Here is a 288358-nt window from a genome sequence, read left to right on the forward strand (position 1 = left end):
AATGCCGATTCCGGCATCCACAAAAAGAATAGACTTGTCTATTCTTTTTGGTATTCCACTCGGAAATGCATTGCCGTGTATGACACGGCACATTTCCGAGCAGTCCCCCCCCCCCCCAGGATTATTTAAATGCATGGAATGCTTGCATGTGTGACATTACGCACATTTTACGTGGTGTGAACATGGCCTTAGTCTTCTTCTGAAAGTTCCATTTCGGAGGCTTGTCAACGCTGGAATGAGACTAGGCCGAAAATTCATTTTTAGATTTCAAAGTGTTTTCCTTTAGTTTTATAAATCCTTTTTTTTTCCCCCCGAAATTTCCTTGGTGTAAAAAAATAAATAAATCTATACAAATTCATGTTCGAAAGAAACAATATATATTTTTGACTCAATGCCACAAAATAAAAAATAAAAAGAGAGAGAAAAGAAATAATAATAATTAAAAAAAAAAAAAAAAAAATCAATAGAAGACAAGCAACCAAATATATATTTATAAAAAAATCCTCCGGTACATGCTGCTGTTAGAGCGTTTGTTGCACGACATTAAAAATAACATTTAGCTTTTATCTTCTACAACTTTTTGCTTTTTTGGTGCTGGTTCTTCGGTTCTTTCTGGGCACCTACTATTGGTCTTTGTGGTGTCTCTGGCTACTGTGATGCCGTATAGTAGGTAACCTCCTCCGCTGCTCATCACCAATTTCGGGTGACTTCTGTCTGGCAAGACCTAAAAATATTTTAGTGAAATTGTCAACATGTTTTAAATAACTTGGATATAAGACAGAAATACAGAGAGATGACTACAAGGGGGTGGGGGATGTGTTATTTGAGGCAATAGTAATAAAGATCCAGCCTATTAGATCAATATGATATCAGCTGCACAGGTCCAAGCCAATTTCGGGCACTTAAGGTTCCTCAGTGAAGACATTGCTATACACTTCAGCTATGTCACACTCTTCAATTCTCTTATTTCCTTGTGGAAGAAATATAGGATCCTTTCATTTTAGGTTATTACACAATCAATAGGTTCGCCTCACTCCAAGTGCTCTGCAGTCAATGACACACACCTACAGGAGAGGGATCGATATGAAGTATTGCTGGCTTATTGGAAAACCTAAATTACCTGATAATTTCTCAGCCAGGTCTCTGAGAGCCTGAGGTTAATGACGCCACCTTTTTCTCTAAGTTTTGTATAACATTCAAGTAGAGGCTGGAAATAATAGAAAAGACAATTACTGAGAGAGGTGACATACTGTCAAACAGATGTTTTATTATTGTTGTAAATCTATATTTCTGAAAATTTTTGTCCACACCGGCTTTCTGAAGCATTTTATATTGACAAAAGTGCACAGAAACCTCCAAAACTGAACTTTGAGAACCAATTCTTGCAGGGAAATTTAATATACAATAACAGAAATTAAACAATGTAAGGAAATATTGAGTCAGCACAACAAATGTAGGTTGCAAAGCTAGTTTTTATTGCTTATATCCCAAAATAATCAAGCTGTGCATATATTTTCCAAGAATTGTGTTGCAACGTTTCGGGTACTGAATACCCTTCCTCAGGTAGGCCTATTGAGGAGCATGCTTAATGTGCTGCATGTCTGCTCTGCTCCATGGTCCCTGTGCCTGGTCACATGCCCCATTTTTTGTTCTGGGTACATTGGATAGCCTGCTTTGTATACCTTGCCTGACGAAGGGTATTGAGTAGCTGAAACGTTGCAACACATGTTTGGTATATCTTTAGATGATGTTTGAGTGGTAGTGAGGTAAACCATCAAGTGTCTGGCATCCTCCTTGATTAAGCCGTTAGTAGGTATGTGCTGCCTATTGTGCCAAAATGAAAAATGTAGCCATTATTTATTTTATTTTAAAAAGTGCATCTGTCTCGTTAGATAGCTGCAAACACAGTGCAATTGTGCGCAACAAGTCTAATCCAGAAGTACCTTTTGCTGACATTGTAGGGTGCGCGTTATCTCCTTTAAAACAGCTATTAAAACCGTTATGCTTTGGGGCCACACCACCTCTGTCTTTTTAGGTCACACAGGGCTCCTTTGCCTGCTGTGGCCCTGTGTAGTTCAATCAACAGGGTGACTTAAGCTAAGAGAGAGCTGGTGCAGCCCCGAAGTATAACTGACACTAAAATGTATTCTGAGTCGTTATAACTATAATAATTTGAATAATTTTTGTTTTGCTTTACTATTATTAAAAAACAAATATCCATGCATTAAAGTGTTCTGATTTACATAGTTGACCGAGCTGTATAAGGAATATGATCGGACTACTGGATCACAAGGTGTGTGCACCATAGCGTTATATGACTGGCATTGAAGTGGTCTCTGATCATTACCAGTGGGTGTCAGCAGATAGCAGCTGCCATCCGGCTAACAAGCCCAAGCAGCACTCCCTTAACAGACCAATGCCATTTCTGTATTTCATGGGTTGGGATGAGATTAAAAACTTTCCTTGGGGCGTACTGAAGACATACACTCACTCAGTATTGTACTTGGGTGAAACTGTCCCAGTCTACACAGCACAGCCTACAAATAGACCTATTGCATTTAAACTAGTAGAATATTATCTTATTTTTAAACTGACATACCTGTTTTAATGGAGCTCCTACACTGTTTACGCAATTCCCATTAACCTCTATAGCCTTTATATAAAGCACATAAAACTGTCTCAGGAAATACATTTTATAAGATGTATAACAATGAATCCACTGGATAAATATATAATAAAAGTTATGCTTTCAACAAATACAATCCCTGTGGATTGACACATACCTCTTTGTATTGGCAGTAGACAACAAAGGGCCTTGATGGAGCAACGAATTCTAGCAAACTAAGAAGCAAAGGTGTAGGGTGGAACCGGGAGGCTACGACCAGCCTAGAGGGGATGAAGAAAGATGATAAAACATTGTAGACCAGTTTAATAAATATTCAAACACAAATTCGTAAAAATATTTAAAAACACAATATAGAAATGAAGTCAGAACCAAACAATAAAACGCAAATCCCAAAAGTCAGACCTTATGGCTGGGCCCAACTCCTTGATGTAAAAGCCATGGATTAGTATGTTCAGCTTAATGCAATATGTTTATAATGTAACCAACTATTTTGTGTGGTTTGGTGGTAGTACCCTCTGATCTGAGACTATGGACGGTGACTAATGAGGAGCCTTATAATTCCGTTGACTCTTTACCTTTGTTCTTTCGGATTATGCAGAGAGCACACCAGGTTCTAACATTAGGATGACTGAAAAAGAAGGGTTCATTTAAGAGTTTAGAAAACTGCAGAAAGACATTTACCCATCAGCATTTCTATCTTGTAACAACTTTGCAGCTTCGCACTCCCTCTTTCTTCTCTCGTCTTGTTTACGCTTCTTTTCTATTGCCTGGAGAGAAAATAGAAGCTGTCAGAGCAAAGAGAACCAAGACAACTCTACCTGCACATCCATTAGTTTAGGTTTATTTCCATTCCAGGACACATTCAATCAGGAACATTTTACACAAATTGAGACGTTAAATTCACATCCACATAAAAGCCAGAAGAAAAAGAAACTACACTCATAGCTTTAAAGGGGTAGTTCCCAGTAGACATCTCCTGCCCATATGTCCTATTTTGCAAGAAGTGCATGTGAAATGCAGATCGTGCGCTGGAGGACTTGGCACTGCCATCTACCACCCAGCAACTTCGCTTTCTGATTGGGCAGTATTATTATAGGAATTCTAAATAAGGTAGGTAATACGAGAGGTTAACAAGGTAATTTACCATCTATCTGGTGGGCAGGTGTAAAATATTAACTATGGGAAAACAGGGCTGTCCAGTTGGGACAGAACCTTTTAAAATAATGCACAAGTGCCCAAGAGGAAGGGCCAAGTTGTTTAAATGCCACAGACTTGCCCACCTTCTTGCTCCCCCTCCCTCCCTCTTGTGCTTGAGTGACATATAAGGCCTGGTATTCAGCATTAAGCCCTGCCTTCAGACCATCCCTGGAAGCTGAGCCCTTAAAGAAGTACTCCATTAAAGGGGTACTCCTCTGCTCAGTGTTTGGAACAAACTGTTCCGACCGCTGGAGCAGGGAGCTTGTGACGTTAGAGCCCCACGTCCTCATGACATCACGCCCCGCCCCCTCAATGCAAGTCTATGGGAGGGGGCGTGACGGTGTCACGCCCCCTCCCATAGACTTGCATTGAGGGGGCAGGTGTGACGTCATGAGGGGTGTGGCTATGACGTCACAAGCTTCCTGCGCTGGCTCCAGCATTTGGAACAGTTTGTTCCAAACGCTGAGCAGCGGAGTACCCCTTTAATGTTACTGAAGCAGGAAAGGAAAGGTTGGGGGAGCAAGGAGGCAACAGAGGCACTTGAGCTGCTTGGTCCTGCATCTTGGACATTTGCACCTGCCAAATTAAGAGAAGAAGAAGACATCCATGGAGAAAGTGCTGTGGTATTGGGGGTCTAACTTTTATTTCCCATCATCAGTCCAACGGTGTCACTAGCTCATACTGTGAATATGATTCGACAGACCATTTTTTAAGCCACCAACAATAAGTAAACATGTGATGCAGAAGTATATTCACATTATATTTTCTACTATTTAACCCTATCAGGTTATGTGTTTTACAATGGTAAAAGGAAAATATCTTTCCTGGATGAACCAGGCGTTTTGAAGACCATGGAACATTGGAATAGCAATGATGACTCCATCACAAATACATTATTGCAAATTCCACTATAAAAGAAAAGATCCAAAAGGCATTACAGAAAGAGGACTACAAAAGAGCCATTTTTAACAAAAGCAGAAGCGGGTCTTATTTTTCATATTTACATTTACTGTGTAAGGCCAATGAGAAATTTCTCCAGACTTTGAAAGCTAAATGGGAAGGCTATACTGGGATGATCAAAGTTGATCAATGGCAGGACATAGTGAGCACTACCGCCGTCTGTCTAATGTCTATCTGTTACATAAATTACATCGAACCCCAACATTTATCCATCAAATAGGGGTAAGAGACAGATGTAAAGTCAAGCTGGCTGATTTGTTTCAAAATTGTAGCCCCTGTAGCCCCCATAAACAGCCTTTGAAAATCCAGGTAAGTGAGGCAAAAAACACTACATAGGCCATGAGCCCCTGCGCTTGTTTACTGCGTGAGGAGCTGCCTTCAGAGAGTGAGTAGTGCATATAGATGAGGGAGGTGTCTGTGCCTCAGCCAATCAGGGCTGAACACACACGGCACACTAAAGCAAGGCTCTCTGAGCTGAGGAGAAGTGAGTGGGACGTGTCGTCTACTATAGATGCTAGTCATCATGTGGGATGAGATCTACTGGCCTTGAGGAAAAGCTGAGAGAAATGGGGTATGTTTTTAGCAAATATTACACTTCACATTGCAAAGTTAATTAACTTCAACATGTGCAGCTATATTAAAAGGTAAATTTTATTTGGATTAAGTTCTTCTTTAATTAGTTCAGTTTTCAAAGTGCACCAGTTACCTGGAAAATTCTGGGATGACATGGCTCTCCTTGGACTGCATGCATCTTTTCTAGGCACCTGGAGAACATTGAAGACTGAACTATTGTTTTTTTTATTTATTTTTTTTTATCTCCATTAAATGCAATATACATTAAAAGTACAAAAGGACTTGTTAAGAGAATAGAAACCAGTCATTAGCATCATGCAACCCTAATCATCACATTTTATTTATTTATTTAAGTAGAGACAGATACTAATTAATACATGTTCTGTTTTTCTACTGTTTCTTTTTTTCTGACTCTTATTTAATCTCTTGTATATTCTTATGGGGGCAGCCATCTTGCCTAAGAATCTACTGTGCTCTGTTAACAGCATTAAATATATGCTTTACAGCAGACACATGAACCACTGGGAACAACAGATGGAAGGGGACTCATTCATTTCTGAGTGTTCTAGTCACGCTCTGTGACCTGCGCAGAGGTCATTGTGCAAGGAGGGGAAGTTGGGGGAGCTGTGGGCAACATCAACGGTGAATGACCCGACTCTCTTGAACTCTCTATGAACTGGTGTAAACTTTGTAAAGGTAATCATGTCTGTGATAATAAGACTACTGATAAATAATCTATACAAAAGAAGGAGGGGTCTGTTTATTAGGCTTAGTGGCCAGATTGAGAACTGCAAGATTTCAGGACTATTTTAAAACCTAGATGAAAAAGTACAAAATTTAAAATCACCAAAAATTATCTATTATTTTTTCAATATAAGTAAAATTTATAAAAACTTGATTTATACAATCAAGTAATTTCTTGATGACACATTCCCTTTAACCTGTTAAGTACGAAGGGCATACAGGTATACCCTTGCATCCTGGCACTTAAGGAACAAGGGTGTATCTGTATGCCCTGAATCCTTAAGTGGCTTTGAAGCGAGCACAGGAGCTGTGCTCGCTTCAGAGCAGTGTGTAGCCTCACACTCACTGCAGTCACGCCCACTCCCATAGACAAGACACTAGGGGGCGTGACCGTGATGAAACTAGAGGGTGTGGTCGTGACGTCACGTCCCGTCTCGGTAGCAGAGCCCGGCAAAGAATGCCAAGGGTTGCACAGAGATCGCGGGGGTCCCCAGCGGTATGACCCCTGCGATCATACATCTTATCCCCTATCCTTTGGATAGGGGATAAGATGTATATACCGGGAATACCCCTTTAACGCCAAAATGAGCTTCGTCCTTAAGGGGTTAAACACTGGACTATCATACATTAGTCGTAAACAGTGGTCTTCTGGTGTTTAACATACCAAATTTATTAAAAAACCTGTGATTCTAACTACATTTAGTATTACTTTTGAACCACAAACTGTAGATTTCTGCTATAATTTATATCAATTTCAGGTGCAAAACGTAAATCCCTTGGGTAACGGGAAGCTCTACCTCTCCTGCTAAACCCAGCCCACTTTTTTGATAATCAACAAGAGCGGCGCAAAGTCAGAAAAAGTGACAAATTTACTGCGCCACACAATGTTAAATGTTAACCTTTTTAAAAAAAAATAACAAACAGTAGCAAAAACCCTTAGTAAATTCCCTCCAGTTCTAACACCTAGCTCAGGTCTTGGAAGAACTGAATATTCATGAGCAGGAGGTCTGAGATCCCAAAGTCTGGGTTGGACATTATAGAAATACAGGAAAACCATTAGTGGATTTGTAGCCACCACAGGCAGATTGAGAAAAGGCTGCAGTTGCAGATACAAGACATAAAGGGGTACTCCACCATATCCCCTATCCAAAGAATAAGGGACAAGATGTCTGATCACGGGGGTCCTGCCCTGCTGCACCCAGAGTTCGTTTAGAGCGTCGGGTGAAGCACCGGAGGCTTGTGACGTCACAGCCACGCCCGCTTGTGACAGCATGACCACGCCCCATCAATGCAAGTCTATGGGAGGGGGTGTGACGGCTGCCACGCCCCCTCCCATAGACTTGCATAGAGGAGGACATGACCATGACGTCACAAGCCTCTACCCCGCATTGTCAGTCATCTGGCACGGAGGAAAATGTCTGGGGTGCTACAGCCGAGATCGTGGGGGATAAGATGTCTAGGGGCGGAGTACCCCTTTAACATGTGACAGATTTTAGAAAACTGTTAAGGTTTGACGCAATAATACAGAAAATAGTGTTCTATTCGATCATAAAAAAAAAAACATGTATATGGATGATACACACAATGCATAGGACATTACAGTCACTAAATTTATAAGAGGGTGGACAGCACCGAAGATTACTTGTAAATTGTAGTAAACTGGGGGGCTATGTCCTTGCAAATACTTGGAATACTAGTGGAATGAAACTTGTGGAACCCAATACTTACAAGTTGTTTCTTGTCAAGATTCTGGCCTCCTTTGTGGTTCTCAGAGATCTCTCCACAACTTTTCTCTGCTTCTTCGTTTTCTGGTTGACTGGTTTCCATACTTTCTTCCACTTCTTCAGCTATACAGTCCCCTACAACAGCCAGAGTAGCTTCTTGCTTTTCATTGTCTGACCTGCTGCTTTCCTCATCAGTCTTTTCCGTGTTCTCCTCAGGAATAACATTAGAAGAGTAATTCAAAGTTCCAGAGATCAAAGCCTCCAGTTTGTGGAGAGGAAACTCATACAGTGTTTCGTAAAAAGACTTTGGAAAACCAAAGCAGTCTGTTGCAGCTCGAACAGGTCCACCACCCGGGTACATCTGAATAACAGATCCATATCCTTAAAAGGAAAAAAAAAAAGGATGTTAAAGAAAAAATAAATAAAAAAAAAACGCAACAGAAAAACCAATTGCAAAGGGTCTGCCTAATTAAGACATCGTTCACATCTGCATTGGAGGTTTCGTGTGGGGAGCTGGACAGTCTGTCGCACACCAACTGATCCCTTTGACTTTAATGGGGACCGTATGATATCCGCCTGGTTTCCATTTATTTAAAGGTTTTATCCAGAATAAAAAAAGAAAAACGTGTAGAAACTAATTTTTTTGAACTGTACTGAAAATGTTTCCATTACCTCTGTGCCCGGGCTGAAAAAAAACATCAGACGTTCCCCCGTTGCTCCAACATTGGTGTCCCGGTCCTTCGGTGCTGGTTTTCCTGGGGACAGTGAGTCATGGGTTACTTTCACACTATGTGTGAGGCTCCGTTACAATCGGACGTTAAGGGCTTTTTAAATTTCCTTTTAGTGCCATTAACGTCCATTATTGTACAGGAGCGTAACGGGCAAAGAGGATCCCATTCACTTGACATTCACTTGAAAGGGATTCCTCTAACGTCTGTTATGACTCCCGTTATTCTGCCAAAAGACAGCGGGAGAAAAAGACGTTGCAAGCACACATTTTTCTCCTGCTATCTTCTAACAGACGTCACACAGACGGGCACAAACATCAGTGTGAAAGGAGCCATATTGCTGGCTGCAGCAATGTCCCGCCTCGGCCGGTGATAGGCTGAGCGCACATGTAAGGAGCTTGGGCTCTGCCTTCTCCCTGCTACGGGATCAATACATGAGAGTGCGATCAGCTTATCAGCGGCCAAGGCGGGACATCGCTGCTGCCGGCGATATGCTGAGCGCAGTATGACTCACCGTCCCCAGGAAGCAGGAAGAAGACCAGCACCGGAGCACCGGGACACAGATATGCGCAACGGGGGAATGTCGGAAAGTGGGTTAAAGTTTGTATTTTTAGTTTTTTGCAGCCCGGGCACAGAGGAAAAGGAATGATTTTTAGTACAGTTCTCCATTAAACAGCACCCCACCTGTCCTCAGGTTGTTTGCCGCAATACAACTCAGCTATATTCACTTTAATGGAACTATGCTTCAGTACCATAAATGTGGACAAGAGTGGTGCCATTTACAAATGAACGCAGCCATGCATTCCTAATCCCGCATAGCCTCTTTAACAGGATCTGACCAGACAAACAATTACAGCGTTATTATGTTGTCTGCTCAGGTCCCGCTAATGAAACGGATTCTGTAATGGAGCTCCTCAAACAACTCCAGCGCAAATGTGAACACTGCGCTAAGAAGGTGTCACAGAATTGCCAAAATTTTCACCTCTAACATGAACTAAATGACCTACAGGCTACGAAAAACGGCAACTCGTAAACTGCTGATTTTACATGGTAACAGAAGCTCAGTCTTATTACAGAAATGCTTCCATTGTTAATAGGATTAAACACCATTACATTAGGTGGGCAGATATTTCTTAATATATTCTGCAAGGTATGTGTGAGGTGAGCCTCAGCTTTCATGGCTTTCTTTATTAAATCTATTGTTACCAGGCAACTGCTTTGTCTAAAACCCTTCCGATATAAAACAAACCAAATTAAGCTAAAATTATCCGATGGCTAAAATAAAGAAGCAAAGTGTTCTGCTAAACTCTGTGCTTCTTCCTTTCTGCTCACTCTACTCAGAAAGAGATTGAACCACTCATGGCTTGATGGTGGGCTGTAGCACCCCTATCAAGCCAATGTATCTGAGTGGACCTGATAATCTTTTTATATGGCTGTTTATTTTATCTGTTTATGATGCCATGTTATCAATCTACTTATTTGTTACTGTTAATGACTATTTCTGTAGCCCTATATCTGTCCCCTGATTAATCTTTGTGGGGGAAACTAGGGATCGACCGATTATAGGTTTGGCCGATATTATCGGACGATATTCCCGATTTTGGACGTTATCTGTATAGGCAATTAACTTACCGATAATCCAATAATGCCCCGTCCCCCCCGTGCCGCACCCCCCCCCCCCCACTGCCCTGGCCAGAGACCGCCGCTGCCCCATTGTCTCCCCCATCCCCAGTTTTATAATTGCCTGTTCCCGGTGTCCGCGCTACTTCTGGCTCCTGCGGCGTCCTGCGTTACGCTGCGCAATGACGTGTGACGTCCTCAACGCGACGCCACTGTCAGTGCGCACAGTGACAGCTCAGGATGCCGCCGGTGCCCGAAGTAGCGCGGACCCCGGGAACAGGCAATTATAAAACCGGGGATGGGGGAGGCAATGGGGCAGCAGCGATGGTTGGACTAAGGACCTGCAGGGGAAGAGAAGCGGGCGGCGGCGGTCTCTGGCCAGAGGATAGGGGGAGGGTTGGACTCAGGAGGACCCCAGGACAGGCAGGGGGAGAGAAGCGGGCAGCGGCGGCGGTCTCTGGCCCCGCAAAAGGTGCTTCTTCAGGGCCGGGTTGATAGGAGAAATAGCCGATAACTTATATCGGAATAAGTTATCGGCTATCGGCCTGAAAGGCCACAGATTATCGGTATCGGCCCTAAAAAATCAATATCGGTCAATCCCTAGGGGAAACAGGTTGGGACAGACTATATGGGAATCTGATAAAGTTAAACCGGCAATAGCCTGGGGTGTGTATCTCAGCGATGGGATCAACTGTCCCCACTGGTTATATCTTCCGATTTGTTGAGTTTCAGTGTGACATTTCAGGAACTTGTAAAAGTAGGAGGAGCATCCTACCGGGGGATCTTGGAACATGTCATCAGGGAGGGCTTGGGCTGTCTCGCCCCTGTTGGTAAAACCATGCCAATTGGATTATTTTCAGGAAAAGAAGTGCAACATTTCAGCTGTACTCCTTAGCCTTTTATCAAGCATGTCTTACCTCAAACCACACGACCTTCTCTGCTAAGCCATGCCACCTTGTTGCAAGAGGCACAAAAAATAAAACAAGTATCTAAAATACAAAACAAATGTTGTGCTGTTTGCCACAAATCCCGTCTCATTTAGACTATTAAATATTTCTCAAAGTGTTACACCTATTTTAGGGCCCAAATTGGTGTCGACTTTGCTCCCGATCACTGGTTTTATTTATTTACTGCTACCTCTTCGGATATATTTTCATGACGGAATTGTAAGCACATTTCGGCAAAGAATCAGCTAACATTCTGTACCAAAATTGGCATTAACTGTGACCCCAAAATGGCAACCAATTTTTTTTTTTTTTTAATGGGAACCTGTATTACCATTCTCACAATGCAGAATTTCCAGACCGTGACTTAAAACAACCGTGGCTTTTGGATTTTTGATCTGGACGTACAAAGGATTTTTCCAATTGGACACTTCATCGTGTACACAGGGCACTACAGTGATCCCTTGACTTACAATGGCCTCATGTTACAATATTTTCAACATAAAATGGACTTTTCTGGACCATTGTAACTTGAGACCAGACTCAATATACAATTCAACAGATAGTCCAGATCTGTGAAACGTGTCAATGGCTGGAAGAACCGACCAATTACAATGGGCGTTCACTGGTAAAACACCTGTATTACTGAAGTGCATGCACTGACTGGTGTCTGGTAGAGCCTCCCTACAGTACAGGGAGGTAAATACATGTTCTGTACTACTCTTTACCTGTGCCAGGGTTAGCTGCTCCTTTGGACACCAGGTAAGGGCGGCTTCATTTTACTTTTCTAGGACTCTGTGTGCACTTTACAGGACCCTGAAGAAGCTCCTGTGCTCTACACAGACAGTGATTTACAGCTCCAGGCAGATCTTTCTTACTTTTATATGTAAGGACTTGCTTTATCTATATTAGTTATCTACTTATTTTTCTTTAATTCTCACTTTTTCCTATTTTTGGATGACATTTTGGGGCTTCAGAACCAGTTACCAGGTTTCCATAGACTTATGGTCTCAACATAAAATGGTCGTCCTGGAACTAGTGCTGCGCGGTATACCGGTTTATACCGAATACCGGTGTGTCTTTTTTTTTTTATGATATGAATTTTTCATATACTGCAATACCGGTGAGTGTATACCCTGTTTGGGATGGAGGGCGTACCTGTACGTCCTCCGCCTGCTCCGTTTCTATAACGCGGTGCCACGCCTTTAGACGTGGCGTTCAAAGTTGATCGCCGCGTCTAAAGTGAAAACTAATCAGGTGCTGGTTAGCTCAGTGGGCTGTTTGGGACCGCCACGGCAAAATCGCTGCATCCAGAACAGCTGGAGGACACAAGGAGCGTCCCCTACCTTCCTCCTGCGTGTCCGATCGCCGAATGACTGTTACGTGCTTCAGATCCAGGAAGCAGTCTAGCAGCAGAATCATTGATCAATGTTATCCTATAGGATAACAATGATCAATGTAAAAGATGAGAGTATGCAATGTTATAGCCCCCTATGGGAACTATAACATTGAAAAAAAAAAAGTTAGTTAATAAAGATCATTTAACCCTTCCCCTAATAAAAGTCAAAAACACCCCCCTTTTCCAATTTTAAAAATGAAATTAAAAATTCCCATTTAAAAAAAAAAAAATATATATATATATATACTGTCCGGGCATGCTGGGAGTTGTAGATTTGCAACAGCTGTAAGCGCCCTGGTTGGGAAACAGTAATCCAAGTATACGGTGGTGTTTACCAGATGTTTGTTGGATCATGTACTGCACATGTTGGCAAGTGGAAACTGCTATTTCCATCATTGTGTCTGCTGCTTAGGCTAATGAAATAATATCATCCGCTCCCCCATTGTGTCCCACTCCTCCGCAGCCCTATTAACTCTGCCTCTTGGCTGTACAGGATATACACAGGTACATCTGTTCTGAACATACGTCAGAGGGAATCTCTTTCATTGACTGATCTGCATTATAAAAAGGTTATATGAACTGGGTGTTTCCCAGTAAACACAGCTAGAAACAGCTGAAAGGCTTAAAGATTTGGAAACACAGTCACGCAGGTACACCTGAACACGCAGGGCGCCGTATGACACTGGGCTTTATATAACCTAGAAGTAAACTAATCATGGAGCGCCATATGCTGATCGCATATTATAATGGATATCAATAAATACATATATCATAAGAACATAAAAGAAAAGAAAAAATTCTGGATACACGCGCTATGGATTTTGTGATCGGAGCAGAATCCAATTAATCTCAATGGGATTTTGCTGCTCTGTGCACACTACAGAAGTTCCATAGTGGAACTTACTACAGGGATCCGGATTACGTCAAAATGGAAATGTTTATTTTTTTTCGGCGGAATTTCCCCAAAGTTAACAGGACTTTGTCGACTTAGACTCCATTAACCTCGATTCCAGGCGGAGGAGGTCCAATGACTTTATTCAAAAAGAAATATTTTTGCAGAAATTCCATAGTCTGCATGGGTCCTTCCCACGCAGGAATGTCCGTGGAAAAATTCTGCCGCGGAGTCCCGCAAATTTTAGTGCCCTTTATCTTCAATGAGGTTTCCACTGTCCCATTCACAGAGCAGAATTTTCACCACAGGAATTTCAGTACAGATATAAAACCTGTCTTTAAATATTGCCTAAATTCTGTTTAGATCCCCTCTGAAGTTTATAGGACTGTGATTTTGAAAGCATGGAAATTCCGCTGGAATAGCATAAATTCCGCAGTATGAACAGAGCCTTAAATGGTCACTATCCTTAAAACTTATTTTTGCAATTGCACTCCTTGTGGTAAATAAATCTTTCTAATGTACTTTGTTTAAAAAAAAAAGCTGCCACTAGGTGTCTCCCTACTTGTCCAGAGCACATTTCCTGCTATCTCTTGCACAGAATTTGGACTTCTGCTGGCCTGGCAGAAGTCCAAAATCAGGAAATGCAGTCTGGAGTGCTGAGAGGGGTGGGGGTGCAGACTAAGCCAATCATAGCTCATCTTACACTGAACTGCTCTGGGCTGTGTGTAGAAGAGTAAGGTAAGAAGTTCTCCCCTGTATGGCTTCACATGATGTCATGCCTGCTGGGGAACGCCCCTTCCCAGTCTGTGAATCTGAGACTGAGCAGAAAATACAAAGCAATATGAAGGGAGAAAACTAACAAATAATAAAAATAAAGGCAGGGGGTGGTTTATCATGATGGGGCAGTGAACTGGGAGAATTATAAAATGTAACAAGATCATGACATGTACTCTTTAAAGTGCTTCTGTATCAGGGACGAAACTAACTGAGTTTGTGATGACTCAAAAAAAGTCTAACAGGGGCTTCTATGGTGATCCAACTCCAGTTCTGATAAAATGCGGACGATCTGAGGGGTGTGTCCATAAAACAGAGGCGGAGAGGCCCACGAAGGTTAACAATCTACCATATAGTATATATTTGTGTATATGCTAAATGATTTGCACACCACATATCAAGCCCTAGAAAACTTCAGGATGACAAAGACAGAAGCCTAGTCCGCCTCCATCCCTCAGTTATAGTGAATATTCCTTAAACCAATCAGAAAGAGTAAGTGCCCAATAAAACTATGTATCCTTACCTCCCATGCGCTCCATTACTGATCCCAGAACTAAACCAGCACAGGTTTCCATAACTATCACTTTACTTCCTGCATGGATATTTCCTAATGTCAGCATCTGGGCCAAAGTATCATATCGGAGGTGACTGAAAAAGCAAAAAACAAGAGAATTAGTACAAGGAAAGCAAGATGTTCTCTTAATTTGTCAAAGCAGCACACTATACTTGTCAATTCTTATCATACTCAAAGGGTATTGTGAGTTTGTAAAGTTTTTAATAGGTGGCTGGGGACAGGGTAAATTAAAAAAAATGAGTCATACTCACTTCACCCCTGCTCCTTTTATGGCACCTTCCGCCATCCCTGCTGGTCACCGTTTGTTTGTGCAGGAGACCAGAGGAGGTGAGTATAACTTTTTTTTTTCTTTTCCCCTCTCGAGCCACATACTAAAAATGTTGCAACACGAAAAAAAAAATCCCTTTATAAAAAGCTGAGAATTATGCAAGATGCTCTAATAAAGTACATCACATGAAGTGATGTACTGTGGTGATTTGCTGCCAATATGTCATGGGACTATGGATGTTACAAGTCAGGTCAGGTAGAAAAATTGATCCTTAATATGAGGTGAGCCCAACGGGACTCAATGACTTATAATGCAGTCTGAATTTGATTATGGGTTTTTTGTTTGGCCAGAAAAAAAAAGTATGCTGCATGCCTCCATAGAAAATGTGAACACAGCTTAAAGGGGGTACTCTGTGATGGTTTTCTCACAATTCTTCTGTGATTTTCACCCCAATATATTTTTAACAGCATACAAAATGACTGTTGTCTCAGATTTTTCCCAGGTTGCAATGTCGCTGAGACCTCACTAGTTAGCTGATGACAGGGATCCTGTAAGCTTCAATGGGCGATCGCTTGGTGGGAGAGAGATCAATCTGCAACTAATGCAACAGCTGTAGGCACCCTGATTGAAAACCACAGGTCTTTTGATGGATGCAGCTCATTTCTGTTTCAATGGGTGGGGTGGCTGATGTGTGGGGGGGAGGAAAATGGCATTTTGGGATTTGTAGTCAAAAAAATTAAAGTCAAACAGGAAATACCAGTTCACAAAAAGCTAGCCACAGTGTTATGGTAATCTCACAACAGCTATCTCTTCACTTTTCCCGCTCTGGGGGAGACTTGGAGCATGGGCGGAGCTTCGTGATGTCATCGCTGCTGTTTGCTAGCAGCGGGAACCAGAAGAGAACAGCCCTGGTGACATCATGAAGCTCCGCCCATGTGCCAAGTCAACTCTGGAATGTTAGATAGTGAAGAGGACAGCCGGAGAACCGAAGCATGGAATGGGACCAAGTAAGTATTGTTGTCATCGGCGTCACCTGCACAGGTTAGTGCAGATAAAACTGACGACAGATTTCCTTCAAAAGGGAATATAACAGCAGTGTCACCTGCACCAACCTGCTTATACAGGATAATAGTGCAGGTGACTGACCGTTTACCTTTTTGGGATTGGTGGAGTCATTCCAGAGTTATGTGTTGTAACATCACCAGATGGCCGCCATTGTAAAGCCGCTCCCCTCCCTGCTTCCAGGTGTATCAGGAAAGCGGTGCATGGGCACTGGTGGTACGAGCCGTCTGTTCTGGTGACGTCACAGCATGTATCTGCTTTGTGCTATTGAAAGCCATCAATATTTAAGGAGGGGTTGCAGCACTGGGCCAATGTGGGTGGGTATGCACCAAGGAGCTAGGGAATGCCCCGAGTGCACCAAATCATAGGGTTAATAGCATTGGAATCAACTAAGAGATAAAATTATATAAAAAAAAATATTCTTCAAACCGGTGCCTCATAAGGTATATGAGATGTGAGAATATAGGGTGAAAAAATTGTAGATAGAATGAGTAGTCCAATATGAATAATCAAAATAAATGTATAAAAAAATATTTTAATATTGAATAATATATACATAATATGTAATGTGAGAACTGTCACAGGGCCCTTGCGGCAGACTCGAAAAAAATCAATAGCATAAATAAAAATACAATGAAATAAAATGGAATGTGACCACCTCAATACTGTTTTCCCAATGGTATCAATGGTAGCATTGGAATCTATAACCCTTTACAAGCCAGTCAGTGCAGGTGACGCTGCTGTCACATCCGTCTTATACCTCATACAATGTCTATTTTAGGTGCATTGAACTGCACTGAATTGAAAAGTAAAAAAAACCTTTGACTGTTCACGTGTAGACCAGCTAAAAATACATGCAAAAATGGGCCCCAAAACACACCAAATAGCAACAAAACAAAGTTTAGAAAAATGGAGGCTTATTTTGCTTGTAAATAAAGTGTGGTTTTGAGCCTCGCTACACGAAAATATCCTAAGCAGGATTCTGGACTATTGTTTGCCAAATTACATTTTACTATGTACTTTACATAAATCGTATAATAGTAAATGGAGAGAGGGATAGCAACATGTTATAAAAACACTTTTCCCCATATACCAACCATTCCCTTACCAAATTTTTCCAGGTTCTCTAGCATAGTACATTATGGCAAGAATACGGGTGGAAGGCTTTAAAATTGTAATATGAGATTCATACCTGCAGAGAAGAAAATTCAAAAGTTAAGTCACATGGTCTCATGTCTCATGCAGAGCTGACAGATGCCGGAGCAATGTACATTGGAATTACTCATATAGGGTCACTGTACTCAATAGAGCTCACTATGTAATTCCTCTACCATAGTAACTTGCATTAATAAAGGGGTACTCCGGTGGAAATTATTATTATTATTTTTTTTTTTTTTTAAATCAACTGGTGCCAGAAACTTAAACAGATTTGTAAATTACTTCTATTAAAAAATCTTAATCCTTCCAGTACTTATTAGCTGCTGAATACTACAGAGGAAATTCTTTTCTTTTTGTAAAACAGAGCACTCTGCTGACATCACAAGCACAGTGCTCTCTGCTGACATCTCTGTCAATTTTAGGAACTGTCAAGAATAGGAGAAAATCCCCATAGCAAACATATGCTGCTCTGGACAGTTCCTAAAATGGACAGAAATGTCAGCAGAGAGCACTGTGCTCGTGATGTCAGCAGAGAGCTCTGTGTTCCAAAAAGAAAAGAATTTCCTCTGTAGTATTCAGCTGCTAAGAAGTACTGGAAGGATTAAGATTTTTAATAGAAGTTTAACTCCTTTAAATCTGTTCCCAGTGAAGCCCTACATGACGTGCAAGACTCCACAAGGACAAACTTTTCCCCCTAAACCGCATGACAAAGGCCTCTTTAGCCAGCTAGCACCTGCTCTGTACTAACTACTCTACAAATGGGTAACTTTTCCTTCTGAAGAGAATTCTGGCTTGCCTAACAATCACCAGTCATGTTTCAAGGCTCTTTAGGCATGGTCAAAAAGTTACTTGCATGGACGCTACCTCCAACAGATAGCACATAGAGCACGCTGTCCTCCTTATCGAGGAGATCTATGTTGAATATATTTTTTCCTCCATGAGAACTGCATGGCCTATAATACATAGTAAAACAGATAGGCCCTTCAAAGAACACTAATTGATCAGCTAATCTTTCTGAATACTAGATATAGTGGGGGATACTCACAGAATAATGGGTTCGTCTTGGCAGCATTTTTTATTTTAAATAATCCTACTCATGAAAACATTGCTTCCCCCCAGCTCTTCATCACAGTCTTCCCAGCCAACCTATCGCAACTTTTTATTTTTTCATTTGTTTGTTTTGGTGCGGAAACACTGAACAATCTGCAACAGGTGTGCAGTGTGTGAACATACCCTTAGGGTATGTTCCCACTTACTGTATAGGTTTCAGATTCTATGCTGCAGATTACATGCTGTGTAACCAATATAAATGAAGAGGCGAACACAACATAAAATCTGCAGTGTATACAGTGCGTGTGAACAAAGAGTAAAGGGTATGTTCCCATGCTGTGAATCTGTTGCAGAAAATCTTCAGTGTTTTCACACCAAAACAAACAAATGTATATAAAATCAGTTGCACAAAATCGGTAGCAGATCTCCAGCGTGCTGTAGGTTAGTTGCAAAAATTTGTAAGGAAATATTCCCATTTCTAAAAATCTGCCACCCTAAAAAGCCAGCATCTGTTGTACTCATTCCCTGTCTGCTCCTCTGCCTGTGGCCTTGTTCACACAAGGCAGCATGGTATACACACCTCATTCTCCCGAAATGTTCCAAAAAAAAGTTAACATTTTCCACCCTCAAGTTAAAGGGGTACTCCGCTGCTCAGTGTTTGGAACATACTCATCTGAACGCTGGAGCCGGTGTGAGGTGGTTTTTTGCGCCCCCGTAGATCCATGCGTCCGCTCCTCCCCCAGCTCTCCGAACATTTCCGAAGCTAGAGCTGAGGGAGGGCAGAGCAAGGGGAGGGAGGAGGTTCACGCCCCCTCCCTCATCTCCCCTCCCTGAGGACATTGATCGCCACGGCAGGTCCCCTCCCTCATCTCCCCGAGCTGAGGATGTAGAGCAGTGCTCCCAATGAGCTCTATGTGTAAAGGGGGACATACTGTATGGGCTAAAGGGGGGACATACTGCACGGGCTATAGTATGTCCCCCTTTAGCCCGTGCAGTATGTCCCCCTTTAGCCCGTACAGTATGTCCCCCTTTACACAGAGCTCATTGGGAGCACTGCTCTACGTCCTCAGCTCGGGGAGATGAGGGAGGGGACCTGCCGTGGCGATCTATGTCCTCAGCTCGGGGAGATGAGGGAGGGGACCTGCCGTGGAGATCTATGTCCTCAGGGAGGGGCGTGCCGCAGAGATCTGCGTCCAGCCGAGCTCAGGGAGGGGAGATGAGGGAGGGGGCATGAACCTCCTCCCTCCCCTTGCTCTGCCCTCCCCCAGCTCTAGCTTCGGAAATGTTCCGAGAGCTGGGGGAGGAGCGGACGCATGGATCTACGGAGGCGCAAAAAAACACCTCACACCGGCGTCGGGAACTCGCAACGTAATAGCCCCACCCCCTCGATGCAAGTCTATGGGAGGGGGCGTGACAACAGTCAGGCCCCCTCCCATAGACTTGCATCGAGGGGGCGGGTCTATTACATCATGATGGGGCGGGGCTATGACATCACGAGCTCCCGGCACCTGCTCCAGCATTCAGAACAGTTTGTTCCAAACACCGAGCAGCGGAGTACCCCTTTAAAACAAACACACACATTTTATTTATACATATACATATATATATACACATATATATATATGTATATATACATACACACACACACACATACACACATCACTCAGGCTGTCTGGGCATGCTTGGAGTTGTAGTTTTGCTGGCACTCTATTCAATTCTATGAGTCTCCTTATGACAATGTGCACAAACCACTTACTTTTTCTTCTTTTTCTTTATATACTTTTCTTGTGCAAATTCCGTCTTGCCACGAAACGTCGTACTGTTCTCTATAAGCTGCTGGACAATTTCCTGTAGGAAAAAGGTTAATAATTAGATGCCGTGTTTGAATCCACACTACAAAATATAGGTGCGACAGTACTCGACACCAGCAATAAAACTAACAAGTACTAAGGGCAACCGATGGCATTTTGCTTTAGTCCTTCAGACCTGTACCAGGGAAGGGAACAGCTTGTGTGCGGGCGAGGCGGCGGTGATATTTATGGCATGCCATCAGAGCTGTGCGGCATGAATACAGCTCTGGATGCTTTAACAATGTATTTTCCCTAAGGTCCTACATTATTTACAATCACGCCATTTTTCTTTTTTTATTGAAGGCATTATTTCTTCAGGAATGTGTGCTGGCACCAAGACATATTTGCTCCCATGTAATTATATTAGGATTTAAACAATATCGCTGACAGTACACAATGGAGGACACCATGTCGCTGTAGTAACACTTCATTTATGTCAGAGAGAGGCGGCTGGAAGTCATCGAAGTCAATTAACCTTTTGTCTTTACGAAAATAAGAATTCCCAGAATGCTTTATGGCTGGAAGTTTAGATAAAACCTAAATTATACTCAAAGAATAGCAAGCTCTCATTCCAATAGGGGGTGATGAAGACCATCACAGAGAATCATACGAAGTAGTAAAGGGGGCCATACAACTTCAAGAACTGTTAGCCAATGGCCATTCAGTTCCATTTCCCTATACACATGCATACTCAGTTCTTCCAAGCATGAATGTGATGTCAACCCCTTAAGGACAGCCTGATTTGGCCTTAAAGGGGTACTCCACCCCTAGACACCTTATCTCCTATCCAAACGATAGGGCATAAAGATGTCTGATTGCAGGTGGTCTGGCCGTTTGGACCCCACGATCTCCGGCCAGCACCCCGACGTTCTGAACATTTATGTTCAGAATGCAGGCTTCAGGCATCCATGGTGGTGACGTCACACTGGGCCCCCTCCATTCATGCCTATCCTTTGGACAGGGGATAAGATGTCTAAGAGCAGAGTACCGCTTTAAGTATTTATTTATTTTTTTTTAATACGAAATGCCTGACTATGTATTAATACAGTGTTTTTCAGCTGTTGCAAAATCACAACTCCCAGCATGCCAAGACAGTGCTTTTGGTTGTCTGGGCATGCTGGCAGCTGTGGTACTGCGACAACTGGAAACACACTGTTCAGAAAACACTGCCTTATGGGGACTAAAAATGCATAATATATATAAAAAAAAAAAAATAACTTATATATATATATATATATATATATATATATATATATATATATATATATATAAAGTTATTATTGTGAATAAGCCCCTTCTCTAAGGCTGGGTTCACATCACATCACATCACCGCATACGGCAGGGGCAGCTGAAAACTTGCGGTCCCGCATGCCTTCGTTTGCGGTCCCGTATGTAATTCATTTCAATGAGCCGACCGGAGTGAAACGCTGACTCCGGTCGGCTCATTTTTTGCCCCGTATGCGGTTTTCCCACCGCACCTAAAATCGTGGTCGACTACGATTTTAGGTCCGGTGGAAAACCGCATACGGGGCAAAAATGAGCCGACCGGAGTCAGCGTTTCACTCCGGTCGGCTCATTGAAATGAATTACATACGGGAGCGCAAGTTTTCAGCTGCCCCTGCCATATGCGATCTCGTATGGGACAAAACGTGATGTGAACCCAGCCTAATAAAAGTTTAAATCACCTCCTTTCTCCCCCCCTTTTTAAATAAAATAATATAATAATATGAAGAAAGATGAACAAACATGTGGTGTCGCCACGTGCGTAAATGTAAAAACTATTAAAAAGGGAGCCAATCATCAGATTTTACCCTATATAACGCTTGGCAAAGCGGAGGGGGCATTGCTGCCGGCCGAAGAACGTGACTAGGTGAGAGGAGCTCCCCGCCCAGGTGACTACTTACGGGCGTGGCGGTGACTAGTTTATAACTCCATATCCACACCATCCCTGGGGGCAGAAGCGTCCCACAGGGATGGTGAGGATAAAGATTGTACCCTATATAACGCCTTGCCAAGCGTTATATAGGGTAAAATCTGATGATTGGTTCCCTTTAAAATATAACATTAATGAAACTGCAAGGTCAATGGCGTAAATTTAAAAAATCAGCAGGAGTGCACATTTTTGGTCACTTCATATTGCAGAAAAAAAAAGTGATAAAAGAAATCCCATCAAAACAATAATGGTACCGATTAAAAACTACAGATCACTGCACAAATAAGACCCATACATCCCCATATATGGAAAAATAAGAGTTATTGGGGTCAAAAGAGGACAATTTTAAGCATACTCGCTGCTGGGAGTTGTAGTTTCGCAACAGCTGTAGGAACCCTGGTTGGGAAACAGTGGTATAATGTATGGTAAGAAGAGTTTACTCCGGCCCTGCCGTTGGCTGTCCGGGCATGCTGGGAGTTGTAGTTTTGCAACATCTGGAGGTCCGCAGGTTGAAGACCAATGATCTAGAATGATGATCCAGCAGTTAAGTATATAAATATAAAACTTTTTTTCCAGAAAAATCTTTTTTTATTCTCTGATCAATTTCTGCTCACATTTTAGTTCTATTCTGGAAACGCACACAATGTTAAGGATGGATTCTAGAGGTCCTTGACTTTAGATCTCCATTACTAGGGGACATAAACATTGAGATGTGTTCTATTAAGATCAAGAATAAGTCAAGGGAACCAAGTATAATAAAATATAATACAGAATCAAAGCCATGTAAACTGTTATATACAAAGATAAAATGCAGGTCTCCCAGCAGAACTGGATAATGGGTCAATACTGCTGTACAAGCACAACTCTGAACGGAGAGGATCCCAGAAGAATTCATCGGTAATACAAGTTCTTCCATGAAGGAACAAAAATAAATAATAGGCTCAAATGTCCTTAGCAACGATGCTACATCTTCTGGAAATAAACATTGAAGAAGATAAAATGATCATAGAAGGGCCCTTACCATATACAGTGCTGAGAGATTCCGTTTTTAAGGTTATGTTCACACTGAGGATTTTGAATGGAATCTCATCATCTGGTCGAGATGGGACACTGACATATCCGAGTACGGAGAGGTACGAGCCCTATAGACTTGGCCTAAACAGTCAGCTAGAGACTTCATTCGAGTCATTTTCCATTCCAGTTTATTTTTTATTTTTTTTATCTCTGACTCTAAAATGCAGCAAAGCGCACTTTGGGTCTGAGTCTAAATGCATATATGCTAGGAAAATGGACTGAAGGAGTCAATGTAGTCCTTCATGTCTATGCACTCCAGAATTTCCAGTTTGACTGGGGTGGATGTACAGTCATGGCCGTAAATGTATTTCTCACAGAAAAGGATTGCAGTAACACGTGTTTTGCTATACACATGTTTATTCCCTTTGTGTGTATTGGAACTAAAACAAAAAAGGTAGGAAAAAAAAGCAAACTGGACATAATGTCACCAAACTCCAAAAATGGGCTGGACAAAATTTTCTTTGTAGGCCTCATTCCGTTTTCGGTAAACAGTAGAATGATGTGCTTTACCAAAAAGCTCTATCTTGGTATCATATGTCCACAAGACGTTTTCCCAGAAGGATTTTGGCTCAATTAAGTTAATTTTGGCAAAATGTAGTCTTGCTTTTTTTTATATGTCTCTGTCAGCAGTGGGGTTCTCCTGGGTCTCCTGCCATAGCGTTTCATTTAATTTAAATGTCGACGAATAGTTCGCGCTGTCACTGATGCTCCCTGAGCCTGCACGACAGCTTGAATATCTTTGGAACTTGTTTGGGGCTGCTTATCCACAATCCGGACTATCCTGCGTTGACACCTTTCATCAATTTTTCTCTTCTGTCCACGCCCAGGGAGATTAGCTACAGTGCCATGGGTTGCAAACTTCTTGATAATCTTGCGCACTGTGGACAAAGGCCAATCTAGATCTCTGGAGATGGACTTGTAACCTTCAGATTGTTGATATTTTTTCACAATTTAGTTCTCAAGTCCTCAGACAGTTCACTTCTCCTCTTTCTGTTGTTCATGCTTAGTGTGGCACACACAGACACACAATGCAAAGACTAAGTGAACTTCTCTCCTTTTTATCTGCTTTCAGGTGTGATTTTTATATTGCCTACACCTGCTACTTGCCCCAGGCGAGTTTAACCCCTTCAGGACCAAGCCCATTTTGGCCTTAAGGACCGCTCCTTCAGTTTTTTGCACATCTGACCACTGTCACTTTAAAAATTAATAACTCTGGAATGCTTTTAGTTATCATTCTGATTCCGAGATAGTTTTTTCGTGACATATTCTACTTTAACATAGTGGTAAATTTTTGTCGATACTTGCATCCTTTCTTGGTGAAAAATCCGTAAACTTGATGAAAAATTAGAAAATTTAGCATTTTTCTAACTTTGAAGCTTTCTGCTTGTAAGGAAAATGGATATTACGAATACATTTTTTTTGGTTCACATATACAATATATCTACTTTGTGTTTGTATCATAAAATTGCTGAGTTTTTACTTTTGGAAGACACCAGAGGGCTTCAAAGTTCAGCAGCAATTTTCCGATTTTTCACAAAATTTTCAAACTCGATATTTTTCAGGGACCAGTTCAGGTTTGAAGTGGATTTGAAGGGTCTTCATCTTAGAAATACCCCATAAATGACCCCATTATAAAAACTGCACCCCCCAAAGTATTCAAAATGACATTCAGTCAGCGTTTTAACCCTTTAGGTGTTTCACACGAATAGCAGCAAAGTGAAGGAGAAAATTCACAATCTTCATTTTTTACACTCACATGTTCTTGTAGACCCAATTTTTGAATTTTTACAAGGGGTAAAAGGAGAAAATTTATTCTTGTATTTGTAGCCCAATTTCTCTTGAGTAAGTACATACCTCATATGTCTATGTAAAGTGTTCGGCCGACGCAGTAGAGGGCTCAGAATGGAAGGAGCGACAAGGGGATTTTGGAGAGTACGTTTTTCTGAAATGGTTTTTGGGGGGCATGTTGCATTTAGGAAGCCCTTATGGTGCCAGAACAGCAAAAAAAAAAAAACCACATGGCATACCATTTTGGAAACTATACCCCTCGGGGAATGTAACATGGGATAAAGTGAACCTTTATACCCCACAGGTGTTTCACGACTTTTGCAAATATAAAAAAAATAATTTTTTTTTACCTAAAATGCTTGTTTTCCCAAAAATTTTACATTTTTAAAAAGGGTAATAGCAGAAAATACCCCTAAAAATTTGAAGCCCAATTTCTCCCGATTCAGAAAACATGCCATATGGGGGTGAAAAGTGCTCTGCTCAGAAGAGAAGGAGTCACATTTGGCTTTTTGAACTCAAATTTTGCTCTGGGGGCATGCCGCATTTAGGAAGCCCCTATGGTGCCAGGACAGCAAAAAAAAAAAAAAACCCCACATGGCATACCATTTTGGAAACTAGACCCCTCAGGGAACGTAACAAGGGGTTAAGTGAACCTTTATACCCCACAGGTGTTTCACGACTTTTGCATATGTAAAAAAAATAAAATATTTTTTACCTAAAATGCTTGTTTTCTCAAAAATTTTACATTTTAAAAAGGGTAAAAGCAGAAAATACCCCCCAAAATTTGTAACACAATTTCTCTCGAGTACGGCGATACCCCATATGTGACCCTAAACTGTTGCCTTGAAATACGACTGGGCTCCAAAGTGAGAGCGCCATGCGCATTTGAGGCCTAAATTAGGGACTTGCACAGGGGTGGACATAGGGGAATTCTTCGCCAGTGATTCCCAAACCGGGTGCCTCCAGCTGTTGCAAAACTCCCAGCATGCCTGGACAGTCAACGGCTGTCCGACAATACTGGGAATTGTTGTTTTGCAACAGCTGGAGGCTCCGTTTTGGAAACAGTGGTGTACCAGACGCTTTCATTTTTATTGGGGAGGGGAGGGGGGCTGTGCAGGGGTGTGTATATGTAGTGTTTTTTACTTTTTATTAAATTTTTTGTTAGTGTAGTGTAATGTTTTTAGGGTACAGTCGCACGGGCGGGGGTTCACAGTAGTTTCTCGCTGGCAGTTTGAGCTGCGGCAGAAAATTTGCCGCAGCTCAAACTTGCAGCCAGATACTTGCTGTAAACCTCCGCCCATGTGAGTGTACCCTGTACGTTCACATGGGGGGGGGGGAGACATCCAGCTGTTGCAAAACTACAACTCCCAGCATGCGCTGACAGACTGTACATGCTGAGAGTTTTAGTTTTGCAACAGCTGTAGGCACACTGGTTATGTATCACTGAGTTTGTGACCTAACTCAGTGTTTCACAACCAGTGTGCCTCCAGCTGTTGCAAAACTACAACTCCCAGCATGTATGGTGCAGGGTGTACATTGACTGCTGAGAGTTGTAGTTTGCAACAGCTGGAGGCACACCGGTCGTGAAACACTGAGTTAGCTAAAAAAAAACCTCTGAGTTTCACAAACAGTGTGCCTTCAGCTGTTGCAAAACTACAACTCTCAGCAGTCACCGACTCCCATGCTGGGAGTTGTAGTTATGCAACCAGCAGATGCACAACTACAACTCCCAGCATGCACTTTAGCTGTTTGTGCAAGCTGGGAGTTGTAGTGCCTCCAGCTGTTGCAAAACTATAAGTCCCAGCATGCCTATAAGGGAATGCTGGGAGTTGTGGTGATCTGCCTCCTGCTGTTGCATAACTACAGCTCCCAGCATGCCCTTTTTGCTGCCGGCACACAGGTCAGTCCCTCGTCGTCGTCGCCGCCGCTGCTCCTGGGGCCCCGATCCCAACATTGACGCCGGGGATCGGGGTCCCCAGCACCCGGGGTGCACGTCCCGCACCCGCTCACGTCCTCCGGAAGAGGGGCGGAGCGGGTTGCGGGAGTGACACCCGCAGCAGGCGCCCTGATTGGTCGGCCGGTAATCCGGCCGACAAATCAGGGTGATCGTAAGGTGGCACCAGTGCCACCTCACCCCTGCAGGCTCTGGCTGATCAGGGCCATCAGAGACGGCCCCGATCAGCCAGTAATTCCGGGTCATCGCCGACATGGGGGGGGCATAATGACCCCCCTGGCCGATATGCCGGGATGCCTGCTGAACGATTTCAGCAGGCATCCGGCTCCGGTCCCCAACCGGCTAGCGGTGGGGACCGGAATTCCCACGGGCGTATGGATACGCCCTCGGTGCTTAAGGACTCGGAATGCAGGGCGTATCCATACGCCCTATGTCCTGAAGAGGTTAAAGGAGCATCACATGCTTGAAACAATCTTATTTTTCCACAATTTTGAAAGGGTGCCAATAATTTTGTCCAGCCCATTTTTGGAGTTTGGTGTGACATTATGTCCAATTTGCTTTTTTTCCTCCCTTTTTTGGTTTAGTTCCAATGCACAAAAAGGGAATAAACATGTGTATAGCAAAACGTGTGTTACAGCAATCCTTTTCTGGGAGAAATACTTCATTTTCTAGAAAAATTTCAGGGGTGTCAACATTTACGGCCATGACTGTATCTGTGCCACAGAGAGGCAAATCACAATTGAATGGGGCTGAAACAACGATTAATCGGCATTTAATCGATTACGAAAATAGCTGCAAACTATTTTTCATAAACGGTTACTTAGCCAATTTCTAAAGTTCACTTACACTTAGCAATTATAACTTTGTATATATGTACCCTGTGGTCCTCGGCAGCCCATTTAATAAAGAGCTGGCCCAGCACACACCATCTTTCTGCAGATATGATTGCCCAGTTGTCAGGCTCTGTGCTAAAGGCCAGACTCCCAATAGTTGCAGAGAGAAGATGCAGGAAGTGGAAGATTATGTGTGCTGCCCCCCCCTCTTATGTGTGCTGCCCCCCCCCCCTATTATGTGTGCGGCCCCCCCTCTTATTATGTGTGCTGTCCCCCCCTATTATGTGTGCTGGCCCCCCCCCCCCTCTTAATATGTGTGCTGCCCCCCCCCTCTTATTATGTGTGCTGGCCCCCCCCCTCTTATTATGTGTGCTGCCCCCCCCCTCTTATTATGTGTGCTGCCCCCCCCTCTTATTATGTGTGCTGCCCCCCCCCTCTTATTATGTGTGCTGGACCGCCCTCTTATTATGTGTGCTGGACCGCCCTCTTATTATGTGTGCTGCCCCCCCCTCTTATTATGTGTGCTGGCCCCCCCTCTTATTATGTGTGCTGGCCCCCCCTCTTATTATGTGTGCTGGCCCCCCCCTCTTATTATGTGTGCTGGCCCCCCCCTCTTATTATGTGTGCTGGCCCCCCCCTCTTATTATGTGTGCTGGCCCCCCTCTTATTATGTGTGCTGCCCCCCCCCTCTTATTATGTGTGCTGCCCCCCCCCCTCTTATTATGTGTGCTGCCCCCCCCCTCTTATTATGTGTGCTGCCCCCCCCCTCTTATTATGTGTGCTGCCCCCCCTCTTATTATGTGTGCTGGCCCCCCCCTCTTATTATGTGTGCTGGCCCCCCCCTCTTATTATGTGTGCTGCCCCCCCCTCTTATTATGTGTGCTGCCCCCCCCTCTTATGTGCGCTGGCCCCCCCCTCTTATGTGCGCTGGCCCCCCCCCTCTTATTATGTGTGCTGGCCCCCCCCCCCTCTTATTATGTGTGCTGCCCCCCCCCCCCCATCGGGTCAGTAGCTCCGCCCATCTGACATGCCTCTCTCCCAGACGTCACAGGCCTTTGACTGACACACAGGGCTACCTGGCAGGCAGTCTGAGTGTGTGGCAGCACTGTGGTTTCTTCTCTACCTCTAGTGACTGAAGAGCAGGCCGACCGACAGGGGTCAAAGCTTCACAGCGCTTGTGCCAGAAACCACAGTACTGGCACACGCTTAGACTGCACACAGGGCTGCTGCCGGCTGGGTACCCCTGTGTGTCAATTAAAGGAGTAATCTGGTGGAAAACTTTTTTTTTTTTTAAATGAACTGGTGCCAGATAGTTAAACAGATATGTCAATTACTTCTATTAAAAAAATCTTTATCCTTCCAGTACTTATTAGCAGCTGTATGCTGCAGAGGAAATTCTTTGCTTTTAGAATTTATTTTTTTTTGTCTTGTCCACAGTGCTCTCTGCAAACACCTCTGTCCGTGTCAGGAACTGTCCAGAGCAGCATAGGTTTGTTACGAGGATTTTCTCCTCCTCTGGACAGTTCCTGATACAGGCATCAGGTGTCAGCAGAGAGCACTGTAGACAAGACAAAAAAGAAATTCAAAAAGCAAAGAATTTCCTCTGTAGCATACAGCTGCTAAAAAGTACTGAAAGGATAAAGATTTTTTAATAGAAGTAATTTACAAACCTGTTTAACTTTCTGGCACCAGTTTATTTAAAATAAATAAAATAATAATAAATGTTTTCCACCGGAGAACCCCTTTAAAGGCCCATGAAGGCTGGAAGGCGTTTTGGATCGGCACAGCTCTGGCCCCACCTCCAGGACAATGATAATGGACTTATAAAGCCTTTTTTTGGGAGTCTTTTTGGGCATCACAATATAAAATAGAAGGTATGTTAGGACATAGCCCAGTAAGGAGTATGGGGGAGATTTATCAAAACCTGTCCAGAGAAAAAGTTGCCCAGTTGCCCATAGCAACCAATCAGATCGCTTCTTTCATTTTGCATAGGCCTTGTTAAAAATGAAAGAAGCAATCTGATTGGTTGCTATGGGCAACTCAGCAACTTTTCCTCTGGACAGGTTTTGATAACTCTCCCCCATAGGTTATGGGGCAAAATTACAGGGGTCAGTTTAGGTGACAGATGCTCTTAAAGGAAATCGTGTTGACATTTTGGACACTACAGAACCAATTGTTAGTTTTTCATAGAGTTATGAGCTCAAGATATCATGGTTTCAACATACAATATTTGTCCTGACACCAAATAATATTGTAACTTGACGGACCACTGTATTGCAGATTTCCAAGATGACCTTAATCTGAAGTCAAAATCCACAATAAATCAGCTTTCTTTTTTTTTTTTTGCTATATAAATACAACAAATCTACAGCAAAATCTGCAACTGTGAATTTCTAATACAGTACATTTATTTTTTTAAGGAGTTACCCTGATCTGCTGGATGTTGGACCAGTCCCACACTGACCTGATACTGATGGCCCTTTTTCCTCTGCAGAAAATCTGCAGCATCTCTGTCTATTGTTCAGGCACCATACAGTATATATTCACAGGCCAATAGAATGGCCAAAAATGTCAGTGATACTAAAGCAGCCGTTTTCAAACTGCGGACCTCCAGATGTTGCAAAACTACAACTCCCAGCACGCCCGGACAGCCGTTGGCTGTCCGGGCATGCTGGGAGTTGTAGTTTTGCAACAGCTGTAAGCGCACGAGACCTAATGCAAAGAAATGGTAACGCGTGCCTCTATAAGAATCTGCCTTGGACTGGGACATAAGGCTATGTGATTCACAACTATTCAGAGCTGTCTCTCATCTCTACATATAAATAGGAAGAACAGCAGATGGAGCAGGCACATGGAAGGACAAAAATATAATGCCTGACGCAGCAAACCGATGCCTTCCCATACTAATATATACATCAATTAGGACAAAAAGGTTAAAGGGGTACTCCGGTGAAAAACAATCGTTTTTTTTAATATCAACTGGTTTTAGAAAGTTAAACAGATTTCCTTTCTGTCTGACCACAGTGCTCTCTGCTGGCACCTCTGTCCATGTCAGGAACTGTCCAGAGCAGGAGAGGTTTGCTATGGGGATTTTCTCTTGCTCTGGCCAGCTCCTGACATGGACAGAGGTGTCAGCAGAGAGCACTGTGGTCAGACAGAAAAGAAATTCAAAAAGAAAAGAACTTCCTGTGGAGCATACAGCAGCTGATAACTACTGGAAGGATTAAGATTTTTAAATAGAAGTAATTTACAAATCTGTATAACTTTCTGGCACCAGCTGATTAAAAAAAAAAATAATTTCACCGGAGTACCCCTTTAAGAGTAAGTGTGTATTTACATATACAGTACTGCACAAAGGTTTTAGGCAGGAGTGGAAAAAAACTAATTCTGAAAAGAATGCATAAAAAAAATAATAAAAAGAGTGTTCATAAATGCAAAGTGAATAAACAGAAAATAAATCTAAACTCTATAATTATTTGGGGTGACTAAGCTTTCAATACAACATCAATTCTTTTAGGTACTTGCACAGTTTTTGAAGGAACATGGCAGGAGGTGGTTTCAGACATCTTGGAGATCTTCTGTGGAATGAATGCACCTTGCTCAAATACTTCTGTTCCTCCAGATAATACCAGACAGACTCCATGATGATGAGATCAGGGCTCGCTCTTGGGGATATATCATCACTCCGAGGACTCCTTGTTCTTCTTTACGCTGCTAATAGTTCTTAAAGGGGTACTCCGCCCCTAGACATCTTATCCCCTATCCAAAGTATAGGGGATTAGATGTCTAATCGTCCCCTGCGATCTCTCCTGCAGCATCCCCGTTTCTCAGATGCACAGAGCAAGGAAAGCTCTGTGGCTGATGATGGGCGATGCAGGGGATGGAGTATTGTGACGTCACGGCTCTGCCCCCTCGTGACACCACACACCCTCCAACAGACTTGCATTGAGGGGTGGGGCCGTGACATCACGATACTCCGTCCCCTGTATCGCCAGTCATCAGCCCAGCAGCGGGACCCCCGCGATAAACATCTTATCCTCTATCATTTGGACAGGAGATAAGATGTCTAGGGGCGGAGTACCCCTTTAATGTCATTGGCTGTATGTTTGGGGTTGTTGTCTTGCTGCATAATAAATTTGGAGCCAACAAGACGTCTCCTTGATGGTATTCCATGATGGGCAAGTATCTGCCTGTATTTCTCAGCATTAAGGACGCCATTAATCCTGACCAAACCCTCAACTCCATTTGCTAAAAAATGCCGCCCAACTTACCAGGATCTGTGATCGTGCTTCACTGTTGCCGGCAGCCAGTCACTATTGTACCTCTCTCCAGCCCTTAGGTGAACAAACTGTTTTCTGTTGCACCCAAATATTTCAAATTATGGCTCATCAGGCCAAAGTCTGACATTTTTCTGAACCCCAGTCCCTATGTTTTCGTGAACAGTTGAGCTGCATGGCCCTATTTTTACGGTATAGCTTTTTGGCTGCAAATCTTCAATGAAAACTAATTCTGGCCAGACTTCTCCTACACTACAACAGTATATGGGGGTACCTGGGTCCCACTGGATTCTAAGTATGACTGAAATCCTAACCAGCAAAGTATACAGTCAATAGAATGAGGTAATGTGACTGGTGGTGTTAAAAGTCAGCTCCACAATAAGCAGAGGACCAGGACAGAGAAACCAAATATCTTGGAACAGTCACCTATGCCATGAAGCAGTGGGTCAGGGTCTAAGCAACGCAGTTCACATTGCTGGATGAGTACGATGAGTGTCTAGTGCCACAATACCACCACCTGGGAGTCATGGTGTGACTGGTTCTGCATCCTGCTGGTTACACTTCAAGCAGAGAACTGGTGTTTGGGAACACAATCACTTGGCGGGTTCAGTATCATGTCAGTGATATGTAGCAGACTGCTAGAATGTCAGCGATACATTATGCTGCCTGAGAGTAGGCAATGAGACTGGTTCAATCTAATGCCAGTGACATATGTAGCAGAGGACTAGGATGTGAGTAACAAAATGACACTGCCTGTAAAGCGTCTGGATGTGTATCATATCAGTAAGAATAGGTTTATTTCACAGAGTTGTGCTTCGTCCAGTTCAGCTTTTTTTTTTAGGAGCCAAAAGGACCCTAAATTGGATGGAGCACAATGGACACCAGAGTCCCATTGACTAAATGGGGTCTGTAGGGTTTCCGTTAGGCATCCACTGTATCGTAGGAGCTCAGCAGAGAAACAATTACTGCTTACAGTATTTTTTTCACTGCTCCAGTATCGTAGTTTTAACAGGGTTAGCCAGTGGAGCTCCTCTAAATGGCGCACAATGCTGATGTGAACCAAGCCTTACACTTGTAGCAGAGGGAGAGGATCTGAGATACACAAATTACACATGTAACACAATCACATGGCCTGCAAGCAGTCAGTTACAGTGGGGATCAAAAGTTTGGGCACTCCAGGTAAAAATTTGTATTAATGTGCATAAAAAAAAACAAGGAAAGATGGAAAAATCTCCAAAAGGCATCAAATTACAGATTAGACATTCTTATAATATGTCAACAAAAGTTAGATTTTATTTCCATCATTTACACTTTCAAAATAACAGAAAACAAAAAAAATGGTGTCTGCAAAAGTTTGGGCACCCTGCAGAGGTAATATCTTGTACTGCCCCCTTTGGCAAGTTTCACAGCTTGTAAACGCTTTTTGTAGCCAGCCAAGAGTCTTTCAATTCTTGTTCGAGGTATCTTTGCCCATTCTTCCTTACAAAAGTCTTCCAGTTCTTTGAGATTTCTGGGCTGTCTGTCACGCACTGCTCTTTTAAGGTCTATCCATAGATTTTCAATTATGTTGAGGTCAGGAGATTGTGAAGGCCATGGCAAAACCTTCAGTTTACACCTCTTGATGTAATCCCCTCTGGATTTCGAGGTGCGTTTAGGATCATTATCCATTTGTAGAAGCCATCCTCTCTTTAACTTCAGCTTTTTCACAGATGGCATCAAGTTAGCATCCAAAATTTGCTGGAATTTTATTGAATACATTTTTCCTTCTAATCGTGAGATGTTCCCTAGGCCACTGACTGCAATACAACCACAAAGCATGATTGATCCACCCCTATGCTTAACAGTTGGACAGAGGTTCTTTTCATTAAATTCTGTTCCCCTTCTTCTCCAAACGTACCTTTGCTCATTCCGGTCAAAAAGTTCAATTTTAACCTCATCGGTCCACAGAACTGGTTTCCAAAATGCATCAGGCTTGTCTATATGTTCATTTGCAAAGTTCAAATGCTGATTTTTGTGGTGAGGACGTAGAAGAGGTTTTCTTCTGATGACTCTTCCATGAAGACCATATTTGTACAAGTATCTCTTTATAGTGGAATAGTGTACCACAACTCCAGTGTCTGCCAGATCTTTCTGGAAGGATTGTGCAGTCAAACGTTTTGCTATCTTCTTATAGCCTTCTCCAGCTTTGTGAGCGTCAACTATTTTCAGTTTCAGATTTCTAGACAACCGCTTAGAAGAACCCATGGTGCTGATTGTTGGGGCAAGGTCAGATGAGTCTGGGCATTTAAAACCTTTGAGATTGACATCACCTGGTCTTCCCAGATGATGATTGAGAACAATCCATGACACTGGCAGGTCTCAGCTTTGCAAAGGGGGCAGTGCATGCTATAAATTCTGCAGGGTGCCCAAACTTTTGAAGACCCCATTTTTTTGTTTTCTGTTATTTTGAAAGTGTAAATGATGGAAATATAATCTAACTTTTGTTGACATACTATAAGAATGTCTAATCTGTAATTTGATGCCTTTTGGAGATTTTCCATCTTTCCTTGGCTTCTTTATGCACATTGATACAAATTTTTACCTGGGGTGCCCAAACTTTTGATCCCCACTGTATGCATGCGGCTGAAGGGTAATATGACGGGTTCAGTGTTGTACGTTTTAATGGTATGTTTTAACTGCACTCTTCCAAAAAAATAATAATAATAATTGGTTGAAATTTGAAAAAAATAAAAAAGTGTTTGATTTTATAAGGAATAAGATCTATATAGCTCTTGTTATGTTCTAGTGCTTTGTATTGCCCTTTTATGACTACTGTAATTTTTCCTTGTTAGGGCTTGTTTTTTGTTGTAGTGAGCTGTAGGTTTTCATTTGGGGATTATTGGGACTTTTTGGATGCTTTATTATACAAATGTTTTGAGATATTAAAGGGGTAGTCCAGTGGCGAAAAACTTATCCCCTATCCTAAGGATAGGGGATAAATTTGAGATCGCGGGGGGTCCGACCGCTGTGGCCCCCTGCGATCTCCCTGTACGGTGCCCCGGCTCTCCGGCCAGATAGCGGGTGTCGACCCCCGCACGAAGCGGCGGACGACACGCCCCCTCAATACATCTCTATGGCAGAGCAGGAGATTGCTGAAGGCAGCGCTTCGGCTTTGCCATAGAGTTGTATTGAGGGGGTGTGTCGGCCGCCGCCTCGTGCGGAGGTCGACACGCCCCCTTCCCGCGGGCTGTCGGGGCTCCGTACAGGAGATCGCAGGGGGCCCCAGCGGTCGGACCCCCCGCGATCTGCAACTCATCCCCTATCCTTAGGATAGGGGATAAGTTGCTCACCACTGAGTCACCACTGGACTACTCCTTTAACAATTTTTTTTTTACTGCGTTTATCATGCAGTGTAATACTACACCCTGCCATACATGTCCACATTATGTACATCATGTTAAAAATATCTTACAAGATAGAGATGGTTCCGTCATACACTCTACATAATAAATAAGGTCACTGTCTCTAGATGTGAAAACACAGAAAAGATTCACAAACTTATACTAACCTGGCCTTTAATGCCTTTTTCCTTCAAAGCCTCGATGTCTTCCCGAGTAAGCTTTTGGGATTTGCCATCATCTACTATATTACGGTTGTCAGCACCTGCTTCCTTAGGCTCTAAAGGGAGAAGGAAAATTAATTTAAAACCAGAAAATGAGAAGCGCATATATAATTTATGTATATTTTATCTTCTAGCACCAAGTATTCATCAAGAAGGGCTCGGGATTCTACAGATGTAGCAACAGGAAAGAGAAGACAAATTGTGGATGAAAGTTGCACAGTTTATAAGCTACTAAAATCTGTTCTTGCACCAGACAAAGTGAAAACCCGTCTAGTGTCACCTTTTATTAAGATAATACATTCTGCTCATAATAATAAAATAGTGCTCCATTATTTACACTGACGTACAGCTTAGGATGTAGGGCCAACTTGTTCAAAGGACAGGGGATAAGATGTCTGATCGCTGTGGTCCCACCGCGATCTCCCTTCTGCACCTGGTGTTAGTTTAGAGCATCGGGGGCAGTGCCGGAGGCTCGTGATGTCACGGCCACTCCCCTTTCAATGACGGTCACGCCGCCTCCCATAGACTTGCACTGAGGGGCGTGGCTGTAACATCACTACCCTCCGCCCCGTATCGCCAGTCATCCAGCACAGATCAAAGTTTGCTCCGTGCACCGGATGTCTGGGGTGCTGCAGCCAAGATTGAGTGGTACCCCAGTACCCCTTTAAGGACCAAGGACCATAATTCAAATCTGACCGGTCGCACTTCATGTTATGCGACAGGTCATGTTATGATAACTTCGGGAAACTTTAATTTATGAAAGTGATTCTGAGACCGTTTTTTTCAAGACACATTGGGGGAGATTTATCAAAACCTGTGCAGAGGAAAAGTTGCCCAGTTGCCCATAGCAACCAATCAGCTTGGGTTGAGGCCTTGTTAAGAATGTAAGAAGTAAGCTGCAACTTTGCCTTTGCACAAGTTCTGATAAATCTCCCCCATTGTAACTTACTAGTGGTAAATTTTGGTCACTGCATTCAGCATTTGTGTGTGAAAAACTCCATAATTCCAGGAAAAATTTAAAAATTTAAAATTTTTCTGAATTTTAGATTCTCTACTTGTAAGAAAAATAGCCATGCCATATAAATTAGTTATTAATTCGTAATTACAATAGGTCTACTTTATGTTGGCATCATTTGTTATATGCTCTTTTACTATGTTACAGGGCTTAGAAGTTTGGCAGAAATTTTCTAAATGATAGAGAAAACTACAAAATCAAATCTTTTTGGGGACCAGTTCAGTTGTGAAGTAAATTTGAGGGGCCTGTATGTTAGAACCCCCATTATAAAAAGTGCACCCCTCAATGTACTTAAAATGACATTTGGGAAGTTTATTAACCCTTTAAGTGTTCACTGAACACATTAAAGGGCCCATTTTGGCCTTAAAGGGGTACTCCACCCCTAGACATCTTATCCCCTATGCAAAGGGTAGGGGATAAGATGTCTGATCACGGGGTCCCGCCACTGGGGACACCCGCGATCTCCATGCTGCACCCAGCGTTCGTTGAGAGCATCAGGTTCAGCGCCGGAGGCTCGTGACGTCATGGTCTGCTGTTCTGTACGATTATGGCGATACCTAATTTAAATACGCTTTTTATGGTTTATCCCATTTACATCACAACATTTTTTTTTTAAAGAACATTTTTCGAGGGTCATCATATTCTGACAGCTGTAACTTTTACATTTTTTTTTTTTTACAAATGGAGCTGTGTGATTGCTTATTTTTTGCGGGATAAGTAGCGGTTTTCAGTGGTACTATTGTGGGTTATGGCTGCCATTTAGATCACTTTTTATAAAAATTTTAGTGAGACAAGATTACCGAAAAGCAGTAATTTAGGAAACATTATAATAATTTTTTTACGGGGTGCTCCATGCAGTATAATCGACAAGGAAATTTTATGTAGGTCAGTATGATAATGGCGATACATCGGTTTTGTGCTTTATTTGATGGTTTATTACTTTTAAACTATAAAAACTATTTCTGATTTAAAAAAAATCTTGTTTGTGCATCGCCATTTTCTGAGAACTGTATTGTTTTGTTGTGTGATGCCAAATTTTGTGTTTTAGTGGTAACATTTTGGGGTACATGGAACATTTTGATCACTTATTTTAGCTTTACAGAGGTGGCATTGAAATAAAGCTGTAAATTTGGCAAGGTTTTTATTTATTTTTAACAGTGTTCATCGTGCGGGTTCAATAAGGTGAGTTTTATTGCTTAGGTTGTTAAAGGCACAGCAAATATGTGAACATGGGTATATGCATTTTTTTTTTGGGTGGGGGGGTCTAGGGAGATTGGGTATGTTTATTTATTTTTACTGTATTCATTTTTTTTACTGTCCCACTTGACACATAATACATTGCAGAACAGATGTGTTCTGCAAAGTATTATGCCTATCAGTGTTTCACAGACAGGCATAGCAGATCAGACTGTCTCGGGCAGAGCCTGACCGGCTCCCGTAGCCAGGTAACCAGAGGCCGTTCTGAGGTCTCTGGTTGCCATGGCTACCAATGAGATCCCGTCATCGCACCGCAAGATCTCAATGGAGAACAGAGGGAGCTCCCTCCATCACTGAGATCGGTAATGCAGTCACACTGACCGCAGCACTGAAGGTGTTAACTGTAGGGATCGACCGATTATCGGTATGGCCGATATTATCGGCCGATAATCACGATTTTGGGCATTATCGGTATCGGCAATTACCTTGCCGATAATGCCCCGCCCCCACCGCGACCGCCCCCCCCCCCCCCCCCCCGAGTCACACCCCCACCGTAGTGCTGGGCGGTATACCGGTATGGATTTTTGCCCATACCGGTCGGGCCCCTTCCCCACCCTCCGAGTCAATAAAAAAAATAAATAAACTTACCCGTAATGGGGGTGGTCCGGGCCATCCTTCCTTCCTGTAGTGTCCGGCGCCATTCCGGGTGGAGGGTGCACCGGTACGGGCTGTCCTTCTCCGGGGGTCCTCTTCTCCACTCCGGGCAGGCTCCGGCCTAGTATGCTGCACAGACGCCGCTACGCTGTGACGTCAGGTGCTTCGCTGCGCACGGGCGTCACTGCGCAGCGGCGTCTATGCTGCGTTACTAGGCCGGAGCCTGCCCGGAGTGGAGAAGATGACCGCCGGAGAAGAAGGACAGCCGGGACCGGTGCACCCTCCACCCGGAATGCCGCCGGACACTACAGGAAGGAAGGATGGATGGCCCGGACCACCCTGACAGGTAGGGGGAGAGAAGCGGGTGGCGGCGGCGGCCTATGGCACCGCAAAAGCCGCTGCAGTGCATTGATTTAAAGCGCCCGCTTTAAATCAATTACCTGCAGCGGTGTCGAGGGGGGATAAATAGCCGATAACTTATACCGGAATATCGGTATAAGTTATCGGCTATCGGCCCTAACCCTCCTCCGATTATCGGCCCTAAAAAAACGATATCGGTCGATCCCTAGTTAACTGTCAGGATTGAAGCGTGGCTCCACACCAGATACCCAGCAATATGCTCTCACCGGCTACTGCCGCCGATCACCGCCCATGGCGCTGTGATCGTAAATGGACATTATATATAGTATATATATACCTAAGATCAGGCACCCACCTGTTTCTTGTCCGGAAGCGCTGGAGGGTCTGGGTCGCGACCACGGGAACGGAAGTTCGTGACGTTATGACTCTGCCCCCGTGTGACGTCACACCCCGTCCCCTCAATGCAAGTCTATGGGAGGGGGCATGATGGCCGTCACACTCCCTCCCATAGACTTTCATTGAAGGGACAGGGCGTGACGTCACACGGGGGGGGCGCGGAGTCATGACATCACGGACTTCCGTTCCCGTGGTCGCGACCCAGACCCTCCAGCGATATTGCGGGGGTCCCCAGCGGCGGGACCCCCGCGATCAGACATCTTATCCCCTATCCTTTGGATAGGGGATAAGATGTCTAGGGGTGGAGTACCCCTTTAATGCTTAGAGCTTCTCTCATGACAAAAAGTCAGAGACACCGTTTATTAATGGTTTATTAATGGTTATGAATATGCTCCAAAGAGAACATGCTCTTTTAAGGAACTAGAAAAATAACTAAGAATAAATCATAAACGGGGATAAAGTAACCTTTACAGTTAACCAGTCTGCAGGATTTTCTGTGTATTCCGGAAACAATTCTGCTAATCTGTTCCATTTGTGTCTGGAGAAGGGGATTAACTACATTTTTTGTCCTACCGCAAACAGGGCACAAGGGGAGAATCCTGAAGCCAGCTGTTTGATAGTAAAAAGGAGGACAACCCTAAGCTCCTGGGACACAAAAAAAAAACAACTTTACCTTAAATGGTCAATGTTGCTGTAAAACACCTTCTCTCCATTTGATATAAACTATTTCTAAATAATTTAGATGGGTGCTGTCAGATATAAAAACTTTTTATATGTTGTACATATTGGCAAAAATTTTTTTTCTAATATACTTCTTTAAAAACTTTATTAAAGAAAACTGCCTCCGAAAATCCCACCACCAGGGATTCCCATACTTCCTGGGACATTGATGAGCCCCACAGTAGCATAAGCGTGTCCAAGGGTTATGGACATGAGATGGCTGATTGACATGCCTTGACAGTCAAAGGATGTCTGGGCATGCAGGGAGTTTTGCAAAAGCTGAAGGCACACAGCTGAAGGCAACACTGCTGCAAAAAAAGAGGTATCCACTGTTAACACTGTACCTCCAACTATTTCAAAACTACAAGTCCCAGCAATACAGGACTGGCAAAGGATGATACACATGAATGACAACAGTAAATGTATGCATGAAAAAACACTTTACTTTTGCACTAATTTAGGAAGATCTAAGTTAAACACTCGCCATATTGTCTTTGGTGGTAGAGTACAGGTAATCTCCAATAATCACTATGAGTGTGTGTCTGTGTGTACAGTATAAAACCAGAGAGGAAAGGGTTACTGAGCAGGGCTGCCAGGCTCCTGAGAGCAGTGAGTCTGCAGAGTGATGGAGGGGTCATAGTGCAGGCAAGAGAGGGAAAAGCCTCCTCCCTCAGCGAAGAAGAAAAAGACAGTGGGCAGCTGTAATATGCTATTTTTAGTGAAATATCGGTGAAACATGTACATGATCAGTATTAGGTAATGAGTAACATAACAGTTTTGTTTTTTTGTGGGATCTGACAGGTACGCTTTAATAATTTAATTTACCAAAAGTCACTCCTTACTTCAGAAAAAAAAAAGTTCTTTAATCTTGGCCACTAGGCTCACGGCCTGTTATTAGGGAAAATCCATCTCTAGTAACAGAGAGAAAACTTGAGGGGGGCAGGGCTTAGCTATGTACAGGAGAGAGGCTGGGATGTAAATCTGCAACATGTGAGCCTGTCTGCCTTGTCCATAGTATCCAAATAGTGATTGAAAGGTAAATCAAGGCTTCTTTCTCGGCAGTTGTCTCTTATGTTCCTATAACTGTATGTAAACAGTGTTGCCTCCTGAATGTAATTCACTATTCCATCTTCTTTTAGCTCATCATTGTGTGCAGTAGCATTCATACATATTGTGACCCCATTCTTTCTGTGCTGCTGCTGTTTTAAAATTTTCTTTTCAAATAGCATCTTGCAAACCCAGTGTATCAGTAACCCCTTTCTTCCTGCACATGCCATTTACAGTAGTGTAATGTGTATATCATCCCTTAGCACAGTACCAGCCTGTTTAGTTCAGTGCACTTTCACAATAGCTATGTTTTCACATTTTTTTTTATTTTCTGTTTGAGGGGGCAGGACCAGAGCTGGGATGTTTGTCAGTTGTAAAAACACAGGCACTTCCTTTAATTGTCTGGCCAATCACAGCACAGCACCTGTTCCTTACTGCTATACTTTGGTATAGCAGTAAGGAACAGGTGCTGTGCTGTGATTGGCCAGACAACTAAAGGAAGTGCCTGTGTTTGTACTACTGACAAACATCCCAGCTCTGGTCCTGCCCCCTCAAACAGAAAATAAAAAAATTGCTGTACACCATGAGGGATACTCTTGGGGGATTAACAGCAACAGGGATGCCACTAAAATCATATTGTCACCACTTATAAAAAAAAAAAAAAAAACAACAGGTACACTTTAAATATTTCTCAATTTCAACTGCAATATGAGACAAAGTAGGATTAAAGGAAAGCCCAATTATTCTTGCTATTTGTCCCTCATGCATATAACAGTATGTTAAACGTTATACAGACATCCTTAGCCAGGAGATCTTCCTTCTTCTTCCTCCCTTTGATCCATCTAATCCAACAGTGATCACATTAATTGAAAAGCTGTTTGTGGTATATATATATATACACATACACACACACACACACACACACACACACATACACACACTTTAGTGAAGTTACTTCAGTAAATGAAAGGGGCAATAGGAATGTGAATGACAGACACCTCCAGAAATGCTCCTGGACCAATATACTCCAACTAGAGATGAGCGATGTTACAGTGATTCGTATCGTCACAAACTTCTCGGCTCGGCAGTTGCTGACTTTAGCCTGCATAAATTAGTTCAGCTTTCAGGTGCTCCGGTGGAGACTCTCTCCTAGGACCGTATCCACCTTTTCCAGCCCACCCGAGCACCTGAAATCTGAACTAATTTATGCAGGCTAAAGTCAGCAACTGCCGAGCAGAGAAGTTTGGGAGGAATCGAATTACTGGAAGTTCGCTCATCTCGAACGCCAACTTTTCTGATCTATTTTCTAGCCCAGTTAGAACTGTCTAGACCATTTACACTAAAGAAAAAAACATACCTGCTGATGGGACCACATTACTCTTTGTCTGAAGATTTCCACCTCCAGTTATCTCAAACATTGTGCCATAGTTTTTACCAATGGCGTTATCCAGGTATATCCATTGTTTTTCAAATATTACTTTCCTGTGGGGGAAAAAATAAGGTGTCACATTGGTAAATTTATCTGATTTAGGGTTTGTTCACATGCACAGTATCCTGTACGTACTTAATACTGCAGAGTTCAATGTAAACTAAATGATTGAATAATGAATATAGCTTCAGATCCTGAACATCATGTGAGATATTGGGCTGGGAAAGGGTGGCATTGGGCTCTCCACTGACTGGCAGCTGAGGGATCCGTACATTTCTCTGATCTTATTGGTATGCACAAAAATTGCGATCAGACAACAAACAAGCCTTTTCTCGTTCCTTTGCTGATCACTGGCCCTTTCATACAATAGTTCCAACAAATGCTCAGTTGTCTGATAATTGGGTGTATAAAGGGGTTTTAGAAGGTGAGGGAGTAACAACAAAAAAAAAAACATGAAGTCGAAATTCACTTGGTTGAGAAGGGGTTAAATAATCTGCTGCTTACATCTTAGTGCCAGATACTACAGGACACCTTTAGAGGTGCCCTGGAGTCCAAGGCTTGATGGGTCAGGGCTGTTTTGGCAACATGAGGGGAGTCTACATAATATAATGTATAGCTGGTCGGTGCATCTACCACATCTGGCCCCCAGTGTAAGATCTCCGACGCCATGGTCATGTTTGACGATTCATCCCACTGTGACATACATGTCCTTTGTCTTAAGGGGTTAATTTACAGTCACCCAGCAAAAAAAAAAAAAAAAGAATGGCATAAATAATGATAAATTTAAGGTAATGAGATTAAAGTCACATCAGCTGGAGACACTATAAGCAGCCCATGGCCTAATAATACTGCTTGCGGTGTCACTTATTGAATACTGCAGGGACATATGTCATCCCGGAGGCAGATGTCATCTGGAGGAGGTTTGTAGAAAAGGTCTGTTCTCCTGGCGGATTAGTCAGTGACATCAGGATTCTATAATAGTCACATGCCTCCAGGCTGAGGATCTACACAATTACATGCAGATGAATGAGCAGCCGTACAGTATGTGGCAGATTATAAAATGCTAATTTAGCTCAATTAACCTTATAAACATAAGTCTGGACCAAAAGAGGTAAAATCTGGTGCAGAGTAAAATTCCTCCCGCCCTGCACATGTAAGTGTGGGAGTGGGTGGGAGATCTGTCTTTTCCTATGCATTATGATGTGAATTAAGCCCCTGAAAGGGATATTCTCTATTCACAGGATGAGCCATAAATATCTGATCGATGCAGGTCCCACATCCCCTGATCCCCGTCCTGCCTGGTGAGGTAGCCTGCCAGTATGCGCAAAGTGGATGAAAGTTTAGAGGGGGTACGCCGCTGCCCCTGCATTCGGAACACATTTTGTTCCGAACACTGGGTGCAGGCGGCAGGAATCGTAACGTCATGACCACGCCCCCTCAATGCAAGTCTATGGAAGGGGGCGTGACGGCCGCCACACCCCCTTCCATAGATTTGTATTGAGGTGGCGTTGCGCGACGTCATGGCCCCCGCCGCCCGCACCCAGCATTCTAAACGAATGCCGGGTGCTGGTCATAGATCGTGGAGGTCCTAGCTGCGGACTATCATTTGGATAGGGGATAAGATGTCTAGGGGCAGAGTACCCCTTTAAGGGTATGGTGTGACATAGCGCTTACACAGCGTATTTCACGCTGAACAAAATCAGCTGCACTATGGGAAATGCGCTGCGTATTCTCAGATCAGCTTACGCACAGGGCTACCAGGCGGCACCCATGTATGTTCAGTGAGGTTTGGAGGCAGGCCACGGGGCGGGAATAGAGCTGCAGTATGGATTTTTAGATCTACAACCAGTCGATCAATCGAAATAATAATCGGGCAACTAATCAATTATGAAAATAATCGTAAGTTGCAGCCCTAATCATAATCTAAACCTACTGTAAAATAACTAAAGAAAATCACCGTCCCGATCCTCTGGCAGTCCAGTGGGGAGGTTTCCTGGTCCCCTACTGGTCTCTGTTCACCAGTCTTCAGTGACAGTCACCAATGGCAGGCAGGTAGAGGTAGAAAGAGAGATTGGTGGAGGACCAAGGAGGCCTCCCCATTGGAGCACAGGGGGTACGGAGATCTGCACAGATATTGCATGATTTGGTGCAGTCTTGTGATATAAGAGGATCCCAGGAGTGATACATGGTGTAATCTAAACTTCTGACGTATCTGGACAACATGTCAAAAGTTATTTTTGGTGACAGGAACACATCAAACTTCGAGTGGGATATCCAGCATGCTCTGCTTAAAAATATCTAACAATCATATTACCATATTCATGTGGTAACTAGCAGAATGTACCATAACTGGTTGTTGTAATAAAAAGGCACAAAGTCATCTACCAAAAAACTGGGATATATGTACTAATAAAATAAATAAAACCTAACCTTTATTAGATATGCAAAAAGAGGTAAAGAAATAATGAGTGTTCTGCATAAATAAAAAACACCGGTCTGCAAACCAATCCAGCAGTTGCCTAAAAATCCAGTACCTGTGAATGCGGGACAGGGTCCTATACAGTAAATACGTTACTGAGAGTGGCCTTTCCTAAGACCAAAAAGTCCCATATAAAGTACTGACAGTGGGGGACATGTATCAAAGATTTTACCCCTGTTTTGTGTGTATTTTTTTGCGCAAAATTTTGCGCAAGCCCTTTTTTTGCGCACGTTTTGGTAGAGCATGTCCTCCAGATGTGGCTGAATCAGGGTACCTTGGAGCTGCATATATAGTACACATGGATTTATTACCTGCGTACTTTTCCTTTGCACCAAAAATTTTGACGCAAGTGCGTCTTTTTCCCCATAAATATAAGCCAACTTTAACTGCACGTAGCAATCCTTTCTATTTCTGAAGGAAAGTTCTACTAAGGAACCAGCAGAATGTTATCACTTTCCTATCTCAATTCTTCATTTGGTTTGCTTTATATTGCTTTTTACTCCTTGGTTATTCCAAAGCACTTTTATAATAATTTGCATATAGAATATTTGTTACAGTTCAGTTATTCATTAGATCACTTGTATATTGGTATTTTATGATCCAACAATTTAATACATTTACATAGGAAATGTTTGATAACTTATCATTGAACAAGATCCGTCACATTAGAATAGCTTTGTAATCCACTTAACACTGTAGATCATTCTCCTTTTATTTTTAAAATTTACTGCTTTCCGTTATACTTTTCCCCAGCGCCCGGTAAGATGGTGGCTATCACTGATAGCCAGCCATCTTACCATGTGACCATCTGGGCATGCTGGGAGTTGTAGTTTTGCAACATCTGGAGGGCCACAGTTTGGAGACCACTGTATAATGGTCTCCAATCTGTGCTCTTCCAGATGTTCCAAAATTACAAATCTCAGCATGCCCACTCTGTCGAGGCATGCTGGGAGTTGTAGTTCTGTAACATCTGGAAGACCACAGATTGGAGACCATTATACAGTGGTCTACAAACTGTGGACCTCCAGCTGTTGCAAAACTACAACTCCCAGCATGCCCAGACTGCCCAAGCATGCTGGGAGTTGTAGTTTGTCAACATCTGACCCTTCAGATATTGCCGAAATACAACTTCCAGCATGCCTGGCCATGCTGGGAATTATAGTTTTGCAACAGCTGGAGGCACACTAGTTGGGAAACATTGTTCGTTTCCTAACTCTTTTTCCCAACCCGTGTGCCTCCAAACTATAACGCCCAGCATGCACTGACAGACCATTCATGCTGGGAATTGAAGTTGTGCAACAGCTGGAGGCACACTGGTTTGGAAACACTAAGTTAAGTAAAAAACTTTCAAGTGTTTTGCAACCAGTGTGCCTTCAGCTGTTGCATAACTACAACCCTCAGCATGCACGGACTGCCAAAGGGCATGCTGGGAGTTGTAGCAGTATGCCTCCAGCTGTTGCATAACTACATGTTCCAGCATGTCCTTCTGCTGTCACTGCATGCTGAGATTTGAAGCTTTTGCAACAGCTAAAGGCACACTGGTTGCGAAACACTGAGTCTGTTTCCGTGTTTCGCAACCAGTGTGCCTCCAGCTGTTGCAAGACGACAACTCCCAGCATGCACGGACAGCCAAAGGGCATGCTCAGAGTTGTAGTTTTGCAACAGCTGGATGTCCCCCCCCCCCCCCCCAATGTGAATGGACAGGGTACACTCACATTGGCGGAGGTTTACAGGGAGTGCTGCAAGATTGAGATGCAGCAAACTCGCTGTCAACCCCCGCCCATGTGACTGTACCCTAAAAACACTACACTTAAATAAAATAAGTAAAAAACACTATATATACACATACCGCTACACAGCCCCCCTCCCCTCCCCAAAAATTATGAACAACGTCTGGTAACGCACTGTTTCCAAAATGGAGCCTCCAGCTGTTGCAAAACAACAACTCCCAGTATTGCAGGACAGACATTGACTGTCCAGGCATGTTGGGAGTTTTGCCACAGCTGGAGGCACCCTGTTTGGGAAACACTGGCATAGAATACCCCTATGTCCACCCCTATGCAAAACCCTAATTTAGGCCTCAAATGCGCATGGCGCTCTCTCACTTCGGAGCCCTGTCGTATTTCAAGGCAACATTTTAGGGTCACATATGGGGTATCGCCGTACTCGGGAGAAATTGCCTTACAGATTTTGGGGGACTTTTTCTCCTTTTACCCATTATGAAAAGGAACAGTTGGAGTCTACACCAGTATGTTAGTTTATAAAAATAAAATTATTTACACTGACATGCAGGTGTTGCCGCATACTTTACATTTTCACAAGAGGTAAATGGGAAAAAAGATCCCCATTTTTTGGGACACAATTTAGCCTGAGTACGGAGATACCACATATGTGGGCGCAAAGTGCTCTGCGGGCGCACAACAAGGGCCATAAGGGAGAGTGCACCATGTACATTTGAGGTGATTTGCACAGGGGTGTCACAGATGTTAAATGAAGAATAAGGACATTGGTATAATTGATGTGTTATAATTGGGTGCAAAAAGTGGTATTATTGTGAGATTAAAACTCTACATAATGAAGAAAAAAATTCTAAAACTAATAACGAGGACAAAACTTACTGTTTAGGTGCAGATCCACTGCAGACAAAGCTCCTACTAAATAGAGCTGCGGTGTAAATTTATGCTCTGTGGAGAAATCTAAATTTAAACGCAATTCAAGAAAGTAGCTGCGCAAGAATGATAAATTTAACGCAGCTGCGCCAAATTTACACAACAGGCAGAGGGGTAAAAAACTTCTATTATACACTGGAAATGATACATGTCCCCCAGTGACCTTATCTGGGACAAACGATGCAGTGGTATGTACTGTCCCTATTAAGTCCTATATGGCCCTATAGGGGTAAATAGAGGAGGACCCCCAAGTCTGGCCCTATTGTATCCTCTCTCTTAACTGTTTGACACGTGGCTGGGTCACTCGCCCTAGAAAGGACGGCCCTCGTGTCTCTGGTGCCTGACCCTACTATGCACAGCCCCTACCTACATTTAGAAGTGTAAAATTGTGCAAAATGTAGCCAAATAAAGTTCTCACAATATCGTAAGGTGCATGATGAGGAATGAGCAGGGACAAAAACACATAAGTAAATTAAAATGCAGTGATCCCTCAACTTACAATGGCCTCAACATACAATAGTTTCATTCTGGACCATTGTTACTTGAAACCAGACTCAACATACAATGCTATGGAATCAGCGAAACGTGTCAATTGCCGGAAGAACCGACCATTCAGAATGGACATTTCACTGGTAAAGCCCGTGTATTCCTAAAGTGCATGCACTGACTGGTGTCTGGTAGCGCCCCCTACAGTACAGGGAGGTATTACATGTTCTGTACTCTTTACCTGTACCAGGGTTAGCTGCCCATTTGGACACCAGGTGAGGGCGGCTCCATTTTCCATTTTTTTTTTTGAACATTGTGTGTTCTGTACAGGACCCTGAAGAAGCTCCTTTCCTCTACACAGACCAGTGTTTCCCAAAGAGGGTGCCTCCAGCTGTTGCAAAACTACAACTCCCAGCATGCCCGGACAGCCGAAGGCTGTCCGGGCATGCTGGAAGTTGTAGTTTTGCAACAGCTGGAGGCACCCTGGTTGGGAAATACTGAAACACTGAAATCCCAGCAGATCTTTCTTACTTTTATATGTAAGGATTTGCTTTATCTATATTAGTTATCTACTTATTTATCTTTAATCCTCACTCTTTCCTATTTTTTGGATGATATTTTGGTGGCTTCAGAACCAATTACCAGGTTTCCATAGAGTTATGGTCTCAACATACAATGGTTTCAACATACAATGGTCGTCCTGGAACCAATTAATATTGTAACTTGAGGGACCACTGTAACAGGTACTGGTTAGTTAGGCGTATATACGGTACTATGTACAAGCCATATATAAATAAATGGAATCGTAATGTGTTTTTGTCCCTGCTCATTCCTCATCATGCACCTTACAATATTGTCAGCACTTTATTTGGCTACATTTTGCACAATTTTACACTTCTAAATGTAGGTAGGGGCTGTGCATAGTAGGGTCAGGCACCAGAGACACGAGGGTCGTCCTTTCTTGGGCGAGTGACCCAGCCACGTGTCAAACAGTTAAGGGAGAGGATACAATAGGGCCAGACTTGGGGGTCCTCCTCTATTTACCCCTATAGGGCCATATAGGACTTAATAGAGACAGTACATACCACTGCATCGTTTGTCCCAGATAAGGTCAGTACTTTATACAGGACTTTTTGGTGTTAGGAAAGGCCACTCTCAGTAACTTATTTACTGTATAGGACCCTGTCCCACATTCACAGGTACTGGATTCTGTATCTATACAGTAGGCAACTGCTGGATTGGTTTTGCAGACCGTTGTTTTTTATTTATGCAGAAAACACTCATTATTTTTTTACCTCTTATTGCATGTCTAATAAAGGTTAGGTTTTATTTATTTTATTAGTACATCCCAGTGTTTTGGTAGATATATATTGGATGGTGGGATTATTGTCAATTTTCACAACTAAGGAATTGACTTTAACCCCTTCAGGACGGAGCCCATTTTGGCCTTAAGGACCGGAGCGTTTTTTGCACATCTGACCACTGTCACTTTAAACATTAATAACTCTGGAATGCTTTTAGTTATCATTCTGATTCCGAGATTGTTTTTTCGTGACATATTCTACTTTAACATAGTGGTAAATTTTTGTCGATACTTGCATCCTTTCTTGGTGAAAAATCCGTAAATTTGATGAAAAATTAGAAAATTTTGCATTTTTCTAACTTTGAAGCTCTCTGCTTGTAAGGAAAATGGATATTACGAATACATTTTTTTTTGGTTCACATACACAATATGTCTACTTTATGTTTGCATCATAAAATTTACGTGTTTTTACTTTTGGAAGACACCAGAGGGCTTCAACGGTCAGCAGCAATTTTCCGATTTTTCACAAAATTTTCAAACTCAGTATTTTTCAGGGACCAGTTCAGGTTTGAAGTGGATTTGAAGGGTCTTCATATTAGAAATACCCCATAAATGACCCCATTATAAAAACTACACCCCCCAAAGTATTCAAAATGACATTCAGTCAGCGTTTTAACCCTTTAGGTGTTTCACACGAATAGCAGCAAAGTGAAGGAGAAAATTCACAATCTTCATTTTTTACACTCACATGTTCTTGTAGACCCAATTTTTGAATTTTTACAAGGGGTAAAAGGACAAAATTTTTACTTGTATTTGTAGCCCAATTTCTCTCGAGTAAGCACATACCTCATATGTCTATGTTAATTGTTCGGCGGGCGCAGTAGAGGGCTCAGAAGGGAAGGAGCGACAAGGGGATTTTGGAGAGTACATTTTTCTGAAATGTTTTTTTGGGGGCATGTTACCTTTAGGAAGCCCTTATGGTGCCAGAACAGCAAAAAAAAAAAACACATGGCATACCATTTTGGAAACTAGACCCCTCGGGGAATGTAAAATGGGATAAAGTGAACCTTAATACCCCACAGGTGTTTCACGACTTTTGCAAATGTAAAAAAAAATAAAAATTTTTTACCTAAAATGCTTGTTTTCCCAAAAAAAATTTATTTTTAAAAAGGGTAATAGCAGAAAATACCCCCCAAAATTTGAAGCCCAATTTCTCCTGATTCAGAAAACACCCCATATGGGGGTGAAAAGTGCTCTGCTGGTGCACTACAGGTCTCGGAAGAGAAGGAGTCACATTTGGCTTTTTAAACGCAAATTTTTCTCTGGGGGCATGCCGCATTTAGGAAGCCCCTATGGTGCCAGGACAGCAAAAAAAACCCCACATGGCATACCATTTTGGAAACTAGACCCCTCGGGGAACGTAACAAGGGGTTAAGTGAACCTTTATACCCCACAGGTGTTTCACGACTTTTGCATATGTAAAAAAAAATTTTTTTTTTACCTAAAATGCTTGTTTTCCCAAAAAATTTACATTTTTAAAAAGGGTAAAAGCAGAAAATACCCCCCAAAATTTGTAACACAATTTCTCCCGAGTACGGCAATACCCCATATGTGACCCTAAACTGTTGCCTTGAAATACGACATGGCTCCAAAGTGAGAGCGCCATGCGCATTTGAGGCCTAAATTAGGGATTGCATAGGGGTGGACATAGGGGTATTCTACGCCAGTGATTCCCAAACAGGGTGCCTCCAGCTGTTGCAAAACTCCGAGCATGCCTGGACAGTCAACGGCTGTCCGACAATACTGGGAGTTGTTTTGCAACAGCTGGAGGCTCCGTTCTGGAAACAGTGGCGTACCAGACGTTTTTCATTTTTATTGGGGAGGGGAGGGGGGCTGTGTAGGGGTATGTGTATATGTAGTGTTTTTTACTTTTTATTTTATTTTTTGTGGTAGTGTAGTGTAGTGTTTTTAGGGTACAGTCACACGGGCGGGGGTTCACAGTAGTTTCTCGCTGGCAATTTGAGCTGCAGCAGAAAGTTTGCGGCAGCTCAAATTTGCAGCCAGATACTTACTGTAATCCTCCGCCCATGTGAGTGTACCCTGTACGTTCACATTGGGGGGGACATCCAGCTGTTGCATAACTACAACTCCCAGCATGCCCGTTGGCTGTCGGTGACTGCTGAGAGTTGCAGTTTTGCAACAACTGTAGGCACACTGGTTATGTATCACTGAGTTTGTGACCTAACTCAGTGTTTCACAACCAGTGTGCCTCCAGCTGTTGCAAAACTACAACTCCCAGCATGTACGGTGCATGGTGTACGGTGACTGCTGAGAGTTGTAGTTTGCAACAGCTGGAGGCACACCGGTCGTGAAACACTGAGTTAGGTAAAAAAAAACTGAGTTTCACAACCAGTGTGCCTTCAGCTGTTGCAAAACTACAACTCTCAGCAGTCACCGACAGCCAACGGGCATGCTGGGAGTTGTAGTTATGCAACCAGCAGATGCACCACTACAACTCCCAGCATGCACTTTAGCTGTTTGTGCAAGCTGGGAGTTGTAGTTATACAACAGCTGAAGGTACACTTTTCCATAGAAAGAATGTGCCTCCAGCTGTTGCAAAACCATAAGTCCCAGCATGCCCATAAGGGAATGCTGGGAGTTGTGGTGGTCTGCCTCCTGCTGTTGCATAACTACAGCTCCCAGCATGCCCTTTTTGCATGCTGGGAGCTGTTGCTAAGCAACAGCAGGAGGCTGTCACTCACCTCCAACGATCCAGACGCTGCAGGTCAGTCCCTCGTCGTCTCCGCCGCCGCAGCTGCTCCTGGGGCCCCGATCCCAACAGGGGCGCCGGGGATCGGGGTCCCCAGCACCCGGGGTGCACGTCCCGCACCCGCTCACGTCCTCCGGAAGAGGGGCAGAGCGGGTGCGGGAGTGACACCCGCAGCAGGCGCCCTGATTGGTCGGCCGGTAATCCGGCCGACGAATCAGGGCGATCGTGAGGTGGCACCAGTGCCACCTCACCCCTGCAGGCTCTGGCTGTTCGGGGCCGTCAGAGACGGCCCCGAACAGCCAGTAATTCCGGGTCATCGGGTCACTGGAGACCCGATTGACCCGGAATCGCCGCAGATCGCTGGACATAATGACCCCCCTGGGCGATATGCCGGGATGCCTGCTGAACGATTTCAGCAGGCATCCGGCTCCGGTCCCCAACCGGCTAGCGGTGGGGGCCGGAATTCCCACGGGCGTATGGATACGCCCTCGGTCCTTAAGGACTCGGGATTCAGGGCGTATCCATACGCCCTATGTCCTGAAGAGGTTAAATTGTACCTGTCGCCAACAAAAACTTTTTATATAATGTAGATAATACCATTATATGTACGGTATATTTGTAATATACATTGATTAAAAAATATGTATATTTTTGGGTGAAACAATGCTGTCTTTGCAGCTATTGCCAGTTTGTGTCTCTGTGAGGAGTCCAAATACAGGAAGTGAGGGCAGGACAAGCAGGACTCTGTGCAGACTCCTGGATTGTCAATCATCCTGCTGTGTGAGCCGGGGGCATGTCATAGAGCCTCAGTGTACAGAGCCCTGCTTCTCCATCCTCACTTCCTGTATTTGGTCTCCTCATAGAGACACACAAACAATAGCTGTAGGGACAAAAATATACACATTTTTTAACCAATATATATTACAAATATACATATAATGGCATTTTCCACATTATATATAAAGTTTTTGTTGACGACAGGAACACTAAGCATTTTTAAAGGCACAAAGTCATGACCAGGGTACTGTGATAGAGAACTTGGCCACTTCCCAGAGGAGTCATCAGAACATGGACAAGCAGGGCCCTGAGGCTCTAGGACATGCTCCCGGCTCACAGAGCAGGGTAATTGAGAAGACAAGCGCCTGCACAGAGCCCTGCTTGTCCATCCACCCAGGCAGTAGCTGCAGGGAAGTTTTGGCAAATGACAGATACACTAAGTCATACTTACCTCTCAAATCCCCCGTTTGCTGCAGCTCCCTCCTTCTTCTTGGTTCCAGTGACACGCTGTCCCAAAAAACTGCCCACTCAGCCACTGACCTAGACAGGACACCACTGTGGCCAGTGATTGGCTGATCAGGGCAGTTACTTTTGGGAAACCAAGTTGCTGGAACCAAAAAACAGAAGGGACCTGGAACTTTGGGTAGGGGGGAGTGTCAGAAGGGGGTGAATTTTATCTTTTTTTAAACACAATCCCTGGCTACATAACAACGTTATATACAAATGTTGTATAAACAGCTAATCCCGAATGTTTTTACTGTTTTATAGATAGTTCCTATTACGGCTTTTGGGGGGTGAACTCTACCTGATGTAACAGACTGACAAATACACGTGTGTGACTATGTTCTACAGCAGTGGTCTCCAATCTGTGGACCTCCAGATTTTTGCAAAACTACAACTCCCAGCATGCCTTGGACAGCCAACGGCTGTCTGAGCATGCTGGGAGTTGTAGTTTTGCAACATCTGGAGGTCCACAGGTTGAAGACCACTGTTCTACAGCACTGTTCTCCAACCGTGCTGGGAGGTGTAGTTTTACAAGAGCTGGAGACACACTCTTTGAAAAAAAAGATTCCCAGGTTGGCGAATACTGCCCTAGATCAGGGTTTCCCCAACCAGTGTGTCTCCAGCTGCTACAAAACTACAACTCCCAGCATGCCCGGTCAGTCTTTAGCTAAAGGCACACTGCTTGAGAAACACTGCTCAACTGCTCCCATGATTCTGATGACAGGAATAATGCTGCATGACATCAAAGGTGTCAGCATATGAGGAACATCAGCGGTACCGGAACCCATGTGTATCTGCATCAGCGGTACCGGAACCCATGTGTATCTGCATCAGCGGTACCGGAACCCATGTGTATCTGCATCAGCGGTACCGGAACACATGTGTATCTACATCAGCGGTACCGGAACACATGTGTATCTACATCAGCGGTACCGGAACCCATGTGTATCTGCATCAGCTGTACCGGAACCCATGTGTATCTGCATCAGCGGTACCGGACCACATGTGTATCTACATCAGCGGTACCGGAACCCATGTGTATCTACATCAGCGGTACCGGAACCCATGTGTATCTACATCAGCGTTACCGGAACACATCTTTATCTACATCAGCGGTACCGGAACACATCTTTATCTACATCAGCGGTACCAGAACCCATGTGTATCTACATCAGCGTTACCGGAACACATCTTTATCTACATCAGCGGTACCGGACCACATGTGTATCTACATCAGGGGTACCGGAACACATGTGTATCTACATCAGCGGTACCGGAACACATGTGTATCTACATCAGCGGTACCGGAACACATCTGTATCTGGCAACTCACTTCCTCCTCTGCACTTGGACCGCTTTGAAGACATCCTCCCTCTTCAGCACCACATGGTCACCCTCGCCGATGAGCGGCCCCCCGCAGGCTGGCACCGGCACCGCCATCCCTCCTACCCAACAGCAGCGATCAGCCAGCACAACCCACGTGTGACACACACAATACTTCCGGGTTCTGCCGCAACAGACCAGACCAATCGATGACAGAACGCATCGAGCACACAGCTTCTTCTCGAGCGCACGTCCTTAGGATTACCGATTTGATCGATCGCTAAAATTGTCTATTACTGATAATGGACCCCAAAAACCGCACAGCAGTAACTGGACGGCGGTATTAAGAACAGAGATAAAGTAAAAAAAAGAAAAGATTAAGAGAAGGTCGTGTTGCCATGGTGACCAAGGCCGCACCCGGAAGTGACATAGTAAAGGCGCTAAACTAGAAGTGGAGAAGTTGGTGAGTAGTGAGAGACTGTGCGGGTGTCTTATCCATGCTTCTGTAAGTGTTTGGGATTTGTTCTAAAATAGGATAGGTTCCTCAGTAAGTGTAAGGCTGTGTTCAGACGCTGCAGAAATGTTTGCGACAGGAAATTGGTGCTATAAATGTGACTGGAGCGGAATTATCAGTGTCTGCAGCAAATCTGCAGCATGTGAACATAGGCTTAGTATTAAAGGTTCTGAAAGCTTCCAAAAACCTAATGACGTATCATAGGGCAATGTCCCCTCATCTTCCCTTAGGGTTGGCACCTTTTTGGCCAGAAATACCTGCCAATCTAATTTGCATACTTATTTATATATGCGTGACATCACATTGATCCCTCCCCTTTGCCATAATCATACCAGTTAACCCCCACCCCGCCATATTCTTATACAGTAGAATCTCCCAATAGCTGACACTCGCGGGGAATAAAAGTGTCCACTATCGAGAGATGTCCCTTATTGGGAAAAAGGCTCAAAGACCTTTCTGAACACTGTCCTGTACTCATTCCAGAGCGTAATTACCTATAAGACCTGATAAAAAGCAATATTACTGTAGTAGCTCCCAGTGCCGTTTAATCACTATCCCCCCTCCTTTATTTCAACCCCCTTTATACCCTGTGCCACCCCTTTACCCCCTGTGCCACATAATTTCCCCTTGATCCCCCTGTGCCATTTCATCCCCCCATTATTACCCTCTATGTAAATTCATCACCCCCCTCTATGAAGTGGCACATATGGGTTGGATCAAGAGGAAATGATGTGGCACAGGGTGTAATGAAGGGGGTGGATGATTTGACACAGGGGGAATAAAGTGGAAGGTGGGGGGTGAATGATGTGGCCGGTGGATGTACAGAAGCAGGAGACCATTGTTTAAACATCAGTCTTCTGCTTCTGTGCTGGGGGTGCAGCGGGGGCTGGAGTCTCTTACTGGAGTATTGGCTGGCACATAAGCCTGGTTGTCCCCTATTGGGAGTGTTTTGTCCCCTATTGGGTGTGTTCGCGTCCATTATTGGGAATGTCTGTTATTCGGAGAATGCAAATACATTGTCTTATGGGACTCTGCTGGGGAATTAAAAAACTGTCCGCTAAGGGAGATTTTACTGTACTAATTTTTATTGATCCATGTGCCATAACCATTCCAATTGATTCATCCCCCCTTTCCACTGATCCCCTTGTGCCATGACCATTCATATTGATTTATCCCCCCCTCCCACCGATCCCCCTGTGCCATAACCATTTAACCATTTCAATTGATTCCCCCCCCCTGTGCCATAACTAGAGATGAGAGAATTTACAGCAAATTCGATTCGTCACAAACTTCTCGGCTCGGCAGTTGATGACTTTTCCTGCATAAATTAGTTCAGCTTTCAGGTGCTCCGGTGGGCTGGAAAAGGTGGATACAGTCCTAGAAAAGAGTCTCCTAGGACTGTATCCACCTTTCCAGCCCACCGGAGCACCTGAAAGCTGAACTAATTTATGCAGGAAAAGCCATCAACTGCCGAGCCGAGAAGTTCGTGACGAATCAAATTTACTGTAAGTTCACGCATCTCTAGCTATAACCATTTAACCATTTCAATTGATCCCCCCCCCCCTGTGCCATAACCATTTAACCATTTCAATTGATTCCCCCCCCTGTGCCATAACCATTTAACCATTTCAATCTATTTCCCCCCCTGTGCCATACTCTTTTGCAGGGCAGCAGGGCTAAGGGTGCATCATTTGATTCTGTCCACAGTGGCTGGGGGCTCTTTCCTAAATGATACCGGATTTAGCACATTTTTTTTCTACAAAATTACCGCCAAAGGCATTAAAATACCGTCTGGGTGGCAACCCTATCTTTCCCTGTGTGTCACAAATATAACTGTCCCCTCATCTCCCCTTTTTGTGTCAGTTATAACTGATCCCCACGCTGATCCCCTGTTCTGCCTCGGAGCTCCTGGGTCACATGACCACCGCAGTGAATCAGCAGCCTTGGCGCGATGCTCTGTACTGATATGTAGCGTTTCTTTCTGCGGACGCTGGAATCAGAATTTCCACTGCAGAATCATCTGGCAATTGCTTTTTAATTGCGGTTATTGATTACAACGCCAGGAATGGATGTGAAAAGAGAAGAAATCGCTGTGTTCCCTTTACAAGTGTCCTCCATTTATGATCATTACTGGCTTTGTATTTAATAATTACAAACCTGAATGTGTGAACACACCCTGAAGGCGTCCTCTCCTGACACAATATTCTTCAGAATACTTACATACATTTTAAATGAATAAACATTTTTTTTTTTAACTAAGAAGCTAAATAAGAAGCTAACTTCAGCATCATTAAAATGCTTTTTATCGCTAGCAAATTTTTATGCTTGCTATATAAAGAGATTTCAGCCATACTATGGCACCCCGGGGCTGACAATGTTTGGCCTTATTCAGGGTCAGCAGCAAAATCTGCAATAGGCCACTTTCACACAAACATATTCAGCTTCTGTATTACGTGCACATTTAGCAAACTGCAATATGGAGCTGATGTTTATCTGTTGGGCTGTTCACATGAGTGTAGGAAATATGTGTGTTTTGAAAATACTGATTATTTCATCTGTTTTTTGGATTAAATATGCCCATTAAAGTCTATGGAGAGGGATTAAAATGTATACGTTTCAGATCTGTGTTATAGACACATGTCTATAGGCTTGTGTGAAACAGACCATAAATCATATTGGAATATATCTTAAAAGGGACAGTCCAGACAGGGGGTGTTTTTATATGTGGCCCATGCTGCATTGGAAAATAACAAAGCAGTAGCGTGCTTGACTCCTTGGACCGCAGTGGACCGTCCCACACTTTAGACCTTTATTATCAGAAAAGAGTTAATGGAAAGAGTGTCTATTTCTTCTCCTGTTGAAACGTGACAATCCATCTTGTATTCAGGTTGGTTCTGTTCATTTATTTTACTTCTGTTTATTTTTAAAATTCAGTTTCGTTTTGTGCACCCAACATAACGTTATGGAATGAGTCAGGGCTGGAGAGGTGGATCACGAGGATGGAGAGGTGGTGGTGGAGGAGGAAATCAATACTCGGGAGGATGGAGAGGCCGCCCCTGGAAGCAAAGGGGCAATGGAAGGGGCCAAAGTGGAAACTGGAACAAAAATCCTGCTACCAACCCGACAGGTAAGTCTTCAGTTTTTCCCTCCTTACCTTTTCTAACGCTTTCAATTCTCCATTCCCTGAGCCATAGAAAGGTTTGTTTTTACAGGAACAATTTACTTTCTAAAGGCTACTTTCATTTTACCATAAAATCTGCATTGATCGGTCAGACCAGTACTCTGCTAGTATAGCCAAACTAAGGCAGACAACTGTCCGTCATAGTGGCTGATCGGCACCCTGCGGTCGCTTTTCAGGGGTGGTGATCCGACACTCGCTGTGCACTTCATTTGGCCTATCAAATGCAGCAATCGCATGGAGTGTACGCTGTGTCCCACAGATGCCATGTTATCGATGTGGGGCTGAGTTTGTTTGGAGACCCTAGTGCAAGCTAAGCCTTTGGCTATTATAGAAATAAGCTGCTGGCCATAGGTGGGGATGACATAACCTTTCACTTTCTGCCGCATTAAAGGGGTTATCCAGGAATAAAAAACACAGCTACTTTCTTTCAAAACCACTCCCCGTCTGTCTCCAGGTTGGGTGTGGTTCTGCAGATCAGTTTCATTGAAGTGAATGAGGCTTTGTGTTCCAAAAAGAAAAGAATTTCCTCTGTAGTATTCAGCAGCTAATAAGTAGTGGAAGGATTAAGATTTTTTTAATAGAAGTAATTTACAAATCTGTTTAACTTTCTGGCACCAGTTGATTAAAAAAAAAAAAGTTTTCCACTGGAGTACCCCTTTACCATCAAATGGTTTCAGTTGTCTTGTGTCTTCCTCCACATAGCACACAACCTTTAGGTTTGGTTGACGCCATACTTATCTTTTATTAAAGGGGTATTCCATGAAAAAAAATCGTCATATCAACTGGCTCCATAAAGTTAAACAGATTTAGTAAATTACTTAAAAAAAAAAAATCTCATCCCACCAGTAGTTATCATCTGCTGAAGTTGAGTTGTTCTTTTCTGTCTGACAACAGAGGTGTCAGCAGAGAGATCTGTTGTCAGACAGAAAAGAACAACTCAACTTCAGCAGCTGATAACTACTGGTAGGATTAAGATTTTTTAAAAGAAGTACAGTGACCCCCCTGACTTATGATGGCCCCGACATATGATCATTTCAACATATGATGGCCTCTCAGAGCCCATCGTATGTTGAAGGCAGCATCGACATATGATGCTGCTGTGTGTCGGGGCCATCATACAAACAGCTATCTGACAGCGCTGACAACTTCAGCAACTGACAGATAGTTGTTTAATGTCCCCGTGTGCCCCGTTCTGCCTCCTGTTACTCACATGCTGTCCTGCTAACTCATACAGGCTTCCACTGTAAGCCCCCCCCCCCCCCCCCCCCCCCCAGTGCAGCTATAGCCAATAGCCTGCAGCATCTTGCTGCAGGCATCCAATGAGCTGCTGGCTGCCCTCCCCTTCCTTTCCTATAGAGCTGTAGTCGGCAGGATCGTAATGGAGGACATTCTGTCCCCCTGAAGGTATTTAAAGAACTGTACAGTACTGTATGCGATGTCACACATCACATACAATACATATACACACTATACACCCCATACATCAATGTTTCCCTATCAGTGTGCCTCCAGCTGTTGCAAAACTATATCTCCCAGCATGCCCAGACAGTCAATGGCTGTACATGCATGCTGGGAGTTGTAATTGTGCAACAGCTGGAGGCACCCTGGTTTGTTAAACACTCCCCATACACTACACATACAATGGTCATCCCAGAACCAATTAGCAGTTTCCCATAGAGATATGTATTCAACATACAATGGTTCCGAGGCCCCAGAGCCAATTACCATTTTTACATAGACATATGTACTCGACATATTATGGTTTCAACATATGATGGTTCTCCTGGAACCAATTAATATCATATGTTGAGGGACCACTGTAATTTACAAATCTGTTTAACTTTTTGGAGCCAGTTGATATGAAAAAAAAAGTTATTTAATGGAATACCCCTTTAAGCCCTCTTTGTGGAGTATCCTTTACCTATTCTCAGTCTTTGCAGTAGCTTTTGGTGTCCCCTATGATTAATTTGGTCCTGCATTTTCCTACTTGCTACTCTCCTTGGTTATCTATCTTGATAATATGGTTACTCTTGTTGCTTCCCTGTAATAGTCCATATTATGGCTATAGCATTCACACAGTCAGGTCCCATTGAACTGAAATACCTTCTTTAAAAGTGTTTTCCAACCAGTGTGTCTCCAGCTGTTGCAAAACTACAACTTCCAACAAGCTAGGACAGCCTTTGGCTGTCCGGGCTTGTTGGAAGTTGTAGTTTTGCAACAGCTGGAGGCACACTGGTTGGAAAACACTACTCTATGGTGTCCTATAATTTTACAGAATTCTAATTCTGATGAACTTAACTTGTTGTCTGCCTTTCTAGCACATTTTTACTTGTATCTCTATGTACCTTTTGGATGTACACAATGGGGGATATTCACTGTCTGTGGTGCTTTGGTCCGCCATTGCACAATTATTTTGCGCAATTTACAATGTTAATCGGTCGACCAAAATTTACAATGAGGGATAAGCCTTGTAATAAATTACAGCTAATTGTAAAGTGTGTTCTTGTTTGGTGCACAAGACTGCGCACCTGGGGTGCATGCTACACTTTCCAAGGAGAGGGCTATGGGCTACAAACAAGCCAAACTGGTGAGATTATTTAGCCATTTTATGGGAAAGAGCCTTGGAAAATGGAGATGTGGTGAAGCTCTAGGCTCAAGTTTGAAAACCACTACAGCACCTATGGCTCCAACCAGTGAGAACATGTGACCAAACGCACATATTGAATTTGGAGACGAATCTTCCTTTTAACCCCCTTTTAGATTGAGGTAAACCCCCCTACCATCAGCTAATTGTCGACCTCATTGATGTCCTGTCTTGGTTGGCATTAGGCTGAGCTGCTATGGGACGTATTAGGCCCCAGCACCAGGAAGAAAACTGATGCCGAGGCTTAATTAGTCACTATACTGATCATCACTGCGGCTGGCGATTGGCTGACCATCAGTGTGACGCATTGACCACCAGCAACTATGAAAGGACTGCACTGGAGGACTGGAGCGGCCATACCGGGGCACCACAGGAGCGGCGGCCGGTGAGTCCAGTTTGTTGTTTTATATGCAGGCTGCCCCGGGATGATGGTTAAAAAAAAGTACTACTCTAGCGTTCCCCGTATCCAGCACATACTTAATGCGCAGAATTTGAAGCTGCAGATTTTTATGCTGCAGAGTTCAATGTAAACTAAATGACTGAACACAGCTTCAAATCCTGCGCCTCAAATATGAGCAGGATACTGTACGTGTGAATTATTCCTCAAGGTAAACGTTCCGCACTTAGGTACAGGTAGTCAGGGGTGGTGTGGGATTTGGGAAACTTTCCAAAAAAGTCCAGCGCCAAAAGACTCTCCATGTAAACCACTTTCACTTTGCCCAGAAAACACAAATGGCACGTGCGCCTGCCAAAAGTCACTTAAAGGGGTATTCCAGGAAAAAACTTTTTTTTTTTTATATCAACTGGCTCCACAAAGTTAAACAGATTTGTAAATTACTTCTATTAAAAAAGCTTAATCCTTTCAGTACTTATGAGCTTCTGAAGTTAAGGTTGTTCTTTTCTGTCTAAGTGCTCTCTGATGACATGTGTCTCGGGAACCGCCCAGTTTAGAAGCAAATCCCCATAGCAAACCTCTGCTAAACTGGGCGGTTCCCGAAAGAGGTGTCATCAGAGAGCACTTAGACAGAAAAGAACAACCTTAACTTCAGAAGCTCATAAGTACTGAAAGGATTACGATTTTTTAATAAAAGTAATTTACAAATCTGTTTCTCTTTCTGGAGCCAGTTGATATATATAAAAAAAAAAGTTTTTTCCTGGATAACCCCTTTAATAAATGCATCTAAACTGGCCATATTTGCACAATGTTGACTGGCGCAAATGCTCTACTAAGTGTCCTATTGTTTGTACCCTTTATATTTTGTTTTATATAAAATAGAAAAGAAGTGTCAATTAGAGATGAGCGAACTTACAGTAAATTCGATTCGTCACAAACTTCTCGGCTCGGCAGTTGATGACTTTTCCTGCGTAAATTAGTTAAGCCTTCAGGTGCTCCGGTGGGCTGGAAAAGGTGGATACGGTCCTAGGAAAGAGTCTCCAGCCCACCGCAGCACCTGAAAGCTGAACTAATTTACGCAGGATAAGTCATCAACTGCCGAGCCGAGAAGTTCGTGACGAATCGAATTTACTGTAAGTTCGCTCATCTCTAGTGTCAATCTATAGTACAATTCTGCAATTTTTTATTTTTTATTTTTTTTTTAGGTTATTGCGGTGCCCCTATCAGGCCTCGATTAACCCAGACTACGCTGGATAAGTACATTCCGTACAAAGGTTGGAAGCTTTACTTCTCTGAAGGTACAGTGTCCAGCACGGAGAGATGGAGAATGGATTACACCGCTGATACTGTGTGCGCTATGATCAGTCATCCTCTGTATGCTTCATCCTATACCCCTCCTGCCTGAACGTTTTTCATCTCGTGCTCATGATTACTGGTGTCAGAAGTCAGGGCAATGACACCATCTCTCCCTGAACCATATCAAATGCATCTGCTACTTAGCTGTCAAAGGGGACCTACCTATCTGACATGAAAAGATTCCATTAACCGCAGTGTATCCCTCTGTATTATCGGCCCACTTCTTTGTATTGAGGCTGAAGTGTGCGGTGTAGAGCTGAATACACATGAGCTGATTAGGTTCAATGGCCGCCCAATTGTCTCTGTGATGTCCTCGTAATGGAGGGAATGTGGACATGTTAAGAATACAGTATATGCATCACAGCCTTGTCTTTACTTATCTTTCTTATTGCCTCCAGTTATTAGTTTTATAATCCACCTTTATTATCGGCTATCATTTAGGCTGAATTCACACTGAACATTACTGCATGAAAGGTTTTTTATATGCATAAAATGCTGCAGGCCAGATTTTACATTCAAGTCTTTATTTCAGTGTTTCCAAACCAATATACTTCCTGCTGTTGGAAAACTACAACTCCCAGCATGCCCGGACAGCCTTCGGCTGTCCGGGCATGCTGGGAGTTGTAGTTTTGCCACAGCTGGAGGCACACAGGTTAGGAAACACTGCTATAGTGAAATATCAAATACACTGCTTGTGGCATTTTTGTGATGTTTTGCCACCAGCGACCTTAAAGGGGTACTTCAGTGGATTTTTTTTTTTTTAACCCCTTAAGGACCGGGGTTTTTTCCGTTTTTGCATTTTCGTTTTTTGCTCCTTGCCTTTAAAAAATCCTAACTCTTTCAATTTTGCACCCAAAAATCCATATGATGGCTTATTTTTTGCGCCACCAATTCTACTTTGTAATGCCGTCAGTCATTTTGCCCAAAAATCTATGGTGAAACGGAAAAAAAAATCATTGTGCGACAAAATTGAAAAAAAAAGGTGCTTTGTAACTTTTGGGGGCTTCCGTTTCTACGTAGTACATTTTTCGGTAAAAATGACACCTTATCTTTATTCTGTAGGTCCATACGATTAAAATGATACCCTACTTATATAGGTTTGATTTTGTCGGACTTCTGGAAAAAATCATAACTACATGCAGGAAAATTAATACGTTTAAAATTGTCATCTTCTGACCCCTATAACTTTTTTATTTTTCCGTGTATGGGGCGGTATGAGGGCTCATTTTTTGCGCCGTGATCTGAAGTTTTTAAAGGTACAATTTTTGCATTGATAGGACTTATTGATCGCTTTTTATTCATTTTTAAATGATATAAAAAGTGACCAAAAATGCACTATTTTGGACTTTGGAATTTTTTTGCGCGCACGCCATTGACCGAGCGGTTTAATTAATGATATATTTTTATAATTCGGACATTTCCGCACGCGGTGATACCATATATGTTTATTTTTATTTACACTGTGTTTTTTTTTATGGGAAAAGGGGGGTGATTCAAACTTTTAATAGGGAAGGAGTTAAATGATCTTTATTCACTTTTTTTTTCCACTTTTTTTTTTGCAGTGTTATAGGTCCCATAGGGACCTATAACACTGCACACACTGATCTCTTATACTGATCATTGTTATCCCATAGGGACCTATAACACTGCACACACTGATCTCTTATACTGATCATTGTTATCCCATAGGGACCTATAACACTGCACACACTGATCTCTTATACTGATCATTGTTATCCCATAGGGACCTATAACACTGCACACACTGTTCTTTTACATTGATCACTGGTTTCTCATAGGAAACCAGTGATCGACGATTCTGCCGCACGACTGCTCATGCCTGGATCTCAGGCACTGAGCAGTCATTCGGCAATCGGACAGCGAGGAGGCAGGTAGGGGCCCTCCCGCTGTCCTGTCAGCCGTTCGGGATGCCGCGTTTAGCCGGGGCTATCCCGAACAGCCCGACTGAGCTAGCCGGCAACTTTCACTTTCGCTTTTAGCTGCGCGGCTCAGCTCTGAGCCCGCGGCTAAAGGGTTAATAGCGCGCGGCGCCGCGATCGGTGCTGTGTAACCCCGCGTTATAACTGTGTAACCCCGCGTTATATCAGGAGAGCAGGACCAAGGACGTATCGGTACGTCCTTGGTCCTTAAGGGGTTAAGGACGGAGCCCATTTTCACCTCTAGGACGAAGCCCTTTTTTGCAAATCTGACCACTGTCACTTTAAACATTAATAACTCTGGAATGCTTTTAGTTATCAATCTGATTCTGAGATTGTTTTTTCGTGACATATTCTACTTTAACATAGTGGTAAATTTTTGTGGTAACTTGCATCCTTTCTTGGTGAAAAATCCTAAAATTTGATGAAAAAATTAAAAATTTAGCATTTTTCTAACTTTGAAGCTCTCTGCTTGTAAGGAAAATGGATATTCCAAATAATTTTTTTTTTGGATTCACATATACAATATGTCTACTTTATGTTTGCATCATAAAATTGATGAGTTTTTACTTTTGGAAGACACCAGAGGGCTTCAAAGTTCAGCAGCAATTTTCCAATTTTTCACAAAGTTTTCAAACTCGCAATTTTTCAGGGACCAGTTCAGGTTTGAAGTGGATTTGAAGGGTCTTCATATTAGAAATACCCCATAAATGACCCCATTATAAAAACTGCACCCCTCAAAGTACTCAAAATGACATTCAGTAAATGTTTTAACCCTTTAGGTGTTTCACAGGAAAAGCAGCAAAGTGAAGGAGAATATTCAAAATCTTCATTTTTTACACTCGCATGTTCTTGTAGACCCAATTTTTGAATTTTTACAAGGGGTAAAAGGAGAAAATGTATACTTATATTTGTAGCCCAATTTCTCTCGAGTAAGCACATACCTCATATGTCTATGTAAATTGTTCGGCGGGCGCAGTAGAGGGCTCAGAAGCGAAGGAGCAACAAGGGGATTTTAGAGAGTACGTTTTTCTGAAATGATTTTTGGGGGCATGTCGCATTTAGGAAGCCCCTATGGTGCCAAAACAGCAAAAAAAAAACACATGGCATACCATTTTGGAAACTAGACCCCTTGAGGAACATAACAAGGAATAAAGTGAGCCTTAATACCCCACAGGTGTTTCACGACTTTTGCATATGTAAAAAATAAATAAAAAAAATTTCACTAAAATGTTGGTTTTCCCCCAAATTTCACATTTTTTAAATGGTTAATAGCAGAAAATACCCCCCAAAATTTGTAACCCCATCTCTTCTGAGTATGGAGGTACCCTATAAGTGGACCTGAAGTGCACTGCGAACGAACTACAATGCTCAGAAGAGAAGGATTCATATTTGGCTTTTTGAGAGCAAATTTTGCTCGGGGGGCATGTGGCATTTAGGAAGCCCCTATGGTGCCAGAGCAGCAAAAAAAAAAAAACACATGGCATACCATTTTGGAAACTAGACCCCTTGAGGAACGTAACAAGGAATAAAGTGAGCCTTAATACCCCACAGGTGTTTCACGACTTTTGCATATGTGAAAAAAAAAAAAAAATGTCACTAAAATGTGGGTTTCCCCCCAAATTTCACATTTTTGCAAGGGTTAATAGCAGAAAAGACCCCCCAAAATTTGTAACCCCATCTCTTCTGAGTATGGAGGTACCCCATAAGTGGACCTGAAGTGCACTGCGGGCGAACTACAATGCTCAGAAGGGAAGGCGTCATATTTGGCTTTTTGAGAGCAAATTTTGCTCGGGGGGCATGTCGCATTTAGGAAGCCACTATGGTGCCAGAACAGCAAAATAACCCCCACATGGCATACCATTTTGGAAACTAGACCCCTCACAGAATGTAATGAGGGGTACAGTGAGCATTTACCCCCCACTGGTGTCTGACAGATCTTTGGAACAGTGGGCTGTGCAAAATTTTTCATTTTCACGGACCACTGTTTCAAAGATCCGTCAGACACCTGTGGGGTGTAAATTCTCACTGCACCCCTTATTACATTCCGTGAGGGGTGTAGTTTTCAAAATGGGGTCACATGTGGGTGTGTTTTTTTTTTTTGCGTTTGTCAGAACCGCTGTAACAATCAGCCACCTCTGTGCAAATCACCTCAAATGTACATGGCGCACTCTCCCTTCTGGGCCTTGTTGTGCGCCCCCAGAGCACTTTGCGCCCACATATGGGGTATCTCCGTACTCGGGAGAAATTGCGTTACAAATTTTGGGGGGCGTTTTTCCCTTTTACCTCTTGTGAAAATGAAAAGTATGCGGCAACACCAGCATGTTAGTGTAAATTTTTTTATTTTTTTACACTAACATGCTGGTGTAGACCCCAACTGTTCCTTTTCATAAGGGGTAAAAGGAGAAAAAGCCCCCCAAAATTTGTTAGGCAATTTCTCCCGAGTACGGCGATACCCCATATGTGACCCTATTCTGTTGCCTTGAAATACGACAGGGCTCCAAAGTGAGAGAGCGCCATGCGCATTTGAGGCCTGAATTAGGGACTTGCATAGGGGTGGACATAGGGGTATTCTATGCCAGTGATTCCCAAACAGGGTGCCTCCAGCTGTTGCTAAACTCCCAGCATGCTTGGACAGTCAATTGCTGTCCAGAAATGCTGGGAGTTTTTGTTTTGCAACAGCTGGAGGCTCCATCTTAGAAACACTGCCATACAATACGTTTTTCATTTTTATTGGGGAGGGGGGTGGTGGGGGGGCAGTGTACGTGTGTATATGTAGTGTTTTACTCTTTATTTTATGTTAGTGTAGTGTAGTGTTTTTAGGTTACATTCACACTGGCGGCAGATTACACTGAGTCTCCCGCTAGGAGTTTGAGCTGCGGCGGAAAATTTGCCGCAGCTCAAATTTGTAGCGGGGAACTCACTGTAATCTGCCGCCAGTGTGAATGTAGCCTGTACATTCACACGGGAGGGGGGTCAAAACTACAACTCCCAGCATGCACTGACAGACCATGCATGCTGGGAGTTGTAGTTTTGCAACAGCTGGAGGCACACTGGCTGGAAAACCCTGAGTTAGGTTCTATGACCTAACTTAGTATTTTCCAACCAGTGTGCCTCCAGCTGTTGCAAAACTGCAACTCCCAGCATGTACTGATTGCGGAAGGGCATGCTGGGAGATGTAGTTATGCAATGGCTGGAGGCACGCAAGTACAACTCCCAGCATGCCAAGACAGCCTTATGCTGTTCCTGAATGCTGGGAGTTGTAGTTTTGCAAGATTTAGAGGGGTTCAAGTTGTAAATCACTGTCCAGTGGTTTCAAAAGTGTGGCCCTCCAGATGTTGCAAAACTCTTGTCTGGACATGCTGAGAGTTGTCGTTTTGCAACATCTGGAGGGCTACAGTTTGAGACCACTTAGTGATCTACAACCTGAACCCCTCTAAATATTGCAAAACTACAAGTCCCAGCATGCCCACACAGCAAACAGCTGTCTGGGCATGCTTGGAGTTGTAGTTTTGCAACATCTGGAGGGCCACGGTTTAGAGACCACTGTAAACTGTGGCCCTCCGTATGTTGCTAGGCAACAACTCACCTAGCAGGACCCGGAAGCCGCCACTCGTGGGGGATCCCCGCATGGAGGATCGCGCTCCGGGATCCAGACCTTCCCTGGACGGTTCCCCCGTTTTGCCCGGACACCGATAGGTGGGCAAAGAGGGGGAACCGAACTTTAACCCCCCCTCCCCCGGTCTGCTATCGGTCGGTCGCTCGGCCGACCAATAGCAGGGATAGGAGGGGTGGCACCCCTGCCACCAAACTCCTATTCCTTTAGGGGGATCGAGGGTGTCTCGGACACCTACGATCCCTCTTATTTTCCGGGTCACCGGGTCACCAGTGACCCGTATGACCCGGAATCGCGCAGATCGCAGGTCTGAATTGACCTGCGATTTGCGTGCATCGCGGTCATGGGGGGTCTCAGGACCCCCCTCGGCGATGTGCCGGGATGCCTGCTGTTAGGGGTCAGAGTGCTGGGGTCCTTCGGGATCTCCTGGACGGGGCCGTGGCAGTATCCTGGAAAGGGGGCGTTCCGTCCCCGCTTGACGCGGCGTCCGACACGCCCCCTCCATTTACCCCATAGAGATACATGGAGGGGGCGTGTCTGCTGTGGCTTTCTGCTCGGGACAAAACTTCACTTCCTTCAGACTGCCGCGGCCCTGTCCAGGAGATCCCTGGGGACCCCAGCGCTCGGACCCCCCGTGATCTATAACTTATCCCCTATCCTTTGGATAGGGGATAAGTTATTTTGCGCTGGAATACTCCTTTAATAGAATTGCCAAATTGCAGAGACGTCGCAGGCCACAGTCAACTTGCATTAAGGTTTGTGACGGAAAAGTTGCGTGTAACCTGCGATCAACAATCCAGTTGGGTTTTGGGTGACAGTCATGATGCAGTTGCATTGTGTTGCAGATTGAAACATGACCACACTGACAGTCATTAGATGTGATGTTGTGTGTCACATAACAAATTTTATGTTTGAGTGACCAAATGTACCAAATGTTTAGATATTTTTTCTCATGAACCAACAGTGGCCACAAGACCCCCTATTTGTTACCCCTCCCCCTTCCCAAATTAGTATCAAAATAAAAATAGAAAAATGCTAAGTGTGCTCTGTATTATACACGTGATAAGGAATTAAAAACACGACTTAGCTCAATACCAAGATCTGCACAGAACAGCTATAAAGTACTCTTCACTGCGCTTATCTACCACTATAGGCTGTATTATACTGCAGAGAGCGTTAACAATGTGAAACAATGGGTAGCTGCAGACTACAAAGGAGACTGTTGGTATGGCGCAAATTTTAAACTCTAACATCAATTCCCCAATATGTTTTGCTTATACAAGCGTCATCAGGGTTTAGGCTAAAATCATTATTGGGGATTTTGCCTGTTCTTATTATTACATTCAGGCAAGGCAGGCATATAAAAAATTAAAACGACACTGCCCTAGAGTCTCCCTGACCTGTTTCTCTGCTTGTTTGCATCTTCGTCAGGGTATGAGACATAATTACCTGTTGTTAATGTTTCCTTTGTATGTCAGTTTACAGTGACAATTCCCCGTTTGTGCTGAAGGTCCAAGCTTTTGAAAAATTCTTTACAAATCACATAGAACTGTATGATAAGGTAAGTGGTTACATGTTTATGGTTCTCACATTGTAAAAACTGTACATAGTTACTTATTGGCCCTCATTTGCTATTGCCAACCCGACATGTTTTGTCAGGTTGTGGAAAAAAAAAAAAAGACTAACTCTCCATTTTACTGAGAAAACCCCAAAAAGAGGTGTGGCCATCTAGAAAAGGGGGCGTGGTCACAAAAAGGGGCGTGCTCCCGACTTTCACAAAAAAGCCAACATCTTTACTAAGGTTTGCACAGAAAATGTGGTGGATTTCAGCTGAGGAGAACCCGACAGATCAGAGCATGTGTAAAAAAAAAAAAAAAAAATGTAGGGAAACCTTAGTAAATACCGTGCAAAAAAAATTGTAGGGAATTAAAACCCACAAAGAAACCGACACATCTCTCTTAGTAAATAAGAGCCATTGTATGTAACATGTCAATCTGACTCCTGCATGCATAGAATGATGCAAAGTACTGATGAACATTTACTCTTTCTCTGCCAATGACCCTTAAAGGGGTACTCCACTGGCCAGCATTCTGAACTAAATGTTCTGACCGCTGTTTTCACGCTGCGGGGGTTGGCCACGCCCCTCGTGATGTCACGACCACGCCCCTTCAATGCAAGCCTATAGGTGGGGGGGCGTGATGACTGTCACGCCCCCTCTCATAGACTTGCATTGAGGGGCGTGGCCTACCCCCCGCAGTGCAAAAACAGCATTCAGAACATTTAGTTCCGAATGCTGACCAGTGGAGTACCCCTTTAAACTAATCAATTGTGTATACAATAGAGTGAATGGTTGAAGCTCTTGCCCTGTTAAAAGGGTTATCCAGGAAAACCTTTTTTTATATATATCAACTGACTCCAGAAAGTTAAACAGATTTGTAAATTATTTCTATTAAAAAATCTTAACCCTTTCAGTACTTATGAGCTGCTGAAGTTGAGTTGTTCTTTTCTGTCTAAGTGCTCTCTGATGACACCGGTCTTGGGAACTGTCCAGTTTAGAAGCAATTTAACTTTCTGGAGCCAGTTGATATATAAAAAAGTTTTTTCCTGGATAACCCCTTTAAATTACCAATGTATTCCACAGCGCTTTACAGAGATTGTCAACATGTTCATCAGTCCCTGTCCCTTACTGGGACAGTAAATTTCTGTCTTAAACGTGCACTTGGACCAGTTTCATTTTTCTTATCAGTATGTTTTTGTAGTGTTGTCGTTAAATGTATGCGCAATATCAGCATGCCTTGGCTTTTTTCTATTGTATATGTAATTTCATATCGCATATATTGGTAGTAGCTTTCTAACATGTTACTTCTTTTATATGATGCAGGATGAAATTGAAAGAAAAGGCAGCATACTTGTTGACTATAAGGAACTTTTACAAGACAGTGAGATTACGTCTTCTGTACCACTGGCAATGGAGCTTAAAGACATGCCTGAAAAAATACTGGATTGTATGGGACTAGCAATCCACCAGGTGTCCATCTATAAATGAATCTATCGTTCTATCTATCTATCCTTCTATGACATATCTATCTATTTGTCATCATATATCTAGTACTAGTTGAGTATTGCCAGATCTTCCTGCCACCCAGATTTTCCAGTGTCCTGAAGCCCCAGCAGTGATAGTCTCCTCCTCACACTTCTCACTGCAGCAGTGCTGCCATGCCCCTCTGCCCCTGCACTCATGTCCTTTCTCCCCCTTCACTGTTCTCTCAGCCCGCAATAGATCTTCTCTCTGCCGCCCACCCCATCCCCTCTCCCTGCTTTCACCCCTTCTCCCTGCTTTCACCCCATCTCCCTGCTTTCACCCCCCTCCCCTCTCCCTGCTTTCACCCCCTCCCCTCTCCCTGCGTTCACTCCTTCCCCTCTCCCTGCTTTCACCCCCCTCTCCCTGCTTTCACCCCATCCCTGCTCCCACCGCATCCCCTCTCCCTGCTTCCAGATTAAGGGTACGTTCACACGTACAGGATCCTGCACAGATTTGATGCGCAAGATTTGTAACTGCAAATTAGAAGCTGTGCTCGGTCATTTGGTTGACATTGAAATCTGCAGCAGAAAATCCTGTGCATCAAATCTGCTCAGGATACTGTATGTGTGAACACGCCCTAACTGTTCTCTTCACCTGCCTGTTGGACAGTTAAATGATACTTTACAATGACGTTGGTCCAATGTCATGGTAAAGTATGACTTAACTGTTCGGGTTCTGTTGTTTTATTCTCAGGATGCAAAGATTGTTGGTTTTGGGGCATCCCTAAACTCTACTATATTATTTCTTCAACAAATCTTCATGAATGACTACACACTATAGGTTTTCAAGGACTTCTCAGCCTCCACCTGCTATTTATATACACAATGTTGCTTTATCATTGTGTGTGTTTATCTGTCTATAACTTTCATTTTTGGTTTTATCTTCAGGTGCTTACCAAGGACCTTGAGAGACATGCAGCTGAGTTACAGGAACAGGAAGGGCTTCCATTAGAGGAGACCCCCATTGTTAATGTACCATATATACATGCAAGGTATTTATTGTACATTATTATTTGTAGTGAAACATATGTATAATTAAAATTAGGTTTGAAAATGACCTTCTTTTCCCACAGGGTGTATAATTATGAGCCATTGACTGCTTTGAAGACCCTTAGGGCCAACCTGTATGGAAAATATGTTGCATTACGGGGCACAGTGGTACGAGTCAGCAACATCAAACCACTATGCACTAAAATGGCCTTTGAATGCAACATGTGTAGTGAGGTGCAGAGCTTCCCCCTGCCTGATGGAAAGTACACTATTCCAACAAAGGTAATACCATTTTTCATTATGGAGGGGACTAGATATTTTAAGACTGTTGCTGATGCCGATATTGCTTAAAGGGTTACTTCACTGCCTCAACGTTCGGAACATTTTGTTCTGAAAGCTGAGTGCGGGCGCTGGGGCTCATGTCACGGCCACGCCCCCTCGTGATGTCACACCACTCCCTAAACACTTGGTTATAGTGCAGGTGAACAGAAGTCCAACGAGGTGTCACTTACTTAAATATGTCCAGTTGTTCCTGAGATCTGTCCCCAAAAAGATCCTCTGATAAATTCAGTGAATCACACACAGGGGGTGGGGCTTTGTGGCTTAATTTACATATTCTTTATCTGTGACTCCACTACACTAGTATATAGGGGGGAGGGGCTCCGTCCACTCAATTCACATATTCATTGTCTGTGACTCCACTTTACTAGGATGTGGAGTCACAGACAATATGTAAATTGAGCCAACGAAGCCCCGCCCCCTGTGCGCAATTCACTGAATTCAGCAGAGTATGTTCTGGGGGACATATCTCAGGACTACTGGACATATTTAAGTAAGTGACCCCTCGTTGGACTCCTGTTCAGCTGCACTATAACCCAGTATATTGAGTTTAGTGTGGGTGATCAGGCTGACAGTTTTCCTTTAAGAATATGATGATGAGTGGGTTACATAGCAACTTCCCATGTAAGTGCAGTATATTTTGTTAAATGTGCATTGATAGAATGTTTTGAAGACATATCGAATTCATTTAGAAGTCACATAAAAAACTGAATCTGAATGTACCGTAACCAATGCAGCAGCTAGCAATAGCAAGCATCAGTAGACTTTGTCTATCCATATATAACGCTGCATTTTCATAAATTTGTGAGCATAAGGCCTTAAGCAGGAATTCTACATTTTAAAGCAAATATGTCAACTCAATATTCTTCTCTATTTAGGGGCAGCATAATAATACAATTGTGCTATTTGGCTCATTAAATAGATTAAAGTGAATAATTTTATTAAACACCACTGCATTATAGAAAAACATTTAAAAGCAAGTTAAAATACAAATACAATCATCTGGAAGTACAGATAGAGATAAGTCTGCCAAGTGCAGGACCGGAGGTCTCCTACATCACAAAGTATATGAATATACCGAACAATGTAAAAGTGCTAGTCAATACTGAACTGATACCAACAGTGCACAAACTTATTTGTGCTTGGCCCTGCCCCGACGGTTTGAATGATGGCCTGCGTCACCGCTCTGCTCCGTCTGCTTAGGGAGCAGAGCGATGATTCGAGCCGTCATTCAAGCCGTCAGGGTGGGGCCATGGCCGCAGCGAACGGAAAGTGAAAGTCCCCACTCGCTTTATAACTTAATATCTTCATCATCCCAGGGGGCACAAACGTCCCCCAGGGATGATGAGGATAATGATTTTAGCATATATAACACATTGTCAAGCGTTATATATGCTAAAATCTGCTGATTGGTTCCCTTTAATATCTAAAGTGGAGCTCCCCTTATAACTCTCTCCCGCTATATGACATGTATACATGTGTTTGCAGGTAGATAGTAAATTGTGTCATGCAATTTATGGAGCATGACCCATGGACAGCATGAAACAGAGACAGGCTTCCTTATTACAAATGTCTGGCTACAAATGGTTGGTATAAAAATTCCTATTTTGTGTTTTCATATTAAAATTCTAATACAACGATACGATAACGCAGTCAAAGTCTGACGTGTTTCGGCTTGTAAGCTTTATTGATAGATATTCTTCTGGATGTCAGACTTTATCTGTTGTTGGACCTTCGCTTTTGTCTTTTGGATCTAAGTAGCTGCTCTCTCTCAGTTGTCCGTCCATAAATGCTGTCCAGGGAAGGTGAGAGTACAGTCCCTTATTACAATGGTGTATTATTCACTCTAAAACGCTGTGACACATCAGTGGATTTATACTTATAGTACTAGTCAGCAATGGGGGTCCAAGTCATTAGGGCAGTCCCTGGGGGCTTCTCTGTCTGTTCCCAGTCAAAGTATAATTCCTCTGAAACGGAACAGAGTTTCAGAGTGAATCATACACCATTGCAATAGGGGAACCTGTCCCTGTTTTGTCATGCTGCCTGTAGTTTGGTAGGTGCTGGTCTGGTCTGTGACAATGCAGTCATGGAGTGCCTATCTGTTGTCAAGGCGGCTTGACTTTTAACTGCAATACATAGGTACTGATCAAGTGATAGCATATTTAAAGAGGGTACTCCTCCCCTAGACATCTTATTGCCTATCCAAAGGATGGGGGATAAGATGTCTGATCACTGGGGTCCTGCTACTGGGGACCCCCGCGATCTCCCTGTTGCACCCGGCATTCGTTTAGAGCGTCAGGTGCACTGCCGGAGGCTTGTGATGTCACGGCCACGCCCCCTCAATGCAAGTCTATGGGAGGGGGCGAGACAGCCATCACGCCCCCTCCCATAGACTTGCATTGAGGGAGCATGGCTGTGACGTCACAAGCCTCCGCCCCGCATCGCCAGTCATCCGACACGGAAGGAAGTTCGCTCTGTACAACGCATGTCTGGGGTGCTGCAATTGAGATCGCGGAGGTCCCCAGCAGCGGGACCCCCGTGATCAGACCTCTTATCCCCTATCCTTTGGGTAGGGGATAAGATGTCTAGGGGCGGAGCCTTTAAGTTCCCCAGAGGGACAAAAAAAATTAAAAAGATAAAAACATGTTTTAGAAATATTTAAATCCCCGCCCCCCCCCCCCCCCATGCTCATTAAAAAAAAAAAATCAACTGCAGAACAAAAAGTTGCAATAATTCACATTGCTATGCATGGAAATGTCTGAAATAATATTTCTTCAGCAGAAAACCCTGACATGTACGCCCATCTTTGATGATTGTAATAATATAAGTGTCATCTTTGTATCCAATTCAGTGCCCAGTTCCAGAGTGCCGTGGACGTTCATTTACACCAAACCGCAGTTCTCCTCTGACAGTGACTGTGGACTGGCAGACGATCAGGCAAGTACAGGTTGTTTTTCATATCACTTCACTGCAAGACATGATAACGTGTCCTTCATCTGCTTTGCCTACGATTTCCTTTTCCCTACATGTTTCTTCTCGACAAAAGCTTCTGTAGATCAAAGTGTTAGTTACAAAAGCTGAAGAACAATGCAGCAGTTAGTCATCGTAGGTACGTTTTACTGCCCGCATCCTAGAACGCTTGTTCCCGCTTATTCAGAATACATTTATAGTGGCTTCTTTAATCCAAAAAGCAGATATTCAGTGAGATTTCCATATGAAAGACATCATGATTATATAATAATTTCACAAGGAAAATAAGTTCAGGGCTTTTATTCTGCAGACGCTGTTTGGTTCATCCAGGTGTTCTTCTCTATTCATGTTTGAGAACGTTATATTTAGTGCACATGCGTCACGATGTGTGTGTTTAAGCATATTATTATTGTGTAGTTCTATTGCTTTGGAAATATATTCTGCTTCGTGTCTTGTATATATTTTGATGCATTCCTTGCTGCTGGATATGTACGTTTCTACTTATAAGTGTCTTCTCATTCTTACAATCTTATACCCAAACGGATCAGAGAGGCCAAGGCCGGCATTTATCATTGTAGGTGTAAGTGAAGCATTTTTCTACACTTTTTTTGTGTGTGCTGGTAATGTGTAGGAGAACCACATTTATTAATTGGTCACAGAGCATTTGATACATTTTGTGCAGGTCACATTATCTGAAATTTCACTCTTCACATACACCAGAAAGCTAAGCTAAGTCTGGGCAGGTGTAGTTTTAGAGACTTTTTAGTGGCTTAGCGCCTTTTTTATGAAAAGGCACAGTTCATAAAACCCGTCCAAATCGTGTATATTGCCAGAATCAGTGGACTGCAACACGAAATCAGCAGAAATGTGTAAACCAAAAGGCGCAAATAAACCTTTTCACCTTTTGTAGACACAAAAAACTGTCTAAAGACAATGATAAATGTCGTCCCATATGTTTAATCAGTTTCACATAACATTGAAGCCACTTGTATGTGTAGGAAACTAAAGAAAGGGCTAGAAGGTCTGTTCTAAATAGTGTATGCCCTACTGCAGGGGTAGGCAACCTTTTGGTAGTGCTGTGTCAAAAAAAAAAATCAAATGCGTGTAATTGTGCAATTATGTCGGCAATATGGGTGTGGCTTGTTGTGGGTGGGGTTTGTGGGTGTGTGGCTTGTCACAGGGTGTTTTTTTTTTAAAGAATTGTCCCTATATATTGTTCTGGCTGTATGGACCTCACAGTAAGGACAACCAATTTAACCCAGACCTGTATAATACAGACTTCAGAATCAGACCCCACCATAATACAGACCCCAGAATCAGAACCCACCATAATACAGACCCCAGAATCAGATCCCACCATAATACAGACCCCAGAATCAGACCCCACCATAATACAGACCCCAGAATCAGACCCCCACCATAATACAGACCCCAGAATCAGACCCCACCATAATACAGACCCCAGAATCTGACCCCACCATAATACAGACCCCAGTCGTGTTACGCAATAATATACATACTGTTACATTAACTGACTCACAATTTCACGTCTTTTAAGATCAGTGAAGTCTTTTTGCTTTTGTTCTCCATCTGGCTCAGACCACCATGATGACTTCTTTCAGCCAAAACCCATCACTGCAGCATCTGCAGGACAAACATTTTAGTTTCAGCATTTTTCCAGTGCATTCCCCACCTCCATACAATGGGTAGGTATATCCTTCATTAGTTTGTTCCTTATTAGATAGTCCCCCCCCCCCCCTTATAGGCAGGCATGTCCTCAGGTAGGTTGACAACCCCCCAAATAGGTAAATACACCCTTAGGTAGGTAGATAAATCTCCCCCCCCCCCCTCCAGTAGATAAGTATGTTGGAAGGTAGCCAGAAAGGTAGGTAGCTAGATAGATACCTAAGAACCGAAAAAATCAGCAGCACTCCGTTCCTTCAGATGAATCAGTGCGTGGCTTTATTCATCTTGTGTTACAAGCAGCTATGTTTCGGATGTCTCACACAGCCATTATCAAGCCCATAGAGCAGCACACTATAAAAAAGCAAAAAATATAGCAGAGGGTGCACACAAAAATACAAAGTTTGGTCAGGGATTCTTTAACAAATATTCAAGGAAAATTGCAGTGGCGTTTATTCCATTCCAAACAGTGTTACAGAGCAGGCTACATTTCAGCGACCTGTCTTCGCCTTTGTCAAGCATGAGAGGCGACATGAGGTCGCTGAAACGTAGCCTGCTCTGTAACACTGTTTGGAATGGAATACACTCCACTGAATTCTGCACTTTATACTTTGGTGTGCTGATTTTCCTTGGATACAGGTAGCCAGTTAGCTAGCTAGGTAGGTAGTTAGCCATGTAGGTAAGTAGATATGGAGGTAAGTTCCTAGGTAGGTAGCTAATTAGGTAGCCAGGTAGGTAAGTGGGTAGCTTTGTATGTAGGTAGGTTGCCGAGTAGCTAGATAGGTAGGTAGCTAGGTAAGTAGGTTGCAATGAAGGTAAGTAGCTATGTAGGTAGGTAGCTAGGTCGGTAGCTATGTAGGTTGGTAGCTAAGTAGGTGGGTAGGTAGCCAGGTAGGGAAGTAGCAAGGCAGGTAATTTGGTAGGTTGCCAAGTAGGGAAATAGCCAGGCAAGTAACTAGGTAGGTTGCCAGGTAGGGAAATAGCCAGGCAGGTAACTATGTAGGTTGCCAGGTAGGGAAGTAGCCAGGAAGGTAATTGGGTAGGTAGTCAGGTGCTACTTCACAGCCAAATCAACACCTCCCCTTCCCTGATGATGCCAGGATGATAAACAAACAAACACTTTTAGGGTGGGGTCACATGTAACAGATCCACAATAGGGATGTGACCCTACGCTTAATCCACCCATTTCACATGTAGGGATTTCCTGTGCAACACAAGCTGGCTGCTTTCTTCCCCCACTACAGTGCAGGTGTCCCAGAAAGAAGGCATCGGCATCTGCACTGCGAGGTCACAGGTCTTCTCACAGTGAAGCCGCAGGTCCTGCGGCTCTCACTGAGAGGAAGCTTGCAGCTGTATGTGCGTGTGCTCCCATTTAAATACCTTTTCCCAGGTAACATTGCCTACATGTTCTGGATCTCTGCAAGGAGAACCAATACAGGTCTGTCCTAATGACATCAGCTACTGGGACACAGCAGAAACTGGAGGATCTTGCTTTTCTGCAGAGGTGCTGTATGACTATTCTCTTTAGTATCCCTCCCTTCAGGACCCAACACTATGCATAACATGTAGTATCTGGTTTTCCTGACAGGTTTCTTCATTTCCTGGGCATGCATTTGAAACTTTAACCCCTTAACGACAATGGACGTAAATGGACGTCATGGTGATGTAGTATTTAACGGACCATGGCGTACATTTACCCCTCACCTTGCTGCGGCTGTCTCCGGGGGTCTTCTGGTCTGAGATCGAGCAGACCAGAGCAGAAGATCACTGATAATACTGATCAGTGCTGTGTCCAATACATAGCACTGAACAGTATTAGCAATCAAATGATTGCTATGAATAGTCCCCTATGGGGACATTAAAAGTGTAAAAAAAATAAAAAAGTAAAAAAATTTAAAATAAAAAAGTAAAAAAATTAGAAAAATCACCTCCCCCAATAAAAAAGTAAAATGTCAGTTTTTCCCATTTTACCCCCAAAAAAGCGTAAAAAAAAATTTATACACATATTTGGTATCGCCGCGTGCATAAAAGTCTGAACTATTAAAATATATTTTTAATTATCTCGTACGGTGAACGTCGTAAACGTAAAAAAATTTAAAATATCCAAAATTACTGCTTTTTTGTCACATTTTACTCCAAAAAATTTTATAAAAAATGTATAAAAAGTAAAACCTAAGCAAAAGCGGTACTGATAAAAACTACAGATCATGGTGCAAAAAATTAGCCCTCATATCGCCCCATATACGGAAAAATGAGAAAGTAATAGGTGGTCAAAATATGGCAATTTCAAACATACAAATTTTGTTAAAATGGTTTGAGATTTTTTTTTAAGTGGTACAATTATAGAAAAGGCATATAACATGGGTATCATTTTAATCGTATTGACCCACAGAATAAAGAAAACATGTAATTTTTACCGGAAAGTGTATAGTGTGAAAACAAAACCTTCCAAAATTTGCTAAATTGCGGTTTTCTTTTACATTTTCCCACATAAATAATATTTGTTTGGTTGCGCCGTACATTTTATGGTAAAATAAGTGATGTCATTACAAAGTACAATTGTTAATGCAAAAAGCAAGCCCCATATGGGTCTCTGGATGCAAATATAAGAGAGTTTTGATTTTTAGAAGGCGAGGAGGGAAAAACGAAAATGCAAAAATAAAATTGGTCTGGTCCTTAAGGCCAAAATGGGCCTGGTCCTTAAAGGGAACCAATCATCAGATTTTACCCTATATAACGCTTGGCAAAGCGTTATATAGGGTAAAATCTTTATTTTAGCCATTCCCGGGGGATGCTGCTGCCCCCAGGGATGGTGAAGATATGAAGTTATAAACTAGTCACCGCCGCCGCCGTAAGTAGTCACCTGGGCGGGGAGCTCTTCTCATCTACTCCCGTTCTACGGCCAGGAGCGACGCCCCCTCCGCTTGATTGATGGGCCGCGTCATTGTTCCCCTCACTGAACAGACGGAGCAGAGCGATGACGCGGCCCGTCAATCAAGCGGAGGGGGCGTCGCTGCCGGCCGAAGAACGGGAGTAGGGGAGAAGAGCTCCCCGCCCAGGTGACTACTTACGGCGGCGGCGGTGACTAGTTTATAACTTCATATCTTCACCATCCCTGGGGGCAGGAGCATCCCCCGGGAATGGTGAAAATAAAGATTTTACCCTATATAACGCTTTACAAAGCGTTATATAGGGTAAAATCTGATGATTGGTTCCCTTTAAGGGGTTAAGGATACCTTGTCACATTGGAAATGCATCATACAGCATCAGGTTATAGAGCAGGAGGAGCTGAGCATATATAAATATATGTGTGTGTGTATGTATGTGTGTATATATACATACAGCAACAGGAGAATACAGCAGCACACTGCTAGCACAAAGATATAGATAAAACATGAGTATATAGATGAAACATGAGTGTATAGATAAAACATGAAAAGCTATACAGCTGTAGTGCAACAAATGAAAATATGAAATTATGAAACAGTGAGGTACTTAGCTTGCAAATTTGGCGGCCAAATAGCTTGGACCGTCCCACCACGGTAAGGTGACCTCATTTTGGGACGGACCCTACACTATGAATATGCCTCTGTGGGAACAGTTCAGCAGGCATTGCAGGATCTGAAACATCCAAGGCACCTTATATACACCTGATAGAGGTGGGTGGGGTGCAAGAGCCAACATGGAGGTAGCCTCTTTATTCTTTGGTTATATATATATATATATATATATATATATATATATATATATATATATATAGATATGATAGACGTTTTAGGACAACCTGTCGTTCATTTATTGCATAATGCATATTCTTGGCTAAGTAGTCAAATGGGCGGGCCTGCTCAGTGATTGACAGCTGTCTTTGTATAAGTGTGCACATAGAGAAAGCAATCATTAAGTAGTATCACTCCTTTGACTACTTAGCCAGGAGTGAGCAGAGATTTGGATAAAAATTACAAGTTATCCTGGAACAAAACTACATATCAATCTGCTCAGCGCCTTCTGCTCTATAATATGCTGGGAGTTCCAAAGTTCGGAGACCACTATTATAGAGGTTCTGTCCTGCATTACACAGACAACCTATTGAGTTGAATGAGGACTGTGCAATGCTTTGTTTCACCTGTGGTGGCACTGCAGGGAAAATGAGCACCCACAGCTAGTTGTTCCAACAGATTACAGCCAATATATGGAGGTCCTAGCTTATTGCCAAGCAAGGTTTAACGAATTGAGGACCCTTCTTCTATTACTGTAATTCTTCTGTATTACTGTAATACTTCTATTACTGCTGCTATTACTGTTGCTTTTTATCAAAATCGCTTTTAGCTAAATTACATATAGTGTATAAATTTTTTTACTTAAAGGGGTGCTCCAGGGAAGTAAATAAAGTGGAAAAAAAATACACTTAAGCCACCACAATACCTGTTCTATGTCCCCTGTAGTTATTTGTGTGATTTTGCCAGCATCTGTGGCCCCTGTTGTCTTCTGATTATTCTTTTCCCTTGCTTGCAGCCCAGACTACAACTCCCAGCAGTCAGTGCGGCTTTGTGTATTGGCTTTCGACCAATTGCTATTACTATCTGCCTGCATGCGTTCACTGTACAAGTCTTTTCTTTCAAACTATCCCTTCACCAGCAACAAATCATGCTATGCTCTGAATGGCAGCAGTCAGTGATTAGATCCACAGCAGGCATGAAGAAGCGTTTTGTGCTGTTTCTCTGCTGGCAAGATCTCACACAGGCAGGGGAGGGGGAGGGGCGTGTGGCTTTGATCCAGACCCTGTGAAGCCAGATCCCTAGACAAGACAGAAACCATGTGGTCTTTGTCTTCCAGGAGGATGGGGCTACTCTTAGTGAGGGCTTTGCACAGAGACAAGAAGTATCTGATTAGGATGTCTTTCTCTCAATCCCTGCATGTAAGTGACAGCCGGAAGAGGGGAAACTGCTCTATATAGATAATGAATGATATTTAGGCAAACAAATAGATAAATAGGTTGGTGAGAGGGAAAGGATGGGCTATGGGTTTAGTTCCCCCGGAGCACCCCTTTAAATAGATTTTCTCTTTTTCAGAGTCCAGGAGTTGATGTCAGATGATCAGCGAGAAGCTGGTAGAATCCCAAGAACTGTAGAGTGTGAACTAAGCCAGGATTTAGTGGACAGCTGTGTCCCAGGAGATATGGTAACCATCACCGGCATAGTCAAAGTATCGAATATTAAAGACGGTATGTGCTTTCGCATTTTCACAAGGCCACATACTAAAACCTATCGGGAAGATTTATCAAAACCTGTGGAGAGGAAATGTTGACCAGTTGTCCATATCAACCAATCAGATCGCTTTTTTTTTTTTTCAGAGGCCTTTTCAAAAATAAAAGAAGTGATCTGATTGGTTGCTATGGTCAACTATTCTTCTATACAGGTTTCGATACATCTTCCCTCTGTGCTTTCATGACTTGTTCTCGGGAAGCCATAAAAGTAAACTTATGAATGATGTCGTGATGTCATAGCCCCGCCTCCTCATGATGTCACACACACCCCCACAATGCAAGGGGGCGGGGTGTGACGTCATGAGGGGGCGGGGTGTGACGTCACGAGCACCCTGCGCCAGCACTCGGAACAGTTTGTTCCAAACGCTGAGCAGTGGAGTACCCTTTTAATCACAAATGTTGCAGACTCGTAGTATGTGGGGCAATGCATGTCTTAAATGTGGGGTGGTCTAGTTTAGACTATTGTATTGTTAAAATATTGTAACCTGAGCCTATTGTTACTTTGAGGGACCAGTGTACTTAGAGCCCATGATCCTGTAACCCTTAGAGATCAGTAGAAGATGTCGAGATACATCTTTGTAATTGGATGTAATTAAATAAATTCTGATTTATAAAGCTATATACATTTTATTAAATGAAAGAAATTTGTGTACGGTAGAAAGAAAAATGATATGATTAAATACAATTTACATAGACTGTAATGTTAAATAAATTTTGTACTCATAAAATCCATTTTTTAAGTGGAACGAAAAATCATGGTCAACCACAATTTTCCACCTAACAGAAAGTGAATGGGTATGTCTAGATATACCATTCAATACGATTTTCAAGGATAGAATCCTATGAACTAGACCAGTGGTCTCCAAACTGCGCCCCTACCGATTGTTGCAAAACTAAAACTCCCAACATGCTAAGAGTTAAAGTTTTACAACATTTGGAGCGCCGCAGTTTGGAGACCACTGAACTAGACAATTGGAAAATCATGATAGGGAAAGAATCCACTGTGTTTGTTTGTTTTATAAACCTGACTTCATATATAAATTGCAATATAAGTGTGTATTCGCATGTACAGTATCCAGTGCATATTTGATGCAGAGGATTTGAAGCTGCAGAGTTCAATGTAAGCTGTGAACACAGCTTCAAATCTGCAGCTTTAAATATGCACAGGATACTGTATGTGTCAATAGACCCTTAATAATACCCTATAATTAACATCTAGAACTACTGCATTACATTCTTTTAATTGTTGTCATATTTTATATTACATACAGGAGGATATAAAAACAAAAACAATAAATGTATGTTCCTGTTATACATTGAAGCTAATTCTGTCAGCAACAGCAAAGGCCAAAAAAGTAAAGAGACAGATGAGAGCGTCAGCAGCGGAGCGTCTATGGACTTCTCCTTAAAAGACCTCTATGCTATTCAGGAGATCCAGTCTCAGGAGAATCTCTTAAAATTAATAGTCAAGTAAGTGTTTCCTTAAATATGTAGCCTTGTTCTTACTGATTTGAATGATTTATGTGGCATTAAGATGAATAAGAAGCTGGCTTTCCTTAGCAATATTTAGCTGTTATGTCTCCATCATCCATCCTGACAGATACAACATTTACTGATGGTTTATTTTTGGTCCAGATCTATACTAGATCATTTCATTCAGTAGAGGCCAGATATGTTCCCGTGAAAGAGAACCTATCACAATGCTTCCCATCCTGGGTGCCTCCAGCTGTTGCAATGGCTGTCCGGGCATGCTGAGAGTTGAAGTTTTACAACAACTGGAGGCACCCTGGTTGGGAAACACGAGCCTATTATATAGTAGTATTCCTATCTTAGCAGTAATATAGTATCCTGAATCCAGACTTATAAAAATATATATATATATATTTTGTCCTTATATTCCTTCACGCTCCCTTCTGTAGTTTATTATAATAAAAGAATAAGCACTCCGTAGTGTGATACCATAGATGGCATAGGTATTAAAAAACATAAATAACTTTTGCTCACCAACGGTGGTTGTACTGTCCACGTAAGACGATGGTGACAGCATAAGACCATAGAACAGGCGAGACCCTGCAGCCGCTCCTGGCAAACAAACAATGGATCCAACAAGCACACCTCCAAGGTAACGTCAGGATCAAGCAGGGCGCTGGGACTCTTCAGAGGGCTAAAATGTTTTATTACCCATAATGCAACGCGTTTTGCTGTGACTCCGCTACATCAGGCATATATTCTTTATATATGCCTGATGAAGCGGAGTTACCGCGAAATGCGTTGCTTTATGGGTAATAAAACATTTTAGCCCTATGAAGAGTCCCAGCGCCCTGCTTGATCCTGACGTTACCTTGGAGGTGTGCTTGTTGGATCCGTTCTGTAGTTTATGTCTGGTTTCTATTGTATATGGCCACAACTCCAGCCCTGCCAGCAGTGAACTCTGTGTGGCATCTATGCATATTCCTATTAGGCTGGCCAGATACTAAAGAGCATGCATTGATTGCTCATGAGCAGCGGCTCCTGGCCAGGACACCTCTTTACTTCAATGATCATTTGAATAGGACACATCAGGCGCACGCTCAGTAGTATTTGTGGTATCTTGTTACACTGTACTTGGCGGATACCTTCTTCCCTGAGTAAGGAGCTGGCTACATTAAATGGGTACTCCGCTGCTCAGCGTTTGGAACAAACTGTTCTGAACGCTGGAGCCGGCAGCTTGTGACGTCATAGTCCCGCCCCCTCATGACATCACGCCCCACCCCCTCAATGCAAGTCTATGGAAGGGGGCGGGGTGTGATGGCATGAGGGGGCAGCGCTATGACATCACGAGCACCGGCTCCAGCGTTCAGAACAGTTTGTTCCAAACGCTGAGCAGCAGAGTACCTCTTTAACAAGAAGGCAGTACAGAAACAGAGGATTGTGGGCAGCCATGTTAAAGCTGGCTGGCTACTTCACAGTTAGCTGAACCTGGTATTCCCAGCTATACTTTCATGCTGATACTTAAGCTGTGTAACAGTCTGTGATCTGATGAGGGCGGGCACATTCAGCTAAGCAGCAGATTATAGTGAACCGGTCACATTGAAATCATGTTGTAGAGCAGGAGGAGCTGAGCAGATTGATATATAGTTTTGTGGGGAAAGTTCCATAATAATTTTTATCCTGTAGTCATGTGAGCGATTCTACTCAGTGATTGACAGCTTTCAGTGTAACGTGTGCATGTAAAGAACTGTCAATCACTGCATAGCACCACCTGCTTGACTACTTATCCCAGAAAGAGTAAGGATTTCAATTAATGAGTTACAAGTTATACTGAATCTTTTACAAAAAAGCTATAAATATATCAATCTGCTCAGTTCTTCCTGCTCTATAACATGATACATGTAGATCGGACTTTCTTTTCAATGTGACAGGTTTCCTTTAAGCTGCATGTGCTTGTTCTCATCAGATCGCAGACTGTTATACTGCTTAAAGGGGTACTCCACTGCCCCAGCGTTTTGTTCCGAACGCTGGATGCGGGCTGCGGGGGTCATGACGTCATGGTCACGCCCTTGTGATGTCACGTCACGCCCCCTCAATGCAAGTCTATGGATGGGAGGGGGCGTGGCCATAACGTCATAACCCCTGCAGCCCGCACCCGGCGTTTGAAACAAAATGTTCCGAACGCTGGGGCAGTGGAGTACCCCTTTAACTCCTTAATGACGCAGGACGTAAATGTCCTGGTGTGGTGGTACTTAACGCACCAGGACGTACATTTATGTCCTATACATAACCGCGAGCATCGGAGCGATGCTCGGGTAATGCGCGGCAGGTTCCGGCTGCTAATAGCGATCGTGCGGATGTCCGCCATTAACCCCTCAGATGCCGTGATCAATACAGATCACGGCATCTGCAGTGCTGCAGTCACAAAAATGGATGATCGGATCGCCCGCAGCGCTGCCACGGTGATCCGATCATCCAGAACGGCAGATCCCGCGGCAATGTACAGAAAAGGGGGTGTTCCGTCCCCACATGACCCAGCAGCCGGCACGCCCCTCCATGAATCCCATAGAGATACATGGAGGGGCGTGCCGACTGCCGCGTCATGTGGGAACGGAACGCCCCCTTTCCTGTACATTGCCGCGGCCCTGTACATGAGATCGCAGGGGGCCCCAGTGCTCGGAACCCCCGCAATCTAAAACTTATCCCCTATCCTTTACATAGGGGATAAAGTTCAGAGCACTACAGATCTCCTTTAATACTCTTCTTCAGTAGCCCTCAACAGCTTTCTAAATGTACTGCTCTGTTTCACTAAGGCCAATAGAAGTTATTACTTACATTTATTTTATTTGTCTCATTCTTCTCTTTATTTTTATTTTAGCTCACTGTGCCCTACAATATATGGACACGAGGTAAGCCGATAAAAGAAACCTTTAAAAGTAAGGGCAAGTCCACACATGGTAGATTTTTCCACCATGGATTACACTGCAAATCCATAGCAAAATGTACTAGTGGAAATCTATGAGTAAAAATCTGTAACAGAAATTGACATGCTAAGGATTTAAAAATTGCACTGCATGTAAATTGTTATGGGGAAACCTTCCACAGCATTTATAAAATCTCATCCATTTGTCTGCATTGTCAGGATTTCTCTCCAGGTTTTACCTGTGAAAGTCCACAAGTAAAATCTGCAGCATTTCTTCAATGTGTGAATTTAACCTTTCGGCATTATACTGTGTATACAAAACAAAACAAAAAGTTCTGCTTTACTATTAGTATGTACAGTATGTCCAATTGTTCTCTACTAGGCATGCTGTCCCTTTTCCTGCAGACACACATTGGGAAGCATCTGTTAGGGATTGAATATAACTAAAGCCTGGTCTCCAGACAAGCACCTCAGAGTTACTCTGGACAGGCAGCTTCTTCCCTTAGGATACGATCACACAGTGGAATTTCCACAGAGGAAAATCCGCAGCAGGTCCTATTGAAGTCAACAAAATCAGCTGCTTAAAACGATTCGCCCATGTAAATGTATCTGAAGGCGAGGTTTACACCATAATTGTACATTCACACACACAGGCCCCATTGACTTTGTGGCCTAAATGTAGTCAGCTACTACTGACTATGTTCACATCATGTTTGGAGTGTATATATATTTTTTGTCTTGGACTCCAGGCTTTTTTGTCTAAGGTATCTTAAAGGGGTATTCCAATGCTTAAAAGCGTATTTCTTATTTCCAGGTAGGGAATAAGTGTCTAATCCTGGGGTTCCGATTTTGGGGACATCCTTAGATCTCCAGAACGGTGCCCTGACTCTACCTGCTGCATGGGGTGGTGGAATTGACAAGTGCTCCATGCTTTGTGAAGGGAGTGCTGGAGATACCCAAGCACTGTACTCTGGTATATCCTGCGCTTCCATAGACAAGGCATGGAGCACGTGCCGACCCCACCGACCATACAGCAGGTGGGAGATAAGTATTCAAATGCTGGAGTACCCCTTTTAAGGCAATGGCCCTCATTTACAAAGACTGGAGTGTCGGTTAGGTTTTTTTTTTCAGTGTATTCGTCTTTTTTTTTTCCCTTGTGATTTACTAATCTGTCGCATGTGTCGTTTTTTTTTGTGTTGCACGATATTAAATTCTGTCGCACGGGAATAAAAAGTGTTGCACTGGAAAAATAAAAATTAAACCAAATAAATAAAGTAAAGTTACTCTGCACAAGGATGTAACTTTTCATTCATGATTGTTAACAACCCAAAAGTTTTTTAAGAATATATATATTAAAAGAAAAAAAAATATATATATATATATATATATATATATATATATATATATATATATATATAAAAATTAAAAAAATCTGTTACATAATTTAATCATAAAAGCGTTGAGGGGTTAAAATTCTTTTAAAGTATAAAACAAGTAATTTAATCATGAACCACAATGGTCAGCTGTCCCTTCCTCAAAAATACTACATTTTTCCATTTTCACTCGACCCCTGGGCTGTCGGTTTTTCAGAGTTGAGAAATCACACTTTTTTTCAGAGTGATTTTTCCATTTTGTCGGGTTAACGCCCATTTTTTTTATAAACCACGCCCATTTTGTAGGTTAAATTAAACTCTCCGAGTGTTTTTGAAAATGTAGGTTGTGTGCCTAAATTTTGGGCGAAGATTTGGTCGCACGCGGGATGCGACCAAATTTTGGGCGCAATAACCGAGAAAAACCGTCGGTTCTCCTTTAGTAAATGAGGGCCAATGTGTCATCAAAAAGTTACCTATTGTTTAAATCACGTTTTTATGTTGGATCATTTTTGGTGATTTTTTTTATTTTTATTTTAACGTTCCATTTTAAGGTTAATTTACACCATGGTTTGTGCGTACAGTTTAGGGTTATTAAACCATAAACCATGGTGTGCATGCACCCTTACTGTCTTTTATTTTTTTTATAATCCTGAAATGATCCTGGAGATGGACTCCATAGACTTACTATAGATTTTGTCTTCTCCGGTGAGATGGAGAGAGAAGCGTTCAACCAAGACCCTATCTGACCAACTTTATTTTGAGTACCTCTCATGATCTTGTTAAATTTTATAATCCCCCCAGTTCACTGCCCCCATCATGATAATTATTTTTATTATTTTTTAGTTTTCTACCTTGATATTAATCTGTATTCTCTGCTCAGTCTCAGTCAGATTCACAGACTGGGAAGGGGCGTTACCCAGCAGGCGTGACATTAACTGAAACCACACAGGGGAGAACTCCCTCACTCTGCTACACACAACCCAGAGCAGTTCAGGGTGAGATGAGCTATGATTGGATAAGGGTGCACCCCCCCCCCCCCCTCAGCACTTCAGACTGCATTTCCTGATTTTGGACTTCTGCCAGGCCAACAGGAGTCCAAAATCTGTGCAAAAGATGGGGGAAAATGTGCACTGGACAAGTAGGGAGACACCTAGTGGCAGCTTTTTTAAACACAAAACATAAAAAACGTAATTTTTTTTTAAACAAAGTACAGTCTAAAGATCCTTTATTTTTTATTATACAAATGATTTGGAATACTAATTTCCAAACATTTCTGTATTGTATTGTGCTGCAGAGAATGTGTACTCTCCCATGCTTCCTCACTTCATTCTTCATTGCTTAATATTATTAGTACAGTAAAGCTGGCCATGACATTTTTGTTGGCAGACCCTGAGGTCAAAGCTAACGGATTAGATAGGTTGGATTTGCAATTGCTTGATCCCAGTGTCCTGGTGTTCTCCTCAAGATAACAGGCTCCATGTGTCTCTTGCCTTTCTGCATATAAATAATGTGTCACTTTGGCCTCTCTTGTGTTTTAGATGGTAAAAGCTGGTCTGTTACTTGCTCTTTTTGGTGGCTGCCAAAAATATGTGGATGACAAAAACAGAATTCCGATTCGAGGAGATCCTCATATACTTGTAGTTGGAGATCCTGGACTAGGAAAAAGTCAGATGTTACAGGTATAGATGGCTTTTATATATGTGATGTTAAAATGACATATATAAGATATTAGCTAAAGTAATGCTGTATAGCCTAGGTCTCCAAACTGTGGACCTCCAGCTGTTGCAAAACTACAACTTCCAGCATGCTGGGAATTGTAGTTTTGCAACAGCTGGAGGTCCACAGTTTGGAAACCATTGTTGTATAGTATCAGTTTGATTGCCATAAATTACTAAAATATCTCACAGCGACTTATTTAAAGATAATAAGAGTGTAATATATATATATATATATATATATCTATATGTATGTATGCGTATATATATATATATATATATATATATATATATAATATATACACATACATACAGTGATCCCTTAAAGGGATACTTCGTCCCTAACCATCTTATCCCCCATCCAGGGGATAAGCTATCTGATCGCCGGGATCAGGCCCACACAGGATTCCAGTTATCCTGTGCATGGAGCAAACTTTGCTCCGTACTGGATGACGGGCGACCTCAGGCATCAGGCCCCCTCCATGCATGTCTATTGGAGGAGGCCTGATGCCTATGTACTAGCTGTCTCGCCCCCTCCTATAGACATGAATGGAGGGGACGTGGCATGATTTCACAGAAATCAGAACACCATGTTCAGAACACCACGGTGCCGGCCCAGAGATCGGGGAAGTCCCAATGGCCGGACCCCCCCCCCACCATCAAACATCTTATCCCCTATCGTTTGGATAGGAGATAAGATGTTTAGAGGCGGAGTACCCATTTAACGTACTATGGCCTCAGGTTACAATATTTTCAGTGGTCTTTTCTGGACCATTGTAACTTAAAACCAGACCCAACATACAATGCTACGGACAGTCCAGATCTAAGAAACTGGTCAATAACTGGAAGAACTGACCAATCAGAATGGACATTCACTGGTAAAACCCCTGTATTACTGAAGTGCATGCATTGACTGGCTGTCTGGTAGCGCCTCCCTACACTACAGGAAAGTATTACATGTTCTGTATTACTTTGCCTGTGTCAGGGTTAGGTGCTTCTTTGGACACCACATGAGGGCGGCTCCATTTTTTTTTTTTAGGACACTGTGTGTACTGTACAGGACCCTGAAGAAGCTCCTGTCATCTACATAGACAGTGATTCACAGTTTCCAGTAGATCTTTCTTAATTTTATATGTAAGGACTTGCTTTATTTCTATTAGTCATTTCTATTGAGTCATGGTCTCAACATACAATATTTTCAATACACAATGGTTGGCCCATAACCAATTACTATTCTAAGTTGAGGGATCACTGTGTGTGTGTGTGTGTGTGTGTATATATATATATATATATATATATATATATATACACATACATACACTATACAGTGTTTAGTCAGCCACCAATTGTGCAAGTTCTCCCACTTAAAAAGATGAGAAAGCCTGTAATTTTCATCATAGGTATACCTCAACTATGAGAGACACAATGAGAAGGAAAAAAATCCATAAAATCACATTGTCTGATTTTTAAATTATTTATTTGCAAATTATGGTGGAAAAGAAGTATTTGGTCACCTACAAACAAGCAAGATTTCTGGCTCTCACAGACCTGTAACTTCTTCTTTAAGAGTCTCCTCTGTCCTCCACTCGTTGACTGTATTAATGGCACCTGTTTGAACTTATCAGTATAAAATACACCTGTCCACAACCTCAAACATTCACACTCCAAACTCCACTATGGCCAAGAACAAAGGGCTGTCGGAGGACACCATAAACAAAATTGTAGACCTGCACCAGGCTGGGAAGACTGAATCTGCAATAGGCAAGCAGCTTGGTGTGAAGAAATCAACTGTGGGAGCAATTACTAGAAAATGGTAGATATACAAGACCACTGATAATCTCCTTTGATCTGGGGCTCCACACAAGATCTTACCGCATGGTGTCAAAATGATCACAAGAACGGTGAGCAAAAATCCCAGAACCACACAGGGGGGACCTAGTGAATAACCTGCAGAGAGCTGAGACCAAAGAAACAAAGGCTACCATCAGTAACACACTACGCCTCCAGGGACTCAAATCGTGCAGTGCCAGACATGTCCCCCTGCTTAAGCCAGTACATGTCCGGGCCCGTCTGAAGTTTGCTAGAGAGCATTTGAATGATCCAGAAGAGTATTGGGAGAATGTCATATGGTCAGATGAAACCAAAGTAGAACTTTTTGGTAAAAAGTCAACTCGTTTTGTTTGGAGGAGAAAGAATGCTGAGTTGCATCCAAAGAACACCATACTTACTGTGAAGCATGGGGTGGAAACATCATGCTTTGTGCTGTTTTTCTGCTAAGGGTCCAGGACGACTGATCTGTGTAAAGGAAAGAATCTCATGTATCGTGAGATTTTGAGTGAAAACCTCCTTCCATCAGCAAGGGCATTGAAGATGAAAGGTGGCTGGGTCTTTCAGCATGACAATGATCCCAAACACACCGCCGGGGCAACAAAGGAGTGGCTTCGTAAGAAGCTTTTCAAGGTCCTGGAGTGGCCTAGCCAGTCTCCAGATCTCAACCCCATAGAAAACCTTTGAAGGGAGTTGAAAGTCTGTGTTGCCCAGCGACAGCCCCAAAACATCACTGCTCTAGAGGAGATCTGCATGGAGGAATGGGCCAAAATACCAGCAACAGTGTGTGAAATGCTTGTGAAGACTTACAGAAAACATTTGACCTTTGTCATTGCCAACAAAGGGTATATAACAAAGTATTGAGATGAACTTTTGTTATTGACCAAATACTTACTTTCCACCATAATTTGCAAATACATTCTTTAAAAATCAGACAATGTGATTTTATGGATTTATTTTTCTCATTCTGTCTCTCATAGTTGAGGTATACCTATGATGAAAATTACAGGCCTCTCTCATCTTTTTAAGTGGGAAAACTTGCACAATTGGTGGAATACTTTTTTGCCCCACTAAGTGTGTGTGTGTATGTGTGTGTGTGTGTGTGTGTGTGTGTGTGTGTGTGTGTGTGTATATATATATATATATATATATATATATATAATGTATATGTAAATTGTTGTGTATTTGTAGGCTGTGTGTAATGTTGCACCACGTGGCATTTATGTATGTGGAAACACCACCACAACATCTGGACTGACCGTCACATTATCCAGAGACAGTGCAACAGGAGATTTTGGTTTGGAAGCTGGGGCCCTTGTTTTGGGAGATCAAGGTATGATTCATTACTCTTTAAGGCAATTTGAAAATGGTACTTTCCATTTCAGATAAAACTTACAAACTGGTATAGCTGACTTTTTGCTGCCATTTACACCATTTACATCCACACAAAATATGCCTGAAAAACTTTCTAATGTATATGCTGGAGATACTCATAGACTGTATGGAATGGATGTAGACATCAAAGTAATGTGTCCTTCCGGCATAAGTTTGGTTAATATGCATCATATTAAAGGGTTTAAGCATCTTGTGTGCACAAGCCATTAATACCTGCACCTGTCTTGATATTGAGGATCCCTTGTCCTCTTCCAACCTACTTGCAGCCCAAGAGGCTGATAGGGCAACTGAAAATAGCCAAATGGGCTGGTTTACACAGCAGTGGTTGATGGGAGTCACATGCTACTCTGCTTCCATAACTTGTTCAACAATGTAGCATGTGGTGCAGTGTTATTTTAGCAACTCTAATCAGCCTTAATGGGGCTTTTACCAACTGCAAAAAAGCCCCTTTGTCTGCTTTTGGCTTTTTAACAACCTCCTGCAGTCACAAGCAAGCCAAAGGGGGCCAGGTTAGAGGGCTTTGATTTTAAGACAGTGGTGAATCCTAAAGGAGGGACCTTCACTTATTGGACATTTATGGCTTATCCTGGATGTCCAAATGGGAATACCCTTTTAATTATATAGATCATTTTTAACCCTTTAGCAATATCTGCCACACAAGGGGCTCCCTCTGTCACCCATTCCTCCTCCCCCATGATGAAGCCAGAAAGTCCTAGTGGTTTAGCAGGCCCCAGTTCTGATATATTCGAATTCCTAGGGATAACGCAGGCAGAATACACTATATATAATCCATAAGTATAAGTAAATGTATTGGTGCATCTAGAAAAAATCTGAATATCATTATATCACGTTATCTCTCAAGCCTGGTGAATGACAGGGAAAAAATAAATAAATGTTGATATTGCTGTTTTTGGAATAATGGAATAAAAGGTAGTCAAAAAGTCATATGCACCCCCAAAATAGGGGCCATTAGAACTACAGCTCGCCCACACCCAAAAACATCCATCTACGTAAAATTACAAATGTCGGAATAAGGGGACATAGCGATCGTCTATAAATGGCATATGTTCTGTAAAACCCCCTGTTTTGGTTTGGTCACTTTTCTGCTGCTTACATGCAGGTGTATGTGGAATCGATGAATTTGATAAGATGGGTAACCAGCACCAGGCTTTATTGGAAGCCATGGAACAGCAGAGCATTAGCCTTGCCAAAGCGGGCATTGTCTGCAGTTTACCAGCCAGGACATCTATAATCGCTGCTGCTAACCCAGTGGGAGGACACTACAACAAAGGCAAGACTGTCTCTGAGAACCTCAAGTAAGTGATTAGGTCATATTATCAGGGTAACGGAAACATTATCTAATGCACTATTTGTCATACATGTTTGAATAAGACGTCTGTATTTGACAGCATCAGGGTAGCAGGCCCAGCATGACTGAATGTATTTATAAGCCAATGTATTCTTAAGGGATTACAGCATTGCTGTCACTCAAAATTCTTCACAGATCATGTAGACAGGTCAAAAGTTTTGATCAAACTGGTTCTTGGTGCTGAGACGTCAATCAACCTCTAGATATAGCTTTATCCATAGATATGTCAAAAGTTTGTTTGGTGACAGTAATGTTTTAAGTAAAGGACCCCTGTTCTTGTGATCAGAGAGGGTCCCAGGGGTTAGAACCCACTGTGGACAGGTGATACATTTTAATCTCGGAATATCTTCCCTAGCAAATCCAAAGTCAAAGCAAAGAACCATACAAGGCAAGCATATAAATGCAGTTAGAAATGTAGACAGTCCATAAAGAATAGTGTTCCTCTTCTGCAAGCAAAACGCAGCAAGAGTGCCATCTACAGGTATATTGATGCTCCATCAGGCTTTAAAAAAGATATTTATCTGTTGTGTAATGAAAGCTCTGCTTAACACACAGGTGGGATAAACCAGACGAAGATCTGCAATTCTGTGATGATCTTTGTGGATGTAAACCATGTTGATGCGCACGCATTAAATTCAGAAGCAAATCATAGTCTAACAATTTAAAGCCTCCAATTCGATTTTATTTTTAATATGTACTAGATTGTAGACTGTGCAGAAGAAAAACAAAAAGGATGACAATTTCTCCATAGCATATTGTTGTGACACATCGGAAGTATCAGAGTGGAATTCAAGGGGCTGCTCTTTAAAGGTGCAGTGATGCTTGTGCAAACTCTGCAGAGCCTGTTCAGTGTATACAAGTGCTTGTATCTGCAGTTGTCATATAATTGATAGTGTCCCTGCAAATAGCCTGCCCTAAGGATAAGCCATCAATTTTTAGAGTCTGGACAAACCATTTAAAGTGTAGTATTCAAGTAGAGAAAACAGACATGGTCGCACAACCACTAATTGCTTCTCAGCATAAAATCAAAAACTAACAGGTTGTTAGTATACATTTTGATCAAAAGGTACGAGCCCACTTGCCACGTCAAGGCCACCTATTTAGAGTGGGTCCCTAACATCCCTAGCATAAAATGGCGTAGCACTGGGCGGTGCCCACCACCGCCCCAACACCATTGCCCACAGGGGGAACGACCCACTGACAGAGCAGCCCCATTGCAAATTAAACCAGGCCAAGGGCCATTCCTCCCCATAGACACTGTGCCACGGGAGCAATGGACGCCGCACAGCACCACACCAGTGTGAACAAGGTGTAAAAGCTCACTTAGACTGGGAGGCTATCAGAAAAGAAAGGGCCCTGAGCAACTTCCTGCTCATTTATTTAGGGTTGGGCTGAGGGGGTGGGGCAGAGTGCAGACCAAGTAAAAACAACAAAAAAAGGAGGGGATAAAAGATACAATGTGACTTCAAGTAGAGAAAACAGACCTGGCCGCACATCTCCATTTAGTATTTTGATCTAATTGTTCTCAGTATAAATTCAAAAACTAACAGGTTGTTAGTATACATTTTGATCAAAAAGTACAAGATCACTCGCCACGTCAAGTCCACCTATTTAGAGTGGGTCCCCAATGTCCCTAGCATAAAATGGCGTAGTAAGTGTAGTAATGTGCAAGGTGATGGGAGCACCCGAGCAGTTTGTTACTGTGCATTAGGAGATACTGTTTACACTTCACCTCTATAGTACCTGTCATCAGCACAAGATCCAGTGTAATGTGATTCTACATTCTTGCGCTGGAGAGGGGTGCTGTGGAAACAGAGCAGGAAGTTTTGGCTACGACAGGGCATCTGGGAGAACAGGCGCTCAGTGACGGCACTCTGGAAACAAATTCAAAATACATTTTTTTTTTTAAGAAACATTACTGTTGTGCACAGTGCTGCACTATAGTAATTTTTCATAAATGTAATAACAGAAGCATTGGGTGTACACTTCGAACAAATGATGCTTGTAATGTATACACTTAAAGGGGTACTCTGCTGCTCACCGTTTGGAACAAAATGTTCCCAACGCTTAGAGTCGGCGCCAGGAGCTTGTGACGTCATACCCCGCCCCTCATGATGTCACACCCCACCCCCTCAATGCAAGACTATGGGAGGGGGCGTGGCAGCGTTATGCCCCTCCCATATACTTGCATTGAGGGGGTGGGGCGTGACGGCATGCGGGGGCAGAGCTATGAAGTCAAGAGCTCCCAGCGCCAGCTCCAGTGTTCGGAACAGTTTGTTCTAAACGCTGAGCAGCGGAGTACCCCTTTAAGATGACAATTATTTGTAAACTATTTGTTTCTCCTCACAGAATGGGAAGCGCTTTATTGTCACGCTTTGACTTGGTGTTCATCCTGCTTGATACACCGAATGAAGACCACGATCATCTACTGTCAGAACATGTCATGGCAATGAGGTCTGGGTCAAGGGGGGCCATAAGCAGCGCTAAAGTAACACGTGCGGACACACAGGAGTCAAACATCTCTCTCCTAGAAGTGACTTCTGACAGGCCATTAAAAGAAAGAATCAAGGTATTGCTCTTTTTCAGTGTATAACCCAGATAAGACATTTTGGCATTAGAAGCAGAAGTCCTAAATATAATATAGGAAAATAAAGAGCTTCCTTGGTTTTTCCAGGTCCGCCCTGGTGAACATATTGATGCGATTCCACACCAGCTGTTACGGAAATACATTGGTTATGCCCGACAATATGTGCAGCCAAAACTGTCCCTGGACGCAGCTGACATCCTGCAGAACTTCTATTTGGAACTGCGTAAACAGAACCAAGGTGTAGACAGCACTCCTATAACTACCAGACAATTGGAGTCCTTAATACGGTTAACAGAGGTACTAAATACTGAATGAGATCCCTGCAGCCACCTAGCTGATAAACCGGCTTTATAATCCCAGACATGAATCACATAGAACAGTTTGTGTACTCTATATATGTGAAATATCTCAGAAGTAGTCTGTATAGAGTTATAAAGAATCAACCCCCCCCCCCAGCGGAATATGTTAGTGCTATATAAATAATTATGTATTGTGCTGGTAAGGCTTTGTGCAGTATACTTGTTCTAGTGCCTTTTATAGCATCATTGATGTTACTGATAGTCCACACTAGTATAGTACAATTTATTTAGAAAGCTTAAACAGATTTTATTTTACCCAGGCCCGGGCAAGATTAGAACTGAGGGAGGAAGCCACCAAGGAAGATGCGGAAGATGTCGTCCAGATAATGAAATACAGGTAATCCATCTTCAGAAATTGCTCCTTTTAATGTAAATGTACACATTTCAAGTTTAGGAAGAGTCTCTGTCATTTATAAAAACTTTCAACATCACCGAGTGAAAAGTTTTCATTGGTCAGGTCTTAGTTCTGGGGGACCCCCACTGATCATGAGAACAAGTGGGGAGAAGCGAGTGGTAGCAGACTTTACTCCCCGGTTCACTGAGAGCTAGGGAGTGAAGTGTTCTACCACTCGATTCTCCCTGATAATTCTACTGATCGGTGGGGGTCTCTGTGACATGTCAAGTTTTATAAATGACAGGCACACTTTAATGAGAACCTTTTTTTTTTTTTTTTTTTTTTTTAACAGAGCTGTGTCAAGAATAAAAGGAATATTCTTGACATACAAGTGTTTTACAATGGAGTAGGGGTGCTTTTAAAAAAAATGAACCATATTCACCTGCCCCAATGCACTGCAGATGTAATTCCCAGTCCCTGCTGCCTGTAGGAAATGCCCGCTCAGCCAGTCACAGCAGTGGTCTACCCCAGCCAATAATTGGCTAAGTGGCTTTTCCTTAAGAAGCAATCGCCAGTGGGGGACTGGGAGCAGTGAGAGTGGCAGAAGCATGGATCAGGCCATTCCATTATTTAACATATGCCAGGAATACCCCTGTGAACTTAGTATATCTAATTTTCCTAGAGCTTCTATAGGTCAGCCATTGTATCACCCACTATGTTGTCTCCCTCCAAAGGGAAAAAAGCCACACAAAAGATGAGTTCCAGGTTTTAAAAATTTTCTATATAAAATAAGAATACGCTAATTGTGAATTGACCATTTATCATGTTGTCCCACCACAGGTTTTGGTGGCATAATGCCAGGATGTTATTCCTACCTTCTTGTTTGCTCAAATGATTGCTAAAATAAAGAAATATTAGTGCTAGGAAAGTTGTCACTTTGTTTCCTCCTTGTTTGCTTGGTTATTATAGACTAATTATATATATATATATATATATATATATATATATATATACACTATTATAGACTAACTAATTATATTTATATATATATATATATATATATATATATAACACTATTATAGACTAACCTAGAACATTATGGACTCATTTTCAAGTATCCACCGTTCAAGGACCAACCAATTAAGATCATCTTCTCAGAGTACTGTATAGATGTTTAAAATGCTGGTTGGATCTTGGTGATTTTTTTTTTTTGCTCTTATTATTTGTATTGTGTGTTACACATTCCCTGGGGGATATTGTGCACACGGACACATGAAGAATTGAAGCCGATGAGATGAGACTGCACTTATTGGCTCACCTGGAGGAAAGGCAGATGTAGCCTTTCCTTTGCTGTTATTGTTGTGCTTTTTCTATGTATGTCATTAAACAGAAATCCTTTCCTATGTTTCTAATGTCTTTTTCCTTAAAACGTACCTGTCATATCACAGAAATAAAAATGCTTCTATATGTTACCAGGTCATGTGGATTTTTACATGTCTTTTTAATGTGTCTAACTTCTGTATTCGGCTCACAAATCTCATGCTCGCTCATTCTGACATCCAAAGCTCAGGAAGGGGTGTATCTGAGGCAAGCACTGAGCCTGCCCTCACTCACCATGCATTCACTTCCTCCCTGAGTCTGCTGTGATGGGTCTCTACATCCAGTCACTACAGGCTGCTCTGTAACCCCTTCCTCTCTATTTCATGCTGAAGTCTGATAGGACAGGAGTGAGCACAGAGGAGTGCTAGTCTCGCCCTCACCTCCTGGACTGCAGCCAAACAAAGATGATGCTGCAGCCAGACAGGATTATGTTCTGGGTGGTAGGGGGACCCCTAGTGGGCTTTTTTTTATTTATTTTTTTTCCTAAGCCACGATTTCTATAAAAAGAGAGAACTTTTTATGAAGTATATAAGAAAGGTTAATGTTTTGCCAATATGTACAATATTTAAAACATTTTTGAATTTAAAAGTGTCCATTTAACTATGGAGAAATGTAATACATTTTTAGTTCTGTAAACCAATCTTGTTTGTTCCCTTTAGTCTACTTGGAACATACTCAGATGAGTTTGGGAAGATAGATTTCAACAGATCTCAGCATGGCTCTGGAATGAGCAATCGATCACAGGCAAAGAAGTTTGTATCCGCCCTTAACAGGATTGCAGAAAGAACTTACAACAATCTATTTGAGTATCAACAACTTCGGCAGATTGCAAGGGAGATGCAGATCCAGGTAGTGTCTCAAACTTAAAAAGTACCTGTCACCAAATAAGCTTTTCTAAACTAACTCAGGCTACGTTCCCTTAACTACTCCTAACACTCCTTCCACCTTTATAAAAAATTGCAGAGCTTTAAAAAGCTCTCTATCTTACCTTTTATTCTTGCTCACATAGTGCAATCTCCCACCAGGAGAAAGTGGGAGTTCCCCAGCAGGAATAACATCACTGAAGCCTGCTGGGGGAGCACTTCTGCCCTCACATGGTTGCAGTGCTGTGGGGAATACAAGACCTCAAGCTCTGTGCATGTTTCATTGAGGCTTTTTGCAGCTGTCAATCAAGCTCAGTGCAGAGAAACACTTCCTGAGTTTGGACTCCTGCCAGACCAGGAGGAGACCAAACTCACTGTATTAACTGTGGCAGGGAACAAAACAGAGCCACCTAGTGGCCGTTTTTTCTATCACATTTTAAACATATTTCTGTTGATAATTTAAGTATTACATTTAAGTATTAACCTGGTACCTGTCACTACTTTTGGGGCCACTAAACCACCAGCATGTCTTTATTATATTATACTATATTACTATATAGTATTTATTTACTATATTATGTCCACCTGTTCCTGCGTTCTTATGTTTAAAAATATTCCAGGAATCACCTCCAGTACCGCTTACAGCATGTATGCAAGAATTTAAAGGAACACATTCTGAACTAAATGTTTCAAACTCTGTTTTCGCGCTGCATTGGGTCAGCCACGCCCCTCGTGCCGTTGGGCCGTCACGCCCACTCCCATTGACTTGCATTGAGGGGGGTGTTGCCATGACGTCACGAGGGCTAGGCTGACCCCCGCAGCGCGAAAACAGTGGAGTGCCCCTTTAAGGAAAAAAAAAAAGCATGTCAAGCTACACTAATCCGTCCCACCCAAAAAAATGTGTACAGATGTAAAAAAAAAAAAAAAGCACTTTTGCACTACATTTTAACTGTTTGAAACTATATGGGTTTCATTTATAGAAACAACATGATGTGTATGAGCGCTTGTATAGATTTTAACACTAAAGATTTGATCCTACTGGGGCTTCCTCTAAATACAGCTGATAATGTTGATGTTACTGGAATTGTTATGTCAGTAATTCGCCCATATTTATTTCCTCTTAGGTTTCTGACTTTGAAAGTTTTTTGGGCTCACTGAACGACCAGGGATACCTCCTAAAGAAAGGCCCCAAGGTGTATCAGCTACAGACGATGTAGGAGATATCATGCATGCTTCACGACTCCTACCCGGAATAATCCTCATCCGCTCCCTGCTGCTTGGTTCTAAAGCTGAATGTAATTATTTCTACAGCAATGTTCTATTACTGAAATCTCTTACATAATAATCTACCGTAATATGTTTACTAAGTATTTATTAGGAGAACAACATTCAGCAATAAGACCATCACGTATAGTCTATCCTTGCTCATGAAGCAGGTTAAATAACATTTCTAGAGACACTGACTAGGTCAGTGGTCTCCAAACCGGGGACCTCCAGATGTTGCAAAACTACAACTCCCAGCATGCCTGGACAGCCAACGGCTGTTCAGGCATGCTGAGAGTTGTAGTTTTGCAACATCTGAAGGTTCACAGTTTGGGGACCACTGGACTAGGTTCTTTTGGCTTCTGAATGTTTGTTTAATTTGCCACATTCTCATTTCCTATGTAATATATGTATATTGTACAGAATACATGTTATCAAAAACAAAACGCCTATTGTCCTTTTTTTTCTGTATATTTCACTCTTATAAAATATTGGAATTATATATTCTTGCAGACTAGTTAGAATTGGAAAAACCCTCCTGAAAATATCATAGTCCTCCTCTTTTGATTGTTATAACTTGTTATCCACAGGATAGTAGATAACAAGTTTGGCATTGTGTGATGGCCCCACAAAGAATGAATGGACAGCTGGCATTGCCCACCATTCTCAGGATTGGTGGAGACCTCAATGTTATACACTTGCTGGGGTAAACTTATTTAGATGGGAATACCCCTTTAAGAAAAAGGAGTACTACTGTGATCTCCTGCACGGCACCCAGCTCTCCCCAGGAACAGGGCGTGTCAATCCCCGCTTGAAGCGGCGCCCGACATGTCCTTTTAGGTATCTCTATGGGAGAGCTAGAGATGCAGCATCCTGGTATCTCCGGCTCTCCCATAGAGATACATGGAGGGGGGCGTGTTGGTGCCGGGGGTTGACATGCCCCATTCCTGGGTGTCCCAGTGGTCGCACCCCCGCGATCAGACACCTGTTCCCTATCCTTTAGATTGGGGATATGTTTTCCTGCACAATATTTAACGATGTGGCTAATTTGACCATAAGTAGAAAAAATGCTTGAAAAAAATAAATAAAATGGTGCACTCACCCCCCCCCCCCCCCATTATTCACAATAGGATTCTGCTGCATTATTCACACTACGAAAATTCCAGACTGACGAAAGAATGAACATGTTCATTCTTTAGTTAAAATCTGCTCTGAAAAATATTGCAGTCTATTGAGATGGTGCATTCCTGAATGGTCTTAGCACTGGCTTGTTTTTGCTGGGGGGCGGTGAAGAGGAAGTATCCCAAGGCGGAGAATTTGTAGGGTGAATGAGCCCTTAGGATGGAACCGTTATTTGGGGGTGGGGGGGGCATGGCTTGCTGCCGAAGAAGATGGCCGCTTAGTCCTTGTGTTTCCGCTCCTCGTGGCCTTAAATTAGCTTAATTCAGCGCTTTCTCCTCTCTGCTCCATGAGGAAGAGTGCCCAACTCAGATGGAGGCAACCACCCACCGGCCCAGACCACACATTCCCAGCCGAGAACATCATAAAGTACCTCCGCCAGCCCTCCTCATCAGCCCCGGGCTCCCCGCCGGACTCACCGGGCCCTCTCTGCTGCCTGCAGTCTCGTTCAGTGGGGCCTGCGGCGGTGCTCTCTGCCTCCTGCTCCGACCTACCGGATCTCTCCACTGAGGTGTGGCAGACTCCTCTACAGCTGCGGTCCTCGCTGGCCGGAGCTCTGGACCACCTCCCACGAGATCACGCTACCTCCCGGTGGCCTTTTGAGGAACCCTTCAGCACTGCGGCTGCAGATCAAACGGTGCTGGTGCCAGATGCCCTCTGCATCTGGACTCTTCCTGTGAAAGGCAGAGCTCCGGTGAGTGTGTCCCCGGCCCTTCTGTCACCTAAACCCGGCTCACTCCCGCAGTCTCCTGCTTGGCCTCTGCAGGCCCCACGGGACCTACCTCACGGGGCTGACCACGTGAGGTGCTCGGGTCGGCGGCTTTGGATGGCGCTTTGCCTCGTTCCAGGATGGAAGGCCATTGTAGTACTTATTCCAAAACCGGGTAAAGACCCTTTATGTGCTGGTTCTTATAGACCGATCTCATTACTGTGTGCTGATGTGAAGTTGCTGGCCCGACTATTCGCTAACAGATTAGTTAAAGAAGATATCCCATGCAGCAAAGAAAAAAAAAAATACCTAGCCATTCCATAGTATATTCACCTACCACCTCTCTGACATGTTTGTGATTTTTTTTTCCGCCCCCCATTCACCAGCTATTCAGCTCATAAATTCCAGTTACTTCCTGGTTATGGTGGCTATGCCTGTGATCTCAAAGACTACATTTCCCTGCATGCACTGCTCACATTTCCTGCTCTCAGCTGCCTGAGCAGAGAACTTGTTACCTCCCCTAACTTATGTTAGCCACTCCCACATAACACTGAACTCCAATCATAGCCCTATACAGCAGGGTGGCCACATAACACTGAGCTCCAATCATATCCCTATACAGCAGGGTGGCCACATAACACTGAGCTCCAATCATAGCCCTATACAGCAGGGTGGCCACGAGGAAACAAAATGTAATCTCAGTGCTCAGAGAGAGGGACCCTGGAGTTGAAGCTGCAGTTTTACACTGTAAAATCACTCCCTCCCCCTCCTCCTCTCAATGAAACAGCTTTACAGTGGCACAATCACCTCCACCCTCCTCTGCCCTGCACTCCTCTCTCCCCAGTGCTCAGTGTGACAATTCTACTCTCCCTCCCCTCCATTCTCAGTGTGACAGCCCTACGCTGGCAGCTCCCTCCCCTCCCCCCTCTCCTCCGTTATCAGTGTAAAAACATTAGCAAGGAGAGGGGAGAGAACTATGATCTGAATCAGCCGACATATAGGCAGTGCTGCTCAGCCAATCACTGCAGAACAGAGGGAGGACAGTGTGAATATTCATCAGATGGGAGGGGCTAAGCCCGAGCTCAGGGAGCTCTCTGCAGCACAGGGGTTTTTTGGGTAATTGTCACGTCACGGCCCCGGGATGCTGCTGATAACAGCCTGAATAGGGGGTCGAAAGTCATGAAAGTCATGAAAACCTGGAACAGCTGAATTTCCTGTCAGACAGAAGAATGCAGAAAAAGCTTGTTTCTAAGCAGCATTGGTAATGGAAGTGATTTACAAACCTGTATAACTTTACCTTCTGCACTAAAAGCTGAACAATTGTTTACTGTGAGACTTGTCCTTTAAGGTTGTCTTGTCCTTAGTCCATGGGGATCAGACTGGTTTTATGCCAGGTAAATCTACGGTAGATAATATTAGGAGAGTGTATCTTAATTTGCAGATGACACAGGAGGGCGCAGGGGCCAGATCGATTTTTTCATTGGACGCTGCCAAAGCATTTGATAGCGTCAAATGGAACTATCTGTGGGGAGTGCTGGGGGCTATGGGGTTCGGACCCTGGTTTCTTTCTTATGTTAAACTCCTTTATCAATGCCCGACTGCTCGTCTTCGGGTTAATGGACTGCTTTCCCCGTCATTTGAGTTGAGGAGAGGTACGCGGCAGGGGTGTGACCCTGTCGCCTCTGCTCTTTGCATTAGCTATAGAACCGCTGACCTGTCTACTACGGTCCTCACCTGATATAATTGGTTTCCGCTATGGCTCCATGGATGAGAGGGTAGCGCTTTATGCAGACGATATGTTACTGTTTTTGGGTGATACCGCTAGGTCTCTGGCCGCTGCTATGTCTATTATTACCGAGTTTGGTACCTACTCCGGCCTGCTCATTAATTGGGACAAGTCGGTTCTGATGCCCCTGGACCCTTTGCCTAATATACCTCAGATAGCCCTCTCTAATATCCAGGTGGTTAAAGAATTTAAATACTTAGGTATTAACAGCACACCCTTTTTACATGACTTTATACCCCGGAATCTGACACCCCTGCTGGACAAGAGTTCTCGGAAGGTAGCTGTCTGGTGTAAGTTGCCGATCTCAGTGGTAGGCCGGACTAATATCACAAAAATGGTGCTTATGCCGCAGTTATTATATGTGCTGCAGAACTCACCGGTGTGGATAGCAATGTCTTATTTTTCTAGGATACAGCAGCTTTTCCGACTGGCTGTATTACCTTGCCTCGCAACTACATCAGGTTAGAGGGTGGGCAAAGACGTCTCTCCTGGGTCCTACGGGTCGGTTATTTATGGCCAGGCATGGAGGGAGGGTGCCACTGCATATTCTGGAGATTGGGGCCCTGACCAGACCTCCGGATTCCTCTCCCACTACCCAGCTCCTTTGCAAACTTTGGGGCCACGTGCGTAAGCTACTTGGTCTTACCAATTTCATATCATGTACATCGCTGTGGCGTAATCCGGGCTTGCCAGTTTTCTCTTCTTTTGTGGATGCTGGTTATTGGGAGAGTAAGGGACTATGTGAAGTGGGGCAGTTAGCAGTACAGGGGGTAGTTCGATCTTTTGAGGACTTGCAGGAGAAGTTCGCTTTACCGCACTCCTCGTTCTATCGCTACCTGCAATTCCGCCATGTGTATGAAACTCAGACTCGGCTGAGGCCGATGGAGGTGCAAACTAACAGGGTCCTAGAATCTGTAGTTACGAAAAGGGAATCTGCGTGAGTTATTTCTTGGCTGTATGGTGAGCTCTTAAGTTTTTACCATGAACATTTCCCCCTAACAGTCCAAACTAAGTGGGAGAGAGACCTTGGTGGTTTGAGTGACGAGGAATGGTCTATAGCCTTGTCGCTTACCCCGGCATTGTCCCTGTCAGAGTCTACCAAATTTTCACAGTTGTTCTTTTTGCACAGGGTATATAAGACCCCACTGTTCCTACATAATGTTGGTGTTAGGTCCGACTCTGCCTGCCCTAGGTGTGGTGAGTTGGAGGCTCACTTGCTTCACATGATGTGGGCGTGTCCCATCTTAGATGCCTATTGGGCTGATGTGCTACACCTTATCAGGGCTGTTTATTGGGTTGCACTACTTAGAGAACATAAGATGTGTTTACTTGGCCTTATTGGATGTGATAAGGAACCTTCCATGAGAGAAGTGGGGATCTTACGTGTGCTGTATCAAGCCAGGAAACTAATTGCGCAGTTCTGGATTAGACCGTTTCCTCCAGGTGTAGCTGATCTTATTAAAAGATTGTGGCAGATAGTGCGCTTGGAGAAGGGGATATATATTAAATGCAAAGTTGAAAGGAAATTTGATGGTATTTGGGGACCCTGGATACACCATTTTGATCCCCCGACGACTGGTTCATAACTGCTTGTGGGCTTTCGGAATGTGGTTGCCCTGGCATGATTGGCTTAAATTTTGGGGATTTGTGTATGTGGCTTAACTCTTTACCTTGTCTGCCCCTTTCTTTCTATCCTCCTCTGGTGGCTTTGTTGGAGTGCCTGTGGGTACCGATTGCTGTGGTTCTGTGTGCGGGGTGTACGGGTGCATTTCTATCAGGGATATGAGCACTAGTTAACTTCTAGTGCGTATTCTTGATGCTGCAGATGGGAGAGATGGACGGTTTGTTTGTAGGGTGGGTGGGATGGGTGGTGGGGGGGTTTATTGTTGGGGAAATGTTTTTGTTTAACAATGTCTAAAATCTCAATAAAAATATCTGATTAAAAAAAAAAAAATTAGAAGTGGAGAAGTGCCCACTCATCTGGGTGCTCTCCAGCTGCCAGTGTGCCTTTGGCCCCTACGGTGACCTCTCCGATGCTCTCAGGCGACTGGTCTACCCTATCACCTTTGGCCCTTGATCTCTTGCAAGGGGACTCACAGGCTTCTACTCCCCTCCTCTGTGGTTCTCCCAAGCCCCAGAGGGCCATGGCTGCTCTTAAACATGCTATTGGGGCCCCAAAAGCTATCCCGGTGCAGGGCCCTGCTTCAGTTTCACGGACCTTGGCGGACACTTGCTCTGCCCCACGGCACTTTCCCTGGGATGCTGACCTGGACTGCTCTGGGTCCCTGCCCCTACCCCAATTCCTACGGATTTAAGCCAGCTGCTCTCTCAAATTCCCACCAAAGAGGACTTTAAGGCCCTCATCACTGAGATCAAGGATGCCTTCAGGGTGGAGATTTCTGTGCTCCGCCAGGATCTCCAGCACGTTTCCTACAGGGTATGTTGCGCAACTTCAAGACACCATTGCTGCCCAATCTGCCTTTCTCAGTGATCTGCATTCCCATGTTGAGGACTTGGATAATAGGGGCAGACGTAACAACATTAGGGTCCTTGGGCTTCCTGAAGCTATGCAGGTGGAGGACTTGCATGCTACCCTACTATGTTCAATATGATTTAGGGTGAATCTGCATCCCACAGAGTTAAGCTGGACCGGGATGGTCCCCCCCGGGATGTGATTTGCTGTGTTGCTGATTCTCAGTTGAAGGAAAGGATCATGACCAAGTCGTGCTCTCTCAAGAACTTTGATGGTGCTCCTATTCAGCTATTCCAAGACCTCTCCTGGTTGCTGCAGCCTCCCCTGTCATCCCAATGGTCTGCTCAAATCCCCTACAGGTGGTCTTTCCCGTTTGCCTTGCAGGCCCGACGATATGGACTGCTTTGCTGACTTGCCGACTTTCTGTAATGCGTTGGACTTGCCGGTTCCCCAGCTCAGGGATTAGGGGCTCCTCCACCTCCCCCTTTGCCTCCGGTGTGGCAGCCTACCCGGGGGAAGCGCTCTAGGGCTGGCCGGGTCCAGTCCTCTCAGAGCCCTGGAGGCACCTGTTCTGATCTCCTTGAGGGCCTCCTCCAGGACTTTTGCCATTAGTCCACTGATTTTCCTGGGCCTTTGTGTTTATTGCTCTTCCACGTTGTCTAATGCTACTTATTTGACTTTCTTTCTGTGTTAAATGCTTATTTAGCTTATATTTGTTTGACATTATTGGGGGTTTTCTCTTGCCTGGTCTCTAGACAGGACCCTTCCTGGACCTCAGTTGTCTCTTCTGGAGCGTTCTACTTCCCCCTCTGAGGCCATGGCAACTGTTGGATTGTTGGTTGTATCATTGATTGCCTTGTTTTATTCCAACTTTATGGTCTCCTCTATGGCTCTAGAGCCATTGGTTTATTTACACTCATGTTTCCCCTTTGTGTTCTTTCTAGTGTTTTTGCTTTTTTGTCCTCTGATCCCTCCTTTCGTCTTGTCGTCTTTTTCTTCTGTTTGTCTACTCTATTTTCTTCTCTCCCTCTTAGGGCCAGATGGCTGCCGCAGTGGTTTCCCTGGCTCCCTCCCTCTCTCTCTTGACTACATGGAGACTCCATTTTGATCTGAGTGAGTTCCCACGCACACACACACTTTTTCCATTTTTACCGCTCTCATGGCTAAGTGTGTCTCCCTGAATGTAAAAGGCCTTAACTCCCCACTTAAGCAGCAACTGCTGCAGAAGGAATTGGTTGCTCTGAAGACGGACATAGTTTACCTCCAGGAGACACACTTTGACAAGACTGGCACCTTCCAATTTCTGCACCACCTCTACCCTCAGGTATTTCTAGCCTCTACAGATAGGAAGGTAGCGGGGGTGGCTATGTTAGTCTCTAGGTCTTGTCCTCTCCAGGTGTCTTCTTCCTATGCTGATCCGATGGGGTGGTTTGTTACAGTCGAGGGCTCTTTGGGTGGTAGACAGTTGCTCCTTTGTAACGTGTATGCTCCTAATACCTCCCTGGTACCTTTTTTGCGACGGGTATTGTCTCCCCTACACAAACCCCCCCCTCAGTGTGGCTTTTAGGAGGTGACTTCAATTTAGTTTTTTCTCCCTCTGTTGATCGTCATTCTACCACTGGTGCGCTACCTCCTCCTTCCCAGTTGTACTTATCTACGCTTTTGAGGCGCTTGATACATTTGACTTCCCTGTATGACCTCTGGCGTATTAACCATCCTTCTGATCGCTCCTTTACTTTCTACCCACATCCTTATAAACTCCACACCCGTATTGATTATTTCTTTGGCAACCTCCCTATGGTCCATATGCTTTCCTGTGCCTCTCTGGAACCTATCTCCTGGTCTGATGAATAGCCCGGTTCTTCTCTCTTTTTCCCCTTTCTCCTCCTCTCCTTGCTGCTGTCACTGGCGTCTCAATGATTCCCTGCTTAAATCCCCGCCTTCCCGAGACTCGATCCAGGCGAGCATACTCAAGTATTTTGCTAGTAATGAAGGCTCTGTTTCTTGTCCGGTGATATTGTGGAAGGCCCATAAGGCGGTGATCAGAGGCCATTGCATCGCTGTGGGCTCTAGACTGAAGGGTGATGCCATGGCTCGCTCCCGGGAACTCCGGTCTCAGATAACCCGTCTAGAAGCTCTTCTTCTGACCTCTGCCTCCCTCTTGGTGCTGAGGCATTTGGTCGCTGCTCAGTCCCAGTTGAGTGATTTAGCCCTCTATAAGGTTGAATGTCAATTACTTTACGCTAAGCAACGTTTCTACAAAAAGGGCAATAAGGCTCACAGTATGTTGGCGAGGCGACTACGGGACCTGAAGCTATTTCTCGCCTTTTTTTCCCGACTACTATTCTCAGCTTTACTCCCTTCCCTCTCAGCTCCCTTCGGACCCGGGTGAGCGTACCACGGAACTCGACTCCTTTCTCTCTTGATGTAGTTTGCCGACACTTTCCGCAGCTGACAGAGAGACTTTGAATGCCCCCCCCCCCCCCTAACCCTTCAGGAACTTTCTGAAGTCCTCAGGACTCTTCCCGTGGGGCGCTCCCTGGGCCTAGCTGGACCCTACCTCCCTCGGTTTATGTGCTTATTCCCCGAATCCGTGAGATTCGCTCCATTGAATCCCTTACTGCTTCCGTGAACAATACTAGATCTCTGTTTTTGTCTGTATGGGATCCTTGGGATAGATTCACTGCAAGGCAGCCTCTGTGATCTTACTTCCTTTTGCCCTATTTTAATCTGGACTCCTTGTTTTTGCCTTCTCTTGTCTTCAGTTCTTCTGGTCTTTTCTTCCCGTTTCCCCTCTGTTGTTAGTTTGTTGCTGTGTGTGCTCTCTCCCCTTTCCTCCTCCCCTCCCAACATGTAGTTTTAGTTTTTTTTAAAACTTTTTTAAAATAAATAATGGGTTTAACCTGTTAAGGACGAACGGTGTATGGGTACGACCTTGGGTCCTGGTACTTAAGGACCAAGAGCATACTTGTACGCCTTGGGTCCGTTACCGGTGTTTAAAGCTTGCTCAGTTGCTGAGTGTGCTTCAAACCCGGTGGGTCCCGACTGCTACCAGCAGCCAGGACCCCAGGGTTAATAGTGGTCATCACAGATTGGGCCGATGCGCAGCTTAACCCTTTAAAGTTGATCGCTATCAAAGTTTATTGCGGTGTCTAAAATGAAAGTAAAACTATCTTGGCAGCTCACTGGAGCTGATCGGGACCATTGCAATGAAATGGCGACATCCCAATCAGCTGAGAGGACGTCGGGAGGGCCCTTACCTGCCTCCTCGTTGTCCATCGGTGATCCTCCTCTGCTGCCTCCGCATGCTGGAGCAGCAGAGCACCAATCACACTGATCAATGCTGAGCCAAAGCTCAGCATTGAACAGTGTATGCAATTGAAATATTGCATGGTATAGCCCCCTATGAAGATTAAAATATAAAGTAAAATGTCCAAACTATTAAAGTATAAGGTTAGTTTAACTGCACGGTCGATGGCGTAAAAGGAAATAAAAATACCAGAGTCCAAAATTGTGTATAAAAAATGTATAAAAAGCGATTAAAAAATCCCATCAAAACAAAAATGAGCCCTCATATAGCCCCACAGAGCAGAAAATAAACCCGAAGCCAATGCCGTCGGAGAAAAAGTAAAAAAAGTAAGAGATCAGAACACGGCATTGAACAAACTTTATTTTTCTTTTTTCTAGTTTTCTATTTTTTTTTAACTAATAAAACAAAAGGAAAAAAAAACATCTAAATTTGGTATTGTTGCAATTGTACTGAAGCATAGACTAAAGATATCGTGTCAGATTTACCGTATTGTGAATTTTTTTTTTTTTTTTTTTTACAATTTTGTTTTACATAAAAAAAAATGTCTGGCTGTTATACATTATATGATAAAATAAAGTTTGTCAATGAAAAGTACAACTTGTTCCGCAAAAATAAAGCACTAATAAAACTTTGTCAGTGGAAAAATGAAAAGTTATATGTTCTTTAGAATGGGAAAAAACGTGAGCCAAAAAAAAAAAAAATTCTATGGGTCATGAAGGGGTTAACAGTGATTCCCAACCAGCGTGCCTCCAGTTGTTGCAAAACTACAACTCCCAGCATGCCCGGACAGCCGTTGGCTGTCCGGGCATGCTGGGAGTTGTAGTTTTGCAACAACTGGAGGCCCCTTTCACACTGGAATGACAGGTGAGGCCCGCCTTCCGTCCACTCTATAAGTCACTACTGAAGGAGCTGTAAGGGTTAAGGCCGTAAAGCATGCAGCTTGTCGCACAGACGGGTCTGGGGCTGGTAGGCTGCATGGGGAGCGGTGAGCCCGAGCTGTCGGGCCGGTGGATACTATCGCTATGTCGGTCCTGACCATCCTGCTAGGCCGCTCCCCGGTGTCTGCTCTCAGTTGCCCGGCCCGCCGGCTGCTCAGAGGCCGTGACCTGCTTCACGACACCTGGGCCCGGAGCCGCCATGCGCTGCGGCATGTACGGGACACCCCGGGGCTCCAGAGAGGATCCAGCCCGCTGCTCTCCGCTCACCTGCTCCGGGCCCTGCACGGCCGCCCCGCCGGACACCTGCCCCTGCTGCGGCCCTGCGCCCCGACCGTATGCGGGACCGAACGGCAACAATCCGGGAAGAGCTCCGGAGGAGAGGACACAGACCCTGCCCAGAGAGAGCAGCCCGATCTGGTGACTACCCCGCCCGACACTCACTGCCCCTGCGACCGGGGCAAGGTCACCCGACACACCTGTCATTACTGTCACTACTACTCCCATCACTGCTACTACTACTCCCATCACTGCTACTACTACTCCCATCACTGCTACTACTACTCCCATCACTGCTACTACTACTCCCATCACTGCTACTACTATACAGCTACTGCTACTCCCATCACTGCTACTACTACTCCCATCACTGCTACTACTATACAGCTACTACTACTCCCATCACTGCTACTACTATACTGCTACTACTACTCCCATCACTGCTACTACTATACAGCTACTGCTACTCCCATCACTGCTACTACTATACTGCTACTACTACTCCCATCACTGCTACTACTACTCCCATCACTGCTACTACTATACTGCTACTACTACTCCCATCACTGCTACTACTATACAGCTACTGCTACTCCCATCACTGCTGCTACTACTCCCATCACTGCTACTACTATACTGCTACTACTACTCCCATCACTGCTACTACTATACAGCTACTACTACTCCCATCACTGCTACTACTATACTGCTACTACTACTCCCATCACTGCTACTACTATACTGCTACTACTACTCCCATCACTGCTACTACTATACTGCTACTACTACTCCCATCACTGCTACTACTATACTGCTACTACTACTCCCATCACTGCTACTACTATACTGCTACTACTACTACTCCCATCACTGCTATTACTACTCCCATCACAGCTACTACTATACAGCTGCTACTACTACTCCCATTACTGCTACTACTACTCCCATCACTGCTACTACTATACAGCTACTACTACTACTCCCATCACTGCTGCTAGTATACAGCTACTACTACTCCCATCACTGCTACTACTACTCCCATCACTGCTACTACTACTACTCCCATCACTGCTACTACTATACTGCTACTACTACTACTCCCATCACTGCTACTACTATACTGCTACTACTACTACTCCCATCACTGCTATTACTACTCCCATCACAGCTACTACTATACAGCTGCTACTACTACTCCCATCACTGCTACTACTACTCCCATCACTGCTACTACTATACAGCTACTACTACTACTCCCATCACTGCTGCTAGTATACAGCTACTACTACTCCCATCACTGCTACTACTACTCCCATCACTGCTACTACTACTCCCATCACTGCTACTACTACTCCCATCACTGCTACTACTACTCCCATCACTGCTACTACTATACAGCTACTACTACTCCCATCACTGCTACTACTACTACTCCCATCACTGATACTACTATACAGCTACTACTACTCCCATCACTGCTACTACTACTCCCATCACTGATACTACTATACAGCTGCTGCTGCTGCTACTACTACTACTCCCATCACTGCTACTACTACTCCCATCACTGCTACTACTATACTGCTACTACTACTACTCCCATCACTGCTATTACTACTCCCATCACAGCTACTACTATACAGCTGCTACTACTACTCCCATTACTGCTACTACTACTCCCATCACTGCTACTACTATACAGCTACTACTACTACTCCCATCACTGCTGCTAGTATACAGCTACTACTACTCCCATCACTGCTACTACTACTCCCATCACTGCTACTACTATACTGCTACTACTACTACTCCCATCACTGCTACTACTATACTGCTACTACTACTACTCCCATCACTGCTATTACTACTCCCATCACAGCTACTACTATACAGCTGCTACTACTACTCCCATCACTGCTACTACTACTCCCATCACTGCTACTACTATACAGCTACTACTACTACTCCCATCACTGCTGCTAGTATACAGCTACTACTACTCCCATCACTGCTACTACTACTCCCATCACTGCTACTACTACTCCCATCACTGCTACTACTCCCATCACTGCTACTACTATACAGCTACTACTACTACCATCACTGCTACTACTACTACTCCCATCACTGATACTACTATACAGCTACTACTACTCCCATCACTGATACTACTATACAGCTGCTGCTGCTACTACTACTCCCATCACTGCTACTACTACTCCCATCACTGCTACTACTATACAGCTACTTCTACTCCCATCACTGTTAGTACTATACAGCTACTACTATACAGCTACTACTACTCCCATAACTGCTACTACTACTCCCATCACTGCTACTACTATACAGCTACTACTATACAGCTACTACTACTCCCATCACAGCTACTACTATACAGCTGCTACTACTACTCCCATCACTGCTGCTACTACTCCCATCACTGCTACTACTACTCCCATCACTGCTACTACTATACAGCTACTACTACTCCCATCACTGCTACTACATACTACTACTCCCATCACTGCTACTACTACTCCCATCACTGCTACTACTATACAGCTACTACTACTCCCATCACTGCTACTCCCATCACTGCTACTACTACTCCCATCACTGCTACTACTACTCCCATCACTGCTACTACTATACAGCTACTACTATTCCCATCACTGCTACTACTATACAGCTACTACTACTCCCTTCACAGCTACTACTACTCCCTTCACTGCTACTACTATACAGCTACTACTACTCCCATCACTGCTACTACTATACAGCTGCTACTACTACTCCCATCACTGCTACTACTATACAGCTGCTACTACTACTCCCATCACTGCTACTACTATACAGCTGCTACTACTACTCCCATCACTGCTACTACTATACAGCTACTACTACTCCCATCACTGCTACTCCCATCACTGCTACTACTACTCCCATCACTGCTACTACTATACAGCTACTACTACTCCCATCACTGCTACTACTATACAGCTACTGCTACTCCCATCACTGCTACTACTATACAGCTACTGCTACTCCCATCACTGCTACTACTATACAGCTACTGCTACTCCCATCACTGCTACTACTATACAGCTACTACTACTCCCATCACTGCTACTACTATACAGCTACTACTACTCCCATCACTGCTACTACTATACAGCTACTGCTACTCCCATCACTGCTACTACTATACAGCTACTGCTACTCCCATCACTGCTACTACTACTCCCATCACTGCTACTACTACTCCCATCACAGCTACTACTATACAGCTGCTACTACTACTCCCATCACTGCTACTACTACTCCCATCACTGCTACTACTATACAGCTACTACTACTCCCATCACTGCTACTACTATACAGCTACTACTACTCCCATCACTGCTGCTACTACTACTCCCATCACTGCTACTACTACTCCCATCACTGCTACTACTATACAGCTACTACTACTCCCATCAATGCTACTACTATACAGCTACTACTACTACTCCCATCACTGCTACTACTACTCCCATCACTGCTACTACTATACAGCTGCTACTACTACTCCCATCACTGCTACTACTATACAGCTACTACTACTCCCATCACTGCTACTACTATTCCCATCACTGCTACTACTATACAGCTACTACTACTCCCATCACTGCTACTACTACTCCCATCACTGATACTACTATACTGCTACTACTACTCCCATCACTGCTACTACTACTCCCATCACTGCTACTACTACTCCCATCACTGCTACTACTATACAGCTACTTCTACTCCCATCACTGTTAGTACTATACAGCTACTACTATACAGCTACTACTACTCCCATAACTGCTACTACTATACAGCTACTACTACTACTCCCATCACTGCTACTACTACTCCCATCACTGCTACTACTATACAGCTGCTACTACTACTCCCATCACTGCTACTACTACTCCCATCACTGCTACTACTATACAGCTACTACTACTCCCATCACTGCTACTACTACTCCCATCACTGCTACTACTACTCCCATCACTGCTACTACTACTCCCATCACTGCTACTACTATACAGCTACTACTACTCCCATCACTGCTACTACATACTACTACTCCCATCACTGCTACTACTATACAGCTACTACTACTCCCATCACTGCTACTACTACTCCCATCACTGCTACTACTACTCCCATCACTGCTACTACTACTCCCATCACAGCTACTACTATACAGCTGCTACTACTACTCCCATCACTGCTACTACTACTCCCATCACTGCTACTACTATACAGCTGCTACTACTACTCCCATCACTGCTACTATTACTCCCATCACTGCTACTACTACTCCCATCACTGCTACTACTATACAGCTACTACTACTCCCATCACTGCTACTACTACTCCCATCACTGATACTACTGTACAGCTACTACTACTCCCATCACTGCTACTACTACTCCTATCACTGATACTACTATACAGCTACTACTACTCCCATCACTGCTACTACTACTCCCATCACTGCTACTACTATACAGCTACTTCTACTCCCATCACTGTTAGTACTATACAGCTACTACTATACAGCTACTACTACTCCCATAACTGCTACTACTACTCCCATCACTGCTACTACTATACAGCTACTACTATACAGCTACTACTACTCCCATCACTGCTACTACTATACAGCTACTACTATACAGCTACTACTACTCCCATCACAGCTACTACTATACAGCTGCTACTACTACTCCCATCACTGCTACTACTACTCCCATCACTGCTACTACTACTCCCATCACTGCTACTACTTTACAGCTACTACTACTCCCATCACTGCTACTACATACTACCACTCCCATCACTGCTACTACTACTCCCATCACTGCTACTACTATACAGCTACTACTACTCCCATCACTGCTACTACTACTCCCATCACTGCTACTACTATACAGCTACTACTACTCCCTTCACTGCTACTACTATACAGCTACTACTACTCCCATCACTGCTACTACTATACAGCTGCTGCTACTACTACTCCCATCACTGCTACTACTATACAGCTGCTGCTACTACTACTCCCATCACTGCTACTACTATACAGCTGCTACTACTACTCCCATCACTGCTACTACTATACAGCTGCTACTACTACTCCCATCACTGCTACTACTATACAGCTACTACTACTCCCATTACAGCTACTACTACTCCCATCACTGCTACTCCCATCACTGCTACTACTATACAGCTACTACTCCCATCACTGCTACTACTATACAGCTACTGCTACTCCCATCACTGCTACTACTATACAGCTACTGCTACTCCCATCACTGCTACTGCTATACAGCTACTGCTACTCCCATCACTGCTACTACTACTCCCATCACTGCTACTACTACTACTCCCATCACTGCTACTACTATACAGCTGCTACTACTACTCCCATCACTGCTACTACTATACAGCTACTACTACTCCCATCACTGCTACTCCCATCACTGCTACTACTATACAGCTACTGCTACTCCCATCACTGCTACTACTATACAGCTACTGCTACTCCCATCACTGCTACTACTATACAGCTACTGCTACTCCCATCACTGCTACTACTATACAGCTACTGCTACTCCCATCACTGCTACTACTATACAGCTACTGCTACTCCCATCACTGCTACTACTATACAGCTACTGCTACTCCCATCACTGCTACTACTATACAGCTACTGCTGCTCCCATCACTGCTACTACTATACAGCTACTGCTACTCCCATCACTGCTACTACTATACAGCTACTGCTACTCCCATCACTGCTACTACTATACAGCTACTGCTACTCCCATCACTGCTACTACTATACAGCTACTGCTACTCCCATCACTGCTACTACTATACAGCTACTGCTACTCCCATCACTGCTACTACTATACAGCTACTGCTGCTCCCATCACTGCTACTACTATACAGCTACTGCTGCTCCCATCACTGCTACTACTATACAGCTACTGCTGCTCCCATCACTGCTACTACTATACAGCTACTGCTACTCCCATCACTGCTACTACTACTCCCATCACTGCTACTACTATACTGCTACTACTACTCCCATCACTGCTACTACTATACAGCTACTGCTACTCCCATCACTGCTACTACTACTCCCATCACTGCTACTACTATACTGCTACTACTACTCCCATCACTGCTACTACTATACAGCTACTGCTACTCCCATCACTGCTACTGCTACTCCCATCACTGCTACTACTATACAGCTACTGCTACTCCCATCACTGCTACTACTACTCCCATCACTGCTACTACTACTACTCCCATCACTGCTACTACTATACAGCTGCTACTACTACTCCCATTACAGCTACTACTACTCCCATCACTGCTACTCCCATCACTGCTACTACTATACAGCTACTGCTACTCCCATCACTGCTACTACTATACTGCTACTACTACTCCCATCACTGCTACTACTATACAGCTACTGCTACTCCCATCACTGCTACTACTACTCCCATCACTGCTACTACTATACTGCTACTACTACTCCCATCACTGCTACTACTATACAGCTACTGCTACTCCCATCACTGCTACTGCTACTCCCATCACTGCTACTACTATACAGCTACTGCTACTCCCATCACTGCTACTACTACTCCCATCACTGCTACTACTACTACTCCCATCACTGCTACTACTATACAGCTGCTACTACTACTCCCATCACTGCTACTACTATACAGCTACTACTACTCCCATTACAGCTACTACTACTCCCATCACTGCTACTCCCATCACTGCTACTACTATACAGCTGCTACTCCCATCACTGCTACTACTATACAGCTACTGCTACTCCCATCACTGCTACTACTATACAGCTACTGCTACTCCCATCACTGCTACTACTATACAGCTACTGCTACTCCCATCACTGCTACTACTATACAGCTACTGCTACTCCCATCACTGCTACTACTATACAGCTACTGCTACTCCCATCACTGCTACTACTATACAGCTACTGCTACTCCCATCACTGCTACTACTATACAGCTACTGCTACTCCCATCACTGCTACTACTATACAGCTACTGCTACTCCCATCACTGCTACTACTATACAGCTACTGCTACTCCCATCACTGCTACTACTATACAGCTACTGCTACTCCCATCACTGCTACTACTATACAGCTACTGCTACTCCCATCACTGCTACTACTATACAGCTACTGCTACTCCCATCACTGCTACTACTATACAGCTACTGCTGCTCCCATCACTGCTACTACTATACAGCTACTGCTGCTCCCATCACTGCTACTACTATACAGCTACTGCTACTCCCATCACTGCTACTACTACTCCCATCACTGCTACTACTATACTGCTACTACTACTCCCATCACTGCTACTACTATACAGCTACTGCTACTCCCATCACTGCTACTACTACTCCCATCACTGCTACTACTATACAGCTACTACTACTCCCATCACTGCTACTGCTACTCCCATCACTGCTACTACTATACAGCTACTGCTACTCCCATCACTGCTACTACTACTCCCATCACTGCTACTACTACTCCCATCACTGCTACTACTATACAGCTACTGCTACTCCCATCACTGCTACTGCTACTCCCATCACTGCTACTACTATACAGCTACTGCTACTCCCATCACTGCTACTACTATACAGCTACTGCTACTCCCATCACTGCTACTACTATACAGCTACTGCTGCTCCCATCACTGCTACTACTATACAGCTACTGCTACTCCCATCACTGCTACTACTACTCCCATCACTGCTACTACTATACTGCTACTACTACTCCCATCACTGCTACTACTATACAGCTACTGCTACTCCCATCACTGCTACTACTACTCCCATCACTGCTACTACTATACAGCTACTGCTACTCCCATCACTGCTACTGCTACTCCCATCACTGCTACTACTATACAGCTACTGCTACTCCCATCACTGCTACTACTACTCCCATCACTGCTACTACTACTACTCCCATCACTGCTACTACTATACAGCTGCTACTACTACTCCCATCACTGCTACTACTATACAGCTACTACTACTCCCATTACAGCTACTACTACTCCCATCACTGCTACTCCCATCACTGCTACTACTATACAGCTGCTACTCCCATCACTGCTACTACTATACAGCTACTGCTACTCCCATCACTGCTACTACTATACAGCTACTGCTACTCCCATCACTGCTACTACTATACAGCTACTGCTACTCCCATCACTGCTACTACTATACAGCTACTGCTACTCCCATCACTGCTACTACTATACAGCTACTGCTACTCCCATCACTGCTACTACTATACAGCTACTGCTACTCCCATCACTGCTACTACTATACAGCTACTGCTACTCCCATCACTGCTACTACTATACAGCTACTGCTACTCCCATCACTGCTACTACTATACAGCTACTGCTACTCCCATCACTGCTACTACTATACAGCTACTGCTACTCCCATCACTGCTACTACTATACAGCTACTGCTACTCCCATCACTGCTACTACTATACAGCTACTGCTGCTCCCATCACTGCTACTACTATACAGCTACTGCTGCTCCCATCACTGCTACTACTATACAGCTACTGCTACTCCCATCACTGCTACTACTACTCCCATCACTGCTACTACTATACTGCTACTACTACTCCCATCACTGCTACTACTATACAGCTACTGCTACTCCCATCACTGCTACTACTACTCCCATCACTGCTACTACTATACTGCTACTACTACTCCCATCACTGCTACTACTATACAGCTGCTACTACTACTCCCATCACTGCTACTACTATACAGCTACTACTACTCCCATTACAGCTACTACTACTCCCATCACTGCTACTCCCATCACTGCTACTACTATACAGCTGCTACTCCCATCACTGCTACTACTATACAGCTACTGCTACTCCCATCACTGCTACTACTATACAGCTACTGCTACTCCCATCACTGCTACTACTATACAGCTACTGCTACTCCCATCACTGCTACTACTATACAGCTACTGCTACTCCCATCACTGCTACTACTATACAGCTACTGCTACTCCCATCACTGCTACTACTATACAGCTACTGCTACTACTATACAGCTACTGCTACTCCCATCACTGCTACTACTATACAGCTACTGCTACTCCCATCACTGCTACTACTATACAGCTACTGCTACTCCCATCACTGCTACTACTATACAGCTACTGCTACTCCCATCACTGCTACTACTATACAGCTACTGCTGCTCCCATCACTGCTACTACTATACAGCTACTGCTGCTCCCATCACTGCTACTACTATACAGCTACTGCTGCTCCCATCACTGCTACTACTATACAGCTACTGCTACTCCCATCACTGCTACTACTACTCCCATCACTGCTACTACTATACTGCTACTACTACTCCCATCACTGCTACTACTATACAGCTACTGCTACTCCCATCACTGCTACTACTACTCCCATCACTGCTACTACTATACTGCTACTACTACTCCCATCACTGCTACTACTATACAGCTACTGCTACTCCCATCACTGCTACTGCTACTCCCATCACTGCTACTACTATACAGCTACTGCTACTCCCATCACTGCTACTACTACTCCCATCACTGCTACTACTACTACTCCCATCACTGCTACTACTATACAGCTGCTACTACTACTCCCATCACTGCTACTACTATACAGCTACTACTACTCCCATTACAGCTACTACTACTCCCATCACTGCTACTACTACTCCCATCACTGCTACTACTACTACTCCCATCACTGCTACTACTATACAGCTGCTACTACTACTCCCATCACTGCTACTACTATACAGCTACTACTACTCCCATTACAGCTACTACTACTCCCATCACTGCTACTCCCATCACTGCTACTACTATACAGCTGCTACTCCCATCACTGCTACTACTATACAGCTACTGCTACTCCCATCACTGCTACTACTATACAGCTACTGCTACTCCCATCACTGCTACTACTATACAGCTACTGCTACTCCCATCACTGCTACTACTATACAGCTACTGCTACTCCCATCACTGCTACTACTATACAGCTACTGCTACTCCCATCACTGCTACTACTATACAGCTACTGCTACTCCCATCACTGCTACTACTATACAGCTACTGCTACTCCCATCACTGCTACTACTATACAGCTACTGCTACTCCCATCACTGCTACTACTATACAGCTACTGCTACTCCCATCACTGCTACTACTATACAGCTACTGCTGCTCCCATCACTGCTACTACTATACAGCTACTGCTGCTCCCATCACTGCTACTACTATACAGCTACTGCTGCTCCCATCACTGCTACTACTATACAGCTACTGCTACTCCCATCACTGCTACTACTACTCCCATCACTGCTACTACTATACTGCTACTACTACTCCCATCACTGCTACTACTATACAGCTACTGCTACTCCCATCACTGCTACTACTATACAGCTACTGCTACTCCCATCACTGCTACTACTATACAGCTACTGCTGCTCCCATCACTGCTACTACTATACAGCTACTGCTGCTCCCATCACTGCTACTACTATACAGCTACTGCTGCTCCCATCACTGCTACTACTATACAGCTACTGCTGCTTCCATCACTGCTACTACTATACAGCTACTGCTGCTCCCATCACTGCTACTACTATACAGCTACTGCTGCTCCCATCACTGCTACTACTATACAGCTACTACTGCTCCCATCACTGCTACTACTACTCCCATCACTGCTACTACTATACTGCTACTACTACTCCCATCACTGCTACTACTATACAGCTACTACTACTCCCATCACTGCTACTACTATACAGCTACTACTGCTCCCATCACTGCTACTACTATACAGCTACTACTGCTCCCATCACTGCTACTACTACTCCCATCACTGCTACTACTATACTGCTACTACTACTCCCATCACTGCTACTACTATACAGCTACTACTACTCCCATCACTGCTACTACTATACAGCTACTACTGCTCCCATCACTGCTACTACTATACAGCTACTACTGCTCCCATCACTGCTACTACTACTCCCATCACTGCTACTACTATACAGCTACTACTACTCCCATCACTGCTACTACTACTCCCATCACTGCTACTACTATACAGCTACTACTACTCCCATCACTGCTACTACTATACAGCTACTACTACTCCCATCACTGCTACTACTATACAGCTACTGCTACTCCCATCACTGCTACTACTATACAGCTACTGCTACTCCCATCACTGCTACTACTATACAGCTACTACTACTCCCATCACTGCTACTACTATACAGCTACTACTACTCCCATCACTGCTACTACTATACAGCTACTACTCCTCCCATCACTGCTACTATAAACTAGCACAACCTGTCTTCTGCTATTCCCATGTCGTTGTCTTTTGTGTACCTGCTCCTGACCTGTTGCTCGGTTATATTAACCCTTATAGGAGGTGATCAGGGATCGGCGGTGTATTCCTTACTCTCTCCACTTCTTTTCTTTTACAGTATGAAAACCCCTGGACGATCCCAAATCTCCTGTCCATGACCAGGATCGGCCTCTCTCCAGTCCTCGGTTACCTCATTGTTGGAGAAGACTTTAACCTTGCACTTGGGATTTTCGTCCTCGCAGGGATAACAGATTTGGTGCGTGTTGAGCTCCTTCAGGTCCTTAGTACATTCATCTAATCACACTACACAGATTACTTGTAGAATAAAATCTGCAAGCAAATCCAATGTGGTGTAGAACTCCTACAGATTGTTTTAGCAGATTTTACCTACAACCAGTGCACAATGTAAATAGACATGCTGCAGATTTTAATAGGACTGCTGCTCCATATAAACAACAATAATGTATGAAGCAAAAACACTGAACAAGTTAATTCTCTGGGTGGATACATTTAAATGGTGGAAAGCTCTGCCTGCTTGAAATTCCGTAGTGTGCGGCAGAATCTCATTGACAGCAATAGGACTCTGTTGCTCTGGAATTTCTGAGTGGAATTCTTGCTCTTAAATTCTGTAGTGTGAACCTAGTCTTATAAGGAGGTATTGCCTTCACTGACATTAATGGCATAATTATAGGATGCTCGGTCTCTCTGGAATACCTATATGGCCGTGTTTCCCAAACAGGGTGCCTCCAGCTGTTGCAAAACTACAACTCCCAGCATGCCCGGTCAGCCTGTTTGGGGAACAATGCTATATGGAGATCTGGGTTTTCCACCCTACTCCTGCCGGTTCTTGACGTACAGCAGATGTGAGCCCCCAGAGGTGACGTCACCAGAATTTCCTGTACAGAGGGGGCTTGGAAGTGTTTACAGATCTCATATATCCTCCCTCAATGGATCATGATCAGCAATTATAGATTTAAAGGAGTAGTCCAGTCCTGAAAAACATCCCCTATCCTAAGGATAGGAGACAAGTTTCAGATCACAGGGGGGGGTCCGACCGCTGGGGCCCCCCGCGATCTGTACGGTACCCCGGCAGCCTGCGAGGTCACCTTGCCACCCGTCAATCCCCAGAGATTTATTAAGGATGGATTTCTGGTTTTGGCCACTTGCAGGTTAACATATAGACCAACCATGGTTTTGCAAAACTACAACTCCCACCATGCTGGGAGTTGTAGTTTTGCAACAGCTGGAGGCACCCTGGTTGTCTCATGTAGACAGGTCACACATAATGATCTAATGGTAACCATTAAAGGAGTAGTCCAGTCCTGAAAAACATATCCCATATCCTAAGGATAGGGGACAAGTTTCAGATCGCAGGGGGTCCCACCGCTGGGGCCCCCCGTGATTTCCTGTACGGGGCCCCGGCAGCCCGCGGCGCTGCCTTCGTCAATCTCCGCCTCTGCCATAGAGTTGTATTGAGGATGTGTGTCGGCCGCTGCTTCGTGCAGTGGTCAACACGCCACCTTCCCGCGGGCTGCCGGGGCCCCATACAGGAGATCACTGGGGGCCCCAGCGGTCGGACCCCCTGCGATACGAAACTTATCCCCTATCCTTATAGGGGATATGTTTTTCAGGAATGGACTACCCCTTTAACAGTTACCATTAGATCATTATGAGTGACCTGTCTAGATGAGACAACCCGGGTGCCTCCAGCTGTTGCAAAACTACAACTCCCAGCATTGTGGGAGTTGTAGTTTTGAAACACCCTGGTTGGTCTATATGTTGACCTGCAAGTGGTCAAAACCAGAAATCCATCTCTGGCGATTGACGGGTGGCAAGGTGACCCCATTTGTTTACATTAGATGGGATGCGGCATGATTCAGGCAGTGTGGCATGTGGTTTTTGGCCATACGACTTGTGTCATTCCGAGCTGGCCACAATACACCCGTGACACATTCATATGGCTGGCCGCGTTCTAGCCTGGTCTACCCATAAACATGCCTAGTCTGAGGGCACAGGCAAGCTTGGAGGGATATGTTAATCTGATCTGCAGCTGTGTTGTCCCGATGACCAGTTGGGTTACTGACTTTCCAGTGTGTTTTCTCTCTCTATAGTTGGATGGATATATTGCAAGGAATTGGGCCAATCAGAAGTCAGCGTTGGGAAGTGCTCTTGATCCACTAGCGGACAAAATCCTGATCAGTGTCCTGTACGTCTGCTTAACGTATGCAAATCTAATCCCAGGTAGGAAGATCCCGCCAAATGATGTCACAAAGTGTATTTGTTTCCCGTTTAGCATCACTTCACATCAGGGCTTTGTTCATACAACGGAATTTATGAGCGGAATTCAGGAGAAAAATGTAATACCGTTGGGATTCTGCTGTACTGTGCACATGGCGCAACTTCTTTCCTCCAAGCGGACATTCCGCAAATATTCCGCCGTGTGAATGAAAATACCCTCCTTTCTCACTTGAAGGGGCGTAGCCGGGAAGAAAACGTCTCTTAACCTCTTAAGGAACATGGACGTCTATACACGTCCAATGGCCCTTAACCGTGTATGACGCGGGCTCCTGACTCGAGCCTGGTCATACCGGCCGGCCCCCAGCTGATTCCTGTAGCTGGGGGCCGGCGTTAATAGCCAACATGCGGCGATCGCTGCGGGCGGCTATTAACCCTTTAGATCGCCGCTGTCAAAGTTGACAGCGGCGTCTAAAGGTGCCTGTATTCAGTTCCTGGTGGTCCAGTAGGGTGGTGGATTCGCAACCCCCCCCCCCCCCCGCAGCGCGATCGCTGGGGGGGGCGATCCACTGCTGAGTTAGCCTGAGGGCTTACCTCTCCTTCCGTGTCAGCTCCGGCTCTCTGAATGATGCAGCCTGGCAGGGCCAGGCTTTATCATTCGTGCGCAGAGCACACAGATGAATGGGATTGTATGTAATCCCATTGATCTGTATGAGGAATCAAATGATTTCTCCTGAAAGTCCCCTAAGGGGACTAAAAGTGTAAAAAGAAAAAGTTTAAGAATAGTTTAAAAACACACACATTAACCCCTTCCTTATTAAAAGTTTAAATCACCCCCCTTTTCCCAAATTACATATAAAAAAAATATATAAACATAATAAAAATAAACATATATCGCCGCGTGCTTAAATGTCCAAACTCTAAAAATATATAATAAATTAAAACCGCACGGTAAATGGCGTACGCGCAAAAAAATTCCACAATAGCGTCTTTTTGGTCACTTTTCATACCATAAAAAAAGGAATAAAATGCAATCAAAAAGTCCGATCAAAACAAAAATGGTACCGTTTAAAACTTCAGATCACGGCGCAAAAAATTAGAAAAACAGACTGCACACCAGTAAGGTCCTGTACACGACCGATCCAATCAAAAGCCAAAAATCATGTATATAATAACACCAGCTGACCTACACCAGTGATAGAGGTGGTTTAAAATATCCTCAATAAAAGATACATATAGTACAAATAGTGCTGTTTTGTACACAGTAATCTTTAAACCAGAATGTAACTGCTAAAAGAAGAAAACTATATTCCTTCAACTCTATCCAAGTAGGGAGTGCTATAATGTTATACAAGCACATCCGTTCACATAAGAAATGTTGTATCAAGGCACATTCAACCTGATGTGACTAACCATCTGGTGGTCACTCAACATACAATTACTCCCAACATACCATTACATCCTATGGTGGTGACTGAAATACCCAACGCGTTTCTATCTCCTATTACAGCGATGTCATCAGGGGAGATAACACAGGAGTCAATCAATTGGAGGTGTTGAGATAGGCCCCCATTGGCACCAGACCTCAGGAGATATATCCATATGGCTTTGTAAAGTATTTTGTTGATACTTTTATATATCTAAGTATTGCAAACAAGAGGCCACCGCATGATATGCGCATTGGCATGTTGTGGCCCCTTGTGTGAGTCCGTTCAGGTGATACATACCCTGACGGTCCTTCTTGATTGACTCCTGTGTTATCTCCCCTGATGACATCGCTGTAATAGGCGATAGAAACGCGTTGGGTATTTCAGTCACCACCATAGGATGTAATTGTATGTTGGGAGTAATTGTATGTTGAGTGACCACCAGATGGTTAGTCACATCAGGTTGAATGTGCCTTGATACAACATTTCTTATGTGAACGGATGTGCTTGTATAACATTATAGCACTCCCTACTTGGAAATAGTTGATGAAGGAATATCGTTTTCTTCTTTTAGCAGTTACATTCTGGTTTAAAGATTACTGGGTCCCAGCGATCAGACATCTTATCCCACTATCCTTTTGGATAGGGGATAAAATGTCTAAAGCTGGAATACCCCTTTTAATCACAGCATAGGGTCTGAGTGAAGTGGTAGGATGCGCACGTACACCGCTCCTCCTTCTGAGCCTCCGAAGATAGCAAAGACCTGTTCTCTGATGGTGGGGGATTGACCTCTGTGTATAGGTGTAAATATTATAAGCTGGAATACATTTTGTAATGATATTGTAACCTCTCCAATTCAGACTTGCTTTGTGTGAAATAGTCTAGATTTTACAATACTCGTGCTGCACTGTAATATCTAGTTTGCTTGCTTTTCAGTTCCTCTGACAGTCATGATCATTCTGAGGGACATTGCCTTGATTGGTTCTGTTTTTTATGTCCGCTATAAAACCCTTCCACCTCCAGTAAGTATATGAAAAGTGTGCACATACCTTAATTATGTATATTCCAAACCTAATCCATAATGCATGTTGGTAGAACACTGTAGGGTCTAGAGCAGGGGTACTCAACTAGATGTACCTTAATCCGGACCGGGGCCGCCAGTCATCCGGACCTCCAGACGATCTCCCCCTTTTCATTTGTAGCAGTGTCTTTAAGACACCGAAACAAATGAATAGCTGAGGCCTGGAGTGAGGGAACGCTGTTTGTTCTCTGCCCAGCAGCGCTTCTCCTGTGATGCAGGCAGCGCAATTAGCGCTGCATGCATAATCTGCTCTGGCCAGGCCTGACAAAAAGAGTCCAGAGCAGCGGGACCTGGGATGGGAGCCAAGTGTTCCCCCACCTGTGACTCTCCAGTTATTGTAGAACTGTAGCTCCCATCATGACCTTCTGCCTGTGCATGATGGGAGTTGTAATTTGCACCAGCTGGAGAGTCACAGTGGCGTTGTTCATTGTGGGGGGCACAGTGGCGTTGTTCATTGTGGGGGGCACAGTGGCGTTGTTCATTGTGGGGGGCACAGTGGCGTTGTTCATTGTGGGGGGCACAGTGGCGTCGTTCATTGTGGGGGGCACAGTGGCGTCGTTCATTGTGGGGGGCACAGTGGCGTCGTTCATTGTGGGGGGCACAGTGGCGTCGTTCATTGTGGGGGGCACAGTGGCGTCGTTCATTGTGGGGGGCACAGTGGCGTCGTTCATTGTGGGGATGCAGAGGTACAAATAGACGGTACATGGCACAGTGTTTGTCAAATGTGTTTGGGGGCATAGCGTGTGGCAGTATTATATTCAGGGGGTACAGTGTGTTTCTGAATTATTTTCAGGGGTACAATGTGTGGCAGTAATGTATTCAGGGGTATAGTTTGTGACAGTATTCAGGTCATACATCCTCCACACTTCAGGTGCTCGTTTGCCATTTCCTTCATGGCACTGAGGTGAACCAGGCCTTAGCGTTCAGCTCGGACCTTTACCAGATGGCAGACCTTAATAAGCGGACCCTCCCAAAAAATAGTTGACTACCCTGATCTAGAAACAATAAAGAAGTCACAACTAGAGAAGCTTTTGTACACCTACTGACTGCCAGAATAAAAAATTGGTTGCTGTGTTTTTGGCTTCCACAACCACTGAAAGGGACACCATGAAAACTTTTTAGCTGTTTTGTATTATGTTAACCTATGTTAAAGTAATTTCTTTAGGCGCTCCTGTTATGATGGAGGCGGTATGATATGTTTAAATCTCTTGCCCAAGGTAAAGCAATCAGGTGACATGAGTCAGGAATTCCCATTGATTTGCATGGGAATTCCAGACATACGTCTCCTGATGGCATCATCACGGGGCTTGTCTTGAGCTACGAGTCTGCCTCCAGACGTGGCAAGAACGCTTGGGCCGCGTTTACACAGCAGAATTTCTGCATAGAATTCTGCATGAAAATTCAGCATGAATTTATAGCCAATACACTTCAATGGGATTCCGCTGTCTCATTCACACAGCAGAATTTCTGCTGCAGAATTTCCTCTGCAGGAAGGCCATTGAAGTGAATGGGCAAGTAATTTTTATGTAATTTACTGCAGAATTCCGTGCAAAAATTCTTCTGTGTAAACATAGCCTAAGATCTATTTGATGGCCAGAGCACCAAATGGTAAAATGTGTCCTGTCTGTAACCACCACTAGAGGGAGCTTACAGTATACTGTTCATACATTGAGCTCAATAATAAAACAGTATGCAGGAATCTTTTATTGCCCAGGAGTTAGGGGTTTGGTTTTGTTCTTCCATAGGATTGAATATTTTTTTTAAAATGTGATCCAGATCTTTTAACATCCGTCAATTCTTTGATTCCTCTTTACCTGTAGAGAACTCTTGGCAGATATTTTAACCCTTGCCATGTAACTGCTCAGTTAGAGCCAACGTTTATCAGTAAGGTAAGAATATATCCATCCATGTCTATTTACATGGCTTTTTTTTTTTTTTTTGTGTGACATAACAGCTACTGGCAGCCATTTAATGATGTACTTGTCCCTTACCATGATATCCCTTCATATAGATAATTAACATGACCAGGAAGTCTATTGTTCCCTGTTAGTAGTAATAATTGCAAATGTCACTTTCTCATTTTGCAATATTGCAGCCTTGGTAAATTAAAAATAATTTCAATCTGCACTCATTACCAAATCAAAAAGTGAAAACAGAATTGTATAACTGTTTGGTAATTTATTAAAAACTAAAACTTCACATGGAAATAAGTATTCAGACCCTTTGCAGTGACACTGATCTCTGTGATGCTTTTACACCTTGATGGGAGTCCCCTGTGGTATATTTTGTTGATTGGACAGAATTTGGAAAGACACAGCCCTGTCTATATAAGATCTTACAGCTGACAATCACATCGGAGCAAAACCCAAGCTATGAGAGGGAAAGAACTGCCTGTAAAGCTCGGAGACAGGCTAACTCACTCAGGCTATGTTCCCTAACTACTCCTAATACTCCCACCCTTAACCTCTTAAGGACCAGGCCATTTTACACCTTAGCATTTTGCACACCTGACCACCGTCACTTTAAGCATTAATAACTCTAAGATGCTTTTACCGAATATTCTGATTCTGAGATTGTTTGTTTGTTCGTGACATATTCTACTTTATTTTGGTGGTAAATTTTCGGCATTACTTGCATCCTTGTTTTGTGAAAAATTCCAAAATTTCATGAAAATTTTGAAAATGTAGCATTTTTCTAACTTTGAAGCTCTCTGCTTGTAAGGAAAATGGATATTCCAAATGTTATTTTTATTCACAAATACAATATGTCCACTTTATGTTGTCATTATAAAATGGACATATTTTTACTTTTTGAAAAAATTAGAGGGCTTCAAAGTAGAGCAGCAATTTTCAAAAATGTCATGAAAATTGCAAAATCTGAAGGGACAGATATTACAGAACTACAACTCCCAGCATGCCTAGGCAGTCTAGGCATGCTGAGAGTTGTAGTTTGGCAACATCTGGAGGGCTACAGTTTGGGCACCACTGTAACAGTGGTCCCCAAACTGTGACCCTTCAGATGTTGCAAAACTACAACTCCCAGCATGCCCAGACAGCCTTTGGCTGTCTGGGCATGATGGGAGTTGCAGTTCGGCCTTCCTAGTGGTTACCACAGTAAAAATCACTTTACTTTCAGTTTCATTTCTCCCCCCCACCGTTGATTCCCTACCTGAGCCGGGATCTCCGGTGAATATCTGCGATGATTGCCGGGCCCCACGAGTCTTCTCCTCCAGGTACCGGCCTCCATGTTCTCCCCCCGTTCTGCCTGACATCCAGGGGTGGGCAGAACAGGGGTTTCCATGGCAACCCACCGTCCTGCTCTGCCATTGGTCAGAATCAGTTCTGACCAATGGCAGGGGATGGGAGGAGATCGCAGCATTGCGACCTCACTCCTACCCTGCAGGATGCTGGGGCCTGTCACTGACAGGTCCGAGCATCCCTATTTTCCGGGTGATCGGGTCACCAGAGACCCGATCAGCCCGGAATAGGGTCTGCGATCGCCGACATGCGGGGGTCCCGGGACCCCCCTAGGCATTTGCACGGCATGCCTGCTGACCGATTTTTAGCTGGCATGCCGTTCCGATCTCTGCCCGTCCCAGGACGTCATTGGTCCTTAAGTGGTTAAAGGGGTACTCCGCTGCTCGGCTTTTGGAAAAAACTGTTCCAAACTATGAGCAGCGGAGTACCCCTTTAAAAAAAAAAAAAAAAAAAAAAAAAAATTCTGAGCTTTAAAAAGCTTTGTATCTTTCCTTTTATTCTTGCGCACTTCTTGCCCAGCAGAAGAAAGTGGGCATTTCCCAGCAGGCATCACATCACTGAAGCCTGCTGGGGGACCACTTCTGCCCTCACATCGTTGCAGTGCTGTGATGAATAGAAGATATAAAGCTCTGTGCAGCAGCTTTTAGTTTGTGTATCTTTTGGTGAGGCTCTTTGCAGCTGTCAATCAAGCTCAGTGCAGAGAAACACTTCCTGACTTTGGTCTCCAGACATTAAAAGCAGGAGACCAAAATCCTGAAATTTTGACCAGAGAATATGTTCTGGCCAAGAAGGGTGGCCAGAAGTATACAGCAGAAAAACTAATAAAACCTTTTTTATTTTAATGGAAGCCAATTACAAAATACCATATTTATTTGGTATAAGAAATCAAATCTTAAAAATCATGTTTAATGACCGTGCCCATTTAAAGGACTCTCGGACTGTGAGAAGCAGGATTCTCTGTTCTGATGAAAACAAGTCTGGACTTTTTTTTAACCTCAATTCTATTTGTCATGTCTGGAGGAAACCAGAGGCTACTCATCACCTGCCCAATACCATCCCTACAGTGAAGCATGGTGGTGGCAGCATCATACTGTAGGGGTGTCTTTCAACAGCTGGAATAGGGTTAAGGGAAAGCTGATCGGCGCAAAGTACAGAGCGATTCCTAACGAAAACTTGATCATGAGAGTGGCCATAAGCACACACTGTGGGGGAGATTTATAAAACTGTGTGAGGGATTTTTCCACAGCGACCAATCACAGCTCAGCAGTGAGCTCTGGTAAAGTGAAAGCTGGCCCGTGATTGGTTGCTATGGGAAAATCACTCCAGTTTTTCTCCCACAATTTGTTAAATCTGGGCCACAGTGCCCTTGAGTGGCACAGCCAGAGCCCTCTCTTAACCTGTTAAGGAAGCAGGGTGTAAATTTATGCCCTTGACGTCCTGGACCTAAAGCACCAGGGCCTAAATGTAAGTCCTGGAGAATTAAGACACTTTGAAGGGAGTGCAGGAGCTGTGCTCTTTGTCAGCTACCATCAGTAGCCAGACACTCCCTGCTAATGACGGGCAATGGTGATCCCGCCACTACCAGTCATTATCCTCTTAGACGTTATGATCAATCACAATTACAACGTCTAAGGTGAAAGTAAAAGTTTCCAGCTAGCTCAGTGGATCTCATCGGGGTACGATGAGCTAAAATAGCAGAGGTCCCCTTATATGCCTCCTGCTGCCGGGTCACTGCAGCCTGGCTTTGGGCGCTCTCACACCACGTTTTCAGCGTACGGCTGCTGGATCTAACAGAGAGGGGAAAACTGTACACTCCCGGACCCGCGCTGAAATCCTTTGACTTTAATGAGCCGACTGGAGTCATTGTTTGACTTCGATCGGCTCATTTTCAACCCGTATCCGGTTTTCTGACCGGTGCTAAAACCGTAGTATACTACTGTTTTATGTCCGGTCACAAAAACAGGATACGGGTAGAAAATGAGCCGACAGGAGTCAAACAGTGACCCCCGGTCGGCTCATTAAAGTCAATGGATTTCAGCGCAGGTCCGGCTGGGGTACGGGAGCACACAGTGTTCCCCTCCCCCAGCCGGATTAGGCAGAAAACGTGGTGTGAAAGCACCCTAAGCTGATCTCAGTGTGTAATGCTATGCCATAGGTATAGCATTATACTGTGAATGCAATCTAATGATTGTATATAAAAGTAATCTATGGGTACTTAAAAAGTCTCTAAAATTATATAAAACCCCCTCCCCTAATAAGATTTTTTTTTTAATCTCCAAACAAAAAAATTATTGAATACAAATAATACTTATTTGGTATTGCCGTGTGTGTAATTGTCTGAACTATTAAAATATGTTTATGATCCCGCAGAGTAAACGCTTAAAATGTACAAATAAATAAATAAAAAGTTAAAAGGGGGTCAGAAAAGGACAATTTTATGCATACTAATTGTAAAATTGCGGTTTTCTTATCAATTTCCCCACAAATAATTTTTTGGTTTTGCTGTACATTTTATGGTAAAATTAAAGGTGTCATTGTACACGTAGTCACGCAAAAAACAAGCCCTCATATGGGTCTGTAAGTGGAAAAATTAGAGTTGCGCCTTTTAAAAGGAGAGGAGGAAAAAAACTAAAATGTAAATTGTGCCCCCTAAGGGTTAAACCCAATAGAACATCTCTAGAGAGGATCTTCAGAGAACGTTAGAAAAACCCCAAATTTAGGTGTGCAAGCATTCAGTCCTCAGCCGGAGACCGGAGGCTGTTATCTCTGCCAAATGGGCTTTAACTAAGAACTGTGTAAATCAGGGGTCTCAAACTTGTGGCCCTCCAGATGTTGCAAAACTTCATCTCCTAGCATGCCCTACAGCCGTTAGCTGAAAATAAAAGTAAGAGCGCTCCATGGTGTATTAAAAGAGATATAAAACAATAAAAAGGGAAGGCATGAAAGCCGCTCACCCCAAAAAGTTGTGTGTAGGCACATGTAAGAAAGCGACATATCTGCTGCCCTCCGGCTGTAGTATTAACCAGGATCGGTAAGGCTTAAAGCAGGATGCTGGCTCCACGAGGCGCAGGGCGCCTTACCGATCCTCGTTACTACTGCCGTTAGCTGCAGCCAATGGCTGTCCAGGAATGCTGGGAGTTGAAGTTTTGCAACATCAGGAGGGCCACGAGTTTGAGCCCACTGGTGTAAAGGGTCTGAATACTTTGTGTTAATGCAAGACTTTAGTTTTTCCTTTTCAATAAATCTTCAAAGATTTCTAACCTTTTACTTTTCACTTTGTCGTCATGGGGTATTTGAGTGCAGAATTATATGAAAACTTGTTTTTTAAATTTTCGCACAAGTGCACAACACAATGTGAAAAAAGTGTCTGAAGACTGTCCCAATGCATTGTGTATATGCGGGTGTATAGACATGAACCATACATTTATGTCATGTCATATATTGGATGCTTCATATATTTGTTATTGTCTGTCTGTTTGTAAACCAGTGACTGCTGAGTATTAAAATGGCTGAATTCCTAATTTTAATACTCAGCAGTCACTGGTTTACAAACAGACAATAACAAATATATAAAGCATCCAATATATGATAGGACATAAATATATGGTTCATGTCTATACACCCGCATGTATCCCCCCCAATAAATCCACAATGTCTACAGGACTTCTGCCCCCTTCCTGATCTTTGTTCACTGCAATGATGTTCTGTAGAGATGAGCGAACTTACTGTAAATTCGATTCGTCACGAACTTCTCGGCTCGGCAGTTGATGACTTTTCCTGCATAAATTAGTTCAGCCTTCAGGTGCTCCGGTGGGCTGGAAAAGGTGGATACAGTCCTAGGAAAGAGTCTCCTAGGACTGTATCCACCTTTCCAGCCCACCGGAGCACCTGAAAGCTGAACTAATTTATGCAGGAAAAGTCATCAACTGCCGAGCCGAGAAGTTTGTGACGAATCGAATTTACTGTAAGTTCGCTCATCTCTAATGTTCTGTACATACTGACACTACTGTTGCAGCTAGTGATTTGGCTGCAGTATTCTTGTGTCTGAATAGTAAATTATCATTGCTGCAGTGTAACCACAGCCCACCAGGGGGCCACAAGAACAACTTGACTCTATATAGCAGTGGTCTCCAACCTGCAGACCTCCAGATGTTGCAAAACTACAATTCCCAGCCGTTGGCTGTCCGGGCATGCTGGGAGTTGTAGTTTTGCAACATCTGGAGGTCCGCAGGTTGGAGACCACGGCTGTATAGGGTTGTGGGTGTGTATTAGCACACGGGTGTTATGTAGTGCATCTGAGTGTCCACATCTCAGTATAGCAATCTTCAATAGAAAATGCACTCAAACAACCAACTTTGTGTTCCAATTTCAATACTTTTACTTCACATGTTAGTCTTCATACGAACAACTTTCTTGTACATGGAAACAGCATATATGAACACAATTGATATTCACCCAGTGCTTTTAGTCGCTGATTCGGATATGCAGCTTTTGGTTCAACTTCTTATGCCCCAGCCGGAGCTCTGTGTTGGAATGTCCATAGTAGCTGCACACCTTGCTTTACTCTGGAAGCAGCGTTTGGGAGCTCACCCGCAGGTGAGCTTGATTGGCGACGTTTCAGGATCTCTCCCTTTCAGCGAGGCTTGAGAAATACAGCAACCTCCAAATACTCCCAAGGGACTTCAAAAGGCGCAGAAAGGATGAGGAGTTATAAATGTATAAGCAATATCGTTTATTTGCAGAACGCGTTTCGATGCCAGGTCGGGCGTCTTTCTCAAGTTCATGGCAAATATTAACACAAGAACATATTTATACAAAAAAACAAACAAAAGAGTATAATCAACTCACATTAGGTGATTTCTCCGTCTGTGCCAAACTGGAAATGGTCATCAGTCACGGCGCACAGACGGAAGTAATGAAACGGGCTACAATACAGACAACACAAAAAAGTAAGTGTATATAAAAATATAAATATAAAAAATACATAAATCAATTACAAACATAAATTGCTATAGAAATCAGACAGCAAAAGGAACACTGATCATGCTAATATTATGTAATATTTTCAATTGTCTCATTTAACCCATCAGGGTGGAGACATTTAAGTTTAACCCTTTGGGGACGGAGCCCATTATAACCCTAAGGACGGGAGCATTTTTTGCAAATCTGACCACTGTCACTTTAAGCATTAATAACTCTGGGATGCTTTTACTTATAAATTTGATTCAGAGAGAGTTTTTTCGTGACATATTCTACTTTATGGTAGTGGTAAATTTTTGTCGATACTTTATGAAAAATGTGAAAATTTTGCATTTTTCTAACTTTGAAGCTCTCTGCTTGTAGGGAAAATAGACATTCCAAATAAATTATATATTGATTCACAAATACAATATGTCTACTTTATGTTTGCATCATAAAGTTGACATGTTTTTACTTTTGGAAGACATCAGAGGGCTTCAAAGTTCAACAGCAATTTTCCAATTTTTCACAACATTTTCAAAATCGAAATTTTTCAGGGACCAGTTCAGGTTTGAAGTGGATTTGAAGGGCCTTCCTATTAGAAATACCCCACAAATGACCCAATTATATAAACTGCACCCCTCAAAGTATCCAAAATGATATTCAGTAAGATTGTTAACCCTTTAGGTGTTTCACAGGAATAGCAGCAAAGCGAAGGAGAAAATTCAAAATCTTCATTTTTTACACTCTCATGTTCTTGTAGACCCAGTTTTTGAATTTTTTACAAGTGGTAATAGGAGAAAAAGCCTCCAAAAATTTGTAACCCAATTTCTCTCGAGTAAGGAAATTCCTCATATGTGTATGTCAAGTGTTCGGCGGGCGCAGTAGAGGGCTCAGAAGGGAAGGAGCAACAATGGAATTTTGGAGTGAGTTTTGCTGAAATGGTTTTTGGGGGACATGTCACATTTAGGAAGCCCCTATGGTGCCAGAACAGCAGAAAACCCCACATGGCATACCATTTTGGAAACTACACCCCTCAAGGCATGTAACAAGGGGTCCAGTGAGCCTTAACACCACGCAGGTGTTTGACGACTTTTCGTTAAAATCGGATGTGTAAATGAAAAAAAAATTTTTTTCACTAAAGTGCAGTTTCTTCCCCAAATTTACCATTTTTACAAAGGGTTATGGGAGAGAATGCCCCCCAAAATTTGTAACCCCTTCTCTGAGTATGGAAATACCCCATGTTAGGATGTAAAATGCTCTGCGGGCGAAATACAATGCTCAGAAGAGGAGGAGCGCCATTGAGCTTTTGGAAAGAGAATTCGTTTGGAATGATAGTCAGGGGCCATGTGCGTTTACAAAGCCCCCTGTGGTGCCAGAACAGTGGACCCCCCCACATGTGACCCCATTTTGGAAACTACACCCTCACAGAATTTAATAAGGGGTGCAGTGAGTATTTACACCCCACTGGCATTGAACAGATCTTTGTAACAGTGGACTGTGCAAATGAAAAATAAAATTTTTCATTTTCACGGACCACTGTTCCAAAAATCTGTCATGTGAATGCTCACTGTACCCCTTATTAAATTCTGTGAGGGTGTAGTTTCCAAAATGGGGTCACATGTGGGGGGGTCCATTGTTCTGGCTCTATGGGGGCTTTATAAACTCATGTGGCCTTCAATTCCAGACACATTTTCTCTTCAAAATCCCAATGGCGCTCCTTCTCTTCTGAGCATTGTAGTGCACCCATAGAGCACTTTACATCCACATATGGGGTATGTTCTTACTCAGAGGAAATGGGGTTACAAATTTTGGGGGGCTTTTTTCCTATTTTCCCTTGTGAAAATGAAAAATTTAGGGTAACACCAGCATTATAGTGAAAACATTTTTTTTTTCATTTTCCCATCCAACTTTAATGAAAATTCGTCAAACACCTGTGGGGTGTAAATGCTCACTATACCCCTTGTCACGTTCCGTGGGGGGTGTAGTTTCCAAAATGGGGTCACATATGGGTATTTGTTTTTACGTTTATGTCAGAACCACTGTAAAATCAGCCACCCCTGTGCAAATCACGAATTTAGGCCTCAAATATACATGGTGCGCTCTCACTCCTGAGCCTTGTTGTGCGCCCGCAGAGCATTTTACGCCTACATATGGGGTAATTCCGTACTCAGGAGAAATTGCGTTACAAATTTTATTTTTATTTTTTTTCCTTTTACTGCTTGTGAAAATAAAAAGTATGGGGCATTTTTTTTTTTTTTACACTAACAGGCTGGTGTAACTCCCAACTTTTCCTTTTCATAAGTTGTAAAAGGAGAAAAAGCCCCCCAAAATTTGTAGTGCAATTTCTCCCGATTACAGAAATACCCCATATGTGGCCCTAAACTGTTTCCTTGAAATACGACAGGGCTCTGAAGTGAGAGAGCACCATGCGCATTTGAGGACTAAATTAGGAATTGCATAGGGGTGGACATAGGGGTATTCTACGCCAGTGATTCCCAAACAGGGTGCCTTCAGCTGTTGCTTAACTCCTAGAATGCCTGGGCAGTCAGTGGCTGTCCAGAAATGCTGGGGGGAGTTGTTTTGCAACAGCTGGAGGCTCCGTTTTGGAAACCCTGCCGTACAATTCGTTTTTCATTTTTATTGGGGGGGACAGTGTAAGGGGGTGTATATGTAGTGTTTTACTCTTTATTATGTGGTAGTGTAGTGTTTTTAGGGTACATTCGCACTGGCGGGTTACGGTGAGTTTCCCGCTAGGAGTTTGTGCTGCGGCAAAAAATTTGCCACAGACCAAACTTGAAGCAGGAAACTTACTGTAAACCTGCCCGTGTGAATGTACCCTGTATGTTCACATGGGGGAACAAACCTCCAGCTGTTTCAAAACCACAACTCCAAGCATGCACCGACAGTGTGCCTCCCGCTATTGCAAAACTACAACTCCCAGCATGTACTAATCGCCAAAGGGCATGCTGGGAGATGTAGTTATGAAACAGCTGGAGGTTATGCACCTACAACTCCCAGCATGCCGAGACAGCTGTTTGCTGTTTCAGCATGCTGGGATTTGCAGTTTTGCAACATCTGGAGGGCTACAGTTTATAGACCACTGCCCAGTGATTTCCAAACTGTGACCCTTCAGATGTTGCAAAACTACAAATCCCAGCATGTCCAGTCAGCAAAGAGCTGTTTGAGCATGCTAGGAGTTGTAGTTTTTGCAAGATCTGGAGGGATACAGTTTAGAGACCACTATATAGTGGTCTCAAACTGCAGCCCTCCAGCTGTTGCAAAACTACAGATTCCAGCATGCTCAAACAGCTGTCTGGGCATGCTGAGAGTTGTAGTTTTGCAACATCTGGAAGGCTACAGTCTCAGACTGTAGCCCTCCAGATGTTGCTAGGCAACTTACCGGCTTCCGTAGGATCCAGGGAGCCGTCCTCTTCTGCCGCACGCGCCGATCTCAGTCGCCGATCACAGTCGCCCGCAGCCTCCGGAGGGGTAAGTGGACCTTCGGCATTCGGTCCCTGTCGTTTTCCCCGTCCTGCCCCGCCTATTGTGGGTGGGCAGGATGGGGAAAACGAAAGTAAACCCCTCCGCCCCTGATCTGCTATTGGTGGTCACGTCTAGACCACCAATAGCAGTGATAGGAGGGGTGGCACCCCTGCCACCTCACTCCTATCGCTGTAGGGGGATCGTAGTTGTCTTAGACAACCGCGATCCCCCTTCTATTCCGGGTCACCATAGACCCTCAATGACCCGGAATCGGCGCAAATCGCAAGTGTGAATTCACTTGCGATTTGCGCCGATCGCCGACATGGGGGGGTCTAATGACCCCCCTGGGCATTTGCACGGGGTGCCTGCTGATAGATATCAGCAGTCACCCCGGCCCGGTCCCCGCCCGGCGCGCAGCGGGAACCGAAATTCCCACGGGCGTATGGATACGCCCTTCGTCCCCAACAGGTTAAAGATCCAGTAGGACTCTATGGATCAGTTTGCGAAAACGATCTCTCTGGTCTGTAGGAATAACATCAATGATGACAAGTTTCACTAAATCTGGATTGCTATTGTGTTTGTGTGAAAAATTACGTGACACACTATGCAAGAGGAAGTTTTTCCTAATATTGAACCGATGTGCGTTCATGCGGTACTTGAGAAAGGGAGAGATCCTGAAACGTCGCCAATCAAGCTCACCTGCTGGTGAGCTCCCAGACGCTGCTTCCAGAGTAAAGCAAGGTGTGCAGCTACTATGGACATTCCAACACTGAGCTCCGCCTGGGGCATAAGAAGTTGAACCAAAAGCTGCATATCCGAATCAGCGACTAAAAGCACTGGGTGAATATCAATTGTGTTCATATATGCTGTTTCTATGTACAAGAAAGTTGTTCGTATGAAGACTAACATGTGAAGTAAAAGTATTGAAATTGGTACACAAAGTTGGTTGTTTGAGTGCATTTTCTATTGAAGATGGCCACAAGAACAAGTAAACATGGGCTGAATTCCTATTTAAATATATTAAACAGACAACAACTGGACAAACCCTTTAATAATTCATAGACTGTGAATTTGTCTTTAAGAAATCCAATTTATCTTTTGTCAATCTTTATAGATGAACACCGCAGTCCAGTTAATACTGGTGGCAGCGTCACTTTCGGCTCCTGTATTTGATTATGTGGATAGTGTCTATCTTCAAGCGTTATGGTGAGCTACCTTTTTATAATCGCACCTCTTAAAAGGATTTCCAGAACATGTCAGCAGATAATTGGGTAAAAATAAACCCAATGCTAGATAGGGCTTCTCATTAAGATTCCTGGCATATGCCAACTGCCCAGGGGATGTTCCCCAGCAGGGCAAGAGCCCAGGTATGAATAAACTCTGTACTCTTTTTTTTTTTTTTTTTTTGTTCAAATTGATACAGTATTTTATGTGACTGAAAGCTAGCAGCACTAGCATCTCACCAGTGCCTCGCAGAGCTCTTACCTTTGGGCACGAGCAATGGTCCGGACCCCTGCAGCTAGGAGAAACATCAGAGGTGAGGGAGGAGAGAGCAAAGGTATCACCGAGGGAGGTTCGGACCTGCTCACACCTGCACGTCCGATCACTTGACTAACTCCCAGCTGACACTGGGAGAAAAAAGAGCCTGCGCAAAGTGCTGCTTGGGGAAAAAAGAGCCTGCGCAAAGTGCTGCTTGGGGAAAAAAGAGCCTGCGCAAAGTGCTGGTGGGAAAAAAGAGCCTGCGCAAAGTGCTGGTGGGGAAAAAGAGCCTGCGCAAAGTGCTGGTGGGAAAAGTGAGCCTGCGCAAAGTGCTGGTGGGAAAAGTGAGCCTGCTTGCCGACTAGTGGCCTTTTAAAGGGGCAGGAATAGAAAAACAGCAAATTTCTTTCAAAAACCTGTCTCCAGGTTGGGGTGTGGTTTTACAGCTCAGTTTCATTGAAGTGAATGGAGCAAAGTTGTAATACAACACCCAACCTGGGGACAGATGTAGAGCGTTTTTTGAAAGAAATTAGCTCTGATTTTCTATTCCTGGATAACCCCTTAAATAAATGTGGGGGTAGGCATATGCAATCAGGCACACAGAGGAGGTGGGTTGGCTAACCCTGGACTCTTTCCATGCTGGGAAACGCTCCTTGGACACTTATGTCTCTGTCTGTGCCACTCATTTGACAGCCCTAATACAGATCCACACCTTTTATCTACGGTATGCGGGGGGAAAATACTGATAAAGATAAAATATAGATGAAAAAACCTGACCTAAAACTGAGCTACATGCAAACAAGATAAATAATAAAGTACTGGTTAAATCCTTATTTCAGTACAAATGTGACTTCTTTTTTATTTTCTGGATAAGTGTCAACCAAGGGTCAGGGTAGGGTGACCCAAAACACATCCGCATCAGGTGTAGGGTCACCCAAAACACATCCGCATCATATTTCATGCTGCGGATCTGCCAACAGCAGTCATCTGAGTGAGCTTCCAGCTGCAGCAGGGTAGCCCTGTGTGTCAGATTTTCCGATTCTCATCTGCTACAAGCAGGCGCTGTGTCTACAGCGGCAAATCAACCGCTACGAGCGGACACACAAAGCTACCCATTCGCAGCAGGGAGCTCTGTCTTGAGACTGCTGTCGGCGCATCCGCAGTGTGAAATACGCTGCAGATACGCTGCTTGTGATCCTTCCTTAAAAAAGAATATTGTCAGCTCATAAGTGATGGCATATGACTAGGATATGTCATCACTTTATGATAGGTGTAGAACCCACCAGTCCTGAGAATGAAGGGGCTATGACTTCACTGTTTTCTCTGTACAGCGACACTCCTGGCCGCCCTCTGCGCTGGAAACTGCAGTTATTTACATGAATATAATTTCCATTCATTCTCAGGATCAGATCTTGAAGGCCGGGGGATCTGCCAGTCATAAAGTGGTGACCTGTCCTTGTTGATATGTCATCACTTTATGGTAGTGTTTCCCAACCAGGATGCCTTTATCTATTGCAAAACTACAACTCCCAGCATGCCCGGACAGCCGTTGGCTGTCCGGGCATGCTGGAAGTTGTAGTTTTGCAACTATGGTTGCATCTCTTTCACTATGAAGTAGGGTTGAGTCTCAGAATATATAACCGTGAGACGCTTGTTGCGGTATAATTTTTTAAATATCTAATACTCGTGTATTTTTTACAGGTGTATCACTGCTTTCACAACTGTGGCTTCAGGGTACAGCTACTACCATTATGGACAAAAGACTGTAAAAGTTCTGAACAATAAGTAAAAGCATGGACTTCCCTTGGAGCAATAACATGTAGGATAGGACATCTCTTCAATGTAATTACTGGATACTGATGATCAATGGACTCATCTGAATCAATGTGGAGTAAATCTTATTTATACACTTAATATTCAATATTTGAATTTGATATAATAAACACGACAGGTTTTGTGGAATCATTTTGACAAACGTTCCCAGTGTGGAAATGGTTTTGCCGATGTCCGATGAATTTTTGTCAAGTGACTTTTTTTGGGAGGTGATATTGTATACTTATTCTGATTTTCACTTAGATGTAAAGGAATTTTATAAGGGAAATAACCTCATAAACGTATTAATCCAATGTGGTGTTTATATTTTGTGTGTGGTAAATAGAGGTGATGTCCTGAGAGGATAAAACCTGGTACACAAAAGGTGAAAATGGCGACCGTGAAAGCATCAAAATCTGCATTCGCTTAAAGAGGGAGAGTCATCAAAACCTGGCCAGAGGATAAGTTGACCGGTTGGCCATAGCAACCAATCAGATTGCTTATTTCATTTTTGAAAAGGCCTCTGTAAAATAACAGAAGCGATCTGATTGGTTGCTATGGGCAACTTTTGCTAAATCTCCCCCCAAAATGCATACACCTATAATCCATAAGTGTTGCCGCTGTGTCTTTACTAGATGGCAGTGGAGCCTGTGATTGTTTAACCTTCTGTCTTGCTGATTGGTTCATTTATTCTCCTAATATTTTACACAATGGCCCAGATATTTAGAGAGAAAAATTGAGGGATTTTCCCACAGCAACCAATCACAGCTCAGCTTTCATTTTACCTCAGCTCTTTTGCTGAGCTGTGATTGGTCGCTGTGGGAAAATCGCTCCACTTTTTCTCTCACACAGTTTGATAAATCTGGGCCTATGTACTTTGTTTAGTAGCAACTTGGGGAGAATATGCTCAGCTTATGCTTTCAGGATATCCGTAAAATATTACAGAAGGATAAAGCAGACCTTAACAAGTGCCAGATCACCATAATGACTAAAAATTTGGTGCTGGCACCTTAGATGTCGCAAGCCCATTCTAATTACCCATCCCATCCTCCACTGTCGCTCACGTTTACCGCCTTCTGCTGCCGGCTTATTGGGGTCATCCCTCGCAGTGCATGATTGTAGGTACACCAAGGTGGCGGCTTCACGGAGAACAGAAGTGTGAGAAGGAGATTTGCCAGAGAGTTGTGAGCGGAACATTGGGGGCACAAGGACTGAACGTAACCACAGGAGCAGATGGGAAAATGCAGAAGGGGTTGGGTCAGTACCACTTATTAGCATTATTGTGCCTTAGCAGTAAAGCCACTGCCGCCATCTTGGTCCTTCTGATATCACTGTCACCATGTGTGTCATTCAGCCAGATGTCCAAATGTTAGACCAGCTAATCAGCCATTCATCAGACTGAGAAAGCTGAATGATAATCATGAGTTTCATTCAGCTTTCCAAGGCTCCTGAAAGGTAGAGAAGCTGATCAGCCATTCGGGAGTCTGGGAAATCTGAATGACACATGTGGTGAGAGTCTTGTTGGTTATCATCCAGCTTTTCTAGGAACAGACAGAACCAAGAAATCTTTTGAGGGGACAGTAATGCCTATGGCACATGGAGAGATAAGGGGACCCTAATGACTGTGAAAGGGGAAGATATGAGGGGACACATGCCTGTGACATATGGAGAGATTAGTGGACTGTGACACACTGGGAGAGATGAGGGGACACATGCCTGTGACATATGGAGAGATTAGTGGACTGTGACACACTGGGAGAGATGAGGGGACTGTAATGACTGTGACACATGGAGAGATTAGTGGACTGTGACACACTGGGAGAGATGAGGGGACTGTAATGACTGTGACACATGGAGAGATTAGTGGACTGTGACACACTGGGAGAGATGAGGGGACAGTAATGACTTTGACACATGGAGAGATTAGTGGACAGCAATGACTGTGACACAGAGAGATGAGGACACTAATGTTTCTGACACATGGAGAGATGAGGGGACAGTATTGACTGTGACGCATGGAGAGATCAGTGGACTGTAATGACTGTGACACAGGGAGAGATGAGGGGACACTAATGCCTGTGACGCATGGAGAGATCAGTGGACTGTAATGACTGTGACACAGGGAGAGATGAGGGGACACTAATGCCTGTGACACATGGAGAGATTAGCAGACTGTAATGACTGTGACACATGGAGAGATCAGTGGACTGTAATGACTGTGACACAGGGAGAGATGAGGGGACAGTAATGACTGTGACACATGGAGAGATTAGCAGACTGTAAAGACTGTGACACATGGAGAGATCAGTGGACTGTAATGACTGTGACACAGGGAGAGATGAGGGGACAGTAATGACTGTGACACATGGAGAAATTAGCAGACTGTAAAGACTGTGACACATGGAGAGATCAGTGGACAGTAATGACTGTGACACATGGAGAGATCAGTGGACTGTAATGACTGACACAGGGAGAGATGAGGGGACAGTAATGACTGTGACACATGGAGAGATTAGCAGACTGTAAAGACTGTGACACATGGAGAGATCAGTGGACTGTAATGACTGTGACACAGGGAGAGATGAGGGGACAGTAATGACTGTGACACATGGAGAAATTAGCAGACTGTAAAGACTGTGACACATGGAGAGATCAGTGGACTGTAATGACTGTGACACAGGGAGAGATGAGGGGACAGTAATGCCTGTGACTCATGGGGAGATGAGGGGACAGTAATGATTGTGACACAGGAAGAGATGAGGGGACAGTAATGACTGTGACACATGGAGAGATTAGTGGACTGTGACACACTGGGAGAGATGAGGGGACAGTAATGACTGTGACACATGGAGAGATCAGCGGACTGTAATGACTGTGACACATGGAGAGATGAGGGGACAGTAATGCCTGTGACTCATGGGGAGATGAGGGGACAGTAATGACTGTGACACAGGAAGAGATGAGGGGACAGTAATGACTGTGACACATGGAGAGATTAGTGGACTGTGACACACTGGGAGAGATGAGGGGACAGTAATTACTGTGACGCATGGAGAAATTAGCAGACTGTAATGACTGTGACACAGGGAGAGATGAGGGGACAGTAATGACTGTGACACATGGAGAGATCAGCGGACTGTAATGACTGTGACACAGGTAGCGATGAGGGGACAGTAATGCCTGTGACTCATGGGGAGATGAGGGGACAGTAATGACTGTGACACATGGAGAGATCAGCGGACTGTAATGACTGTGACACAGGGAGAGATGAGGGGACAGTAATGACTGACATATGGAGAGATTAGTGGACTGTGAATCACTGGGAGAGATGAGGGGACAGTAATGACTGTGACCCATGGAGAAATTAGCAGACTGTAATGACTGTGACACAGGGAGAGATGAGGGGACAGTAATGACTGTGACGCATGGAGAGATCAGTGGACTGTAATGACTGTGACACAGGGAGAGATGAGGGGACAGTAATGACTGTGACACATGGAGAGATTAGCAGACTGTAAAGACTGTGACACATGGAGAGATCAGTGGACTGTAATGACTGTGACACAGGGAGAGATGAGGGGACAGTAATGACTGTGACACATGGAGAAATTAGCAGACTGTAAAGACTGTGACACATGGAGAGATCAGTGGACTGTAATGACTGTGACACAGGGAGAGATGAGGGGACAGTAATGCCTGTGACTCATGGGGAGATGAGGGGACAGTAATGACTGTGACACAGGAAGAGATGAGGGGACAGTAATGACTGTGACACATGGAGAGATCAGCGGACTGTAATGACTGTGACACATGGAGAGATGAGGGGACAGTAATGCCTGTGACACATGGAGAGATTAGTGAACTGTGACACACTGGGAGAGATGAGGGGACAGTAATGACTTTGACACATGGAGAGATTAGTGGACTGTGACACACTGGGAGAGATGAGGGGACTGTAATGACTGTGACACATGGAGAGATTAGTGGACTGTGACACACTGGGAGAGATGAGGGGACTGTAATGACTGTGACACATGGAGAGATTAGTGGACTGTGACACACTGGGAGAGATGAGGGGACAGTAATGACTTTGACACATGGAGAGATTAGTGGACAGCAATGACTGTGACACAGAGAGATGAGGACACTAATGTTTCTGACACATGGAGAGATGAGGGGACAGTATTGACTGACACGGAGAGATGAGGGGACACTAATGCCTGTGACACATGGAGAGATTAGCAGACTGTAATGACTGTGACACATGGAGAGATCAGTGGACTGTAATGACTGTGACACAGGGAGAGATGAGGGGACAGTAATGACTGTGACACATGGAGAGATTAGCAGACTGTAAAGACTGTGACACATGGAGAGATCAGTGGACTGTAATGACTGTGACACAGGGAGAGATGAGGGGACAGTAATGACTGTGACACATGGAGAAATTAGCAGACTGTAAAGACTGTGACACATGGAGAGATCAGTGGACTGTAATGACTGTGACACATGGAGAGATCAGTGGACTGTAATGACTGTGACACAGGGAGAGATGAGGGGACAGTAATGACTGTGACACATGGAGAGATTAGCAGACTGTAAAGACTGTGACACATGGAGAGATCAGTGGACTGTAATGACTGTGACACAGGGAGAGATGAGGGGACAGTAATGACTGTGACACATGGAGAAATTAGCAGACTGTAAAGACTGACACATGGAGAGATCAGTGGACTGTAATGACTGTGACACAGGGAGAGATGAGGGGACAGTAATGCCTGTGACTCATGGGGAGATGAGGGGACAGTAATGATTGTGACACAGGAAGAGATGAGGGGACAGTAATGACTGTGACACATGGAGAGATTAGTGGACTGTGACACACTGGGAGAGATGAGGGGACAGTAATGACTGTGACACATGGAGAGATCAGCGGACTGTAATGACTGTGACACATGGAGAGATGAGGGGACAGTAATGCCTGTGACTCATGGGGAGATGAGGGGACAGTAATGACTGTGACACAGGAAGAGATGAGGGGACAGTAATGACTGTGACACATGGAGAGATTAGTGGACTGTGACACACTGGGAGAGATGAGGGGACAGTAATTACTGTGACGCATGGAGAAATTAGCAGACTGTAATGACTGTGACACAGGGAGAGATGAGGGGACAGTAATGACTGTGACACATGGAGAGATCAGCGGACTGTAATGACTGTGACACAGGTAGCGATGAGGGGACAGTAATGCCTGTGACTCATGGGGAGATGAGGGGACAGTAATGACTGTGACACATGGAGAGATCAGCGGACTGTAATGACTGTGACACAGGGAGAGATGAGGGGACAGTAATGACTGACATATGGAGAGATTAGTGGACTGTGAATCACTGGGAGAGATGAGGGGACAGTAATGACTGTGACCCATGGAGAAATTAGCAGACTGTAATGACTGTGACACAGGGAGAGATGAGGGGACAGTAATGACTGTGACACATGGAGAGATCAGTGGACTGTAATGACTGTGACACAGGGAGAGATGAGGGGACAGTAATGACTGTGACACATGGAGAGATTAGCAGACTGTAAAGACTGTGACACATGGAGAGATCAGTGGACTGTAATGACTGTGACACAGGGAGAGTTGAGGGGACAGTGATGACTGTGACACATGGAGAAATTAGCAGACTGTAAAGACTGTGACACATGGAGAGATCAGTGGACTGTAATGACTGTGACACAGGGAGAGATGAGGGGACAGTAATGCCTGTGACTCATGGGGAGATGAGGGGACAGTAATGACTGTGACACAGGAAGAGATGAGGGGACAGTAATGACTGTGACACATGGAGAGATTAGTGGACTGTGACACACTGGGAGAGATGAGGGGACAGTAATGACTGTGACACATGGAGAGATCAGCGGACTGTAATGACTGTGACACATGGAGAGATGAGGGGACAGTAATGCCTGTGACACATGGAGAGATTAGTGGACTGTGACACACTGGGAGAGATGAGGGGACAGTAATGACTTTGACACATGGAGAGATTAGTGGACTGTGACACACTGGGAGAGATGAGGGGACTGTAATGACTGTGACACATGGAGAGATTAGTGGACTGTGACACACTGGGAGAGATTAGTGGACAGCAATGACTGTGACACATGGAGAGATCAGTGGACTGTAATGACTGTGACACAGGGAGAGATGAGGGGACAGTAATGACTGTGACACATGGAGAGATTAGCAGACTGTAATGACTGTGACACATGGAGAGATCAGTGGACTGTAATGACTGTGACACAGGGAGAGATGAGGGGACAGTAATGACTGTGACACATGGAGAAATTAGCAGACTGTGTAATGACTGTGACACATGGAGAGATCAGTGGACTGTAATGACTGTGACACAGGGAGAGATGAGGGGACAGTAATGCCTGTGACTCATGGGGAGATGAGGGGACAGTAATGACTGTGACACAGGAAGAGATGAGGGGACAGTAATGACTGTGACACATGGAGAGATTAGTGGACTGTGACACACTGGGAGAGATGAGGGGACAGTAATTACTGTGACACATGGAGAGATTAGTGGACTGTGACACACTGGGAGAGACGAGGGGACTGTAATGACTGTGACACATGGAGAGATTAGTGGACTGTGATACACTGGGAGAGATGAGGGGACAGTAATGACTGTGACACATGGAGAGATTAGTGGACTGTGACACACTGGGAGAGATGAGGGGACAGTAATGACTTTGACACATGGAGAGATTAGTGGACAGCAATGACTGTGACACAGAGAGATGAGGACACTAATGTTTCTGACACATGGAGAGATGAGGGGACAGTATTGACTGACACGGAGAGATGAGGGGACACTAATGCCTGTGACACATGGAGAGATTAGCAGACTGTAATGACTGTGACACATGGAGAGATCAGTGGACTGTAATGACTGTGACACAGGGAGAGATGAGGGGACAGTAATGACTGTGACACATGGAGAAATTAGCAGACTGTAAAGACTGTGACTCATGGAGAGATCAGTGGACTGTAATGACTGTGACACATGGAGAGATCAGTGGACTGTAATGACTGTGACACGGAGAGATGAGGGGACAGTAATGACTGTGACACATGGAGAGATTAGCAGACTGTAAAGACTGTGACACATGGAGAGATCAGTGGACTGTAATGACTGTGACACAGGGAGAGATGAGGGGACAGTAATGACTGTGACACATGGAGAAATTAGCAGACTGTAAAGACTGTGACACATGGAGAGATCAGTGGACTGTAATGACTGTGACACAGGGAGAGATGAGGGGACAGTAATGCCTGTGACTCATGGGGAGATGAGGGGACAGTAATGACTGTGACACAGGAAGAGATGAGGGGACAGTAATGACTGTGACACATGGAGAGATTAGTGGACTGTGACACACTGGGAGAGATGAGGGGACAGTAATGACTGTGACACATGGAGAGATCAGCGGACTGTAATGACTGTGACACATGGAGAGATGAGGGGACAGTAATGCCTGTGACTCATGGGGAGATGAGGGGACAGTAATGACTGTGACACAGGAAGAGATGAGGGGACAGTAATGACTGTGACTCATGGGGAGATGAGGGGACAGTAATGACTGTGACACAGGGAGAGATGAGGGGACAGTAATGCCTGTGACTCATGGGGAGATGAGGGGACAGTAATGACTGTGACACAGGAAGAGATGAGGGGACAGTAATGACTGTGACACATGGAGAGATTAGTGGACTGTGACACACTGGGAGAGATGAGGGGACAGTAATGACTGTGACACATGGAGAGATCAGCGGACTGTAATGACTGTGACACATGGAGAGATGAGGGGACAGTAATGCCTGTGACTCATGGGGAGATGAGGGGACAGTAATGACTGTGACACAGGAAGAGATGAGGGGACAGTAATGACTGTGACACATGGAGAGATTAGTGGACTGTGACACACTGGGAGAGATGAGGGGACAGTAATTACTGTGACGCATGGAGAAATTAGCAGACTGTAATGACTGTGACACAGGGAGAGATGAGGGGACAGTAATGACTGTGACACATGGAGAGATCAGCGGACTGTAATGACTGTGACACAGGTAGCGATGAGGGGACAGTAATGCCTGTGACTCATGGGGAGATGAGGGGACAGTAATGACTGTGACACATGGAGAGATCAGCGGACTGTAATGACTGTGACACAGGGAGAGATGAGGGGACAGTAATGACTGACATATGGAGAGATTAGTGGACTGTGAATCACTGGGAGAGATGAGGGGACAGTAATGACTGTGACCCATGGAGAAATTAGCAGACTGTAATGACTGTGACACAGGGAGAGATGAGGGGACAGTAATGACTGTGACACATGGAGAGATCAGTGGACTGTAATGACTGTGACACAGGGAGAGATGAGGGGACAGTAATGACTGTGACACATGGAGAGATTAGCAGACTGTAAAGACTGTGACACATGGAGAGATCAGTGGACTGTAATGACTGTGACACAGGGAGAGATGAGGGGACAGTAATGACTGTGACACATGGAGAAATTAGCAGACTGTAAAGACTGTGACACATGGAGAGATCAGTGGACTGTAATGACTGTGACACAGGGAGAGATGAGGGGACAGTAATGCCTGTGACTCATGGGGAGATGAGGGGACAGTAATGCCTGTGACTCATGGGGAGATGAGGGGACAGTAATGACTGTGACACAGGAAGAGATGAGGGGACAGTAATGACTGTGACACATGGAGAGATTAGTGGACTGTGACACACTGGGAGAGATGAGGGGACAGTAATTACTGTGACGCATGGAGAAATTAGCAGACTGTAATGACTGTGACTCATGGGGAGATGAGGGGACAGTAATGACTGTGACACATGGAGAGATCAGCGGACTGTAATGACTGTGACACAGGTAGCGATGAGCGGACAGTAATGCCTGTGACTCATGGGGAGATGAGGGGACAGTAATGACTGTGACACATGGAGAGATCAGCGGACTGTAATGACTGTGACACAGGGAGAGATGAGGGGACAGTAATGACTGACATATGGAGAGATTAGTGGACTGTGAATCACTGGGAGAGATGAGGGGACAGTAATGACTGTGACCCATGGAGAAATTAGCAGACTGTAATGACTGTGACACAGGGAGAGATGAGGGGACAGTAATGACTGTGACACATGGAGAGATCAGTGGACTGTAATGACTGTGACACAGGGAGAGATGAGGGGACAGTAATGACTGTGACACATGGAGAGATTAGCAGACTGTAAAGACTGTGACACATGGAGAGATCAGTGGACTGTAATGACTGTGACACAGGGAGAGATGAGGGGACAGTAATGACTGTGACACATGGAGAAATTAGCAGACTGTAAAGACTGTGACACATGGAGAGATCAGTGGACTGTAATGACTGTGACACAGGGAGAGATGAGGGGACAGTAATGCCTGTGACTCATGGGGAGATGAGGGGACAGTAATGACTGTGACACAGGAAGAGATGAGGGGACAGTAATGACTGTGACACATGGAGAGATTAGTGGACTGTGACACACTGGGAGAGATGAGGGGACAGTAATGACTGTGACACATGGAGAGATCAGCGGACTGTAATGACTGTGACACATGGAGAGATGAGGGGACAGTAATGCCTGTGACTCATGGGGAGATGAGGGGACAGTAATGACTGTGACACAGGAAGAGATGAGGGGACAGTAATGACTGTGACACATGGAGAGATTAGTGGACTGTGACACACTGGGAGAGATGAGGGGACAGTAATTACTGTGACGCATGGAGAAATTAGCAGACTGTAATGACTGTGACACAGGGAGAGATGAGGGGACAGTAATGACTGTGACACATGGAGAGATCAGCGGACTGTAATGACTGTGACACAGGTAGCGATGAGGGGACAGTAATGCCTGTGACTCATGGGGAGATGAGGGGACAGTAATGACTGTGACACATGGAGAGATCAGCGGACTGTAATGACTGTGACACAGGGAGAGATGAGGGGACAGTAATGACTGTGACCCATGGAGAAATTAGCAGACTGTAATGACTGTGACACAGGGAGAGATGAGGGGACAGTAATGACTGTGACACATGGAGAGATCAGTGGACTGTAATGACTGTGACACAGGGAGAGATGAGGGGACAGTAATGATTGTGACACATGGAGAGATTAGCGGACTGTAATGACTGTGACACAGGGAGAGATGAGGGGACAGTAATGACTGTGACACATGGAGAGATTAGCGGACTGTAATGACTGTGACACAGGGAGAGATGAGGGGACAGTAATGACTGTGACACAGGGAGAGATCAGCGGACTGTAATGACTGTGACACATGGAGAGATCAGCGGACTGTAATGACTGTGACACAGGGAGAGATGAGGGGACAGTAATGACTGTGACACAGGGAGAGATCAGCGGACTGTAATGACTGTGACACATGGAGAGATCAGCGGACTGTAATGACTGACACAGGGAGAGATGAGGGGACAGTAATGACTGTGACACATGGAGAGATTAGTGGACTGTAATGTCTGTGACACAGGGAGAGATGAGGGGACACTAATGACCGATTATATGAAGTCCTGTTACATGACATGCAGCATCCTGGCTCCTAGATTCATAACCATTTTGTGAAGCCCTGGAATAAAGAAGGGAAGTGCTCCAGAGAACAGGATTTGTGAGAACAATTTAATGATAAGATGGAATTGTACAATGATATTCAAATGCCGGGTTCTTATAGGACACAAGATGGGTATCATATTTACTACCAATGTTGCTTTTACAAGCTTTGTATAGGCAAGTGGCAAGCACTAAAATGGTCACAAAAAACAACCCACCTAGAGCACTCAATACGGAAAGTATGAGAATGTAGCTGGGTCTGGTTTTGAATTCAGTACATGGAGTTCTTGAGGCACCATTGGTGGATGCGCTATGCCCTTTCTTATTATAGGCCAATACACAAACCTTATATGTAGTATAGGACGCTAAGTTGTATAGTGTGTACTGTCTCATGGTCACGTAAATGTCATCAACCGTTCCGTTCGTGCCGCCTTCAGGCTGATAAGTAAGCTGATACTTCTCCACCATAGAATTTGGGGAACACCACAGTATCTGTGCTGACGTATCGGTTATCTCATAGACGCCTTGTACGTGAGGTGGGTCTGGAAGGGTGTCATCTCCTGAAAGACCGGGGCACATGCACTGTGTCAGTAGTTGAAGTTCCGGGCAAGGTGTCTGAAGATGTCTACAATGGTCGTAGTCACAGGCTTTCATTTTGCTCCCTGCTCTTGTTGTGCTTGGTAGAATTTCGTCATCGTCGTAACCTTCTTGGTACAATGGTATGATGTCGGGTTGGTCCCCTCGAGAACTACCACTCTCTGAAAACTTGTGTTCAGTAAATGGACTATCTGTATTGACACCAATAGACAATGTAAGTTTGTTAGGGAAGAAATCATTGTTCATTTCGGGGCTTGTGTCTGTCATAACCATACTAGATGGGGTTATGGAGAAGGGCGTTGTTAAGTCATTTTCCTTAGTTGAGAAATCTGTAGTATTTTCTAAGGAAATATATGTTTGTCCTAATGTATGTGGCAGTAAGGTTGAGTTAAATGAGTCTTCTGTTGTTCCCGCTATATAATCTGATTCCATTACGGCAGTACTGGAGGTAACAGAATCTTGTGTTTCATTATTTGCCTGAATCTGGCTTAACTTGCATCTCTCATGTAGTTCCAGAATTGAAACGGCTGGTACATCTCCCTTTGGGTAAGTGCAGAAAACTTCATTCAATCTGATCAAATAGGAGAGAAAAATGTCAGATGGAATAAAACAATAAGCATAGTAGAATTCTGCATAGTCCATTAGTGGTCGAAATGCCATCACCATACTTCCCAACTTTTTGGGGCGACCAAAGAATGATACTTAACCCCTTAAGGACACATGACGTACTGGAACGTCGTGTGTCCACTCCCGATCTATAACTATTAACCCTTTAGATGCGCTATTAACCCTTTAGATGCGGCGTTCAAAGTTGAACGCCGCGTCTAAAGTGAAACCGAAAGCATCCTGGCTAGCTCAGTGGGCTGTTCGGGATAGCCGTGGCGAAATCGCGGCATCCCGAACAGCTTACAGGACAGCGGGAGGGCCCCTACCTGCCTCCTCGCTGTCCGATCGCTGAATGACTGCTCAGTGCCTGAGATCCAGGCATGAGCAGTCAAGCGGCAGAATCATCGATCACTGGTTTCCTATGAGAAACCAGTGATCAATGATAAAAATCAGTGTGTGCAGTGTTATAGGTCCCTATGGGAGCTACAACACTGTAAAAAAAAAGTGAATAAACATCAATTAACCCCTTCCCTATTAAAAGTTTGAATCACCCCCCTTTTCCCATAAAAAAACCACAGTGTAAATAAAAATAAACATTTATGGTATCGCCGCGTGCGGAAATGTCCGCATTATAAAAATATATCGTTAATTAAACCACACGGGCAATGGCGTGCGCGCAAAAAAATTCCAAAGTCCAAAATAGTGCATCCTATCAATGCAAAAATGGTACCGTTAAAAACTTCAGATCACGGCGCAAAAAAGGAGCCCTCATACCGCCCCATACGCGGAAAAATAAAAAAGTTATAGGGGTCAGAAGATGACAATTTTAAACGTATAAATTTTCCTGCATGAAGTTATGATTTTTTCCAGAAGTCCGACAAAATCAAACCTATATAAGTAGGGTATCATTTTATTCGTATGGACCTACAGAATAAAGATACCGAAAAATGTACTACGTAGAAACGGAAGCCCCCAAAAGTTACAAAATGGCGTTTTTTCTTTTCAATTTTGTCTCACAATGATTTTTTTTTCCGTTTTACCGTAGATTTTTGGCCACAATGACTGACGTCATTACAAAGTAGAATTGGTGGCGCAAAAAATAAGCCATAATATGGATTTTTTGGTGGAAAATTGAAAGAGTTATGATTTTTTAAAGGCAAGGAGCAAAAAACGAAAATGCAAAAACGGAAAAAACCCCGGTCCTTAATGGGTTAAAGTTTATTGATGATAATGGTTCTCCAAGCTGTGAACCTCCAGATGTTGCAAAACTACAACTTCCAGCATGCCCGGACAGCCATTGGCTGTCCGGGCATGCTGGGAGTTGTAGTTTTGTAACATCTGAGGAGCCATAGTTTGGCAACCACTGCTAGGCTAAATACATATATATATATATATATATATATATATATATATTTAAAAAAAAATGTGTGTGTGTATATATATATATATATATATATATATATATATATATATATATATATATATAAAAATAATTATTTAGCACAGATTTTGGGACCTACAATATAATCCACATTACAATACATTGCGTGGTGATGGTGCTGGTCTATTTCGTAAACTGAGAAATGCTTTTTTTTTTTCTTTCCATTTAGCTTCAGTCCGTTCTATACATTAAGCCCATACAACACAAGCAGATACTAGAAGATAGAAGTTATAGTCCACAAATAGCAAGAACACCAGTTGTGCACATAAATATGAAGAAGCATTCTGGATGGGCCCATACGGTATACTAGCATTCTTTGGATGTTCTATTGAGGCATATGTAAAAATTAGTGCCATGTTTCTCTTGACCCCATACTACAGAGATATTGGGGAAGATTCATTAAAAACTGTTACAGAGGAAAAGTCGACAAGTTTCCCGATAGCAACCAATCAGATTGCTTCTTTAATTATTTTATTTTTTTTAAAAGGCCTCTGAAAAATTAAATAAACAATCTGGTTGTTATGGGCAACTGGTCAACGTTTCCTCAGCACAGATCTTGATGAATCTCCCCCCATTATGCACTAGAAGCATTGTTTCTGGGGTTTCTGGGGTTGCAGCCTTAGCCAATCATAGCTCATTTCACACATTGAACTGCTCTGGCTTGTGTGTAGCAGAGTGCGGGAGGAAGTTCTCCCCTGTATGTCTTCAGATGATGTCACAGCCTGCTGAATAACGCCCCTTCCCAGTCTCTGAATCTGATTGAGACTGAGCAGAAAATACAGAGCAATGTCAAGGTAGAAAACTAAAAAAGAATAAAAATAAAGACATGGGGTAGTTTATCAAAAGGGGGGCAGTGAACTGGGAGGATTATAACATTTTAAAAGATCATGAGAGGTACTCTTTAAAAAAAAAAAAAAAAAAAAAAAAAACTGTACTTACCTCCCATTGATCCCCAGGTGCCTCTGGTATCCTACTCTCTGCCTTTACTGTGGTCTTCTTACTGGTTGCTGGGGTCAACACGTCAGACTACTGCCAAGCTAATGCAGCGATGTCCCACCTCAGCCAGTGAAAGGCTGTGCGGCAGTGGGATGCATTAAGTCCCGGCCACAGGTAGAAGACCCAATAGGTCATCCTGCCATTCACCCAATTAATGGCCGAGGCTGGACATCGCTGCATTCTGGTAACCAGAAAGAGGACCGCAGCAGAGGCTGGGAATAGGCATCAGGGAAACAGCGGGAGGTAAGTACAGGTTTTCTTTTTTTCATGTCCGCATTCTGGGCAGGGTTTTTACTGATTTAACTAATTTAACTTAATCGGTCTTAAATCAGTGAGTTTGGCCAACATGCATTAAATGCCACTGCCTTCTCCAGTGCTGTGGGCCTCAGAGACTAGTTCCTAGGCATTGAGTTTGGATGCCTTTTATATGACAAAGTGTTAATATTAGTTCTCAGTCTATTAATCATCATTTTTTTTTTATTCTACGGTATTGCCTGGTCCTGAAGAGATACAACATTTTGTCTGCAGCCTTTCTACGCTGGTTGACTCTTATCTGGTTAAACCTCTATCTATCATAATAAGAATCAGCAGTTTTATGAAATAGCCTCTGGCTTTCTTTCTGTGAATATACATCAAAAGATTGCAATTCAGCATAGTCAGTCAGCTATCTTACTAAGTAAAGTGTCTATAGCCTTTAAAAATTAAGTCAAAATAATAACTTTTACAGTGTCATATGCTAAAGATATTTATCGAAAAGAAAATGAAATAAAATATGTAGAGGGAATATATTAGGACAATGTTGCACTTTTTCGAATGATTAGCATATGCATGGCAAAATCACATGACCACTTCTTTTAGCGGCCAGACTACTGTTTCCTCACTAGGGTGTTCAGAGGTCAGTGAAGCCAGATGATTTGTTACAGTCTATGATAGCAGCACCTTTTAGTCTTGGCCCTTTCAAACACAAAGCATGAAAGGCATACACATAGAATGGGCACTACTGAGGATGGCACAGACATGAAAAGACTAGGAATCGGAGTGACACCACAAGGGGGTGCAATCGTTAGAGACAAGAACTAAACAAGTGGTCGGTCTACATTGGCATTTCCAGTTTGTCTGTCCTGTCAAAGCAGCTGAAAGCCAAACTGAGACAGTGTCAGGTTCATGACAGGACAAACATCAATGGTACCCCAGTAGACCACAATGACTGTTTTGCCTGGAGCAATAGCATTGCATATGACAGAATCTGCAATAGAATCTACAAACATGCAATACAGATGTGAACAGGGCCTTAACTGCAAAAACTGGTTAGGCATACAAGGTCTGTCTGGAAACTATCCAGCCAGTGTTAATATAACAAGAACAGTCTGTGCAACATCAATGTAACCTGGCAGCCATGGAGAGTGGAATGAGCATGTGCATTCTAAAGACAACGTCGCTGTACTAGTCAGTGGGGGCACTGGACGCTGTTATAGGGAAACTGCCAGCCGGTTCACCTGCTCTTAGCCTAACACACAGGGGTATAGTTTAGGTAAACGGAAGTTAAATGATGCATTACTTACTTTGATCTGTGGTCGTGTTGTAGAATTAGAACCTCCAATGCTAATATGCAAATATGCTCCTATGCACAGTGGAGGAAGGAACAGGATCCCCGATCTTACCTGCTGCCATATTACAACCCAACTCTGAATATAAATATCCTCTTCAGAGTGGTCTTGTCCTGTGACCGCACTGTATCAGAAAGGACAGAGGCAGGGAGAGACAGCTGCCACCTCCATTGCGCAAGGAGCAAATTTGCATATTGGCAACGAAATCTACAATGGAACCATGGATTGAGTAATACATAATTTTAGTCAAGTTCACCTGCACTATAACCCTGTGTATTGGGTTTAGTATGGGGGAACCATTTGTCAGTTTCTCTTTAAATGAGCATGTGAACTGTTTGGTCATTGCATTCAAAATGACTGAGTTTACAACCAGACATGAGTCGTGGGTTCACAGTATTGATCTGGAAATAAAGGCCAATAAGAGACAGATTTGTTATACAGATTTGTAAATTACTTATTTTTAAAAATCTTCATCCATCCAGTACTTATCAGCTGCTGTAAGAGAAAGTTCTTTTCTTTTTGGATTTCTTTTCTATCTGACCACAGTGCTCTCTGCTGACACCTATGTTCATGTCAGGTACTGTATAGAGCAGGAGAGGTTTGCTATGGGGAATTGTTCTGGCTCTGGACAGTTCCTGACTTTGACATTGGTGTCAGCAGAGAGCACTGTCATCAGACAGAAAAGAAATTCAACAAGAAAAGAACTTCCTCTGTAGCATACAGCAGCTGATACAGTACTGGAAGGATTCAGACTTTTAAATAAAAGTAATTTTCAAATGTTTTTAACTTTCTGGCACCAGTTGATTTATAAAAAAAAAAAAATTCCACCGGAGTACCCCTTTAATGTCTTTATACCTAGTGGCTTAGGGCAGTAGAGGGGTAAAAAGTCAAACAGCTTGGTGATCCAGACAGTGAGGGGGTGAAGGTAAAGATCCTTGTTGGTCTAGTTCAGTAAGTGGGTTAAAGGGGTACTGCGGTGCTTAGACATCTTATCCCCTATCCAAAGGATAGGGGATAAGATGCCTGATCGCGGGAGTCCCGCCGCTGGGGACCCCCGTAATCTTGCACGCGGCACCCCGTTTGTAATGAGTCCCCGGAGTGTGTTCGCTCCGGGACTGATTACCGGCGACTACAGGGCGGGCGGCGTGTGACGTCACGCCCCTGCCCCTGTGTGATGTCACGCTCTGCCCCTCAATGCAAGCCTACGGGAGGGGGCGTGATAGCTGTCACACCCCCTCCCATAGGCTTGCATTGAGGGGCGGAGCGTGACATCACCCTGTAGTCGCCGGTAATCAGTCTCGGAGCGAACACGCTCCGGGGACTGATTACAAACGGGGTGCCGTGTGCAAGATCACGGGGGTCCACAGCGGCAGGACTCCCGCAATCAGGCATCTTATCCCCTATCCTTTGGATAGGGGATAAGATGTCTAAGCACCGGAGAACCCCTTTAAAGTAAGCATCCCTGGTTGTTTAAGTTAATGAAGAGGTTAATGCCAGAATCTTTCTTGGTTTACGTCAGGAAGAGGGGTTAAAGTCAAAATCTTTCATGACCTAGGGCAGTGGTCGGCAAACCACGGCTCGCAAGCCACATGCGGCTCTTTACACAATTCAAAGGGGTACTCCGGTGAAAACCTTTTTTCTTTTAAATCAACTGGTGGCAGAAAGTTAAACATATTTGTAAATTACTTCTATTAAAAAAATCTTAATCCTTCCAGTACATATTAGCTGCTGAATGCTACAGAGGAAATTCCTTTCTTTTTGGAACACTGATGACATCATGAGCACAGTGCTCTCTGCTGACATCTCTGTCCATTTTAGCAACCGTGCATAGCAGATGTATGCTGAGGGCAGCATGGTGGCTTAGTGGTTAGCACTGCTGCCTTGCAGTGATGGGGCCTTGGGTTCAAATCCCACTAAGGACAACAATAAATAAAGAGTTATAATTATTATAATAACGTCAGCAGAGAGCACTGTGCTCGTGATGTCATCAAAGAGCATTCCAAAGAGAAATGAATTTCCTCTGTAGTATTCAGCAGCTAATAAGTACAGAAAGGATTAAGATTTCTTAATAGAAGTAATGTAAAAATCTGTTTAACTTTCTGGAGCCAGTAGATTTAAAAGAAAAAAGGTTTTCACTGGAGTACCCCTTTAATGTGGCTCTTCTGTGTGCCGGGCGCCCGCTCCCCTCCCTCCTCTCGGGCAGCCGCCCCAAAAGTCAGGACTCTGCAGCTAGCCTCTGTCAGTGCGCGCCCTGTGTGCAGCCCCGGCAGCCGGCTCCACACAGCTCCAGTTGGGTCATGTGGTATAGGGGGGGGCCTGACTTTCTGTGTAGCGCCGTGGCGGCGAGGCAGCATCCTCTCTCTGTCCTCAGAAGAAGACTGTGCCTCCCAAATCAGCAGCGTGTCATCCGGTAGGTGTAGCAAAAGGAAGGGTTGGGGGGGAATGGAGGGGGGGAGGGGATGAATATGAACTATATGCCGCTGGAACTTGGAAATTAGAGATGTGGGCAGGGCCAGGGAGAGACAAATGAAAGGGGTGACTGATGGCCATCATGGAGGGGGGGGATGATTATGAATAATGTACTCTTATGAGAGATGTGAACTGTGAACAGGGCAAAAAAAAAAGGGGTGACTGATGGCCATCATGGGTGATGATTATTAATTAAGTGTGCCTAACTATGGAAATGAGAGACGTGAACAGGGCAGGGTAAAAAGAAAGGCGTGATGGCCATCATGGGGGGGGGGGGGGGGAATGGTGACACGAGGGGCAGAAATGTGACATGAGGGGGTGAAATATGACATGAGGGGGTGAAATGTGACACGAGGGGCAGGAATGTGACATGAGGGGGTGAAATGTGACACGAGGGGCAGAAATGTGACATGAGGGGGTGAAATGTGACACGAGGGGCAGAAATGTGACATGAGGGGAGAAATGTGACATTGTGGGATTGACATAAAAAGGGTTGATGTGAAAAGGGGGATGTGCACATAAAATTGTGGAATATCATAATCTTAGGAGCCAGCAAAATAAGTTAGTGGCCAGGTTCTGAGGTCAATATATAACAGTACCAGTGAGGACTATTTGAGTGTGTTTTCATATACTTTTATATGTACTTTTTTAGTTGTATCTTGATTTTTATTTCATTTTATGTTGTCATTTTTTTACTTTTATTCAACTTGACTGCAGAGCCAGTGCAATGTGTGCATGCCTGTTTTATTACTTTTACTTCTTGCCTACTGTTTGGGTGTATCCATCAAGGTGGAGAACCCTGCTTAAAATATCCATGATGAGCCCCACTAATTTTATAATATTATTTACACACACATTAGATGCCATATATGCGTCATCCACAGATAAATACCAGTGCGTCATCCACAGATCCCAATTTGTCAGGATGTAATTTTCTCTACATTGTAAGGCAAATTTTACGGAATTTAACATTATCGATAAATAATACCGTTCTAAAGTTTTTGTTTTATTAGTTGTGTTATTTGTATCCTCCCGACCTATGTGGATACTTGCATGCAGAATATTCTCTATAAAAACTTATTGAAACTAAAAACAGTGTACCATCCTATGTATTTTCGGTTTTAAAAATGTGGCTTTCAAAATAAATTTCAATCGTGGTTTTAGCGAGATTTGGCTAAGTTGAAAAAAAGGTTGCCCACCACTGGCCTAGGGCAGTGAATGAGCTTAATGTCAATCCTTGGGGATCTAGGGCAGTGCCTTCTGTGAAACATTATTATTACCCTAATACAGTGTTTCGCAACCAATGGGCCTCCAGCTGTTGCAAAACTACAACTCTCGGCATGCTGGAAGTTGTAGTTTTGCAATAGCTGGAGGCACACTGGTTGGGAAACACTTCCCTGATAATAAGTCACAGGTAACTGTAGTACGTACAATATTACCCCACACTGTGCCCCTGATTACAATACTGCCCCACATTGTGTCCCTGATTACAATACTGCCCCACACTGTGCCCCTGATTACAATACTGCCCCACACTGTGCCCCTGATTACAATACTGCCCCACATTGTGTCCCTGAATACTATACTGCCCCACACTGTGCCCCTGAATACAATACTGCCCCACACTGTGCCCCTGATTACAATATTGCCCCACATTGTGCCCCTGATTACAATACTGCCCCACATTGTGTCCCTGATTACAATACTGCCCCCACACTGTGCCCCTGATTACAATACTGCCCCACACTGTGCCCCTGATTACAATACTGCCCCACATTGTGTCCCTGAATATTATACTGCCCCACACTGTGCCCCTGAATACAATACTGCCCCACACTGTGCCCCTGATTACAATACTGCCCCACATTGTGTCCCTGATTACAATACTGCCCCACATTGTGTCCCTGAATACTATACTGCCTCACACTGTGCCCCTGATTACAATACTGCCCCACACTGTGCCCCTGATTACAATACTGCCCCACACGGTGTCCCTGATTACAATACTGCCCCACATTGTGTCCCTGAATACTATACTGCCCCACACTGTGCCCCTGATTACAATACTGCCCCACACTGTGCCCCTGATTACAATACTGCCCCACATTGTGTCCCTGATTACAATACTGCCCCACATTGTGTCCCTGAATACTATACTGCCCCACACTGTGCCCCTGATTACAATACTGCCCCACACTGTGCCCCTGATTACAATACTGCCCCACATTGTGTCCCTGATTACAATACTGCCCCACATTGTGTCCCTGAATACTATACTGCCCCACACTGTGCCCCTGACTACAATACTGCCCCACACTGTGCCCCTGATTACAATACTGCCCCACATTGTGTCCCTGATTACAATACTGCCCCACACTGTGTCCCTGAATACTATACTGCCCCACACTGTGCCCCTGATTACAATACTGCCCCACACTGTACCCCTGATTACAATACTGCCCCACATTGTGTCCCTGATTACAATACTGCCCCACATTGTGCCCCTGATTACAATACTGCCCCACATTGTGTCCCTGATTACAATACTGCTCCACATTGTGTCCCTGAATACTATACTGCCCCACGCTGTGCCCCTGAAAACAATACTGTCCCACATTGTGTCCCTGATTACAATACTGCCCCACATTGTGTCCCTGAATACTATACTGCCCCACACTGTGCCCCTGATTACAATACTGCCCCACACTGTGCCCCTGATTACAATACTGCCCCACATTGTGTCCCTGATTACAATACTGCCCCACATTGTGTCCCTGAATACTATACTGCCCCACACTGTGCCCCTGAAAACAATACTGTCCCACATTGTGCCCCCTGTACCATTTGCTTATGCCACTGTACTACTTTATACCTCTGTCTTCCTGAATGAATTGTGCCAGTGCCCCCAGAATGATGTGACGGGCCCCCTCACTGTGTGATCAACTGTCCCCCTCAATAAACTGTGCAGCACTGTGTCTCCAATTGGTATGACTGTGCCCCTCACAGACCCGTGCACCATTTTGCCCCCTAAACGGTGTCACTGTACCCCCTGAATGAATTGGGTCACATCTCTTGACAGTACTTCTTTCCGGGCTCCATCGTTGCTCTGCAGATCTGGTCTCATCTGATGCGGTGTGATAAGCAGAATGATGCAGACACCACTAATCACACTGTCCATCACAGGGAAAGCACAGAATGGCCAAGCAGGAAGTGTTTCCTTGCTCCTGTCGGCACATGGATTATTGTAGTGTATCCATCCATGGTTGTTAAAGGGATACTCCAGTGGAAAACAATTTTTTTTAAATCAACTGATGCCGGAAAGTTAAACAGATTTGTAGATTACTTTTATTAAAAAATCTTTATCCTTCTAGTACTTATCAGCTGCTGTATGTTCCAGAGGAAGTTCTTTTCTTTTTGAATTTCTTTTCTGTCTGACCACAGTTCTCTCTGCTGACACCTCTGTATCAGAAACTTTCCAGAGCGGCAGCAAATCCCCATAGCAAACCTATTCTGCTCTGGACAGTTCCTGATACGGACAGAGGTGTCAGCAGAGAGCACTGTGGGCAATACAGAAAGGACATTTAAAAAGCAAGGAACTTCATGTAGAGCATACAGCAGCTGATAAGTACTGGAAGGATCAAGATTTTTTTTTTAATAGAAGTCATTTACAAATCTGTTTAACTTTCTGGCACCAGTTGATAAAAAAAAAAAAAAAAAAAAAATGTTTACCACCAGAGCACCCCTTTAACAACAGCTGCAGGAGAACCAGCCAAAGCGGCAGTGAGTATGTGGTGTGGAGGGCTTGTGGGCCCCCCCTGGCAAAGGGGGCTCAATTGCGACAGCTGTGACCCCCCCTATTACTACGCCACTGGTAACCAGATCAAGACCATGTTAACTGTGTTTTTGTTAGGGAAGGTGTTGATCTTCATACTTATACTCATCCAGGCCAAACAATTAATACAACCTCAAGTACTACCTATAGTACTACCTCAATGTTCTTTGTCGTTTGAGTAATGCAATTTGGTGAAAATGCCTGGACAACTTCTGATTGGCAGCTTCATCAGTGGAAGAGACACTGGGAGAATTGTGTGAGGTCCCAAGCTACAGAGGCATCATTGTCCTATGTACAATCTATCATCTTCATTAAAAGTCTCTATTTTTCATATAACATGGCTGCATACTGTTTGAACAGACCTTGTAAACAAGTGTTAGACCATGATTTTTTTTAACCTACTAGACAGGTACTTCCCCTAAATCAGCCATGTCTAAATGGGAATGGGGTCAAGGTTACAATGTTTTATTACATCCAAAGTATTCAATATTTATAAACACTTTGGAGTGCCTACAAACAAACAAGATTTTACACTTTTTTACACCTGCATTTTCCAATACACATTACCTTATCAAAACGACTTTCTTAAGCGATAACAGCAGATCACAAGTGCACATTAGTGGATTGCCACGAAGGTCAATAATTATATTCTCTGACCTGGAGTTCAAGAAAGATATGTCTCTGATGTTGCAGCTGCAAAGATGGGAACAAAATTAATATTATTTCTTGAACATTAGTTGTTAGCCATATTTTTTATCATGTTTTTTAGAATTCTATATTTTACTACCTGTCTTTTAAAATAATCCTGAAAACTAGCAATTTATTATTCTGCCCACTAGACCTAAAACTAAGCTGAGACTTCCTGTTCTGTACAGATTACTTTCTAATAGTGCTATCCTTATCACGGATAGGATTACAGTGAAAGGTGAAAACAATATGTAAATAATAGGGATCGACCGATATCGTTTTTTTAGGGCCGATAATCGGTGGAGGATAGGGCCGATAGCCGATAACTTATACCGATATTCCGGTATAAGTTATCGGCTATTTATCCCCCCGCGACACCGCTTGAGATCATTGATTTAAAGCGGGCGCTTTAAATCAATGAACTGCAGTGGCTTTTGCGGTGCCATAGACCGCCGCCGCCGCCCGCTTCTCTCCCCCTGCCTGTCTGGGGGTCCTGAGTCCTATCACCGCCACCACTCCCCCCACCGCCACACCGCTCCCCCCACCGCTGCACCGCGCCCACTACCGCCCCACCGCGTCGCACCCCCCACCGCACCCGCCACCGCACCGCCCCGGCCCCATTGCCTCCCCCATCCCCGGTTTTATAATTACCTGGGCCCGGGGTCCACTCTACATCTGGCTCCGGTGGCGTCCTCCTGAGCTGTCACTGTGCGCACTGACAGTGACGTCACGTCACTCGTCATTGCGCACAGTGTAATGCAGGACGCAGCAGGAGCCAGAAGTAGCGTGGACCCCGGGCTCCGGGAACAGGTAATTATAAAACCGGGGATGGGGGAGGCAATGGGGCTGGGGTGGTGCGGTGGGGGGTGCGACGCGGTGCGGCGAGTGGGGGGGGGCGGTCTTGGTGCCGTGGAGGCGTTGCGGGGGGCGGGGCATTATTGTCTTATACCGATAATTCCCAAATTCGTGATTATCGGTCGATCCCTAATAATAGACGTACGCACATCCCTAATAATAGACGTTATCCCTGTAGAATGACCTCTGCAAATGTCTCAGAGCACCCCCAGACTCCTTCCACATTCATGCCAAAGGGACAGCTCAGTCTATTGTTGCTTATATCCATGGGGCTTTCTCTAAAGCATATCTCTAATGCTGTTAAAAAACGCTCAGGCAAGATGGTCACCCCCCATAATGTACAGAAAAAAATTTAAAATATTACAAGCCAAAAATACAAACAGATTGGAAAAAACAGAACCAGTTTCAGTACCTGGCTTTAATCAGTAAAAAGAAAATTGGCTTGGTAATACATATGCTTTTTAGGGAACCTGTCACTGACTGGCTCCTATATCACAATATACTTTATGATTCACTTTGAATGGCTATGCTGTTTCAGAGTAATCATTGTTGTGTATGTGACTTAGAATGGGGAACCAAGTTATTGGGTGGTCCATCGGCTCTGAATGACAGATCTCATCATACATGCAATAGGTAGAAATCTGTCAAGATGGCTGGCAGACCTAAAACTTGGAGACTCTTTCCTGGCAGGAGATACAACTATGATAATCATAGATAGTCATACAGTGCATTCGGAAAGTCTTCAGACCCCTTCACTTTTTACAAATTTTAGTAATGTTGCGGCCTTGTGCTAGGAAAAAAAGTTAACCCCCCTCCCCTATCATTCTGCACTCAATACCACATAATGACAAAATTAAAAGAGAATGTAAAGAATACAAATCTTTGCTAATTTATTGAAAAAGAAAAACTAAAATCTTACATGGACGTAAGTATTCAGACCCTTTACTCATACTTAGTTCAAGCCCTTTTGGCAGCGATTACAACCTCCAGTCTTCTTGGTGATGAGATCCTTTGAAGCGGTGTCTGGTTGGATGGGAGTCGTCAGTGGAAGCCATTTCCTTGCTCAATTAGGGTCAAGTCATGACTCTGGCTGGGCAACTCAACAACATTCATAGAAATGTCCTGTGTTGTCTTGGCTGTGTGTTTAGAGTCATTGTCTTATTGGAAGGTGAAACTTCAGCCCAGTCTGAGGTCCACAGCACCCTGAATCAGGTTTTCCTTAAGAATATCTATGTACATTGCTCCATTCATAATTCCCTTAACCTTGACCAGTCTCCATGTCTGTGTACTAAAGTGTACTTGTGTTTAGCAAAACCTTTTTATAAAATGTACATAATACCATTATATCTATGTTGGTAATATATATTGGTTGTGTATGTGTATATTTTTAGGTGAAAAAAATGCTTTCCCTGCAGGTATTGCGTGTGTGTCTTTGTGTGGAGACCAAATACAGGAAGTCAGTGTGAGACAAGCAGGGCTCTGTGCAGGCTCCTGAGTTGTCAATCATCCTGCTGTGTCAACCTGAGCATGTCCCAAAGCCTAAGAGCACAAAGCCCTTCCTGTCCTCAGAGTACAGAGCCCTGCTTGTCCTCAGTGCACAGAGCCCTGCTTGTCCTCAGTGCACAGAGCCCTGCTTGTCCTCAGTGCACAGAGCCCTGCTTGTCCTCAGTGTACAGAGCCCTCCCAGTGTACAGAGCCCTGCTTGTCCTCAGTGCACAGAGCCCTGCTTGTACTCGGTGCACAGAGCCCTGCTTGTCCTCAGTGCACAGAGCCCTGCCAGTGTACAGAGCCCTGCTTGTCCTCAGTGTACAGAGCCCTGCTTGTCCTCAGTGTACAGAGCCCTGCTTGTCCTCAGTGTACAGAGCCCTGCTTGTCCTCAGTGGACAGAGCCCTGCTTGTCCTCAGTGGACAGAGCCCTGCTTGTCTGTCCTCAGTGTACAGAGCCCTGCTTGTCCTCAGTGTACAGAGCCCTGCTTGTCCTCAGTATACAGAGCCCTGCTTGTCCTCAGTATACAGAGCCCTGCTTGTCCTCAGTGTACAGAGCCCTTCTTGTCCTCAGTGTACAGAGCCCTGCCTGTCCTCAGTGTACAGAGCCCTGCTTGTCCTCAGTGCACAGATCCCTGCTTGTCCTCAGTGTACAAAGCCCTGCTTATCCTCAGTATACAGAGCCCTGCTTATCCTCAGTATACAGAGCCCTGCTTGTCCTCAGTGCACAGAGCCCTGCTTGTCCTCAGTGCACAGAGCCCTGCTTGTCCTCAGTGCACAGAGCCCTGCTTGTCCTCAGTGTACAGAGCCCTGATTATCCTCAGTGCACAGAGCCCTGCTTGTGCTCAGTGCACAGAGCCCTGCTTGTCCTCACTGTACAGAGCCCTGCTTGTCCTCACTGTACAGAGCCCTGCTTGTCCACAGTGTACAGAGCCCTGCTTGTCCTCACTGTACAGAGCACTGCTTGTCCTCACTGTACAGAGCCCTGCTTGTCCTCAGTATACAGAGCCCTGCTTGTCCTCAGTATAGAGACCCCTGCTTCTCCTCAGTGTACAGAGCCCTGCTTGTCCTCAGTGTACAGAGCCCTGCTTGTCCTCAGTGTACAGAGCCCTGCTTGTTCTCAGTGTACAGAGCCCTGCTTGTCCTCAGTGCACAGAGCCCTGCTTGTCGTCAGTGTACAAAGCCCTGCTTGTCCTCAGTATACAGAGCCCTGCTTGTCCTCAGTATACAGAGCCCTGCTTGTCCTCAGTATACAGAGCCCTGCTTGTCCTCAGTGCACAGAGCCAGGTTTCCCGCAGACACAATGCTTTGAATTAAGGCCAAAAGGATCCATCTTGGTTTTATCTTAATTGGTTTATTTTCTTATGGTCTTAGAGTCCTGTAAGTGTTCTTTTGCAAATTCTAGCTGAGATTTCATGTGTCTTTTACTGAGAAGAGGCTTCTTTCTGGCCACTCTAAAATAAAACCCAGATTGGTGGAGGCTGCAGTGATGGTTGACCCTCTTGAAGCTTCTCCCATCTGCACACAGGATCTTTGAAGCTCACCCAGAGTGACCATTCGTTTCTTGGTCACCTGTCTTACCGAGGGCAATCTCCCCAGATTACTTAGTTTGGTGGGGCGGCCAACTCTAGGAAGAGTCCTGGTTGTTCCAAACTTTTTTTTTTATTATTATGGAGGCCATTGTGTTCTTGGGAACAGTGTAGCAGAATTTTTGTACCCTTCTCCAGATCTATGCCTCCACACAAGTCTGTCTGAGCTGTACAGGCAGTTCTATACGCCTCATGGCTTGGTTTTTGCTCTGATATACATCGTCAGCTGTAACTCCTTATATAGACAGGGCTCTGTCTTTCCAAATCTTGTCCAATCTATTAACTTTACCACAGGTGACTCAAGATGTAGAAACATCTTAAAGATGATCAAGAGAAATGGGAGACTCCACGGGATCTAAATACTTATGTCCAGGAGAAATTTTATTTTGTACACTCATCTTTTTGAGCTGCCTCTAATGCTTGGTGTATATATATATATATATATTATATATATCCTTGTTATTTTGTTGTTTACTTAAAGTTTTTAAAGGCTATGTTCACCTTTGCACAGATTTTTTTCTGCTACCCTGGGGACTCCGACTGAATACACCCATGGAGCAAGTCCATATGGGTCAGGTTTTTTTTTTTTTTTTTTTTTACTACAAATATCTCACAAATGTGTATCAAAAAAACAAATTAGGGGGGCGTGGCTTGGCGCTTGCCGGAGATGGCTGCTTGATCAGAGAGCTCCGAGCACTGCAAGCAACTAAAGCGACTTACTGCCCGTTTTAAGGAAGATAATTGCGCCAAACCCACCTATTCCATCGCACGATGGCATCTAGACCTAGAAGGAGAGGAAAAGCGAACCCCAGACTCCGCAAACTCACAGACTTTTACCTCGCGGCTGACCCGGGGGATTTCCAAGATGGCGCGGCCCCGCGCTCTCCTGCTAGTGTGGACTCAACGGGCTCCCGAGATGACAACCGGAGGAGCGCGTCTGCACCCCCGAGCCCATTACCTGATGTTCGGGAGGATGGAGGCTCACCTCTCAGCTCCGGAGGACGCGGCCGTGGACTACACGGTACGGGGCTGCCGGCCTCTGCGCCTGCTTCACCACTCTCGGGCAGCCCTGCTAAGCAGAGACAGCGACTACATTCAGAGGACGAACAGCAAGGGGTGGAGGTGAGTGGAACTGATACTTTCATTGCTGACTGTCTGGCGAGTCATCCCTCCTCTAATGCCCCGGTTACTGAAGTGACTTTAAAGAACATGCTTATGGCTCTCCACCAGTCTATACATGTGGACGTTGCAACCATGCTGTCTCCAGTTAAAAGGGACCTAGTGGCGGTGCAATCCAGGGTTAATCATATCGAGAACAAAATGGGAGAGTTAGTGTCCTCGCATAATGAGCTGCTGGATGCACACTATGAGGTGGAAGACGAGATGCAGCTAATGAGAGCAAAGATGGCGGACCTGGAAGACAGGTCCCGCCGGAACAATATTAAATTCCGGGGTGTACCTGAAAGTATACCACCTTCAGCATTGAAGAAGTTCTTGCAGGACTTTATCAAAATGGTCCTTCCTCATAGCACTGAGATTGATATGGTGATTGACAGAGCTCATAGGGTCCCGAGACCCAAACACCTCGCGGAGGATGTACCAAGAGATGTATTGGCCCGGATCCACTACTTCCATATTAAGGAAGAGCTTATGGCGGCTACAAGGAAGCCTTTGGAGTTATCTGGAGACTTTAGCAAGATTTTATTGTTCACTGATTTGTCTGCAGCAACCCTTCAGCAACGGCGCACCTTAGCGCCCATTACTGCAGTGCTCCGGGATCATAAAATTTTGTATCGCTGGGGGTTTCCGGTTCGCCTCCTGATACAGAGAGATAACAGCATGCACGTGGTGCGCAACGTGGAGGAAGGTGCCAACCTTCTACAGCAGTGGAATTTACCGCAGCCAAGAGATCCGCTCACCACCAAGAAACCTCCTTCTAGAATTGCTGAGGAATGGAAAAGAGTTGGGGTTGCAACCTGAGGGCCTTTTGTTTAGTCGCAGTGCTGGCCTTTGGTCATAGGGCTGTTCTGGCTCAAGTGAACTATGCTCCCTGTCCAAGACGGTCTTATCTGTTTTTCTCAACAGGTTTTCCCGGTTTTTCCTTTTTTTTCTTTTGATGGCACATACCTGCCGTGGTTTTTTGTTATTTTTTGTTCTGTTCGAGGTGGACTGCTTCACTCCAGCATGGACCCTGAGATGTGTCTTTCTGTATGGTATTCCTTATGCTCTTCGTATCTAGCGTTAATGGGTATTTACTATGGTGATTTGTTTTTCATCCATTAATGTTAATGGGCTTAATAGCCCACAAAAGAGAAATTATTTGTGGAATGAAGCCAAGCAGTTAAAGAGTGATGTATTGTGTGCGCAGGAGACGCATTTAATTAAGAAAGATGCGCATAGACTGTGTAATAGGTTTTACCCTCACATATTTCAGGCACATGCTAACAGTAAAACTAGAGGGGTGATGATTGCTATTAAACATACTATTGCATTTCAGCTTAAAGAGGTAGTAACGGACTCGCAAGGTAGATATGTTATAGTAATAGGTTATTTCAATAATGTTCTCTACACATTGGCCTCAGTGTATGCCCCTAACAGGGGTCAGGAGAGGTTTCTACGCAAAGTACTATCTAGAATTGACAGACTTCGCCAAGGAAGAGTTATTCTCTGCGGAGACATTAATGCAGTGGTGGACAGGGAATGGGACTGCACTGGGGGGTCACATCTTAGGCCCTCTAATATAAAAGACATATTATTGTCCTCAGACCTGCATGATGTGTGGAGGGCGCACCATTCCTCGGAAAAAGATTTTACTTTTCACTCAGCGGCCCATAACAGCTATGCTAGACTCGACATGTTTCTGGTGGACAGGAGTGTGTTGCTTGACGCTATGTCATCGTCCATAGACTTAATTAAGTGGTCTGATCATGCTGCTATTGCTCTGACCCTGAAAGAGAGTGATAGGCTCCCGCTAACATATTTGTGGAGGGCTAATCAATATATAATAAACCATCCGGCTTTCTCTAAAATAGTAGGCAGGGACCTGGAGGAGTACTTCCGGGTTCATGATAACTCGCAGACTAACATGTTCTCTGTGTGGAATGCCCACAAGGCATTTATTCGAGGGACTTTCATCAAGCTAGGTGCCCAACTTAAGAAGACCCGAAGGGTAGAAATTAATAATTTGTTGGATGACATACATAGATGTGAGGTCCTTAATAAAACGTCCCCGTCTGAATTGCTGGCAAGTAGCCTTAAGGATCTGAGGCGCACTCTTAGAGAGCGATTATTTGTAGACTATGAAAGGAAAGCCAGGAAAATGAAAGCAACCTTTTATGCCTGCTCTGACAGGGCTGGGAAACTATTAGCGTCCCGCATTAAAGCTAAACAGCTTAAATCCACTATTCCATTCCTATGGGATAGGGATAAAAAAGGGAAATTGGTAGACCCTAAAGCAATAGCAAATAGGTTTCAAAAATTCTATGCGTCTTTGTATAACTTGGCCTCGGATGGATCCACACCTCAACCTTCTGACGATACCATTAATGCGTTTTTAACATCTGTTAACCTGCCAAAGCTTACGTCCACCCAAATTAATAGTCTAAATGAGCCCATCAGTTTGATGGAACTTGATAATGTGATACGTTCCCTCTCATCTGGTAAATCACCTGGACCAGATGGGCTTACCAACGAATACTTTAAGAAATTTGCCCCTATTCTGCGTGCTCCTATGTTATCTTTTTTTAGATTAGCGATTATGTCCGGGTCCTTTCCAGAAGAAAACCAGAGGTGTCACGATTCGGCTTCCAGGTAGTGGATCCTCTGTGTCAGCGAGGGATTGGCGTGGACCGTGCTAGTGGACCGGTTCTAAGAGGCTACTGGTTTTCACCAGAGCCCGCCGCAAAGCGGGATGGTCTTGCTGCGGCAGTAGCAACCAGGTCGTATCCACTAGCAACGGCTCTACCTCGCTGACTGCTGAGAAGGCGTGGGACAGAAGGACTAGGCAGAGGCAAGGTCAGACGTAGCAGAAGGTCGGGGGCAGGCGGCAAGGTTCGTAGTCAGGATGGGTAGCAGAAGTTCAGGTACACAGGCTTTGGACACACTAAACGCTTTCACTGGCACAAGGCAACAAGATCCGGCAAGGGAGTGCATGGGAGGAGGTCAGATAAAGGCAGGGAGCAGATGGGAGCCAATTAAGCTAATTGGGCCAGGCACCAATCATTGGTGCGCTGGCCCTTTAAGTCGCAGAGAGCTGGCGCGCGCGCGCCCTAGAGAGCGGCCATGACAGTGCAGCGCTCCCGGTCAGCGGGACTGACCGGGGCGCTGCGGGGAGAGAGACGCCGTGAGCGCTCCGGGGAGGAGCGGGGACCCGGAGCGCTAGGCGTAACAGTACCCCCCCCCCTTAGGTCTCCCCTTTTCTTTGACCGGTAACTGCCTCCCCTGGGATGAGGACACCGGGAAAGAATGGAGGGTCTCCTCAACGGCAGGCAGTACAGCAGGAGTGGGAATGGGGAGGGAGGGCAGAGGGCGAAGCCTGGCACGGGGCAGTGTGACACCAGGACGGGGGCCATGAGGAGGCACAGAGGTTTGCCTGACGGGACTGGGAGGGGGGGAGAGGCACTTCCTATGGCAGGCAGAGTCCCAGTTCTTTATCTCCCCGGTGGTCCAATCAAGGGTGGGGGAATGAAGCCGGAGCCATGGCAGACCGAGGAGGACCTCAGAGGTACAGTTGGGGAGAATGAAGAACTCAATCCTTTCGTGGTGGGGTCCGATAGACATCAGGAGGGGTTCTGTGCGGTAACGCACGGTGCAGTCCAATCTGGCTCCGTTGACCGCGGAAATGTAGAGCGGTTTGACGAGACGGGTCACCGGGATGCTGAATTTATTAACAAAGGACTCCAAAATAAAATTCCCGGAGGCACCAGAGTCCAAGCAGGCCACGGCTGAGAGGAAGGAGTTGGCTGTAGGAGAAATCCGCACGGGCACCGTGAGACGTGGAGAAGAAGACTTAGAACCAAGAGATGCCACACCCACGTGAGCTGGGTGCGTGCGTGCGTTTCCCAGGCGTGGAGGACGGATAGGGCAATCCACCAAGAAATGCTCGGTACTGGCACAGTACAGACAGAGATTTTCTTCTCTACGGCGATTCCTCTCTTCCTGGGTCAGGCGAGACCGATCCACTTGCATGACCTCCTCGGCGGGAGGCCCAGGCATAGACTGCAAAGGATGCTGTGGGAGAGGTGCCCAGAGATCTAAGTCTTTTTCCTGGCGGAGCTCTTGGTGTCGCTCAGAAAAACGCATGTCAATGCGGGTAGCCAAATGGATGAGTTCTTGGAGGTTGGCAGGAATCTCTCGTGCGGCCAGCACATCCTTGATGCGACTGGATAGGCCTTTTTTAAAGGTCGCGCAGAGAGCCTCGTTATTCCAGGATAGTTCAGAAGCAAGAGTACGGAATTGTATGGCGTACTCGCCAACGGAAGAATTACCCTGGACCAGGTTCAGCAAGGCAGTCTCAGCAGAAGAGGCTCGGGCAGGTTCCTCAAAGACACTTCGGACTTCAGCGAAGAAGGACTGGACTGTGGCTGTGGCAGGATCATTGCGGTCCCAGAGCGGTGTGGCCCAAGACAAGGCCTTTCCTGAAAGAAGGCTTACTACGAACGCCACCTTAGACCGTTCTGTAGGAAACAAGTCCGACAACATCTCCATATGCAGGGAACACTGAGACAAAAATCCACGGCAGAGTTTAGAGTCCCCATCAAATTTGTCCGGCAGGGACAAGCGTAGGTTAGGAGCGGCCACTCGCTGCGGAGGAGGTGCAGGAGCTGGCGGAGGAGATGGTTGCTGCTGTAGCAGAGGCAGAAGTTGCTGTAACATGGCGGTCAACTGCGACAGCTGCTGTCCTTGTTGGGCAATCTGCTGCGATTGCTGAGCGACCATCGTGGGAAGATCAGCGAGACTTGGCAGCGGCACCTCAGCGGGATCCATGGCCGGATCTACTGTCACGATTCGGCTTCCAGGTAGTGGATCCTCTGTGTCAGCGAGGGATTGGCGTGGACCGTGCTAGTGGACCGGTTCTAAGAGGCTACTGGTTTTCACCAGAGCCCGCCGCAAAGCGGGATGGTCTTGCTGCGGCAGTAGCAACCAGGTCGTATCCACTAGCAACGGCTCTACCTCGCTGACTGCTGAGAAGGCGTGGGACAGAAGGACTAGGCAGAGGCAAGGTCAGACGTAGCAGAAGGTCGGGGGCAGGCGGCAAGGTTCGTAGTCAGGATGGGTAGCAGAAGTTCAGGTACACAGGCTTTGGACACACTAAACGCTTTCACTGGCACAAGGCAACAAGATCCGGCAAGGGAGTGCATGGGAGGAGGTCAGATAAAGGCAGGGAGCAGATGGGAGCCAATTAAGCTAATTGGGCCAGGCACCAATCATTGGTGCGCTGGCCCTTTAAGTCGCAGAGAGCTGGCGCGCGCGCGCCCTAGAGAGCGGAGCCGCGCGCGCCAGCACACGACAGCAGGGGACCGGGACGGGTAAGTGACCTGGGATGCGATTCGCGAGCGGGCGCGTCCCGCTGTGCGAATCGCATCCCCGACGGCTATGACAGTGCAGCGCTCCCGGTCAGCGGGACTGACCGGGGCGCTGCGGGGAGAGAGACGCCGTGAGCGCTCCGGGGAGGAGCGGGGACCCGGAGCGCTAGGCGTAACAAGAGGGCTCTTATTGTGACTCTTCCCAAAGCTGGGAAGGAGCCGGACATCCCCCAAAACTTTAGGCCCATATCTTTGCTAAACTGTGATGCCAAAATATATGCCAAATTAATAGCAAAACGTTTGGCTTTTATATTGCCTAGTCTAATCAACCAGGACCAAACAGGGTTTGTTGTAGGACGCCAGTCGTCTGATAACTCCCGGAGGGTACTTAATCTAATACAATATGCTAATCACTATAACCTGCCGGCTGTCATGGTAGCATTAGACGCCGAAAAGGCGTTCGATCGCCTTCACTGGGAATATGCGTTCGCAGTCCTGGGTAAACTAGGGTTTCAGGGCGATATAGTTAAGGCCATTAGAGCACTTTATTCACACCCTTCTGCCCAAGTCTTCACTAATGGGACCCTGTCTGACCCTTTTCGCCTGTCCAACGGGACCCGACAGGGGTGCCCATTGTCCCCCTTACTTTTTATAATCTTTTTAGAACCGTTGGCACAGGCGATGAGGGAGGCAGATACCATAACGGGCATCAAGGTGGGACATGTAGACCATATAGTCTCATTATATGCGGACGATATCATCTTGTCCCTGTCCAACCCTGCGGTGTCCCTTCCGGCCGCGCTGTCACTATTACATAAATTTGGTCTTACCTCTTATTATAAGCTGAATGAACTTAAATCCCAAGTCCTCCCTCTAAATTTACCCCCTCAGTTATTAAACGATTTAAAGCTCCGTTATCCACTGGACTGGCAACAACATCATATCAAATATTTAGGAATCTCCCTAACCTCCCATGCACGCTCCCTATACTTAACTAACTATGTCCCGTATTTCAAAGTCCTGGAGAGTGACTTACAATCCATTGGCAAAGCAGAAATCTCATGGCTAGGTAGAATAGCTGCATTTAAAATGTCGGTTCTCCCTAAGTTGCTATATCTATTCCGCACTCTACCCATCAAGCCTCCTCTATCCTTTTTCACCACGGTGCGCACTCTAATATCGTCTTTCATATGGGCCAATAAAAAGCCACGAACTCCGTATTGCGTGGCGACTAAACACAGGAAGATGGGAGGTTTGGGGATCCCTGACATACGCAGATACCATACAGCTACGATAATCTCCCTATTGAGACCAAGTTGGGAAAGGAGAACTGATGTTCACTGGGTTCAAATTGAGTGCTTCTTGGCGTCTATACATGACCCCCGAAGTATAATATTTTTACACGCCTGGCGAGTTCCCACCTCGCCCAGGACATCTTTGTTTACATCTGCAGCTCAACAATGTTACGCCTACGCACAACAGAATAGGACCGACACGTCATTTACTGGGAATAAAATGGCCCCATTCTCTATACTTTCCTTGGTGGTGGAAGATCTTGATGTGAGGAAATGGGTGGACAGGGGTATTCTTCGAGTGTCAGACCTATATGAGAACGACCAGTTGTTGCAATATTCAGATCTACAAGCTAAATTTGGCCTCCCTACTCAACTAATATTCCCATATCTACGTATTAAAAGCTTTTTAGTTGAAGCAGGCCGCATTGTTCCGCCAATGAGCCTTAGTTTAGTGGAATATTTCTCTAAACAACTTAAAGGGCTCAAACCCTTGTATGAGGATTTGTCCTCTAATGGCCCACTGGAGAAGACACAGTATATGAGGGCGTGGGATTTGGAGTTGAACCTGGAACTGCCTGTTGAGAAGTGGAATGGGGCGTTTAAACTGGTCCAAAAGTCTTTAAAAGCTGTCTCCCATCTAGAAGCTGTAGTCAAAACGCACCTTAGGTGGTACTACACCCCTGCTAGACTCCATGTTATGTACCCCTTGAGCTCAGATAGGTGTTGGAGGGATTGTTCTCAGAGAGGCACTCTACTGCATGTGTTATGGGCGTGCCCGAAACTTGCCCAATACTGGAAAGAGGTAGGGAGTTTGTTGAGTGACGTACTAGGGGAACCTGTCCAACTTACCCCTCAGACAGCCTTATTACTAATTGACATGCAAGACTTCCCTCCCTCTGCGAGAGTCCTTTTCTGTAAAATTCTGGTTTTGGCAAAGATCTTAATTACTCGTAACTGGAGAAACACAGCCCCCCCCCCAGGGTGGAAGAACTTGTGACTATGATTAAGCATGTCTGCACATTGGAGGAGGTCTGGGCGACAGGACAGGGTAATTTTCCTGCCCATAGGGTGACATGGGATGCGTGGACTGTCTTTACATCTAGGGGTGGGCCAGCGTAAACCATCACGGCTCTACCAGTGGGATTGTTGGTCTCTTCATCTCTGCCCCCCCCCCCCCTCCTCCCCTTATCGGGGTAGGGGAAGATACTGACTGGCAGATAGAGGGGTGCTGACTGTCCAGGGGATTTCGACAGAGGGAGTAGGGGATTAAATGGGGACACTCAATGCTTCACTGCTATATAGTGCTTAGAGTTTGGGAAGACCAGAATGGTATTCGACTGTAGCCACAGAATCAAGCCACATCTATACTGTAAAGGGTTTACAGACAAGCTTTTCCACTACTTGTCTGACATATTTGAACACCACCTTTATTGTTACTAGTTCTGTTGTGTTTCTTTTATTGGCTTACTTGATCAGGTGTTTCGAGGAGCAGCCACTCCCTCCGTGGTTGGGCAGACGTGTCAAACCGAGTGTCTGCTGACATCGAAGCGGGAGGTAGTGGTGGAAAGCAGCCTTCCTGACTTTTTGGTCACTGGCTTTTCTTTAATCTGTATTAAGCTGTGTATTTTATATTTAATGTATTTAATGTATTGCATTATGTCATACAATGCTCCTTATTGTTATGTACAAAATCCAATAAAAACCTTTGAAACGCAAAAAAACAAATTAGTTAGATTCAGATTTTATTGCAGATTTTACTGCAGAAGGCTTGTGCAAGGATCTTGTGCATTGTCCTCGACATGCTTGACCCTTTTGTTTTCAGGAAAGATAAACCGCCACCAGAGGTCACATTTAGCATTATAGTTAGTATATTATAGTATATCCCATTCTTTGCAGCTGCCATAAAGCACACCCACTCACCTTGCTTCATTATCTACAGTATGCAGACATGGCAGCTTTATTTTCCACACTTACTTTGTAAAATCCAGATACAGTAGCTGTGTCACATTTTCAAATATCTTTGTTCTGATGTAGGAAAGTCTGCTGGAATCTGAAAAGCTGAGAAATGCCAAGTGTGGAAACCATGTGGTCAGTTCATCTTCCAGAACTTCAATATCAATCATCTTCCTCATGTAAAGCTTCCTCAGGTTTGATAGACCTTTGATCCATGAATGATTCACTAAAATAGAAAGAAATTAGAAATGCGATGAAATGAAACAAGACAAGTTCTATATGGCAGCTAATTCAGATATTAAAGGGGTTCTCCACCATAAGGTGATTTTATAACGTACCTGGCAGAGAGTAATGGACATGCTTAGGAAGGATCTGTGCTTGTCTTGGGGATAAATGGCTATGTTGTGAGATTACCATAATACTGTGGCTAGCTTTTTGTGAACTGGTATTTCCTGTTTCAGTTTTCTTTTTTTTTTTTTTATTACAAATCCCACAATTCCATTTTCCTACCTCCCACACATCAGCCACCCCAACTATTGAAACATAAATGAGCTGCATCCATTCAAAAGACCTGTGATTTTCAATCAGGGTGCCTAAAGCTGTTGCATTAGTTACAGATTTATCCCTCTCGCAATAAGCGATCGCTCCACCCATTGAAGCAGACAGGCTCCCTGCCATCAGCTGACTAGTGAGTCATTTTGTCATTTTGTATGCTGGTAACTAGTCATTTTGTATGCTGGTAAAAATTTATATTGTTGTGAAAATCACAGAAGATTTGTGAGAAAACCGTCATACACAGGTACAGACACTATATTATGAACTACACTAACTTCACAGCCCCTGTAGCATAGTCAAATAAAAAAAAACTTCCTGGAATACCCCTTTAATGACGCTATATTAAAGTTAGTATCCAATCAATTAAATATGTGAAATAAAATCAAAACCAACGGCTTAGGGTATGAGCCTATGATTTCCTTACTGGATGACAAATATAAAATAATAACATTAAAGTGGTAGTCTGGTGGGATCATCATTTATATTTCTAAAAGGGGCCGACTGGGTAAAAAAAAATAATATACACATCACTAACCTCCTTGATCCCTTGCTGCCAACAATCCGATGCTCACCTGGTCCTCACTGATCTACACTTCCCTTTTTGACACATGTACTCCTGATACTTCCTGGCCCCCTTTAGACCCGCTCATTCCAATCAGCGACTCTGTCACCACTGTGATTACTAATTGGTTGAGCAGAAAATGGAGATCAGCAGGGATTAGAAGGTGAGTTTTACCCAATCTACCCAATATAAAAGAAAAAATATTGTTATGTTATCTAGCATGAGGCACTACATATGCCCATTAAAAAAACTTTTAATTTATAAAACCAATGGTGACTGGTGCAGGTCCCCATTCTCAAGATCGTTGGGGTCACAGCATTCAGATCCCCCCCACACACCCCGAGATTTGACACTTATCCCCAATCCTGTGGATAAGGGATAAGTGTGCTAAATTTAATGCCCATTTAAGAAGATTTATCTATGTGTAATCTATGGATAATATTCATCTATTTCTATTATGACTATCTTTACTACAAATGAAGTACTACAATTTTGAGCTTGTGATTCCCTTTTGTATGTCCTCTATTGATCGGAGATTTTTGTTATTTGATACTTTGAGTTTGTGCCATAAAAAGGTATTTTACGGAAACATATTTTTAATCTACAATCTACCAATAATGTTACATACATGTACTCATTCCTGTGTAATTGTCTGCAGATGTTGTCTGACTTCAGTGAGAGCTGGGTGGTCCATTGCACAATGGACACCAACAGATTTTGATAGATCCCATTGACTACAAAGGGGTTCGTGTGGCCATTTCCTTCAACCTTACTTTGCTTTCTACTTTAGCAACAATTTTGGCTCATTTTGTTGCATTTAAAGGTCTTGTCCACTGAAAATTTTTACTTAACCAATGTGTCAAATAATTAATTTAAAAAAACTTTCCTTGCATAATATAATTTAAAAGAGCTTTCCTCGCTCCCTTGTAACCTCCTTGTAGCTTCATGGAGCTACAGACAGCACGTCACATTGCCGCTTATCACTGAGTGAGGTGGGACACCCTGTGGCCAATGATTGGCTGTGCGGTGATCTTTTGTGCAAACTTCAGCTCCATAAATCTACAAGGAGACTACAAGAGAGGTAAGGAGGTGAGTAGAAGCTTTTTTTTCCCCTTTTTGCCCCTTCTTCTCTTTATCTGGAGAGGTGCACACCATGTTTAAAGGAGATTATAAATGTGATGCATGGCCAAATTGATCCTAAATTCTGCTGCATTCAGCTTAGTATTCACTCTTGTCAATCCCTCTTCTCATTTAGCCTCTGGGTCTTCTTCGCCTACTCCAGACAGACTTATGTTCAATTTCATAAGAGCTTATTAAAGGGGTAGTCCAGTGGTGAAAAACTTATCCCCTATCCTAAGGATAGGGGATAAGTTTGAGATCACGGGGGGTCCGACCGCTGGGGTCCCCTGCGATCTCTCTGTACGGGGTCCCGGCTCTCCGGCCAGATAGCGGGTGTCGACCCCCGCACGAGGCGGCGGCCGACACGCCCCCTCAATACATCTCAATGGCAGAGCCGGAGATTGCCGAAGGCAGCGCTTCGGCTCTGCCATAGAGTTGTATTGAGGGGGCGTGTCGGCCGCCGCCTCGTGCGGAGGTCGACACGCCCCCTTCCCGCGTTCTGTCGGGGCTCCGTACAGGAGATCGCAGGGGGCCCCAGCGGTCGGACCCCCCGCGATCTGCAACTTATCCCCTATCCTTAGGATAGGGGATAAGTTGCTCACCACTGAGTCACCACTGAACTACTCCTTTAAATGAAGTGGGTACTGTCATATACATAACGTAGATGATAACATTATATATATAGTTGTAATATGCATTGGTTAAAAAAAATGTGTATATTTTTGTCCCTGCAGCTATTGCCTGTGTGTCTCTGTGCAGAGGAAGTTTGTGTTGGACAAGCAGGCCTCTGTGCAGTGAGGACAAGCAGGGCTCTGTACACTGAGGACAAGCAGGGCCTCTGTGCACTGAGGACAAGCAGGGCTCTGTACACTGAGGACAAGCAGGGCTCTGTACACTGAGCACAAGCAGGGCTCTGTACACTGAGGACAAGCAGGGCTCTGTGCACTGAGGACAAGCCTGGCTCTGTGCACTCAGGACAAACAGGTCTCTGTACAGTGAGGACAAGCAAGGCTCTGTGCACTGAAGACAAGCAGGGCTCTGTGCACTGAGGACAAGCCTGGCTCTGTGCATTGAGGACAAACAGGTCTCTGTACAGTGAGGACAAGCAAGGCTCTGTGCACTAAGGACAAGCAGGGCTCTGTACACTGAGGACAAGAAGGGCTCTGTACACTGAGGACAAGCAGGGCTCTGTACACTGAGGACAAGCAGGGCTCTGTGCACTGAGGACAAGCAGGGCTCTGTACACTGAGGACAAGCATGGCTCTGTGCACTGAGGACAAGCAGGGCTCTGTGCACTGAGGACAAGCAGGGCTCTGTACACTGAGGACAAGCAGGGCTCTGCGCTCTGAGGATAAGCAGGGCTCTGCACAGTGAGGACAAGCAGGGCACTGAGCACTGAGGACAAGCAGGGCACTGCACACTGAGGAAAAGCAGGGCTCTGTGCACTGTGGACAAGCAGGGCTCTGTAAACTGAGGACAAGCAGGGCTCTGTACACTGAGGACAAGCAGGGCTCTGTGCACTGAGGACAAGCCGGGCTCTGTACACTGAGGACAAGCCTGGCTCTGTGCACTGAGGACAAGCAGGGCTCTGTGCACTGAGGACAAGCTGGGCTCTGTGCACTGAGGACAAGCAGGGCTCTGTACACTGAGGACAAGCAGGGCTATGCGCTCTGAGGACAAGCAGGGCTCTGCACAGTGAGGACAAGCAGGGCTCTGCGCACTGAGGACAAGCAGGGCTCTGTACACTGAGGACAAGAATGGCTCTGTGCACTGAGGGCAAGCAGGGCTCTGTACACTGAGGACAAGCAGGGCTCTGTACACTGAGGACAAGCAGGGCTCTGCGCTCTGAGGACAAGCCTGGCTCTGCACAGTGAGGAGAAGCAGGGCTCTGCACACTGAGGACAAGCAGGGCTCTGCGCACTGTGGACAAGCAGGGCTCTGTGCACTGAGGACAAGCAGGGATCTGCACACTGAGGACAAGCAGGGCTCTGTACACTGAGGACAAGCAGGGCTCTGTACACTGAGGACAACCTGGGCTCTGTACACTGAGGACAAGCCTGGCTCTGTGCACTGAGGACAAGCAGCGCTCTGTGCAGTGAGAACAAGCAGGGTTCTGTGCACTGAGGACAAACAGGTCTCTGTACAGTGAGGACAAGCAAGGCTCTGTACACTGAGGACAAGCAGGGCTCTTTACAGTGAGGACAAGCAGGGCTCTGTGCACTGAGGACAAGCAGGGCTCTGTGCACTGAGGACAAGCCTGGCTCTGTGCACTGAGGACAAGCAGGGCTCTGTACACTGAGGACAAGCAGGGCTCTGCGCTCTGAGGATAAGCAGGGCTCTGCACAGTGAGGACAAGCAGCGCACTGAGGACAAGCAGGGCACTGCGCACTGAGGACAAGCAGGGCTCTGTACACTGAGGACAAGCAGGGCTCTGTACACTGAGCACAAGCAGGGCTCTGTACACTGAGGACAAGCAGGGCTCTGTGCACTGAGGACAAGCAGGGCTCTGTGCACTGAGGACAAGCAGGGCTCTGTGCACTGAGGACAAGCTGGGCTCTGTACACTGAGGACAAGCCTGGCTCTGTGCACTCAGGACAAACAGGTCTCTGTACAGTGAGGACAAGCAAGGCTCTGTGCACTGAGGACAAGCAGGGCTCTGTGCACTGTGGACAAGCAGGGCTCTGTGCACTGAGGACAAGAAGGGCTCTGTACACTGAGGACAAGCAGGGCTCTGTGCACTGAGGACAAGCTGGGCTCTGTACACTGAGGACAAGCCTGGCTCTGTGCACTGAGGACAAGCAGGGCTCTGTGCACTGAGGACAAGCTGGGCTCTGTACACTGAGGACAAGCAGGGCTATGCGCTCTGAGGACAAGCAGGGCTCTGCACAGTGAGGACAAGCAGGGCTCTGCGCACTGAGGACAAGCAGGGCTCTGTACACTGAGGACAAGAATGGCTCTGTGCACTGAGGACAAGCAGGGCTCTGTACACTGAGGACAAGCAGGGCTCTGTACACTGAGGACAAGCAGGGCTCTGCGCTCTGAGGACAAGCAGGGCTCTGCACAGTGAGGAGAAGCAGGGCTCTGCACACTGAGGACAAGCAGGGCTCTGCGCACTGTGGACAAGCAGGGCTCTGTGCACTGAGGACAAGCAGGGCTCTGTGCACTGAGGACAAGCCTGGCTCTGTGCACTGAGGATAAACAGGTCTCTGTACACTGAGGACAAGCAGGGCTCTGTACACTGAGGACAAGCAGGGCTCTGTACACTGAGGACAACCTGGGCTCTGTACACTGAGGACAAGCCTGGTTCTGTGCACTGAGGACAAGCAGCGCTCTGTGCAGTGAGAACAAGCAGGGTTCTGTCCACTGAGGACAAACAGGTCTCTGTACAGTGAGGACAAGCAAGGCTCTGTACACTGAGGACAAGCAGGGCTCTGTACAGTGAGGACAAGAAGGGCTCTGTGCACTGAGGACAAGCAGGGCTCTGTGCACTGAGGACAAGCCTGGCTCTGTGCACTGAGGACAAACAGGTCTCTGTACACTGAGGACAAGCAGGGCTCTGTACACTGAGGACAAGCAGGGCTCTGCGCTCTGAGGACAAGCAGGGCTCTGTACACTGAGGACAAGCAGGGCTCTGCGCTCTGAGGATAAGCAGGGCTCTGCACAGTGAGGACAAGCAGGGCACTGCGCACTGAGGACAAGCAGGGCACTGCGCACTGAGGACAAGCAGGGCTCTGTGCACTGTGGAAAAGCAGGGCTCTGTGCACTGAGGACAAGCAGGGCTCTGTACACTGAGGACAAGCAGGGCTCTGTGCACTGAGGACAAGCTGGGCTCTGTGCACTGAGGACAAGCCTGGCTCTGTGCACTGAGGACAAGCAGGGCTCTGTGCACTGAGGACAAGCTGGGCTCTGTGCACTGAGAACAAGCAGGGCTCTGTACACTGAGGACAAGCAGGGCTCTGCGCTCTGAGGACAAGCAGGGCTCTGCACAGTGAGGACAAGCAGGGCTCTGCGCACTGAGGACAAGCAGGGCTCTGTACACTGAGGACAAGAATGGCTCTGTGCACTGAGGACAAGCAGGGCTCTGTACACTGAGGACAAGCAGGGCTCTGTACACTGAGGACAAGCAGGGCTCTGCGCTCTGAGGACAAGCAGGGCTCTGCACAGTGAGGACAAGCAGGGCTCTGCACACTGAGGACAAGCAGGGCTCTGCGCACTGTGGACAAGCAGGGCTCTGTGCACTGAGGACAAGCAGGGCTCTGTACACTGAGGACAAGCAGGGCTCTGTACACTGAGGACAAGCAGGGCTCTGTACACTGAGGACAAGCAGGGCTCTGTACACTGAGGACAACCTGGGCTCTGTACACTGAGGACAAGCCTGGCTCTGTGCACTGAGGACAAGCAGCGCTCTGTGCAGTGAGAACAAGCAAGGCTCTGTACACTGAGGACAAGCAGGGCTCTGTACAGTGAGGACAAGCAGGGCTCTGTGCACTGAGGACAAGCAGGGCTCTGTGCACTGAGGACAAGCCTGGCTCTGTGCACTGAGGACAAACAGGTCTCTGTACACTGAGGACAAGCAGGGCTCTGTACACTGAGGACAAGCAGGGCTCTGTACACTGAGGACAAGCAGGGCTCTGTACACTGAGGACAACCTGGGCTCTGTACACTGAGGACAAGCCTGGCTCTGTGCACTGAGGACAAACATGTCTCTGTACAGTGAGGACAAGCAAGGCTCTGTACACTGAGGACAAGCAGGGCTCTGTACAGTGAGGACAAGCAGGGCTCTGTGCACTGAGGACAAGCAGGGCTCTGTACACTGAGGACAAGCAGGGCTCTGTACACTGAGCACAAGCAGGGCTCTGTACACTGAGGACAAGCAGGGCTCTGTGCACTGAGGACAAGCAGGGCTCTGTGCACTGAGGACAAGCAGGGCTCTGTGCACTGAGGACAAGCTGGGCTCTGTACACTGAGGACAAGCCTGGCTCTGTGCACTCAGGACAAACAGGTCTCTGTACAGTGAGGACAAGCAAGGCTCTGTGCACTGAGGACAAGCAGGGCTCTGTGCACTGTGGACAAGCAGGGCTCTGTGCACTGAGGACAAGAAGGGCTCTGTACACTGAGGATAAGCAGGGCTCTGTGCACTGAGGACAAGCTGGGCTCTGTACACTGAGGACAAGCCTGGCTCTGTGCACTGAGGACAAGCAGGGCTCTGTGCACTGAGGACAAGCTGGGCTCTGTACACTGAGGACAAGCAGGGCTATGCGCTCTGAGGACAAGCAGGGCTCTGCACAGTGAGGACAAGCAGGGCTCTGCGCACTGAGGACAAGCAGGGCTCTGTACACTGAGGACAAGAATGGCTCTGTGCACTGAGGACAAGCAGGGCTCTGTACACTGAGGACAAGCAGGGCTCTGTACACTGAGGACAAGCAGGGCTCTGCGCTCTGAGGACAAGCAGGGCTCTGCACAGTGAGGAGAAGCAGGGCTCTGCACACTGAGGACAAGCAGGGCTCTGCGCACTGTGGACAAGCAGGGCTCTGTGCACTGAGGACAAGCAGGGCTCTGTGCACTGAGGACAAGCCTGGCTCTGTGCACTGAGGATAAACAGGTCTCTGTACACTGAGGACAAGCAGGGCTCTGTACACTGAGGACAAGCAGGGCTCTGTACACTGAGGACAACCTGGGCTCTGTACACTGAGGACAAGCCTGGCTCTGTGCACTGAGGACAAGCAGCGCTCTGTGCAGTGAGAACAAGCAGGGTTCTGTCCACTGAGGACAAACAGGTCTCTGTACAGTGAGGACAAGCAAGGCTCTGTACACTGAGGACAAGCAGGGCTCTGTACAGTGAGGACAAGAAGGGCTCTGTGCACTGAGGACAAGCAGGGCTCTGTGCACTGAGGACAAGCCTGGCTCTGTGCACTGAGGACAAACAGGTCTCTGTACACTGAGGACAAGCAGGGCTCTGTACACTGAGGACAAGCAGGGCTCTGCGCTCTGAGGACAAGCAGGGCTCTGTACACTGAGGACAAGCAGGGCTCTGCGCTCTGAGGATAAGCAGGGCTCTGCACAGTGAGGACAAGCAGGGCACTGCGCACTGAGGACAAGCAGGGCACTGCGCACTGAGGACAAGCAGGGCTCTGTGCACTGTGGAAAAGCAGGGCTCTGTGCACTGAGGACAAGCAGGGCTCTGTACACTGAGGACAAGCAGGGCTCTGTGCACTGAGGACAAGCTGGGCTCTGTGCACTGAGGACAAGCCTGGCTCTGTGCACTGAGGACAAGCAGGGCTCTGTGCACTGAGGACAAGCTGGGCTCTGTGCACTGAGAACAAGCAGGGCTCTGTACACTGAGGACAAGCAGGGCTCTGCGCTCTGAGGACAAGCAGGGCTCTGCACAGTGAGGACAAGCAGGGCTCTGCGCACTGAGGACAAGCAGGGCTCTGTACACTGAGGACAAGAATGGCTCTGTGCACTGAGGACAAGCAGGGCTCTGTACACTGAGGACAAGCAGGGCTCTGTACACTGAGGACAAGCAGGGCTCTGCGCTCTGAGGACAAGCAGGGCTCTGCACAGTGAGGACAAGCAGGGCTCTGCACACTGAGGACAAGCAGGGCTCTGCGCACTGTGGACAAGCAGGGCTCTGTGCACTGAGGACAAGCAGGGCTCTGTACACTGAGGACAAGCAGGGCTCTGTACACTGAGGACAAGCAGGGCTCTGTACACTGAGGACAAGCAGGGCTCTGTACACTGAGGACAACCTGGGCTCTGTACACTGAGGACAAGCCTGGCTCTGTGCACTGAGGACAAGCAGCGCTCTGTGCAGTGAGAACAAGCAAGGCTCTGTACACTGAGGACAAGCAGGGCTCTGTACAGTGAGGACAAGCAGGGCTCTGTGCACTGAGGACAAGCAGGGCTCTGTGCACTGAGGACAAGCCTGGCTCTGTGCACTGAGGACAAACAGGTCTCTGTACACTGAGGACAAGCAGGGCTCTGTACACTGAGGACAAGCAGGGCTCTGTACACTGAGGACAAGCAGGGCTCTGTACACTGAGGACAACCTGGGCTCTGAACACTGAGGACAAGCCTGGCTCTGTGCACTGAGGACAAACATGTCTCTGTACAGTGAGGACAAGCAAGGCTCTGTACACTGAGGACAAGCAGGGCTCTGTACAGTGAGGACAAGCAGGGCTCTGTGCACTGAGGACAAGCAGGGCTCTGTGCACTGAGGACAAGCCTGGCTCTGTGCACTGAGGACAAACAGGTCTCTGTACACTGAGGACAAGCAGGGCTCTGTACACTGAGGACAAGCAGGGCTCTGCGCTCTGAGGACAAGCAGGGCTCTGCGCTCTGAGGACAAGCAGGGCTCTGCGCACTGAGGACAAGCAGGGCTCTGCGCACTGTGGACAAGCAGGGCTCTGTGCACTGAGGACAAGCAGGGCTCTGTGCACTGAGGACAAGCAGGGCTCTGTACACTGAGGACAAGCAGGGCTCTGTACACTGAGGACAACCTGGGCTCTGTACACTGAGGACAAGCCTGGCTCTGTGCACTGAGGACAAACATGTCTCTGTACAGTGAGGACAAGCAAGGCTCTGTACACTGAGGACAAGCAGGGCTCTGTACAGTGAGGACAAGCAGGGCTCTGTGCACTGAGGACAAGCAGGGCTCTGTGCACTGAGGACAAGCAGGGCTCTGTGCACTGAGGACAAGCTGGGCTCTGTACACTGAGGACAAGCCTGGCTCTGTGCACTGAGGACAAACAGGTCTCTGTACACTGAGGACAAGCAGGGCTCTGTACACTGAGGACAATCAGGGCTCTGCGCTCTAAGGACAAGCAGGGCTCTGCGCTCTGAGGACAAGCAGGGCTCTGCACAGTGAGGACAAGCAGGGCTCTGCGCACTGAGGACAAGCAGGGCTCTGCGCACTGTGGACAAGCAGGGCTCTGTGCACTGAGGACAAGCAGGGCTCTGTGCACTGAGGACAAGCAGGGCTCTGTACACTGAGGACAAGCAGGGCTCTGTACACTGAGGACAACCTGGGCTCTGTACACTGAGGACAAGCCTGGCTCTGTGCACTGAGGACAAGCAATGCTCTGTGCAGTGAGAACAAGCAGGGTTCTGTGCACTGAGGTTAAACAGGTCTCTGTACAGTGAGGACAAGCAAGGCTCTGTACACTGAGGACAAGCAGGGCTCTTTACAGTGAGGACAAGCAGGGCTCTGTGCACTGAGGACAAGCAGGGCTCTGTGCACTGAGGACAAGCCTGGCTCTGTGCACTGAGGACAAACAGGTCTCTGTACAGTGAGGACAAGCAAGGCTCTGTGCACTGAGGACAAGCAGGGCTCTGTGCATTGAGGACAAGCAGGGCTCTGCGCAGTGAGGACAAGCAGGGCTCTGTGCATTGAGGACAAGCAGGGCTCTGTGCCCTGAGGACAAGAAGGGCTCTGTGCATTGAGGACTAGTGTTGCTCGCGAATATTCGCAATTCGAATATTATTCGCGAATATCGCATATTCGCGAATTCGCGAATTTCGCGAATATAGCGCTATATATTCGTAATTACGAATATTCGTTTTTTTTTTTTTTTTTCTTCACAGTACACATCACAGTGATCACCCCTATCTGCTTCCAGCTTGTGTGGTGTAAAGAAGGCTCTAATACTACTGTGTGAGACTGGCGTGCGAAAATTCGCATATGCGAAAATTAGCATATGCGGATTTTAGCTTATGCTAATTTTGTATCTGCTAATTTTCACATCTGTAAATTTTCGCATACGCGAATGTTCGCATATGCGAAAATAAAACGAGGATATAACGAATATGCGAATATTCGCGAATATATGACGAATATTCGTCCATATATTCGTGAATATTCGCGAATTCGAATATGGCCTATGCCGCTCAACACTATTGAGGACAAGCAGGGCTCTGTGCCCTGAGGACAAGAAGGGCTCTGTACACTGAGGACAAGCAGGGCTCTGCGCACTGAGGACAAGCAGGGCTCTGCGCACTTAGGTCAAGCGGGGCTCTGCGCACTGAGGACAAGTAGGGCTCTGCGCACTGAGGCCAAGCAGGGCTCTGCGCACTGAGGACAAGATGGGCTCTGCGCACTGAGGACAAGCAAGGCTCTGGTCACTGAGGACAAGCAGGGCTCTGTGCCCTGAGGACAAGCAGGGCTCTGTGCACTGAGGACAAGCAGGGCTCTGTGCCCTGAGGACAAGAAGGGCTCTGTGCCGTGAGGACAAGCAGGGCTCTGTACACTGAGGACAAGCAGGGCTCTGCGCACTGAGGACAAGCAGGGCTCTGCGCACTTAGGTCAAGCAGGGCTCTGCACTGAGGACAAGCAGGGCTCTACAGTGAGGACAAGCAGGGCTCTGTACACTGAGGACAGGCAGGGCTTTGTGCAGTGAGGACAAGCAGGGCTCTGCACAGTGAGGACAAGCAAGGCTCTGTACACTGAGGACAAGCAGGGCTCTGTGCACTGAGGACAAGCAGGGCTCTGTGCACTGAGGACAAGCAGGGCTCTGTGCACTGAGGACAAGCAGGGCTCTGTACACTGAGGACAAGCAGGGCTCTGTGCACTGAGGACAAGCAAGGCTCTGTGCACTGAGGACAAGCAAGGCTCTGTACACTGAGGACAATCAGGTCTCAGTGCACTGAGGACAAGCAGGGCTCTGTGCAGTGAGGACAAGCAGGGCTCTGCGCAGTGAGGACAAGCAGGGCTCTGTACACTGAGGACAAGCAAGGCTCTGGTCACTGAGGACAAGCAGGGCTCTGTGCACTGAGGACAAGCAGGGCTCTGTGCACTGAGGACAAGCAGGGCTCTGTGCACTGAGGACAAGCAGATCTCTGCGCACTGATGACAAGCAGGGCTCTGCGCACTGAGGACAAGCAGGGCTCTGGGCACTGAGGACAAGCAGGGCTCTGTGTACTTAGGACAAGCAGGGCTCTGTACACTGAGGACAAGCAGGGCTCTGTACACCGAGGACAAGCAGGGCTCTGTGCACTGAGGACAAGCAGGGCTCTACAGTGAGGACAAGCAGGGCTCTACAGTGAAGACAAGCAGGGCTCTGTGGAGTCAGGACAAGCAGGGCTCTGCACAGTGAGGACAAGCATGGCTCTGCGCAGTGAGGACAAGCAGGGCTCTGTACACTGAGGACAAGCAGGGCTCTGTACACTGAGGACCAGCAGGGATTTGTGCACTGTGGACAAGTGTGGTGGTCCAGTACAGGAGTTGCACCCCTGTACCCTTGCTACCCTGTCAGGCAGCCTCCCTACAGTGTCCCCTGCATCACCACCCCCCCCCACCCTACACCTGTTCCATTGTGTATTCAATCATGTGTATGTTATTTAATGTATCCTGCCTAAAATGTGTTATAGCTTTTAGAACAGTTTACATGTGTTTAACCAGTGTCATGTGATTGTAACCCAGTGAGGTTTCAGTGACCATGTGACCTAAGGGTGACCTATGGGACCCCTCCTAGTCTCCCCCATATAAACCCTGGGAGGAGCTAGTTCTCTCTCTTGAGTTTCAGTCTTTGCTGAGGTCCTGTGCAGTCAAGTCCTAGGTGTGTGTCTGGAGTCCAGAGGAGGCCACAAGCCAACCATGCCGCCACAAGTCTACAAGTCTACTACCCCCAGGTCCCAGTCAGAGCCTGGTAAGCTACAAATGGGGTATAGTCAGTCTCAGTCAAAGTCGACCTATCCAGTCAGCGTGGCCTGCATCAAAGTTGTCCCAGTCTACTACAAGTCCCTGCAAGCTCTAAGGTCTCTGAAGTCACTGGTCACCTCCGTGGGCCTGGCTAAGCTGTATAGACTATTCCACCTGTCTAACTGAGTAAAGCTACCGTTGTTCGTAACTTGGCATCGGAGTCATTATTGCCCCTGTGCCTAGCCCAAGATCCAGCGGTATACCTTTGGGTGGTATTGAGGATAAACCACGCCCTGGCATCATGAATACAAGGGGTGAATGCCATCTGCCCCTAGGGTAATTCCATCTGCCCTGCATCACACCCTCTACCACACAAGCAGGGCTCTGTGTACTGAGGACATGTAGGGCTCTGTACACTGAGAACAAGCAGGGCTCTGTATACTGAGGACAAGCAGGGCTCTGTACACTGAGGACAAGCAGGACTCTGTACACTGAGGACAAGCAGGGCTCTGTGCAGTGAGGACAAGGAGGGCTCTGTACACTGAGGACAAGCAGGGCTCTGTACACTGAGAACGAGCAGGGCTCTGTACACTGAAGACAAGTAGGGCTCTGTACACTGAGGACAAGCAGGGCCCTGTGCAGTGAGGACAAGGAGGGCTCTGTACACTGAGGACAAGCAGGGCTCTGTACACTGAGGACGAGCAGGGCTCTGTACACTGAAGACAAGTAGGGCTCTGTACACTGAGGACAAGCAGGGCCCTGTGCACTGTTGACCAGCAGGGCTCTGTGACATACTCCCTACTCACACAGTAGAATGGTTGACAAGCCAGGAGCCTGCACAGAGCCCTGCTTTTCCTGCCCTCACTTCCTGTATTTTGTCCCTGCACAGAGACACACAGGCAATAGGTGAAGGAACAAGACAGAATTTTTTTCAGTCAAAAATATCCACATTTTTACCAATGTATTTTACAAATATACATATAAAGTTATTATCAATATTGTACAAAAAGTGTTTGCAAATGACAGGTACACTTTAACCCCTTAAGGACCCAGACAATTTAGTTTTCTCTTTTATATTTTCATCCACAGACTAGTATGAGGTCTTGTTTTTTGCGCAACCAGTTGTCCTTTGTATTGACATAACTAATTTTACCATAAAATGTATGGTGCAACCAAAAAAATACTATTTGTGCGGGGAAATTGATAAGAAAACTGCAATTTTGATAATTTTGGAAGGTTTTGTTTTCATGCTGTACACTTTACTGTAAAAAAGACATGTTTTCTTTATTCTGTGGGTCAGTACTATTAAAATTATACCCATGATTTCATACTTTTCCATTATTGTACCACGTAAAAAAAACTTTTTAACCAAATTAGTGCATTTAAAATTCCTCTATTTTGCTGACCTATAACTTTTTCATTTTTCCGCATAAGCGGGGGTATGAGGGCTAATTTTTTGCGCCGTTATCTATTTTTTTGGGAATGAAATGTTATTTTAAAAAAGCAGCAATTTCGGATTTTTCTTTTTTTTACGTTCACGCTGTTCACCGTACAGGATAATTAACATTATATAATTAAATATAGTTCGGATATTTACGCACGTGGCGATACCAAATATGTTTATAAAAAAAAAAAATTGGGTGGTGGTGTGGGTGGTGTGGGTGGTGGGTGGGTAAAATGGGGAAAAAAGGGACAATTTACGGGATTTTTCAAATTATTTTTAACTTTTATTTTTAACTTTTTTTTAAACATTTATTTTTACTCTTTAATAGTCCCCATAGGGGACTATTTAAAGCAATCTTTTGATTGCCAATACTGTCCAGTGCTATGCATAGGACATAGCACTGATCAGTGTTATTGGCTCGATCTCAGACCAGAGCAGAAGACGCTGGGAGATGGACGGAGGCAGGTGAGCGGACCTCTGTCCACCATTACAGATGATCGTATCACCGTGGCGGCGCTGCAGCCGATCCGATCATGCATTTTCCTGATTGCACTCCCGCAGATGCCGTGATCTGTATTGATCACGGCATCTGAGGGGATAATGGAAGACATCCGCATGATCGCGGATGTCGCCCATTACTTGCGGTTTCCTGGCTGCTATCAGCAGCTGGGAACTGCCGCGCATGATGCTACGATGCTCGCGGTCATGTACAGGACGTAAATGTACGTCCTGGTGCGTTAAGTACCACTGCAGCAGGACATACATTTATGTCCTGCGTCGTTAAAGGGTTAAATATATTTGCTTAGGGTAGAAAGCAATGTGGAACACAAGCTTTAAAGAAGAGCTGTGGCCAACCCCTAAAAAATGAGACGGCACTTAATTAAATAGCTTATGGTGCGCTGATCACACAACTATTTACAGTTTCTTGATACACTGAGATATGTGGGTTTATAGTTTGTCTGACAATTGAGGGAATCAGTCAGATGGGCGTGAATCTTAATTTTAATAATGAGAGGGACTATGGATGATGATAATGGAAGTGAAATCTTAATTTCTTTGGGTTGGCCACAGATCTTCTTTAAGCAAGTTTTACCTTGTTAAATCATAACCCATGGTAACTGCTAAAGCACTTTTACTAATATACAGAGTCTGAAGGCTGAATTACACACTTTAACCCTTATCATTTCAACTCACCATTTCTTAGGAATGTGCCACTCAGATCAAGTATTGACAGTAACTTTAATGGATACTCTTGGGCTTCTGTTCCGTTAACGTAAGATTCATTGATGTCTTCAGAATTTCTGCCGATCAATGTTATTGATAAATTTAGGTACAAAAGATTTGGGAAAGAGGAGAAGGCATGTGGGTGGATGAGTGATATGGGATTTTCAGCCAGAGATAAAAGTTTGAGATTCTTTAACATAAGGCACTTTGGCACGCTGGATAACTGATTATTGCTTAGGTCCAATGACTCCAGTTTTGCCAACACGTGAATTTTCCAGTGAATCTCTTGGATTTGGTTGTGTGCTAACGACAAGTTACGAAGCTCGGAGAGGTCAACCACGTCTTGGTCCCTAATTATGTTTATATTATTGAAACTCAAATCCAAGTCCTCTATAGTTCTAGGTAGACATGTTGGTAACACGTCAAAATTTTTGTTTCGTAGATGACATGTGACGTTGCATTGTTCCCCACAGGGAACATCAGTAATGTTTAGTGGTTCTGTTAGATTTTTCGAGACAGTAACTGTTTGGTCCGTGCTGTTGAGCAGAGCCGCTAACACGCCCATCTTACTTATAAGCAGCAACAAGGTGAACATTATCTTCTTTAGGGTGCAAATAAATTAATACAATCCTGCAAAAATAAAATAAAAATAAATAAAAATATTAAAAAAAACATAAAAACAATAAGAATTTAAGGTTACAGATTCTGTTTATTTAAAGTCTACCTCATATAAAAAGAGCCATTGTGGAGTTTTTCTTATTAGAAATCACCAATTTGTGCTGTAGACTTCTTTTTAATTCTTTTGTCACAAAACTATGGCCTTCCAGCTGTTACAAAACAACAACTCCCAGCATACCCAGACAGCCAACAGCTGCACATGGGGTAGACTTTTTCTTTGTAATTATAGGGTTATTCCGGGCAAAAACATCTTATCCCCTATCGAAAGGATAGGGAATAAGATGTCTGATTGCGGCACCCCCTCCCCCCGAGACGGGGACGTGACGTCACGCCACGCCCCCTCCATTCATTTCTTTGGGAGGGGGTGTAACGGCCGCAACGCCCCCTCCCATACACATGATTGGAGGGGGCGTGGCGTGGCCCGGAGGTTTCCGAAACTTCAGGCGGGCTGCTGCAGGGAGAACGCGGGGGTCCCAGCGGCGGGCCCCACCGCAATCAGACATCTTATCCCCTATCCTTTTGATAGGGGATAAGATGTTTTTGCCCGGAATACCCCTTTAATGATACATTCCCCCTTTGGCTCCAAACCTTGGACAAGCCCACCTTGTAGGTTCTGTAAAATTCATATCTGTTTAGAGCTAGACATGGTATGGGGACATCAGGGTGTGAAATAATAAAACTTGGGCATTTTATTAGACAATTCTCAAAATGCTGCCCTCTGTTTTATATAGTAACAATAAACTATTGTGCAACAGTTTAGAGCGGTTTCTGGGATTGGTATTTGTCAGAGATGCCCTGCTGGAATAAGCAGTGAGCAGGAAGCAGAGAGCGCTGTACATTGTGTTGTGGCCATTCTTGGTTACTGCACCTCAGCTGCTTTTAAATTGAATAAGAGCTGAGTTGCAATAACCCAGCATGGCCACTATGCAATATATGGCGCTGTCTGCTTCCTGCTCTGTTTCACTGTGTATGGTGGCACTGTGGCTCTGGAAAGCAATTGGATAGCAAGGTGCCATTGTCAGCACCCCACCTTTTTAACATTGAGTCATCGATAAATATTACCCAGAAAACAGTGCAGTGCCTACCATAGGGTAAGAACACATGCCTACAATGGAGGACAAATCAATATGCAGTTAACTTTACCTAGTGGTGGCTACATATCATAATTTGATAGGACCACTAGACACCAGGGTTGTACTACAAAAACTGTGTAAATGCCCCAATTAAATATTGATTGGGAATATAAACAGTTAAATGACCGGCATCAGAGTGATAGCAGCTGGCACCCGCCTGGTGTGGGGCGGTCCTGGCTCCCAAGTGCTTACCATACTCCCTCACCCTACTCATGCCATAAATGTATGGCATGGGTCTGAAATGGGTAAAGGAGAAATGCGGCGCAAAACTTTTACCTCCCGGGCTGCAAAAACTAAAAAAATAAATAAACTTTAACTCACCTTCCTACATTCCCCCCTTGCGTCCTGAGGAAAAAAGTGTGGGAACTCACCCATGATTTTCACTCAAGGGCTGATTCTGTAGGACTCCTGCTAATGGAAACAGTGTTCCTTCAATAGAAAAAGTGCAGGAACTCTGTTCCCTTCCATTCCTGCAGGACTTGAGCCCTGGGCTGAGCGCACTGTCAGGTAAGGAGCTCGGGCCCTGCCTTCTCCCTGCTGCGGGGACTCCTTACATAGTGCGCTCAGGCTATCACCGGCCGAGGCGGGACATTTCTGTGGCCGGCGATACGCTGACTGCAGTGTGACGTTCCGAGTCTAAGAAGCAAGGAGCCGAGCTGTTCCGGAGGACTGGGACGCCGATATCGGCGCAAGAGGGAAACGAAGGAAGGTGAATTAAAGTTAGTTTTTTTTAAATTAAAGTTTTTGCAGCCCGAGCACAAGGCAAGGTAAAAGTTTTGCACCGCATTTCCCCTTTAAACTGTGCCGCCTCCCTTCTGATGGCAGGTGGCGCCACTGAGGCTACTAATGCCACTGACTTGCACTCATTGCAGAAGTGCCCCTGACCGCACAGCAGTAAAAATGAGATGCTACATCTCCCCAGGTTGTTTTAGCAGAAGACACATGCGCAAAATATTAATAGTATCTATATCCTATAGAGAACTAGACCACGTTCATACAGCATATTCCATCACAAAATACATGTGCAATACACGTTGAGTTGTCTCAGTGACAATATGCACTGCAGTGAACAACGATATGGCTAATCTGCACCTAAAATTGGGACCAAATCTGAGACCTCGGAATTCTGATCTGTATTTTGCAGAGGTGGAAAAAAAAATCCGCCATGTGATGATACTGTACCTTTAAAGGCACACATTGTATTTTTCCCAACCAGGCTGCCTCCAGCTGTTGCAAAATTACAACTCCCAGCAAGCCCGGACAGCCGAAGGCTGTCCGGGCATGCTGGGAGTTGTAGTTCTGCAACAGCTGGAGGCACACTAGTTGGGAAACACTGATTTAGACATTGGCTGTAGAATTCCAGTGTGACTTTTAATATTCTCTACACAGTCAAACCTCTTTAAAAGACCACGGGGGAGATTTATCAAAACCTGTCTAGAGGAAAAGTTGCTGAGTTGCCCATAGCAACCAATCAGATCGCTTCTTTCATTTTTAACTTTGCAAAATGAAAGAAGCGATCTCATTGGTTGCTATGGGCAACTCAGCAACTTTTCCTCTGGACAGGTTTTGATAAATCTCCCCCCACGTCTTTTAACCATCCCCTTATCCAGACCCCATTCCACCATACATTATACATAGTAACCATTTTCTACAGGTTACACTCCCCAACAGCTGCCCGACGTCTTCCAGCCCACCTGTGATTGATATGAAATACTCATTTTCAGAATGTTCTGACCGAAAATGTACTGAAATATTCTACCAAATTTTTCGTAGGAGGGATATTTTTCCTTATGTTACACACCCCAGCTGCTGCGTTACTTCTTTTTTCACAAGGCAGGGGAAGCCTCCAGCCCCCCCCCCCCTCCCTGTGATTGATATAGTGATATGAAATACTTTCATCCTTTTCAAAAAGAATTTGCGCAATATTGAGGTTAGTATTCCGAGCTGGCTAAGAAGCATTTTTTTTTATTATTTATTATTTAATAATTGCCAGACATGGGAGAAAGCTCTTCCTAGAAAAGCAATCTGCAGAAAACCACTTCTGAAGGAGATAAACAGCGTCTATTCACCTCCGCGTATTTATCAGGTTCTGATTTTCATTGGTGGATATAATATTAACATTACTTCTACTAATAATACAACAATAACAATATTAATAAAAGTAATAATAATAATAAGCACAATAATAATACTGCTAATACTTGTAATAATCAAATTCTTCTTATTATTATTATTAATACTAAGCACAAAAATAATACTACTACTACTACATATAATAATCACATTAATATTATTTTTATTATTATTATTATTATCATTAATAATAATAATCAACACAACAATAATAATAAACACTATAATAATAATAATTTCAGCAAAGATGTAGCCAGCCATCTGTATACAGTATTTACAATCAATCAATGAATTGATCCTCTATTTGTAAATAACAAAGTATAAAAAGTTTACAAAACATAGTTAAAACAAACTTATTATCCTACCTGCAAATAACACTTGAAGAAGGAATCTCTTTCTTCTGTGAAACCTGTAGACAGTATGAGCCAAGAAAAGAGCTCTGTAAATAAGACGTCTTTGCTTTCTCTCCCACCTATGCTGAGACACTGGTGCCTCTGGTATGCGGTGGGAGGTCTTTGTTCCCTTTAATCACCACGAGCACTGTCCATCGGTTTGGTTATTGTGTATAAATAATAATTACATATTATTTCTACCACATGACGACGATAATGGTGGCATGGAGCTATGATAGGGAAACAGACGAGGATTAGGGATATCAAAGTACAAAACGTTGTCTTGTTTAACTGGAGGGAGTCATTACTCCCAGGACCTAAAAATAAGAGGTTTGTTTCTTACTCCGGTGGAAATGTTTATTTTTTTTTTTTTAAATCAACTGGTGCCAGAAAGTTAAACAGATTTGTAAATGACTTCTATTAAAAAAATCTTAATCCTTCCAGTACTTTTTAGCAGCTGTATGCTACAGAGGAAATTCTTTTCGTCTTGAATTTCTTTTTTTTCTTGTCCACAGTGCTCTCTGCTGACCCCTGATGCCCGTATCAGGAACTGTACAGAGCAGGAGAAAATCCCCATATGCTGCTCTGGACAGTTCCTGACACGGACAGAGGTGTCAGCAGAGAGCACTGTGGACAAGATAAAAAAGAAAGAAAAAAAAAAAGAAAAGAATTTCCTAAAAAGTACTGGAAGGGTGAAGATTTTTTAATATAAGTAATTTACAAATCTGTTTAACTTTCTGACACCAGTTGATTTAAAAAAAAAAAATGTTTTTTTTTTTGCTTTGGCTCAAAAACAGCAGCAGAGGCAGCTATCCAAAATATGCCAGAAAAACCTAGATTAATATTTCAAACCTTCTATGGAGTCACTTGGCAATTATGGGCAGTAAATCTATCTGTCTAAAAGATCACCTTATGTTGGCTATACATATGAAATTACAGTCATCCAAAACCACCAAATTTCGGCGGGATCAGCTGACCATACAATGTGTATGGTGGCTTCCAGACTATCCCCTGACGGTAGATGTCAAGGAAGAGAAAGGTCTGGCATGTTTTCAACAAGTCCAATCCTTTGGTTCTTGCAGAGATAAGCCACCCCCCAGAGGAGTCTGGCAGCGGCTTTCTTTGAGCTTAAGGGCTCGTTCACACAAGCGGATTTATTTGCGGGTTTCCTGCTGCGTATTTGAAAGGGGCGGGCTCTTCGCGGCTGTCCACAGCAGATTTTCCGCTGCGGAAAATCCACCGCAGACCCTATTGAAAGCCTGCCCCCTTTCAAATACGCAGCAGGAAACCAGCAAATAAATCCGTTCGTGTGAACGAGCCCTAAAGGGGTATCCAGGATTTGCAAAAAAAAAATTTGGTTTCTTCCAGAAAAAGCACCACCCCTGTTCCTCAGGTTGTGTATGGTATTGCAGCACAGTTCCATTGAAGTGAATGGAGCCAAATTGCAATACCACAGACAACCCTGGGACAGGAGTGGTGCTGTTTTTGGAAGAATTCAGCTCTGTATTTCTATTAAATGTATGGCCAGCTTTAGATTGTAAGTCCTATTATGGCCAGTAACTGATTGCAATATCTGTACAGTTGTGTGGCATATGTTGGGCTACATCGGTGCTTCCCAACCAGTGTGCCTCCAGCTGTTGCAAAACTACAACTCCCAGCATGTCCGGACAGCCGAAGACTGTCCAGGCATGCTAGCAGTTGTAGTTTTGCAAGAGCAGGAGGAACATGAGTTGGGAAACACTGTACTATATGGAAAAATAGGAGATCAATAAATATTAACCCCTTAAGGACCAGGCCATTTTACACCTTAGGACCAGAACGTTTTTTGAACATCTGACCACTGTCACTTTAAACATTAATAACTCTGGAATGCTTTTAGTTATCATTCTGATTCCAAGATTGTTTTTTCGTGACATATTCTACTTTAACATGTTGGTAAATTTTTGTGGTACCTTGCATCATTTCTTGGTGAAAAATCCCCAAATTTGATGAAAAAATAGAAAATGTAGCATTTTTCTAACTTTGAAGCTCTCTGCTTTTAAGGAAAATGGATATTCCAAATAATTTTTTTTGATTCACATATACAATATGTCTACTTTATGTTTACATCATAAAATTGACGTGATTTTACTTTTGGAAGACACCAGAGGGCTTCAAAGTTCAGCATCAATTTTCCAATATTTCACAACATTTTCAAACTCACTATTTTTCAGGGACCAGTTCAGATTTGAAGTGGATTTGAAGGGTCTTCATATTAGAAATACCCCATAAATGAGCCCATTATAAAAACTACACCCCCCCCAAAGTATTCAAAATGACATTCAGTCAGTGTTTTAACCCTTTAGGTGTTTCACAGGAATAGCAGCAAAGTGAAGGAGAAAATTCCCGATCTTCATTTTTTACACTTGCATGTTCTTGTAGACCCAATTTTTTTATTTTTACAAGGGGTAAAAGGAGAAAATTTATACTTGTTTTTGTAGCCCAATTTCTCTCGAGTAAGCACATACCTCATATGTCTATGTAAAGGGTTCGGCGGGCGCAGTAGAGGGCTCAGAAGCAAAGGAGCGACAAGGGGATTTTGGAGAGTATGTTTTTCTGAAATGGTTTTTGGAGGCATGTTGCATTTAGGAAGCCCCTATGGTGCCAGAAAAGCAAAAAAAAAAAACACATGGCATACCATTTTGGAAACTAGACCCCTTGAGGAACGTAACAAGGAATAAAGTGAGCCTAAATACCCCACAGGTGTTTCACGACATTTGCATATGTAAAAAAAAAAAAATCACTAAAATGTGTGTTTCCCCCCAAATTTCACATTTTTGCAAGGGTTAATAGCAGAAAATACCCCCCAAAATTTCTAACCCCATCTCTTCTGAGTATGGAGGTACCCCATAAGTTGACCTGAAGTGCACTACGGGCGAACTACAATGCTCAGGAGAGGAGTCATATTTGGCTTTTTGAGAGCAAATTTTGGTCGGGGGGCATGTTGCATTTAGGAAGCCCCTATGGTGCCAGAACAGCAAAAAAAAAAAAACACATGGCATACCATTTTGGAAACTAGACCCCTTGAGGAACGTAACAAGGAATAAAGTGAGCCTAAATACCCCACAGGGGTTTCACGACTTTTGCATATGTAAAAAAAAAAAAAACATTTTTCATTTTCACGGACCACTGTTCCAAAAATCTGCCAGACACCTGTGGGGCGTAAATGCTCACTGTACCCCTTATTACATTACGTGAGGGGTGTAGTTTCCAAATTGGGGTCACATGTTGGGGGGTCCATTGTTCTGGCACTATGGGGGCTTTGTAAACACACGTGGCCTTCAATTCCGAACACATTTTCTCTTAAAATCCCAATGGCGCTCCCTCTCTTCTGAGCATTGTAGTTCGCCTGCCGAGCACTTTACATCCACATTGGGGTATTTTCTTACTCAGAAGAAATGGGGTTACAAATTTTGGGGGGCTTTTTTTCCTATTACCCCTTGTGAAAATGAAAAATTTAGGGTAACCAGCATTTTAGTGAAATTTTTTATTTTTTTTTCATTTTCCCATCCAACTTTAACGAAAAATTTTCAAACACCTGTGAGGAGTTAAGGCTCACTATACTCCTTGTTACATTCCGTGAGGGGTGTAGTTTCCAAAATGGGGTCACATGTCGGTATTAATTTTTTTTATGGCCCTTAACTGTTTCCTTGAAATACGACAGGGCTCCGAAGTGAGAGAGCGCCATGCGCATTTGAGGACTAAATTAGGGATTGCATAGGGGTGGACATAGGGGTATTCTACGCCAGTGATTCCCAAACAGGGTGCCTCCAGCTGTTGCTAAACTCCCAGCATACCTGGACAGTCAGTGGCTGTCCAGAAATGCTGGGAGTTGTTGTTTTGCAACAGCTGGAGGCTCCGTTTTGGAAACACTGCCGTACAATACGTTTTTAATTTTTATTGGGGGGGACAGTGTTAGGGTTGTATATGTTGTGTTTTACCCTTTATTATGTGTTAGTGTAGTGTAGTGTTTTTAGGGTACTTTAACACTGGCGGAGGTTTACAGTGAGTTCCCTGCTAGGAGTTTGCACTGCGGCGAAAAATTTGCCGCAGCTCATACTTGAAGCAGAAAACTTACTGTAAGCCTACCTGTGTGAATGTACCCTGTACGTTCACATGGGGGGGCAAACCTCCAGCTGTTTCAAAACTACAACTCCCAGCATGTACTGACAGACCATGCAGGCTGGGAGTTGTACTTTTGCAATAGCTGGAGGCACACTGGTTGGAAAACCTTCAGTTAGGTTCTGTTACCTAACTCAGTATTTTCCAACCAGTGTGCCTCCAGCTGTTGCAAAACTACAACTCCCAGCATGTACTGATCACCGAAGGGCATGCTGGGAGATGTAGTTATGCAACAGCTGGAGGGATCGCAATTACAACTCCCAAAATGCTGGGATTTGCAGTTTTGCAACATCTGGAGAGCTACAGTATAGAGACCACTGCAAACTGTGGCCCTCCAGATGCTGCAAAACTACAAATCCCAGCTTGCCCAGACAGCAAACAGTTGTGTGGGCATGCTAGGAGTTGTAGTTTTGCAAGATCTGGAGGGCTATAGTTCAGAGACTACCATATAGTGGTCTCAAACTGTAGCCCTCCAGCTGTTGCAAAACTAAAACTCCCAGCATGCCCAAACAGCTGTCTGGGCATGCTGGGAGTTGTAGTTTTGCAACATCTGGAGTGCTACAGTATAGAGACCACCAGATCCAGGGAGCCTGCTGCACGACATTGCCGCCCGCCGATCTCCGATGCCGATCGTCGCCCGCAGCCTCCGCAGATCGGTAAGTGGACTCCGGCGCCGGTCCTCAGTCGTTTCCCTATCCTGCCCCGCCTATTGTGGGTGGGCAGGACGGGGAAAACTAAAGTTAACCCCCCCGCCCCCGATCTGCTATTGGTGGTCGCGTTTAGACCACCAATAGCAGGGATAGGAGGGGTGGCACCCGTGATATCAGCAGTCACCCCGGTCCGGTCCCCGCCCGAAATTCCGAAATTCCCACGGAGTACGTGCCTGATCCTTAAGTACCAGGGTGCAGGGACGTACTCATACGTGCCTGGTCCTTAAGAGGTTAATAATAATTATAACACTAATTATTATTATTGTTATTATTATTAATAATTTTTATAAAAATTATCATAATATATATATATATATATATATATATATAAAAATATATAAATACACACTACTGTACAAATAATTTCCAGTAAAGAGGAAATTCATTCTTTTGGAAAGCTGAACAACTGAAATATTTAGGATACCTCAATCCTTCTGTGGAAAAACAGGGCGGCCAAGGATTTTGGAGAGATTAGTGTCTTCTAAAAGCAGGTGCTAAAGTGCAATTCACTGTAGCATTTGCTGTTATCTTTATTAGACGGATGATAAAGACTTTGTGAAAAGATAAAGAGCACTTGACCAATGCACAGTCTGACTTATTTAGGATCCTGTAATCCCCCCCCCACCCCCCCACCCCCACACACACACCAGAGGCCATGGCAATGTTTACTCCAATAGAACCTGTATATCCCTGCCTTTTATCATCAGGGTGTATGTGGGTCCAGATTCTGTGCAAATCAATTTCTTAACATATCTTTATAGTGGTTAAGGCCTTGTTTATCTGATACAAAACTTTTGCATGTTTTCATATTGAAAGGCTTGCACTTGGTTTATATTATTGTTTGCCACTTTTTTGTAGTTTGCACTCACTTTGTCATTTTCATTGCATTTTTCCTACAAAAATATGGTTTGATGCTTCAAGCTTGAATACAATACAGCATAAATCAAAAACTTTTTATATGTTGTACATCTTGGCAAAACATTTACCTTATTAACCTAATAAACTTCATAAAAAATGTATCTCTTTTTTTTTGTAGAAATCATGGGTTTAAAAAAAAGGCCACTAGAGCACCCCATACTGTCCATACCATAATCATGTCTGGCTGCAGCATCATCTTTGTCCCAGCTAAAGCACAGACTTAGACAAAGTCCAGTAAGTGAGGACAGGACCAGCTCTCCTATTTACTCACTCCTGTCCTATCAGACCGCAGCATGAAAAAGTGGAGGGGCCTGCAGTGATTGGAAGAAGACCCTGGGACCCTGGTAAGTAGTAATTGAGGCTCGTCTATCCCCACCCCACCGGCATTGACTGATGTATCTTGCCCTATGAATGAATAAGGAGAAAGGAGTCACTTAAAGGGGTTATCCAGGAATAGAAAAACAGAGCTACTTTCTATAAAAAACCTCTCCCCGTATGTCTCTAGGTTGGGTGTGGTTCTGCATCTCAGTTCCATTGTAGTGAATGGAGCCAAGTTGTTAAACCACTCCCAACCTGGAGACAGACAGAGCTGTTTTTGAAAGAAATTAGCTGTGTTTCTATATTCCTGGATAACCCCTTTAAGGCTGGCAAGGCGGGTAGCAGCTACGGGGGACCTGTTGGCTTTTTATAACTATGACTTTCCTAAAAGGCTTGGACACTTTAGAATGGATAGTGTATAAGCATCCTGCTGCCTGCATCAGTTTCATGCTGCCCGTGGTTTTGGTAGTATGAAACAGGTGACAGGTTTCCTATAAAGCCACGGACAGCACAAGTGACAATATATGAGCTAAAGGGGCACTCTATTGCCATACATTTGGCTAATGTCAGTCTATGGGCACTTTGGCATATACATCAGGGAAACGTTCTTATGTAGACACAGGATATACTGTGCAGGCACAACGTGAACCTTCCCAACAGAAGAATCAGTAAGAATAGGTTCACACTGCTGTTGTGCTCCGACCCATTCAGGGTCCCTTATTAGACCCTTATTACTATTACCCCTGGACCCTTAACCAACTGCCCAACATCACTGTTTGTCAGTGATAAATTATCATTGAAAAATATAGTATATTAATATTAGATGTAGTGGATGTGGAGAGTAAAGAAAGGGATTCTCAGAAGAGTAAAAAATTTGAAATATTTACAGAATTCATTAAGTTTGAAATGTCATGAAGTTTTATGGCTTCCCAGGCGTAAACATTATATAGAATTTATGGATGTTTAATGTGTTATTTAGGTGTTCTTGGAATTTAAGATATGAGTGGGGCAAAAAAAGTATTTAGTCAGCCACCAATTGTGCAAGTTCTCCCACTTAAAAAGATGAGGGAGGCCTGTAATTTCCATCATAGGTATACCTCAACTATGAGAGACATGGGGAAAAAAATCCATAAAATCACATTGTCTCATTTTTAAAGAATTTATTTGTAAATTATGGTGGGAAATAAGTATTTGGTCAATAACAAAAGTTCATCTCAATACTTTTTTGTATACCATTTGTTGGCAATGACAGAGGTCACAGTCTTCACAAGGTTTTGGTATTTTGGCACATTCCTCCATGCAGATCTCCTCTAGAGCAGTGATGTTTTGAGGCTGTTGCTGGGCAACACGGACTTTCAACTCCCTCCAAAGGTTTTCTATGGGGTTGAGATCTGGTGACTGGCTAGGCCACTAGAGGACCTTGAAATGCTTCTTACAAAGCCACTCTTTTGTTGCCTGGGTGGTGTGTTTGGGATCATTGTCATGCTGAAAGACCCAGCCACGTTTCATCTTCAGTGCCCTTGCTGATTGAAGGTGGTTTTCACTCAAAATCTCACAATACATGGCCTCATTCATTCTTTCCTTTACACGGATCAGTTGTCCTGGTCCCTTAGCAGAAAAACTGCCTCAAAGCATGATGTTTCCACCCCCATGCTTCACAGTAAGTATGGTGTTCTTTGGATGCAACTCAGCATTCTATCTCCTCCAAACACAACAAGTTGAGTTTTTACCAAAAAGTTCTACTTCGGTTTTATCTGACCATATAAGATTCTCCCAATACTCTTCTGGATCATCCAAATGCTTTCTACCAAACCGTTATTTGTGATCATTTTGACACCACGGGTGAGATCTTGCGTGGAGCCCCAGATCGAGGGAGATTATCAGTGGTCTTGTATGTCTTCCATTTTCTAATAATTGCTTCCACAGTTGATTTCTTCACACCAAACTGCTTGCCTATTGCAGATTCAGTCTTCCCCTTCCCAGCCTGGTACAGGTCTACAATTTTGTTTCTGGTGTCCTTTGACAGCCCTTTGGTCTTGGCCATAGTGGAGTTTGGAATGTGACTGAGGTTGTGGACAGGTGTCTTTTATACTGATAACAAGTTCAAACAGGTGCCATTAATACAGGTAACGAGTGGAGGACAGAGGAGACTCTTAACTCCTTAAGGACGCAGCCCTTTTTCACCTTAAGGACTGAGCCCTTTTTCGCAATTCTGACCACCGTCGCTTTACGAATTAATAACGCGAAAACGCTTTTACCGAATATTCTGATTCTGAGATTCTTTCGTGACATATTCTACTTTATCTTGGTGGTAAATTTTCGGCGTTACTTGCATCCTTTTTTGGTGAAAAATCCCCAAATTTCATGAAAATTTTGAACATTTTGCATTTTTCTAACTTTGAAGCTCTCTAATTGTAAGGAAAATGGATAATCCCAATAAATTTTATTTTTATTCACAAACACAATATGTCCACTTTATGTTGGCATCATAAAATGGACATATTTTTGCTTTTTGAAAAAATTAGAGGGCTTCAAAGTAGAGCAGCAATTTTCAAAAATTCATGAAAATTGCTAAATCTGAAGGGACAGATGTTACAGAACTACAACTCCCAGCATGCCTGGGCAGTCCAGGCATGCTGAGAGTTGTAGTTTGGCAACATCTGGAGGGCTACCGTTTGGGCACCACTGTAACAGTGGTCTCCAAACTGTGACCCTCCAGATGTTGCAAATGATTTCAGCATGTTGAATGATTTCAGCAGGCATTCCGGTCCGGTCACCAACCGGCTAGCGGGGGGGACCGGAATTCCCACGGGCGTATGCATACGCCCCACGTCCTTAAGGACTCGGGATGCAGGGCGTATGCATACGCCCGGCGTCCTGAACAGGTTAAAGAAGAAGTTACAGGTCTGTGAGAGCCAGAAATCTTGCTTGTTTGTAGGTAACCAAATACTTATTTTCCACCATAATTTGCAAATAAATTCTTTAAAAATCAGACAAAGTGATTTTATGGATTTGTTTTCCCATTAACGTGCCTCTCATAGTTAAAGGACATCTGCAGCGTTACAAACACTTATCCCCTATCCTCAAGATAGGGGATAAGTGTTTGATCGCGGGGGGTCAGAACGCTGGGGCCCCCGGCGATCTCCTGTACAGGGCCGCGGCTCTCCTGTTCAGGGGGCGTGCCAGCCGCAGCATGACGTTGCAGCCGGAACGCCTCCTCCATACATCTCTATGGGTGAGGCGGGGAGGCAGCATTCGTGCCTCCCCGCATCCCCCATAGAACTGTATGGGGACGGGGAGGAGACGGGGCGTCACCGTCGACCTCTAGGTCGACGCTACGCGCCTTAGCGCTCACCATGAGCGCTTATGGCGGCGCCCCGTTAGGGAGATCGGGGGGGTCCCAGCGGTCGGACCCCCCCCGTGATCGAACACTTATCCCCTATCCTGTGGATAGGGGATAAGTGTAATGCCGCTGCAGTTGTCCTTTAAGGTATACATATGATGAAAATTACAGGCCTGTCTCATATTTTTAAGTGGGAGAACTTGCACAATTGGTGGCTGACTAAATACTTTTTTGCCCTACTGTACATAATAGCTGTGTTGCGAAATGATAGTACCTTATTTATAGCAGGGGATCCTCTGATATTCTCAAATTCCTTTACAATAACATAACCTAAAAAGTCCAGAAAGAACAACCCTATTTGTAGTTGTAATGTTTTAATCATTATATCCGATTATTCAGAAATAACAATGCATCAAAAGGTCCCCATACACTTTATTAAAAAAACAGTAGACCTCACTGACTTGGATTTATACTGTTTGACCTTATTTTTTTCCAGGCGATAAGTTTCCACCAGAACTGCATACCTCCCCTCTCACCATCCCAACATTGATGTGTATGAGGTGAATGGAAGACACAGAGTTGGTGTTTGTTTAGCCAACACAGCTACTAAAGGTGTATGGGCACCTCTAGTGGGGCCATAGTAACCCAGCCCAACTAATGGGACCCAAACAGTTTTTGTTGATTGGTAAGATAAAATGAGTGAGCAGACACATATAGTGACCATTTAAAACATACATACTGTACCTTATCAAGGATTTGCAATTTTGTGTTCAGTGTCATAGATCAATATTTCTGCAATAGTGTCCTACTAAAATTTTTAATGAGTTGAGAAAATGATTGTGATGGTACTCTCACTAGAAACATAGAAACATAGAATGTGTCGGCAGATAAGAACCATTTGGCCCATCTAGTCTGCCCAATAATCTGAATCCTATCAATAGTCCATGGCCCTATCTTATATGAAGGATAGCCTTATGCTTATCCCATGCATGCTTAAACTCCTTCACTGTATTTGCAGCGACCACTTCTGCAGGAAGGCTATTCCATGCATCCACTACTCTCTCAGTAAAGTAATACTTCCTGATATTACTTTTAAACCTTTGCCCCTCTAATTTAAAACTACGTCCTCTTGTGGTAGTTTTTCTTCTTTTAAATATGCTCTCCTCCTTTACCGTGTTGATTTCCTTTATGTATTTAAAAGTCTCTATCATATCCCCTCTGTCTCTTCTTTCTTCCAAGCTATACATGTTAAGGTCCTTTAACCTTTCCTGGTAAGTTTTGTCCTGCAATCCATGTACTAGTTTAGTAGCTCTTCTTTGAACTCTCTCTAGAGTATCTATATCCTTTTTGAGATATGGCCTCCAGTACTGCGCACAATACTCCAAGTGAGGTCTCACCAGTGTTCTGTACAGCGGCATGAGCACTTCTCTCTTTCTACTGCTTATACCTCTCCCTATACATCCAAGCATTCTGCTAGCATTTCCTGCTGCTCTATTACATTGTCTTCCTAACTTTAAGTCTTCTGAAATAATTACTCCTAAATCCCTTTCCTCAGATACTGAGGTCAGGACTGTGTCAAATATTCTACATTCTGCTTGAGGGTTTTTACGCCCCAGGTGCATTATCTTGCACTTATCCACATTAAATTTCAGTTGCCAGAATTCTGACCATTCTTCTAGTTTTCCTAAATCCTTCTCCATTTGGCGTATCCCTCCAGGAACATCAACCCTGTTACATATCTTTGTGTCATCAGCAAAAAGACATACCTTACCATTGAGACCTTCTGCGATATCACTAGTGAAGATATTAAACAATATTGGCCCCAGTACAGATCCCTGAGGTCCCCACTGGTGACAAGACCTTGCTCTGAATATTCTCCATTGACTACAACCCTCTGTTGTCTGTCACTCAGCCACTGCCTAATCCACTCAACAATATGGGAGTCCAAGCTCAATGACTGCAGTTTATTGATAAGTCTTCTATGTGGGACAGTGTCAAAAGCCTTACTAAAATTTAGATATGCAATGTCTACTGCCCCTCTGCCATCTATTATTTTAGTCACCCAGTCAAAAAAAAATCAATAAGATTTGTTTGACATGATCTCCTTGAAGTAAACCCATGTTGTTTTTCATCTTGCAATCCATGGGATTTTAGATGTTCCACAATCCTATCCTTTAGTAGGGTTTCCATTAATTTCCCCACTATTGATGTCAGACTTACTGGCCTATAGTTGCTTGATTCCTCCCTACTACCTTTCTTGTGAATGGGCACAACATTTTCTAATTTTACCAATCTTCCGGGACGACTCCTGTTACCAGTGATTGGTTAAATAAATCTGTTAACGGTTTTGCTAGCTCACCACTAAGCTCTTTTAATAATTTTGGGTGTATCCCATCAGGCCGCTGTGATTTATTTGTCTTCACTTTAGACAGCAAACGTAGAACCTCTTCGTAAAGACACATGCATCAAATGATTCCTTAGTTTTCCTCTCTAATGGAGGTCCTTTTCTTTCTTTTTCTTCTGTAAAAACTGAACAGAGGTATTCATTAAGGCAGTCGGCTAGCCCCTTATTCTCTTCTACACACCTTCCTTCCATTGTTTTTAATTTAGTTATTCCTTGTTTTAATTTCCTTTTTTCATTTATATATCTGAAGAATGTCTTATCCCCTTTTTTCACAGACTGAGCTAGTTTTTCTTCTGCCTGCGCTTTAGAAGTTCTTATAACTTGCATGGCCTCTTTCTGCTTAGTCTTGTAGATTTCCCTATCTTCATTGCTCTGTTTTTTTTTTATAATTACTAAATGCTAGTTTTTTTTAGTTTTTTAGGATTTTGGCCACTTCTGCTGAGTACCACAGTGGTCTCTTTCTTTTTCTGCTTTTACTGACAAGTCTAATGCAATTTTCTGTTGCCTTCAATAATGTGTCTTTTAAGTAGTCCCATTTCTCCTGAACTCCATGTAATTTATTCCAGTATGATAGGGACTCATTTATGACTAATCTCATTTTTGAAAAGTCTGTTTTTCTAAAATCAAAAACTTTTGTTTTTGTGTGGTGTGACTCCTACACTGTTCTTATATTAAACCACACTGATTGGTGATCACTAGATCCCAAGCTTTTGCCAACAATAACATCATATACCAAATCCCCATTTGTGATTACCAAATCCAAAATGGCCTCCCTCCGGGTTGGCTCCTCAACCACTTGTTGTACAGATAATCCCAGTAGGGAATTTAGAATATCTGTACTCCTGGCAGAAATAGCTATTTTTGTTTTCCAGTTTATATCTGGAAGATTGACGTCTCCCATAATGATAACTTCTCCTTTCATTGTCATTTCTTCACCTAGTAGATCATCTACTTCTTTAACTTGGCCAGGTGGTCTATATATCACACCTACACGAGTTACTGCATGATTACCAAACTGCAACATAACCCAAACTGACTCTATGTTGGCCTCACTAACTTGTATTAGGTTAGATTTTATGCTATCTTTCACATATAGGGCCACTCCTCCTCCTTTCTTGCCTTCTCTGTCTCTTCTGTATAAAGAGTACCTACCCAGGTAACAATATCTTCAAGGCTGCATAATAAATCAAATCCCAACTTGAATTGCCTAAAATATAACATTTATTTTAAGCTACAGTAAAATCCACCAAAATCAATACAGTGTAAGTCCAACACCAATTAAAATGCTTCTGTCAAATTATAATAGTGTGAATCCAATTACATGGAGTAACAATACAGGGGATGTGCCTAGTGATAAACCTTATGTTCTAAAACACCCTCCATGTATACTCAGTCAACATGGCGCAACATGATCTGGGTAAGCCTTACAATTGTATGCATAGGAAAAAAACAAGGCAATGGTATATATATTGTGATAAGGTGGCAAGGAAAGTGTGTATTTCCTTTGCTCACCCTGAAGAATATCTCACCTGCTTCTTAAGTAATGAGGCAGCAGGGAAGGGAGGTGTAAATAAGATGGAGACTCAGTCTAATCTGTGCTCTCCCTGGGAAACAGCATGTTGCTGTAGGGGGAGACACTCGGACCCTGTTGAGGAAGCACACAGCTGGAATCTGTGAGTGGTCCAAGAAGTGGTGTGAACTGTGAGTAACAGGTTGCAGGAGTCACATTTTTAACTGGCTGAGGGTAGCTCACCAGTTAGTAGTCAGGGCATGCTGATATGTGTAGTCAGTGACCAGACGGTCTAGGATTTTATTTTGTTCCTGCGTTATGCTTGTTTTCCCCTGAAACCTGTCTAAATAAATCTGGCAAGGTGCCAGGCTTGCATGAATAACCGTTGCCTGCAGGTTTATTGAGTGGAAACGTGTCCCGTGGCAGTGTCCAGGACGATCCCGGAGCTATCCCCAAGGAGGAATCCTTACAATCAATATATATATATATATATATATATATATATATGGCAACCTGCACCAATGTAATACCTAGAATAACAATTATTCCTTATGTACAGTCACTCCCTTACCTCCCAACACTTTTCTGTCAATACTTATGGTCAAAGGTAAGCATGACGTCATCAGGAAAGTAAAGGAACCAGGGAGAGCACAAGTAAATACTAAAGCAAAAGTGACAATGAACAGAGTTTCCAAAGTTCTCTAGGAGTCTCAATATACCTTGCATACCATCAGCAAATGACGGTTAAATGACCGCTGATAAATTGAGTAGGCAAGTAAGTGTACAGTAACCTGCCGCAGTTGTGGCAACTCACAGTTAATTGACCTGTGGAGCAGTCCCGTGTGTCTTATTAGTGGCTCCACAGGTCAACTAACCGTGAGTTGCCGCATCTGCGGCTGGTTACTGTACACTTGCCTACACAATTTATCAACTGTCATTTAACCGAGATATGCCGATGGTGTCCAAGGTACACAGAGACTGCTAGAGAACTGTGGGAACTCCGTTCATTGCTAATTGCTTCATTATTTCCCCGTGCTTCCCCTGGTTCCTTTACTCCCTTGCTGATATCATGATTAACTTTGACCATTAGTACAGTATTGACAGAAACACATTGGGAGTGATTGTACACGAGTAAGAATTAGTATTCAAGGTATTACATTGACGAAGGTTAACTGTCACGATTCGGCTGGCAGGAGGTGGATCCTCTGTGCCAAAGAGGGATTGGCGTGGACCGTGCTAGTGGACCGGTTCTAAGTTACTACTGATATTCACCAGAGCCTGCCGCAAAGCGGGATGGTCTTGCAGCGGCGGTAGTAACCAGGTCGTATCCACTAGCAACGGCTCAACCTCTCTGACTGCTGAAGATAGGCGCAGTACAAGGGAGTAGACAAGAGCAAGGTCGGACGTAGCAGAAGGTCGGGGCAGGCAGCAAGGATCGTAGTCAGGGGCAACGGCAGGAGGTCTGGAACACAGGCTAGGAACACACAAGGAAACGCTTTCACTGGCACAATGGCAACAAGATCCGGCGAGGGAGTGCAGGGGAAGTGAGGTATACATAGGGAGTGCACAGTTGAACACACTAATTAGACCAACTGCGCCAATCAGTGGCGCAGTGGCCCTTTAAATCGCAGAGACCCGGCGCGCACGCGCGCCCTAGGGAGCGGGGCCGCGCGCGCCGGGACAGGACCGACGGAGAGCGAGTCAGGTACGGGAGCCGGGGTGCGCATCGCGAGCGGGCGCCACCCGCATCGCGAATCGCATCCCGGCTGGGGGCGGTATCGCAGCGCACCCGGTCAGTAGATCTGACCGGGGCGCTGCAGTAGCGAGGATGTTGCGAGCGCTCCGGGGAGGAGCGGGGACCCGGAGCGCTCGGCGTAACAGTACCCCCCCCTTGGGTCTCCCCCTCTTCTTGGAGCCTGAGAACCTGAGGACCAGACTTTTGTCTAGGATGTTGTCCTCAGGTTCCCAGGATCTCTCTTCAGGACCACAGCCCTCCAAATCAACCAAAAAAAATGTTTTCCCTCTGACCGTCTTGGAGGCCAGTATCTCCTTCACGAAGAAGATGTCAGAAGAACCGAAAACAGGAGTGGGAGAAACAAGTTTGGGAGAGAAACGGTTGATGATGAGTGGTTTAAGGAGAGAGACATGAAAGGCATTGGGAATACGAAGAGAAGGAGGAAGAAGAAGTTTGTAAGAGACAGGATTAATTTGGCACAAGACTTTGAAAGGACCAAGATAGCGTGGTCCCAGTTTGTAACTGGGGACACGAAAGCGGACATATTTAGCGGAGAGCCATACCTTGTCTCCGGGAGCAAAAATGGGGGGAGCTCTTCTTTTCTTATCGGCAAACTTTTTCATGCGAGATGAAGCCTGTAAAAGAGAATTTTGGGTCTCTTTCCATATGGTGGAAAGATCACGAGTCACTTCATCCACAGCGGGCAAACCAGAGGGCAAGGGAATAGGGAGGAGGGGAAGAGGGTGACGGCCGTACACCACGAAAAATGGGGATTTAGCAGAAGATTCAGAGACTCTGAAGTTGTACGAGAATTCGGCCCATGGTAGAAGATCTGCCCAATCATCCTGGCGGGAGGAAACAAAATGCCGTAAATAGTCACCCAGGACCTGGTTAATTCTTTCTACTTGCCCATTGGATTGAGGATGATAAGCAGAAGAGAAGTTTAATTTAATCTTGAGTTGTTTACAGAGAGCCCTCCAGAATTTTGACACGAATTGGACCCCTCTATCCGAGACGATCTGCGTGGGCAAACCGTGAAGACGAAAAATGTGTACAAAAAATTGTTTTGCCAACTGAGGCGCTGAAGGAAGACCAGGAAGAGGAATAAAATGTGCCATCTTGGAAAATCGATCAACGACCACCCAAACAACAGTGTTGCCACGGGATGGGGGTAGGTCTGTAATAAAGTCCATACCAATCAGAGACCAAGGCTGTTCGGGGACAGGCAGAGGATGAAGGAGACCAGCAGGCTTCTGGCGAGGAGTCTTATCCTGGGCACAGACAGTACAGGCCCGCACAAAATCAACAACATCCGTCTCCAGAGTCGGCCACCAATAGAAACGAGAGATGAGTTGCAAGGACTTTTTGATGCCCGCATGGCCTGCGAGGTGGGAGGAGTGACCCCATTTGAGAATCCCGAGACGTTGGCGTGGAGAAACGAAGGTCTTCCCTGGAGGAGTTTGCCTGATGGAGGCTGGAGAAGTGGAGATCAGACAGTCAGGAGGAATGATGTGTTGCGGAGAGACCTCTACTTCCGAGGCATCCGAGGAACGAGAGAGAGCATCGGCCCTAATGTTCTTGTCGGCAGGGCGAAAATGAATTTCAAAGTTAAAACGGGCAAAGAACAACGACCACCTGGCCTGGCGAGGATTCAGCCGTTGGGCAGACTGGAGATAGGAGAGATTCTTGTGATCGGTGTAAATGATAACTGGAAATTTTGATCCCTCCAGCAGATGCCTCCATTCCTCAAGTGCCAATTTAATGGCCAGTAGTTCTCGATCCCCGATGGAGTAGTTCCTCTCCGCCGGAGAGAAGGTCCTAGAAAAAACCCCACAAGTAACAGCTGTTACGCCGAGCGCTCCGGGTCCCCGCTCCTCCCCGGAGCGCTCGCTTCTCTCTCGCTACCGCAGCGCTCCGGGCAGCTCCACTGACCCGGTGCGCTGCGATACCGTCTCCAGCCGGGATGCGATTCGCGATGCGGGTAGCGCCCGCTCGCGATGCGCATCCCGGCTCCCGTACCTGACTCGCTCTCCGTCTGTCCTGTCCCGGCGCGCGCGGCCCCGCTCCCTAGGGCGCGCGCGCGCCGGGTCTCTGCGATTTAAAGGGCCACTGCGCCGCTGATTGGCGCAGTGGTTCCAATTAGTGTGTTCACCTGTGCACTCCCTATTTATACCTCACTTCCCCTTCACTCCCTCGCCGGATCTTGTTGCCATTGTGCCAGTGAAAGCGTTTCCTTGTGTGTTCCTAGCCTGTGTTCCAGACCTCCTGCCGTTGCCCCCGACTACGATCCTTGCTGCCTGCCCCGACCTTCTGCTACGTCCGACCTTGCTTCTGTCTACTCCCTTGTACCGCGCCTATCTTCAGCAGTCAGAGAGGTTGAGCCGTTGCTAGTGGATACGACCTGGTCACTACCGCCGCAGCAAGACCATCCCGCTTTGCGGCGGGCTCTGGTGAAAACCAGTAGTGACTTAGAACCGATCCACTAGCACGGTCCACGCCAATCCCTCTCTGGCACAGAGGATCCACTACCTGCCAGCCGGCATCGTGACAGTAGATCCGGCCATGGATCCCGCTGAAGTTCCTCTGCCAGTTGTCGCCGACCTCACCACGGTGGTCGCCCAGCAGTCACAACAGATAGTGCAACAAGGCCAACAGCTGTCTCAACTGACCGTGATGCTACAGCAGCTACTACCACAGCTTCAGCAATCATCTCCTCCGCCAGCTCCTGCACCTCCTCCGCAGCGAGTGGCCGCTTCTGGTCTACGACTATCCTTGCCGGATAAATTTGATGGGGACTCTAAATTCTGCCGTGGCTTTCTTTCCCAATGTTCCCTGCACTTGGAGATGATGTCGGACCAGTTCCCTACTGAAAGGTCTAAGGTGGCTTTCGTAGTCAGCCTTCTGTCTGGAAAAGCTCTGTCATGGGCCACACCGCTCTGGGACCGCAATGACCCCGTCACTGCCTCTATACACTCCTTCTTCTCAGAAATTCGAAGTGTCTTTGAGGAACCTGCCCGAGCCTCTTCTGCTGAGACTGCCCTGTTGAACCTGGTCCAGGGTAATTCTTCCGTTGGCGAGTACGCCGTACAATTCCGTACTCTTGCTTCAGAATTATCCTGGAATAATGAGGCCCTCTGCGCGACCTTTAAAAAAGGCCTATCCAGCAACATTAAAGATGTTCTGGCCGCACGAGAAATCCCTGCTAACCTACATGAACTCATCCATCTTGCCACTCGCATTGACATGCGTTTTTCCGAAAGGCGTCAGGAGCTCCGCCAGGATATGGACTTTGTTCGATATTAGCTCTGCGAGACCTGTTTTCTCAGTATTCTAATTTGAGCTCAAATAAGTTCACACGGTCAGCATGGTCAGTGAGGGTAGTGCGATTAGCGTCAATGGCTTCCGCCAGATCATCTGCTCTTAGTTCTATGTCGGATACTCGTTGGCCGAGATCGCTTACCTGTTTGGCGAAATCCTGGACTGCTTTGGAGAATTCCGCTTTAATCATCTGATGGATAGAGCGATAAAGTTCAGTGGGATTCATCGGGTCTGTAGGTAAGGGGAGAGCTGGAGAATTATCCACTATGTCCTCTTCTTCCAGCAGTGTTGGGCTTTGGGCTTGCGACAGAGTCGGCGCCATGTTGGATTTCAGGCCTGACCTGAAGATCTGAGGAATAGTCTGTGAAAGTGATCGCTGTCACCCACTCGTCCGAGCCTTCTCCATCTCTGTCAGTTCAGGCAGCTTGTGAGGTAAATTTCACCGCTAAGGAGCTGGACTTACAGTGCTAATAGGGCTATATAGTGGCGGTTGGCGCTGAGCCCACAGGGGACACGTCCTGCCTAGTGAGTTGCGCGCATGCGCCCCCGACCGGAGAATTTTAATTGGTGTTGGACTTACACTGTATTGATTTTGGTGGATTTTACTGTACTGTGAAGTTTACTGTAACATGGAAGAAAGGTTATATTATAGGCACTTCAAGTTGGGATTTGATTTTCTCAATTTTTACTGAAGCTTTTTCTGCCAGAAGTCAAGCTTGATTCCATTTTGTTTTATGCACTATAGTTGCCTAAGGCATATTTCCTGATAATATCAGCAATGTTTTATTCTATAATATAGAGTACTCATAGATGAGCAGAAAATGACTTTTTCTTTTAAAGTCAGTGTTCAACTCCAACAAGGGATCTTAGAAATTGACTGGGAATGAATGCCAAGCCAGAGATCTCCCAAGAAGGAAGGAATATTCAGCAGCAGATAGCTGTTTCAGCTGGTATAGTCCCATATCAGTACAGAGCAGGATGCTAGCTTGCTATTGAGAGGCCTTTCATCGTGGGAGAAAAAGAGTAATGTTTCTTTTCATAAAGACCTATGGAAACTTAGGCTATGTTCACATGATGGACAGCGGAGTGCCGCCAGAACATGCCAGTGTTAGGACCACTTGGAAATGTCTCATAGATAGCAATGCATTTCCTTGCGGAATCCGCATTAAGAATAGACATGTCTATTCTTTTTGCGGACACCAGAATTGTGATGTCCACAGCAGAAACATCTGGCACAGAAATTCTGCCATGTGAACAGTGCAGCAGAATCCCATTAAAATCCATGAAACTCTGCTGCTGTGTAAAATTCTTTTAAAATTTGCCTCATGGCAATATTTCTTTTAAAATTACATTTTGAATAAGAACATGCATCCAGACTGACGTCAGTGTGAACTGATCCCAATCCACTCATGGGTCTCAGTAGTTTAGGCTGCTGCCTGTTGGAACCTAGCCTGTGATCTCATTAGAGGAAGTGCAATGATGAGACTCCACTCTTTTTCTCTGCAAAGCTAGAAAATTAATGGGAAATGTAGGCAGCAGAAGAAAATAATTTGTGTGGAAAATGAAATCAATATGGCTGAAAACCCATGCATGCCACATTAGCTTAAACAGGTGAGCACGAGGCATACACAAGAACCTCTACACTATTCTATAATAACCTATGTTGCACGATCTAAGCAAAAATAAAAAAATTTAAAAAATTAAAAATAAAAGTCCTGGAGTGCTTTTGGTGTTCCTGGTGGCCCAAAGAAGGTTAACCTGTGAATTGACGACAGGTCATGGGTGCCCAAGGTTCTTTTATGCATGTAAGGAGCGAAGTGTAGCCTGTCATATCCAATCCTACTGAAAGCTGCTTTGGTATAAATTGCTGAAAAAGCTAATGCTGGCTATAATGTGGTGTCATTGGGGTGGGATGTGAGGTGTAAGGGGCAGATGGTGTTGCCCAGGGGTAGATGGTAGTGACCCCTTTGTGTTCGTGATGCCAGGGCGTGGTTTGCCTATGTAACCACCCGAAGGTAGTACCGTTAGTCCTAGGTTAGGCAAAGGCAAATAATAGTCCAAGGCCAGGTTAATGGTAGCTTTTACTGAGGTAGACAGGTGTTACAGTCTATACAGTTCAGCCAATATCCCAGAGATGGGACCAGTAACACAGGTGACCTCACAGCTTGCTGGGACTTGCAGTGACTTGAGAGACTATAGGTGCAGGCCACGCTGACTATAATAGACATGACTTGACTGAAGATGATGACAGATGATAAAGATGACTTGACTTACTGACTTGTGGCTGCAATTTAGATTGAGGCCTCCAGATGTGCTGGATACTGACCCTGAGACGTCTGGACTGGACGTGACCTCAGCAGAAAGTGAAACACAACAGAGAGATTGTAGTGTATAAAGTGGAGCTGAGCAAGGAGCCCATAGGCCAACTGTGGGTCACCTGGTGCTCTCATATGACTTAAACATTATCATGTGACTAACAATCATATGACGCACATCAAAGGTCCTTTACATTCAATGTACAACTAATTACATTATGGGGGAACACTGCAGGTGAACCCTAAGGACGTACAGGGACTCAAGCTGATAGGACTGTAGAATGATATCCTGTACTGGGACATCACAATAATATAAAAGTATCAAAATAAATAGTACATTGCAGCTTTCATGTGCCTAACCTACTTGGGGGAAGAGATGGCATGAGGATGCACTAGATTTATTAAAACCAGTCTGGTAGATTTATTAAAACCTGTGCAGAGAAAAACTTACCCAGTTGCCCATAGCAACCTATCAGCTTGCTTTTTTCCGGAAAGCCTGTGAAAAATGAAAGAAGCGATCTGATTGGTTGCTATGGACAACTGGGCAACTTTTCCTCTGCACAGGTTTTTATAAATCTCCCCCAGTGTGATCTGGAATACATTCTGCTGGGATACTATATATAGGCTCAGATTTATCAAACTGTGTCAGAGAAAAATAGAGTGATTTTTCCTCAGCAGCCGATCACTGCTCAGCTAACAGGCTCTGGTAAAGTGAAAGCTGAACTGTGATTGGTTGCTGTGAGAATATTACTCAATTTTTCTCTCACACAGTGTGATAAATCTGGGCCTATGGGGCCTGGTATTTATGGGGATGTTATTATGTTACCTAAATATTGTCCAGACCAAGTATACTCCTTCAGCAAGATAATGTGCCCCGCCAGTGCACTGGATTTATAAAGAGACGCACACCTTATGATAAATCCAGCACATGTGAGGATGTGCCATGCGACAGCCTCAGAAATTTCTGACAGGGCTGAGCTGTCAAATATTTATATTATAATTTACGCCTACAATTTACATAAATTTTAATCTAAGCGTGGAGGCTGACTGTGTCTCCTCCACCCAAAGCTATCCTTTCCGCAAGCCTCTTGTCAGCGCCGTGTAAACCATCGTACCTTTCCTTACATGAAATCAACATTATGGGGAGATCAAAACCTGGGAAGAGGGAAACAATCAGATTGCTTCTTTAATTTTTCACAGGCCTGTTTAAACATGATAGAAGAAATCTAATTGGTTGCTATAGGCAACTGCACCACTCTTCCTCTAAGCAGGTTTAGATAAATGTTCCCCTATGTCTTTCTTGGGATCGAGTCATTGAGGCTGTTTTCAAATCTAGGCCTCTGAGTAACCAATGGCATACATAGAAGAAAGGTGGCCCCATAGCAAATATGGAAATGGTCTATGGAAATAGCGTCTGATTTTGACCCCAAGGACAGAAAGGTCTGGTGTTTATTTCCCCTTTGCTTTCCATGACCCATTGCTCAATACCATCCTCCAGTAATTTGCTGACAATGCTGTTCCCAGGAGAGTGTAGTTCTGCACAGTTAGACCAATAGAAAAAGGAATGGTACCAACCAGGATGGGGCCCCTTCTCACCATGGGCCCGAAAGCAACTACATGATCTGCCACTGTAGTACGTATGCCCTTGTGTGTAATGTCAGCACAGAATTTCTGAATATTTGTATAAGTTTACCAAGTAATTGACTCCTAAAAGCCGATGAGGGAGCTACAGATAGTCCGCCTTATCTCTGGCTCTTTTTATGCTTTTTTTAAAAATCAAGAATGATATCCTTTGCTCTCTCAGAGGCGCTAAAACAGGAAGACCCCAGTAACAAATGATGGGCCCCACATGAGGTCTATTTGTCATTTTTTATGACATTTGGAGAAAATTACTACAGAGCCTGCACTCGCCTAAGCTGGGTTCACATATATCAGGCGTCCGGCACAGTTTCCCTCCGGTATATGGTAGAACTCATCCCATTCATTTTAATGGGACAGTTCACAATCATGCAGCATCTCAATTTTAAAGCTGGATGGTTGGACACGCCGGACAGCACCGGACAGCGTTCCTCTGTCCGGCCTCCAGAAGCAATGGACGCTGGATGCCATACAACTGATGACAACTTCTCATCAGTTGTGGCATCAGTTGCGTAGAGATATAGGCTTCACCTATGCCAGATGCCGGACATATGTGACTCCAGCCTGAAAGGTTCTCTAGTAAGTGGGCCTGTATACCAGTGGGTCTGGTGGGCCAGTATAATACTTCTCGGTGTGACAGCCAACAGGCATTCCATACATAAATGCAAGTGAATATTATAGGATCAAAGTATGAATGAATCCCAGTGCTACAAAATATTGTGGAATTCAGAAAAAAAAATGCAATAATAATAATAACAATAATACTATTAATGATAATAATACTAATAAAGATAATAATACTAATAACAATAATTATTGTTATTAATATTAATATTATTACCATGAATTATTATTATTATTATTATTATTAGTAGTAGTAGTATTACTTTTAGTATTATTATTATTAATGCTGATGATTATAATAGTAATAATAATAATGATGATGAAAACAATAATAATAAAACCTATGATTCTTTGCTATATAGATTTATATATGTTCTACATACAATATGTAAGATGCACATGAACCATTTACACATATCCCACTCTTTAAACCTGAATCTGGCCTATTTAAAATTAGGGCGTTTAGCAGTTTTGCCAAACAGTATGCCTCCAGCTTTTGCAAAACTACAACTCTCAGCGGGCATGCTGGGAGTTGTAATTTTGCAACAGCTGGAGACACTGTTTGGAAAACACTAATGTCTGGTGTTCTGCCATCTATCTTAATGTTGTTTGTGGCTTGATACACTGTGACACGTACATTTAAAGAAAGCTGAATCTGTGGAATGTGAAGGATGAGCCCAGCATTCCTGACTGACAGGATGGATAAGCAGAGCCTGATATGAACCATTTGTGTGATATGGTACCAGGTTTAGGCGTCTCCAACCTGGAATCCCCCATGAGTAGGCATAGCCCAGTACCTATGCAGATATCATGTAAGCTTGTATACATTTCGTTTTCATATGTAAAAATTTTTTCACAAGAACAAAAAGGATGGAAATAAAAACAAGCATTTGGATATGGACATGAATGCAACCAATATAAATGTGCACCGTACATTCACTAGGTTGTGAGTTTTAATACCTCTGACTGTGACTGCTTTGGACAATCCCACATAAAAATAGGCACATCAGAAGGGGCCCCCCTTTATGGATATCTGGCAATAATTGTTCCATTTTCTTCAGGGGAAATAAAAAGTATAACTCAATGCCTACTTACAGTATATACTCACTGGTCACTTTATTAGGTACACTTTGTAGGTACTGGGTTGGACCCCCTTTTGCCTTCATTCATTGTGACACACTTTCTACAAGGTGCTGGAAACATTTCTCAGAGATTTTGGTCCATATGGACATGATGGCGTCACACAGTTGCTGCAGACTTGTCGGCTGCACATCCATGATGAGAATCTCCCGTTCCACCACATCCCAGCGGTGATCTATTGGATTGAGATCTGGTGACTGTGGAGGCCATTGGGGTCCCGTTACCTCACTGTCCTGTATGAGATGATTTGAGCATGGTGACATAGGGCATAAGGCTGGGTTCACATCACGTTTTCTCCCATACGGGAGTGTATATGGCAGGGGGGAGCTAAAACCTTGCGCTTCCATATGCCTTTCTATGCGCACCTGTATGTAATTCATTTCAATCAGCCGACCGGAGTGAAACGTTCGGTCCGGTCGGCTCATTTTTGCGCTGTATGTGCTTTTTCCCGGGACCTAAAACTGTGGTCAACCACGGTTTTAGGTCCGGTTGTAAAAGCGCATACGGCGCAAAAATGAGCCGACCGGACTGAACATTTCACTCCGGCTGGCTCATTGAAATGAATTACATACGGGAGTGCGAGGTTTTAGCTCCCCCCTGCCGTATGCGCTCCCGTATGGGAGAAAACAATATGTGAACCCAGCCTTATCCTGCTGGAAGGAGCCATTAGAAGATGTGTACACTGTGGTCAAAAAAGGATGGACATGGTCAGTAACAATAAAGGTATGATATTGTGTTTAAGTAATGCTTGATTGATACTAAGGGGCCCAAAATGTGCCAAGGAAATGTTCCCCACACCATTACACCACCACGACCAGTCTAATTTCTGACATCTGAGTGTCGCAGCTGAAATCGAAACCATCAAATTATCAAACTAGACAATGTTCTTCCAGTCTTCCACTGTCCAGTTTTAGTGAGCCTGAGAAACTTGTAATGCAGAAAAAGAAGAAAATCCAGCTTAAGGATGCTTCAAATCACAGCTTTATTTCCTGCCAGTGCACATAGACAGGAAGACAATGACGCATTTCAAGTGTAGGTTCGCTCTTAGTCGTATACTGATTGCAGAGATACACAGGTTTATATAGGGGAAACAATTCCATTGGGTCACGCCTTGTGGGCCGGAGGAACTGTTAACAGGTACATGTTTCACAATAAAACTACCAAATTTATTTAAATCCTCTTAAAAAAAAATGTATTAAAGTAATAGACATACAAGATATGAAAAGTATATGTAAAACAACAACATGAGGTTGGTATACAGCAAAAAAACAGGTGGTCTGAACTGCGGCAGATCAAAAATGTAAGATCACATCTTGGCGTCTGTTCAGACCAGACGGAACCCGTGTGGCTAAAGATAGAATCCAAAATATTTCTCTGTTCAACAGCTTCTGCCTGTGGTCACCTCCTCTCAAGGGAGGATTTACTTTCTCTATTGCAGAAACGGTTAAAGATGAGAAGGAACCATTATGAACTCCAGAACAGTGTCTAGATACAGGAGAAACATTTTTTGAGACAAAAGTGTGGAATGTCTGATAGGTGTTTCCGTATTCTTACTTTCAGTGGGGTTGTGGTACAGCCCACATACTGCATTCTGCAAGTGGTGCACAAAACCAAATAGACCACATATGTGGAATTACAATTGTTATACTGTTTAATGGTGTATGTTTTACCAGTTACATAAGAGTCAAATGCTTTGGTTACATGCAGGGGTCAAGTCTTGGGGGAATAAAGTGTGGGAACTCCCCCAAGATTTTCACTCAAGGGCTGATCCTGCTAATGGGAACGGTGTTCATGCTGTGGAAAAAGTGCAGGAACTCAGTTCCCACGCGTTCCTGCAGGACTTGAGCCCTGGTTACATGCATCACACTGCAGCACGTACAGTGATTGTGTCCACATCTATATGATCCTTTATATGTAAGCCATGAAGAAATGGTGGGATGGGATGCCAAGAGGACACCAACCATTGGTCAGTTGTGTCCCCCAGTTTATTCCATACATCCCGTCGCACCATTTCTTCATGGCTTACATATAAAGGATCATATAGATGTGGACACAATCGCTGTACGTGCTGCAATGTGATGCATGTAACCAAAGCATTTGACTCTTATGTAACTGGTAAAACATAAACCATTAAACATTATACTAATTGTAATTCCACATATGTGGTCTATTTGGTTTCGTGCACCACTTGCAGAATGCAGTATGTGGGCTGTACCACAACCCCATTGAAAGTAAGAATACGGAAGCACCTATCAGACATTCCACACTCAAAAAATGTTTCTGCTGTATCTAGACACTGTTCTGAAGTTCATAATGGTTCCTTCTCATCTTTAACAGTTTCTGCAAATGAAAGAGTTAGGTGACCACAGGCAGAAGCTGTTGAACAGAGAAATATTTTGGATTCTAACTTTAGCCACACAAGTTTTTTCTGGTCTGAACAGACGCCAATGTGGTGAGGGTGTGATGCAGGGCAGATGGTATTACCCCAGGGGCAGATGGCATTAACCCCTTGTGTTCATGACGCCAGGGTGAGGTTTAACCGCTTCACCAAACGAAGGTAGGCCGCTGGATCCTGGGCTAGACACGGAGGCAAATAATGACTTCAATCTCAAGTTACGGAACAACGGCAGCTTTACTGAGTCAGACAGGTGTAACAATCTATACAGCTTGGCTAGGCCCAAAGAGGTGACCAGTGACTTCAGAGACCACAGGCTTTGCTGGGACTTATAGTGGACTTGGACAATTTTATGCACGGCCATGCTGACTTGAGACAGATTGACTTGGACTGACTGACTATACCCCGTTTGTAGCTTACCAGGTTTTGACTTGGACCTGGGGGGTAGTGTACTTGTGGATCCATGGCTGCGTGGTAGACTTTAGGCCTTCTCTGGACTCCAGACACACTCTTACAGGACTTCACCTTGCTGCAACTCTGCTAAGTAGGAAGAGAGAGAGCAGAGGCTCCACCCAGGGTTTATATGTGGCTGACTCTGGAGGGGTCCCATAGGTCACCCTGTAGGTCACATGGTCACTGGTACCTTCCCTGATTACAATCACATGACAAAATCTCTTAAAGGTATAAATCTTTATATGTACAATACATTATATAACATAAGCACTGGAGGTGATATATACAAGACATGGGTAAGGGAGGACCCAGAGGTCACAGGATGGAGTCTGCTGGACAGGGCAGCTAGGGTACAGGGGTGCAACTCCTGTACTGGGTCACCACACCAAGATGTGATCTTACATTTTTGATAAGTTTTTTTGCTGTATACTAACCTTATGTTGTTGTAGTTTTATTGTGAAACATGTACCTGTGAAGTGTTAACATTTCCTCTGGCCCACAAGGCCAGAGGGAATTGTTTCCCTTATATAAACCTGTGTATCTCTGCAATCAGTATACGACTAAGAGCGCCCCTGCGCTTGAAACGCGTTATTGTCTACCTGTCTATGTGCACTGGCCTGAAATAAAGCTGTGATTTGAAGAATCCTTGAGCTGGATTTTCTTTTCTGCATTGCATTGGTGTGCCGTCTAGCACTTGCATCCCTGCTCCGGCCATTACCTGAGATACCAGTAATCCAGATTAGATACTGGTAATCCAGACATACAAGAACTGGTAGATTTACGGATACACATGAGGGAGTTGGAGACGGCCCTTCTCCAAGAGACTCGTATCTGGCTTGATTTATCATCTCTACAAAAGTATTTTGCACAGAACATGATACCACGAGGCTTAAGGATACGTAAGTTTCCTACCACCATTTACTCAGACCAGTTCAAGTCGGAGTGTGAGGATCTCCTCAGCGACTCATCCATGCGATTTGTCAAACTCATCATCTCCTACGAAGAAAAGGCCTTGGAGGAGGTGAGAAAAAAATCTCTTTACTTCAAAATGTTGTTGCGCAGTTACTGAAAATGAGCTATTTGTAGAACTGGACAATAAGATTAATGAGAAATTAACCATGTTGGAATCATCGATTGGTGAAACCAAACAGATCAAACACCTAAGCGATGTCCAGAACTACAAACTTAACACCGTATTCACATGGCCACATGTAACTAATAAATCGGATACACCAAGACCTATCTTGAAAAAATCATATAACAAAAAACGCAATTATAAAAAGAAAAATAGTGATGCCCGTGTGAACTTTAGCTCTACGGAGATTGAATCCTCCGATTCTGCATCTGAACCTGGTGATTCCACCTCTATAGCTGGTGTGAACACACTCAAAGCATTGAATGTGGTTAATGCTCCTGCGATACAAACAGAGTCGGCAAAGCGTACGACACGATATCGCAAGGAGAAAAAGAAATAGAATGCATTCCCATATACAACATTTCTGCCAAGATATTATCGGAAGAACAAGTTTCCAACTTATCATGTGGACTTTCTTTTTCACCCACTAACCACTTTAATTTGTTTGAAACTTTACTGGACATTAATCTGTGGTAGAGGGTGTGATGCAGGGCAGATGGAATTACCCTAGGGGCAGATGGCATTAACCCCTTGTATTCGTGACGACAGGGCATGGTTTGTCCTCAATACCATCCGAAAGTATACCGCTGTTTCCTGGGCTAGGCACGGGGCAATAATGACTCTGACGCCAAGTTACGGACAACGGTGGCTTTATTAAGTGACAGATGGAACAGTCTATACAGTCTATACAGTTCAGCCAGGCCCACGGAGGTGACCAGTGACCTTAAAGGGGTAGTCCGGTGCTTAGACATCTTATCCCCTATCCAAAGGATAGGGGATAAGATGCCTGATAGCGGGAGTCCCGCCGGTGGGGACCCCCGTGATCTTGCACGCGGCACCCCGTTTGTAATCAGTCCCCCTCAATGCAAGTGTCACGATGCCGGCTGGCAGGTAGTGGATCCTCTGTGCCAGAGAGGGATTGGCGTGGACCGTGCTAGTGGATCGGTTCTAAGTCACTACTGGTTTTCACCAGAGCCCGCCGCAAAGCGGGATGGTCTTGCTGCGGCGGTAGTGACCAGGTCGTATCCACTAGCAACGGCTCAACCTCTCTGACTGCTGAAGATAGGCGCGGTACAAGGGAGTAGACAGAAGCAAGGTCGGACGTAGCAGAAGGTCGGGGCAGGCAGCAAGGATCGTAGTCGGGGGCAACGGCAGGAGGTCTGGAACACAGGCTAGGAACACACAAGGAAACGCTTTCACTGGCACAATGGCAACAAGATCCGGCGAGGGAGTGAAGGGGAAGTGAGGTATAAATAGGGAGTGCACAGGTGAACACACTAATTGGAACCACTGCGCCAATCAGCGGCGCAGTGGCCCTTTAAATCGCAGAGACCCGGCGCGCGCGCGCCCTAGGGAGCGGGGCCGCGCGCGCCGGGACAGGACAGACGGAGAGCGAGTCAGGTACAGGAGCCGGGATGCGCATCGCGAGCGGGCGCTACCCGCATCGCGAATCGCATCCCGGCTGGAGACGGTATCGCAGCGCACCGGGTCAGTGGAGCTGCCCGGAGCGCTGCGGTAGCGAGAGAGAAGCGAGCGCTCCGGGGAGGAGCGGGGACCCGGAGCGCTCGGCGTAACAGTACCCCCCCCCTTGGGTCTCCCCCTCTTCTCAGAGCCCGAGAACCTGAGGAGCAGACTTTTGTCTAGGATGTTGTCCTCAGGTTCCCAGGATCTCTCTTCAGGTCCACAGCCCTCCCAATCCACCAAAAAGAACCTTTTTCCTCTGACCGTCTTGGAGGCCAGTATCTCTTTCACTGAGAAGACGTCAGAAGAACCGGAGACAGGAGTGGGAGAAACTAATTTGGGAGAGAAACGGTTGATGATGAGTGGTTTAAGAAGAGAGACATGAAAGGCATTAGGAATACGGAGAGAAGGAGGAAGAAGAAGTTTGTAAGAGACAGGATTAATTTGGCACAAGACTTTGAAAGGACCAAGATAGCGTGGACCCAGTTTGTAACTGGGGACACGAAAGCGGACATATTTAGCGGAGAGCCATACCTTGTCTCCGGGAGCAAAAATGGGGGGAGCTCTTCTTTTCTTATCGGCAAACTTTTTCATGCGAGATGAAGCCTGTAAAAGAGAATCTTGGGTCTCTTTCCATATGGTGGAAAGATCACGAGTCACTTCATCTACAGCGGGCAAACCAGAGGGCAAGGGAGTAGGGAGGGGGGGAAGAGGGTGACGGCCGTACACCACGAAAAATGGGGATTTGGAGGAAGATTCAGAGACTCTAAAGTTATACGAGAATTCGGCCCATGGTAGAAGATCTGCCCAATCATCCTGGCGGGAGGAAACAAAATGTCGTAAATAATCACCCAAGACCTGGTTAATTCTTTCTACTTGTCCATTGGATTGAGGATGATATGCAGAAGAAAAGTTTAATTTAATCTTGAGTTGTTTACAGAGAGCCCTCCAGAATTTTGACACGAATTGGACGCCTCTATCCGAGACTATCTGTGTGGGCAACCCGTGAAGACGAAAAATGTGTACAAAAAATTGTTTAGCCAACTGAGGCGCTGAAGGAAGACCAGGAAGAGGGATGAAATGTGCCATCTTGGAGAATCGATCAACGACCACCCAAACAACAGTGTTGCCACGGGATGGGGGTAGGTCTGTAATAAAATCCATACCAATCAGAGACCAAGGCTGTTCGGGGACAGGCAGAGGATGAAGAAAACCAGCGGGCTTCTGGCGAGGAGTCTTATCCCGGGCACAGACAGTGCAGGCTCGCACAAAGTCCACGACATCCGTCTCCAGAGTCGGCCACCAATAGAAGCGAGAGATGAGTTGCACAGATTTCTTGATGCCTGCATGACCTGCGAGATGGGAGGAGTGACCCCATTTGAGGATTCCGAGGCGTTGGCGTGGAGAGACGAAGGTCTTTCCTGGAGGAGTTTGCCTGATGGAGGCTGGAGAAGTGGAAATCAGGCAGTCAGGAGGAATGATGTGTTGCGGAGAGAGTTCAACTTCCGAGGCATCCGAGGAACGAGAGAGAGCATCGGCCCTAATGTTCTTATCGGCAGGCCGAAAGTGAATTTCAAAATTAAATCGGGCAAAGAACAGAGACCACCTGGCCTGGCGAGGATTCAGCCGTTGGGCAGACTGGAGATAGGAAAGGTTCTTGTGATCGGTGTAAATAATAACTGGAAATCTTGATCCCTCCAGCAGATGCCTCCATTCCTCAAGTGCTAATTTAATGGCTAGAAGCTCTCGATCCCCGATGGAGTAGTTCCTCTCCGCCGGAGAGAAGGTCCTAGAAAAAAAACCACAAGTAACAGCATGCCCGGAAGAATTTTTTTGTAGAAGGACCGCTCCAGCTCCTACAGAGGAGGCATCAACCTCCAATAGGAAGGGTTTAGATGGGTCAGGTCTGGAGAGCACGGGAGCCGAAGAAAAGGCAGACTTGAGCCGTTTAAAGGCGTCTTCCGCTTGAGGAGGCCAAGACTTGGGATTGGCATTTTTTTTGGTTAAAGCCACGATAGGGGCCACAACGGTAGAAAAATGTGGAATAAATTGCCTGTAATAATTGGCGAACCCCAAAAAACGTTGGATAGCACGGAGTCCGGAGGGGCGTGGCCAATCTAAGACGGCAGAGAGTTTGTCTGGATCCATTTGTAGTCCCTGGCCAGAGACCAAGTATCCTAGGAAAGGAAGAGATTGGCATTCAAACAGACATTTCTCTATCTTGGCATAAAGTTGATTGTCACGAAGTCTCTGAAGAACCATACGGACATGCTGGCGGTGTTCTTCTAGATTGGCAGAAAAAATCAGGATATCGTCCAGATATACAACAACACAGGAGTATAAGAGATCACGAAAAATTTCATTAACAAAGTCTTGGAAGACGGCAGGGGCGTTGCACAGGCCAAAGGGCATGACCAGATACTCAAAGTGTCCATCTCTAGTGTTAAATGCCGTTTTCCATTCATCCCCCTCTCTGATGCGGATGAGATTATAAGCACCTCTTAAGTCCAGTTTGGTAAAGATGTGGGCACCTTGGAGGCGATCAAAGAGTTCAGAGATGAGGGGTAGGGGGTAGCGGTTCTTTACCGTGATTTTATTAAGACCGCGGTAGTCAATGCAAGGACGTAGAGAGCCATCTTTTTTGGACACAAAGAAAAATCCGGCTCCGGCAGGAGAGGAGGATTTACGGATAAAGCCTTTTTTTAAATTTTCCTGGATGTACTCCGACATAGCAAGAGTCTCTGGGGCGGACAGAGGATAGATTCTGCCCCGGGGTGGAGTAGTGCCCGGGAGGAGATCAATATGACAATCATAAGGCCTGTGAGGAGGTAGAGTCTCAGCTTGTTTTTTGCAAAAAACATCCGCAAAGTCCATATAGGCCTTAGGGAGACCGGTTACAGGGGGAACCACAGAGTCACGGCAAGGGGTACTGGGAACCGGTTTTAGGCAGTCCTTGAAACAAGAGGGCCCCCAACTCTTGATCTCCCCAGTGGACCAATCCAGGGTTGGGGAATGGAGTTGAAGCCAGGGTAGTCCAAGGAGGATTTCGGAAGTGCAATTGGGGAGGACCAAAAATTCAATCTTCTCGTGATGAGGTCCGATGCACATTAGAAGGGGCTCCGTGCGGAAACGTATGGTACAGTCCAATCTTTCATTGTTTACACAATTGATGTAGAGGGGTCTGGCGAGACTGGTCACTGGGATGTTGAGCCTGTTGACGAGAGAGGCCAAAATAAAATTTCCTGCAGATCCGGAATCCAAGAAGGCCATAGTAGAGAAGGAGAAGGCAGAGGCAGATATCCGCACAGGCACAGTAAGACGTGGAGAAGCAGAGTAGACATCAAGGACTGTCTCACCTTTGTGCGGAGTCAGCGTACGTCTTTCCAGGCGGGGAGGACGGATAGGACAATCCTTCAGGAAGTGTTCGGTACTGGCACAGTACAGGCAGAGATTCTCCATGCGGCGTCGTGTCCTCTCTTGAGGTGTCAGGCGAGACCGGTCGACCTGCATAGCCTCCACGGCGGGAGGCACAGGAACGGATTGCAGGGGACCAGAGGAGAGAGGAGCCGGGGAGAAAAAACGCCTTGTGCGAACAAAGTCCATATCCTGGCGGAGCTCCTGACGCCTTTCGGAAAAACGCATGTCAATGCGAGTGGCAAGATGGATGAGTTCATGTAGGTTAGCAGGGATTTCTCGTGCGGCCAGAACATCTTTAATGTTGCTGGATAGGCCTTTTTTAAAGGTCGCGCAGAGGGCCTCATTATTCCAGGATAATTCTGAAGCAAGAGTACGGAATTGTACGGCGTACTCGCCAACGGAAGAATTACCCTGGACCAGGTTCAACAGGGCAGTCTCAGCAGAAGAGGCTCGGGCAGGTTCCTCAAAGACACTTCGAATTTCCGAGAAGAAGGAGTGTATAGAGGCAGTGACGGGGTCATTGCGGTCCCAGAGCGGTGTGGCCCATGACAGAGCTTTTCCAGACAGAAGGCTGACTACGAAAGCCACCTTAGACCTTTCAGTAGGAAACTGGTCCGACATCATCTCCAAGTGCAGGGAACATTGGGAAAGAAAGCCACGGCAGAATTTAGAGTCCCCATCAAATTTATCCGGCAAGGATAGTCGTAGACCAGAAGCGGCCACTCGCTGCGGAGGAGGTGCAGGAGCTGGCGGAGGAGATGATTGCTGAAGCTGTGGTAGTAGCTGCTGTAGCATCACGGTCAGTTGAGACAGCTGTTGGCCTTGTTGCGCTATCTGTTGTGACTGCTGGGCGACCACCGTGGTGAGGTCGGCGACAACTGGCAGAGGAACTTCAGCGGGATCCATGGCCGGATCTACTGTCACGATGCCGGCTGGCAGGTAGTGGATCCTCTGTGCCAGAGAGGGATTGGCGTGGACCGTGCTAGTGGATCGGTTCTAAGTCACTACTGGTTTTCACCAGAGCCCGCCGCAAAGCGGGATGGTCTTGCTGCGGCGGTAGTGACCAGGTCGTATCCACTAGCAACGGCTCAACCTCTCTGACTGCTGAAGATAGGCGCGGTACAAGGGAGTAGACAGAAGCAAGGTCGGACGTAGCAGAAGGTCGGGGCAGGCAGCAAGGATCGTAGTCGGGGGCAACGGCAGGAGGTCTGGAACACAGGCTAGGAACACACAAGGAAACGCTTTCACTGGCACAATGGCAACAAGATCCGGCGAGGGAGTGAAGGGGAAGTGAGGTATAAATAGGGAGTGCACAGGTGAACACACTAATTGGAACCACTGCGCCAATCAGAGGCGCAGTGGCCCTTTAAATCGCAGAGACCCGGCGCGCGCGCGCCCTAGGGAGCGGGGCCGCGCGCGCCGGGACAGGACAGACGGAGAGCGAGTCAGGTACAGGAGCCGGGATGCGCATCGCGAGCGGGCGCTACCCGCATCGCGAATCGCATCCCGGCTGGAGACGGTATCGCAGCGCACCGGGTCAGTGGAGCTGCCCGGAGCGCTGCGGTAGCGAGAGAGAAGCGAGCGCTCCGGGGAGGAGCGGGGACCCGGAGCGCTCGGCGTAACAGCAAGCCTACCGGAGGGGGCGTGATAGCTGTCACGCCCCCTCCCGTAGGCTTGCATTCAGGGGTGGAGCGTGACATCACACGGGGGCGGGACGTCACACGCCGCCCGCCCTGTAGTCGCCGGTAATCAGTCCCAGAGCGAACACGCTCCAGGGACTGATTACAAACGGGGTGCCGCGTGCAAGATCACGGGCGTCCCCAGCGGCAGGACTCCCGCGATCAGGCATCTTATCCCCTATCCTTTGGATAGGGGATAAGATGTCTAATCACCGGAGAACCCCTTTAAGGGCTTTCTGGGACTTGCAGTAGATTTGGACAATTTTAGTGCAGGCCACTCTGACTTGACAATAGATGACTGTGACTGACTTGCCTTGACTTGAGACTGACTAAGCTGTGACTGTAGCTTACTTGAAGGCTTGTGGCTGCAGGACGGACTTGAGTCCTCCTAAGGACTCCAGACACACTCTAGGACTTGACTGCACTGGACCTCAGCAAAGATTTAACTGGAAATCAAGAGCATAAGAGAGAGAGCTAGCTCCACCCAGGGCTTATATGGGGGAGACATGGTCACTGATACCACACGGGGTTACACTCACATGACAACTCACATGACAACTGGTGATCACATGTTAACATTTCTTAAAGCAATAATACTACTTATATACATTTTACAGTATACCACATGGCAGAAAATATATATACATAAGAGGACAGGTGTCGGGGGCCCAGGGGACACTGCAAGAAGGCTGCCTCACAGGGCTGCAAGGGTACAGGGGTATAACTCCTGTACTGGTCCACCACAAATTGATTTGTTAGAGGGATAACTGTACATAAGCATTTTTATACACCTACCTGTGATGTGAATTTGATATTGATAATATAACACTCCATAATGATAATAAGAATAGTATTTCTTTTTGTTCACCTAATACGCCATCCAATCTTTCCTCTACTGGTAGTTTTATGTTCCTTAAAGGGGTGTGACGTCACGCCTCCGCCCTCGTGTGACATCATGCTCCGCCCCTCAATGCAAGCCTATAGGCTTGCATTGAGGGGCGGAGCGTGACGTCACACGGGGGCGGAGGCGTGATGTCACACGCCGTCGGCCCTGTGGGCGCCGGTAATCAGACCCGGAGCGAACACGCTCCGGGGACTGATTATAAACGGGGTGCCACGTGCAAGATCACGGGGGTCCCCAGCGGCGGGACTCCCGCGATCAGGCTTCTTATCCCCTATCCTTTGGATAGGGGATAAGATGTCTAAGCACCGGAGAACCCCTTTAAACTCACAGCCATGTCACACCTATAGGAATTGTATGATCACGCTTCGACTGCTCCTGTAACCGGAGTGAAACGCTGACCCCGTATGCGGTTTTCCACCGGACCTAAAACCGTGTCTAACACTGTTTTAGGTCCGGTGGGAAAACCGCATACAAGGCAAAAATGAGCCGACGGAGTCAGCATTTCACTCCGGTCAACTCACTGAAATGAATTACATACGGGCGACATACGGCAGGGATATGGGAGCATCAGGTTTTAGCTCTCCCCAGCCATATGAAGTCCCGTATGGCTGAAAACATGATGTGAACCCAGCCTTACTGAGCTTGTGAATCTTGGGTTGGATGGAGGCCGAAGGGCAGGGGGAAGAGTCAGATATGGCAGGGAAGATTAATCTAATTAGGTGGATCTTGTGGGGGGTAACATTGGGACATACTTTAAATGGTCACTCTCATTAAAACAAATTTTTGCTATTGCACTCCTTATGGTAAATAAACAATATTTCTAATGTACATTGTTTAAAAAAAAGTTTTCTATGTTTTATTTGTGCTTAAAAAAGCTCAAGAGCACATTTCCCCCATCTTATACATAGACTTTGGACCGAAGCCCAAACACAGGAAATGCAGCCTAGAGTGCTGAGGGGGGTGTGTCCAACCAACAGTATATGGCAGTTAAGTGTGAGAGGAGCTACGATTGGATGAGGCTGGGCACACCCCCCCCTCAGCACTCCAGACTGCACTTTCTTTGTTTGGGCTTCGGTCCAAAGTCTGTGTATAAGATGGGGGAAAATGTGCTCTTGAGATTTTTTAAGCACAAATAAAACACAGAAAACTTAATTTTTTTAAACAAAGTATATTAGAAATATTTTTTATTTACCATTAGGAGTGCAATAGCAAAATTTTTTTTAATGAGAGTTACCCTTTAACATGAAATGGAGTAATAGTTGTAGGTTGGAGACAGGTGACCGTGACGGATGAGATAACTATGTTTTAAAGGAAAACTGTCAGATATTTTCTCCCGCACTATCCACAGGTACTGATGGATAGTGCTGGAGACACTGCTTCCAAAGAGCCCTATCTTGGCCGGATCGGCCCGGCCGTTCGCCCGCAATTGTAGTTTTATTATGTGTGGAAATCTTGCTATAAGTGGCACCGGCGACGTCAGCGCCGCTTATGAATATTCATCCCCCCAGTTAGGAGTGGCGAAGAGAGGGAGAACTGGAGGGAGGGGGGATGAATATTCATAAGCGGCGCTGATGTCATTGCCAGTTAAGCTGCAGAAGCCCCGCCCGTGCCAGTTACAGACAGATATACACATAGAATAAAACCACAATTGCGGGCGAACGGCCGGGCAGATCCAGGCAAGGTAGGGCTCGTTGGAATCAGCGTCTCCCACACTCCATCAGTACTGTGGATAGTGCGGGAGAAAATATCTGACAGTTTTCCTTTAAAGGGGTATTCCGCCCCTAGACATTTTATCCCCTATCCAAAGGATAGGGGATAAGATGTCAGTACGCCGCGGTCCCGCTGCTGGGGACCCCCGGGATCCCCGCTGCGGCACCGCGCTATCATTACAGCACAGAGCGCGTTCGCTCTGTGCGTAATGACGGGCGATATGGGGGACGGAGCAGCGTGACGTCATGGCTCCGCCCCTCGTGACATCATGGCCCGTCCCCTTAATGCAAGTCTATGGGAGGGGGCGTGACGACCGCCACGCCCCCTCCCATAGACTTGTATTGAAAGGGGCGAGCCAGGACATTACGAGGGGCAGAGCCGTGACGTAACGATGCTCCGGCACCTGTACCGCCCATCATTACGTGCAGAGCGAACTCGCTCTGTGCTGTAATGATAACGCGGTGCCGCAGCGGGGATCCCAGGGGTCCCCAGCAGCGGCACCGCGGTGATCTGACATCTTATCCCCTATCCTTTGGATAGGGGATAAAATGTCTAGGGGCGGAATACCCCTTTAATACTGGAAACTGTGGACAGCTGGCCACTCCTGCACTATATCTAAATGGATGCATGTAAATATCGATGCACTTATATATTTCTATTATATATTTGGTGCCACATATGGGATACATCAGCCAAAGTTCCTTTGGTTCCTTACAGAGTTATGGAGTCTTCTGGGGGTTTCTGTGTTTAATAAAGTTATCCAAATTTGAAAAACCCAGTTGCTTTGTTCTAGAAACAGCATCATCCCTGTCCTCAGGTTGTGTGTGGTGTTGCAGCTCAGTGCTATCGCAGTAAATGGATTGAAGTTGTAATACCATGGCATTGTTTTTTTATTAGAAAGAAAAAATGTTTTTCTAATTCTGGATAAACCTTTTAAGGTTTTCTAACTTCTTTCGTTTATTCATGCACATTGCGAATGGAAAAACGGACACAGACGTAGAAAAATTCTGTTTATTGAAGATGGGCAAGAAAAGTAACACCAGGACAAATGATTGAAATATGCCATTAAATGCAAATAAGGGTTTTATTATTATGGCTGTTCATATGTACAACATACTAATAGTAAGGTAGTTCAATATTTTTAGGTCATAACTGGACATGTAGAAGCCATGATGCCATGTTACGTCATGAGTCTATAACGTTTTTGGTAGCTACAGTATGTAGAACTTTATAATAGTCTTATACACTAAGTCTGATATTTATAGAAATATTGATTTGCCCAAAAGTCATATAATTACACATGTACCAACACACACAAACACAAGCACACACATAGATACACACATACATACACACGAGCACACGCATAGATACACACATACACACACATAGATACACACATACATACACACGAACACACGCATAGATACACACATACACACACACACTTGATAATCATTCTTGGCCTCCGGTGAGTTTGTGAAAAAGTTCTTCATCCAGAGTTTCATTCTGGTCTTTGGAACGAGTAGAAAGAAAGATGTAGCCTCCGATGTATTCATGAACAACTTTGCAGCTTGCGCTCTGACATGTGAATGCCGCAGCAATGTTGGGGTCAAACTCCATCGCAACCTAAAAGATGGATAAAATAAGAAGCTTATTTGGGTGGGCTAATTTTCAAATTTTAGAGAGAATACACATTGGCCCTCATTTACTTAGAAAATCGGGTTGTAAGTCTATGTTGCTTTCTTACCCGACTGCTTTTTTCCCCTGGTATTTATTATTATGTCGCATCCTGTTTGTCGCACGTGGGTTTTGTTGGTTTTGGTTTCCAACTCCTCCGAGTTGTTGGGAAAAAATCCACAACAATTCAACAAATTCGGGTTGGAAACTTTTACAAATACGTGGGAAAGCTCAGAAATGTCGGGTTACGCCCCTTTTTCGAGTTTGGGAGAATCCACATCGGGTCCGTTGGGAAAAAATGTTGCATCATGTCGCAGACTGGCGCACGATGTCTGCGACATGTTGCAGACAAAGATGCGCCAAAAAAAAACGACAAAACAAGTCGGGTTTAGAATAGTAAATGAGGGCCAATATTTTTTTCCATAATCTAGAGTTTTTCCATAATCTTGGCTGTTCTTGACATTATTTTGGGTCCTAGTTGCTATTCCATCACCAATGTTATGCTGACTTCAAAGTGTCAAACTGGTAACAATAATTTATTTATATCCATAATTAAATGTTTAATTTTTGCTAAAAACTTAAATTAAGAACCTTCAATGTTTTGAAGATTGCTTTGAGCGTGGCCTCCTCCTGCAGCGCATTTACTACAATTTACTCCTGCAAGCACCCAGGATGAGTAAAGGTGGGTTCACATTACATCCGGGTCTGATTACGAACGACCACCGGGCCAGCGGCGTGTGACGTCACGCTCCGCCCCTCAATACAAGTCTTTGGGAGGGGGCGTGACAGCTATCACGCTCCCTCCCATAGGCTTGCATTGAGGCGAGGAGCGTGACGTCACACGGGGGTGGAGGCGTGATGTCACACGCCGCTGGCCCGGTGGTCGTGCGTAATCAGACCCGGAGCGAACACGCTCCGGGGACTGATTACAAACGGGGTGCCGCGTGCAAGATCCCGGGGGTCCCCAGCGGCGGGACTCCCGCGATCAGGCATCTTATCCCCTATCCTTTGGATAGGGGATAAGATGTGTAAGCACCAGAGAACCCCTTTAAGGCCCATAAACTTCTATGGGATTCCGCACACCCATTCCCACTTCTGAATTTCCGCTTGTGGTATTCCGCAAGCGGAAATTCAGAAGTGGGAATGGGAGTGCGGAATCCCATAGAAGTCTATGGGCTTTAATTTGAGGCGGAATTCCGCAAGCAGAAATTCTACCGTGTGAATAGACCCTCAAGAAGGAAACACGTTTTTGTACCTGTTGTATTTCCCAGTTGACATTCCATTGTTTCATATTCGCAAATCTCCAAGTCGTCATTGTGTCTCCAGTGGCAATGTCTATTCTGATCAGTCTATTGTAAGAAACTCCAAGCAACTCCTCTTTCTTGGCATCTCTAAATCTGGAGAGTAAGAGAAAAAAAATTGTTTAAAACTGAAAATCAAGCATATTGGGGCATTTATCTATCTATATATATGTATATAATCCAAGAAATTTCAGCAGCACACCCGTGTGTTCAAGTGAAGCAGTGGGATTTTATTTACCCATATCAGATACAATGTTTCAACTGCATCTCAACTGCATCTCACAGTCTTCCAAGGATTAGGAAGGAAAAACGGGCAATGCTGGGTATTAAGCTAGTATCTATCTATCTATCTATATATATATATATATATATATATATATATACAGCAACCAAGTAGACGCAGCAGCACTCCAGCGTAGTGAAAATAGTGACTTTTATTTATCACCAAGATGCAATAGCGACGTTTCAACCACCTCACGTGGCCGTCCTCAAGCCTTGAGGACGGCCACGTGTGGTGGTTGAAACGTCGCTATTGCATCTTGGTGATAAATAAAAGTCACTATTTTCACTACGCTGCAGTGCTGCTGCGTCTACTTGGTTGCTGTATCTAATTGGGGCTCGAGGACCAGGGCCCATCCACAGCCTGCACCCACTGCACCTATTTCTATTCGAGAGTGCTGCTCCACCTGCTTTTCTATATATATAAATATATATATATATATATATATATATATATATATATATATATATATATATAAAACTCAACGTGTGTGTGTATGTATGTATGTATGTATGTGTGTATGTTCCAGCATCACGTCCAAACGGCTAAAGATATTAACATGAAACTTGGCACACATGTTACTTATATGTCAACAACAAACATAGGATAGGTGATTTAACCCTTACTCACCCCCATTTGCCGGGGGCAGGGCTTATGTATAAAGTCCCATACAAGTCAATGGGAAATATATGTTACTGCATAACATCCAAACGGCTGGAGATATTTCCATAATACTTGGTCACATGTTACTTATATATCCACTTAAAATATGGGATAGGTAATTTAACCCTTAACTACCCCCATTTGTGAGGGTCAGGGTTTTTGTTTAAAGTCCCATGCAAATCAATGGGAAATGTATGTTCCCACATAACTTCCGTACGGCTGGAGATATTTCAATAACTGGTACACATATTACGGGTCAGGATAGGAGGACGGGATAGGAGGCCCGGGATAGGATGTCGGGATAGGAGGTCGGGATAGGAGGTCGGGATAGGAGGTCGGGATAGGAGGACGGGATAGGAGGACGAGATAGGAGGACGGGAAAGGAGGACGGGAAAGGAGGTCGGGATAGGAGGACGGGATAGGAGGACGGGAAAGGAGGATGGGGAAGGAGGACGGGATAGGAGGACGGGGGAAGGAGGACGGGGAAGGAAGACGGGGAAGGAGGACGGGATGGGAGGACGGGATGGGAGGACGGGATAGGAGGACGGGAAAGGAGGTCGAGACAGGAGGTCGAGATAGGAGGTCGAGATAGGAGGTCGAGATAGGAGGATGGGAAAGGAGGATGGGAAAGGAGGACGGGATAGGAGGACGGGATAGGAGGACGGGATAGATGGACAGGAAAGAAGGACGGGAAAGGAGGTCGAGATAGGAGGACGGGAAAGGAGGTCGAGATAGGAGGATGGGAAAGGAGGAGCGGAAAGGAGGACGGGAAAGGAGGGCGGGAAAGGAGGACGGGAAAGGAGGACGGGAAAGGAGGTCGAGATATGAGGACGGGAAAGGAGGACGGGAAAGGAGGACGTGATAGGAGGACGTGTTAGGAGGATGTGATAGGAGGACGGGATAGGAGGACGGGATAGGAAGTCGGGATAGGAAGTCAGGATACGATGACAGGATAGGAGGTTGGGATATGACAACAAAATATGAGGACAGGATATGAAGTCAAAAGCTTCCTCCTTTGTTTATTTTCCTCCCCAACAAGGATTAGGAAGGAAAAACCGGGCAACGCCGGGTAGTCAGCTAGTATGTCTATATAAAACTCAACGTGAGTGTGTGTGTATGTATGTGTGTATGTATGTATGTTCCAGTATCACGTCCAAACGGCTAAAGATATTAACTTGAAACTTGGCACACATGTTACTTATATGTCAACAACAAACATAGGATAGGTGATTTAACCCTTACCCACCCCGATTTGCGGTGGGGGGGGGGGGCGGGTTATGCTTAAAGTCCCATACAAGTCCATGGGAAATATATGTTACTGCATAACTTCCAAACGGCTGGAGATATTTCCATAATACTTGGTCACATGTTACTTATATGTCCACTTAAAATATAGGATAGTTAATTTAACCCTTAACTACCCCCATTTGTGAGGGTCAGGGCTTTTGTTTAAAGTCCCATGCAAATCAGTGGGAAATGTATGTTCCCACATAACTTCCGTACAGCTGGAGATATTTCAATACCTGGTACACATATTTAAGGGTCGGGATAGGAGGTCAAGATAGGAGGTCGGGATAGGAGGACGGGATAGGAGGACGGGATAGGAGGTCGGGATAGGAGGTCGGGATAGGAGGTCGAGATATGAGGTTGGGATAGATGGACTGGATAGGAGGACGGGATAGGAGATTGGGATTGGAGATTGGAATAGGATGTCAAGATAGGAGGTCGAGATAGGAGGTCGAGATAGGAGCAGGGGATATGAGGATGGGATAGGAGGTCAGGATAGGAGGTCGAGATAGGAGGTTGGGATAGATGGATTGGATAGGAGGACGGGATAGGAGGTCGAGATAGGAGGTCCGGATAGGAGGTCGAGATAGGAGGTCCGGATAGGAGGTCGAGATAGGAGGTTGCGATAAGGATAGGAGGACGGGATAGGAGATAGGGATAGGAGGTCGAGATAGGAGGTCAAGATAGGATGAAGGGATAGGAGGACGGGATAGGAGGTCAGAATAGGAGGTCGGGATAGGAGGTCGGGATAGGAGGACGGGATAGGAGGTCGGGATAGGAGGACGGGATAGGAGGACGGGATAGGAGGGCGGGATAGGAGGTCAAAATAGAAGGACAGGAAAGGAGGACGGGATAGGAGAACAGGATAGGAGGTTGAGATAGAAGGACGGGATAGGAGGAAGGGATAGGAGGTCGGGATAGGAGGTCGAGATAGGAGGATGGGATAGGACGGGATAGGAGGACGAGATAGGAGGTCGAGATAGGAGGATGGGATAGGAGGTCGGGATAGGAGGACGGGATAGTTGGTTGGGATATGACAACAATATATGAGGACGGGATATGAAGTCAAAAGCTTCCTCCTTTGTTTATTTTCCTTCCCAACAAGGATAAGAAGGGAAAAAACGGGCAACGCCGGGTACTCAGCTAGTCTATATATATAAAATTCAACGTGTGTGTGTGTATGTATGTATGTGTGTATGTTCCAGCATCACGTCCAAACGGCTAAAGATATTAACATGAAACTTGGCACACATGTTACTTATATGTCAACAACAAACATAGGATAGGTGATTTAACCCTAACTCACCCCCATTTGCCAGGGGCGGGGTTTATGTTTAAAGTCCCATACAAGTCAATGGGAAATATATGTTACTGCATAACTTCCAAACGGCTTGAGATATTTCGATAATACTTGGTCACATGTTACTTATATGTCCACTTAAAATATAGGATAGTTAATTTAACCCTTAACTACCCCCATTTGTGAGGGTCAGGGTTTTTATTTAAAGTCACATGCAAATCAATGGGAAATGTATGTTCCCACATAACTTCCGTACGGCTGGAGATATTTCAATAACTGGTACACATATTACGGGTCGGGATAGAAGGTCGACATAGGAGGTCGGGATAGAAGGTCGGGATAGGAGGACGGGATGGGAGGACGGGATGGGAGGACCGGGATAGGAGGTCGGGATAGGAGGTCGGGATAGGAGGACGGGATAGGACAGTGGTGGGCAACCTTTTTTTTCAACTGAGCCAAATCTCGCCAAAACCACGATTGAAATTTATTTTGAGCCACATTTTTAAAATCGAAAATACGTAGGATGGTACACTGTTTTTAGTTTCAATAAGTTTTTATTATATGTGGGGGCACATGATGGGGGGGGGGGGGTCCTGTCATTTGCCCCCACATATAATGCCCCCCTGCCATGTGCCCCTCATATATAATGCCCCCTGACATGTGCCCCTTATATATAATACCCCATGTCCTGTGCCCCTCACAATATAATGCCCCCCATTAACATGTGCCCCTCACTTATAATGCCCCCTGTCATGTGCCCCCACATATAATGCCCCCTGACATGTGCCCCTCACATATAATGCCCCCCTGACATGTGCCCCTTATATATAATACCCCATGTCCTGTGCCCCTCACAATATAATGCCCCCCTGACATGTGCCCCTCACTTATAATGCCCCCTGTCATGTGCCCCCACATATAATGCCCCCTGACATGTGCCCCTCACATATACCGTATATGCCGGCGTATAAGACGACCCCCAACTTTCACAGTTAAAATATAGAGTTTGGGATATACTCGCAGTATAAGACTACCCCTCCTACCGTGATGTACGGTACCTTGTAGTCCCCCCCCCCCCCGCAATTAGGTAGGCAGTATAGTTCCCCCCACATTAGGTAGGCAGCATGTTCCCCCACAATAGTAGGCAGCTCCCCCACATTAGGTCAGCAGTTTCCCCACAATAGTAGACAGCTCCCCCACATTAGGTCAGCAGTTCCCCCACATTAGGTCAGCAGCTCCCCCACAATAGTAGGCAGCTCCCCCACAATAGTAGACAGCTCCATCACATTAGGTCAGCAGATCCCCCACAATAGTTGGCAGCTTCCCCCCCCCCACAATATTAGGAAATTCCCCCACAATGGTAGGCAGCTTCCCCCCCCTCAATAGTTGGCAGTATAGTTCCCCCACAATGGTAGGCAGCTACCCCCCCCCCTCAATAGTTGGCAGTATAGTTCCCCCACAATGGTAGGCAGCTCCCCCCCACAATAGTTGGCAGTATAGTTCCCCCACAATAGGTGGCAGTATAGTTCCCCCACAATAGTTGGCAGTATAGTTCCCCCACAATAGTTGGCAGTATAGTTCCACCACAATAGTTGGCAGTATAGTTCCCCCACAATAGTTGGCAGTATAGTTCCACCACAATAGTTGGCAGTATAGTTCCCCCCACAATGGTTGGCAGTATAGTTCCCCCCACAATGGTAGGCAGCTCCCCCCCATAGACATACAGCTTCAAGCCATATACAGTGTACGGCTGGAGGCTGTATGTCTGTATACTGCCCCCCACAGTGTTCCGGTCACCGCTCCTCCGGCCCGGGGTCACCATCTACTGCTATGGCCTATGGACCATAGCAGTAGGTGCCGGGACCGGAGGAGCGGTGACCGGTACACTGAAGATGACGTGCTGCCGGTCACTTACCAGGCTCCGGCCGGCGCGCGTCTTCCTCCGGTCTTCCTGCGCCTCTATGGTTGTACGCACGGGACGTCACTGAGGTCCCGTGCGTACAACCATAGAGAGGCGGAGGATCGCAGGAAGACCGCAGGAGGACCGGAGGAGGACACGCGGCGGGCGGGGAATAGTAAGTGACCCGCGGACATCCTTATGTCCCGAAAAGATTTTTCAGGACACAGGGATGTCCGGCATAGGAAAACCTATGATTATCTGCCCGGGCCGGCTCCCGTGTGCGGCTGCAGGTGGGGGCCGGCCAGAGCAGGTAAAAACTAATACTGTATACTAAAAACCAGGGGGCCTCCAACTGTTGTGAAACTACAACTACCAGCATGCCCGGACAGCCATTGCCGGTCCGGGCATGCTGGGAGTTGTAGTTTCACAACAGCTGGAGGCACCCTGGTTTTTAGTATACAGCAGTGGTCGGCACTATGCGGCCGCTGCTGCTCTGCATACAAGGGTCTGATACTAGTATCAGGCCCTTGTATGTTACCAGTGTGCATGGGCGGCCGCAGCGGCCCGACCGCACTGCAAGAGCCGCATTAAAGTGCGTGAAGAGCCGCATGTGGCTCGCGAGCCGCAGCTTGCCGACCACTGGGATAGGAGGACGGGATATGAGGACGGGATAAGAGGTCGGGATTGGAGGACGGGATAGGAGGACAGGATACGAGGTTGAGATAGGAGGTCGTGATAGGAGGACGGGATAGGAAGTCGAGATAGGAGGTCGGGATAGGAGGTCGTGATAGGAGGACGGGATAGGAGGACAGGATAGATGGACGGGATGGGAGGATGGGATAGGAGGATGGGAAAGGAGGTTGAGATAGGAGGACGGGAAAGGAGGACGGGAAAGGAGGACGGGATAGGAGGACGGGATAGGAGGATGGGATATGATGATGGGATAGGAGGTTGGGATATGACAACAATATATGAGGACGGGATATGAAGTCAAAAGCTTCCTCCTTTGTTTATTTTCCTCCCCAACAAGAATTAGGAAGGAAAAACCGGGCAACGCCGGATACTCAGCTAGTATATATATATAAAACTCAACGTGTGTGTGTATGTATGTATGTATGTATGTATGTTCCAGCATCACATCCAAACGGCTAAAGATATTAACATGAAACTTGGCACACATGTTACTTATATGTCAACAACAAACATAGGATAGGTGATTTAACCCTAACTCACCCCCATTTGCCAGGGGTGGGGTTTTTGTTTAAAGTCTCATACAGATATTTCAATACCTGGTACACATATTACAGGTCAAGGAGGAGGTCGAGATAGGAGGTCAGGATAGGAGGTCAGGATAGGAGGACAGGATAGGAGGACGGGATAGGAGGTCGGGATAGTAGGTCGGGATAGGAGGTCGGGATAGGAGGTCGAGATAGGAGGACATGATAGGGGGACGGGATAGGAGTTTGGGATAGGAGTTTGGGATAGGAGGTCGGGATAGTAGGTCGGGGTAGGAGGTCGAGATAGGAGGTCGAGATATGAGGACGGGATAGGAGGACGGTATATGGGGTTGGGCTATGACAACAATATATGAGGACGGGATATGAAGTCTAAAGCTTCCTCCTCTGTTTATTTTCCTCCCCAACAAGGATTAGGAAGGAAAAACCGGGCAACGCCGGGTACTCAGCTAGTATATATATAAAACTCAATGTGTGTGTGTGTATGTATGTATGTGTGTATGTTCCAGCATCACGTCCAAACGGCTAAAGATATTAACATGAAACTTGGCACACATGTTACTTATATGTCAACAACAAACATAGGATAGGTGATTTAACCCTTACTCACCCCCATTTGCCAGGGGTGGGGTTTTTGTTTAAAGTCTCATACAGATATTTCAATACCTGGTACACATATTACAGGAGGAGGTCGAGATAGGAGGTCAGGATAGGAGGTCAGGATAGGTCAGGATAGGAGGTCGAGATAGGAGGACAGGATAGGAGGACGGGATAGGAGGACGGGATAGGAGGTCGGGATAGTAGGTCGGGATAGTAGGTCGGGATAGGAGGTCGAGATAGGAGGACATGATAGGGGGACGGGATAGGAGTTTGGGATAGGAGTTTGGGATAGGAGGTCGGGATAGTAGGTCGGGATAGGAGGTCGAGATATGTGGACGGGATAGGAGGACGGTATATGGGGTTGGGCTATGACAACAATATGTGAGGACGGGATATGAAGTCTAAAGCTTCCTCCTCTGTTCATTTTCCTCCCCAACAAGGATTAGGAAGGAAAAACCGGGGAACGCTGGGTACTCAGCTAGTATAAACATATTTACCAGAGGGGTACTCCATTGGAAAATACTTGTTGGAGCTATAGTCAGATTTACATTTTGTGTTCACAGGTTGTGACATGGGGGGGATAGTAGGTAAAGTATTTTTGTACACTTTTTTTGTTGTGCTGGTAATGAGTAGGAGCACCAAATGTATTAAATAGTCACAGAGCATTTGATAATTTTTGTATAGGTACACATTTTTTTTTAATTTAATCCAAAAAGTCGCAGAAAAGGAACCTGAAACGCTGCGCAGCGCCAACTGTGCGACAAATATACACTAAAAACATCTCTAAAGGCAATGATCCTGGTGACTTTCTCTCTGGGCAATGTGTGGATGTCCTAGATATTGCACACACAGTGAGGGAAGAGAGGACACGTGCACAGAGTACTGATACGATGTCCACATGCAGCAATGCGGAGAGGGACATAGAGATAGTATTTAAAAATAACATGACATTAAATAACCTTCGTATTCTTCATAAATGAGAGGATTGATAAAGAGGCACTTTGGGAGATGTTTGCAGCAGTGTATACAATATACATGTATTTACCTGACAATGTAGTAGGCTATGCCAAATTCAGGAAGTGACTGCCATGCCTGAATGAACCTCATTTTGGCTTCAACAAGGGGCATCTGTGATATGTTCTGTTGTGCCTCCAAAATGCGGGAAGCTAACTGTACAAGAAAAAATATATGGGTTAATGTCCATTGATGTGGTACATATGTGGTAAAAAAAAAAATCAAACCCAGGTCTTCCATCACTGTAGCACTCCACCAATATGGGCTTTATGGCAGACTGGGCAGAAATAAGCATTTCCTCACTAAGGCTACTTTCACACTGACATTGGGACCCGGCAGTAAACAGGCCGTCGCGAAATGACGGGAGTATAGCGGGAGAAGAATTAGTGCATGCAGCATCTTTTTCTCCCACTAAACTCCTGTAAAACAACATATCCCATTAAAATCAATGGGAACCGGCCTTGCCCGTTTGTGACCTGTCCCGATAACAGCTGTTAAAGTCCAAAAAAGTGTGTAATGGACCCATTCTGAGCTGGTCACAATGGCAGTGTGAAAGTAGCCTGGAGATTACAAAAACAAAAGGACCTAAAGGACTCTGAGGCTGTGAGAAACCAGATTCTCTGGTCTGATTAAGCTTTCTGGCTTCAGTTCTAAGCATCATGTCCAATACCATTACAGTAAAGTATGGTAGTGGCAGCATCATGCTTTTGGAGTAAATTTTTTTCCGTGACTGGGACAGGAAAACTGGTCAGTGTTGAGGGAAAGCTGAATGGATATTCTTAATGAAAACCTGATCCAAAGTGTCTGGGCCTCAGATTGGGCAGTAGGTTCACCTTCCAACATGACAATGGTAACTCCGTAAATGTCCTTGAGTGGCCCAGCCAGAGCCCTGACTTGAACTCAATTGAAGATCCCTGGAGAGACCTAAAAATGGCTTCCACTGACGGTCCCCATCCAACCTGACAGAGCTTGATGTGATCTGCACAGAAGAATGGCATAAAATCCCCAAATCCAGATGCATAAACCTTGTGGCCTCATCCTCAAGAAGACTGGAGGCTGTAATCTCTGCCAAAGAGGCCTTAAAGGGGTACTCCACTGCTCAGCGTTTGGAACAAACTGTTCTGAACACTGGAGCCGGTGCTGGGAGCTTGTGACATCATAGCCCCACCCCCTCACGATGTCACAACTCGCCCCTTCAATGCAAGTCTATGGGAGGGGGCGTGACGGCTGCCACGCCCACTCCCATAGACTTGCATAGAGGGGGCAGGGTGTGACATCATGAGGGGGCGGGGATATGACATCACCAGCTCCCGGCGCCGGCTCCAGTGTTCAGAACAGTTTGTTCCAAACACTGAGCAGCGGAGTACCCCTTTAACTAAGTCCTTAGTAAAGGGTCTGAATACTCATGTCACTGCAATATTTTAGTTTTTTTTTTTCATTTGTAAGTGTCAGAGCTAAATTTCAAGAGTCATAACAAAGGGTGTGAACAAAATGTTAGTTTTTCTCTTTTTAATAAATTTGCTGTTTTTAAATTATCGGTATGGGGGACTGAATGCAGATTAATGGGTAAAAAGTTTTTTTTATTTTTTTTTTTATTATTGACTTCTTCATTAAAATCACCTGGGAAATTCCACAAAATATCCTTATCCAAAACATAAATTCACACCCTGTAAAAATCAGCCGCATGAAATCTACTGTACTATGTTGTGGATTTTCCCTGCTCAGATCCTCTGGAGAACGTCCCCAGTGTATCTGTTGGGTGTGAAAGCATCTATGGGCTGGATTCACACACAGTATTTTGGTCAGTATTCATTTTAGAATTTTCAATACTGCATCAACACAAGCAAAACAGTATTCGATAGCTGATCATTTGGTACCTGTTTAGTTTTGTATTTCTTTGCATATTTCGGTGATACAAAACACTCTGGTTTGATGTCCACATTTTCTATGTTGGTATTTATTTGAGTTGTAGTGTTTGTGTTTTTGAGCCTCAGAAATGAGAGGATACTTTGTACTTCTGATCGATACGAGCTGTCGGCCATTGTCTTGCCCTTTGATGCCAAAATGCAAGCCGCCATCCATTTAGAATACTGGGATTCCTAGTGATCCAAAGTGGAAAGAAAGAAATGATTCTGAATGTTCAGTCGTAGGTAATGAGGTGTTCAACCAATACATTTTTTTTCTGCTCTTTTTCCCATAGACCTTTCTATAGGAATTCACTAATGTCAACAAAACATTTGTAAACAAATTGTACTAAAAAGTCCCAGTCATTAGAATAACCTTTTGACATGTCGCACAGACATGTCAACAGTTTTAATTGGTCAGGATCATAATGCTGCGACCTCCACCGATCAGGAGAATGAGCGGGAAGAAGTGTGCGCTAAAGTGCTTCACTCCCTGGCTCACCTCCACCTCCATCCAGCCCCATAGATTAAGATCCTGACCAATCTAAACATTTGAAATGTCTCTGTGACATGCCAAAAGTTTTTTTTTAAATAACAGGGAGACATTAAAGGGGTACTCCGGTGAAAACCTTTTTTCTTTTAAATCAACTGGTGGCAGAAAGTTAAACATATTTGTAAATTACTTCTATTAAAAAATCTTAATCCTTCCAGTACTTATTAGCTGCTGAATGCTACAGAGGAAATTCCTTTCTTTTTGGAACACTGATGACATCACGACCACAGTGCTCTCTGCTGACATCTCTGTCCATTTTAGCAACCATGCATAGCAGATGTATGCTAAGGGCAGCATGGTGGCTCAGTGGTTAGCACTGCTGCCTTATTATTATAATAACGTCAGCAGAGAGAACTGTGCTCGTGATGTCATCAGAGAGCATTCAAAAAAGAAAAGAATTTCCTCTGTAGTATTCAGCAGCTAATAAGTACAGGAAGGATTAAGATTTTTTAATATAAGTAATTTACAAATATGTTTAACTTTCTGCCACCAGTTGAATTAAAAGAAAAAAGGTTTTCACCGGAGTACCTCTTTAAGTGCTTCACACCCTGGTTCACCTCCTTGCTGCACAAGACAAGCTCCATAGACTTCTAATGGATGGGGAATGAAGCTTATAACCATACGCTTCTCCACACTAGTTCTGGTGATCTGCGGTGGTCTGAACACTTAGACCCCTGCCGATCAAAACTTTTACCACCTCATCTCTTTTTCTAAGGACAGGGACTCTTGTCCTAGGACTGGTTTTATAGAAAGCCAACTTTATTATTTGCATACAACAGCTCCTGTCCTCATCGTATCTTCATATATGTGGAGATATTGTTCCCTCAAAATGTTACATTAATTAAAAAAAAATCTGTACATAGCAGCAATAGGACACGTGCAAGGGAAAAGTGGAACAATTGCCCAAAGCAACCAATCAGATCACTTCTTTATTTTTAAAAAGGCCTCTGAACAATGAAAGAAGCGATCTGATTGGTTGCTATGGGCAACTGCTCCACTTTTCCTCTGCACAGGTTTTAATAAATCTCCCCTGCCATGTATTGTATCGAATGCAAATCAAATCTAATAGTAATAGTAGCTGGACATGATCTTTATACTTACATTATCACATCTGAGGTGTATTTCATTCATCCCTTCTGCAAATGGTATTAAGAGTTTTATCCCAAATCTTCTCTGTGAGACATTGACATCTGGTACAACTTCACAGCCTGAACATAGACGGACACGATCATTAGGATGGAATCTGTATTACATTTGGTTTGCATTTGGTTTTGTTAGTGTTACGCCGAGCGCTCCGGGTCCCCGCTCCTCCCCGGAGCGCTCGCTACACTCTCGCTACTGCAGCGCCCTGGTCAGATCTACTGACCGAGTGCGCTGCGATACCGCCTCCAGCCGGGATGCGATTCGCGATGCGGGTGGCGCCCGCTTGCGATGCGCACCCCGGCTCCCGTACCTGACTCGCTCTCCGTCGGTCCTGTCCCGGCGCGCGCGGCCCCGCTCCCTAGGGCGCGCGCGCGCCGGGTCTCTGCGATTTAAAGGGCCACTGCGCCGCTGATTGGCGCAAGTGGTTCTAATTAGTGTGTTCACCTGTGCACTCCCTATGTATACCTCACTTCCCCTGCACTCCCTCGCCGGATCTTGTTGCCATTGTGCCAGTGAAAGCGTTTCCTTGTGTGTTCCTAGCCTGTGTTCCAGACCTCCTGCCGTTGCCCCTGACTACGATCCTTGCTGCCTGCCCCGACCTTCTGCTACGTCCGACCTTGCTTCTGTCTACTCCCTTGTACCGCGCCTATCTTCAGCAGTCAGAGAGGTTGAGCCGTTGCTAGTGGATACGACCTGGTCACTACCGCCGCAGCAAGACCATCCCGCTTTGTGGCGGGCTCTGGTGAAAACCAGTAGTGACTTAGAACCGGTCCACTAGCACGGTCCACGCCAATCCCTCTCTGGCACAGAGGATCCACCTCCTGCCAGCCGGCATCGTGACAGTAGATCCGGCCATGGATCCCGCTGAAGTCCCTCTGCCAGTTGTCGCCGACCTCACCACGGTGGTCGCCCAGCAGTCACAACAGATAGCGCAACAAGGCCACCAGCTGTCTCAACTGACCTTGATGCTACAGCAGCTACTACCACAGCTTCAGCAATCATCTCCTCCGCCAGCTCCTGCACCTCCTCCGCAGCGAGTGGCCGCTTCAGGCCTACGACTATCCTTGCCGGATAAATTTGATGGGGACTCTAAATTTTGCCGTGGCTTTCTTTCTCAATGTTCCCTGCACTTGGAGATGATGTCGGACCAGTTTCCTACTGAAAGGTCTAAGGTGGCTTTCGTAGTCAGCCTTCTGTCTGGAAAAGCTCTGTCATGGGCCACACCGCTCTGGGACCGCAATGACCCCGTCACTGCCTCTGTACACTCCTTCTTCTCGGAAATTCGAAGTGTCTTTGAGGAACCTGCCCGAGCCTCTTCTGCTGAGACTGCCCTGTTGAACCTGGTCCAGGGTAATTCTTCCGTTGGCGAGTACGCCGTACAATTCCGTACTCTTGCTTCTGAACTATCCTGGAATAATGAGGCCCTCTGCGCGACCTTTAAAAAAGGCCTATCCAGCAACATTAAAGATGTTCTGGCCGCACGAGAAATCCCTGCTAACCTACATGAACTCATTCATCTAGCCACTCGCATTGACATGCGTTTTTCCGAAAGGCGTCAGGAGCTCCGCCAGGATATGGACTTTGTTCGCACGAGGCGTTTTTTCTCCCCGGCTCCTCTCTCCTCTGGTCCCCTGCAATCCGTTCCTGTGCCTCCCGCCGTGGAGGCTATGCAGGTCGACCGGTCTCGCCTGACACCTCAAGAGAGGACACGACGCCGCATGGAGAATCTCTGCCTGTACTGTGCCGGTACCGAACACTTCCTGAAGGATTGTCCTATCCGTCCTCCCCGCCTGGAAAGACGCACGCAGACTCCGCACAAAAGTGAGACAGTCCTTGATGTCAACTCTGCTTCTCCACGCCTTACTGTGCCTGTGCGGATATCTGCCTCTACCTTCTCCTTCTCTACTATGGCCTTCTTGGATTCCGGATCTGCAGGAAATTTTATTTTGGCCTCTCTCATCAACAGGTTCAACATCCCGGTGACCAGTCTTGCCAGACCCCTCTACATCAATTGTGTTAACAATGAAAGATTGGACTGTACCATACGTTTCCGCACGGAGCCCCTCCTAATGTGCATCGGACCTCATCACGAGAAAATTTAGTTTTTGGTCCTCCCCAATTGCACTTCCGAAATTCTCCTCGGACTACCCTGGCTTCAACACCATTCCCCAACCCTGGATTGGTCCACTGGGGAGATCAAGAGTTGGGGTTCCTCTTGTTTCAAGGACTGCCTTAAACCGGTTCCCAGTTCTCCTTGCCGTGACCCTGTGGTTCCCCCTGTAACCGGTCTCCCTAAGGCCTATATGGACTTTGTGGATGTTTTTTGCAAAAAACAAGCTGAGACTCTACCTCCTCACAGGCCTTATGACTGTCCTATTGACCTCCTCCCGGGCACTACTCCACCCCGGGGCAGAATTTATCCTCTCTCTGCCCCAGAGACTCTTGCTATGTCTGAGTACATCCAGGAAAATTTAAAAAAGGGCTTTATCCGCAAATCCTCCTCTCCTGCCGGAGCCGGATTTTTCTTTGTGTCCAAAAAAGATGGCTCCCTACGTCCTTGCATTGACTACCGCGGTCTTAATAAAATCACGGTAAAGAACCGCTATCCTCTACCTCTTATCTCTGAACTCTTCGATCGCCTCCAAGGTGCCCACATCTTTACCAAACTGGACTTAAGAGGTGCTTATAATCTCATCCGCATCAGAGAGGGGGATGAATGGAAAACGGCATTTAACACTAGAGATGGCCACTTTGAGTATCTGGTCATGCCCTTTGGCCTGTGCAACGCCCCTGCCGTCTTCCAAGACTTTGTTAATGAAATTTTTCGTGATCTCTTATATTCCTGTGTTGTTGTATATCTGGACGATATCCTGATTTTTTCTGCCAACCTAGAAGAACACCGCCAGCATGTCCGCATGGTTCTTCAGAGACTTCGTGACAATCAACTTTATGCCAAAATGGAGAAATGTCTGTTTGAATGTCAATCTCTTCCTTTCCTAGGATACTTGGTCTCTGGCCAGGGACTACAAATGGATCCAGACAAACTCTCTGCCGTCTTAGATTGGCCACGCCCCTCCGGACTCCGTGCTATCCAACGTTTTTTGGGGTTCGCCAATTATTACAGACAATTTATTCCACATTTTTCTACCATTGTGGCTCCTATCGTGGCTTTAACCAAAAAGAATGCCACTCCTAAGTCATGGCCTCTTCAAGCGGAAGACGCCTTTAAACAGCTCAAGTCTGCCTTTTCTTCGGCTCCCGTGCTCTCCAGACCGGACCCATCTAAACCCTTCCTATTGGAGGTTGATGCCTCCTCAGTAGGAGCTGGAGCGGTCCTTCTACAAAAAAATTCTTCCGGGCATGCTGTTACTTGTGGTTTTTTTTCTAGGACCTTCTCTCCGGCGGAGAGGAACTACTCCATCGGGGATCGAGAGCTACTAGCCATTAAATTAGCACTTGAGGAATGGAGGCATCTGCTGGAGGGATCAAGATTTCCAGTTATTATTTACACCGATCACAAGAACCTCTCCTATCTCCAGTCTGCCCAACGGCTGAATCCTCGCCAGGCCAGGTGGTCTCTGTTCTTTGCCCGATTTAATTTTGAAATTCACTTTCGGCCTGCCGATAAGAACATTAGGGCCGATGCTCTCTCTCGTTCCTCGGATGCCTCGGAAGTAGAGCTCTCTCCGCAACACATCATTCCTCCTGACTGCCTGATCTCCACTTCTCCAGCCTCCATCAGGCAAACTCCTCCAGGGAAGACCTTCGTCTCTCCACGCCAATGCCTCGGAATCCTCAAATGGGGTCACTCCTCCCATCTCGCAGGTCATGCGGGCATCAAGAAATCCGTGCAACTCATCTCTCGTTTCTATTGGTGGCCGACTCTGGAGACGGATGTTGTGGATTTTGTGCGAGCCTGCACTGTCTGTGCCCGGGATAAGACTCCTCGCCAGAAGCCCGCTGGTCTTCTTCATCCTCTGCCTGTCCCCGAACAGCCTTGGTCTCTGATTGGTATGGACTTTATTACAGACTTACCCCCATCCCGTGGCAACACTGTTGTTTGGGTGGTCGTTGATCGATTCTCCAAGATGGCACATTTCATCCCTCTTCCTGGTCTCCCTTCAGCGCCTCAGTTGGCAAAACAATTTTTTGTACACATTTTTCGTCTTCACGGGTTGCCCACGCAGATCGTCTCGGACAGAGGCGTCCAATTCGTGTCAAAATTCTGGAGGGCTCTCTGTAAACAACTCAAGATTAAATTAAACTTTTCTTCTGCCTATCATCCTCAATCCAATGGGCAAGTAGAAAGAATTAACCAGGTCCTGGGTGATTATTTACGGCATTTTGTTTCCTCCCGCCAGGATGACTGGGCAGATCTTCTACCATGGGCCGAATTCTCGTATAACTTCAGAGTCTCTGAATCTTCCTCCAAATCCCCATTTTTCGTGGTGTACGGCCGTCACCCTCTTCCCCCCCTCCCTACTCCCTTGCCCTCTGGTTTGCCCGCTGTGGATGAAATATCTCGTGATCTTTCCACCATATGGAAAGAGACCCAAAATTCTCTCTTACAGGCTTCATCACGCATGAAGAAGTTTGCTGATAAGAAAAGAAGAGCTCCCCCCATTTTTTCTCCTGGAGACAAGGTATGGCTCTCCGCTAAATATGTCCGCTTCCGTGTCCCTAGCTACAAATTGGGACCACGCTATCTTGGTCCTTTCAAAATTTTGTGCCAGATTAATCCTGTCTCTTACAAACTTCTTCTTCCTCCTTCTCTTCGTATTCCTAATGCCTTTCACGTTTCTCTTCTTAAACCACTCATCATCAACCGTTTCTCTCCCAAACTTGTTTCTCACACTCCTGTTTCCGGCTCCTCGGACATCTTCTCCGTAAAGGAGATACTGGCCTCCAAGAAGGTCAGAGGGAAAACTTTTTTTTTGGTCGATTGGGAGGGTTGTGGTCCTGAAGAGAGATCCTGGGAACCTGAGGACAATATCCTAGACAAAAGTCTGCTCCTCAGGTTCTCAGGCTCAAAGAAGAGGGGGAGACCCAAGGGGGGGGGTACTGTTACGCCGAGCGCTCCGGGTCCCCGCTCCTCCCCGGAGCGCTCGCTACACTCTCGCTACTGCAGCGCTCCGGTCAGATCCACTGACCCGGTGCGCTGCGATACCGCCTCCAGCCGGGATGCGATTCGCGATGCGGGTGGCGCCCGCTCGCGATGCGCACCCCGGCTCCCGTACCTGACTCGCTCTCCGTCGGTCCTGTCCCGGCGCGCGCGGCCCCGCTCCCTAGGGCGCGCGCGCGCCGGGTCTCTGCGATTTAAAGGGCCACTGCGCCGCTGATTGGCGCAAGTGGTTCTAATTAGTGTGTTCACCTGTGCACTCCCTATGTATACCTCACTTCCCCTGCACTCCCTCGCCGGATCTTGTTGCCATTGTGCCAGTGAAAGCGTTTCCTTGTGTGTTCCTAGCCTGTGTTCCAGACCTCCTGCCGTTGCCCCTGACTACGATCCTTGCTGCCTGCCCCGACCTTCTGCTACGTCCGACCTTGCTTCTGTCTACTCCCTTGTACCGCGCCTATCTTCAGCAGTCAGAGAGGTTGAGCCGTTGCTAGTGGATACGACCTGGTCACTACCGCCGCAGCAAGACCATCCCGCTTTGCGGCGGGCTCTGGTGAAAACCAGTAGTGACTTAGAACCGGTCCACTAGCACGGTCCACGCCAATCCCTCTCTGGCACAGAGGATCCACCTCCTGCCAGCCGGCATCGTGACAGTTAGGCTATGTTCACATCAGCGTTAGGGAAATCCGTTGTTTCTACGTCATTGTCACAAAACGGAGGTTATTCTTAACAGATGAAAAAATAATGTTAGGCTGCTTTCACACTACCGTTTGTGCTGTAAGAAGATAGCGGGAGAATTTTTTTTGCTTGCAACGTCTTTTTCTCCCGCTATCTTCCAGCAGAATAACGAGAGTCATAACAGATGTTAGAGGAATCCCATTCAAGTGAAAGGGATCCTCTTTGCCCGTTATGACTCCCATTAGGCACTGTTACAATAACGGACGTTAATGGTGTTCAAAGTGAAAAAAAAATAAAAAAAAGAGCCCTTAAAGGGGTACTCCGGTGGAAAACAAATCAACTGGTGCCAGAAAGTTAAACAGATTTGTTAATTACTTCTATTAAAAAATCTTTACCCTTCCAATACTTATTAGCTGCTATATACTACAGAGGAAATTCTTTTCTTTTGGAATTTCTTTTTTGTCTTGTCCACAGTACTCTCTGCTGACACCTGATGCCCGTATCAGGAACTGTCCAGAGCAGGAGAAAATCCCCATAGCAAACCTATGCTGCTCTGGACAGTTCCTGACACGGTCAGAGGTGTCAGCAGAGAGCACTGTGGACAAGACAAAAAAGAATTTTGAAAAGAAAATAATTTCCTCTGTAACATACAGCTGCTAATAAGTACTGAAAGGATTAATATTTTTAAATAGAAGTAATTTACAAATCTGTTTAACTTTCTGGCACCAGTTCATAAAAACAAAAAAAAAAGTTTTCCCCCCAGAGTACCCCTTTAACGTCTGTTTGTAACGAAGCCTCTCACATAGTGGCCCTTATTTACTAAGAGTGTTGTGTAGGTTTCTTTGTGGGTTCTAATTCCCTACAATTCATTTCCCATGGTATTTACTAAGGTTTCCCTATTTTCCACTTTCCCTACATTTTGCTTTTTTTTTTTTTACACATGCTCTGATCTGTAGGGTTTTCCTTATCTGAAATCCACCACATATTCTGTGGAAACCTTAGTAAATATGTTGTTTTTTTGTGAAAATGTCGAAACATGCCCCTTTTAGGTAACTGACCACACCCCCTTCCCCGACGGTCACGCCCCTTTTTTGGGTTTTCTTAACAAAATGTAGTTAGTTGGGGTTTCTTCAATTCTGGCGCACAACCTAGCATGTCGGGTTTGGAATAGTAAATGAGGGCCAGTGTGAAAGAAGCCTTAAAGGGGTACTCCGCCCCTGGCATCTTATCCCCTATCCAAAGGATAGGGGATAAGATGTTAGATTGCCGTGGTCCCGCTGCTGGGGACCCCGGGGATCACCGCTGCGGCACCCCGCCATCATTGCTGTACAGAGCGAGTTCTCTCTGTGCGTAATGACAGGCGATACAGGGGCCGGAGCAGCGTGACGTCATGGCCCCGCCCCTCATGACATCACGGCCCGTCCCCTTAATGCAAGTCTATGGCAGGGGGCGTGACGACCGCCACGTTCCCTTCCCATAGACTTGTATTGACGGGGGCGGGCCGTGATGTCACGAGGGGCGGAGCCGTGACGTAACGATGCTCCGGCCCCTGTATTGCCCGTCATTACGTGCAGAGCGATCTCGCTCTGCGCAGTAATGATAGCGGGGTGCTGCAGCAGCGATCCCCGGGGTCCCCAGCAGCGGGACCACGGCAATCTAACATCTTATCCCTATCCTTTGGATAGGGGATAAGATGTCTAGGGGCGGAGTACCCCTTTAATTTCTTAAAATGTTTATCAGTTATTATCCGGTTATCACTGTTAATGTCCATTATTTAAGTCATTTATTTAATCATTTCATGTGGTCACATGATCTGGGTTCACTTCCATTGTTTGTTTTTTCTGAGCATACTCAGTTTCTGGACACTACCAGAAAATACTACCGTCACCATAGACTTCAATGTTACAGTAATAATGTTAAATTAGAATGTCCATTATTTCTGACAGAAAAAAAATTAAGGAGTTCTGCAACATCTGGAGGTCCAGTTTGGAGACCACTGTCATAAGGGTTTGGGGCGTAGGTGAGTCAGGGGCGTTGCTATAGTCACACCGGGGCCCTGGTGCCTATGGGGGCCCCAAAGCACCACTGCCCCATAAGTAGGGTTACCACCTTTATTGCAAAAAATAAATACCGGCCATGGTAATTTGCATAATTAATTATATATGTGTGACATCACAGGATGCACATACGCGTGAGAAATTTTGTCCTATTCTGACCGCTATAACTTTTTTATTTCTCCTTATATGGGCCTGTATGAGGGCTAATTTTTTTGTGCCCTGATCTGCAGTTTTTAACCATTATTGTTTTGATGTGATTTTTTTGATCGCTTTTTTTAATTAAATTTGGGAGTTTCAGTTAGTTACTAACTACAACTCCCAGCATGCCCTGAAACAGCCTGCGGCTCAGTAGCTACCCCACACGAAAACTACAACTCCCAGCATGTTGGGCTATATAGTAGTATATAGTATAGGTCAGTTTTTCCCAACCAGGGGTGCCCCCAGCTGTTGCAAAACTACAACTCCCAGCATGCTGGGAGTTGTAGTTTTGCAACAGCTGGAAGCACTCTGGTTGGGAAACACTGGTAAAGTATACATTGCAACATTCCCGGAGTTGGAGGATTGGCTGGAGAAATACCGGCTTGGACAGTATTTTTGATTTAAAAATGCTGGCAGGGTGGCCTAAATACTGGCTGTACCGGTAAAATACCGGCCGTGGGGGGGCCATAAGAGGCCAGTATTACATTTGGCACATGAGGCCCTGTTGCAGATTTTGCTTCGGGGCCCAAAGGCTCCAAACTACGCCACAGACTTTTGTGGGACTTGACAACCCCTTTAGGAGCGTCCTAACACTGCTTGCTGGGCACTTACTAGAGGGGCATGCCCATTGAAGTGAGTAATGTAAACACGGCCCAGTCAGCAGGTTACAGGTCTGCAGTCATTTGTGAGTCACCATGAGATAAGCGCAGGAATGCTGTGCCCCGGAGGGAGTTGTGTGAAGCCGGGATGTTCTGTTTTCATTAGTGACTCCTCTAGTCAATTTATGGAGATACAAAACATCAGGGCTCGGTCTCCAGTGTGAGAAGAGATCAAATATCCATACACACTGCACTTTACAGCTGATTTCACACTCAAGGTGGGGGGGGGGGATATTCAAAAACTTTATTTCTGTTCCAGCGATATTAATTAATGTCTCTTGTGCTGCTTCGAAAATATGAAAATATGTGAGTTCATTTTCATGCCACTTTAGTTTTTTTTTAGTTTTTTAAAATGTTTTTTGCATCCCGGAAAATTCTGCCGGAAGCATCTCACGTAATATTCCATGATTGCTAATGCCCAGACAAGTGATAACTGTATAGATAAAACATTTCTAAGGCTTAACCCCTTAAGGACCAAGTGTTTTTTTGTTTTTGTACTTTCGTTTTTTCCTCCTGACCTTTTAAAAGTCCTAACCCTTTAAATTTTGCACCAAAAAATCCATATGATGGCTTTTTTTTATGCACCACCAATTCTACTTTGTATTGGCATCTGTCATTTTACCCAAAAATCGACGGCGAAACAGAAAAAAATTATAATTGTGCAACAAAATTGAAGAAAAAACGCAATTTTGTAAGTTTTGGGGGCTTCCGTTTCTACGCAGTACATTTTTCGGCACAAATGACACCTTATCTTTATTCTGTAGGTCCATACGATTAAAATGATACCCTACTTATATAGGTTTGATTTTGTCGTACTTCTGGAAAACAATCATAACTACATGCACAAAAATAAAGATGTTTAAAATTGTCATCTTTTGACCCCTATAACTTTTTTTATTTTCCCACGTACGGGGCAGTATGAGGGCTAATTTTTTTTGCGCCGTGATCTGAAGTTTTTATCAGTACCATATTTGTTTTGATTGGACTTTTTGATCGCTTTTTATTCATTTTTTTTATGGTATAAAAAGTGACCATAAATATGCTATTTTGGACTTTGGAATTTGCACGTACGCCATTGACCGTGCGGTTTAATTAGCAATATATTTTATAGTTTGGACATTTACGCACGTGGCCGTACCACATATGTTTATTTTTATTATTATAGTACACAGTTTTTCTTTTATGGCAAAAGGGGGGGGGGGGGGTGATTAAAACTTTTATTAGGGAATGGGTTAAATCACATTTATTAACTTTTTTTTTTACACTTTTTATTTTTTTTGCAATGATATTGCCCCCGTAGGTGGCTATAACATGTATTACACTGATTGCAGGCACTGATCAATGCACTGTGTGCTGTGGTGGTTGGTGACTTTTTTTTAGCATGTTTTTTTGTTTTTCTCAAAATACAAGCTCTAATGTGTTTTTTTTTAAATGCCAGACAAAAACATATCACAACTGTAACAAAAAAAAATGCCACCAAAAGAGGATTGTAAAATGGAAAAATGCTTGGAATTCATAAACTTTTGTATAAGCAGAAGTACCACTACATACTGACTGACACAATGTGGGAGATTTGTCAAAATCTGTGGAGAGGAAAAGTGGATCAGTTGTCCAAAGCAACCAATCAGATTACTTATTTGTTAGAGGTCTTTATTAAAAATGAAACACGCAACTGGGCAATTTTACCTATTACTCAGGTTTTGATAAATCTCCCCATAAATATTTTCTATCGGGGTGAAGGAATCTTGACATCTGGCAGATTTGTTCCAAATATTTCTGAATGTAAGCCTGGAGAAATCCATGCATATGCAGCAGAAATAACTACTCGAATGTTTGGAAATTATTTATTTTCCATCAAAGAAATTTCTGTAACAAATCTGCCATATTTGAATAAGCAAGGAAATTGAATAAAACAATTTTAGGCAACATGGGAAATGTTTTTTTTAATTATTGTAAATTTTGTTTTCATGTTAGGTTATGTTCACAGGGTATCATACACAGTCAACACCCAATCCACATGTAGTAAATGAAATTTACTAAGAAATATGATCATACTGCGAATTTCCTAATCTTGGTATCATATACTTTTTTGTTTCACTTAAAATTTGGGTAAAAATAAAGTATGGGGAAATGCATTTTACACGCCAAACGTGTGCCAAAGTTTTGTTTTATTTTCCAACCAATCCATCATTATCTGCTTATTTTCCGAAATAGAGGTTTGGTTTTTCTTCTTTTTTCCCCAAGTTTTTGGCGCCTTTTCAGGCTTTTTTATACTTTTAACAGAGAGGATAAAAAAAAAAATTGGTGCACTTTTTGTGCATTTCTGATGCACTAAAGTTTAAAGACATGTGGAGCCCCATTCATGCATTTGATGAAAAAGGTAATAGAAATTCACAATGAAAAAGGAAAAAAGGCAGAAATTTAATGTACATGTGTATTTTTTGTGGAATGTCCAACCGGAAAATATCCAATGGGCATTCCGCAGACAGTGAGGGCCAGCAGAACATGCCTGCGCTAGGACTGCTTGGACATGTGCCGTCTACATAGATGGCAATGCATTTCTGAGCCAATTCCACAGAAAGAATTTACATGTCAGTTCTGTCTGCTGATTTTTCCACCCCGTAATTCCTCTGTGTGCATTGTGCAGCAGAATCCCATTGAAAACAAAAATCGGAAATGTTGCCGCATGAAAGAGTCCATGCTCACAGCCCTGCTGAGAACATTCCCTGAAGTAGATCACTCCTTATATTGTGCGCATTTCTTTGTGTTTGTATATTTTCTTACCTCTCAGGTTTAGCTTTTCCACAGGTTCTCCATGAGAAGCTTCTTTATTCTTAAAATAAGATATTGATGTATCTCTAAAAACAAACCAATACTGCTTGTATGCTTTGAGTGTAAGCTTTTTCGGTCTGAAAGACAAACAGAAAAGAATTATCAGCTACTTGTGTGAACTCTCATAGACGCTCTTATCTAAGTATTACTTTGCTACACTTTACCTATATCGATTGAACTTCAACATCTGTTTGATAGTTATTAACCCAATAATAATGTCCACAATTTTATGATAGTTGTATATAGTGCTACTTATTGGCCTAGTGAACGATTTGAGTGGAGAATCAACATATACCGTGTTTCTCCGAAAATAAGCCCGGGTCTTATATAAATGTTAGTCCCCAAAAACACAACACTAGGGCTTATTTTCAGGGTAGGGCTTATTTATTTATGGGGGGCTGCAGGAGTGTGGAGGATGGGGGGCTGTAGCAGTGTGGAGGATGGGGGCTGTAGCAGTGTGGAGGACGCCGCACCCCCCCCATCCTCCCACAGCCCCCCATCCTCCACACTGCTACAGCCCCCCCCATCCTCCACACTGCTACAGCCCCCCAATCCTCCACACTGCTACAGCCCCCCATCCTCCATACTGCTACAGCCCCCCATCCACCCCTTTCCCCCGTCGTCCTCCACACTCCTACAGTGCTTCCCACCCCTCTGCCATAATAAACTACCATACCTTACACCTTCATACCATACAGAAGCTGCAGCCTTTGGCTGTCCGGGCATGCTGGGAGTTGTAGTTTGGCCACAGCTGGAGGCACCCTGGTTGGGAAACACTGCCATATCTAACTATCTATCCTACAATACCGTAAATAAGCTGCAGCGGGACCTCCTTCTGTTGCTTAGCAGCCGGGGGCAGGGACACGTCCGTGACGTTGGCCGTGCATACGCGCCGACGTTTTAAAGTGACAGCGTCCCTGTCCCCGGCTGCTAAGCAACAGAAGGAGGTCCCGCTGCAGCTTCTGTACGGTATTGTAGGATAGATAGTTAGATATGGCAGTGTTTCCCAACCAGGGTGCCTCCAGCTGTGGCCAAACTACAACTCCCAGCATGCCCGGACAGCCAAAGGCTGTCCGTGCATGCTGGGAGTTGTAGTTTGGCCACAGCTGGAGGCACCCTGGTTGGAAAACACTGAGATATGGGACCAGCCAAATGCGGGCATTACTGGCGGCCACGGTCCGGATCTGGATCGCGGTCCGTCCAGTTGATTACCCTGACCTAGGTCTTATTTTCGTGGTAGGGCTTATATTGCAGCCCACCCTGAAAATACTGCTAGGGCTTACTTTTGGGGTAGGGTTTATTTTTGGGGAAACACGTCAATTCTACATAAGAATAATATTGGCACATTTCTGCACCCATATTACTGGCCCAACTGTGGGTCTAATGGCCAAAACAGTGATCTATGACACTTGGGGGAGTTTTATCAAGACCTGTCCAGAGGAAAAGTTGCTGAGTTGCCCATAGCAACCAATCAGATCGCTTCTTTCATTTTTGAAAAGGCCTCTGAAAAATGAAAGAAGCGATCTGATTGGTTGCTATGGGCAACTCAGCAACTTTTCCTCTGGACAGGTTTTGAGAAAACTCCCCCTGTGTGTTGAGGTCAATAGACCTATAGTTGGGACAAAATATGGAAGTGGAAATAAACCAGTTTAATACTTAATGTAACAAGTAATAAGTACAGTATTTGATATCACAGATGGAGATTTTTCTATATATCTATTTTAGTGCGCATGATTATTGGTTTAAGCATCCTCCCTTTGCCCTCACTCCCCTTCTCTTCCATGGCCCATCCCTTTGGATATCCTATTCCAGCTGTAGAAAGTCTGTATGTAATCCTGTCTGCCATCTTCTGTGAAAGGGTCAACATGACATGGGAGACAATCACCTTTATTAGGAAATGGCAGGCAGCATTGCATTTGGGTTGGAGGGGAAAGCTCTTTCACAGCATCAGCCCCTCTGCATCACTGCAGTCCTGTACTGCTGTGCCCATGTGAAAAAAATGCAGTAACCATGAAGAATATGCAGATGGGAGGGTAAGTATGTTTGTATATGTGAAAAAAATGTCTGAAAGTGGATTGGGAGGCAAGATGCTCGAATACGTACCTGAAAAGTTTAAGATTATCTGCAAGTTTTGGAATGTCTGTAATATCCTCCTGCGAAACAGTTAAAATCACAATTAAATATCTTTTACATTTTGTAAGGATTATTCTTTAAAGGGAATTGCCAATGTAGGCAATAGCTCCATATATATGTCAAAAACATCTGACAGGGTATGGGTCCAATTTCTGTCATCCACTTATCTCAAGAATGTGGCAATCTGGTAAGGAGGCCTTATGAAAATAAAAAAGGCAACCTGAACAGTGTCTATGGGAAAATGCTGCAGTATCACTTGCTTTAGTTTTAATAAATTTCAAACAAAAATGCACGGATCATTGTGTAGTGCACAGATCATTGTGCAAGTGCTTGACGCGTTTTGACACTGCACTTCTTAGTCATAAATGATTTACGACAAAGGTGTACAATGTAGAAACACGTCAAATCTTACCTGCTTGAGACTACTGCACATATTGTTGCAACCTTTTAACATGCTTTAATAAAGGAAGAATTATTTTAAGACAAATACGTGCTGGATCACCTGTTTCTCTTTAGTTTTAATAAATGGGCCATTCTCTGGAATGGTGAACTATACACACCTCTGTTTATAGAATTGTAATGTTGAATTTTAGGCTATGAATTGTTGATGGACTACAAGAAAACATATCTGCTAGTGCAAATATTAGAAATGAAAATGCCTGAAATCCTCTACTGCAGCTCAGTCCTTTTCAACTGAATTCTAGAGAGAGGGAGGAAGGCGCCTCATGTGCGGGATCAGTAGATCTTGTTGGTGGGGGTAGGGGACGGTAATTCCCAAGCCGCTTACCAAAGTTGGTTGTGCGCCCACACACAACAAGGTAAAGTGCAGAAGAAGTAAAGAAGAAGGTCCACTGCAGCCCTCCTGGGTAAGAGTAAAATCAAAACCGAAAGACCAGGGAGTCAGGAGTTTGTCTGGCGCAGAGAGGAACCATCAGGCAGCCAAGTAAAATCAATGGATTTATTAGATGCAACGCGTTTCGCTGCGCATGCGCAGCTTCATCAGGCATGCCTGATGAAGCTGCGCATGCGCAGCGAAACGCGTTGCATCTAATAAATCCATTGATTTTACTTGTCTGCCTGATGGTTCCTCTCTGCGCCAGACAAACTCCTGACTCCCTGGTCTTTCGGTTTTGATTTTTCAACTGAATGGGACTGAGCTGGTTTACTAGGCACTGGCACAGCCAAATGTATGGCACTGTGCCTGAGTAAACCTTACAATATCATTATAACAGGGTGTGTACACATACAAATCCATTATTATATCATCGATCTTAAGAATTATTATTCATGTTTTTATAGGGTTAACTGCTAATCTCTCCTGGAAAGTTCAAGTTAATGATATTGTCTTCCCAGATTACATGTTACTACCTGCCTATTTATCTTCTGCATGGCACAGGTGCCCCAATGGATTCAGACACCTTCATACAACAATCCAGTATAAACATTTTTATCAAACCACTGGACCGTGCTGTTATGAATTGTGGATATTCATATTACCATCTTCCTGAATGGAAGATTGTTACGGTAGGAAAGCAGAAGGAATAATTATATTGCATTACAATGGCTCCACATGTAATAGGTGTTTGCCATCATAAGTGCCAGGTAAGGTAACCTGAGGCTTCTTAGGTAGTATTTAGCTGACCCACTATACTACTATACGTAAGTGACAGTGTGTACGAAATGTCTGCTGTGGGTGTCTGGACGTATTAATCAAACATAGTAAATAGCACTTAAATAATCCCATAAGTGGAAATGATGTCTCCATCCTATACCCCTGGTACAATCCCATAAGTGGAGATAGTGTCTACCGTATTTTTCGCCCTATAGGACGCACCGGCGTATAAGACACACCCAATTTATAGGTGCAAAATCTAAAAAAAATAAAGATTTTGAACCCAATAGTGGTCTTCAACCTGCGGACCTCCAGATGTTGCTAAACAACAACTCCCAGCATGCCCGGACAGCCAACGGCTGTCCGGGCATGCTTGGAGTTGTAGTTTTGCAACATCTGGAGGTCTGCAGATTGAAGACCACTGGATAGGAGGTAATATTTACGTGTCCCCGCCGCTCCGGACCAGTCACCGCTGCCCTGGATGTCGCTAAATCGCTGTCGCCGTGTCCCCATCACTCCGGAACGTCTCTGCTGCCGGCCGGGTATCCTCGCTCTCTCCGTCGCCGCCATCACGTCGTTACGCACGTCGACGCACGTACGCGACGATGTGATGACGAGGAAGGAGAGCGCCGGCCATACAGGGGATCCATGAACGGAGAAGACACCGAGGAGGCAGGTAAGGTCCCTCCCGGTGTCCTGTAAGCACTAACCCGGCTATTCAGTCGGGCTGTTCGGGATCGCGGTGAAATCGCGGCGGTCCCGAACAGCCCGACTGAACAGCCGGGTTAGTGTCACTTTCCCTTCAGACGCGGCAGTCAGCTTTGATCGCCGCGTCTGATGGGTTAATACAGGGCAATAACGCGATTGGTGATGTCCTATATTAGCCGCGGGTCCTGGCCGTTGATGGCTGCAGGGACCGCCGCGATAGGTGTGTGTATTCGCCGTATAAGACGCGCCAACTTTTCTCCCCCAGTTTTGGGGAAGAAAAAGTGCGTCTTATACGGCGAAAAATACGGTATGTCCTACACCACTGGTATAATCTCATGAATCAAAATATTGTGGATGCCCCATAGTAAAAAGACTGTTTGTCTTTGTTCACATCTGTGTCTGAGGCTGTTGGGGGCCTACATTACAGAATCTATTCAAACGACTGAACAAAAACATGCAGTATACAGTATTTGGTTGAATCCTGTGAAATTAACAGACATTATAATGGAAACTCGACAGACCCCATGAATGTCAATGGGGTCCATCTGGCTTCATTGGGATCCAACACGCAATGGACTGACCGGCTCTGTTTAACGTTATCTGCCTCGAAAGAAGCCTCCGATGAAAATGTGAACCAAACTTTAGACCCTTACCCATATTAGAAGACATTATAAATGTCAACATCAACACCTACCAAAATTTTGTTGGATTTTCCTCCTTCCAGAGCTACTTCTAGATTAGAAAGAGCTGCTTCAATTTCATCTGTTTCTCCATCTGTCGTTAACTCAACTGACTCCCCTGATAATGATAATTTTCTGATGTGATACTATTGCAGATAAAAAAGAAGTTGTAGATTAGGAACCAGGTACATATACATTGTAAGTTCTGCTTGTCAATACATCTTAATATATAAATGTATGTTTTGTGGCAGCTGCAATCATAGGGCAGGAATAGACAGAAATGTGGCAACAGACTAACATGGGCATTAGGAAGTAGCCTTCCCATAGAGACCATGGAGTTGTAAGGTTATGTTCACACGCGGATTGTATTGGAATGCGCCGTCCCATAGACGGCTGTGCATCCCGTGTGGAGTCCACAGAAAGAATGAACACGTTCATTTTTTCTGCGGACACAGAATTTTGAGTTTCCGTGCCGGAAACATCTGGCATCTGTAAGTATTCCTATCCTGCCTTATCTAGGCTTCCACCGATAAGGCCATGTTCACACAATGGAATTTCTGTGCCAGATGTTCTTAATTCCATGACCGGAAATTCCGCTCGTAAATTCCCTTGCAGCAGAATCCCATTGCTTTCAATGGGATTCTGCTGCACTGTGTACACTGCGGAATTTCTGTGGCGAAAACATCCTGATTCCGCCCTCCACCGAAAGAATTGACATGTCAATTATTTTGACAGAATTCATTCGGAAATGCATTGCCGTTTATGGAGACAGCGCACTTCAGAGCGGTCCTAGTGGCGGCATGTTTCTGCTGGTGCTAGCTATTTGCAGAATGTCTGGGCAGACATTATGCAAAATTTCCGCTGTGTGAACTCATGCTTAAGTGGTAGCAAAGACTATGGAAATGTTTCACGCGAAATATAAAACTTACTTGTAGTGCTGCAAACATTAACATTTCCTCCTCAGTACAGTCAATTTCTCCCAGGAGGATAGCCCATCGCGCTTGTTCAAACAGCTGGTTTATGCGGACAGCGTCATACTAAAAGACGATCAAAATTTATATTGGATTTACACAAAGGTCAATTTCATTGAAAAAACTATTTATTTAAATTTTTTATTTTTTCTCTTTGCTTTATTCTATGTACAGTGGTTGCTCAAACTTCAAAGGTTTCAGGTTACTTAATTATAAATGACAATTGTCTTTCCTTGCCCACTTTCAATTTACAATGTCACAGACAGGGCTCATCTGTGTTGCATGTTTTTGGATGGGTTCACACTTAAAGGGGTACTCTGCCCCCCTAGACATCTTATCCCCTATCCAAAGGTTAGGGGATAAGATGTCTGATCGCGGGGGTCCCACCTCTTGGAACGTCTGCGATCTCCCTGCTGCACCTGGCATTCATTAAGAGCGTTGGGTGCAGCACCAGAGGCTCGTTACATCACGGCCACGCCCCCTCCATGCAAGTCTATGGGAGGGGGTGTGACGGCCAGCATGAGCGGGGTGTGGTCATGACGGACATCATGAGCGGGACGTGATTGTGACATCAAGAGCCTCCTCTCCGCATCGCCAGTCATCCGGCACGGAGAAAAATTTGCTCCGTGCACCAGATGTCTGGGGTGATGCAGCCGAGATTGTGGGGGTTCCCAGCGGAGAGACCCCAACGATCAGACATCTTATCCCCTATCCTTTGGATAGGGGATAAGATGTTTAGGGGCAGAGTACCCATTTAATATTTTGGTCACTATTTTTAGCCAAAACAGAAGTGGGTCTAAAACACAGAAAAGGTGCAAATCGTTTAAAGTTTTTCTTTGTGTTGGTTTTGCTACAGGTTTCGGGAAAAAATACTGAACACAATATGGATCAAATACTGATCAAAATACTACATTTGAACCCTGCTTAAAGGTGACCATAAACTTTATACCGTGGTCAGCTAAGCACCACCTTTGGTGGCTTTGGCCAACTGTCTAAGGTTGTATGGCAGCCTTTCACCTCTCCAGCAACAGACAATATTGGTGGAGAAAAGGGTCGGGCATGCTGTTTCTTTGTGCGAGATTCTATTGTTCTGGAGGGATAAGCCGGCACCAGAGGAGTCTGACTGCAGCTTACCCCTCCCCGTAGAGAACACATATACATTTGGCTATGCCGAGTATGGGTAAGTCGTAGAGATAACAGTTCAGCCAATTTTTTTTTTTCATATCAACTGGCTCCAGAAAGTTAAACAGATTTGTAAATTAATTCTATTAATAAATCTTAATCAGCTGCTGAAGTTGAGTTGTTTTTTTCGGTCTGACAACAGTGCTCTCTGCTGACACCTCTGTCTGTCTCAGGAACTGTCCAGAGTAGGAGCAAATCCCCATAGCAAACCTCTAAAGCTTTGGACAGTTCCTGAGACAGACAGAGGTGTCAGCAGAGAGCACTGGGGTCAGACAGAAAAGAACAGCTCAACTTAAGCATCTGATGAGTACTGTAAGGATAAAGATTTTTTAATAGAAGTAATTTACAAACCTGTTTAACTTTCTGGAGCCAGTTGATATGAAAACAATTTTTTTTCCCACCGGAATACCCCTTTTAAGATGGGTGATCGAGTCTATCAGGGTGAGCATTTACTTGTAGAACACCTGTAAATTATTGCGATATTTTGGGGGCAAATCAGCAATTCATTAGACTCTGTATTAATGAGGTGCTTACACTGATTAACTGTCTAGCATTACTAGCCCAGTGCTTCCCAACCTGGGTGCCTCCAGCTGTTGCAAAACTAAAACTCTCAGTATGCCCAGACAGCCAAAGGCTGTCCGGACGTGCTGGGAGTTTTAGTTTTGCAACAGCTGGAGGCACCCTAGTTGGGAAAAACTGTGCTAGACAATAATTTATAATTACTGCAAAACCCACTGTAGTTTGCACAGGAAGCTAAAGCTATTTTCTCATAAATCCGGTTTATGAAACAATCTGTGGGCAGAATAACTAGAGCATTGTATTAAACTCTATTATAAGAGTCAGGCAAGGTAAAACAAGCAGTAATTGTAGGATGGAGAGGTGGGCGTAAGGGAACTATCTACTCTATAATACAGTCTATTAGGACTTGGGATTGCAAAATATCCTTGAACACTATGTTTACAATAGGCAAACTAGGCAGTTACCTAGGGCTATAGAGAGTAAGGGGGTGCATGGAAATGCAAGTAACAATTTTATTTTTTGAGTCTTAAAGGGGTACTCCAGTGGAAAAGAACTTTTTTTATTTTAATTAAACAACTGGTGCCACAAAGTTAAACAGATTTGTAAATTACTTCTTTTAAAAAATGTGAACCCTTCCAGTGCTTATCAGCTGCTGTATGCTCCACAGGAAGTTCTTTTCTTTTTGAATTTATTTTCTGTCTGGCCACAGTGTTCTCTGCTGACACCTCTGTCCATGTAGAGAACTGTCCAGAGCAGGAAAGGTTTGCTATGGGGATTTGCTCCTGCTCTGGACAGTTCCTGACATGGACAGTGGTGTCAGCAGAGAGCACTGTGGTCAGACAGAAAATAAATTCCGGTAGCCCTGTGTGTTTTGCTCATAGGGGAATATGCTGTGTATGGGCTATGTGTAACCCCACCCTCATGCTAAGTACCAGAGACTTGCATATTATAGTATATAATGTAAAATGCATTTAAAGCATTAAAATTGTAAGTCATTTTGTGTGCTCTATGTATTTACTGTCTAGTGAATCACTGAATATATCGGTAGACACTATACAAAAAATATTTCAAGAGATTAAATGGTAATATATATATATATATATATATATATATATATATATATATATAGTTACAACCATATAAATATATTTTTTTCACCTTTGGGTTCAGATCAAAGAAGCAGTAATACTTGAATCTCAGCAAAAGTAGCTCATCTTCTTGGATGCCTTGTTCCATAAGAGACCTAGATGAATCCAGCCACCTGTAAAAGATAATGCTTGATAACATTTAAAGGGATATTACAGCAGGGGCATGTGGTGAAATGAAGAAAAAAATTAAAAATAAATAATAATAATTATTATTATTATACTTACCTCCCCAGCAGGCGACTGGGGGGTAGGTAAGTATAGTTTTTTTTTTTTTCATTTTACCATTTTACTTTAGCTGACAGTTGCCAGCGCCTTCTGCATCACCAACGTATCCAGTGATTGGTGACTATGGACGGTCATATAATGCCAAGCACTGACCCCTTCAGGGAGCATCTTATGATTGACACATCATCAATGTAACCAGTGATTTATGATCACAGTCATATGGTGCCAGATTAAATGTCATTGTGGTGTGATGAGAACAGGAAGTGATTAGGGACCTTTGGGACTAGTTGTGAGAGATCCGGATAACATTAAAAATGTGAGTGTATATTACTTTTTTTGCAGTAACATAAGAAGAATTGTTATTTAAGGGATTGGAAAAGAAAGTCCCTTTAATTTACAGCAATGATAAAAACAAGTATACATTCATCTAAATGTTCCCTTCGCTCCATTTACTACTACTGGATAAAATTGGAGCAGATCATAAGACCATCTTGGACAGAGCTAATGGACCTTTGTTCTGTCCTTAGTAGTTTAATTTCTCCTATGCTCCTTTCCCCTTTCCTCCCCTTTTTGTTCTTTTTTATCTTATCGTCTTGGTTCTTTTATCGTTATCTGTCTTTTCCTCCTTCTCTTCCTAAATGTGTTTACATGTGATTAGGCTTTTGTGTAAAAATGTAGAAAATTATTCTCAATTTAACTTGTTTAACAAATGTATTATGTACATTGCAAAGGCTGCTAGATTTAGTGTCTCTAAATTCTTTATTATGTTTTGTGTCCTTACTAAAGGGTATTTTTTCACTAATATTTGCCATCCTTGTTCCTTGACATTTCATTATAGGAGGAAGACTACATAAGTTAAAGTAATGTAAAAGCAACCATGATAATGTAAACTGTGTAATTCTGCTAAATGTATATTCAGTAATATCTGAACACAATGACTGGTGACTTACCCAGTGTTGAGTCTTGATTTATCAATCAGTGTACGAGGCTGATACATTTGACTGAGGATTTCTGGAGAAGATATTGGCTGGCTAAGGGCTAAGATGTTACAATTCTGATCTGCCAGCGGACTATCAGTGAACCACGTGATTGTGGAAGAGGCCGGCGTGCCATTGACTGGATCGTACATGGGGGTCATTGTCTTGCTGTATAATCCAGGACTACCTGTAAAAAGAGACATTTGGAGTAAAGCGAAGATTTCAGGTTTGGGACCCACATCTATCAGATATTTATCTGGAAATATGCCATAAATATCTGAAATGGTAAGATACCTTTAAAGAAAAGTAGAGAGGAACCTCTCGGCTATTGATAAAAGGGTAAAAAGTCTCTTGAGGATCAGCAAAACATTTTATTGATTTTCCCAATAGTTTTAAGTTCTTTCAAGAACACGTTAACAAGCCAAGGAGGGGCAGAGATTGGAGAAGTTTGTCAAATACAAAAACCTTTTTGATATTGCACCTAGATACAGCGGGTGAACACGTGACTATTTTTCTCACGAAATATAGTTCGAAAGGTGTTATTGACATGAAAGTTTCACCAGATGTTAGTTACAACTCAAATAATCCATACATACATAGAAACAAAAACAAAAAAAAATAAGCTCACAAATTAAATTATGAGTAATAATGTGAAATGATGCAGGGAAAATGTATTGACCACGTGAAAAAAAAGTGAGAAGCAAAAAGGCATGGAAAGCCAAGGCAATGGCTAAAATCTATCAGTAATTTAAAAGAAATCCAGCTTCTTGTCATTGCAACTTATTATCAGCTGGTTCAGTCCCAACTGATAGCTACAAAAAAGGTCTCATTGCCAAGGTGTCACGCAAGATACATCTCAAAAGCAAATCAAAAAGCTGTCTCAAGACCTTTACAATCTAATTGTCACAAAACATAACAATAGCTTTTGTTACAGGCGCATTTCTAAGCTTCTGAATGTTCCAGTGAGCACTGTTTAGGCCATAATATGGAAATAGAAAAACTATCATTTCACCATAAATTTGCTTCAGGCAGGTGCTCCTCACAACATTTTTGACAGAGGAGAAAAGAATAATCAGAAGAGTTGTCTAAGAGCCGAGGACATTTGTGGAGACCTACAATGACATGGAATCAGCAGGTACTGATGTCTCAAAGAAACTGTATTTAGTGAGAATAATGGTGATGTGGTCAATACTTATTTTACCTGCTGTAAATGTTGGGTCCTGTGGTACACAGTACGGACATGTATGGACATGAACAGAGGCTTGGTATATAATACTGTACAGTGGTCCCTCAACATACGATGGAAATCCGTTCCAAATGGACCATCTTTTGTTGAAACCATCGTATGTTGAGGGATCCGTGCAATGTTAAGTATAGGACAGTGGTCTACAACCTGCGGACCCCTAGATGTTGCAGAACTACAACACCCAGCATGCCCGGACAGCCGTTTGCTGTCCGGGCATGCTGGGTGTTGTAGTTTTGCAACATCTGGAGGTCCGCAGGTTGAAGACCACTGGTATTGGAGGTTATACTCACGTGTCCCCGCCGCTCCGGACCGTCACCGCTGCCCTGGATGTCACCTTCCATCGATGTCGCCGTGTCCCTGAGGTGTCCCCAACGCTCCGGTAAGGCCTCTGCTTCCCCGGCATCCTCGCTCTCCGTCGTTGCCATCACGTCGCTATGCACGCCGCTCCTATTGGATGGCGGGACGGTGTGCGCAGTGATGTGATGACGTCAATGGAGAGCGCCGACGATGCAGAGGATCCCGTAGAGGACGCGCCGGAGCTCCGAGGACAGGTAAGTGATCGCCGGCGGACCACACGGGGCACCGTAAACGGCTATCCGGTGGTAGCTGAAGCAGTCTGTGCTGCCGGATAGCCGTTTATGCGATGGCCCCGACATACAAAAGCATCGTATGTTGATGCTGCCTTCAACATGCGACGGCCTCTGAGAGTGATCGTATGCTGAAATTATCGTATGTCGGGGCCATCGTAGGTCAAGGGGTCACTGTATTTTGTTACAGGACACAGACAGGCAAAAACAGGAAAAATGTATTCTGATCATGAAATGTTCATTGTCTTTACCTAATGATCCGGAGTTACTTGTATGACTGTCCAAGTTTATAACTTCATCCAGGACTGTTTCCTTGACATCTTTTTTCTTTTTCTTCCTTACAAAATCTTCCAGAGGTTTTGTCAAAGAAAGTTCTTCAGGTCTTCTAATATCTAAGACCACAAAATCAATTTAATAACTTTAGTAACATTCACAGAGACCCACAGAGATCTTATCTTGTCAGTAAATCCCATAGAGCAGTGTTTTTCCAAACAGTGTTTCTCCAGAGGCAGACTGATATCACTGATCAGTGTTATGCCAATACATGGCGCTGAAGAGTAATAGCAATCTAAAGATTTATATAAAAAGACCCTTATAGGGGCTTGGAAATTTTAAAATAACTAGTGAAAAAAGTTTTTATTTTTATATTTTTTTTATGTAAATTAGTCCCACCCCCAATAAAAAAAGAAATTGCCCCTTTTTCCCATTTAACAAATTTAAAAAAAAAAAAAGTATAAATAAACTTATTTGGTATTGCTGCATGCGTAAATGTCTGAACTATAAGAAAGGATAAAATGATCCCGTACAGTGCACGGTGTAAATGTAAAAAAAAAGAAAAGAAAAAAAACTACAATCAAAATTGCTGATTTTTGTTCACATCAAATCTAAGAATAAATTGAACAAAAAGTGAAAAAAATGTATGCAATAATAGATAGTAAAAAAAAATAAAATAAAACATATGAAGATGGGTATCATTTTAACAGCAGTGAAGTACAGAATAAAGATAACATGTCAGTTTTGTCGTAAAGTGCAATGCGTACAAATGAAACCCCCTAAAAGTTGCCAAATTATGGTTTTCTTTTTAACCCCCTTCCCCCACAAATAACATTTATTTTTTGCTTTGCCGTACATTCTGTGGTCAAATGAAAGGTGTCAAAAAAACACATGGGTCAGTAGATGGAAAAATATAAGAGTTATGGCTCTTTAAAGGCCTAGAGGGAAAAAAGAAGATGCAAATGAAGGTAATTGTGTCCTTAAAGGGGTACTCCACTGCTCAGTGTTTGCATTGAGGGGGCGGGGCCTGACTTCATGAGGGGGCGGGGCTATGATATCACAAGCTCCCAACGCCGACTCCAACAGTTTGTTTCAAATGCTGAGCAGCGGAGTACCCCTTTAAAGGGTTAGGACCCCGTGTACACAACATATGGTCAGAGAGTGGCGTTTAGGCACACTGGATCACTGTGTATCACCATACTTTTTTTTTTGCCTATATAAGAGTAGCCTGCAGCTCTTTTCCTTTTAAAGGGGTACTCCACCCCTAGACATCTTATCCCCTATCCAAAGGATAGGGGATAAGATGTCTGATCGCGGGGGTCCTGCCGCTGGGGACCCACGCAATATAGCATGCGGCACCCACCTGTTTCTTGTCCGGAAGCAATGTAGGGTCTGGGTCGTGACCACGGGAACGGAAGTCCGTGATGTCAAGACTCCGCCCCCCCGTGTGACGTCACGCCCCGTCCCCTCAATGCAAGTCTATGGGAGGGGGCGTGACGGCTGCCACGCCCCCTCCCATAGACTTGCATTGAGGGGACGGGGCATGACGTCACACGGGGGCGGAGTCATGACATCACGGACTTCCGTTCCCGTGGTCGCGACCCAGACCCTACATCGCTTCCGGACAAGAAACAGGTGGGTGTCGCATGCTATATTGGGGAGGGGGGGTCCCCAGCGGCAGGACCCCCGCGATCAGACATCTTATCCCCTATCCTTTGGATAGGGGATAAGATGTCTAGGGGTGGAGTACCCCTTTAAGTATGTTTTATGTTTTACAACTGGACATTTGCCTCTGTATACCTGTACATTGGCATATGTAGCCCATGATAAATACAGAGCCCAATAAACGGCATTAACTTAGTTTTATCCTATCTCGATTTTATTATCTCTGCACTTTGGGTCACAATCACATTGCCGTTTTTTGCAATCCTTTATTATATTTTATTAACCCTTTATTTTTTTCTTGCAGATATTGTAGACTATTTGCTGCTCTTGTCTTTTCTCTGATATAAGTTTTGAGCTATAGTCAGGAAACTAGAACTAGAAGCTGGGCATGAGGAAGCGCCAACCGGCATGAAACATTCGCCGTCGTCCAGGTGAGACGTCCCTGCTGTTTGCTGCTCTGCACGTTGCACTTTGGGGATGCCGCTGTTCATATTGGGTCTTTTCATGTACAAGACACTTTGCTGAATAAAATAGTTGCCTGAAAATCTACCTGGGTGAGTGCGATTTCTACTTCTAATCTCTTGGATTGTAGAACTAGAAGCTGAATATTTATATTTTGCAGAACAAAGGCCAACTTCTTTGCTGCCTTTTTCTCAATCGGACAAGCATAGACTTGCACTGTAATGCTGGAGTTATATCTATATTACTCAATGACATTCCTGTTCCCCCAGGGTATCTGTATTATCTGGCAGACGCTGCTATGCTATGGGTACACGCTTTCCTTTTAAGCTTGGGTTAGCATGCAGAACAATACATATTGTTATTATAGAAAACAATGAGCCATTTTATGACATTGTCTGCGTGCCTCTGAAGCTGCTCACGCAATCGCTTCTGTAGATCAGAAGAGCATGTGTAGAAGTGAATAAATAGCTTTTTTGGACACATTTCAAGATGAGCATAAACCTTTTGAGAATGGGACGCCATGAAGCCGAAATGATATGTGAGATACTGTGTAATTTTTTTTTATTCAGTTAGACTGGTGACACATCATTTTTAAGGCATTTTAACCTGCATTATTTTATTTTATTTTATTTTTTTAAAGGAAAAAGCTGTGGCCAGAGGTTACAGAACAAACAGCAGTCGAATCCAGCAGGTGCAGTTAAAAAGACTTCATATTTTATCTTCTTTGTCCAAACATTATAGAAACACAGACGTGTTTCTGGCACCTAGATGGCCTTACTCATAACTAAGGGTACCAAGGTGCAAGAAACGTGTCACTGTGTTGTGACTGAATGGCGATTTCTGTAATGTTTGGACAAGGTAAATAAAATTTGAAGTCTTTTTCATTGCACCTGCTGGATCCAACTGCTGTTTGTTCTATGATCTGTGACGTGTCCAGGATCGGGGATCTAGGAACCAAGCAATTGTCAGTGGAGACTGGACTGGAGACTGTAGTGTGGTGAGCTGGACAAAACTCTTTTTATCTACTATTGTGACCAGATGTTACCTGAACATAGAGACTTTGAATACTTTATCTACAGCTTTTTTCTTACATTTTAGTGCATTTTTAGCAGTTTTTAAAAATGCATCATTTCCTGAAAGTGACATTCCCCCCCCCCCCCCCCCCCCTCATGGTTAACAGCGTTTTCTTCCTGTAGATCTCTGTGGGGTTTTTTCCTGCTTAAAAAATGCATATGTAAGGGTGGGTACACATAGGCATACAGAAGAAGATTTATCAAGGGATTTATAGGGTTTATTTTACTTACACATAAGCAACTTTTTGTGTGACTTTTGTGCGTAAGCAAAAAATACCAGTCAGCTTACCTAAGTAATTTTCAGTTTTCACTTTGCAGTGTTCGGGAATTTATCAATTGCGAAAGTCGCACGTAACAAAAAAAAAAGTCACAAACCCCCTTCAAAAAGTCACAAGTGTAAGCCAGTTGTGAATGTGCCTGTTTGTCCTCTGCACCCTTGGATTTGAATAAAGACACCGTGGAACTGAGTGAGTAGCCTTCACTTTCTTTCTTATTTGTCTGGATCTACAACAGCTTTGTCACTTGGGACTTGAGCACCGCTCGTACGGACTTTCTCATCAGCTGCGGCAGCAGTGCATCATTGCCATAGGGGTTCTGTGCATACTCCAGCAAGGACTAAGGGTGGGAGTGCCGACTTCATCTCATTTTACTGTAAGCCAGGTTAGACCTGGCTTACAAACCTGCTTTTGACAGGACTTTTAAAAAGTCCCACAAAAAGTCGCAGGGGCAACTTTTTGCGCACCTCCGCTCCCCGGCACCCGTTCACAGCTACCACCCGCCCGCTAGCTGTTGGGACTACAACTCTTAGCATGTCCTTACTGTAAGGGCATGCTGGGAATTGTAGTCCTGTAATAGCTAGCGGGCAGGTGGCCGGGGAGCAGAGCTGCGCAAAAAGTTGCACACAAAGCCGCAACTGCGGCTTTGTGTGCGATTTTTGCGTAGCTCCGCTCCCCGGCGACCCACCCACATCTATCACTCACCTGCTAGCTGTTACAGAACCACAATTTCCAGCATGCCCTTACAGTGAGGACATGCTGGTAGTTATAGTTACAACAGCTAGTGGCCAGGTGATAGATGCGGTCGGGTGGCCGGGAGCAGAGCCGGTGATGTAAGGTTTACCTCGATTCGTAGAAAACTTAGAGTGCATGCGCAGCACTTCGCTGACAGCATGGGGCTAACTTAGGCAGCATTGAGAGTGTAGCCCTGCACATGCGCAGTTGTCCATACCGCACAAGCAGTTTCTATGATTCGTAGAAAATAAGAGCACATGCAGAGGTTTCCTCCGCTATGCAGTTAGCGTAGGGAGGCTAGCGTAAGTTAGCACATGCGCAGTTGTTCAGAGTAGTTCGTGCGTGTACGTAGTAAGAGTAGGTAGCGTAGTGTAGAAGGCAGGGAGAGAGGGAAACCAGCGTAGGGTTAGTGTCCTTTAACACTAGTGTAGCGTAGCTAGCTTAGATTGTAACGTAGTTAGCGTAGCTTAGGTTTTATAGTGAAAGGAGGTAGGTCGTAGGTTTTAAAGTAAAGTAAAGAGACTACAACTCCCAGCAAGCCCAGTCATGCTGGCAGTTGTAGTTTTGCATGTTTTACAGTGAAGGGTCAACAACTCCCAGCATGCCCAGACAGCTAAAGGCTGTCAAGGCAGGATTGGAGTTGTAGTTTTACACAGGTATAGAGTGGTTAGTGTGGCATAGTGTTAGTGCAGTTTTAGCATTTTTAGCGTAGTGTAAGTGCAGTTTTAGCGTATTTAGCGTAGTGTAGTGTTAGTGCAGTATTAGCGTATTTAGCATAGTGTAGTGTTAGCGCAGTTTTAGCATAGTTAGCGTAGCCTAGTGTTAGCACAGTATTAGTGTAGTTAGTGTAGTGTTAGCGCAGTTTTTAGTGTAGTTAGCATAGCGTAGTGTTAGTGCAGTATTAGGCGATTTAGCATAGTGTAGTGTTAGCGCAGTATTAGCGTATTTAGCGTAGTGTAGTGTTAGCGCAGTATTAGTGTAGTGTAGTGTTAGTGCAGATTATGTGTAGTTAGCATAGCGTAGTGTTAGCGCAGTTTTAGTGTAGTTAGCGTAGCGTAGTGTTAGCACAGTATTAGCATATTTAGCGTAGTGTAGTTTTAGCACAGAATTAGCATATTTAGCGTAGTGTAGATTTAGCGCAGTTTTAGAGTAGTTAGCGTAGCTTAGTGTTAGCGCAGTATAAGTGTAGTTAGTGTGGCATACTGTTAGCACAGTATTAGTGTAGTTAGTGTAGCATAGTGTTAGCGCAGTTTTAGCATGGTTAGCGTAGCGTAGTGTTAGCGCAGTATTAGTGTATTTAGCGTAGTGTAGTGTTAGCGCAGTTTTAGAGTAGTTAACGTAGCGTAGTGTTAGCACATTTTTAGCATAGTTAGAGTAGCGTAGTGTTAGCGCAGTATTAGTGTAGATAGTGTTAGCGCAGTATTAGCATATTTAGTGTAGTGTAGTGTTAGAGCAGTTTTAGCATATTTAGCATAGCGTAGTGATGGTGTTGTCTTAGAGTAGTTAGAATAGCATAGGGTTAGCTTAGTTTTAGCATAGTTAGCGTAGCGTAGTGTTAGCGTAGTTTTACACAGGTGTAGTGTAGTTAGCGTAGTGTAGTATTAGTGTAGCATTACACAGGTGTAGTGTAGTTAGCGTAGCGTAGTGTTAGCGTAGTTTTACACAGGTGTAGTGTAGTTAGCGTAGTGTAGTGTTAGCGTAGTTTTACACAGGTGTAGTGTAGTTAGCGTAGTGTAGTGTTAGTGTAGCATTACACAGATGTAGTGTAGTTAGCGTAGTGTAGTATTAGTGTAGCATTACACAGGTGTAGTGTAGTTAGCGTAGTGTAGTGTTAGTGTAGCATTACACAGATGTAGTGTAGTTAGCGTAGTGTAGTATTAGTGTAGCATTACACAGGTGTAGTGTAGTTAGCGTAGTGTAGTGTTAGTGTAGTATTACACAGGTGTAGTGTAGTTAGCGTAGTGTAGTGTTAGTGTAGTATTACACAGGTGTAGCGTAGTTAGCATTGCGTGGTGTTAGCGCAGTTTTACACAGGTGTAGTGTAGCTAACTTAGTTTTACAGGCAGATAAAGTGTAGTTTAGAGAGTGGAGCGTAGGGTGTAGTTTAGCTTAGTAATATAGTGAAGGGGCTACAACTCCCAGCATGCCCAGACAGCCAAAGGCAGGATTGGAGTTGTAGTTTTCAAAAGTAGCAGTGGCAATTGCACTCTACTATGTTCATGTAGCAGAGGCCATTGTACTCTGCTACGTTAACGCACAGAAGTGAGTACGTCCTTGTACATTAAAGTAGCAGAGGCCATTGCGCCCTGAGCTGTGCTAGTTAGTTCATTAGGGGTATACTGTAATCAGAAGGCCACTTACCCACCTCCCTTCCTGCTCCGTCACTAGATGTGGAGCAACACTGGAAGATGACTGGAACAGAGGTGGTAAGTTAGGCTCTCCAGGGGAAGAACCCCCAAAAATGTACTAACCCATTTTTTTGTGTGTTTTTCTTCTCTTCTCATTTCAGATACATGAATGCCGAGGACTACGTCGGATTCGGTGGATTACAACGATGACCTGCATTTTTTTTGTTTTGTTTTTGCTGCAGATTTTATGCTGTAGATTTCAGTGGAAACTAAATGAGTGAACACTGCTTTAAATCTGCAGCATCAAATCCTGAGCATCAAACATGCACAGGATTCTGTACGTGTGAATAGACCCTTAATGTGTTTAGGGTACATTTAAATGATGTTTTATATAAAAGGAAAACAGCCATCGGCTGTCCGGGCATGCTAGGAGTTGTAGTTTTGCAACAGCTGGAGGCACACTTTTTGGAAAACACTGATGTATAAGAAGATGCTATAACTTTTTGTCGTCAAAATGTAAAATTTAGCCTGAGCTTTAGTACCTCTATTTATATAAAAGTCATGGGGAGGGGGGGGGGGGGGGGGTAGATTTGTCAAAACCTGTCCAAAGGAAAGGTTGCTGAGATGCCCATAGCAACCAATCAGATCGCTTCTTTCATTTTTCAGAGGCCTTTTCAAAACTGAAAGAAACGATCTGATTGGTTGCTATGGGCATCTCAGCATCTTTTCCTCTGAACAGGTTTTGATAAATCTCCCTCATTGTTTATATAGCATGAATGTGGATATAATGGGGGAGATTTATCAAAAACTGTCCAGAGAAAAAGTTGCTGAGTTGTCCATAGCAACCAATGAGATCGCTTCTTCAATTTTTGAAAAGGCCTCAGAAAAATGAAAGCAGCGATCTGATTGGTTGCTATGGGCAACTCAGCAACGTTTCCTCTGGACAGGCTTTGATAAATCTCCCCCAATGTCATTTTTTTACACTTACTCAATGTTTTACAGATTTCTGAAACGGCTTTGAACACCAGGGAGGAGAAGCTGACTTTAAGTCTGACGGTTTTCATATTTGGCAGTCGAAGACGTAGAAGCTTGTGCTGTGGAGTGAAGAAAAGCTTTGCGTTCGCTTGTACTCCATATTTGTCCAGCGTCCAATGAGTCTTCAGCAGCCAGCAGTTTTTTTGTTCCCACCATAGTGCGTAGTCCGACCAGTCCCTGGACACACCTAGACACAAACAAGAAAATAAAGTCAACGCAAGCTTTAGGCTATGTTCACAAAGTGGAATTTGTGAGCAGAATTCCACTCAGACATTCAGCTGCAGCAGAGTCTCATTGATATCAATGGGATTCTGTTGCACTGTGCACACGGCGGAATTTCCGCGGTAGAGGTGTTTGCCATGGAAATCCCAATTCTGTCGTCTGCAGAAAGTATAGTCATGTCTATTCTTTCTGCGGATTCCATTTGGAAATGCATTGCCGCTGGATCATTCAAATGTGCGGAATGACTGCTAGTGTTTTCCGGGCAGACACTCCACACAGAATTGCTCGTGTGAACTATAGCCTTAAAATTAACAATTTTTTTTTCACAATTTTATCGACAATGTGAAAGGGAAGACTTTCTGACATCTGTCCTCCAGAAAACTCAACAAGACATGTAAATTTTTTCCCAAAGGACAGCAGATAGAAATTGAATGGATCTTTAACAGGTTTAATGTGGGCAAGACCAGGGAGCAGAATTTAAAGGGGTATTCCAGGAAAAAACTTTTTTATATATATCAACTGGCTCCAGAAAGTTAAACAGATTTGTAAATGACTTCTATTAAAAAATCTTAATCCTTTCAGTACTTATGAGCTTCTGAAGTTAAGGTTGTTCTTTTCTGTCTAAGTAATCTCTGATGACACGTGTCTCGGGAACCGCTCAGTTTAGAAGCAAATTCCCATAGCAAACCTCTTCTAAACTGGGCGTTTCCTGAGACACGTGTCATCAGAGATTACTTAGACAGAAAAGAACAACCTAAACTTCAGAAGCTCATAAGTACTGAAAGGATTAAGATTTTTTAATAGAAGTAATTTACAAATCTGTTTAACTTTCTGGAGCCAGTTGATTTATATATATATATATATATATATATATATATATATATATATATATAAAAGTTTTTTCCTGGATAACCCCTTTAAATAGACACTGTCATTTGAACAAACTTTTGCTAGATTAATAAAATAATATAGACAAATATAGAGAAACTTTGTAATATATCTTATTAGACAAAAATGCTTCTTTCTCCTGTTATCAAACTTTTCCCCTCCCATTCCACTGTAAAAGCCCTCTCTGAAAATCAGCTCAGCTTTGTCCTGTGTCTGCAAGACAAGCAGACAAAGTCTATGGAGGGGGGGGGGGGGGAGGAGGGTACTCCGCCCACCAGCTCTGGGAGAACTGCAGATAAGAGATAAAGCCTACAGAGCAGAAATCTGCTGAAAATTTTTTATATACAAGTTATATAGTGGCCACTAGTGCTGCTTCTCCTGTACAGATACAGGGCAGCTTATCCTGAAAAGTCACCTAAAACCACAGGTACGCTTTAAGGTGTTATATATTAATGTCCTAAAGTTTTCATGAAAAATTGAGTCTTTGGTCTGAAAAATGAACAGATGAAAGTGAGTACAGTGAAATGTTTAGTCAGTGTTGGGCTAGGAACAACTAGACATTATAAGCAGAGGTGCTGAGGTTAACTTGTAGTGAGCTTAAATGTCACTGGAAGTCATAAACAGTTGAATATTTTAAAGAATTCCTTCTCTTTTTCCATAGCATGACTAGAAGACGCACAACAAAACAAATTAAAAACAAACGTGGATAGGAGTCAATGTTTTTGACAGAATTATTGTGAAATTGGCTAAAAGAAATAGAAATTGTATATAAAAAAGCCAAATAAAAACGCTAAAGGTAAAGAGTATTTTGCTCATGATTTTGAACAGTATCAGAGTGGAAAGAACACAAGAAAAAATTGCTCATTTTTTTGTCTGCTGCAAATTGTACCTGCAGATTTGCTGCCGCAGTCGCTCATTATGTTGTGGATTTGGGATTGATTTTACCACATTCTGTGTACAGGGGTAAGATCTATGGGGACTCTGAAAGAAATCTGCATGTAATGCATGCAGATTTTGCTGTGTTTTTGTGACATATCTGCATTGAATAAAATTCTGATGCTTGTGGAATCACCGTAATGAAGATGTATTCAACATCAGGAGCTGTAAATATGCGCTATAAGAATTGTGAATTTATGGAACTGTCTACCTCAGGAACTCGTCAAAACAGTTGATGGCTTCAAAAAAAGCTTAGATATCTTCTTAGAACAAAATAACATTAATGTATATGTAGAAATATAGAATCACATCCCCTTCATTCATTCATCGTATCCCCTCCTTGGTTGATGTCTTTACCGCTCACTGTACTCTTCTTGCATTGCACTGTTTGTTGTTTGTTTATTATATTGAAAACAATAAAAACTGAATTGAACTTGATAAACATTCCAAGCTATACAGTGGTCCGTCAACATACGATGGGAATCCGTTCCAAATGGACCATCGTTTGTTGAAACCATCGTATGCTGAGGGACCTGTGCAATGTAAAGTATAGGTCAGTGGTCTACAACCTGCTGATTTCCAAATGTTGCAAAACTACAACACCCAGCATGCCCGGACAGCCAACGGCTGTCCGGGCATGCTGGGAGTTGTAGTTTTGCAACATCTGGAGGTCCGCAGGTTGAAGAGCACTGGTATTGGAGGTTATACTCATGTGTCCCCGCCGCTCTGGACCATCACCGCTGCCCGGGATGTCGCCTTCCATCGCTGTCGCCGCGTCCCCGTGGTGTCCCCGACGCTCCGGCAAGGCCTCTGCTTCCCCGGCATCCTCGCTCTCCATCGCCCCCATCACGTCGCTACGCACACTGCTCCTATTGGATGACGGGACGGCGTGCGCAGCGACGTGATGACGACGATGGAAAGCGCCGACGATGCAGCGGATCCCGAAGAGGACGCGCCAGAGCCCCGAGGACAGGTAAGTGATCGTCAGCGGACCACACGGGGCACCGTAAATGGCTATATGGCGGCAGCTGAAGCAGTCTGCGCTGCCGGATAGCCGTTTATGCGATGGCCTCGTATGTTGATGCTGCCTTCAACATGCGATGGCCTCTGAGAGGCCATCGTATCTTGGAATGATCCTATGTCGGGGCCATCGTAGGTTGGGGGGTCACTGTACATGTTAAGGTCCTTGAGGCTATGTTCACATGTCAGAATGTCTGCACCGAAAATCTCTGTGTGGACATTCTGGAGACTGCGGGTGCTAACGATCTCCAGACGCTAAGACCACACAGGAATTTTCCGTCTCATAGACAGCTGTGCATTCTGTGCGGAGTTCATTTTTTCTGCTGACACAGAATTCGGAATTTCTGTGCTGGAAACATCTGGCATGGAAATTCCGTCGTGTGCACAGCGCAGCAGAATCCTGTTGAATTCAACGAGACTCTGCTGCAACGGAATTTCCGTGCAGAATTCCAAGCAGAATTTCAAATTCAGAGGTGTATTCATAGCCCTACTCTTTCCTCGAAAGTTTTATCCTAAAGTCCATTTACTAGTTTAGTAGCTGAATGTCCCAATTTTTTTTTTTTTTTTTACAGGAACTTCATGCTTTATGTTCTGCTAAAGCAATACAGCCAGGAAAACTACTAAAAGCTAACTGAGCATTGAATGCACAATGTAATACACACAAGAAAGCACTAGATAAAGTATATACTGTACAGTATAGTATTCAGTTTCTGATACTTTAAAGGTTTACAATTCATTTCCTTTCATGCCTAAGGCTCAGAGATTAAGTAGCTTCTAGAATAAAGTGACATCGAGGAAGGTTTTCATTGTGTGGAAGACATTACCTCGAGGCCATTCGTTCCTTTTGGTAAAACAATACCTAAAATACATAAACTCTGAGATACTCCACCTGCGCATTGTTACTCAATGTGTAATGTGATCCATTGTGTATTGATAAGTCTCAGCCCTGGTTATTCACAGTATACTCATCTAGTATGTCGTATTATAGGGCAACAAAAAATGTGATAGATCTGTAGCTAATAGCTGAGCTTTCCTTTACCTGGGGCAAAGATTCAGTTCACTAGCCCTGTATCCAAATACTTTCACTAGTATAGAGTGGTGTGTTGGTGCACTATTGACATTCACCACCCCAGGGCACATACTTTGTCTACCCCTTTTCCTTTAGCCACGCCCATATTAGGCCATCTTCATACGATGGAATTTCTGAGCAGAATCCAGCGGAAAAATTCTGATGCAGAGTCCCATTGTTTTCAATGGGCTTCTGGTGCATCGTGCACATGGAAGAATTTTCATGGCATGTCAATTCTTTCAGCGGAATCCACCCAGAAATGCATTGCCATGGAGATGGCGCATTTCTGAGTGGTCCAAACACCGGCATGTTCTGCCAGTGCCTGCTATTTACGGAATGTCCGCCCATGTTTTCCGGGTGAACATTCCACAAATATTCTGTCTTAAAGGAAAACTGTCACATGTTTGCTCCCGCGCTAACCACAGGTACTGACGGATAATGCGGGAGACGATGATTCCTATGATCCCTACATTGGCCAGATCCGCCCGGCCCTTCGCCCGCAATCTTAGTTTTAATATACCTGGAAATTTGGTTGTAACTGGCATGGGCGTGATTTCTTTAGCTTAACTTGCACTGATGACAGTGCCGCCCGTCCGCAGCGCCGGCCGCTAATGAATATTCATCCCCCCTCCCTCCAGC

General features: G+C 44.8%; 5 protein-coding genes across 15 annotated transcripts in view; 2 read left to right on the top strand and 3 right to left on the bottom strand.

Moving 5' to 3' along the window:
- Positions 1-383: 383 nt before the first annotated feature.
- On the bottom strand, positions 384-54873 carry TRMT6 (tRNA methyltransferase 6 non-catalytic subunit). Of its 3 annotated transcripts, XM_056567822.1 has the most exons (11): positions 54743-54873; positions 42350-42474; positions 35550-35659; positions 20050-20141; positions 17194-17277; positions 14705-14829; positions 7829-8205; positions 3308-3393; positions 2784-2886; positions 1121-1207; positions 384-724 (listed from the first exon to the last, which is right to left on the bottom strand). In XM_056567822.1, the coding sequence occupies exons 1-11, from the start codon at positions 54847-54849 to the stop codon at positions 557-559; spliced, it is 1464 nt and encodes a 487-aa protein (XP_056423797.1). In that variant the 5' UTR covers positions 54850-54873; the 3' UTR covers positions 384-556. The 3 variants fall into 3 exon arrangements, with proteins under 3 accessions (XP_056423797.1, XP_056423799.1, XP_056423800.1); XM_056567824.1 differs by lacking the exons at positions 35550-35659; positions 42350-42474; positions 54743-54873 and adding an exon at positions 23098-23123; XM_056567825.1 differs by lacking the exons at positions 35550-35659; positions 42350-42474; positions 54743-54873 and adding an exon at positions 20235-20253.
- Positions 54874-55054: 181 nt separating this feature from the next.
- Positions 55055-101793, top strand: MCM8 (minichromosome maintenance 8 homologous recombination repair factor). Of its 2 annotated transcripts, none has more exons than XM_056567820.1 (19): positions 55055-55195; positions 58181-58373; positions 62671-62763; positions 69853-69935; positions 71256-71402; positions 72344-72447; positions 72529-72727; positions 75636-75721; positions 82507-82658; positions 83972-84170; positions 87049-87079; positions 90005-90145; positions 93200-93341; positions 94524-94719; positions 97122-97341; positions 97447-97656; positions 97979-98055; positions 100092-100281; positions 101420-101793. In XM_056567820.1, exons 2-19 carry the CDS (start codon positions 58214-58216, stop codon positions 101510-101512), a joined length of 2523 nt encoding a protein of 840 aa, XP_056423795.1. In that variant the 5' UTR covers positions 55055-55195; positions 58181-58213; the 3' UTR covers positions 101513-101793. The 2 variants fall into 2 exon arrangements, with proteins under 2 accessions (XP_056423795.1, XP_056423796.1); XM_056567821.1 differs by lacking the exon at positions 55055-55195 and adding an exon at positions 55222-55237.
- A 10109-nt stretch (positions 101794-111902) lies between these two features.
- On the top strand, positions 111903-144113 carry CRLS1 (cardiolipin synthase 1). The gene is made up of 7 exons (XM_056567826.1): positions 111903-112370; positions 123911-124048; positions 125904-126033; positions 128391-128476; positions 130356-130424; positions 141352-141443; positions 143418-144113. The coding sequence occupies exons 1-7, from the start codon at positions 112038-112040 to the stop codon at positions 143503-143505; spliced, it is 936 nt and encodes a 311-aa protein (XP_056423801.1). The 5' UTR covers positions 111903-112037; the 3' UTR covers positions 143506-144113.
- Positions 144114-154253: 10140 nt separating this feature from the next.
- Positions 154254-220753, bottom strand: LRRN4 (leucine rich repeat neuronal 4). Of its 4 annotated transcripts, XM_056567834.1 has the most exons (6): positions 209767-209822; positions 200016-200059; positions 195677-196336; positions 180188-180392; positions 166346-166471; positions 154258-155398 (listed from the first exon to the last, which is right to left on the bottom strand). In XM_056567834.1, the coding sequence occupies exons 3-6, from the start codon at positions 196299-196301 to the stop codon at positions 154300-154302; spliced, it is 2055 nt and encodes a 684-aa protein (XP_056423809.1). In that variant the 5' UTR covers positions 196302-196336; positions 200016-200059; positions 209767-209822; the 3' UTR covers positions 154258-154299. The 4 variants fall into 4 exon arrangements, with proteins under 4 accessions (XP_056423811.1, XP_056423810.1, XP_056423809.1 ...); XM_056567836.1 differs by lacking the exons at positions 200016-200059; positions 209767-209822 and adding an exon at positions 220734-220753 and having other exon boundaries at positions 154254-155398; XM_056567835.1 differs by lacking the exons at positions 200016-200059; positions 209767-209822 and adding an exon at positions 198913-198974 and having other exon boundaries at positions 154254-155398.
- Positions 220754-238342: 17589 nt separating this feature from the next.
- The window catches only part of FERMT1 (FERM domain containing kindlin 1), a 125697-nt gene continuing 75681 nt past the window's right edge, over positions 238343-288358 (bottom strand). For all 5 annotated transcript variants that reach the window (XM_056567829.1, XM_056567828.1, XM_056567831.1 and 2 more), the window contains 13 exons: positions 283538-283771; positions 275970-276110; positions 273859-274072; positions 272694-272796; positions 269793-269900; positions 268878-269009; positions 265834-265883; positions 263683-263807; positions 252149-252255; positions 250468-250689; positions 248622-248746; positions 240266-240407; positions 238343-238959 (listed from right to left, as the gene is read on the bottom strand). In XM_056567829.1, the coding sequence (XP_056423804.1) occupies positions 238786-238959; positions 240266-240407; positions 248622-248746; positions 250468-250689; positions 252149-252255; positions 263683-263807; positions 265834-265883; positions 268878-269009; positions 269793-269900; positions 272694-272796; positions 273859-274072; positions 275970-276110; positions 283538-283771 (1877 nt within the window). In that variant the 3' untranslated portion in view covers positions 238343-238785. The remainder of the gene's footprint in view (positions 238960-240265; positions 240408-248621; positions 248747-250467; positions 250690-252148; positions 252256-263682; positions 263808-265833; positions 265884-268877; positions 269010-269792; positions 269901-272693; positions 272797-273858; positions 274073-275969; positions 276111-283537; positions 283772-288358) is intronic.

The sequence above is a fragment of the Hyla sarda genome, chromosome 3, assembly GCF_029499605.1.
Source record: "Hyla sarda isolate aHylSar1 chromosome 3, aHylSar1.hap1, whole genome shotgun sequence".
NCBI lineage: Eukaryota > Metazoa > Chordata > Amphibia > Anura > Hylidae > Hyla > Hyla sarda.

Excerpts from the sequence above, each read along its gene's own strand:
- TRMT6 (XM_056567822.1), bottom strand. The coding sequence starts at position 54,849 with ATGGCGGTGCCGGTGCCAGCCTGCGGGGGGCCGCTCATCGGCGAGGGT. Across the intron at positions 17,278-20,049 it reads ATAAAGAAAAAGAAGAAAAA|GTATGAATCTCATATTACAA; the intron begins GTAAGTGGTTTG and ends TCTTCTCTGCAG. Across the intron at positions 725-1,120 it reads CCTGGCTGAGAAATTATCAG|GTCTTGCCAGACAGAAGTCA; the intron begins GTAATTTAGGTT and ends AAATATTTTTAG.
- MCM8 (XM_056567820.1), top strand. The coding sequence starts at position 58,214 with ATGAGTCAGGGCTGGAGAGGTGGATCACGAGGATGGAGAGGTGGTGGT. Across the intron at positions 84,171-87,048 it reads CTCTTAAAATTAATAGTCAA|CTCACTGTGCCCTACAATAT; the intron begins GTAAGTGTTTCC and ends TTTTTATTTTAG. Across the intron at positions 100,282-101,419 it reads CAAGGGAGATGCAGATCCAG|GTTTCTGACTTTGAAAGTTT; the intron begins GTAGTGTCTCAA and ends ATTTCCTCTTAG.
- CRLS1 (XM_056567826.1), top strand. The coding sequence starts at position 112,038 with ATGTCGGTCCTGACCATCCTGCTAGGCCGCTCCCCGGTGTCTGCTCTC. Across the intron at positions 130,425-141,351 it reads AGCCAACGTTTATCAGTAAG|ATGAACACCGCAGTCCAGTT; the intron begins GTAAGAATATAT and ends CAATCTTTATAG. Across the intron at positions 141,444-143,417 it reads GTCTATCTTCAAGCGTTATG|GTGTATCACTGCTTTCACAA; the intron begins GTGAGCTACCTT and ends TATTTTTTACAG.
- LRRN4 (XM_056567836.1), bottom strand. The coding sequence starts at position 196,301 with ATGTTCACCTTGTTGCTGCTTATAAGTAAGATGGGCGTGTTAGCGGCT. Across the intron at positions 180,393-195,676 it reads TGGCACATTCCTAAGAAATG|TGAATCATTCATGGATCAAA; the intron begins GTGAGTTGAAAT and ends TTTCTATTTTAG. Across the intron at positions 166,472-180,187 it reads CTGTATCTGGATTTTACAAA|CTGCAACATCAGAGACATAT; the intron begins GTAAGTGTGGAA and ends CCATCTTTGCAG.